The 261,831-nt window shown below is 41.2% G+C and overlaps 6 protein-coding genes across 23 annotated transcripts in view; 3 read left to right on the top strand and 3 right to left on the bottom strand.

Moving 5' to 3' along the window:
* On the top strand, positions 21,324-83,016 carry APBB1IP (amyloid beta precursor protein binding family B member 1 interacting protein). The gene is made up of 14 exons (XM_021387179.1): positions 21,324-21,558; positions 34,184-34,255; positions 37,327-37,414; positions 39,208-39,500; positions 43,666-43,743; positions 46,243-46,402; positions 50,137-50,258; positions 58,366-58,440; positions 59,685-59,828; positions 62,503-62,613; positions 74,428-74,526; positions 75,488-75,605; positions 78,870-78,967; positions 81,943-83,016. The coding sequence occupies exons 2-14, from the start codon at positions 34,184-34,186 to the stop codon at positions 82,480-82,482; spliced, it is 1,998 nt and encodes a 665-aa protein (XP_021242854.1). The 5' UTR covers positions 21,324-21,558; the 3' UTR covers positions 82,483-83,016.
* On the bottom strand, positions 84,805-110,194 carry LOC110393835 (UPF0061 protein azo1574-like). Of its 2 annotated transcripts, XM_021387180.1 has the most exons (19): positions 109,847-110,194; positions 107,368-107,486; positions 107,008-107,136; positions 106,163-106,227; positions 106,003-106,059; positions 105,805-105,903; positions 101,075-101,142; positions 100,232-100,319; positions 98,438-98,507; positions 97,732-97,804; positions 96,902-96,985; positions 95,681-95,810; positions 94,985-95,029; positions 94,818-94,899; positions 94,633-94,725; positions 92,590-92,669; positions 91,702-91,745; positions 87,062-87,141; positions 84,805-86,728 (listed from the first exon to the last, which is right to left on the bottom strand). In XM_021387180.1, exons 1-19 carry the CDS (start codon positions 110,091-110,093, stop codon positions 86,606-86,608), a joined length of 1,776 nt encoding a protein of 591 aa, XP_021242855.1. In that variant the 5' UTR covers positions 110,094-110,194; the 3' UTR covers positions 84,805-86,605. The 2 variants fall into 2 exon arrangements, with proteins under 2 accessions (XP_021242855.1, XP_021242856.1); XM_021387181.1 differs by lacking the exon at positions 109,847-110,194 and adding an exon at positions 107,604-107,988 and having other exon boundaries at positions 107,008-107,486.
* Positions 110,240-132,552, top strand: PDSS1 (decaprenyl diphosphate synthase subunit 1). Of its 3 annotated transcripts, XM_021387197.1 has the most exons (11): positions 110,240-110,380; positions 111,061-111,125; positions 112,300-112,423; positions 112,787-112,917; positions 120,526-120,667; positions 121,420-121,531; positions 121,620-121,729; positions 128,253-128,333; positions 128,482-128,595; positions 131,261-131,341; positions 132,073-132,552. In XM_021387197.1, exons 1-11 carry the CDS (start codon positions 110,255-110,257, stop codon positions 132,211-132,213), a joined length of 1,227 nt encoding a protein of 408 aa, XP_021242872.1. In that variant the 5' UTR covers positions 110,240-110,254; the 3' UTR covers positions 132,214-132,552. The 3 variants fall into 3 exon arrangements, with proteins under 3 accessions (XP_021242872.1, XP_021242874.1, XP_021242873.1); XM_021387199.1 differs by lacking the exons at positions 110,240-110,380; positions 111,061-111,125; positions 112,300-112,423 and adding an exon at positions 118,953-119,048 and having other exon boundaries at positions 112,785-112,917; XM_021387198.1 differs by lacking the exons at positions 110,240-110,380; positions 111,061-111,125; positions 112,300-112,423 and adding an exon at positions 118,950-119,048 and having other exon boundaries at positions 112,785-112,917.
* Positions 133,331-210,951, bottom strand: ABI1 (abl interactor 1). 12 transcript variants are annotated; one of them, XM_021387190.1, is made up of 12 exons: positions 210,675-210,951; positions 188,200-188,367; positions 162,235-162,411; positions 152,556-152,570; positions 151,718-151,818; positions 148,215-148,355; positions 146,111-146,211; positions 145,232-145,312; positions 143,404-143,580; positions 140,508-140,594; positions 136,357-136,542; positions 133,331-134,382 (listed from the first exon to the last, which is right to left on the bottom strand). In XM_021387190.1, the coding sequence occupies exons 1-12, from the start codon at positions 210,789-210,791 to the stop codon at positions 134,207-134,209; spliced, it is 1,527 nt and encodes a 508-aa protein (XP_021242865.1). In that variant the 5' UTR covers positions 210,792-210,951; the 3' UTR covers positions 133,331-134,206. The 12 variants fall into 12 exon arrangements, with proteins under 12 accessions (XP_021242865.1, XP_021242860.1, XP_021242862.1 ...); XM_021387185.1 differs by lacking the exon at positions 140,508-140,594 and having other exon boundaries at positions 210,675-210,927; XM_021387187.1 differs by lacking the exon at positions 143,404-143,580 and having other exon boundaries at positions 210,675-210,927.
* ACBD5 (acyl-CoA binding domain containing 5) lies at positions 233,809-260,634 on the top strand. 2 transcript variants are annotated; one of them, XM_021389050.1, is made up of 13 exons: positions 233,809-233,968; positions 234,219-234,341; positions 235,334-235,454; positions 236,762-236,834; positions 240,054-240,165; positions 248,425-248,562; positions 249,442-249,642; positions 250,607-250,713; positions 252,570-252,846; positions 253,741-253,940; positions 255,560-255,610; positions 255,894-256,003; positions 258,650-260,634. In XM_021389050.1, the coding sequence occupies exons 2-13, from the start codon at positions 234,266-234,268 to the stop codon at positions 258,660-258,662; spliced, it is 1,479 nt and encodes a 492-aa protein (XP_021244725.1). In that variant the 5' UTR covers positions 233,809-233,968; positions 234,219-234,265; the 3' UTR covers positions 258,663-260,634. The 2 variants fall into 2 exon arrangements, with proteins under 2 accessions (XP_021244725.1, XP_021244726.1); XM_021389051.1 differs by having other exon boundaries at positions 255,894-256,009.
* The window catches only part of MASTL (microtubule associated serine/threonine kinase like), a 19,239-nt gene continuing 18,822 nt past the window's right edge, over positions 261,415-261,831 (bottom strand). For all 3 annotated transcript variants that reach the window (XR_002436060.1, XR_002436061.1, XM_021389046.1), the window contains one exon: positions 261,415-261,831. This exon is cut by the window's right edge and continues 1,267 nt beyond it. The gene's annotated coding sequence lies outside the window, so the exon portion shown is untranslated.

Below are 261,831 nucleotides of genomic sequence, written 5' to 3'. Positions count from 1 at the left end.
GCCGCAAGTGGGGGCCCGGCACGGCTCGCCGCCGACCCCCGCGCCCAGCAGCGAGAGGCAGACGCCGAGCCAGCAGCGCGCCCACCACAGCCGTCTGCCCGGCATCTCCGGCCGCGCCTGCAAGAGAAGAGAGGCGGCGGCGGTCAGGGGAGCCCCTCTCGGTGGGGAACCCCCCCGTCCCGTCTCGTCCGCGTGTAAAATAAAATCTCTCCCCCGCCTTCCCTTCCTTCTCATCCCTCCCGGCCGAACCTGCGGGAGGGCGTGAGTGCGGCCTCGGGGCTGAGCTCCTCGGCGGGGCCGCACCGGCTGCCCGCAGCGGGGACTGCAGGGGAATGGCAATGTGCAACATTCCTGGGGCTTCGTTAGCATCAGATTTCCCAAGCGCCTCCCTTTAACTCCTTCGCTTCTCCGGCCCCTACCGGCGGCCGGCCGGGCCCGGAGCTGCGGTACTGCCCGCGGGATCGTCCAGGAAGGGCGGGCAGTGTTCGGACGTTGGCCTCGTTCGAGAGGCTTGATTCGCGTTTACAAATAATAAGGAATGAGTCTAAAAGAACAGGAATAAGGTACGTGCGCAGCACAGGTGCCGATAAACAAGTTCCGTGCGGTTGGGAAAAGTTTCTGGTAGTCTGTGGTTCTTGTTTCCCACTTTCATTCCCAGAAAGCTGCATCAGAGATCACCACAGCCACCAGGTCCCATTTTCTCTGATGCTACTATCGCTGCAGCATAGGCTGAAGGAGTGATTTTGACTTTAAAGCAGCTGTGCTGATGTGTATTGCCTTTTGATAAAGCAGTTTTCATAGCTGCTTCCCAGCAGCGCCCGCACCGAGGTGCGAGAGGCAGCAGCATACCTTTCAAGCACTGCGGAGCGTGGATAACCCCACAGCAGGAGCCACCTCGCTTACCTAATCTCTTCCACATGTTGCTGGTGGATAGCACCACCAAGTACGTGTCCGCTTCAGCACTAACTGTGGATGCCGCATTTTATTGTTTTGATGTTGGCCGGCACAGATGCAATAATTATGGACAGAAGACAAATTACAGAAAATATGATTTATTGATTAATTACCCTCAGCTGTGCTTCTATCCACGGGCTCACACACATGTAACCTTCCTCTCAGTATCTTTGCAAAGCTGTCACACAATGTATTTGCTATCAGTTGTATAGTAAAGAGGAGAAACTGCGCATTCTTCTTCTTTTTTTTTTTTTCCCTATAACTTTTATTTGAAACTTGTTGGGCATGTCTTTTTTTTTGATCCAGGCTGGCTGATTTACTGTTTCCTTTGCTACAGAAAAAGTGTACCGGATATATCACTTACAACTGGCTTTTTTTCTTTTTCTTTTTTTTTTTTCTTTTTTTTTTTTGACTGATCACTATTTCCTCTTAAAATGCCAGCTCGTCAGAAGAGTTTTGCAGCAGCAGCAGCAAAAGCTCCAGATGCACAGAGGGAGGGTACCCCCCAGCTGACTTCTGTGAGCCTGGTGGTCCGCCAGGTTGCAGGGCTCCTACCTGGCCCATGGAAACCTGGAAGCCCCACCAGACCAAGACCTACATGAAATTCCTGACAGCTTCTAGACTCTCTACCTGGACCTTCAGCTGATGTAGGATTCCTGGTCAACTACTTAGGTTGGCCAGGTTTTCCTATGGTGTCCAGTATCTCTACCACAAAGGGACATGGAATAAATAGAGATAAACTTTCAGGAGCTGTCCCTCCAGGGCATAGTCAATAGGAGAGTGTCCTGAGAAGAGAGTAGAGAAGAAACAGATGTTTAAAACTGGCATCTATCTGGAATGACCCAGGTACAACTGTCCTTTCCTGAGATGGAAACATAACTGATCTCACAAAGTCCCTTTTTGACCTGCTTTTTTCTGATTTTTCCCAGTTGCACGAGGCAGCTGCCTGAGCCCTTGGGAACATTGTGTAGGTATCTCAGGGGTGTACGGGAAAGCAGCTTCCAATTCACAATGAAATTTCAGTGTAATCTTTTTTGCTCTTGGTTATAATGTGAACAGAATTTGACTGTTAACACTTTCCTCCAGCAGGATCCTGTAATTTGGGTGGTTCTACACCTATTCTTGACCTTGCTTCATCTTTTATATCAAAGGGAATATACATGAGCTGAATTCTCTCAGCCAGAGCAGTCTAACAGTGGTTAGCTGCGCATTCATACTTTCTCCTACTAACAGCCAGCCAAAGTACAACTCATAAAATGCGATATAAAAGTGATTATAACAAAAGTTCAAAGAGGGCTGGTTTCTGTTTGGATATAGATCCACTAGAGACAACCGTGTAACTGCAGATCACATGTATGTACCTGAGGTACCTTTAGGGGGAATGGCATAATCACATCAGCACATACTTCATTACAGGGCAGGTGTTTAATGAACTTCTAAGGAGGGCTTTCCAGATTATGCAGAACTCTATTTTACTGTGGATAGACTTTGCATGTCCACAAGAGATCTCAATACTGGATCTCCTGGGTACCGGGATCAGCCTAGGTGTGGTAGTGTCACCTGATTCTTCTTCTGAAAGAACACTGTGTATTTTCTCAGGTTCCTTGATGGGTTTTTCAGGCAATACTGAAGCCATCTGTACCATGGCTGCGTTATTCTGGGGACCTGTGCTGCTGAATATAAAGCAGTAACTGCCTGCTCTTGGTTTCCACAGCTGCACAAGCTCTCCGTGAGCTGCAGAGATGGTCCCTCGTGTGCTTGCGAGACGGTCTGGTGCAGTGCCTTTTTTTCCTCTTCATGGCGTTCTTTGGGTTGGCAGTGTTTACTAGCACAACTCAGGAGCAGCTCAGATCACAAGAGGCAGGTGAGGAGGCCCCTACATCTACTCTGTGTGCAGCTTGAAGGCATTACCTCAGACTTTGTGATGATTCAGATTCATACAGAGAACCAGTTGCTGGTCTACTACACCATGTCCCCAGCCAGGTGCTGGTACCCATGTGGAGATGTCTGTCCAGAAAAAAAAAGCTTATGTATTAGGTCCCTTTGAAAATGACCTCCTCTGCAAACACCAAAACTGAACACGATAAGATGGGGATAACTGCTTGCAATCTGCCTTGCTGCTCTAAACCAGCACATGAACCCAGAAGAAACCCAACAGCAGATTTCGTCGTGTCACCTTCAGGCAGACGCGGCAGCCTCAGTGCGTTCCGTGCAGCCGGAGGTGAGCCTGGCTCGGCTTGAACACCATCTCCCCAGGCCAAAGAGACCCTCGGGGACCCGGCATGGCCGCGGGGCTGCCGGAGCCCGTCGGGGGGCGAGGGGCCCGAGGACGCCAGCAGAGGGCAGCAGGGCCCGGCGCCTGGGCGCGGTCCGGCCCGCCAGGGGTCGCCCCTCACAGCGCTGCCTCTTCCCGCCCCGGCCTGGCGCTGGGCGCTGGGCGCCGTGCGCCGTGCGGAGTGGCAGCCGAGAGCGGATGTAGCTCTCTCTCAGAGTCCCGTTGTTTTGTCAAAACCTAGCTGGCACGAATTTTCGGTTTCTTTCCTAGATTTCAGTCGCTTTCTGGCTGTCGGATGCTTTAAAATGCTATTCTGTGAGTGCTCTCTGCATGAGCTAGTGTTTTGCAGAAGTCAAGGCAGCCCACATTATGCACATTTGATATCAGACAGTATTTTGCAATATGGATAAAAAAAAATCCACTCGATGCTGGCGTACATAAGCATGGCTACTTAACCGGATTCAATTTCTTAAGTCCCTAGTTTAACTCTGCAGCAGTTCTGTAAAAATCCCATGCCAGGTGCAATCTAAACCCCATTTTGTCTTCCTGACTCTCACAATCTGTTGTGAGGGATTGTGTACTGTGATTTTTTGTTCCCACAAGCTTAAATAGCAGTTAGGAGTACAGTTAGATCCATCAGGACCGCTTACTGTGCGTAACTCTCACGGGATGCATTTTTCTTTCATCAGAACTCAATAAAATTTTTGTCCAGTCTTTTCCAATTATTTCTTTCTTACACACATTTATTTTTTTTCAGGCTAAAAAACTGCATGTTACTGTCGTTTTTCATAAATGTTGATTTCCAAAGATAGATCAGTTAAATAAAGAAATAATTATGAACCAGATGAAAAGCATGGGAATAGTTTAGAGTTTTTCCATTGAAACTATTGTGATTTTCTTTTTTTTTTTTTCCGATTCATAGCTTAGAAAGGAAGAAAAGGAAAATCAGGAGAAATAAATCCTGCTGTAATATATCTAACTCATTACCAGCCAGCACTTGAAGACCCCCAATTTTGCCCAGCTGGTTTTCAAAGCATTGTCAAATTTAAATTCCAAGCTGCTTTCAGATTTGCTGAGTTTCCTGCTTAAAAATCCTTTTTGAATGTCCATGGACCGTCAGTTTTTATTTCTTGATTGACTTTCAAGCAGTGTATTCTGCACATTGTAAAAGCATTGCTAATCAAAGTACAGATGAGCTTATTAATAGGATGTGCTTCAGTATTGACAAGTTTCTTCTGAAAGAGCAATCGCCTAGAGTTACAGAGTAGGTAGGGTTCAAGCTTTTATCCCTTCTTTCCTTGAACAATTTTATGTCATGCAAAACAGCTTGCAGTGATATCTGTGATGACTAATTTGCCTGTAACTATGTCTTAGAGGACTGAACAACTAGATAAACAGGAGAGAGCTGTGTCACTGAAGCACATACTTCTCTCTGCTCTGTCCCTCCATAAAAAATTGACACTAAATATTATGAGACAGCCAACCACCCTTCGATGTGTAGGCTGTCATCTCTTTATGGCAAACAGTTTACATCTAACTGGTATGGGGAAAGAAATGTAAGCCCATAGCTGTCCAAAGCGAGAAGGCACAGAAAGCCCCTGCTGAATGATGACACTAATAAAACAATAGCCCCATAGAGATGCTAAGTTTTCTTGCGAATAATGAAAAAGGGAAACAGTGTAGTTCAGAGGGTATGCTTTATTGTTGTTCAGTCACACACAAGAAAAAGTTGAGCTACCTTGGCATATGGGTACTGAGCATCTGAAAAAAGAAAAAGAAAAGAACACAGTTATTCCATGTTAGAAGATCAGTGCCATAGATCACAGATGACACACATCTGCTCAGAAGCAATAGCACCAAAGGCTGCAGCATAGCTACAAACAAAAGAGGAATCCCATTTTCTAAGCAAGTTTGAGAATGGCATGATTATCCAATTATAAAATAACATTGTTAAGATGTTAGTACAAATTTACTCTTTTTTAACCTATACTTCTTTTCAACATAGCATGGTTAAAATAGTACAAAGACAGGAAATACAAACCTCCTTCAGTTGCTGAGAGAAAACGAGATCCTTTTCACAATGTAATTTTTAATTGTGTTATAGCTGAGTATGGAATGCACATACCATAGTTTGAAAAGTGATATATGGAGCTAATATGCTTTGTTGGGACATACAGTTAGCTGCTGCAAGCACAGTTCTTTACTACTTCTATTTCAGTTTCCATGCCCCAGTGTAGTTTCTCTGCCCAACAGCATGCTCCATCATATCACTGTCCTCAATTGCTCAGCACTGGCTCATGGAGCTGCTCACACTTCTGCAGACATATTCTGTTGTGCAACTGCTTCCTCCAAGAGTATTGCATCTGCCACGTGGACATGATTTCAGGCTCTAAAACTCTGCCTATACAAGGGTTTTTCAGCTAGAGCATACTATGAGTACTTAGAAGTTGCTCATGGTTAGAACAGATTACAGATCCCAGTTTGCATTTTCTGAGAAACTGCACCATTTTGAAAATCTAATTAGCCTCCTTTTAAAATAAAAACTGTTAAAACATTGTCTGGGAAATAGGCATTCCAGTAACAATTTCATTTGAGAAACAATGATTCAGTGCATTTCCAAAAGCTAACAGGTTTCTCTAGAGCACTGAGGCCCTGAGCCCCAGGAGGTCCTTGCATTCCCCAGGCCCATGAGACAAGGAAGAGGTCATCATACAGGCATAGATCTGACAAATGGAAAACTGGCAGCCAACCCACCCAGCAGAGAACTATCAAAAGTTATCTGTATTGCATTATAAGACTTGCTGAGATAAGCTTTCATGAAATGTTTCATTCTCAATGAACCAGCAACTTTAGACAGAAAGCATTCCAGCTGAATGGTGTTTCCAAAGAGCTGCATTTGTAGGTGGATGACACAATGACAAAAACATCTCAGGCTTGGCTAGCTGGTCAGCACTAGTTAGGTACTACAAGGGTCAGCCTCCTCAACAAGCGTTGGGTCAGCTTCTGTTCTCCTAATTGCTGCTTGTATTTGCTTCAGCAATGCTACACGTGAGCACTAATGGCACAGCTACTTGATAATGTATTCATGCTTAGATAGAGAAAATCTCTTGGACAGAGATTTCTGCATTCTGCTTTGAAGGCTTTTAGTTAAATACAGATTAACAGGCTGCCCAGAAATTCTCCTGAACAAACCACCTTAACAAAGATTCTGTCTAGTTCTGCAAAGTACTTAGATCATGGTAGTAGAAACTGTGCACAGGATAAGAAAAGATTCCTCTTGAGCAACTCTAGAATTATGCTTTGGAAAACCCTGTTCTTTTCACAAGACTTCATACAGAATATTTTTTATTAACAGAGGAAGGTGCGCATCATATTAAAAGTACATTTGGTCTACTCTAAACTGTAGAATGGGCTCCCTGCACATCTCTTAAATAAATTTCATCTAGTGCAAGAGATCCCTAAATGTTCCATATATATATTCTATATTTCCTTCCGTATATTCACACTAATGGCTAGAGGAAAACCTCAGTTCTAAGCTGTTGCTTCTCCTTTTCATTACAGGAGTAGCAGAAAGTATCACTTACTAGCAAAACTGTCTCCCATTTTCCCATTTTTAGATGTAGTTTGAGTTTTTTGTACTTCTGCTGGCTTTTAACTGTTTGGGCTGATACATACTCTGGAAGGTGTTTGCCTCTGGCAGCAGTCTGTGGAAAAAAGTGTAGAGGCCATACAGAACGCTGTATACTGTATGCAAAGAATGCGACAGAATTGAATTTACATAAACAGTCTTAATTTTGACATTTTCTAAGTCACGAAAGTATTATTTTTCTGCCTTAATAAAGCTATGGTTTTGTATGTGCTTATGTGTTAAATATTTGGTATAGAATAAATCACTGGCATGTTACCACCCATCAAAACTCTGTGGCCCCTACAAAAGTAAACATATGTAAGTATGGTATAGGTTGGACTAAAATGTACCAGCTACTCTTGATACATCAAAGAGCCTTGAGGGAAATAAGATGGCAATTAAAGAAAATATTTTTAAAAGCTAACAGAAGTGAAAAATGAGGGAAAATTCCTGAATACATTAAAGTAAATGGTAAAGCACCCAGAGTTTTAAATGGTGTTAAGATTTCATATAGAACACCAAAGCAGGAAAAAAAAAGTCTGGAGCTAGCTGGGTGCAAAATTGGATTATTTTCCTTTAGAAGTCTTTGAATCACAAAAGTAATGTTTTTAAAAAAACAAAAAATATTTGGCTTAGCACAAAGTATTTGTTTTGAGTTTTCTGACTTGTGGTATAAATAGAATCAGCATAAAAGATTTAACATTCACGTCCAAGACTTCTGAACTAGGAGTTGTCAATATGGAGGTAGGAAAATATGAGCATCTTTATATGTTGCTGGATTCTGTTAAGACTATTCTTCTGTGAGAAAAAAGATAACATATACCTATGATTTTAAAAAGCTTTTGGCAAAGTTCCAGCTCCTTACAAATTTATGTCTAACAATCAGAAACAATGAGTATGTCAAATACTGACCAATGATGAGGAAACCAAATCTAACCAAGGCAAGTTTTAGCTCTGAAACCTTTCAGGAGCATTCCACATTTGAGGCACAGCAAGTATGGTCCTGATAATCTTTCTACTTTGTATTAGTCAACAGTACAATTACTGTTAAAAATGGGGGTTTGAATCCGGAATTTAAAGTAACAAAAATGTGAGCATTGCCTATATTTCACTAGTGTTGAAAAATATAGCCGTTCAGTGTTGAGGCTGCCAAAAAGAACAAAAAGAAAGACAGATCATTTTTCTGCATGCAACATATAGCAATACAATTTAAAAAAAAAAAAAGCGGCCAGAGATTTACAAGAAAGATGGGAATGCATGTTGGTTCCTCTGGCCTTCAGGGAAAAAATGGGAAGAAAATTCCAGTTGTAATAATTGCTACGGTGATGATTTCCTTTCTTTTATCTCAGGAGAATTTCTGGTTTTCCAGACTAACAAGGGGAGAAACAGCACGAGAGCGGTACCATCCTAAATGTATATGTTTCCAGTTCTTTATCTTGCTTCATCAAAGGAAAACTGATTAAGGAGGCTTTTCATATGCAGGATTTTTTTTTCAGCCATACCAAATGAAGGACATCACCGTGAATGGCAAAGATGGGCAGCACTGTACCAGCTGAGTTTAGACATGTGCATTTCTGTTTGCAAGCCTAGATTTTTTTTATCTTAATTCAGGATATAACAATTCAATCAAAACTGTTCATCCTACTGAATACTGTAGATTTGATACTCATTTACCCCATGTGAAGGAGCTTCACTACAGATGTGTATCGGGTGTTCAGTGTATTTTGCAATCCACTGCATAACCAGTTACAACAAAGAGATCTCATATTAGCTTGTCTTAGTGCCTTTCTATCAATAAGAATAATTCTATTTTCTCCTTGAGAGAGGAAATTTGGTCCTGTTGTATAAGAGAAAAGCAAATTATCTTCCTTGGTTACTAGTGCAGATTTCTGCACAGTAACTCAAAAAGTTCTTCTTCATAATGCCCAGTACCTGGTGGTCTCTCAAATACTCTTTGTAAACAGTTTACATTGATCTTTGCTCCAAGCTGTGAGATGTTTATGGATTTTTTTCAGTATGGCTATTTGCCCACCCCAAAGACCCAAGGCCTTATTTTGGTAATCCTAAAAATAGGCCAGGATCAATTACAAAGACTCTTCCTCAACAATGTAGTTCTAAAATAAACTTAAAGCCTAAGATTTTGGCAAAAAAACACATTAACAGTCAACCTGGAAATGTTTCAAACACCGATCGATCAAGAGCCAGCTGAGTTTACTCAAGATAGATTTTCATCAGATAGTCCAAGAAGAGTGTTTGTTTTGGCCTCTGTTTCTAGAAATAATACTAACCTGGCAATAATGCTGTTTCTATAAAGAAAAAGGCCATTGAGCAGGCTAAATATCTGTATCTTTCTTCTCGTGTGCTACACTAGCTTCACTTAAATCCTGTGTTTGCTCACAATGTTCAGGATCTGTGTTACAATTTTTGTGCTGTGGTTAAATTGCCTGTCTAGCTCTTGGAGATACATACATGGTCAAAGTTTATAAGAAGGTCATAGTCTAACAACTGCATGTTCAGAACACATCTCTGACCTACAGAAGTGTTTACTCCTGCTCCATTTTACCTATACGGATCTGATTCACAGGCAGTCGAGGTGCAGATTTTCAGGCATTTAGACAGTCACGTAGCTAATGGGTCACAAATATAATTTTGCAATCCGAGTTGACATTTAGCTCTTTTTTGAGTTTTAGGTGGCTGTAAATACCTTTAGCAACCTGCTTATAAATGTCCAGTGTCAGACTTGGAAAACCAACTTCCAAAACCCTAGTTTAGTTCCTTCACTCTCCTTTGCTTTAGTACCAGTCTTTTGTACTTTAACAGAAAGAGGAAGCTTTCTTACTGTTATAGTAACATTTAGGGCAGATACGTCACAGAATGTGAGACCCACAGTTACTAGAGGAAAAGAAGCATACAAGAGAGATTAAACCTATGGATCTTTTCATCTTTAGTGGAAGAGAATTATACCTTTTATTTAATATGATCTTAAAAGAGGAAGAATGGTATATAGAGTTGTAAAGCAAGACTATCTTCATGTTATGGGTCAAGAACATACTTCTGAAGTTGCAAATGTTCAAGACTTTTCTGGAATGTGTTCACATAAAAGATCCATTCCTACCATATTTCTGTATTCTTGTAAAGGAATTCTTTCTGCATGGGAAAGAACAAGAAAACTGAATATGGAAAAAAATGATGATTAAAATGCTGGTTTGTTCTCTGAAAGTCCTACTGTCTTTACGAAATTCCTTACCACTAGAACATAGTGTAGACTTGGATTTTCACAAGTAACAAATCAAGTATATATCATGTAAGTGAAAACACTGACTTCTTCAAAAATCAGTGAGTGTCAGTTGCTGAATTTACTCAGAATGCTCTTTTATATGTTCCAGGTTCACTTTCAATGTGTGCTTTTCAAATTGTCTCTCTATCCAGCTGCCAGCTTAAGCTCAAGTTGTCTCAGTTAAGAAAACGGTGAAGCAATGAAGAGATTTAAGAAAATATTTGTTTCTGCATGGTTTCCTTCTATTCTGTAAAGTGTGCATCATCTTTGACCCAGCCATACATCCACATCCTGGCAGATCAGCTGCTTCATTCTTTGCAATAACTCTAAAATAGATTCTTGGAGCAAGAGTCTCATTTCATATCTTTATCCTTTGTCTCAAGATGTGGTCTTCTCTTGTCATTTATTCTTTCTTGCTCAGAAGAATTTTTTTTCTATACCCATTTTTTTTTTCTTTTTTTAATCACCCCGACTCTGCCTTCCTTGTCTGGCACTGGCTTCCCACTTACATCAAATACAAGCTGTTTATCTTCACTTTCAGGTTCCTACCTGGACTCTCCATACTTCCCGTGACCTCTCTTTCTTTGTGGACAGATTTGCTCCCATCCTTCCTTTGCCCATTTATTAAAATTTCCAAGAGCCTCCATGTTTTATTCTTCACACGTGAAACTTCCAGAAAGCCTCTTCAGAAAGTTGTTTTAAAATCCAAGTACAATGTAGTATGTGTACCTACTACTTTACTACTGCTACCAGTATTTAGAAAGGTACTATCTATGTCAGTTGGGTCTTATCTAAATGCTGCTGCAAAAGCATTTCATTTGAAAGTGAGCAGAAGTTATGCTGAAGAATGAAAAGAGTACACAAATAATTTCAGCTATGTTCAGAGAGAGTGTGAGAGATGTGAATACTACTACTGAGGTAAAAAGGGAGCAGAAGCAGAAATCTCAGCATGAACAAAAAAGCCCAGATAAACAACTAACAACTTTCTTACAGGTACATTCACATTGACAAGTACCTTATTTTGCAGCTGAGTTCAGGTCAGGGGAGGCGTCAGCATACACGTAGAGTTAGGTGATATGAAGAACAAGCCAGGGTACTGACGTATGGAAAGGAGTAAGAAGATATCCTCCAGATCTCGTAAAAGAGCCCAGAATGATAAATCATGCAATTTTGTGCCAACAGTCATGAAACACTATGCACTGAAAGGCAGCCTCCTCTCCTTGCTACATTGATGTAAACTGAAATTACCAACACCTAGTCTCGTAGTGCATTTATGGTAGCTCAGACTGTCTTATACACTGCACCAGAATGTTGCACCATCCTTCTTGTGTCTATTCACATTGGTCAATCATTTTAAGCAAAAGAGGTGTCCATTTGCAGGAATGTCAGCTTCTGGTCCTTGTCTACAAGGACAAAGACAAACAAAAAACCCCATCTACTCTCAAAGAGAGGTAGAAACTGAAAATGTGATGTTTCTTCCATTATGATGAGTAAAAAGCAGGAGTTTTTTTTGTCTTCATCTTTTTGTTTCTTCATTAATTTTTCCTATATGCTGAAAAATTCTTTAGTTAAATTTTTTGGAGATGTTTACAATGTTTCCACAAACTTTTCAGCAACAAAGGCACAATCTTTTTTTTTTTTTCTTATTATTATTATTTCTCTTTTTACACTGACAATGTCAACCATTTTTTTATAGGCATTGTTGCTTTAGGAGAAACAGAAAAACTTTCCTAGTTCACATGCCCTCTCATCTCATCAATCATACCTACACTATGATTTAATGGAAACAAACTGGATGTGCTCTCTTTTGGTAGTTCAAAATCTCTAACCACAGTCACAGATGTAGTTTTGTCCAAGTATTATATTGATCTGAGACACCACCTGTACAGGAGTGGCATTATAAGGAGGTAGATGCATAAATTAATTGAACATGTTCACAACTGCCATCACATTCAGGTATCAAAGAATGTTATGCATAGCATGATGGACTGAACACGGGTATGGGACAAGTACATTCTTAATTGTTTTGCTGAAATACAGCCATAAACTAGAACATATCCCCTTTTCAGAAAATCCTGGATAAAATTGGTTAAGAGCTTGAGGTTATTTATTAAGTCTATTTTAGAAAATAATCCACTCATTTTCAGAGAAAAATTATCAACCAAAAGATCTTTCATGTCTATCATAGTTTTAAAACAGAAGAAACAGAGTTTTTTCAACAGCAAGCTATATTTGAAATACTTCCTGCAAAAATTTTACCCCCAAATGAAAGCCACATCCTGCCTTTGTGTCCTGCAATAATTCTTATAATTGCCACTGACATAGCTAGTGCATAGGAACTCCCATCCCCAGGAACATGAAAGACTGGTAAAACATATAATTCTGGCTTATTGCTTACGCTGTTTAATGATTTTAACTTCTTCTGATGGGTGAAAGCTTACTTTTCCTTGCTGTCACGGGAAGCTCTATTAAAGCCATCAGAAGATTGTGCTGCTGGGCCAGAATATAAATGTTTTTTGACAAGTGGATACTCAAGCTATCATATAAGGAAAATGTGTCAGTATTTAATAGATAAATTATAACCATATTCTAAAAATAATATGAACTGTATATTTCAATGTGCAGCAAATGTGTGCAAAGTAGAAAGTTTATTTATTCAGTGGAAGGGGAAGTGAGAATTCACTTCCTCCAACCAAAGTTAAAAAATGCTACCAAAGCTATTGTAAAGTTCCTTTTTCATATGTAATTTATTCTATTAAATTCAAATAGAACTCTATTCAACTTGTATTTTATGGAAAACTATACAATCAACATCATCTGAAAAACACTGTTAGCTTACTAATCTAATATTGTCTTATGTTCTTGTGAATTGTGTGAGAAGCTAGTCTTGAGTAAAGGTGACGGGCCCCATGTGGTTTGATATAATTCCTCTGCACCATAGGAGGACAGACTCAGTTTATCTTTTGCTTGGCTTGCAGACATTTAGTTGCAGTCCAGCAGCAACTACAGGCCATGGAGGGCTGCCAAAGAAGAGAAGATAGAAAGGTCAAGCTCTCCAAATTCTTCACAGTAATATTCAAGGTCAGCTGTAACATGCCTGAACAGGGCATGTACTACCGTTCAGATAATCCAACATTTCACTGAGGTAAAACTTCACGGACCCTTTCTTACACAAATATAACACGATGTTCTGAGCTGACCAGTACAGGACACCCATATGATATGACAAAGCCCTTAGCCTCAAATTTTTGTATTACACGGCCTTTCTCTGTAGACTTAACTCACAGTGCTATGACCTAATTTGGTCAGGCTTATTGGGACCAATGAGAAAGGACTGTCTGTGTACCCAAATTCCGAAATATTGATGCTCATTTCAAAATACGATGTGTTTTTACATTAATGAAGAACTTGAAGTAGACAGATGGCTCCCACTATTTTTCTGGTGATATTTATTCGAAGGCATCATGAAACAGATACTGTTAACATTGAGTAATTTTAGAATATGTTAAAAATCAATTGTATGGGTAGAGTGTTCTTTGTTTTAAGGTTGTCTGGTGTGGTACCAGATTTGACGTGCTTTTATATATACATATATATACATAGCAGACAAAAATCTAAATGCTTCAGAAATGAAGTTATGCTTCTCCTAATTGTAATTGTACTAGGAAAGGGTTAGTCATTTGAATGTTACATTAATATTTTTCCTTACAGGGTGTTGATATTCACACTCTCCCCACAAACACACACTCTCAAAAGACAAGAAGCCTCACCCTTCTGCCTTTCTGCAGAATCCCTAAATAAGGCCTGAAGGTACCTGAGGTACAGCAGTTCGGCGGTCGCTGTCTAAGTCTGAACTTCTGAGAAATGTGAGCTGCTCTCCGAGTGCTCACACAGCTGCTAATTCTGGTGCTTCAAAGAGAAATACTATTAGCACTTTATTTGGTTTTCATGAGGTGTAAAATGAGGACAGTGAGAAAATTAGGACGGTAAGAATCAGTTGTGGGGGTGGAACCAGATGATCTTTAAAATCCTTTCCAACTCAAAACATTCTACGATGGCCTGTGCAGCCTACTGACTGACTGCTTATATGGATGCAAGTGGGTGGGCACATTAAGGTCACTAAATAATATTTTCAAACAAGATAGAAACTCACCAGATCTGTCACTTTTACAGTAGAAAACCAACACGACAGAAGTCCACAGGGATATCTGAATCCTCTTCAAGAGAGCCAGCAGAACTAAACACCATGTCTCTGTGTCATTACCATGTACCAAAAAGACTTATTCCATTGGCCTGTGTAGGTTAAGTGTATGAAGTGGTTAGGACTGGAAGACAAGTGCTCTCTGTGGCTCTCGTTTCTTTTGCCTGGATTTTTATCACTCCTTGGAACAACCAATAAGCAATAGCCAGGTCTACATAGGGCAAACAGCAGCTAATTACAGAGGATACTGTAATTGTACACTGTGTAACTGTGCTCTTCTGAATGTAATAATCAGAATTTTAAAGCTAGCAGGCATGGCGGAAGACACAACAACAAAAACAGCCGTATTCCTTAAATAAGAGCTTGGTGGCTAGAGGATGTCACATGGCCATGCACTACTCCAATTCAAGCCCTAAGCATGAAAAAAGCCTGTTGGGAAACTGCTTTCCGCACCATCCATATCTACACTTTTTCATTCTCCAAAGATCAATGGGGCAGAAGCTCCTGGAGTGGCAATGGACTGGGGAGGTGAAGTAACAGCATCAGCTAAAATTGCCTTTCTCCATACTTAGCCCATCAGAATTCTGTGCCTTTCCAAGATGCCAAGCTAATGATAGATACTTGTTTTGGTCGCCTACCAAGGGGGATTAATGCAGCACATCCTACCCAAAACAAATCTATGAATTTAATATTCACCTCCCTTCAAGATGGGGCAAGAAGATGAAACTCTTTCAGATTTCCCCATCTTCTTACAGATTTAGGCAGGGACTTGAGGCAAGTTCTGTTCCCTACTTTGGCCCCTTTTTAGAAGTAAGGGTCACACACCTAAAATCTACTCTGCAGGAACTCTCAGGATCTTCTGCTTTAGAAAAAAAATAGGTCTCAAGACCGAAATTTTCCTTCAGTTTGTTGTTACACACAGTCCTTACACAGATGGGAAGTAAGTAGTGATGGTGCAACATCTCCACTTCTCTCTTCTTTGTGTCAGAAAAGAAAGCACAGCTGGTTTGTAGTGCCACTTTCTTCATCTCACCCTTCATCCTGTATGCACACTGTGCCCAGCCAAATGCTGTACAGTGTGGCTCTAAGTGACTCTACAAACAGGGGTAAAGGGGTATGGTCAGAAGACCAGTGCCAGAGATGGCACTCACAACTCTTCACATAGGTTGACTTTTAGTGGAAAGAAACTTCAAACTAATCTACTACCTGTGTAAATCACATTAACAATATTTTATCAATTGAGAAAAATAAATGGATATGGAAATAAATCAAAGAGGAAAGAAGTAAGGAAAGGGTCAAATATCTTGAATAAAATACATTATTAATTTACTTCTGTAATTCAACAATCTTTTGTCTTCAAATACCCTTTACATTCATTTCAGTATAAAATTTAAAATCTTTGCTTATATTATACTTAGTGTGTCATACATGTGAAATCTAACACACAACATTAATAATATCAAATGTCCTATTTAAAATAATGCTTCTCATTAAGATGACTTTAGTTCGCGTTGCTTTGAGCAACAGCAAAAAGTCTGCCTTGTAAAGCTAATGAAATAACATTAGTAATAAATGCTGACATTTTCAAATGAAGACCCTCAGGTTATAATTTTCTAGTTAATAATAAATAGCAATAAGTTAGGTGATATTTCAGTTTTCCGTTTAACATTTACAGGATTCCTTTTAGGGGTGCAAACTATGTCATTTATTGTAAGATTAATAAAGCTAATAAGTTATGGCAATCAAGCTTTTCCTAGTACAGTTGGAATTTTTGACATTCAGTTCTTGCAGGGGAGAAGTGGGCTGACTTGAAGAACAGAAAGCAGTTGCAAGAAATATGGATATGCACAGAGTGATGTTTATACATGAGAGCTGGAAAACTGACACCTGATCAAAAACTCATTGATTCAAGCAAAAAAGAGCTCTCTCAGGCATATTTGGCTTTTGAATCAAGGCATTTGAAATTTTAACAGGGTAAAGCCTACACATGTAAATCCTTGCCTGAACATACTCTGACCATGGAAAGAGAAGCCACTGACTAACCTGAGGGCCTACTGTATTTAGAGGAAGTAAATAAAGAAATGGAAAAAAAAGTGGAAATCTATCTTCAGATCATCCATAGCAGACAGAACTGTAGTTGCTAAGCTGTGGTCATAAACTTCAAAACTGTTTCTGTCTGAACTTTCTGCAGTTAAAAGGGTGGATCTTCTAGCTCTGCTGCTGAAATGCTGCTGAAAACCTCAGCTTCAGGTTTTCATCCACATAGAGGTCAGGTTTTGCTTTTCGACTTCTGGTGTAGGAACCCATTCATGTAAGCTTTCCTAGGAATAGTTACAGAGAGAAACAATTCCGAGTCTCTAACAGATAATATCTTAGTTGTTTTATAAAAATAAATTTGCAGAATAGCTCTACTTCTTCTTAAACTTTTTCTTCTATTTCATGTTCTTTCTCACAAGGTAGTTCTTGACTTCAGGTCACTGTGATACCACTAGTTGTATCTCATCTTAATGATTCCTCATAATGCAGTATTTCTGTAAGAGCATTCCTCTGGTTAGCTGATGCATTGTTGCTTGCACTAAGGCAAATAATTCTGTTCCTAATTTGGTCTCCTAAATTAGAAAGTGTATTTAAGAATGAAAAGGATGGAAGAGGGAATGGGCAGAAGGAAATTGATCTGGCTACATAACTGCTCTTCAGCCCTTGAGTTTTAGCTGGTTGTTTTGTTTTGTTTTGTTTTGTTTTTTTAATGGGAAGATTTATGTCACGTACTTGTTAACTAGCTTCCACATTTAGTTTTACTTAAATTTGTTTTACTGTGATTTTTCAAAAGCTATTGCTGGTAATTGTCTACATGCAAACTCAAATGAGAGCTTTCCGTCGTTCTCAGAGGAAGTTTTACAGTGTACAGTTCCTCCACATTATTGCATAATCACAAAGGATCATTAAAAAATGCAATAGAATTCATTCTTATTGGAAGAACACATGACCTTTAGCTGCTGCTTGATTATCTTTACACTTTCTGTTTTCAGCTTTATGCTCTAGGAATATCCTACGTTTTCCGGATGCCCTAACTTACATCACAGTTTGATGCAGTGCTGTGATCACTTTGCACTAATTGCAACCTCACTGAAGTTTCCTGAAAGAACAGTCTTGGCGAAAGACATTATCTGCTATACTCCAGGGGATCATCTGATCACTATCAGATCAGATGCCCTGGATGAGGGCATTGAGAGCACCCTCAGTAAGTTTGCAGACAACACCAAGCTGGCAGGAAGTGTCGATCTGCCTGGGGGTAGAGAGGCCCTGCAGAGAGATCTGGACAGGCTGGATCTCTGGGCTGAAGCCAATGGGATGAGGTTCAACAAAACCAAGTGCCGGGTCCTGCACTTTGGCCACAACAACCCCAGGCAACACTACAGGCTTGGGGCAGAGTGGCTGGAAGATTGTGTGGAGGAAACTGACCGGGAGTACTGGTCGACCCTCGCCTGAGCATGAGCCAGCAGTGTGCCCAGGAGGCCAAGAAGGCCAATGGCATCCTGGCTTGTATCAGAAAGATTGTTGCCAGTATGAGTAGGGAATTAATTGTCCCTCTGTACTCAGCCCTAGTGAGGCCCCACCTCGAGTACTGTGTCCAGTTTTGGGCCCCTCACTGCAAGAAAGACATTGAGGCCCTGGAGTGTGTTCGGAGGAGGGTGACGAAGCTGGTGAGGGGTCTGGAGCACAGGCCTTATGAGGAGCGGCTGAGGGAGCTGGGATTGTTCAGTCTGGAGAAGAGGAGGCTCGGGGTGACTTCATTGCTCTCTATAACTACCTGAAGGGAGGCTGTAGTGAGCTGGGGGTCAGCCTCTTCTCTCTTGTAGCTAGTGACAGGACGAGGGGGAACAGCCTCAAGTTGCGTCAGGGGAGATTCAGGCTGGATGTTAGGAAATACTGCTTTTCTGAAAAAGTGGTCAGGCGCTGGAATGGGCTGCCCAGGGAGGTGGTGGAATCACTGTCCCTGGAGGGTTCGAGAAACATTTAGATATAGCATTGAGAGACATGGTTTAGTGGGGTTATTGGTGGTAGGTGGACTGTTGGACTGGATGATCTTGTAGGTCTCTTCCAACCTAGCTAATTCTATGATTCTATGCCAAAGATGTCAGTGTTTACAAAGAACTACTTGAAAAGAAGATACTCCGACATTTAGAAATCATATGCTTTAAATTAAGCTGATGATTTTTATTGCTTTTTTGTAGCTTGTCTATGCCTAAGCCTCTATGATCAAAATGTTAATTCTTCCAGTTGTTTTGTTCCATCAATAACCATTAAAAATCCTGCTTTTTACGTGTTTTAGGATAACAAAATTTCTGATTCATACACAGATTGATTTTTTTTTCTTTTTTAACTGTTGGCCAGTGGCACAATGGCTTGGCAGTATTTTATGCATCTGCAGCCTTTCCACTCATAACAGTGAGGTATACAGGCTGATTACGCATTACTTACAGCAGGTAAAATCCCATCATCACAGTGTCACATCTGCCCTGTGAGAAAATGAAGGTCAGCCTTTAAAGTCACATCATTATCAGTTCATAAAGTGATGTCAATAGGACTTAAGGAAGTGTATCTGTAGTAAAATATTACATTTCTGTCAGTGGAGTTTGAGTTTCACAATACTAAAATTGTTTCTGTTTTTTCCCTTTCAAAAACAGATGTTCTGCTTTAACTCAAAATTATCCCCTGCTTAATGGAAACTTACATTACAAAGAAATGCAATCCACAAGGACTGTGCTCCCAGAGCTGAGGGTGTATAATGACAGCATATCTACCCAGTGATCTACTCTCCACTGATAAGAAAAGGAAAAGAACAATTCATGATTGCCTGGGTTAAATCTTGAGTCATGCAACTGCTGTGAAACACACTGTTGTTATGTGGGTGGGGAGCACGGCTCTTCTTTCCATTAGGAAACAAAAAACTTTTGGAGAAAAGCACAATGGAGGGCTGGAATTTGAGGGAATGATTCTGCTATACACTCATTTTAGCTGAGAACCGAGAAAACAAATTAGGAAATATGACATATTTCTACCTGCTCTTGCCACAAATTCTCACTAACATTAGGACACATCGTTAATCAGGTCCAAATCTGCAGCATTTCCCTCACCACATTTCTTCCTTATGAATACATGATGGCCTCCACCCATCCCACTGAAGCACAGTGCTCTCATGCTCCTAAATACAGCCCAAAACCTCAGAGAGCATTCAAGGTTTTCTGAGATTTCCATAATTTTCTCCTGGTTTTCTAGACATGTGCACTTCTCATCTGCACTGTTCCATAGAGAGAAGAATGCCTGCCTGCTACAGCCAGGTACAAGGACAGCAGGAAAATACTGCCATTTGGCTTTCCCAGTTGTATTTCAGGACACTTGGAGAGGGCAGGATTGAACAAAACTAGACAGTGAGAAAACAAAGGCTCATTTCCATCACCAGAGTAACTATTTTCTGTATTACCATACAAATGCTTCAAACATATATTATGAGAACAGCAAAATAAGCACAAAACCACTACTGTAATCAGGGTGTGGCCCTATTACTGGTAGGTTATATGTAGAAGTGAACTAATGCTTTTTGGCAGCAAAATGCACTATCAAATGTAAGTCTTCAAACACATGCAAAGCATTCACTGCAGAGTGCTGATTTCAAAATTGAACTTGGGATGGTTAAAAAAACTAATTAATTGCCAATCAGGATTTTGAAATTACCTCTCTCCTTAACACCATAATGATTCCAAAAGGCAAAAGAGAAACTGCAAAGAAAGTCAGCAATCAGAATATGCAGTACCCTCGGAATCTGACACCCAGGGTGCTGAGCTAATGTTTAGTAACTTTGTGATTATTTTTCAAACACTGACCTCAGCAAATCTCTGGTAAATTATAGAGAGCTTCTCAAAGAAACAATGTTTTTGGTGGTTTGCTTTTGTTTTGTTTTGTTTGTTTGCTTTTAAGTAACAGGAGCAGAACAATGTACTGTTCCCTGAATGTGTTCTGAAGTACAGCTGAACTGTCTCAGGTGGATTTTCTTACAGCAATTACCCCTTAAAGCACTGACACATATTTGCTTTGCAACATGTGGTGGTAATTTAAAACGTTACCATCCTTCTGCAACAATTATTTTATCTCAGGCAGTGTTGGAAGTAAGGAACACAGGATTCCTTCACTGGTTTGGAGCAGAGCGTGGTGTTTTAAAATAGAAACCTTGAATCGTTAAGGTTGGTAAAGACCATTCAAATCATCTACTCCAACCATCAACCCATCAATCCAACCATCAACTGTCTTCTAAACACAAGGATAAGCTAAACTACCTGACACCTTTTCTAAATTTACTTTGAAATAACCGCATCGGAGATGGAGACATCTTCGCTTATGTTCACTGTGCCTCACTATCAGCTCCTTTGATATTGAAGAAGAAATCAGCTAAAAACATCGGTCTGAGAGATCTACTAACAATGAAAATTGAATTTGAAAACAACTCAAGAGATGAGGCCCTTGGCACGTCTCCTGCAGCACTCCGAATTCCATCTTCTAGCTTGACACTAACTCACTGAACTTTCTAATTGATGCTTGCCTTTTTAGCTTCAGATGGAAGACCCTGAGTTTGACAGATCTTTTTTTTTCTGTGCCCCTTTGGATGGAATTTAATGTGACCTGGAAGTATTTCTACTCAGTGACTTAAATTTCAGCACACCTCAAAGCAGTGCTTCACGATTGCACAAGGCGATAGAGAAATGAAATACTGTAAGAGCAATGTGCTGGCTTGAGGCGGATTATTAATAAATACACAAATAAATAAATACATACATACATAGATAAAAAAGTGTAGCCAGACTCTCCAAAATCACTTTTCCGTCAGAAAACCAGCAGCCTGGCCTCACTGAGGCGGCCAAGGGCCTGGGTGTGCCTCGGGCTCCATTTTGCGGGCTCACCACAGCCTAAGGGGTGGCCTCGAGAGGGGGAGCCCCACCACCACCAACGCCTGGGAGCGGTGCGGACACCCAGCAGCGGGCCGCCTGCCCTCGAGGCTGAAGGCGGAGGGCGTTGCTGCAAGCGCTGGGGCGGCTCCCCGACAGGCAGCCTGCGGGCGGGCCCCACTTCCCTACAGGCGCAGGGCGGGAGGGTTCCCGCCGCGAAGGGAGAGCTGCAGAGTCACCCCGGCGAGCCTCCTGCTCGCAGCAGCACCAGGAGCCGCCAAGGTGAGTCGGGGGTGAGGGAGGCGTCGGCCCGACGGAGCGGGCGGGAAGAGGTCTGGCGGCGCGCGGTTGCGGCCGGGGCACCGATAGAAGTACTGCAGCGGGGAGCGGCGGCGAGCCCCGCTCCAGCTCGGGGACTCCTGCCTGTTGGAGGGCGGGAGCCGGCTGAGGGGAGCGCGGCAGCCCCGCTGTCACGCAGGCCGCTTCCCGCGGGGCTTCCGACGGCGGGCGGGGCCGCGGCGGGCGGCAGCGGTACGTCCCGGTGGGGCCCCGCGTTCGCATTAAGAAGGCCCGCTCCGCGTGCTGCCTTCATGTGAATGCCATGGACAAGTAACATATGTACAGTCAGTCCCCACAAGGCCAGCTTTGGATGAAATTTGGGTGCTGGAATGCCTCCTGCGAGCAAAATACGCAGGATGCCATCACACTGGGACACAGTTTGACTTGCTGAGGACCATTCCTGCCCCACATTGCCCTGATCTGGCATTGGATCCTGTTTGAATGTCCCCCATCTTAACCTCAGCTTCTGATATTTTGTCACACATTTTTCCTCTGGTTTTAGCTCCCCTTTGTGAATGATGTGAAATCCATGTTTTGCCGTCTGTCCCTAATTCTAAAAAATACCCGTTTCAAATCTGACCCTGTGAGTGTCACTGTTAGCCGGTACCTGCTGCTTCTCACCAGTGGTGTGGCTGAGGCGTTTGCAGGGCTCGGCGCAGTGCTGCGCTCCATCAGGCCTTTGCAGAGGGCTGTGCTGGGAGACCTGCTTTGCCTGTCCAGGCTCCCAGTCGTCCAGCTTCACTAACTTTACAAACTTCTTTTCTAGAAACTTGGTAAAGAACGTGAATTTGGGTTAAAATGTAGTTTAAGACAGAGCGTTTAAGTTCTTTACTTTTTTTCTATTTTCCCCCATGGGCTTGCTAAGGAGACTATTGCATTTACTTGTACCTCATACTTTGTGCAAGCTTTGCTTAAAAATGGAGAAAATGTGGTTAGAAGTATGTTTGGGACATTTAATCAATGGAGTATTGCAGAGAGCTGAGTAATCCTTGTTTTATATTCTTAGAGAATTTGGGTCCATTTGGGAGCATGGAAAATTGTACTGACTCTGAAAGGGTATTTTTAAAAATTCCCCCTTCGTTATTTCTTCTTCAAATACCTCCTGTGGGTACTACAGATACTTCTGGCACTGGGAGGAAAATCTGACTGAAGGCTCAAAGTAATTACTGAGTAAATTGTGTTTTAATTACTCATGCTGGAATTTGTGATTGTTTGATGTGCAGTATCTTCAAGCAGGGTATCACTCCTTTGAAGTGCCTGTTTATTTCATTATCAAATATTTTTTCCTGCTTAGTTTGATTTTTACAGGTTAAAAATCTAAATCCTGCTGTAGTTGAGCAATATCTACTAGATCACACCCTATAACCTATGCATCTATGTGTCAGTGTAGAGACTTGACCTTTCTTAATGAGTAAAGCTTTAGAAACTAATACATTTGGGAGGACAGTAACTTGCACAGGGAGGAGGCAGCATGCGCACAGGGGTCAGCTAGTTTAACCATGGTCTGAGATTTCTTAGGTAGTAACAGATTTCCCAAATTCACTAAAATTTTGCTTTTGCTGTTTTTCACCTTTCCTGTTAGCAGAAAAGGAACTGATGTCTTACAGCTGTATGCAATATGGAGTGAGGGGAGAGGTGAGGCTTGGGTAACCAGTGGAGGGAACAGCATTTGCGTTTGACCCTGAAAATGTCTGAGAAAACTTCTGGTCTGGAGTACTGCTGGAGCTGAGAGGAGAGACTGCTTCTTTCAGGAGATAACTTGTCTGTTTGCAGATTACAAACATCCATCTTTCAAGGAGGAGATCTGAGAACATGGATTTTCTTGAAAAAGCAGTTCTATTTCAGAGGTTCTATTACAGGGATATACCTGAATTAGATTTTACTGCTTATCATTCAGATGGATACAAAGGACCCTGTCCTTTTCAGCTCACTCTGCAAACTGTTGATATTTTTCTTTCCTGTAAATCTTTTCATCTTTCATTTCATAATGTTTTGACTTCTTTTGATTTAGCTTTTTCTGACCTGTAGTGACAACGACTTCACATTGTCAGGTGCTGATCTGGGGCGAAAGTGAAAGTCAGGCTTTTTGGTTGCCTGCAACAGTATAGTGTCTTTAGCTTGTTTCTTTTTGAAGGTTTCTAGTGACAATGACATGCATCCATGCAGATCACCCCTCCCACCTCCCAAAATACTTGTTGGACTTTATAGGCAGGATCCTCTTCACTCAACTTTGAACAATGCCATGTTAGTTTGTCACCAGAGGTTACCTTTATGGTCAACTGAGAGAGATGCTTGTCAAATCTGTTCTGCTGCTCAGTTTTAGACAGCTACTTGTCATGCTCTATAAAATTGCCTTTGTTTCTCTTCACGAACTACAAATAAGTCTAGGATAGTGAGGTTGGATGCAAATGTTGTAGAAACTCCACTGTATGTCTTTTCACGATTAGGAGTGACCCATAATACAGTAACACTTCTCTTGAAAAAGCAAATATTTTACCCAGCTTTCCTTATCATCCTGCATATTGATTCATGGCTACCCTAGATATTAGCTCATCTGCTAGAGTGGAAGATAGTACAGTTGCACTGTGAAAGAAACCAGGGTGCCTATGTCCTCCTCAGTTTCTATAGAAGACTTCAGAGCATTTGCATGAACACCCATTCCTCACCACAGCTCAATATTACTTTGTAGCATTGCTCCTGAGCTGTGAATGAAAAGGAAACATAAATAATTTTTATCTGACTTACAACTTTAATGTGGGAATTCACAAACTAGTTTGGTAATGACTGTTGAAAAAGTTTAACTTTGTCATTAGTTTCAAAGCCTTTCTTCCAATGAAGTGACCTTTTAGATTGGTGGCAAGCTTAATTGTAGTCATAACTTTAGCTAGCAGAAGTCTGATTGCAAACAGCACTATTTCTTCTTGTTGAACATTGACGCAGCATGCCGTGAGTTTAGCTTCAAATAAATCAGGATTACAGTTAGTAAGTTAAACAGGAGTACTGGGGGAGCAGATGCATTATGAATCCTAGAAGAAAAAGAAGATTCAATATATATGAACAATTTTTTTCTTCTATGAAACTTTGTTTAGAAATACATCCAGAGGCATTACTGGTATAAGTTTTGTATTGGGTGCATCCCCTCAGCGTATCTGTATTTTTCACTTTCATTCTGTGTATTTGCTTGCAATTTAAAGCAGTGGCTGTAAAACCATGACATGTAACACTAATATTAAAGGATGGATATTCCTGTGTATCTGCTATCACAGCTGGGCCAACCCTTTGTGGCTGACAGACTTGACCAAAGAAGGTTCTTGGTTGTACTCAGACCATTTAACTGATGTAATAAAAATTTTGGTGAAAATTTTTTCATCCTGCCCACACCTACCAGCAAGAGCGGGAAAATATAGGGAACAAATTTGCAAATAGCAATCCTGCTAGTCCCTTGAGCTCGGAGAGATAGGAATCGTAATCATAGTGGCACTAACTGGATGCCTTTGCTAATGAGATCTACAAATGACTTTCTGAGTCCCCTGTTTTAGGCGAAATGGTGTCTGCTAGAAGGCAGCTCACCAAGAGAGTAGGCAGGCTCCACAGAATTGTCCCTGTCAGTCAGCTGCTGGCATGCAGTCTGTAGCAAATGAAAAGCTGCTTCTGAGTGGCCTTTGTTGTTTGATTTTAGTGCTCTCAGTGCATCTTTGGGTAGCCCAGGGTACAGACACGTTATTACTTTTCTTCCTCTACTGAGGGAGATTTTTGTAACCTTCCCAACAGTACTAGGCCTGCCATTGTCTTGCTTGCTGTGGAAATTCCACTGAAGCACAGGGTCAAGAAGGATGTGCAGGCCCAATAAGTCCTTCTGAATGTGTTTTTTGTCTCTGATTGCGAATAATAGTAATAATGATTGAAAACAGTCAAATCTGCATTACTGTTCTCAGTGCTTTTCGTCAAAAGCTTTGATTTGGAAGGTCTGCTATACACATCTGTTGGAGTGTGGGTTGGTGAGGTGACCCTAAGCGCTGATAACATTCCCAAATAGTTGTGGTTACACCTTAGTTTTGCTGACCGCATCTTCATGGCTGAGCGGAACTGGCAGACCTAATGTATGAGAGAGGCAACACAAAGGAAACAGTTGGCTTTAGGTGTCAGTAGTAGGAAGGGATTCAGCATAAATGTAACTCCACTTTTGTCCTATGGTGGCTCTGCTCTTCCATGAAATTCAGTAAAGCCTTTTGTATTTGCCACTTGGCTGACCTCCTTTGTCTCCCCTCTGCCATGATGGAATTGTTATCTCTGAGCAGATTGGTTGTTCCACCCCTCCTCAACTTGGTCAGGAAAAAAAAAGAGTGAGGCAGTGGCATTTCCTTCTCATGGAAAACCATACAGAAATGGAAGAATTATGGTGGAAATGTCACAAGATTCTTCTCTAGCTACATTTTCTTCCTGTTTCCTTTGTGTGGTTTAGGGCTTGCTGGTCTGTGGCGAGGCAGCCACAGCCATACCAATATAGCATCCCATCCGGGGTGACTCCAGGCTTCCGCCTAGCCTACAAATCTTTGTCTGAAACACATTACTTATTGCTGTTTCTGATCACTGTGTATTTTGGTGAAAAAATACTGTGTTTAAAGTTTGTATGGTAACTTTCATTCCTTTTATTCTGTTCCTAAGTATGTTATATTTTTTCCATTTTCTGATACTTGGCATCCCTTCATTCTGTAGAGCGTTGGGGGAGGTGGGTAGGTTTTCCCATATTGTGGATCCATTTATTCCTTCCTCTCTTATGTGTGTGCTTCCATTTTATGTTGGTTAGCCACTCTACGAATGCAGGGTCAGTCTGCCCGTGAATTTGAAAGCTAAATATCAAAATCTGTGTTTAGAAGGGAGTCACAAGATAAGCCCCCTATTGCTTAATGACCTGGGAATGTGGGAGTTCTGGAAATAATTTAATGGTAGCAATTGGGAATGAAATGCTTATAGCCCATCTGCTCCATTGCAGGACAGAGTTAGGCTGAGCTTCCAGTTTTGCTGGATCCAGAAAATACCAGTAATTTAACTTTTCTTACTTGCTGGCAATTTTTGAAAATGCAAAGCAGTGTTGCCTCATCATGTTAGTTCTGTACGGATGTGTTGGGTAACTGGAGGAAAAAAAAAAAAAAGGAAGGAAAAACGACACCAACATCAGGGGGAAGGGACATGGAAGGAGATAGATAGAAGCAATTTGTCCAACTTGCTGCCTCTCCCAGAAGAAGATAAATTGGAGGAATGGACATCTTGTTGTGTGCCAGAAATTTGGCTTAGAACTGGGAGTTGTTTCTTCAGCCAGTTCTACATGAAGACGTAGTCTCTTCTTCTATCATTTAATACTTTGTGAAGAGTTTGTGCTCTCTGTATGGCTCACAATGGGAAAGTCCCCAAACTGGACCATTCTGCAGTATGTAATTGTGACAATGGGAAAATGAGATTAGAAAGTCTGTGTCTGTACAATATTTCTTTAATGCTGTTAGACCCAGGCCAGACCAAAGCACGTTATCTGCTGAGGGGATGCTATGTAAAGAACAGAAGTGGCATTGCTTTCTAGCTCCATAAAAGCAGTCCCCTTTTGGAGTTGATAGGGGACTCTAAAGTGAAGTCCTGGAAGATAAAAATGTCTGTTTCAGATCTGCAGTCAATTTAACCAGCAAGTTGTCTCCAACAGTGGTTCACATCACATATTTCAGAAGAAGATATAAGAAATCATTTGCTGAGAGTCACTTTGTGATCTATTATGAAACCTTTGCTCTGATTCCAAATTGGTAGAGCAATTTTCTTTTTAGACCATGAAGCTTGAGTTTCATCATTCATACCTGAGTTTCTCTGGAATACTAACACTTTCAGCTGTAACTGTGTGTAGAGAAAACCAACTCAGCAGCTTACTAACTCACTGGTTTTGGAGATGAGTTTTATGGATACACTGTGCATATTTTCTGGAAGAGTTGTGCAGACTTTCAGTTTCATTTAATATCCCATTGTTTATGTGTTATAAACCAGGACAACATGATGCCTCAGTAACTTCCTCTAGATCTTAATGCATTTTTTAATCATACTATTTTCCCATCTTTTCCCTGTGACGATCAGTTGCCATCTTTCCGGATTTGCTCTTTATGAAGTGGCTTCTGTGTCCTTAGTCACTTTAATCTCTCTTCCCTAATTCTCCCCCTTTATTCTCTCTTTGATATGGGATGGTCCACTTTGCATATTCTGCCTAGGTAAGGGTGAACCTCTAATCTGTGTGATTTGATCATTGGGCTACTTGAGTGTTTCAAAACATTGTAGATTTCATTCCACTCCAAAGGGCATTTAAGCATTAAGCATTCTGCTAGGAGAAGGTAGTGGTCATCTGGATAGTCAAACAGCTGATGTTCATTTGGGTGGACTTAGAACTCTGACGTTTGCATGCTATAGTGCATGGACTTGGAGGTGAAGATGTAGTTTCAGTCTTTTCACGTGTCTTGTAAAAAATATAGTTTGTCTATTTTTATCCTTACTGTTTGCTTGTGACACAGCTTAACAATAACAACAATGCTCTGTGTTTAACATGTCTGTAACTTCTGTCAGATGACTAAGTGGTTCCTAACACGGTTCCTCTCACAACTCAGCTGCATGTTTTTGTTCTACTGGTAACACACCGTTCCTTATTCCTCTTTTTTTTTTTCTATAGCTCTTTGGTTGATTAAACTGCATCAACTCAACTGAGACAGAGTTGCAGAGATGATAATCTCATTTGCGATGCCGTTGGCGTTTCCTGTTCAGTATTACAGAAGGGCTTCAAGCATGTTTTCAGACTGCAAGTGCAGAACCTTGTTACCATGTGACTTAGACCACTCTTCCTGTTGAAAAAGGCTGGCTTTCAGTAGTTCTCACAGAGGTATCAGATAGTAGCAGTTCTAACTTTGCTTAGTTCCATGCCTGCTTTTTGAGCTACAGAGTGTGACCACAGCTAGCTTTCATGTTTTTTTTGTTGTTGTTTCTTTTTTAAGGTGAATTTTGTGCTATTATTCTATTGCTACTGTCAGTTTCCTGGCAAGGGATGATGATTCTATCCAACAATTCCATTCCCTATGTGTTGTTCATAGACATTGTGCAGTTGTCTTATGTAAGTGTACACATTGATTATGAACTCCGGTGACTGTGTTGGTGGACAAGGGAAGAGAAACAGATCTCATATGCCTCATCTTGTGCAAAGCTTTTGACACCATCCCACCCAAAATCCTTCTCTCTGAATCAGAGACACATGGATTTGATGGATGGACTGTTTGGTGGATAAGGAATTGGCTGGATGGCCACATCCAAAGAATTGCAGACAATGGCTCAGGGTCAAAGTAGAGACCAGTGATGAGTAGTATATTAGGACTGGTACTGCTTAATATCTCAATTAGTAACATGGGCAGTGGGATCAAGCACCCTCAGCAAGTTTGTGGAGGGCACCAAGCTGAGTGATGCAGTTGGTAGACAGAAGGAAGGATGCCATCCAGAGGGACCCTGGACAGGCTTGAGAATTGGGCCTGTGTGAACCTCATGCAGTTCAACAAGGCCAAGTGCAAGGTCCTGAACGTGGTCTGGGGCAATCCCAAACATCAGTGCAGACTGGAGGATGAATGCACAGAGAGCAGCCCTGCAAGAAGGGACTTGAGGATACTGCTTTGTGAAAAACTGGGTATGAGACATGTGCTTGCAGCCCGGAAAGCTGATTGTATCCTAGGCTGTATCAAAAGGAGCACAGCCAGCAGGTTAAGGGAAGTGATTCCCCTGCCAGCTGTTCTCTCATGAAACCCCATCTTCAGTACTGCATTCAGCTCCTGGGCCCCCAGCACAAGAGAGAAGATAGACCTGTTAGAGCAGGTCCAGAGGAGGCCATGAGGATGCTCAGGGGGTTGGAGTACCTCTCCTACAAAGGCAGGCTGACAGAATTGGGGTTGTTCAGCTTGGAGAAGGAAAGGCTTTGGAAGACTTCACTGTGGCATTCCAGTACTTGAAGAGGACTGACAAGAAAGCTGAAGAGTGACTCTATCAGGGAGTGGTGCGATAGAGTAAGGGTTACAGTTTAAAACTGAAAGAGGGGAGATTAGGATAAGATGGACAAGGGAAATTCTTTACTCAGAGGGTGGTGAGGCACAGACACCTCTGCCCAGAGAAGCTGTGGGTTCCCAATCATTGGAGGATTTCTAGGCCAGGCTGGATAGGGCCTTGGCAGCTTGATCTTGATGGTGACAGCCCTACCCTTTCAACCCATGCCTTTCTACAGAATTGCAAAAACTTTCTTCATTCTTAAAATAAAGTGGTGGGTGTTTTTACTTTCTATAGTATCTACATGGCAAAAGAAGGTGATGATAGTACCTTCTAATGGGATACAAGCACTATAGACCAATAGCAAGTAACAAAGAAGAAAAATTAGCTCACCTCTCCCAATGATCAGCAACAGCACAAGAGAAGCGCAGTCTCTATACAGAGAGATGGTGCTCCTTTGGCTGCTAACCTTAAATGAAGGTGAGGAGGAGTGGATCCAGGCTCCACCCCTTCTGGTCACTCAGGTGCACTGGTTGCACCTGAGCTCCCTGGCTTAGCCACGCCTTCTCACATGGTGCTCAACCATTGGTTCAGGCCACGACCTCGCGATTCCGCTGCAAGCATCTTAACAAATCAAGGTGTTTGCAACCATGCAGAAATCATATTTGGATGTTAGTGACAGAGTTTGCATTACAGACCAGCAAAGGTAGTTCCTGTTTTGCATGTCAGTGTGTGACACTAAATTATATTAATGAGACTCTACTTAGCCCATGTAGGATTGTTCCTAGCCATAGCTCAAGAAATCCAGGAATCTTCTTTTAAAATAAGAGTATGTAGGGAGTAGATGTGTAGAAGCTGGAAGCTTTGCGTTGGCTTTGCGTTTGTGCTGCCAAGTTTAGAAATGCAGCACACAGGAGCTCTGTGTTGTCGGGTAGGGCTGCAAGCTGCTTCTTGCGGAAGAGTTGGAGGCCCCGTCACAGGGGCACCCGAGTGGATGTAAGTGTGTCTTTGGAAATGCCAACAAAGCCTACCACAGAAAAAGTGTCCCTCATACTCAAATGTTTAAGGAGAAGTAGGAGCAAATATGCTGAAATCAGGTGTTTCATGGGGTAAACTGAAATACAAAGATGCTGGAAGTGCAAAGAGTTCTGTTACGCACAGGTCTCTTACTTCAGATTTAAATGACTTTTAAGAGCAAAGAGGCTGCTAAAACTCAAATTGAGAAGGTAAAAAAAAATAGGACTAGAATGTCTGGGGGGCTTGTGGTAAGTGGCAATGTGAATAAATGTATTGATGAGTCAAAATGCAGTGAGCTGTGATTTCTATTTTATATAAGCCTTGCGAGAGTTTAATATGCATAAAACACACAGTGAGACTTGGTGGTTAAAATAAAAAGCTGAAGAGAATATGCACTGTAGGTAATCAGTGTGAGAATTGTGGGAGTATTTAAAAAAAAAAGGCAGCTTTCATTGGGAAATGAGAACTCAGTGGAGATCTGAGGATATGAAATTTGGGGGGAGTAAAACAAGGGTCATATTGGTGTTAATTCAAAAGGGAGTATAGAGGGCTCAGCTTGGAAGTCAGTCACTTCAGTCACTTTAAAAATAGGTTTGATTCAGATGCATGCCTTCCCAAATGCCCCTCCTTAATCTTTTTGTTCTTTACAACCACAATTTCCTCTTTTTATTTTAATTCTCTTTTCTCTGCTTGAAATCTTTTGCATAACATGGGAAACACTGTGAAAGTACTGACTTTTCAGTTTATTTTATAGTGATTTTGAGAGTTAGTATTAGTAGTACTGTATACAGGATAACTAGGAATATTGTAGTGGATATAAAGGAGGATTGAATCTGTAACTCAGTATTCTTCTGGGAACTTAGGTAAATATTTTCCCTTTTTTGTTAATAATAGCTTAATACAACTGCAGGTTTCACTTTGAGTTTTTGGTTTAAATAACTTCAAGGCTATTTATAAATAAGTTAAAAAAGAAAAAAAAGGAAAAAAAGAATTTTCTGGTCTTATATGCAGCAACATCTGCCTTGAATGTGATAGTTGCTATGCCTGCCTGTTGTTTCATCTATTTGTTCCTTCTGTGGCACTGAGAGAAAAGCAATGAGAGGAGTCATGAATATGATGGAGCAAAGAAGAGAAGAGTGGACAGGACACTTGAGTTCCCCATTCTGGGGGCTCATTTTACTGTCTTTTGTTTTTCTAGCTTATGACAAAATCCACAGAGAATTTTGAAAGTTCTTATTGTAGTCTAAGAGATCATCCAACATGTTTTCACATAGAAACATTTTCTTCAAAGGATTTGGTGATGGTGATGTTTACTTTTTCTTCCTAAAAGAATTCAAGTGAAAAGGACAGAAACAAGTAGGAGGAGTGGTTTGGTGATGGCGTGGCTTAATCTGTTGGCTAGTCGTGACAGACGTCTGCTCATGGGAAGTGACATTTGAAAGGGACACCGACACACTTCCTTCTCAATGTATATGTTCTGGCCCACGTGCTTAAGGTGTAAAAAACCCCTAATGTTAAAAGCGATTTATTTGAATTGATAAGGAAAGGTCATCAGTGGCCAACTCAGATTCCGTTTACAGTGGAAGTGTGAAATTCATAGTGAGTTCTTTGCGCTCTGCTTTTCCTTAAAATTCCTTTTATTTATTTTATTTACTTTTATTTATACTTTATTTGCTTTTATTATTTTATTGTTATTTCCTTCAAGAATCAAATGTGTTTGAATATTCAGAAAATCATATAATTGCAAAGAAGGTCTGGATTTATTAGTACCTGTAAAAAAAAAAAAAAAAACCACAACATAATTGGGTTAAACTATTCTCTAATACAGTATTCAGTTCTCTTTGTTTTTTTTTTTCAGGAAAACAATTTCGGTTAGTTCATGGAACTAGTATGAAGTCTTGTTCCTGAAAGTAAAACTGAAACAGCTAAACACAAAAAACATACAAATAGCTACAGCTGATAAGGTCCTCCTAAGTCAGAGAAAACAGGAAGGTGTAAAATATTTGTTACTTAGCTACTGATGAGATACCTATCAATATGAGCTGCAGCTCCAGTTTTTGTCTTAAGTCCAACTTTAATGTCTGATCAAATAATTGCTATTTTGTCTATCTGTTTTATGAAAATTGATTCTCCATGTACCAGATAAGCTGCTGCACAGTTGTTGATTTGAATAAGTGAATTAAGATTTAGTAATTATGTACCCAACCAGTATACTGCTGGATCTACAGAAACTGACTTCTATAGAGACAGCTCTGTACAATTCATGCAGAGTGAGACATCCAGCGTGGGTTTGTCAGCTGGAAATGAAGCAGATGAGATGATTTCAGCTTTCCATTTGCTCACTCCTGTGTGACGTGCTGTTAACAGCATCCAGTTCCCAAATCTTTAAATCTTGGATTTCCAGGACCCAAGAGAACTGTGCAAATTCAAAGCCCTGCTCCCAGTTGCCTGCACATTGTTCAGTTACACCAGCTACAAAAAAGAAATCCTAAAGCATGGAGGGTACACCCCGAGCTAGGCTGATGAGCACTGTACGTGTCTGATTCTGCTGAGTTCTGGTGTCAGTGATAACATGGGTGGAGAGAGCACATGTAGAAATCGGACTGATTTTGCTTAGATTGACACCTGAAGGACGAAGTCCAAAGGAGGCAAAGCAGCTCAGATTGCTTCATCATTGGAAACATGCTGCCGAATAATTCTCAAACAACAGAACTTCAGGGGTTCAGTAGCATTTAACATTGAACTATGGAATTCTTACATGACTTGAAATACTCCATTAAAGGAAAAGCATAAAGGTTGAAGAACAGGATATTTGCTGACCTTTTCTTACCAGTCTTTATAGTCATTTGAGTTGTCTCTGTCCTCTGCTGATTGTATTCTTACATCAGGTTGGTCTTCATCCTGTCAGTTGCACACAAACTTAGTAAAGTGATAGCACTACTTAGTTTTAAAGTTTGAGCGTTGTCTGAAGTTCTTACGTGATCAGTAGGAGCTCACAATTCCTTGCAGGCTTGAGCCTCTTAAGATAATTATGTTTATAGCTCATCTTCAGCAGTATTCCATGTCCAACACCCTTTTACACTACTTTACTCCTTGCAAAGGAACTGATTTAGGAAAAAGAGGAGGGGGATTTCAGCAGAAGCATTATCTCCCTATTAATGTCATTTGGTATTGTCCTCACACCCTGACTGATGCGACAGAACTCACCATTTATTACCACGCAGTCTTGTACATGTTTTCCTTGTCTCAGTGCTCTCCCTCAGTTGCTTTGAGGTTGGATAAGATTGGAGTTCTCTGAGTGCACTAGTATTTGAAAGAAAATAGTGAACAATATTGAGACAAAAGTTGGTTATGTACTGAGTCATAACAGGTCCCGAACAAGATAACACCCAGAAAACTCCAGGGGTACTTGGTGTCTCCAGTTGAACCCTGCATATCCTCTGGTTTTGACCATTGCTGGCTTTGGAATGAATTTGTGATGATTCATTGCCTGTGGATTTTTTTCTTTCAGATGGAGCAAACATGTGATGATATAGATGAAATGTTCAGCAATTTACTTGGGGAGATGGACATGCTGACCCAGGTAAATCATTTTTTTTCCCATGAAAACTCTTTTGAGAAACCTTTGACTAAATTTCTCTGCCTGACATTTAAACCATGTGGCCTGTAGAACAAGGTAATATCAGTGCAGGCTAGATAGTTATAGAGAGATAACTGCTTATGAAAGATGCTTTCTCAAAAACAAACAAATAAGCACTTCATATCCTTCTTGGACTCAGTCCCAAGAAGTTGAAAGATTCTGAGTTTGAGCCAGAATTTTCAGGTATAAATGCTTTGCATACATGGGTAAATGAGATGTAGCCTGCATATCATTGTAAACTTTGTAAATAAAAGCAACATTTTATATTATCTTGAAGATATTCATATAGCAATACAAGTCATCCTTAGATATGCCAAAATATTAAGTTACAACTAGGGTAGCATTCAAAGATTTATGGAGACATTATTTCCAGTGCAGAATATGGTATTGAGAGGAAACTATAAAACAGCAGGAGCCTGTTTCTAAGCCTACAGTTGTGGAATATTTCCTGCAAAGCCTGATAAAGGAGAATTTTTATTTCTAAAGAACACAAGCTCTGTAAATTTGTTGTACTTTAATATATGCTCGTTTGAAAACACTTAGGCTATTGTCTTGAACTGTGTGAGTTTGATTGCTTACAGCCCCTGTTTTGAGAGATCTTTCCTATTGGTGAATCCCAATGCTTGCCAAATTAAATACCAATGATTGTGAGCCACATAATGGGGACTGTGCTTAAATAATTGGCTTTGTATGAAAGCCAGGATTCCATATTACTTTCTCAGCTGTCAGATCCCAATACTTTGCTCCATGGGAGCTTTTCACCTTCTTAAGAGCTTTTTATGGTCACGTATACTTACTATTTGTGTGTGTGCATATAAAGAGAATTTCTTTTAGGGTGATTTCATTTCATTGTTATGCTTCGAAAATTGACAAAAAGCTGCTTGTGGTAAATTTTACTTCCTCAGATTAGGCATGACATTGTGTGTGCAGGGAGGAGAATAAGAGTGTGAGCTTCTCCACTCAGTGGTGCAGCACCAGGTGGGACAGGATGTATTTCTAGAACCAAGACCAACTCCTCTCCTCTCTAATGTGCTGACATCACCCCTTCCCTAAACTCTCATGTGCTTCATTTCCCCTCCTACTTAGACCAAGTTGATTTTTATGAGAGTAAGTATTAACACAGCAGCAGTGTTTAAAGTTGTCAGTGCATTGGTTTCCAGCTCTGTACGACTTGAGAAGAAACCAACATGTCTTGGGTGGGTAATATGTAAAAAGAGTTGCCAAGAAAAACTTTTGCATTAATTTTCCTGAAAAATACTTCTCAGTTTCAAGCAGCTCAGAAATGTAAATGCCTCTGGTACAAATTTACAATGAACAAAATGTCATACTGTTGCATCTGCAGACAAACATCTCACAGGAACGTAAAAACAAGGTATGTAGCTTGTTGGATAAATGAAGTAATCCTTCCATTCTGTGTAGCATTGCTAAGATCTCAACTGGGAAATTCAGTCCAGTGTTAGCAGTGCATTTTGAGGAGAAGGAAGGTCAACTTGAGAAAATCCAGAGGAAAGTAATGGGATTTATGAGAAAAAGAAACATGACCTATAAGAAAAGATTGCACAGGAGTTGTTTAGTCTAGAGAAGAGGAGACTGTTAACAATCTTAAAATACATAAAAGGCAGCTTCATAGCAGAAAATTTGGTTCCTCGTGTCCACAGAGAGTAACGCAACAGGGAACAGCCTTCAGCTGCAGCAAAGGAAGTTTAGCTTAACCTCAGAAGGAAGGTTTGATGGCAGGGATAGCAGTCTCAGCAGTGAAGCAGTGGAACAGAGTGCAAGAGGAGATGCTGGAACTTACCTGATTGGAAACTTTAAGAATGAGGTTAACTATACATTTGTCAGATGTGTCCAAGGTATAACTGACAGGTAGTGGGACAAGTCTAGACAACTCCTTGAAATTCCTTCAAGTCTTGTCTACAGTGTTTGCTTATTAGAGCTGTCATCTTCTTTAACGAGGAGTAGAAGTGGAATTTATCTTCACTGTATGCACTTTCCCTGATTTAGAAAGCATTGCTTCTCTGCTTGTTTCCTAAACAACAAACTATAAACTACGAATTCACTATTTAACTATGAAGATTTGCAGTTTCCATTGATACAGCAGCATCATGCTTTGTTGTTGGTTAGTTGGTGTTTGTTTTCAAATATCAGGAGAAAACAACAATAAGATTACATTTTATATTAGTAAGTATAGCACTGGAGCAAATGGCACTCTATAGCTCAAATCTGTACACATACACAACTAAATTCTTTCAAACATCTCCACCTCTCTTCCCAAAATACTCGAAAAACCTCTCAAAATGAGTCTGGCTTTTCAGTGTCTCTATTGGAATCTGAGAGAGTTGGGGTTGTTCAGTTTAGAGAAGAGAAGGCTCTGGAGAGACCTTATAGCAGCCTTCAAGACCTAAATGGGTCTTCAAGAAAGCTGGAGAGGGACTCTTTATCAGGGAATATAGTGATAGGACAAAGGGCAATGGCTTTAAAATGGAAGAAGCTAGATATAGATTACACATTAGGAAAAAATTCTTTACAGAGGTTTTGCAGCAGGCTACCCAGAGAAGCTGTAGATGCCTCATCCTTGGAGGTGTTCAAGGCTGGTTTGGATGGGGCCTTGGTAAACCTGATCTAGTGGGAGATGTCCCCCCTGCCTATAGCAGGGGATCGGAACTAGGTGATCTTTAAGGTCCCTTCTAACCCAAATGGTTCTATGAAATAGCCCAAGCCTGTGCTGTTTCCCACACCATGGCCAATTGTTGCCTGACAAGGGTGATTGTTTGCATGGGTTGACACTGTGTTGGGAAGTATTCAAAACATTAAGCACCTGGTATGAGATGGTGCTTTGACCTGACTGTCTTTAGTTTATCTGTCTAGGAATAATCTCAGAAACTAGCATGTTGCATTCTGTTTCTTGAAAAAGAATTGACTTAAACACTTCCCGGTAACTAACTGACAAATGTTAATGTCTGTAATAGTAGTTATATCATTAAAACACCTTCCTTTTTCTTTTACCTTAACAGAGTTTGGGAGTGGAGACTGTACAAACTCCATCCCCCAAAGTGACCAACAAGGAATTCAGCTTTACAGTAGGTTTTAAGGATTTAAATGGTAAGTAGTTGAATGGACTCATTCATGGTTTTTATACCAATTTAAAATACCTCACAGCAACAAATGTGACAAAAAGCTTCAAACACCTCTGATCTAAAATAAAGTATTAAAAAAAGAACTGTTTTGCTGGAGGGGGTGGTATATTTGTGTGTCTCAGCTTAGGAAACTTCAAAGGGACCAAGTGTTTTTAAAGGGACATTGCTCAGTCTTATATAAAAATCAAGTTTTTTAGAATGTCTGAGTGTAGAGGGAAAGCAAAAAAAGAAGTCCCCTGAAGTATTTTCAAAAAGGCAACCTTTTCATGTAAAGATTTAACTTAATAGAAAACTGTGTTACCTCAGTGTGAAGTCAGAGCTGAGGAAGCATTTATTTCCAGTGGAAGTACTGGGTTCAGTTTCTTCCATTTTACATTACTTATTATCATCCTGGCTTGTACTGTCACTTCTGCATCTAGGGCTGCTTGATTCCCTGACAAACTGAATCTGGGAATTGATCTGAGTTTAAAAAAGAATGTGCTCTTTCTTGTGCTTTTTTTCTTTTTGCTGAGGGGGCTGGTTCTTTGCATGTTTGCGTTTACTTGAACTGATTTTAACTAGTGTTATTGTCCCAGAATGAATTTTCTATTAACCTACATAATGCCATAATGTCTCTACCAGCAAAGTGGTTAGAGGTAGGTAAATAGAGGGGATTGTAAGCCAACTTTCCCACTGAAAATAAAAGCTTGTGAAAATACACTGTTATTGTAACAGGTAAAGCAGAGGAAACTGAGATCTTCCATTGACAAGTTCTCTTTGTCTGATGAATGATCTATTCTTTGTTGGACTGTATTATCATTTTTAATGTGTAGTTCTCTTTCCAAAATTCCACTTAAAGCATTTGCAATTTGTGATTCTTTTCTTGAACTAGACTCTTCAAAGTGACTTAAACCACTGAATGCAGTGATCCTTACAGAAACCTTCTCCTCTAGAAAACTAAATCATCCTACAGGATGCTATTCTACAGTATCTCTTACAACATGTCTAGTTCAAACAATCCAAGAACAAACTGCATATGAAGTTCCAAAATGCAGAGTAGGATTTTGTCTTATTCTCTGACAGAGTAGCAGAAATACTGTAACAAAAGTTACAATATTTATATCTGTTTGATAAGATGCTTTCAAAAAAGAGACTGTCTTGTTTGTTCTTTTGCTCAAAGGATCCTCAAAACCCTGCATATTACATAAGGTATGTCACAGGTTGATTACACAACTACAGATGTGCTACAAACAATACCATACAATTTCTTGTGTTTTTGGTTCGTGTTGATTTTAAATCTGTAGAATAGTTCTAATATATGAAAATATTCTTTATCCAGGTCTCAGTTAAAAAGTTTGTTGTATGTTATACAAAAACTTGTTGAGCATTCTTGTGTGTGCTAAACATTAGATAAGTAAATAACATAATGGGAGATAATTGAATTTCTCGCATCCATATCACTAAGCACATGCCCATAAACTTTGTTGAATCAGGTCCAGATTTCATAAAACATACAGGTCTGAGACCCTATCAATGAAAATGAAACTTCCTGTCCTGTTTAATTTGTATTCATAGAGTTCCTTGTACTCTGAACTTCAGTATGACTAGATTAATGGCCATTCCTAAAGCATGTTTGTTTTCTTGAACCCATTTAAAATCCTTTCCCATAACCCTTATATCTTACAGTAACTATGTCTCCTGTAATTTAATCTTCACTGAACTGGTAGCAGATTTCTTAATTGCGTTCACTCTTGATGAATTTTTTTGTTTTCTTTGCAGAATCTCTAAATGCCCTAGAGGACAAAGACCTTGATGCTTTAATGGCTGACCTTGTAGCAGACATAAATGAAGTTGAACAGAGAACTTTACAAGCCCAAAAAACTTCTTCTGGCAACCAGCAAAGTGTGGTCACTCAGCCTTCAACAGGCATGGATAATGACTTTTCTAGTATATTGAGTCCCTGTGCTACCATTACGGGACAGTTTAAGAACGACTTGCCCCCTCCACCTCCAGCCCCTGATTTAGACCTTCCGCCGCCACCACCACCACCTCCTCCTGAGCCACTCAGCCAGGTAAGCCTGAGAGAAATCTTGTTCCAAGAGTTCAGTAACTTGCAATCTTACAAGTGGTGTTGTTTGGCATTGGAACAACTGTGGGTATCCAGTAGAAATCCATGTAGAAATATCTTAAGCAGACTCTACACTAACAAAACAGCTATGAATTGTAGAGTAAGATTTGCTTTTATTGTGAGTGTGGCGGTTTCTGCCAGTTCCTGGACCTGTTGCCCATTCCTTTTGCCTTTCTAATTGCCATTCTGATAGCCCAAGACAGACATTAATCATCGGAAATGGTTTACAGTAATGAAAGATTTTTACTGATTTTTTTTTAATAAGCATTTATCAGTAAGTAATGGAGAGCTTCACTTTGACATCAGTGCAAAGCATGGCCAAATATCCCATCATTTTGTGAAGCTATCACTTTGTTTACTGCAGTCAATGCTACTGCTACTGATGAGAAGGTTCTGTGGATGTTTCCCTTAGCAGTTGCTGAAATTATCAGGGTGTGGTACTTCTAAACAATTGACTTACCGATACGCTAAAATTTCAGTTATCACAACCTTCTCCATGGTTGTTTTTCTTGCAAATCTGTTTTAACAACTGAAATCAAACATGGTGTATGTAGTAGAAGTATTTGAAGTTCATTTCTTTGACATGAGATTGTGGAGAGGGAGATAAAAATTTACCCTTTCAGCTCTGTAGGGAGACTGTGTGTATTAGAAGAGTGATGCACTCCAAAAAATATGAGACAGAAATCCTGAAAAATCTTCAAGTGTCTCTTTGAGTATTCATGTGCAGATAAACTAAGGTGGAGAGGAGGTGTTTGCATTTAGGGAATGGAAATGTTTTAGGGAAAGTGAACGGTACTCTGTCAGCTGATGCTGAGCTGTACCAGTCAGTTTTACCTAAAACCATGGGCGATTCATTGCAGCTTAAAAGCCTGCACAAACTGAGTATGAATTACCTCATTATCTCTGGTGCCTCTGCTTTTAGCGTCATACAGCAAAAAAATTAGCAAAAGAAACAGAACATTTGTTAGAAAGAGGACCTTTCTGATTATACAAGAAGTATTTCACTGGATAAAGTTTCATTTTGTGTATAGGACTTTTTAGTGCTTGGTGTGAAGAATGAAAATTGTAAACATGTGGGAGGATCTTCACCATTTCTCTGTGTCTCGAAGATAATAGTTACCCTCTTATCTTAAAGGAGAATCAACATTTATAAGAACAACAACTAGACTTATTCAGACGCTGAAATCTTTTATTTAACTAGTATAATTGATACAGAAGAGACGCTGTCAAGACAAGCTCTGTCCATTGTCTTACAAACATGTCCCCAACTTGGTTTAGACTGGTGACCTTTAGGGAAGTATCAAATTTCTAAATAGTCTGATTTGGAAGCTGAGTAAGTATGGTCTGGAAGGGCGGTTGGTTAGGTTAGCTGAAGACTGGCCAAACTGACAGACTCAAGGGTAATAAACAAATGGCTGGTTACACGTGGGATCAACAGTGGGGCTCATCCTGTTAAATATTTTCATTTGTGATCTGAATGACAACATCAAGAATCATCTGCAGATACTCTCACTGAAAAGGAGTTGGTGCTCTTTGGCTGCCACGTTGGATATGGAAACTGAGCTGAGGTAGGAGGAGCATGGCTAGTAGATTGAGGGAGTCATTATTCCTTTCTCTTCACACTGGTGTGAAGCCACACCTGAAATATTGCATCCCATTCTGAATGTGAGCATCTCCAGCAGAGATGCTCCTGGGACTTTCATGAGGATGTGGAGTGATGAGGACAGACTGACAGAGCTGTGCTTGTTTAGTCTGACAGAGGAGGACGGGGAGTGGTCTAGTGACAACCCAAAATACCTGAAAGGAGCTAGAAAGCTGGTGGAGCCAAATTCCCTCATATTAGTGGTAGATTGTATAACAACGGATAACAGCTATGTTTTGTTGCTTTGTAGCTTCAGACAGGACATTAGAAGAACTTTTTTCATTCCAAGTGCTGGTGTAGCACAGGAACAGGTTACACAAAAAGGTCACTGGTTCTCTATTTTTGGATTTTTTTCCAAAGTTTGCTGGTCAAAGCCATAGCTGACCTGATATAATGTTAGTAACAGTCTTGCTTTGGGCAGGGAGCCAAGCTACAGATCACCAGAGCTCTCTTCCAACTAACACTTTTATGATATGATCTAAAGCTCACTGAAATCAACAGTGCTGTGCTGTTCCATTCCTTCAGTCTTGTACTGAGCTCTGCTTTGACCGATTCAGGTCTCAGGTTGCTCTGCTGAGGCTAGTTCTCTGGTCACTGTTATCCTGCATAACCTGAGGGTCAAACAAGATTTCTTGCCTGATGAGAGGTTTCACTTGCTAAACACAGCTGGAGTTCTAAATGCACAAACGCAGCTGAAACTCACCTCTATCTTCCTCAATTAAAATGTTACTGTGAGACTGTGTGCTCAGATGAATCTCTAGTAGCATTTCCTGGTCTCTTTCCAGATACATTTGGAGGGCAGAGAAGGATGGGAACAGGAAATAGGCATTTCTAAGGAATCTGTCTGCAAGAGTGGATTTCCTCATTAAGGCACTGAATCTGCTTTCCATAGCAGTCCTTGCCTCATTTTCTGGTACAGATTGTGTTGAAATTCTGACATCGTTCTCACTGTATGGCTTGCTGCCCATGCAGAAAATAGGGCTATTACACAAGTTATAATGTGAAGTTATAACCATTTAAAATAAGTATGAAAAGAACTGATTTCAAATTAGTATTTACTATCTTTGTTAATGAGTATTTGCTTTGACATTATACGTCTGCTCAACAGAATGACATGCCACTGTAAATGGAAAATTTTGTTTCATCAAAATCAACATGCTTAGCCAGGATTCTTGATAGGTGATTCCTGAACAAATCAAGGCTGACCTTTTGTTTAGTACTTACTTATGGTTTTATGTAGTCCAATGAGCATAGTGTTAATTATTCCCATTACATCTGTGATACTAAGGCTCTATTCTGCAAGCTTTTACTGTGTCAAAATTAAAAGGTATAGCATTTCTTTCAAAGAAGTATAGCTCTGTCTCATAAGTTTCCATCAACTCTGACATTTATATTTAAAACTGTCTGTAAGCTAAATAAAGCTTCTACCTCTTCTGTGATATTATCTGGATGACTTTTATGTGTTTCTATTTGAAGATCCAGAAAGCGCTGTGACAACATTGTGGTGGGAGAACAAAACTTTTAATCTCTCAAAGCATTTCTTTAAAAGTGCTAAAATTTTTATCTGGTAGCTCATTTACTTTATATAGTTTCCTTTCTCTACCTTGAGAAAGACAAAGGTTGTGAAACTTCCTCATCTTCTCAGGTGAGAAGTCTGTTTGTTGCACAGATTTGTACAATGTGTGAACTCTGTTTGACACAGGTTGCATGCTGGTGAAGCCTGAATAATACCTGTGTAAACTTCTCAGCAGAAAGTCTACCTGCATGGTGCTTGAACTGCTTTAGTTAAGATGCTTTTCCTGCTTCTTGCAGAGTAGTGTTTTTTGAGATGGTAAGAGGAAGACCACAGTGCAAGGGGCTGTGTACACTTCCCTCTGTTGAACAGTGGAAGGACTGTGGAAGCCATTTCTATCCAACAGCTGCAGTTCAACCTAGTTTGGAATTCTTGAAATTTCAGCATCTCTGAGCTGTTGGAATGCAGGTTTTCATACCCTTGGAGAAAAAAAGACATTTGTGAATTGATTGCCTGGAATTCATAGTGGAGGATTTGACAACAATAAAGATTCCTGATGCGCTCTCTTTCAGGTTGCACATCTTACCTTGTATTTTTGATATCTTATGGGATGTTAGGGGAAGCAGTGATAAAATAAAGGATCTTCAGTGCAGTAAGATGGATGTCAGTCAGGACACGTAGAACAGTCCTGTTTCCAAGCATTCCTGTATCATTTGGGGAACAGATCATGTAAGGGCTCTATGACTAGAAAACAAAAGGAAGCACTGGACTTGTAAATCACAGCTTTGGTGGGAGGATTTTGACTCAAGAAAATTGGGGATTTCTCATAACTATGAAGTTTCCCATGGTAGTCATAATGTTCTGGATATAAATAACAGGAAACAACTCTTTTCAAGCGTATGTGAATTGCTGGCCTTACTTAACAAGTATAGGAATTATCTTGTGTCTTTTCAGGAAGAACAAGAGGCAAGAGCTAAAGCTGACAAAATTAAACTTGCGTTGGAGAAGCTGAAGGAAGCTAAAATTAAAAAGGTGAGCCTTAAAGTAGTGAAATGAGAGCTACCAGCTGACTATCTGTTATCATTATTCTCAGTAATGAAGATCTTACTAAAAGCCATTAGGCTTCTTTATATTTTGTCTTTAACTTGAGACATCAGAAAATGTTCTGTGGAACTGTCTTGCCTGTACAGAGCTCTGTGAGAATACTACCTTTGGGGGACTTATTTCTAAGAGGACCAGCCTTCCCCTCCACATCCCCCAGTGTTGGTGCAGAGCCCACTGTCCTGAAAGACTGCTTTAGAGAAAGTGGAAGGTAGATATACGTGTTGCTTACTCAGGCTATGCTGATTCCAAAAGTATTAAGCTTCGCTTCTAGAGTGGATATGGATTTAGCTAATTCCAATTAAATTAGTGAGGATCTTCTTGCTGAATTGTTTTGTGGCAGTGCAGTAATGTACAAAAATTTGCTTCAAACTAATTGTTAAAAAGCTTTCAGCCTATATCTGCACAGCGCTGCTGAGTATCATGTAAATATGCCTGCTCATTCTAAACTAATGTTTCAGCTGAATTCAACAGAAGCTACAGGTGTTCAATAGCTTTGAAAAATGGATGTAAAGGAAAACCAGTCATGACCTTTCAGTCTTGCTCAAGTAGGAGGTGTGAATCATTGGAGATCAGAGCCGGAAGGCTTTCCAAAAAGAACTGAAGCTTCCAGTAAGTTTGAGGGTGTCCAGGTTTAAGATGATTTCCACAAACCATACTCCCGTGCACATTGTGCTGCTTCTGAGAAAGCATGCTGGGAGAATTTAATCAAGGGTGTCTTTGTAGATCTGTAACAAACATTGGTCACCTCCTTTTCCTTGCAGTACTAGCAATTTTCCTCTGGGTGGAAACATTTGAAACATTTTTTTTCCTTTTTTTTTTTTTGTTTTTTTTTTCCACAGACTGGATATTTGGAAACATTGGGTGGAAGTTAGACCTAATGTTCTTGTGGCTATGTTGCTATGCTGAAATTTCTGTGTCTTTTTTGAATTCTCAGATGCCTAAGTAATTGTCAAGAAATCTAGTCTTCTCTGTTTTACAAAAAGAAATTGGAAGCTGCCCGCATGTTTCTGCCTGCAGTAAACTATAACCAGATAAAATACCGTTTTTTTTATCCCAGACACATTTTAGATCATGCATGTGCAGCATTTTTTTTTTTCTTGTTGGATAGTCTGCACTACTACTACTTCAGTCTGGAGAAGAGGAGGCTCAGGGGAGTCCTTATCGCTCTCTATAACTGCCTGAAGGGAGGCTGTAGTGAGCTGGGAGTCGGCCTCTTCTCTCTTGTAACTAGTGACAGGATGAGGGGGAATGGCTTCAAGTTGCGCCAGGGGAGATTTAGGCTGGATGTTAGGAAACACTACTTTTCTGAAAGAGTGGTCAGGCGCTGGAATGTGCTGCCCAGGGAGGTGGTTGAGTCACCATCCCTGGAGGTGTTCAAGAAACATTTAGATATAGCGTTGGGAGATATAGTTTAGTGGGGTTGTTGGTGGTAGGTGGATAGTTGGACTAGGTGATCTTGTAGGTCTTTTCCAACCTAGCTAATTCTATGATTCTATGATTCTACTCTCAGTTGCTTAGTTTAGAGAAGATACTTAGAATGGCTAGAATCAAAGTGAGTTCCCTTTTTGGTTATATTTGCTTTTTCTTTACAGATATAATTCAGATTTTTTCTTGGGGATCCTAACTCTCTGCTTCTGCGTCAGCTTTAAAAGAGATTCTGTTGCACCAAAGCCTCTTATACCCCCTTTTTAAAATAAGGAGCTATTTAAGCAAGATGGTATAGAAAAGTCCTCCCAACTCACCACTTTAGTTCTCTGTACAGATCCTGTAGACAATTGTTCTTCTATTTTCAGTACTAATGGAATCTTTAAAGTACTTTGTTTGTAATATATTTGCAGTGCTTCATCATGTTTTACATACTTCAGCGTTTTCTTGTGTTGTTCCTCTCTGAACAGACGCACACAGTTTCTTGTTTAACAAATACTTCACAATATGAAGGAACAATGAGTGTCTTTCAGTCAATGCAGACAACTCATCTATTTACTTATTATTGATTTCAGGTTAGTCTGTTGGCATGGAAAGATTCCTCCATTGTTATTCTCATGTAAAACTGAACTATACTTTTCCATATTAGTAGCTTTCGTTAAAGACACTCTGTCCTTTTGTATGTGCGTTCCCTATCAAGCGTTTTCCTTAATTAGATATATAGTAGATTTAGAAAAGAGATTAACTTCTTCTTTTTCTCCATAGCGATTTCACCTTTCATGTAGTAATGCACAGGGTAAAGTTCAATTTCCTTTACTTTACAAGATCTTTACAAAACGTCAGAGCTTCCAGTCTGTTTTATTCCCTCGTCTCACTGTGGGACAGGGTGCCTTTAAATCAGTAATAACCTTCAGCCTCAATCTTTCTTATCTGTGTTAACAGATTGAAGTTAGCCCATTACTTGCTTGTGAAATTAACTGTCTTCTGTGACTCTGTCCTCAGCTTGTTGTCAAGGTGCACATGTACGATAACAGCACAAAGTCATTAATGGTGGATGAGCGTCAGGTGACACGGGATGTTTTAGATAATCTCTTTGAGAAAACCCATTGTGACTGCAGTGTGGACTGGTGTCTATATGAAGTCTATCCAGAGCTGCAAATTGGTAAGTGGTGTAGCAGTGGGGATATTTTTGAGCATATAATAAGTAGATCCATTACATCTTATGCTAATTTTGAAATATAATATCATTTCTCCTGTCTGTGTGTCTGCTGGTATGGAAAATCCTATTCTAGAAGCTGAAGTAGGCTGCAGGAATACGCTTGGGCCAATCTTGCTCTAAAGTCAAGCCTTCCATTTGTCAGTGGTGCAGGCTGCAGAAGGCTCCTTACTCAGCACTATTTCCACTCTTCAGTTTTACACAATCTGAAGGGGTCACATGAATTTTACTGTGTTTGTCAAGGTAGTGACAGACCCAAACACACAAGTACTCAGTTCTACTCTTTGAAGAGACAATACAGTGCTGAAATGCTGTCAGCAGACTGTTACATACCAAACAAACAAACACTGCCATTAAACAAGACTGAGAAGCATTTCAGTCATCTCTGATGGTCATTTTCTTAAGCATAGTTGTGAACAGGATATTGTTCTTTGATGGGGCTGTTGCTCTGCTGATGGTACCTTATGATTTAGGGAGTAATTACCCAGGCCTCCAGGTTCCTAAGAAACAGCTGTGCAAAACTTGTACGTTATTGGTTGCACTGTAAGGAGTTTTGTTTCAAAAAGACTTCAATGTTTGATTAAGAATGGAGTATTCTCTCGTCGTGAGTTAATTCCGAATTTTTTATTGTTCAGGCTCTGAAGGTATTTACACCAAAAGAAAATGGAAAATTGCCACAACTTTCTTTAAGGGTAGCATTTGACAGAGAAACTGGAAATTGTCAAACAGGCTTTAGCATTCTTGGTTTACAGACTCCCAGCAGAAATGCAAAAATACACAAAGAAAGTTAAATATCAATATTGCACTTTAACAGAGTCCCAAGAAAAATAAACCTGCTGAACTAAAGCAAAGAAATATAAAAATAGCTGGAAAAAGCCTGACTGCTCATTAGCAAGGAGATACTCATCTGCTTGTAAGAACAAAAGAGGCAGTAACTGCCAGTTTGTTCTTTCTACTCCATTAAGATGATGCGTGAAGCTGTATTGCTGCATTCTTTTGTACCAGCCTATCTTGAATAAAGAAACACTGGAAATGGCATTAGACCCTAGAGATGTCACAAATGTCACTTTGAGTAGCTTTAAAATATTTTCTTGTCTTAGACAGTTGCTTCGTCTGATATGTTGTAACTTGGACAAACACATCTGAGTGTTAAGATGATGGCATGTATGATTACACATATGCTAGGAATATTACAGAGAAGGTACTTGGGTGTCTTCATACTCTTGATAGACATTTTTTAAATTCCTCCTCACACAATCAAAACCGGAGATATCAGGGAGAGCATGCGTTACAAACGTTGAAGTGAGCAGACTTTTTCTTTAAAAGTAAAAATTACTGGTGTTGCTTTAATCCCAGCTAAATCTGGGTGCTTTGCGCTGCATTAATACAGTAGAGAGTTGTTCTCATAATGAGTAAAAACTATTTTAAAATCCAGGACAGAAGAATAGTAGGAAAGGAAATAAATCAGTAGTTTGTTCAGAAAGAAGGGACAGAGTCTGTGAACTGCTGATGCAGAGACCTCTCACCAGGTCCAAATGAGCTGGGAATGGAGCCTTGCTGTTTGCAGAAGAGAATTTCCATACAGATGCAGTGGTACACATTCTTTTTTCTGCTTTCACTGTACAGCAACATGCAGATCATTTTGTTCAAAATCATAACAATATGAACTATTCTTTATTCCTGTCAGTATGTTTCTTAGCAGTTCTAGATAGTTCTGTTACTATCGGTGTGCTTGGAAGACAGATTTTCCCACACTTTATGCTTGCTTTCTATATTATAATTCAAGAGAATAACGTCACATTTACTTTAATAAACAAATCTAAGCAGCAAATATTTCAGACTTGATTAATATTTCAAGTTGTTTTTTATCAGAAGACAGAATTATTTATAGAATCATTGCAAGTAAAATTAACTATACTTTTATATTAATTACATGTTAAATATCACAAATAATTTCAATAGTGAGGTGTTGATATAACAATGAGCTGTACATTCCAGCATATATTTTGCAGTAAAGAGTATTCTCTTGTAATACACATCCAGATTTGACTTTCTATTGTAAAGATAATTACAAAAATTACGAAGAAGTCCCTTATAAGGATAGTAATATCATACCTTTTTATACAAGAAAAGTCTGGAACTTAAAAACAACCAACAGAACTGTATATGGCAAAGTTAGTGTTAAATAAAGAAAAAATGATGAAAGTATTAAATCCCCCCACCCTACTCCTTCTATTCACTTCTCTTTGGTACTCCCAGTGCAATCACAGCAGGTGAGTAAGTTTTCTGTTATGACCTAGAATTGTTTTGCAGTTATCCTGTAAGACAACGTTTACTCTTCAAAAGGTTATTTGGGTTTTAAATCTATATTAAGTAATGTCAATGTTTTAATATATATTTAAGTTAATGTATAATTTAATGTATATATATGTTGTGTATTTAATAAATTTATTAAATATATAAGCATTTTCTATATTTCAGAAATATCAGTTGTTAAATAAAAAGTATTATGGTTGCTTGTGTGCTAACAACTACTGTGTACTTGTGAACTGGCCCTGACACCAATTCCAGTTTGTGATTTTTTTTAATTCACAAAATTTAGTTATGATGGGGCATACTCACCTCTTTTTCAAAGTAACAAGAAGTGCTACAGAAAGTCTATAAAATATATGCTGTCTCCTCTTACACTGTGCCAGCCAGTCTAGGCCATTGAAATATGTAATCATCAAAGACCACTGAAGTGGGGATACAGTTGTTCCCAGGGAACTCCAACTTGAAAAATGAGAGCTGATTGAATTCCCTGCCCGAATACTAAATTTGTAGAAAAATGCAGTTTGATTCCTTTCAAAATTACCTGTTAAATTATGCTGAATTCCTTTTCCTTCCAAAGGGCTTTATGTGCCTGTTCAGCTGCTTTATACATGAAACCCCAGAAGGAGAGATCAAACATTAGCTAACCTCAGCCTGGTTGGTGGCTTTTCTGGGTGGAGGCTCTGGGTTCAGATCAGTTCAAGAAGGGAGAGATCTGACAGTATGTCACTGCATCTCCAATGACTTTAACTACTGAGATGCTGAGTGAAACAGTAGATCTTCATATCAGTTGTAGTCTGCCTCCCTATTTCCTTTGTTTTGACACTTCTGTTTTTAATACAGTTGCATGAAACAAAAGATTTTAGTTTCAACACATCAATTTTTTTCTGGTGACAGAAAGCTCTCTTTTTTGTTTCAGTGAGTAAAATGACATGGAAATAATTTTCTTAGTATTTTTTCCCCAATTTAGTAGGTCTGGTGAGAATACATCTCCAGTCATACTAAAAAAAAACAATAAGAAATAAAAGCTAACAAACAAGAGGGACGTTGAGAGACATGAATATAATCATCCACTCCTAGCGGAGCACTCTTTCTCTTCTTTGCAGTCTTTGGGCAACAGCACAGAATGCGGGAGGACTCCAAGTCATGCTAGAGCTGCATAAGGCTTCTTCTGTAGCTGATTTGCACTTCCACATTACCCTGTTTTCATATGGATTTGCTCCCTTCTGTGCAGTGGAAAAAAGTCCCATGCCAGGCTCTCCGATTCTGAATGAACATCAGATAATGATTACATTCTGACATAGGAATTTCTACAGCCTCAGGAGAAGGGAGAGTCTGTATGACTTACATTATCTTTTTTGTCTCTCCAGAAAGGTTTTTTGAAGACCATGAGAATGTTGTTGAAGTGTTATCAGACTGGACTCGAGACAGTGAGAATAAGATTCTGTTTTTGGAAAAAAGTGAAAAATATGCCTTGTTTAAAAATCCGCAGGTAAGCTGACATGATATTTGGATAGCGATGTCATTTTGTCTTTGTGCTGCCTATTGCATTACTAATTGGCTTTCAGCTCTGTTCTAAATTAGTTATTTCAGCTGAGCTCTAAATTAGAGATAACTAAACTTGTGTTTTCAGGAAAAAAATTTAAAATATTGAATGCGAGGATTTGAAAACCAGTGCTTTCTATTCTTTTCTGATAGTCTTAAAATCATGTCTGCAGGGGTAAAAAAAAAAAAAAAAAGAGAAAGATGTACATACTTCACCACTGGAACAGGCTGTTGAGATGGCAAATCTGCAAAAACCCAGCCTTTGTCATTGCTGTACTTTCCACCAGTGTTTCTACTTATGAAAATCAGTACTGCAATGAAGGTCCAGTTTTTGTCAGTTGTGTATGAAAATTCATAAGGAGTATACTGAGTACTAAAGGGAATTATCTATATTTCATTTAGACTGGGAAAAGGAATTGGGTAAGCAGAACCCTTCTGTATACACTAACTTAGCAAAATGAGGATCTGTATTTCACATAGATTTATTCACAAATCATTTCTTTCATGTATTACGTGGTTGAAACCATGTTTACAAATACCTTAGTGCATACAAGGATTGATTCTGTTCTGACCCTGTTAGCTCATTGAGCATCTGGCTCGATCCTGAGGGCAGCAAGAAAAAAATGAGAAATTCAGCATTGCTGAAAAAATAAATACATATTTTGGCAGCAAATCTCACCAAGGTGCCCATTAGAAAGGTTTTTTAGAGTGAGACAGTGTTTCATATAAAATCTGCTGAGATTCCTTCATTGGCATAAGAGCTATCTGCAGTCAGGGAAAGAAAACTTATCCTAGAGTATACGTGGATTAATGTTGTTTTTTAATATGAAACAGCAAAGCAAAGTTTGAAAGTAAAGCATACATGATGGCTCAAGATGTCATACTTAATACTGCATGTAAACATACTTAGCAGCAAAGGTTCCGTTGCACATTGTTGTAGTGATGTTTTCTGTGGCTTAGGGCAGGACCTCCTGGGAAGTAAGTCTTTGATGAAGATTCTAGGTATTTAATTGCCATGACCTTTCGAAGTAAACAGGACCTGAACCGAAAGCAGAGTAAGAGTCGTAATTCTGCCCTTCCTCTCAGGACATGCTGAACTTGATCTGGACGTGTGTGGTCTTTGAGCTTCTGCATCTCTGTGATAAGCTCAAAAATGTACAGCCTAAGGAGATTGTATCAGTTGTGACTATCACACTACTGAAATGCTATGCCAGTAATAAAGTCTAACCATCTGTCAGGCTCAGTAAATTCAAACGCTGTGGGACATGCAAAATAGTACAGTCATATAGGCAGTTTGTCTTTTTGATAGAAAGTAAGCGGTATTGCACACACAGAGCTCATGAAACATGGTAAAATATGGAAGTATAGATGTACAGAGGAGTTTGGTTGAAAGGGACGTTCATTGATGGTCTCCACATGCCTGACCTCTTCAGAGGTAATCAAAGCATATTTTGAGGACATTGCCCAAATGTCTCTTGAACACTTATTTTATTATATATAATACATAATCTGGTCTGAATCCCTGAAAAGGTAAACCAAATGGAAGTGGGTGCTGAGTTAGTGTGGAGGAGAGAGGGCAGTGTATGTGGTCGTGTAGCAAACTACTTATGGAAATTATGATATAACCACTGAGAAACTGAAATCCAGTGCTGTGATACAGTATTCTCAGTACATTCAGCCTCGTCCTCCAAGCTCAGATCATCTCAATGTTGCTTCATAAACTCATTTTGTGAATACAGAAATCTCAGAATGCTTTTTAAATATGAGAAGTGGTAATGCAGCAGCAGCAGGATTCCTTGTGTTGTTCTTATTTAGTGCTTATTCTGTCAGAGGTTATCTGTAGAGATCTGTAACTTGCAGATGTTTTTTCTGAAAAAAAAAACCCAAAACAAAACCAAAAGAAACAAATGCCAAAGGTGCTTAGGAGCCTACAATTTATTCTTAGACAAATAGTGATACTAAGTTTTAATTACAGAGGTTTGATACAATAAAATGATTTTTTAAAATCTAGCTATAAAAATGTCCAGATGTTTTCCTAAAAAATGTGAACATTCGGAGAATGTCCATGACCGGTGCTAATGTTGTTTCTCTCTGCAAGTTAGCCTCTCTATCTGGTATAGATTAAAAAACAGTAAATTAAACATGTTTCATCTTCTAAGGAGGAGCTGAGGTTTTGGAATGCAGGGTTTATCTGCTATGCCTGTGCTAGCAACCTGCTAGCTAATGCTATTGGCTGTTTTTGGAGATTGCCACCTTGTCATGCAATTGTCTCTAACGTGTAACTACAGCTTTGTTCTGTAAAACAATTTTTGATGTCTTTGGAACACATTTTGGAAAAAAACATTTGCAAAATCCTGAGGTCTCCCCCTTCTTCATCATGACAGACACTTCTGCCCCTTCCTCACTGTCTTATAATTCATCCTGCAGGAATTCACAGCAAAAGACTGTTCCATTAATGGCATCAGTGATTCATCTATAGAGAGGGAATATCATGAGTCCATGAGTAAGGAGTGAAACAAAAATACATACTGGTACATGCACAGATAAAGAAAACCTTTGTGATATAGGAAAGGCAATGCTTTGTTGTGCAGTTGAGTGATGCTGTGTTTGGATGCTCTACTTGACTCTCGAAGGGGAAGGTCGTCAGATTTCAACACTACTTTTTCAAAAAGTTCAAGGAATTATTCTTAGCTAATTGAGGCTGTAATATAGGAAATGTTTTTGCTTCGCTGAAACAGTCTAAAGTCTTTGAGTCACTTTTAGAACGCTGCATTTGATTTTTTACTTACATAGATTTTGATTTCCTCTGTGTCTCTGTTGCTGATAAAAACTGCCAAGAAAATATTCAAATGATTCAGGTGACACCACATGCATGTTCTTTCTAGTGTTTTTGTAATTTCTGGACATTATCCAGGAAAATGAATAGAGATCTGGGTGCAATAAGTGCTTCATGCATCTGCTCCCACATTTATAAGCCAAAAGCAAGAGATACGCCTTCCAATGGAAAATCCATTGAATTGAATGAGGTTTTTACCTCTTCAAAGCAATATTAAACAATGCAAGGAGTTGCAGTAAGAAGCTGTAATATCTTTCATAACTGGACATCTGTAATGAGCTTCACTCTTGAATATTTATTTTGAAGTGAGTGAAATTGGACTGGTATCCACCAGGTGACACTTCTGTTTTTAACCACTTTGGCCAAGCTTTAAGAATCATGGATTTTGCTGCTTTTTTTTTTTTTAGTCTCCACTGTTACCTCGGGAAGGAAACATAGAAGGGTGGCAGGAACCTGAGTGTTCAGTGTGCTGGCAAAGGCACAAAGAAACAGAAATGAGGAAAGGGAAGTGTTTTTTACTGTGCTCCCAGTGCTTAGTAATCTTAGCTTCTCTCTCCTATTAGTATATTTGAGACCATAGTGTAGTTTCAAGTTGAAGACGCTACGTGGATAATTTTTTCTACCTTGGGACAGTAGCACAAGCAGACTTTACACAGTTTAACTGTTTTACAGGCAACTTTTAATCAGTCTATTCAATGCTTTGTCGTTAGCTACATCTTTGCTTATGTACGTCTTTAGTTTGTTCCATGTTCTCCCCTCCTAAACACTTGAAGGTCATCATCCTCGAGGCATGAAAAGTCAGATGTAGCAATTCTTCAAATGTTTTAAAATCAAGCAGAGTTTTGTGGGCTTCAGAAGAGTTTTGCCTTTAGATTCATTTATTTATTTACATTTGTGCTCTCCAGAGCAATAATTGGCATATTATAATAATTTTTATGTGCATGTTGTTTAGGAGACACGTGTATCATGATACAGGTTGCAGATATGACCGCATTCTCATTTGTATTTTTTTTTCTGTACAACCCTGCTGCATTCAGTACTCAGCTGAAATAAGATGCATGTAACATGCCATGTGAGCTGACCAGTTCTTGATTCACCCCAGGTGCACTTTGGATGAGGGTAATCAGGCAGCTCATTGCATGAAGAAGATAGATGTGAGTACAAAGCAGCAGCTTTATTTGCTGCACAGTGCCTTCCATCTTTCACTATCATTTGAGGGTTATGCACACGAGAGTAATCTGGCATGAATTTTTAACTACTTTTCCCCCCCAAAAAAACAGAACAAAGAAAGCCAACCCAATGGCAGAATGTGCCATTATTGTATACCCTTGTGTTTATTCTTTCTTATGTTATCACTGTAAGAGGACGAATCCATCCTGTTAACTAAGCTCAGCTTAGGCTTTCACCATTGAGAGAAAGACATTGTCTTTTCAGGTGAAAGACAGTTAATTCTCAAATTTGTGGACGTATGCTGAGAGCTGCCCTATTGCCGCATCTTGTCCCATTAAGACATGACATCCCAAACCAAACATGCTTTTCTCAGTGGTGTCCTCAGCCAGGCAAGAGCTTGCCTTTTGTCATGACCTTTGACTACTGGACTTGGAATGACCCCTTGTGGACACACGTGTTTGCATCCCATGGGATGAATGCTTCTGATCAAAAATAGGAGACCACACAGTGGTAAAACAAGTGCTGTGTACAGTCTGCTCCGCAGGTCTTCAACTACTGACAAATAATAAGCACTGTGCCCTCTCAGATTTCAGGGCCAAGACATAAAGATGGTAATCAGTAATAAATGAAATTTGTATAGACAGGTGAAAGATGACAATGTACATCTGTGTAACGTTGGTTTGTGTGACTGAGTCCTGCTTCTCGAATGAAAAAGCAGCCTTGTTACAGATCCTGCATGGATAACGTTACAAACTTTCTGTCTTTACCACTGATTGTCAGTACTGGGTGGTCTGTGTTTCTGCTAAATAAATGCCAGATGCTTGAATGTGAATCAGTGGTAATCAGAGGAGCTTTGTTTTCTTATTACCAGTGTGCTGGGGACTTGCCTGAGCCAGATGGGTACTCTCCCCACTCATAGTACTGTTGATGACTCAAGCTTTGCTGAGACAGTGACAAAGTGTACTTACCTTGATAAACTGTCCGTGTGTATGTTAGGGGGTTGTATGATCTCTTTATACTGGTCAGTAAAAAAAGAAGGCTTTCAGCTTGCATGTGCCTCCACTTTCCACATCTCTACCAAAGTCCAGAGGCCCAACTCAGCTTAACAGTGCCCTCTGAGGTTTCTGTTCATACCTTCATCAGTGCAAAAGTGTGTGTGCCCACATCAAGCCAGCATGTTGTGATAAGGCCCCACCTGGAAGTGTTGCATATACAGGACTCTTGGCTACAGCAGCTCACAACAGTATCTCACAGTGGGATGAGTGGAGGATTGTTATTCATTCAGACCTATAGTTTTGGGCTTCACAGGCAAGGCATCGCTGTATGAATTACACTGAGAACACACTTCCAAGCAGGTTTTGTTTTGAGTTGTTTTGTGCTTTTTTTTCTGCTATGAATAATGTCTTCTGATGTAATCATGCAGCTGTGGTCTAAAATATTCTTGCATACCTTGTGGAGGTGATAGCCAAGCTGCTTTCCATCATCTATCAGTGTTCCTGGTCAACTTGAGAGGTCCCAGAAGACTGGAGACTTGCCAGTGTGACTCCCACCTACAAGAAGGGTCGTAAGGAGGGTCCAGGGAACTACAGGCCTGTCAGCCTGACCTCGGTTCCAGGGAAGGTTATGGAGCAGATTGTCCTGAGGGAGATCACGCAGCATTTGCAGGACAACTGGGGGATCAGGCCCAGCCAGCATGGGTTTGTGCAGGGCAGGTCCTGCTTGACCAACCTGATCTGCTTCTATGATCGAGTGACCTGTCTGGTGGATGAGGGAAAGGCTTTTGATGTGGTCTGCCTGGACTTCAGCAAAGCCTTTAACACTGTCTCCCACGGTATTCTCCTGGAGAAGCTGGCAGCCCATGGCCTGGACAGGTACAGTCTTTGCTGGGTAAGGAGCTGGCTGGAGGGCCAGGCCCAGAGAGTGGTGGTGAATGGATTAAATCCAGCTGGCGACCGGTCACGAGTGGTATTCCCCAGGGGTCAGTGCTGGGGCCTGTCCTCTTCAATATCTTTATTGATGACCTGAATGAGGGTATTGAGTACACCCTCAGTAAGTTTGCAGACGACACCAAGCTGGCAGAAAGTGTCGATCTGCCTGGGGGTAGAGAGGCCCTGCAGAGAGATCTGGACAGACTGGATCTCTGGGCTGAAGCTAATGGGATGAGGTTCAAGACCAAGTGCCGGGTCCTGCACTTTGGCCACAACAACCCCAGGCAACACTACAGGCTTGGGGCAGAGTGGCTGGAAGATTGTGTGGAGGAAACCGACCAGGGGTACTGGTTGACCCTCGCCTGAGCATGAGCCAGCAGTGTGCCCAGGTGACCAAGAAGGCCAATAGCATCCTGGCTTGTATTAGAAAGATTGTTGCCAGTATGAGTAGGGAATTAATTGTCCCTCTGTACTCAGCCCTAGTGAGGCCCCACCTCGAGTACTGTGTCCAGTTTTGGGCCCCTCACTGCAAGAAAGACATTGAGGCCCTGGAGCGTGTTCAGAGGAGGGCGACGAAGCTGGTGAGGGGTCTGGAGCACAGGCCTCATGAGGAGCGGCTGAGGGAGCTGGGATTGTTCAGTCTGGAGAAGAGGAGGCTCAGAAGTGACCTTATTGCTCTCTATAACTACCTGAAGGGAGCTTGTAGTGAGCTGGGGGTCGGCCTCTTCTCTCTTGTAACTAATGACAGGACAAGGGGAATGGCTTCAAGTTGCATCAGGGGAGATTCAGGCTGGATGCTAGGAAACACTGCTTTTCTGAAAAAGTGGTCAGGCGCTGGAATGGGCTGCCCAGGGAGGTCGTGGAGTCACCATCCCTGAAGGTGTTCAAGGAATGTTTAGACGTTGTGCTGAGAGACATGGTTTAGTGGGGTTATTGGTGGTAGGTGGATGGTTGGACTGGATGATCTTGTAGGTCTTTTCCAACCTAGCTAATTCTATGATTCTGTGATTCATCCATGGGCTCAAAATGTGCCCAGGTAGTCTGGAGCCAAATGAGTTCTGCTGCATATCCTACAGAAAAATATTTATTTATTTCCTAGCCTGTCAGTGGTGTAGAATGTTAGAAGTTTCTTTTATGTTCATACCACAGACTTGGCATCTGCATAGGCCAAATTGCAGGGTGGCTCACTTACTCATGTCCCCTATCTCACTTAATGTGAACTTCTAATACAGCAGTTTTTTTCAAAAACTGCCCTTGAGGTCATCCACACCTCTTCCCCTTCCTCTCTTGCTGCCCCTCCTAAAGCCATCTGCTATGGGACTTGCATTCTGGCAGACTGCTGTTCACAACACTGCTTGAAGAAGATGTGGTTATGTGGAAAGGCAGGGTTTCATTTCAGATAAACTTTGTTCCTATAAACATGGTATAACGGCAGGGTAGATATGCTGCTTGTTTATTTCATATAGTGTAGAAACAGTGTATTCATAATTTTGATATGTGTGTCTTCCTGAAAAACCGGTAGGTAGAGACAAATTCTCAGTTTTCTTGCTACAGAATTGGTGAAGGATTTTTAAGTAGATGGTTTTAAAAATTTGTTGTGTTTTTACAACTTTGTCTGCCTTCCAGAAAAAAAGATGTTTTATATCATGCTTTTTGTTCTGTAAACTTAACTGCTTGACTAATTCCAGGGAAATCAGTAAGGCTATCCCATGCATCAAGTGTTTTCAAAATGCACGCCTGTGTTCTATGTGCACTTTTGTTTAGCAGGTGATAAAATACAAGAGCTTTGATCATTACTATTCTGACCATGGATCCAAGTGCTACTTCATGCATAGCGTAACTCTTGACGTATCTGCTTCCTTTATGCACAGTTCCCTTACTGTCTACAGGCAGCTGTGCTTTTGAATTACCTTCAAAATGAAGAATTGAAACTCATCAGCAGGCAACTACGATTAAGGATTGGAAAAGAAGTGTCCACATAGGAAGTGTCCATATTCACCTGCCTTTGTTGGCCTACTCAGTATCAGAAGACTGAATAATTATTGAATGAGTTTTAGGGATCTGATTACTTGTATTGATATCTTTTTAAAGAACGTGAATTTTGTTTATGTCTTAATCAGAATTTCTACCTGGCAAACAAAGGGAAGAATGAAAGCAAAGAAATGAATGATAAAAGCAAAGAAGCTTTACTGGAGGTAAGCCAGCTTTCTAGGTTGATAATGGAAGGGCCGCCAAAACTGCCCCCATCTGTATCTGCTCTGTAACAACAGTGTTTGGATCTTTGTGGGCAAAAGTGTAGCAACAGGAAGTTCTGTGATGGTTGGTAGTAGCAGCTTTGTGTCTCAGGTTTAGTATTTGGCTTTTTCTCTGCATCTGCTGTTTGCCACTAAAAATGCTTATTTTATCTTCTGTCAGAGAAATTAAGTGAAGGTCAAATATGTTTGTTTAGCGTTTCTATGAAGGGTAATGACATGATACCAACCAATAAAAGCAATGTTATACAGCTACCAATAAAATGAATAACTGTGCCACACCCTTAAGTCAGCCTTTGTGGTTTTCTATTAGTAAAGTTGATCAGTAGCAAACAATTATATTTTGCACTAAAAACAGATGTACTTCTCACTACCTCGAATCATGAGCTGTACTGCAAAAAGAACGTCTGCACTTTTTCAGGAAGTCTGTTTACCCTCTTGCCTTTCTTGCTGAAGTTTTGCTTCAACTGTATGCTTTGAGAGAGGGAAATCCAGAGTTATGTGAAAGTTACATGAAAGATTATCAGTTTTCCTGGTAAGCATTTTGGCTTAGGTAAAAGAAAGATACCTTTCTTGGATGCCTGAGGATTCTCTTTTTTTAAAATTAGTACACCAGATGTCAATCAGCAGAAGTCCTGGTAAATTCTGTAGAGTGTGTTAACATTAAAGATTGCCCAACAGTAGGTCCTTCAAGCAAACAATGAAGTATATTTCTTTAAACAGTGTTGTAAATTCTAGCATGTATTTAAAAGTGAAAGTGATGATTGATGTTCTTTTTTCTAAGTGACTACTGAAGATTCTCTTGACAACTATATTGCTCTACAGAATTTATAGTTAGAGCAATAGAGAAATAACAACAGCAGTACCAAGCGTTCTGTTTTATTGCATTCGCTAGGTACATCTATGTCAAAATCTTTTGTAGTTGTTTTTGCGTGACCCTTTAGAGAACGGAGGGTTTACACATCATCTTTTCCAGTGTGAGCACCCAATTTGTATGGCTGAGTTATCACATTAGCTTGGAAAAGTTTCCTGCCTAAGGTGTTTATCCCCCTGGTAACTGCATTCCCCATATTAATATGTTCACTATCACAGGAAATGTATTTTTCAAGAGAGCATTTTTCTACTGTTTATTAATAGAGTAATGCTTAAATCCATTGATTTTGTGTTATATTATTCTTGTTGCGCAGGAAAGCTTCTGTGGGGCATCTGTCATCGTGCCAGAGCTTGAAGGGGCCCTTTATTTAAAAGAAGATGGAAAGAAGTCCTGGAAGAGGCGTTATTTTCTTCTGCGAGCTTCTGGAATTTATTATGTACCCAAAGGAAAAACCAAGGTCAGGAAGCCAAACAATCCTTTTAGGAATAAAACAATTAACAGAGGTGAAAGTGAAGAACTCCCAAGGTGGCATATTAGAGAATTGTCTGGTGCATCTGAAAGAGTATTCTTTTATTGTTTTGTTGTTTTTATTTTTGTTTTATTTTTAAATTTGGCTGCACCACTTGTGCAAATATTAGAATGTAGTCACCGAATCCTGTCACGTTTCCCTCCTTCTGATTTCCATGGTGAGATAAAAGCATTAAAGAAATAGCACTCCACCGGAAATCAGCAGGGGGAAGGAAAACAGCGCAGCATTCTTCAATTGGTGTTATACTGCCAAAGTACTTCACTGTTACATGAGTTCCCAATGGTAAAATATTTAAAAAATTCTGAACTAATTTTTTGTCACAAAAAAGTGGAATCTTGACTTTGTAGGCTACTGACTTCCTGTGCCAAAAACCAGTATGCAGAAATGGCAGACATTCTTTTCCTACAGTGATCTTTACCTAGAGAATGTTTTGCTTTTTACGACTGTGCTTTGAGTTGAAGGAAGTAAGGCAGAAGCGTCTACCTGACAGAACCAAATTTACTGACATTAAGTATTGCAAGGTATTTAAAGAGTCTGAATTGCCAGCACTGGAGAAGCAAAGGAATACTAAGCATATTGGGAGGCTGGCGTCTCATTTCCACACGATGAGGTACAATGGCAGCTTCTGGGGCTAGTGGGTTGTTTTTGGCTTTTTTTTTTTGTATTCTGAAAAACATTTCTGTTACCACCTGCATCTCTGCTTACACTTCATATTTGAAAATTCTGATGCTGATGACAGAGCTTTACTGTTGCAGTTTGTGCTGTGAAACTTAAGTGTTCTCCCATTTCCTGACTAAATTAAAAAGAAAAAAAAAACAATTGATAGCTTGTAAAGAAAGTGCTGCTGCTCCAGTGGCCTGTGCTTATAACCAAATCTCAGTGAAATAGAGACCTAGGTTACCTTGCTACTTCACAGCAATTTATTGTGACTTTATCTGACCCTGAGATAACGGGTTTTCATCCTTCAATTTTCTTGCACACACACAACATTCTATCCATTAGGACTTGGAATGCTATTTGGAAGTCACTTGAAGTAGAGTAAGAGTAAGAACAGTCAAATGGAAAGTCCATTTGGGGCATTTCCTTGTAGCCTGCCTCCATCAATAGCCAGCAGCAGGTCATGGTGATATAAAGAGTGTTCATGCAACTTGCTGCAGTCGTTCAGATGTTGGTAAAGTGATTTTGTAATCGTGTTTTCACTTGTTATAAAACAGAAAAGCAAAGAAGTCTGCCATACCTTTGGCATTTCACGCTAGCTATAGAATACATTACAAACCTTTAAAAACGCAGGAATAATTCCAGACACCTTTATACTGGTGCCTCCAGGCACCAGTCATCATTGTCATCTTTGTTCCTTTCTTCATTGTTACCCTCCCTGTCCCATTCAAAAATGTGCTGCTAATGAATAAGGCCACAAAGCAGCAGAATCAAAACTATAGATACAATTTTAAAATGTTTATGTTCGTTATGTTGTTTTGTCTGATCACGTTAACATTGAAGAAATGCTAGCAGTAAGTGACTTTGTCCCTTGCATGAAAATAACAGATGCGTTTGTGTTGGTCTTAATTGCCACGACCTGATTCCTAAAGGAAAGGAGCAACTCCTTATTGTACAGTGTGGATTTGAGCATGTTTGGGAACTTGCAGTGGTGGAAAATCATAAGTTTATACACCCAATGACAAAATCTCTGACATGAACTTCAGGGAAGAGGAGGGAGAAGTCATGTCTACATACAATATGGAGCATTTTCTCATTAAAAATCTTACTTGCAAACTCAGTTTTTAAATGCACTAGCATAAATAAACCCAACTCAAGGGCATATTGTAGTGAAGGTAACAGTAAAAATGAAAACAGCGTAGAAGAACCATCATATGTGGAAGCATAACCCCATTCTTAGGGGTAGGGAGGGTTTGTTTTTTCACAATTTCCTGATTTCTCAGTTTAATCAACAGTGACTGTGTGACCGTTTCTGCATTTCCACTTGAAGTATTGCAAAAGGTATGCTTTGCATGTAGACTTCTGAACAGAAAAGTCTGCCAGTAACAGAAACCTTGTTACTTAAGCAACACACTGTGATAAACAGAACAATAATTGTGCCAGGAAATTTGAGAAAATTCAAAGTAAAACAGATGAAATGTGTTTTTATTTCTTAATGAGAGCTTACATTTGTTACATGAATCAAAGAGAGTCAAGCTCCTAAATCAATTTAGAACCCAAAACCATCATTCTCCACTCAGAATTATAAGGGTGTGGTTGCAAGGTCTGCATGTATTTTACAAAAGTTGTTTCTTACTATGGTCTTCTGTTTACTTTTTTTAGCCTTAAGCCAAAATCCCCATGCAAAGCAATAAAGCGTAGCAAAACCAGAACGACAGCAAAATGTTGCACTGTTACATGTTATTCCCAATATGTGCTAACCCTCTTCCAAATGTTAGTTTAATAATGCACACTCTTAAAATGTATCCTTCTTTAGTCAATTTTTTAGGACAGTTAAAAAAAAAAAAAACCATCAGCGTTCATACACTTGAAAACAGTCCTTTAATGAGTGTCATATCAAAAGTTAATTTGTTCTAACAATGCTGTGCTTCATTTTCATTTATAGACATCCCGGGATCTGACGTGCTTCATTCAGTTTGAGAATATGAATGTTTATTACGGTTCTCAACACAAAGTGAGATATAAGGCACCTACAGATCACTGCTTTGTCTTAAAGGTAATGTACAAGAAAAATAAGTTCTGCAAATGTCGCAAATTTCAAAAGTATTTAAGTTTCAAGCTCCAAGGAGACTTATGAGATTTAAAAAAAAACATGATTTTGTGGAAGATATTCTCTTCATCATTTCATTCTTGATCAGCAACATATCTTTACAGTCCTCTGAATTGTGGGAATGGTAGTCCTATGACGTGTGTCTACACTGTATCTGTAAACTTCAGAACAGGGTTGAATGTGCTTCCAGTGATTCCTCAGGTGACTGAGCACATCTGGACAAATGTCTCACAAGGCAGTTGTATGGTGAGAAGATTGGCAGTCCCTAATGTTGATGTTATGTCCACTTTTTTGTCTACTTTTTATTTGCCGTGTAGTCGTACCTGATGAATAGTTTGTTGGTACAAAATCTTGTCTGAATAGATATTTTAGGTCGAATATTTTATTGCAAAGCTACTGGTAGCATGTAGGCAAACAACACTGTTCATGCAGTCATGAATTTCTTGCTGTAGAAGTAAGAATCACACAGGTAGCTCTTCGAGTAGTAACACTGCAGATAGGCTAGGCTGTGTTTCTCTCAGGAAAGGAAAAGCCCATGCTTTTCACATAATTCACGTGGCAGAAATGACGCCTTGAGGCTGCAGTAATTAGAGCTGGGTTTTAGAATACAGTGGAATTACTGTGTATGAGACAGAAGATAATATTGTTGGTTCTTCTCTGTTTAAGGGTCTGTATTGCAAACAAGATACTGAAAAACACAGTATCTTGCTGTCTCAGAAAGAAGGTACAGGAAGCATTCACATCAGAAGTTGCTTATAATACCACGTTGCTGTCTGTAGCTGCACACTTTCAGCATTTTTTGGTTCAGCTTCAAAATATCTACTAGCTTGATTTACAGATGGCGAAGCAGAAGTGGTTTATAGACTCAGACTTGTTTTCCATAGCAGATATAACTAATTAACAGTGCTGGAAAGTTTTAATACTTAAGTTCTCTATAAAATGCTCAGGGAAAAACAAACAAACAAACGAACAACATCCTGTGTCTTTCTTTGTGAAATAGGGATGGTCTGAAAAACACAACATGTAATGGAAAACAAAAAAAGGAAAAGAGGAGGTGACTTAAAAAAGAAGGGAAAGTAGAATTTGTAAACCTTTGAGACCAAATTTGTATCTATCTATTTATCTATCTTTGATTTTGTTTCAAGATTCAATCCAAAACAGATATCTGGTCAAAGAAGTATCTGACTAATTTAATAATAGTTATTCACTTCTATTCAGATGAGAATAATAGCATGATTTTTGAGGTGTACATAGCAATATATTTAACTGTTCACAATGGGTGAGAAAACCTTCTGGATTTATTGCCATCTCTTGTGAAAAGAGGGATGTCATAAATAAGATCTTTAAAAAAAGTTACTAAAGTAAAATACATGCTTAGTTGGATGTGTGATGTTAACACCTTACCCTCGATGTGAAATATGAAGAACAAGATCAAGAGCTCACTAGGGAGTTTTTTTGTATAACAGGCTTATAAATGTATGAAACATACTTAGCAAAAGTGTTTGCTCTGATGTTACTTAAGTGTGTTTGCAGTATACTGGAGTAAACATCATATTGATGAGATCGCTATATCCAAGCAACTTTGCTTTGTGATGAATACATTATGTTACGTTGATTGTTCTTCTTTTTAATTCCCTTAAGTCAGCATTTGGTAGACTCCTGACTGGATCAGTTTCAGATTTGGCTTCTACTGGCACTCTCTTGCAGTGACTGAAGTTGCTAAGGAAGTATAAGCAAGCTTTGGTATCTTCAAATCTTTTGTTATTTCAAAAGTGAAAGCCTCCCACTTGGAGTGGCTCTCTAAGAGTGATGAAATGGATGGTTTCATATTTCTATGCTGTAATTCAAATTCATTTTATACCAATTTGAAGTCTTTCAGCAGAGATGAGTTCTGTCATATCCTTCTCTTCAGTTGGAGCTGAGGATATAATACAGCTTGAGATCTGTGGACTGAGGGAAAGATCAAAGTTAAATTTTATCTCTCTGGTTGGTTTTTTGGTGACACAGAAGTGTGTGGAGAAGGACATAAAGCCATTTATTGCACTTAGTCACATTTTGTTTCTGTTTGTTTTCACGTGGAAGTCTCCCAGAATAAGATATTTCTCTTGCTTGGGAGACACTTGTTCTGAAAGGTCCAAGGGAAACAAACCATCATCCTTGAGATACTTCTCATCCTGTTGTATTTCAAGAATGAAGTTCTCAGTATGGAATGACAATACTTGGACATACTAGTGCAGTGAGCAATAGGCAACAGATGTAATAGGTAAACATTTGCCTTCGTTTTGCTGCTAACCTGGTAATTCTGAAGGAATTTGCATGCTCAGCTCAATCTCATCCAGATAGAAATTCCTCCACAGCCACAGTTGCACTGCTATCTCTTCACAGCTCTTCCATTCCCCAGAGTGTGTCTCAGGGCAGTGAGCTTTGCAGAGGTTCTCTTCCAGTTGCTTGTTTGTGTTGGCAGCAGGAGAAGATTATATTTAAAACAAACGGAGGAAAGTCACTGGAAGGGCAGCAGCCATAGCCAATGCTAGCTGTTCACTGAGGACAGCTGTAAATCAAAGGAGATGTTCATATTCTGGAAAACAGGTTAATCCATAGTCTTTAACAGCTTCAGCAAGCTGTAACATCAGTCAAAATGTTTTTGTATAATAACATACTGCTGCATTTTATAAAGGATTGTTGCCTACTGAGGACACTGAGTAGTTCTTTAGGAACGGCTCTCAAAGCAGTGAGCAGTAATCAGCCAAGTTACTTCCTCTGCTGTATTTCAAACTTAACAAAAGAAACGGCCCAGCTTAGGGGAAAGAGCCCAATTTATATGTTATAGTGCAGGAGAAATACAGGAACTTAGCAATGTCAGCAGTATCTTGCTCCTGCGCTAGGTGGAAAGTCCTGCTGAATTTTGAACCAGGCATAATCTCTCTGATTTGAGCACTGAGCTGTAAAGCTACTGTATTTATTTCTGACCCTACTGGTTAAGCTTATTGGCTTCCTTACTTCAAGAGAAGGAGAAATGCTGTTCTTTCATTCAAAGGGCAGCAAATGGCCAGTGGTCAAATCTAGAGTTGAGTGTCATCTTATGCTTGAAGGAAGCATCACTTTTTTTCCTCTAGCCCCTCTTTGAATGGTGAGACCTCTAAACAAATAACTAGTCTAAAAACAGGAACATTTGCACTTGCCTCCGAAGATCCTGTTTCATATTATTGGGCAGAAAAGGTAGAATATTTCTTTCGACTAACTCCCAGCCTTTGTCAGTTCTGTGTGTTTATGGAGGGAAGAGTCCTCAAGAGTTATTATGAGAACGAGCACAGCGTTCCTGTCATTTTGCAGTGCAAGGTATAATCAAGAGTTTCTGGGAAAGAAGAGCACTGTAACTAATGTTAAACACAACCAACACTGGTAACTTGGTTTTGACTGGAATGATGAGATATCCCAGGTTGTCTGACACTGCCCTGAACTATGTGGGCCTTTTCCCCAGCGTCTCCATGGCATTTCTTTGAATACTGCTTCACCTTGATCTTTCTAAACAGGATGTGGGCTTTTTCTCTGGTCTCTTTGTAGGCTAACAGTCAGGTGAGGGGCTTGTATATACGGCGAGCCTTTGGTTTTAGTGCCTGCCCCAGTTAACACACAGAATATGTGCCCAATCACAAAGCCTACAAGCAGGCAGCTCCCTATGTCCTGTTGTTTACTTGTTCGCTTGATTTAATCCAGCCACTTAATTTTAACTTCAGTGGTTCATACCTACCTGGGTTAATTAGCTGATGCCAGATGGGGTACAAATGTTAGTGTAACAACAAGAAGATCATGCACATCATGGGAAGGTTGCTTTGACACTTAAAACAGAAGCCAGTGTAGGTTTTGCAGCCTGTGATGTTGTACCTAAACAAGGCATTTTGAACTAGCTCATATATGTATTCTGGGCTGCAGATCCATTCTGTAGGTTGTTCCTCTTACAGCCAGAGAAGTGTGATGAATTCTGAGCACTCCTTGCCTATCATTTGGTCCTGTTACGCCAGCATATTGTTGTATATACTCTAGCTCAGGCTTAAAATGCAGAACTTTTTGCTTATTCCTTAACCATCAAGACACTAAGGAGATGACAGGAAAAAGGGTGGTGCACCAAAACCAACTCAAATGCACGTTATGTTGACCATCAGCAAAAGACAGGGCACTTTGCTGAACTTATATGGGGGTTTCTTTTTGGGACCACTCAGGAGACAGCTGCAGCAACTGAACAAAGCAGCTACTTCCTCCTACCAGCTTCTTTTAGGCAGTGGAAAGGCCGGCTGGGAGCAGCTGAAAAGCACAGCTGGCTCAGTGATGTCAGAGAGAGGAGTCACCTTTGGCTGTTCCTGTGCAGCAAACCAGAACAGATATGGCTGGGTCCCCAGGATGAGAGCATGGCCTGGCATGGAGGCTCCAGTGGACTTGGCTTTCAAGAATCCATAGGTGTTGGGGCAACTACAAAGCTCAAAAAACTGTTATGTTTCCCAGTAGCTACTTGGCCTGTATGGATTGTTCTACACTGGTCCCTCAAAGTCCCACGCGTAGAAAACACAAACCAAAAGACAAACGCCTCAGTGTACTGAAAATAGAGTTTCTGAGCTTCCCCCTGTTCTCTGCACGGCTGTCTGCCACCACACTGAGAGCACTAGACACTCCCGGAGAGAAGCAGAGAGGGAAGAGAAACTTTTCTCCTTCACAGACAAAATAATCTCCCATGCTGTGCTCAGCAGGCGTGCTAGTTGGAGCTGTTTGGTTCCTCACAGTATCCTTTGCATTTACAAAAGCCAACTTTTGTACACGGATTCCCAATAGGTCTTCGCTTTCACTGCCTACTATGTTATTTGGGGAGTGCTGTGGAAATAGATGAGACCTTTTGTGATTAATTTTGTATTCTGAACTTGAAAGCCCTCAAAACCAAGAGATTCCACCATGGAGGAAGGAGTCTGTTCATCTTGCTCCCAACAGCATCTATTGCACTGAGCAGAAATTGTGACATAATCTTCATTTTGTGCAGCGTGGGTGTGTATGCCAGTCCAGGAGCTGGTTTTATCATACCATACTGAAAAATCTCTCAAAGCAGACAAATAGCAAGGTAATCTATATGCAAATTTGCTGGTTTAGTCAGTCTGATGTGCCTGTGACAAAGACTGAATTTAATTATAGTTTATTGGTGCTGGTTGTGCTTGAGTAATCTGGAGGTAATGGTGCATAATGCTGAATTAATCTAGGATGAAAAAAATTGGTTTCCTGGGGATAAACTGAGACAAAGGCAAATCATCTTCTATTTCCACAGCTGGGTACATTTCCCTGTGCAGTCTAAGCAGCTAAGTTTTCCTGGTGTCATTTGGAAGCTACCACGCTTTTTAAAAAAATGAATATTTTACAGGATTTGGGAAGTAAATTTTCAAGAAGAATAGCTTCCATTTGCAGCAGTGGTGTCTTTCCAGCAGGTAATTTGGAATTTAGTCACTTCATTGCTGATTCCCTCCTCCCTCACACCCAGTAAGCTGCAGAGCGGACTGAGTCACGTGCATAACACGTTCAGCACAATGACAGTTAAGAAGGTAGAAGATGAGCATTTGCAGTGGTTGAGACAGAAGTGTAGAACGAATGGCTAGCATGGAAAACAAGGATACACAACAGAAAATTTTCTTTATGTGGAAGATTAGGAAACTGTAACATTAGTGTGAATGCTTTGGATATTCCTGAGTAAAATTAATTGTTAGATAAACTAAAAAAAAGCAGAAATATTTATTACAGAACGCTTTGAGATTTGTGGATTTCCAGCCGTAGTACATGCGAACAGTTTTGTAAGATGAATGTAAATACAACAGCAAGAATGAGATCAGTGAAAGGACAGAGAGAAAAGGTTTATAATACATTTTGAAAATGTGATTTGCTGTATAAAGCAATACTTTGGTTACAGGGCTATTAGACATATTTTTAATGAACTAAAAATATTGCCTCAGTCATTAGAGAAATGGAGGTCAGAAGAATAGTTTCCTTGCAGCAGAGCAGTTACTGTTCTATCGGTACAGTTCACACAGGTCTTCAAAAGCTCGTTTAAACCTGCTCATCTTAATGCAAGAAGCGCAGAGCATCAGAATAAGACCGCATTTAACAGCAGACAGCAAATTTGAAGCACTTTGGAGTGGTTTTTGAAAAGTGCTGAGTATTAATTCTGCTTGCAGTCATGGGAGTTAGAAACAATTCAGCTTTGCTGAGAGGTTAAGGTAGCACAAGTTCGTTGTCAGAAAAGAAGATATCAAAAAACATGGAGCGTTTGGAGAAAATCTGGCCTAAGGTCAAGGCTTTTGATCCAAAAGTAGTCACTGTTTTTGTGCTTCTGGCTGTTGTTTCTGCCTCAAAGACTAAGCAATGATCCATATATTTTGGGTCAAACAATTCAATGAGATGCCTGAGTAACTTCAGTTTACTTTTCATCTTCAGTGTTAGAAGAAGGGGAAACAAAAAAGAATTTTTTATTGGGACAATCTCTGATTTCATCCACACACGACGGGACCGCTTTTAGTCATTTGCTCTGGGATAGAACCATAGAAACCACATTTTTCAGTTCCCGTTTCTTCAGGTTTTCAATATGTTCTTTTTTTTCCTTAAGCAAAGATTTTATATCTGAAAGTGCAATCTGTGCATAAATATTTTTTTAAACGTCTCCAGGAAATAAGCTTTTTATATTCAAGTGCTTCTGCTTTCTTTATCTCTGGGCAGTGGATGCTTGAAAAGGAGACAGTGGGTGGGAGGAGAGCACTAGATTCTGTTCCAAACCCATTCAGCTGCTTTCCTGGGAGGAACCTGGCACATCTTTTTGCAGCCTGACACTTGAGGTGCTCAGTCCTTATTAAGTATCTGGACAAGCATCCAGCACTTCTGAAAACCAGGCCAGACCTCCACCTGTGTCTGTTTCCCTAGCCATGGAGTACTGATGGTGCTATTTGTTCATCATTATTAAGAGCTTTGACATCAACAGAGAAAAAAGTACTGCAGTCACACTGTGTTTCTATGCACCATGTTATTTATTAGACACTGTACAATGGATTTAGGGAAATTTTGGAGTCCCTTTCTACTAGCACGTTTCATTCAAACAGTGACTTCTGGGATTATTACTTTTTAAACATTTGTCTTCTCTAATTTCCTGTGGTGCTGCATGTTTCAGAGGCAAAGGTGATAAACCTTTCCAGAGATGTTTTCACTTTGCTGTCAAATGATTTCAGTGACCTTTTCAGGACACAGTATGCACCATGTAACAAGACAATTTATCTTTCTCTACGTGTGAAATATGTTAGCTGTGGTGTACTAAGGTTAGCATTACTTTGTCTGAAAATACAGTATTTCTCACGTGACTCAGCCATGATTGATAGTGCTATGGCCTCTGCTGGGCTCACATGGAGATTATTACGGGGTCTTTGAATCTAATTTAGCAGCAAATGGCATGTGTAGTGACCAGAGCTCCTTGCCTCTGCGTGCTGTACTAAACGACTGTCCAGAAACACAGGAGCTGTGAAAGGAAGAGGAAACTGGTTTATTTGGATCTTCACACCAAATCTTCATTTAGAGGTGTTCTTGTTCTTTGAGTTGATTGTCGGGACTCAGCATTTTTATGTACTATCTGATAGATACTGCAGTGACCTGCAGATGCTGCAGTTGAGATTTCAGCTTGTAAAGGTCAGTGTCAGCAGCAGAGACATCTGCCGTTTTGTGCTGCCAGAGGAATTTCACTACCCAGTTCTGCCCAAGCTAGCAGGATACTGTGGTGGTTGTGGTTGGCTGAAACACCGTACTTTCCAGTCCAAAGTTGCCTGCTATCTATGGCTAAAAAATGAGGGAGGACAAATGCCTCCAGGTGGGCCACTTTCCAATCAGTTTTTACAGGTGTCACCCTTCACTATGAAGCTTGGTGCTGCTGTGTATGATCCCCTGGTCAGGCCTTCCTCACAGCAGCCTCTGCTCTGCAGCATGCAATGGGCATGCAATGTTCTCCTTAGACCTGATCCAAAGCTCAGGAAAATTAATGGAGATATTTCCCATCAGCTTCAGCTGTCTATGAGACCATTACAAAGTTGCATTTCATATGTCATTGGTAAAGTTACATGTAGAAAAAGAGCTGATGTTCATGTACCTGTTCTTAGCTAACGTTACAAAGCTAAGATACAGACTGCAAAGCTTTAAAGTGTTTAACTCCCCTTAAGAGAGCTGGATGTGAAGCAGCTTGCTAGTTTGGACCCTAATTAGCAGCATATACTTGTGACTGCATTTAATCACAGTTGCTGATTGGAGTAATTTAATCAAGGAGCTGATGGGAGTAATTTGGAATAGGCCCCACTACTAGATGTCAATAGTTAAGATGGATTGCACAGTGGAGGTGATAGCTAGTAAAGGGAAAGGGTAGGAAGTAAATAGCTCTCGTGTTGTCTAGTGCCAAACGTTTTAGCTTTGTCCACTGATAGTTCCTTCTCAACTTGTCAGGGCAGTGATACTCCCACAGTCTCAAAATGTTCACAGAATGAGGAAGTAGTGAGGTGAGGAAGTTTGCTGCTGGTGATACATTATTCTGAGCATCAAAGAAAGGGCAGACCTGAGAATTCTGGAATGACCTTGTGAGACTGAGGTTAAATAATACTACTTAAATAACGTAGTCTAAGTAATATAGGCTAGGTATGCACAGTGATGTGTATAGGGACAAAGACCAAAGCAACCAGAATTTCACCTATGAAATTACTAACTTTGTGCTGACCTGTGCTGTTCAAAAGCACCAGTTCAGTGCTCAGTAGCAGTTAGGTATTTAGAACAAATGTTAGAAATAGTTAGGAAAGGCATAGATGCTAAACAGAGCATGTTACCATCCCATAGTTTCTCCTCACCTGTGCAGTTCTGGGCCTCTAAATTCAACAAGGATGCTGTAAACACGAAGAAGGGTCAGGAAGGAGCAGCAGGGGTGAGCAAAGGTAGGGAATGACTGACCTGACGAATGAGCACCACATAGGTTAGCAGTCTGCAGACTGGAAACAGATGACTTGCCAGGAACACGATGCACATCTCTGTGCTCAGAAGTGGCATGGAGAAGTGTGGCTAGGAGTCAGCTATTCAGTGTCTCTTCCAAAACATGATCAATAAATGAAACTGGTAGCAGAAGATTCAGAGCAAAACGAGATAGCTCTTCATCAAGTGTGTGGCAAACCTGGGGAAGATTGTTGCTGAAAGGTGTTGTGGATGCCAGAATTCCATCTGAGCTTTAGAAGAAGCTGAAGAAATACCTGGAGGAAAAATCCCTCGAATAATCTAAACATGAAGAAGCTACATTCTGCTCAGAAAATCCCCTGATGTGAAAATACTTGCAGATAAGGACAGTCTGGAGAAGGATTGCAGATACGTGCTTTTCTTGCTCTTTCTCTTCCCTCAGCATGTGTTTGTGGCTGCTGTCAAAGGCAGGATAGTGGGCTCAGAGACCTTTAATCTGACACTGTGGGTGGTGTTATGAAACTGGGGTTTCAGCAGGGTGCCCAGAGGAGAGGTTTGCAGCAGCCCTTCTGAGCTCCCCAGCTGCAGATCCTTTGGCAGGGCTGTGCAGCACCTTGACCTGGCTTGCCCTATGCCATGTCCTCCTCTGCCCTGTTTATATAGTGTGCACTTTCTTCCAAATGTTTTTGTACGTTGAAGTGTAGGTGTCTATTTTTTTTTCTTTTGGTAAAAATCTGTTGGTGGTACATATGGTGTTTGAAAATGACAGGAGTCACATAGACCCGTTGGACTTAGCTGTCTGGAAAAGAAAGGGAAATAAATCCTTGCCTTCTCAATTTTGAAAGCTTTGGATGCCATCTACTGGACTCAGTAGGACCTTGCACACTGGAGCAAAATTGCTAAGTACTGCTTAAAAAGTGCTAGAGGAATTGAATTTACCCAGAGTTGCAGTGTTTTATTGGAGTCCCCTGTCTGGGCTCTGTTGGTGGTAATGTAGCCTGGCTCCGTGGGATGTTCAGTGCCGCACAGAGAAGTGCCTGAATACATTTCTCTTTTCGCGATTGTTCCTTGGGACACATCTGTCACTGCCAGTCCCCTTGAGAGTAATATCTCTTTGTTTTGCCTTCTTCACTTACCTCCCTGATGTGATGACACAGGGACTTGGCAGCAATGCTGTCCTGTGCAGTCCCATCCACTTTTCCATCACGTGCTGCTCTGTGGGCATGTACCACAGCCTCCCTTGTCCTCATACTGTATGTGAGGCCATACTGCATACTGCTGGGTTAAATGATAAAGTGGCTTAGAATTAACCCAGCTCAGTTCCTTTTTTGAGTCATGCTGGGGTTGGGTCACCACAAGAAAGGGAAGCTTGGTGTCTGCAGTGCTGAGGCGGGAGCAGGGGCACATGGCTGAGGAACAAGATCTTTGCATTCAGCTCTACTTGAACCCTGGTACCACCCAGCCATGGCCAGGGTTTGGCATCAGCCCCAGGGCCCCCCAGCCACCGGCAGATGTCTGCAAATGGACATGTGTCCACTTGTTCAGTGCCATCTCAGCACCTTGCCAGCCTGGCTGGTGGCTGCTTGCTGCCTGCGCTGTGCTGGTCACACCGAGCTAGGAGCTCCACTCTGATCTGGAGTTTAATGATATGTGTGTGACAAGTCCTGGCCACTGGGTGGAAGGAGGTGTTGAATGTTCCGCTGGCCAGGCCAAAAAGAGTGGTTTGACTACAGGGAATCCTCAGAGCATACTTTGCTGCACTTTGGTGTATTTGTGAGATTTTACTAACTGTGCACTTACAGTTTATGGCAATATAAATAGAAATGAACACACGAATGAGGGACAAGGAAGCTTCTTATTTCCTTATTTTCCTTATGTATCAAGAGATGACAATCAAGAGATGGCAGTATAATGTTCCATCCATGCTGTTGAAGACTTGCAGCTGTCCCTATAGTAGATGAAGCAAATTCCTTCCAAGTCCTAGAGAAGATGTTCAGTCTCAGGCAGGCAAATAGTGTGGCATTTTGGGGGTTTTTGAGTTGCAATGATTCATCACAACATTTCACTGCTACACTGAGCAGTAAGGGGAAGAGGTCCTATGTTGTTTAAAAAAAAAAAAAAGGGGTGTAAAAACTGTCAGGGTTTCTGATACAAATGGAAAAGGTTACTTCTGATAGTGTTGCATTTTGAATAATCTTCTGCCTAGAGCATGTGGCAGTTTGACAAAACTACTGGCAAACAGAGAGTAAAGCAGAATAAAAATGTGTAGGAAGCTCTGTCTAGGCCCAAAGAAGGGCAGTGAGCTAGGAGGAAAGATCTGTTTCTGCTGAGAGGTTACGTTTATCCAAATTTAACATACCCTTTGAAAACTAATTATGTTCAGCTTTCTGTCTGGATGCTTTACGTATGACAATCCACAATGGAAAACACTTTTTTCTGGAGTTCATACACTGAGTGCTAGACCTTGAACCATGACACTTCTTGACTACATAGAAATCCCCATCACTATCAGATTTCTGTAACCCTTATATTTGCATTACAATGCATTAAGTTATTTCAGTCAAATGCTGCCAGTGGTAATTCATATGTAGTTCATGATCACCATCTTTTTCATATTTTCTTACATTCTCTTTTTGCTGCTGCTTTTTTTTTTCAAGTAATCTTCCTGTTAACAGGATGCCTGCAGGCAGCATTCTCAGTGAGGTCACTGTGCGGTTTGTATTGTGACTTGGTGTCTGCATTTGTCTCATTTTGTGAACTGATATCTTACAGCATCCCCAGATTCAAAAGGAGTCACAATATATCAAATACTTATGCTGTGATGATCGAGCCACCCTGCATCAGTGGGTAACGGGAATAAGAATTGCCAAGGTGAGATTAAAAGTAAATTTACTTAAATGTGTTTTCTGTAAAATCCTGTGTCCCTCGACTTACTGACTGTTATCATCTCAACTGGAGATATTGTGACAAGAGTGGACATGTATGTTCATGCTGGTTGTACCATAGGAAGAAAGAGCAGAAGGGCATTACTGGCATGGCTTTGCTGAATGTTCCTGTATCCCAGTTATCAGCGTGTGAATTCTGCAGCTATAAAACTCCTACTCATAAAACTCACTCACTTTAGTTATCTGGTGTAATAACAATATGCCATGGCTTAAGTTGTACAAGTTCTCTTCAGTCCAACTGTGATGTATTTCAGACACTTCTACCCAAATTGCTGGCCGCACTCTCTTCTTAAAGATCCCAATTCACAGCCTGTTTTGTTTTGTACAAAACATTAAGGAAGATGGATTTATACATAGCCCATTGTACTGGCCATACCTGAACATACAGACCTGCTGTTTTGGGTTATATATTATTTTCTGCTAGTTCTGCTGCTGGGTGACACTTAACAATGTGGGATGGATGTAAAAGTATTTTGTTTTACACAGCACAGTCTTTGATCCACGATTCAGCACCCCAAGTCTCCAGTCTGAAAATGTAGTACTTGAAAAGGACTTGGGAAAAGATAGTCTATTGAGCGTGGTTGGATTTAAAGCCAAATTTCAAGATGTTCACAGATAGTGAAATGCAAAAAAATGTGAGAATGATATCAATAGGACTGCATTTGGTCATGATGATGGGGACTCCTGTTTTATTGTGCTGTTAGGAAGATGCTTTCCACATGGTCCTGTACAGAAATAGGGGCACCACTTGCTGAAAGCTGCTTTTTACCAAAACTGGGCAGGTGTTAGTGGAGTTAGTTAAAAAAAGTTGTTAAAAAGCAAAATGAACAGTTGACCTATTTCAAGCCTAATGCAATGCTTTTTGTATTGTTTTTATTGTTTTGCAGTATGGCAAGACATTATATGATAATTACAAATGTGCAGTGAAGAAAGCTGGCTTGTCTTCTCGCTGGGCAAATCAAGGGACGGTGGAACCAGCTGCCCCCACAGGATCCTCATCAGCAGGTACCAGTGCTGTCAGAGCAGTGGAAATCACAGTTATTACTCTCTTCATCATCAGCATTGCACACGATCTTTGTTCAGAAAATTATTCCTGGATTCAGCAAGATAATATCTTGTTCTAGACAGCCCAGTGTAGCTCTGACCTATAACCAGCTAACTGCAGAGGGCTTGTTTTAAAATTACAATTTGAAGAATACAGGCAGCCTAGTGAAGGTCAGTTCAAATTTATACAATTTCATAAGGTACTTTTCTGTTTGCATCTGAGGACAAATCCATTATCCTCCCTCTACATTTTATAAACTGATGGTCCATGTCTTGAAATTTTCTTTTTGTCCACCCTCAAAACTGGCAGCGTCAGAGCTTTTCTTCCAGTGGGTAAAAGGTGTGAGAGGACTGTTCTGAGAACTGTCATTTCAGAAAGGGACTGTCAGGGTGGGCCCCTCTTTTTTTAGCCTTTTGCTCATTTGCCTGATAACAGGGTGGGTGTCAGGAGGAGACAAAGGAGGAAAGGATTGTTTTATTCTCTAACTTTACTTTTCTAGTAGCTTCATCAGTTTACTGTTACCCATTTTATTATTGTACAGATAAAACAGTGCATGACACTAGCTGTAACCTGCATTAGTACTTTTAGTTCTCATGCTTAAGATTTGCTTTATTTATTGAGAAGGGCATGTTGGCGAAATACATGCGTCCGTAAAGACAGTCAAAGTCAAAATCAGTGTTGGCCACTACCAATGTCACTAGTTTTCTGAGTCAAGTCAGCATCAACATGTCACATCAACATGTGTGCATCAGCTCAAAGTCCTGTGAACACCTCTCAAAGGCCTTAGTTTGCCTTTTCTCAGTACATGGAAGAAGTACATGTATGCTTTGGAGTCAAATCATGGTAATAAATCCCCATTTGGGGTAGGGAGAGTTAGTAGCAGACTGTTAGCCGTGCATGGGGTACTTCAGTGAGGATGGATAGGACAGGGCCATGGAGCACTTTGTGTTCTGGTGTCGATGGCAGAGGAGAGCTGGCCAGCCAGCAGAGCTTCGTGCTGGTGCTGCAGTCTGCACTGGACAGGGACAGGACCAGGGCCTAGTAACATTCATGTATATCTGTATAAATTGAGATCTTGACTAGAATCCAGGAAAATGGCATATGATCATAAAATATACTGTTAATCTTAACTAATGGATCCCATTAAGTAGTTAAGTAGCATGGAAAGATTTTAGCCATATATGTTGTCTCTATGGAAATGTCTCTGAAGGATCATTAACATTCTAACTGAGGCAAGTAAGTGTGGTTCTTGCTGTCTTACAGTTGTCATTACTGCTTTTTATGAAACCTGATGCCCAGCTATCATGTTATAACCTTAACTGTCTGACTGGGAGCAGTCGTCGGCTCATGTTTAAGAAATGGAGCATGAATGGAGTATTCAGTTGGCTAGGGGTCCTTTGACTGTCTGACTCTGTGTATACCATATGGGCAAGTATGTGGCAGGAACTGAAGCAACAGCTGTCACTTTCAGGTCTTGCTTAGCGTATGAAATACATTAACAGAAAAAGAAACAGATTTCTGTTTAGCTGTGTCCCTATTTTCTAGTACACTGCATTTGCCAGGTAAGGTGCTACACTTTGGCAGTATCCAGACTGGGTCTCTCTACCTTATTTCACTGAGTTAAATTTCAGTATCACTGAGGGCAACAGTGTCTTTGAGCAGTGTGGAGCCCAACCTCCTGCCCTGCTACGGACAACAGATGAACTGCAGAGCAATGATAGCTAGCTTGCTCTGCTTGACAGCCTGCCCAGAGAACCCAGGGGTGAACATCTCTCTCTGCTGAGCACTTACAGCCACAGGATTAATTTCACCTCATTATTAAACTTCCCTGCCAGTCCTTCAACAAACAGAGACTGTAGCTGGACTGATCTAAATGGTACTTAGGATTAGATATGCTGGATGGCATGTGGGCACATGCATGAAACACAACGACTTCAGACTATCTTCTGTTATCCCCTGAAGCCAATATAACCCTAGTAAATTGAATACAATGCAGAGTTTGTCTTACTTCTTTGTCAATTGTGTGGTTTGCAAGCATGGCAATAAAAATAATTTATTCTATTTCCTATCATAATCATAGAACCTCTTTTCTAATCAGAAAATTACGTGTTAATATTTAAAACCATGTTTTTATTTATGCTGCAGACACTTACGGGTTCATTGGTATCCAGAAACCACAAGAGTGGAGCTTTGCTGGACATCAGAACTGTAAATTATAATGGAGTTAAAGCAGCCGTTAAGGTTTACAGATTTGCATCTTTAGGCACCAAACACTATCTACTACTTCGACATGTACAGCTTGATAAAGCCCAGACTAAACTGGAGGGTTTATTTAATCCTCATCAGACTACACAGAGGCTGAGGAATTTCTTCTGTAATTAAAACCACAATTTTTAAATATTTTTTCACATTCACTTAAACCATCTGACAGTACTAAGCCATTTGCTTATATCCTTTACAAACACACTAATGGCAAGCAAAAGTTTTGCAGAGCTTTAGCTTAGCCAGCTTGCAGAATTTTGCTAATCTGATAATTCAGTGAGGTGCACAAATCTTCCATGATTCCAGATGAGACAAAAGGTTCAGAGCTGTGAGTTCATTTAGCAAAGAAAATGGATCAGCCCATCGGTAGTACTTCAAACCTTCAGCAACCATGACTCTTCCTGATAGGAAGCTACGGTACTTTCAGTCCCCAGTCTGAAGGGAAAAACATGCAATAAAAAAAAAAATAGTAGCACAGCACGCAACAAATTTCACAATGCTGTTCTGAAATACAGGTATTTAAACAGCAGAAGGCTGGAGAGTTGCTTTAGCTATGCCAGTTTGATTTCTATGCAGCTCTTCACTCACTGTAGTCAAAAAGAAAGGATCTCCATTTGTCACCATATTTGTGCACCCTGGTCATTTCTGCCGTACGTCTCCATACTTCTGCCACTTGTTCTTCCTATAGGTTTACCAGCTGCAATCATGGAGGCGTGTGGACAAGTATTAGCTTCGTGTTTATTTTCCTAAGGAAATGAACTGAATATGAAAAGTCACAAAATGGTCCTGAAGTAGAAAACAGACATCCTCATGGATTTTACTGGATTACTTAAAATCTGTAATGAGTGGTTCCTTTGTGGAAGTTGCAATGGCTTTTCATTAACCTTTTTCTTAGTCTGTTATTTCCTGATGTGAGCAATACCAAAAATGTAACCTTTCCCCTCTCCTCCGTTTTGTCACAGGAGCTGTTCAGGCAAATGGACAGATTCCCCAGGTCGTTCTTCCCTCCAGGGCAGAAGTTGCAGAGATGCAGAAGAAAGCGGATCCACCAGAGGCTCAGGTCAGCAGTTACAAGCAATGCACTAGTTATGTGTCACCTATGAAGCAGTTCTCCAAGTTTGGTTTTCTCTACCCACTGTCTTCCCTCCTCAAAGTGCCTATGTGCTGTCGTGACAAGGATTTGGTTCTGAGCAGAGCGGCTGGCTCCGTGCTGCTCCTCCTTGTGCTTTACACCCTGCAAACTGTGCCTGGTGCACAAAAGCAAGGAGCCACCAGCTGGAAGTGAAGGGACAGCCATCTGCCACTTTCTTTCTGCAGAACAAAGAGCTGCGAGTTCATGCAGCAGGAATAGGAATGTGCCTACTGGGATGGCCTCAACGAGTCTGTGCACAGCTGAGCATGTGCATGTTTAAAAAAAAAAAAAAAAAAAAGATGAAGTGTGAAGAAGTAAGGGAAAACATGTTTTCAGTAAACTCTAAAAGCATTCCTTTGTTAAACTCCAGATTTTGCACGCTTGGTCCATTTCTGTCTATAAAAAATATCAGTAGGATAGAGTATGAGGATTTCAAAAGCATACATTTGTCCTACAGAAAAATTTCCATTTGTTTGATGGAAGGTCATCAGTCACATCCTTCCATCATGCATTAAGTGCACAGGACATGTGGAACTCCATTCCTAGAATTTTTGTCTCCTTCATTGTGTGTCATACACTTCTTGTTTCTGTCTGACTTCCTCCTTTCAAAATATCTATTTCTCTGCTCTGAACCTCACTTCCTCTGGAATAGATCATGTTCTCAGAACTCAGCCAGTGGTTCCCTCCTCCTCACTGTCTTGTTTACTTCCTTCTTTTTAAGGAAGGAGTGAAAGCAAGAGAAGGCAAGCATGTTATGCGTGGTTAATGCCAAAATTAGTGCTGCTGGCTGCTGGGTTGTAGAGTGCTTTTCTCTAGCAGAAGCTCATAGCTTCTACAAGCCTGAGATCAGAGGGTTCATTTGACATCTTTAAGGGTAGACTGAGCTGCAGCCAGAGCTCTAAGCTTGCTGCATTTAAACTAATAAATCAGCATAACTAGAAATGAATGGCTCGAGCAGTGAGGAAGAACCTCATGAGGTTCAACACATCCAAGTGCAAGGTGTTGCACCTGGGTCACAGCAACCCCCACTATCAGTACAAGCTGGAGGAGATAAGGATGGAGCACAGCCCTGCTGAAAAGACCTGGCGGTACTGGGGGATGGCAGCTGGATATGAGGCAGCAGTGTGCCCTCACAGCCCAGAAAGCCAACCACATAGAAAGAAGCGTGGCCAGCAGGGCAAGGGAGGTGATCCTGCCCCTCTACTCTGCACTAGTGAGACCTCAACTGGAGTGCTGCATCCAGATGTGGAGTCCTTAGTACAGGAGAGACATAGACCTGTTGGAGCACATCCAGAGGAGGGCTACAAAAATGATTCAAGGGATGGAACACCTCTCCTACGAGGACAGGCTGAGAGAGCCTGGAGAAGTCTCCGGGGAGAGCTGATAGTGGCCTGTCAGTATGTAAAGGGGGGCTGTAAGAAAGAAGGGGACAGACTCTTTAGCAGGGTTGGCTGTGATAGGACAAGGGGAAATGGTTTCAAACTAAGAGAGTATATAAGTAAGTTCTTTACAGTAAGGGTGGTGAGGCACTGGCACAGGGTGCCAAGAGAGGTGGTGGACACCCCGTCTCTGGAGACACTCGAGGTCAGGCTGGACGGGGCTCTGAGCACCTGATCTAGTGTAGGTGTCTCTGTTCATTGCAGGGGAGCTGGGCTAGATGACCTTTAAGGGTCCTTTCCTACTCAAATGATTCTATGATTCTCTGAATGTGTTGAAAAGCTTATGTTTCCAGGGAAGCACACTTCTCCCCAGGTTTTCAAGAATAGACAGCATGTTTGTATAGTAATTGTCAGCAGCTACCGACTGCCACCCAAAAAAATCAGAGAGAAAATTATGTTCAGATACTGCCAAATAGGCTTTATTTATCTTCAGTGTTAACTAGCAAACACAATTTAAAAGAAAATCTACATCATATTTTGCCAGAATAAACGTAACTATAACAAACTGCTATCCTACATTTTTTCCTAACTTGTGTGATGGATGCTTTGATTCATTTTTAACTTTAAAAAGTTATTGGACTGTTTGAGTGTCTCTTGACCTTGCAAACATGGCTAGAACCCAGTGGCCTCAGGGGCTATATGCCTGCTGCTTTTGGAAGGAGTGCGTGTGCTTCGCTCAGCAGGCAGAGGCCTCCTTTCCCTGGCCCCTTGCCTGCTCCCCACTGGAGTCTTTCACCCATTCCCTACACAGAGCAGATGCAGGCAGCTTTTCCAGGCACTCCACGGCCCTCTCCCTCCTGTACAGAGTGGCTCAGTGCAGTGCTCTGCAGGTAGGTGCAGGTAACAATGTGCTCAGAGTGACAGGGACTGTGAGTCTGGACACAGGAGCCTTGAAATCCCAGGTACATCCACCTTCCTCTTTGTTCACCCCCGCTGTGTGCAATGAGTTTGGCACAGAGAGGTGACCTGATGATTTTAGCTTTAGCCAGAGACCCCCCCAGTCTCAGAACAGGAAATGATAATACGGCGGTGACAAGAAACAAAGCTGTATCTGCTTCTAATGTCCTCAGATCTTGTTTGGTATTCCTTGGATGTAAAATAAACAGCACAGAATTTTCTTTAAGGCTTTCATGTTCTCAGAGAAGGAACAGCAGCGTGGAACATCAAGAAAGTAAGAAACACACAAATACTAACTGCAATTCTTTAAAAATTTAAAAGCACTCACTGGGGCCAGCATTCAAAGCAGCACAGTGAGTACTCTAAATATGGAGATTTCTACTGCCAAAGCTCTGTGGGCAACTCCAGAAAGAAAACAAAACACAATTTGCATTCTTTGGGCATAATGTACTCTGCCTCCTTTCACTGTCTGTGCGCTGCACTCTTCCATCTTTTCACCATTCTTGGGCAGTGCCATTAGTTTACATGCACACTGACTGTCTTGTCCTTTTATTCCTTCTGCTTAAGGCCGTGTCAAATGACATCAGTGCAGCCGGCCTGGCGCTGCCCGTGCTGAGGCAGAAACACCTGAATAAGAGGAACTCGCTGCAGCCTCCTCCTCCACCTGAACGGCGGTCATCTGCTATTAGTGCCTCACCAGTCCTCCCCTCCAAAGTGAAACGAGACAGCGGAATTTTCCTAACAGATCCAGAAAGCTTTCCAGCACCACCACCTTCCCTGATGCTTGATTTGCCACCGCCACCAGCACCGGCTGACCTCTCTGAACCTCCTCCTGATTTTGTGCCTCCGCCGCCACCACCATCATCATCCATCAGCAGCGGTAACGGAGACCTGCCGCCACCCCCTCCACCTCCGCTCGTCTCCAGTAAGCCACCATCTCTGGCAAAGAAACCTGTGCCACTTCCTCCAAAAAGGCAAGGGAACGTGGTACAAGATGGAGAGCCGAGAGCAGCCGGGCCACCTCCGTTCGGGGGTGGAGGCAGGCAAGCAGATTTCATGTCTGACCTAATGAAAGCTCTTGAGAAAAAAAGGGGCAGCAGCTCCTGAACTGTGAGGACAGGACTTTAAGCCAGAGCTGCTGCTGCGTCACCGAAGGTCGTGCTGAATCAGGTCCCCCCGGCTGGAATTCTCTAAGAGCTCTTCCTGGGTGCCCCAGGAAGTGAGGAGGGTACCCTCTGTCCCCTACTTTGTCCCCGCAACCTGCTCCTTCCTCACCCCACTCCCCTAACGACCCCTCCAGCAGCAGGACGAGGCCAGAAATTGGCTGCAGCCCCTTTCTGTACTCATCAGGGTGGTGGAGCAGCGCCCAGTGCTGGCCAGCAAGTCGCGAACTTCGGTGGCTGCCTCTTCCGTAGAATTAGAGCCAAAAGAAACCACACAACAGTAGTCTTGTGTCTGAGAAGCCTGAGCGGGATAATCCCTCTTAGCAGATTTCCCCTCAAGGGTTCTCTGTCAGAAAACCCCACACTATTTTATTTTTTTCCATCAAAAGACCCTCCCCCTCTTTTTTATTCCCCAAAAAAGCAGTCTGTCTTAAAAAAAAAAAAAAATTGAAAAAAAAACCTGTAGCTAAATAATTCTGAGCTGTAATGTAAGAGCAGGGCTGACTGTTAGTACATCACTGTTTGCATTTGCAACTCCCGTCAGCACTCACTATTGCTATCTTTAAATCTCATTTATTTGGTTAATTTTAGACAAAGAAAAATTCTTACCTCAAAGTGTTGCATCCCCTCCGGCAGCAAGGTTGTCTTCTGTTGGTTAACATTTGTCTTCAAAGCGTACCTAGAAGCAGTCCATCTTCATAAAGACTTTATCTCATACCTGATATGAATATGTCTCTTCCGACTTTTTTCCCCCTTTGTTCTCCAGTTTAATTCTCTGTTGTCCATTTAGGCAGCATTCACTCTTAGTGCTTAAATAAAAATAGTTTCTATTTTGTGACTGCGGTGTCACAGTTAATGAGTGGGCGTTTTACTGAGATTTGGTCTCTCAGGGAATTTTTGCCTGTACCTTCTTGCTTCCGTACTTGTCTTTCTCCTAGAGCTGGATGTGTTCCTGCACAGACGGAGATGGGTCGGGTACAGGCTGCTGGGGCTGCCGTGCAGGAGTACACAAGGACAGTTTAAACAGGGCCCGCCTACCCACTAACTGAAAGTAGGAGGATAAAAATTAAGGGCTAAAATGATAACAGGGGATCTATATCTCCCATTTATTTTCCATAACTAACTGGTATAAACATTGCGCAGAATCACTTAACGCAGAAGAGCCGCGGGTTTTGTGACTGGTTATCGGGAGTGCAGAAATTTGATTTGGACAGGAGAACAGCTGTCTGCCATCCAAGCACTTTTAAACCAAATTATTTTCTTTTATGAAATATATACTCAGCTTCAACTTAAATCATGGCTGCACAAAAAGCTGCTTTCCCAGTTCACAGAGCACTGAGATTTTTACACGGCTTTCCCAGCGTTCACTCTTCTCCCAAAAACACTCAGCCTCCTGCCCCATTTCCTCCTTTCTCTTTTGTTACTGCACAATAAACTCAATTTTATACATTGCATGTCCTTGGTCAATCATAACTCACGTACTTAATGCTTCACAAGAAAAAACAGTTGAGCTGTCTTCAAAACAAGAAGAATCAAAGCCTGAGCAATGCTCCAGAGATCGATTCCATCGCTGCAGTGATGAGGCCTCGATCAACTATTTTGTGTACAGAATGATTGCACTGAATTTCTGAAACGTAAGTATTCCAACTTTCCATTCAAAAACAGGGCCACCATCTCAATGATACATAATTGTCTGCCTTCATTTTGCACAAAAATGATGCTGCGAAGTAGAGAAAGATCTTCAAGACTGTAAATCAAAGTATTTGTAAAAAAAAAAAAAAAAAAGAAATCAATCCCTTCTTGGCTATCTAAATTATTGCCATATGAAATTGTCTTACTCCTGTAGGCCTGGGTAGTATGTACATTATCAGAGGCTGCAATGTGATGGTCTAAAAAGCCCTGAAGTTGCAGCATGTTCTCTTCTACCTTTCTCCAGAGCTCAAGTGGAAGCAGTCTCAGCAGCCATCTTCTTCAGGCTCTTACATCTCTGAGAGGGAAGAAGGACCTACCAAGAGATCAGCTTTCCATTGGCTTTCATAGGAGTGAAAAGGCAAGAATGGCATGGGAAAGAGAAGTCTGCATGTGGAGGTTGCCACTGCTGAATCTCCTGACAGCCCTCTGCTATAGAAAGGACAGTACCAATACCTCAGCCAGGCTCAGTACTTCTACTCCCCTCTGCTTCTGCATCACTGTTGTGTTTACATAATGTGAAGAAAGAGGCAGCTCCAGAGCATCAGGCAGAAGGCAACGTGAGAATTTCAGGAAGTACATCATGAAACACTGTATTAATGCTTACACTGTAGTCATTGACCATCATGATTAACCCAGAAATAGAAAGTGAGGTGGTACAAAATATTGAGCAAGACGTGGACTCACTTCTCCTTGATAGTGTTGAGATAATTTCATGTGTTTTTCAAGTATTCTTTTCCACACATTTTTAGAAAAAGTAGAAACTTAAGAGGATGATGTGGCAAAAGCCTCATAGAACCAACCAGAAAATCACAGAATGGTTGGGTTGGACAGGACTGTAAAGCCCATCCAGTTCCACCCCTGCCCGTGGGCAGGGCTGCTCCCCAGCAGATGCAGCTGCCCAGGGCCCCATCCAACCTGGCCTTGAGCTCCTCCAGGGGTGGGGCACCCACAGCTTCTCTGGGCAGCAGTGCCAGGGCCTCAACGCCCTCTCAGTGAAAAAGTACAGGAGAAAACTCTTATTTATGTGTTACTATTAACAGCCTCATACTAACTGGAAACACGCATTCTCTTTGAGAGAGACAAGCAGAACAGAAGAGATTCAGCACAGTGAAGACTTACAAATTGTCATGGTCTTGCAAAAAACCCTAAGGCAGCGTGATTACCTGCAACAGTCAGCACTGATTTTTATGAAAGAGGAATAGTCAAGAGAACATTTCACCAAAACATGCTGCTCTCAAATTACTGGAGAACAGGTATCAGCAGCAGTGTTCCCACTGGCCGTGAATACCTCCAGCCGCAGCAGGGCTTCTACAGAAGCCCCCCCAGCCCACTGCTCTTACCTGGGGCGGTGCTGCCTCAACTGCCCATCCCAGTGGCTGCACAGGAGCTCTTACTGCTTGCAAAAGGAGTTAACTCAGTCTGAGCAGCCGTATATCCGAGGAAAAAAACATCCCAAATAACTTACGTTGATTGTATTTAAGAAGCAAATGCATTCATGGTTTTTTTTTCAGTCAGTGGAAGACTTCTAATAATATACTTTCCCCTGGCTAATTATACCTATATAGAAACAGATTTATGAATTGCTAATCTTAGCACTTAGCCTCCATTTCAGATGCAAGTGGCACTCAGGACACGTGGAGATTCTAAAACAATCCATTTTGGATCTGGAAAGAGCTGAGGTAGCATCAAGAAGTAACAAAGCCCCATAAGTGAATTTTGCTATAAGCTTTGTAGCATAATATTGCACCTGACTGCTTAAGTATTAATTTTATTTTAATTATACACCAAGTTTCATGATCTGGAATTGGAATGTCAAACTAAGACCCTGGACTAAAATCAAGGATGAGCCCTACTTGGTTACAATCCAAGGTATGCTACAAAGTAACAGCTTGGAAATACCTTTGTCAGACCTTCAGGAGGCTGAATACAAAAGGTTTACTGACCTGAGAATACATACATGGTGATACTTGCATGGAAGCCCATTTCCACGTGCCACCTGTGAAAATTCCCTGAGTCATGATATCCATGCACCTATAATCTTTCTAATACAAAGAACGAATTGAGGGACTGAGAACGAGAACAGAGAGGCAGCCTTAGCACACACCTGTCTCTGGTGAAGACACCAAGACGTACTTCGGGGCAAGTCGCTCCCAAGCCAGTCACAAATGCTGATGTAATTTGTTGACGCAAACATACATAGCGGTCCATTTCTTTAATCTTTAGACTTTATAAAGTTGCCCAAGAACTTGTCTAGCAGAGCAGCAGATTCCAGTCCACAACACGTAAGGGAGAGAACCTCCCTTGGTGAGGCTTGCTTCCTCACTGCCATCAGAAGGTCTGAGCTCCAGCAGTTCTTCTGCTTGCTCGAGTTTCCCTCAGGACGAGCAGCTTACTTTAAGACCCCTGGCCCAAGGTGGAGGGCGCAGGGCGTAGCCAGCTTTCTCTGCAGCCTGCTGCCTCTGGAAGGGACGCTGTAAGACCTGCTGCAGGAGGTGAACCTAGAAGCAATTACATTGGGTATGTTTTCACACAGAACGCTTTCCTGCAGATCTGAGGAGTCTCTGCCACCTCGCATTACGCACCCTCCTGGCCGCAGAAACAACTCCACGAGTTGATTGCTATTAGCAGTGCTACCGTTATTATGGTAAACAATTTAATACCCCTAATATTGCTAGCATTATTAATAATATTATTGCTAATATTAAAGTTATGACCTAAAACAGTGTCGGTCAAAGCATAATATGGATTCAAAGAGCAAATGCAACAACGGTTTCATTAACATTCATGTCAATTACTAGCAGATATCTCAAGAAAGAAATAACTAATTTTACCTCTGAAAAATCATTCAAGTTAGCTTTCTGCACTGCCGATTCCGCCATCCAATTCCTCAGCACGTATCTGGGATTAACAGCTGAAACCAAAAGAAAATCGTGTTCAATTTAGTTAGACAAAATCAATAGAAGCAAATCACAGTCACCGCAAATGTCATCGAAACCTTCGGGGAGATTTAATTTGCAGAACAAAAAATTGCATAAAAGGGAAAAAAAGAACGAATGTATTTATCTGTGAGCTGCTAAAAGTACTTTTTAATTTGCTCAAGGAGCAATGCCAAAGTCGCATCACCCCCGTGTAAAAGAAAACGCAGAAGAACATCAGATTGACTCAGAGAGGCTTCCCTGCTACGAGCACCAGCAGGCTCTTCTGAAGTGTTTCGTTTGGCACAGCCTATGTTCCCGCCGCACTGCTGGGAAGCAGGTTTTGATGTTGTCACTATATTCCCGGAGATCATAAAAATTGATGTATTACTTAGTGTAAGAAGGAGCTAATAAGATACACATAAAGCATACACGTATGTACCTAGATTTTCCTTCTTCTCTACCATGTATCAAGGAGTAGGCCAGAAAATCTTTAATGCTGCACGTCAGTTGTATTTTCTTAGAAACTACTGTTCCAGCTTTGCTGTTCTTTATGTTTTGTAATTCATACTTTTTCTCCACAAGTTTCTGCTGCATTGTTTTGGAAACACCCGTGCCGACGGCTTCACTTCTGTGAGGTGTTCCAGGCTGACGGTGTCTAAATAGTGGCAGGGAGATTGCAGGGACCCCGAAAACCCCAGCCACACATTTGTGGGTGGTAAATAACGGCTTATGGAGCGCTGACAAACTGCACACCAAGGAAAGTTCTCATAAGCCTACACTACATTTATTATCAATTTCTTAGTACGTAACATCAACTCTTATTTTTCCTCCAGAATTAAAGCATAGGATTCTGCTTCAGAAACACTTTTTCCTTAAATTATTGACTAAAACATTACAGATTAATTGTAACAAGCTTTTCAAGCTTGCATGTAAGTCTTGCTTTGACAACGGTCTGCCTTCCCAAGCAGCCATTACCCATGATGAGCCCTGCTTTCCTGGTGGCTGAACATCTGCGTGCTGAAGGAGAGTAACAAATGAATTCTTTATTTTGCTGTGCCGCTTTCACTTTACCTGTTAACGCTGTCCTTATCTCAACCCATGGCTTTTTGTCTCTCCATCACACCAAGACGGGAAGTGGGCAGGCAGCCCACTTGCATCTCCTTATACTGCTTCTTTGACTTGTTTATCCTTGTTGACTACCCAGATAATTGATGCCTTTGAGAAAAAGCGCGGCCTCACTCCTCCAAAGGTTCAGTGGTCAGACAAGCACAGGGCTTAATTCATGTTCCATAGCTCCCTGCACACAGTCAGTGCCGAGCACAGCCAGCAGACTTCTCTAATACACACAGCCTCTAAAGAATGCTCCATTTAACCAGCTAATAAACTAGAATTTACTGAAGCTATGTAATCAGGAAAACAACACTGCACGATTATTTTATGTATTGCAATATAATTAAATTCTTTATGTTTGGAACTGAATGACAGCCATTTTAAGCCACCAGTTTTGACATACAACAGCGTGTGCCTTTACGTCATTTAAACAAGTAAAGGACAGAAATCACTTTCTTCTGTAAGTACTGAACTCTGACCACTCATGGTCCTGCCAAAACAGAGGTGAAGCTGTCTCGCAAAATAAGAACGTGGGCTGAAACCAGACATGCTCCATCTCTGTCAGCACTAGCACAAAGCCAGACAAAAGGAGCGTTCCTCCATTATATGACCTGGGCAGCTTACGTAATGACATGCTGGTGCTATGCAGGGGATGTTCAGACTGAATATAAGGAAGAAGTTTTTTACAGTAAGGGTGGTGAGGCACTGGCACAGGGTGCCAAGAGAGGTGGTGGGTGCCCCATCCCTGGGGATGCTCAAGGTCAGGCTGGACAGGGCTCTGAGCACCTGATCCAGTGTAGGTGTCCCTGTTCATTGCAGGGGAGCTGGGCTAGATGACCTTTAAGGGTCCCTCCTTCCAACTCCAACGATTCTATGATTCTATGTCCAGGTCCTAACTTTCTTGACAATTAAGACTGAAACACAGTCCATTCAGATACAGGAATTCTTCTTCTTCACGTTAGTGTTGTGCTACATGTATTTACATAAATTAAATGAAAACCAACAAATACCATTGGTTGCTGGGAATCCTGATCACCCCTACATAGTTGTAACAACACCTTGCCCTAACCACTAAAAAAAAAAAAAAAATCTTATTTTGCCACTTGGTAAAATAATTTGCTCTGCCTGAGCATTTTATTTAATCCAGTAAATGGTTTTCAGTAGTTAAGTATGAGAACAATACATAAAAAGAATATTAAAAAGGGGGATAATTGAACATGACTCATACAAAAATGATCATCCACGTTCCAGCCATGACTCATATTAGCAGGAGAGTATTTGTCCCAGAAATATACTCTTAAAAAATTGCAAATTGACAAGTTTCACAGTGGAATTAAAAATATCTGTAACTAACACCAGAGACAAGATAATTATGAAAGAATAAGGAATGCCAGATAAGAAAAGGATGAAGCATAAGAAAATGTCTGCCCTTTCAAGTGTTTTATGATCTGGTCTACGATTTTTTTTTCCTCTTTTTTCTTTTTTAACGTATTTCTTTTATAAAGAAATACAGTGACAGACTTTACTGGGACCTGGATTGTCAAAATTTTTTTATCAACTCCAAAAGGAACTAAGGTTATGCAATACAAGACAAAGCACTACAAAGAACTAAAAACCAAGTCAAGGGAGAAAAAAATAAAGATAATGATATGTGATCAACTTAGATGCTTCAAGGTAATGTACTTTAAGATATTTTTCAACACTTACTAATGACAAGGGAAAGGCAACGAATAATGAGCTGTTAACAGCAATGTATTCAAGAGCAGCCAATACTTAGGACAGCAAAAAGAAATTCAGTGGGACTTACCAGCTCATATAAAAATCCAGAGAGAGGCATGACAGTTTTTAACATTAATTGCTGTGAAAAAATGCACAACTGTATTGGGCTTAGGTGGCAAGGATTTCATGGTGGGGTCACTGAAGGGTAAAGAACTGAGAAGCTAGCAGAAATGTAACGAAGTGTATTGATCTTTGCTTAAAAAATACAATTTTATAGAAAATAATAACGAACTGCTCTCAGTAGCCTGTCAGTAACTTCTACTAGCTGTGCTGCAGGAACATGACCAGTTACATAGAACCTAGCTAACTCATCCACAAATCTTCACATATCAAATTTTGGTTTGCTACCAAAGCTGAGACCAGCAGCCAAGTGCGGGACAAAACATTCCCCTTGCTTGGTCTGCCTCCTATCCCATAACATCCTCTGAGATGCGTGTGAAAAACACAATGCTGGTTTACATCATCCCCAAACTGGGGGCTTTTCTGATTTTCGAACAAAAACTCAGAGCGTCAATCTTCTGTAAAAGCAGATTCACAAAAACACAGAAACATAACAAGCATAGAAAGAGTGTGTTTAGACAGTTCCCAGCATTAAATTTTATGTAAGCAAAGCTGGGAGCTTCAAAACAGTAGCTGAGCTAAAAGCCTCAGAGTCCCACAGCTGAAACTTTCCAGCCATACTAGAACACAAATAATAAAACAAGCCTTCTCGGTAACTGTTCTCACATCAACTTTCTAAAAGGAGATGTAAAATACTAAGCATTCTTAAAAACACATGGAACATCAGTTTGAAAATCTACCTTATTACTGAAACTCAGTACCATGTCCTGCCATCTTCCAGCTAACTCAGTTGAAGCTTTTGAACAAAGCAGCCAATCAATATCTAATGAAAGAGGAGAGCCATTCCTGCTAGAGATGTGAATAAAGCACCTGCAATGCAGTATGACAACAAAGCTTATACTGCCTCTGGTGCAGAATTGGACAGATACCCCATTTACTTCACTCCCTTTTGTCCAGAGATTTTCAGTTGCTTATTGTCTTTGGTAGGCAAACTCCACAAGTTTACCACAGCTAATTGCAGACCAAAAAAACAACGACCAACCCCTACAATTTCATAACCACTATTTCTGCTGTGATAGACAGCTACGTATCATTTTGGATTTAGAGTAACTTGGTGGGAGAAAAGAGAATATTTAATCTCTGAGAACCGTACCTTCCTCTTATGACTAGACAGTACTTTCCTAATTAAAAGAGGTTTTTTTTCCCTCCACTTCACTAAATAAATAAAGTGGGTGCCTATCAAAAGCATGAATTCTTTATATTATACAAAAAGCATCTGGACATATTTGAACACACATACAAATCCCAGCCCACTGTGCCAGCGCAGGATGGCTATCAAAACATTTTCTTGATGTTATCAAAGGTTCTTTACAGGAGAAGAATCATGTTCTTCTGAGCAAAGCCTCACTTGAGACATCATGAAATACAGCCAAGCACGTTCCTATGAGCCAATAGTTCCCAAGGTCTTTAAAGGTATCAAAAGGAACAAAAAAACAAATGAAGGAACCAAGTCATGGAACAGGCTGGAGGGCCAGCAACAAATCTGTGTAAGAAGGTGGTTGCCATCTCTAAGCATACTATTTCCTTTGAATTGTTTTACTTACTTGTCATTCTTCTTCTTCTCTTGATGTCTGAATCACCCTTGTTCCTAAATATAAAAACAAAAGAAAATTTCTACTGTGAAAGTTTCTTAGATTTTTCTTACTCAAGTCACCTTCCAGCCTTTCTCCTGTTGTACCAGCTAATTCCACCAGCTGATTCACAAGAATTCAACAAACATTCACTTGTATATTCATTCCTCTTTCATGTTTCTCCTAACCCTTTCTCAAGCCATCAGCCCCGAAGCCACCTTTTCAGAACTTGGGTTCTGACTAAAATTTCCAAGTTTCTGATATGTACTTTCCACTGCTGTTAGCCATGCATAGCACATACAACTCAGAAGAGTGCATGGATTTTTTTATTGATTTAAGATAGAAGAATTGGTAGGAAGTTCTAACACGAATGTCCCTATCTATGCAACAACAGCAGCGTCCAAACGCAGCCTTAGAGCCATCCAACTTCCATCCCTCTCATCCCAAGGCAGTATTATCACATTTGTAAAAAATAAACATATTGCCAGCAATGAAACAGTGCCCATTCCTATGCATTTGCACAGCCTGACTTTCTGATTCTTGGAATGAATGTACAGGACTTGTATTTTAACAAAACCTATTTACTGAAGAAATTTAATCATTCCCCAAAGGAGAACAAATACAGACCACTCTTCCCTTCTCATTCTTATGTACTTCTGTGTCAAATCAGAGTTACAATAGTAATTATTACAGAAGCTAGCACAATCTAGAACCACAAAGACAAAAAAAAAAAGGCATTACAAATCATGTAGTTTGCCAGTCCCACTAAAGAGCACATCAATCATTACAGACTAAAGTTGCCATCTTCTGGCAAATGCACAGCTGGTGTTACTTTTAAACTTGAAACTGCATCAGGCTTACCCATCTAATCGTGAGAGGTACATAGCAACCCATTCTGAAAACAACCTGTGTTTTCCCAGGTCCTGCAGCGCCCAGAACTCCTAAAGGGAAAGAAAAGGTTAGTGACAGGTAACCAGGACCTGACTCCTGTTAAGCAAAAACTGAAATGTGCAATCAGATGTTGAGAGCATATAAAGGAGAAATATACGATGAACCTTCAACAAATTTTCTCACTCAAATTCTACTTGTGTCTTTTCCACTATTTAACTTACTCTGTTTCGACATCCATATTAATCCATTCCCGTTAAAGCAAATTCCACTTAAATACCTTCCTCACTTGACCCCTATTTTTCCTGAGCTTATCTTTTGACCTATTTTATTTTTCAATACTTACACGTAGGTATTACTCTTTTCCGCTCTTTGCACATAGATCAGACTTATTTGCAAAGAACAAGGAACAGATACTGATAAAAAAAAGATGAAGTGTGGGGAAAAAGGGTAACTTCAAGCTCCAGGCACTGGAGAAGATTATAAACAATAGGAGGGAAGAAAGGTAAGGAGACAGAACTTGGAAAAGGCGAGCAGAGAAACCAGAGCTTGGGCTTCCCATAGAATCACAGAATGGCCTGGGTTGAAAAGGACCTCAAAGATCGTCTAGTTTCCCACCTCAGAGCTGGACAACCACCACAAACCGGGCTTCCCTGACTGAACAGCTGCCTTATGTTGCTTGGCTGAGAGAAAGCAGCCAGAGCTTAAATGCAAAAAGTGAACATGAGAGGAAGAACAGATTAGAAAGTAATGGACAGAGATAAAAGGAAATAAATAGCAGATATACATGAAACAAAACAAAAAAAAACAAACGGGCGAAAGTGATGGTGAGTAAGGCAAAAGCAAAAATAAAAATAAAGGTTCGATTACATCTGGGAGTAAAGAATACAATGAAAACCACATTTGAGTATACAAGTGAGTTTAATATTAAAGTGATCATGAGCTGAGGGTCAGGGAAGCAGGCAGCAGGTGAGAACAGGATCCACGCATTTGTTCAAAGCCATGCAGGGTTCAGCATGGCAGGAATTTCAAAATGTTATTACTAAATGTAAGGATTCCTGCAGTGTTCCCAAAGGTTTTGAGCATTTTTAGATCAATTTTTGTTTACATTTGAAAAAATAACATTAGTAATGTACAAATCAGTAAGAGAATGTACTTTGCTACTAACAAAGTCTATGAATCAAGAACACAGTTTTATGTAAAAAATTTCAAAAAAATTAAAATCTTCAGCCGCATAAAATTGCTGCTGCGACACCACATCAGTTTTGCGTCTCAGAACTTGTGGGCTCCACCATTAAAGTGCATGGAAAAAAAAAACACAAAGGAAAGTCACCTGCTACCAAGTGAAGGCTGCAGATGACCCTGAGCATAGCAGCAGTGTCACAATTGCATCAGGATTGATAGCTGTTGAGCCTGCAGCTTTAAAGGGGAAGATACAGTTGCCAAAAATGGCACTACTGTGAAAATCTAAGAATGGTTCCATACTGTACGAGACAGGCTTCCATTCTTCCTGTCACACACAGTCTACTCTTCCTGTACAAATGATTAATTCCACAGATATAACTCTTTTTGTTGATTCTTTTTTGCTTCTGCGTGGTTGGTTGGGCTTTTTTGCTTACAAAAATCTCAACTTTTTAACCATCAATGGCTTCACATTCACAGAACAGGTCAGATCAGACTTTTTTCTTAACAAAAGACTAAAAGTCACAGGACTTGGCCAAGATCATTTAATTATCTACGGCAAAACTGGAAAAAGAAACAGTAACCCCTTATCTTCATAGCACGCTCCACACACAAGCTCATGCTGCTCCCTAAGAAGGCCTTTTAATTTCACTTGTTCTCACTTCAGATTAGATTCAAAGATGAACAGAATTAAGTCAGAAGTTAGGGAAAGACAGTGGCACTTCCCAGGGAAAGTGAACAACATTCTCCATATTACATCAGGGTTCTGTCCAACCTGATTCACTCATTTGATATTGAGCGTTCCTAAAATGGGATGCCCGTATTAATTAATACCTCAGGAATATGAAGTTCCTTTAATTGGTCTGCAGTAATTTCACTGAGCTGTCGAAATGTCATTGTGAAGTCAGCCTTTGTATCTTCCATGAGCTAGCAAAGCAGAGAGACTTGTATCAATGTTTTTAAGTATGGAGTATCATTAGTTCAGATGTTCGCTAACAAGATAAGCAGAACAAACTCACCTTTAGAAGAAAAGCAATCAAATAGTTATCATCCTCACTGTCCCCAAGAAGCCCCAGTTTTGCTTTGAACAACGCTGTAAAACTGAAAATAGCAGCACAGTAAGGAAGTTGTCACATGGTAATTTGAAGTACTGCGACTACAGGGTTTGAGCTCTGGAACTGCATACCGGGCATAATAGCTTTCACCATACTCTTCTAAAATCTGGGAAGCTCTGCAAAGAAAAAAAAGTACACGTCAAATTCTCTGGAGCTACAACACAACTGTGGGCATAACCCTACTGAAAACTAAGCAATGGACACTTCTGATTTTTCACAAACATTGATATTCTGAATCAACTGAGATACGTGTTGTGAAAAAGACTGAGAGGAAACATCAAATACATCAACAGCTGTTGCAAGGAAAAAAATGTAATCTGTCTTTCATTTCCATACTGAGTAAGAAGTCATGAGTTTAAACCGTACACAAGAAGATTTACATCAGGAATCTTTACAAAAGAATGCTGGAATACTACCGCATTATTTCAGAAGGTTGGATGGACTTCATATGTAACCACCTTAAAAAACACACTAGGAAAACCTATAATAGGAACCTACAGGCACAGGTCCTACATTAGGGAAAGGAGAATAGGCCCCACGACATCTAGGACAGGCTTCCAGCTAGATTTTGCCATTATTTGTGATTAACAGAAAACTTCCCTCCTCCCTCTACCTTATGCTAGCCAATAATTAATTCAGGATCAGTTTCCACCTAGAAAAAGGTGATTTTAAAAGCTAATCTCTTTCTTTCCCATGCATATGGCGATTAGATAGCCTCACATCCCCTTGGTTCTTTTAAGCGTTTAGGTATTCAAATGATTACTTACAGCTGTTTTTGCCTGGGATCCAATAAAGGTTTCAGAGCTTGTAACAGCTTGTTCAGATTAAACAGCCCAACATTTGCCTGGTTTCCTATCTTATACCTCCCTTCATCATCAGACGTGTTTGGAACAAAATCTGTTTCAAACAAAACATTGCTTTTCCACAACAGAGTAATTCAAATAAACAGTCAACGTTAAAATATTGACATGCATTCGTTTTTGTACCTAGGCAGCAAATTAATAAAAGTGCTGAAGATACCCAAATATTTAAACTCAGATCACAAAGATACTTATTTACAGTGGATTAACTCATGATCTAATATTTGCAAACCTAAGAAATACACCTCTCACAGATTAACTTCCATACATCATATGTGGCACTTTCCAACTCGAAGATAACTTTAAGTTGACCCAGGAGCTTCTTCAAGTCTTTGCTCTTCCAATTTTCCCTCTAATCCTGCAGTAGTGGGGAGTGAATGAGTATCTGGTGGGTACTTACTTGCTGGCTGGAGGTCAACTTGCCCTAAAGGAAAAGATCTAAAGCCAGAAAATACCTGTTTTTTCAATACAACAGAACTCAAATAATATCTGCACTCTAAAGTTTTCATTAATTTGAGGCTGCAATCTCATGAAAACAGACTGCAAGACAACTAGCCACTACTGGTTCTGAAAATTACTCAGATGAAATCTCCTACCAATAATCAAATGTAATGCATTTATGTATATGCTGCATCTACGTTAATCGATCCCACATTGACTGAGTTTATATATTCAGCTTTATATGTGCATGCCATGACAGGATTGGTTTGATTTCTTCTCCTTCCTTAGAGCTGCTGTGACTACAAAGCCAGAGCATAATGCATGTAGAGTTGTATACAACTTTTGCCATAGGCTGCTCACAGCAATATGCAATTTTTAGTTTTATAGGTTTCTGTTATATCCTCTATTCAATCAGTGAAATCCGATAGGAAACATTCTTCATGAAAACAGGTTTAATAGTGATATTTTATTTTCAGACTCTTAGCAATCAAAACATAACCTCTGCAGCATATTATAAAACTGGCCTTTAATATATTTTTCCCCCTAAAGCTGTTCAAACAATACACATTCTTGTGATTTTTCTGCTAACAATGTTAGGAGTTGTAATGCACACAGAAATTACATAAATTAATAAATGTAATTTATTTTTAGTCAAAAATGGTATTTAAAAACAGATGCTACACTCACTTGGGTCATAGGAGTCCATAAATCCAAACGGACCATAATCTATTGTTATGGATAACAAGCTGAAGTTATCTGTATTGCACACACCTACAATTAAACAACAAGGAGAAACAAAAGGTAATGTTCCACCCAACTCTGTAGCCTCCAGATTTGCTGTAAAATCAGTCCACTGAATCCAGACAACTAGAGTAGTTCCCTTGCAGAAACCAGATTCTGGAAAACAAACTTGTCTCTTTTATTCTTGACTTAGCAGGCGTTTGAAGAATGACAATTAGGAGCAGTTTGTTATATTATCTTGCACCTGGTTTCTATACCTAGGTGGCACTGTTTCCTTTTCCTTTCATAGTGACATGGTATTGAAACAACATCTTGCACATGTCCTCAGTTTCTTTGCATGCGGACTGTGTGCTGTATTAGCAACACAGTGCTACTTTATTTTTCATAATACAAACCTGAAACCAAGGTGGACAGCACTCTATCCTACACACAACATACACGATAAAAGGACAAGTCCTGATATAGATGCACCAAATCCTGAGCGATTAAACATATACATCTTTGTACATCAGATAATCACAACAGTACAGAGAAGCCCATGCTCTTGCTGTGTTCCTTGTTCCTGTCAGTTAAAGTCATACTTTGAAAAATCAGGAAGTTATCTCAACTCTGTTATGAAAAGAATTGTATAGTATTAATGCATAACAGATTCTGCTGTAGGCAAGGACATCAGAAGGACTGCAGAACAAAGGAACAAATAAAAGCCATCTTTAGGTATGTAATTATAGAGTCACTCCTGTAAAGCCAACACTGTGCCGGTATCTACTGCAGCTTACCATGTGCAAAACCCACAGACATCCACAACGCAATCAGATTTGCAGTCTCTGATACAACTGTAGAGAAAAATCCCTAAAATCAAACACATGTTTTACTTTACATAAAACTACGTAATCCAATAAGCAATATAAACATTTGATCAACTTTAGAAATACTTTGTACATTCTATTTTTATATGTGCATCTCTGAGCTCTGCCAGCTGGGACCGTTTCCTAAATGATGTGACTGCAAAATGGCTTTATTCAGCAAAGACTATAGTTAAATAAGTACATACAGATGCAATAAAAGTACATAGTTACGTACATATGGACATACTAAAAGAAGTGTAAAAGTCTCAAAAAAAAAAAAGACATGATATATACTATTTCAACATTAGGAAAAACCTAATTCATCACACTGTAACCTTTGCTCACTTAAAAGTCTGAGCAGTAAGAGAACAGCAAGTAACGGAGAATGGAAGCTTCCAAATAAACATTTCCATAAACAGAAATGGTGAAAAAGGGATGCTCGTATTTGATTTTGAAAAAAAAAGCAGTTTTTTGTTTTGTTTTTTCAACCAAAGAGTAAATGAGGCTTTTATTAATAAAACCTGGAAGATTATTTCAGATGCTGAAACCTTATAAAACTGCAAACTTTGCAAAGCTTTGAACAACGCTTTATTCACAAGCTTGTGGAAAACAAAAATAACTTCCAAGAAAGACTCACCAGATACCTATCTGAATCATTGGGGACTACTGATGGAAAATGTTCCTGGATGATAAAGTCCAGCAATCTCCTGTAACACGAGATGGAGAATTCATTAAACAAAATTGGTACTTTTAGAATTGAGCATTCAGAACTCTCAATTTTTGATACTTAAATGCTGACCTATGGCCTACTGCAAACAGGCATTAGAAAACTCCATCTATTTACTCCAGTGAGCTTTGGATTAAGCCCTTCCAAATACTTAAGAGATACAACCTAATGTTCTGGTTATAAATATAACAGGAGACTGCCACTGACTTAAAACTATTCCCATGTGTTGCATTTCCAGAGCACAATGGGATATGGTTTAACATACTATCGTATCAGTCTTTCAGGAAAGAAGTAACTTGTGGAAAAAAAAGCTGCATCATTACAAGTAATACGATCAGAATACTCCACACAGAAAATTTTAAGACTGAATTCTTACAAAGTGGGGTTACTTGCCATAATAGCTGGCCATTCCCCTACAAAGTGCATAGCATTCCTGTATAACAGGTTAAGGAAATAGGGATACATACATTAAAAACTGTGATGCCTATCAGATGCCTCCATTTGCAGATTTAAAACAAAGCAGCTGGCACTTATTACATTTATGAGCTCCATGTAGGACTGCTGTTGCTAGAGCTAGCCAGGGCCACCGGCACAGGCATCTGTGAGAACCACCTCCACGTGGGTAGGTGACCCAGGGAAGGGCTGGACCTGGGCAAGGCTGGAGGTCTTCACAAGGACCTTGTGAGGCTGCGCACACCAATATTTTGCCTTCTAATCAGGCTGGTAGAGCAAATCACTGAACTCTCATCAAGCCGTGATCGCTTTAGTAGAGTCCCTAGCAACCCAGCCCTTGGAGGGGTGACCGATGTATTGCCTCACAGACCAGGCTGCCCAGGGCCCCTGTTCTGTATGAGCACAAGAGATCTGTACAAGCTCATTAAATCCAATTGCTCACACACACTTTAACAACAATAAAAAACAGTGCTGTGTCATTTTAAATTCAGTTCCTTAATTCAATCTTTCGGTTGACAACAAAACACTCCTGTGAGATTTCAAAGAAAAAAAAAAAAGGGGAGAGGTGGAGGGGAAAGACAGCATAGAGTCAGTAGAGTCACATGGGAAGTCATCTTGAACTACCAATTAATACAACATGCAACAGCTGCTACTTCTCTCTTCTTGTTTTTAAGCACCCCAAAACAATTGCTATTGCAAGTTGTTACCAATCGGTACATTGCTTCCACAGAGGAACGATCACCACTAAAACAAAACATCTGCCATGCTAATTGCCTGAGATAAAGTAACATACAGAAATTAATATTGCTAAGAGGTTTAAACTCGTGCAATAAATTTTTACCTAATATGTGTTCCTGGAGGGCATAGCTTATACAACAAACTCAGGCTAGGGACTTCTGATTCAGCCTCACAGACAGCTCTGAGAAGCTAAGACTTTATTCTCTAAATTTGTAAATCTTACCAAAACATACAGCTTCCCCTCTTCTCAATGCTTAGTTACCAGAACCATTTTAGCTATAATAGCTTTTGGATTTTATAAGATTGAGGCCTTAAAAAAATACCTGGGGGATTTTATATCTCTGAGTTCAGAAACTTTTTATGTTCGTAAAAATGCAGTAGGTTAACTTTCTAAACGATGCAGTTTTCCTTTCTATATAATTTATGCCTGATTTTCAAATGTATATGTGCATTCCAATACATGCTTGATTGTTAGGAGAACTAATGTTGTTACTACAAAGACAAAATCCAAACCTTAGTAAGTCCAGTTCCCCAGAATGAGCCAAGATTTCTAAGGATCCAATACGAAACCACGATTTGGCAAGACGGAGTACTACTGCACCTTAAATACAGATAGGTGTTTAAATGCAAACGGAGTATCAGCAACATAAAATAATCCCATAGTAGATCTATTACATGTTGCTTTTTCCTACTGACAAATAATTTACATACGCATAGTTAAACAAGTACTTCTAGAAGTATGCTCAACACATAACTGGTGAATACATGTACATGTGGTGAATACTTCACTACACATATGTTTTAATGATAAGGGTTAATTTGCTGGAAAGCAATTGGTACTGATTACTCCTCCACATCTTCGCCTGTTTAATAGTATGCATTATACCAGCAAATACGAGCAAAATTCCAGTACTGCATTAACATTACAACTCCCCCACAGATGGTAGCAACAAAGAAGGAACCAGAGTAAAACACTTCTGATTTTAATCCATGCTGTGCCACACCACTCTTTTTCAGAGCAGGTTTAGAGGATGGAGCAATGGCGCAGCCGCAGTAGTGCCCCATCATTACGGCATTGCCTGTGGAATGATGGAAATTTTCCCTAGACTCCAGTATCATTTTTGTAATGGCACGTGAAAAAATGTATACCACTACAATACATGCCACAATCTGCAGGTCTGTTCCTAGGGCTTCGCTTCCTTATCTAAGATACGTTTGAGATTGATTTTCCTGGAAAAGGTTTTCTATCTCAATAAATGAAATGAAGCCTATTACACACACATGACAAGGTTGATTTCTGCAATGGGGAATTAAGGTATAGTGGTATATCATGTTATTCTGAAGCGTGTTCATTACCTCTCTCTTTATTAATATTTCCATTGTAAAACTGGTCTCTCCACACATCATCGTCACTTGCAACTAAGCTGTAAGAAAGAAGAAATGAAAATTAAGAAGTTACCATGGGAAAATTAATATACACTGGAGATCAAGCTACATTTTATATAACTATTTATTTCAGAAATTCCTTTTGCTGGAGTAGTTTGTTTACAAATGACACAGGGAAACAGAAAAACTGCAGCTCACCAAGCTTCATTAGCTCGATGCTTTCCCTTTCCACTTACACAGTGCTGCCCATTTTCCATTCCCTACATTGTTCTTGGGGAGAGGGTAGCATTCAGAAAAAGCACTGCATTCATTTGGAAGCCCAGTGACTGATGAGTGTGATGATAATGTAAATAAGCCACAAGTCCCCTGAGGACAACAGCAAAATTGGAAAGACAGAGAAATGAGAAGCCAAATTGTTGCATCAGATTGCCTTTAATACGAGCCAAAACTGCTGTCTCAGTAACCTCAGAGACAGATCTGGGATCCTTAGTAGTTGAGAACTCTGCAAATAGTACCAACACACAAAAAAGGCATAATTTTGATGATGCTTTATAATTATTTCTTTCTTCTTCACAGCTACTTGTACTTGAATTGCTAAAAACAATATCTTCCTTTCAATTGCCTTAGAGTTCTGCACATCCTATACGTTTTCCCATTTATCCAAATACTGAGATTTGTGAGTGCTTGGAAAATAACCAATTGTGCTTGCTCTAAAATGTGTCACAATTTACACTCATCTTACAAAATAAAATATGTAATTTCACTCTATTTTCTGTTATTATCAGAAGAAGAAAATTGCATCAATCACCACAAGCCATGCGAGGGCATCATTTTCTCCTAACGTTAACATGTAGAAAGTTTTCTCCCCAAAGCAACTGAGATTACACTAACCATCCTGCAGAAGGAATGCCTGGTGTTATCTTTTGAAGGAAGCGTTCTTCCTTCAATAGGCACAGAAGACTTCTGGTGTGAGAGCCTAAGAGCAGGAAAAAATTACCTCAACTTATATAGTTATTCTTTGCTTTTTGTTTAGCTTTTTGTTAATTGAGAAAGGCCTTTCAATTCAAAATAGCGGGATGTCACAATACTGGAAATGTAATGCAGGTAATTAAGGTATCTTATAGGTAGTTGAAGACTGAACAGAAGACAAAACCAAACTTTCCTCAGAGGAACACAGAAAAGGACAACAGGCAAACCTAAGGCTTTTGACACTGTTTCAAGGCTTATGACACTTTCTCCCACAAGATCCTTGTAATGAAGCTTAGAAAGTGCGGGGCAGATGAGAAGACAGTGAGGTGGGTTGAGAAGTGGCTGACCGGCAGAGCTCAGAGCGTTGTGACTGGTAGTGCAGAGTCTAGCTGGAGGTCTGTGACTAGCGGTATTCCCCAGGGGTTGGTGCTGGGTCTGGTCTTGTTCAGCATCCTCATCAATGACCTGGATGAAGGGATAGAGTCCACCCTCAGCAAGTTTGCTGATGATATGAAGCCGGGAGGAGTGGCTGACACACTAGAAGGCTGTGCTGCCATTCAGAGACCTGGACAGACAGAGAGCTGGGAAGAGAAGAATCTGATGAGGTTCAACAAGAGCAAGTGTAGAGTCCTACACCTGGGGAGAAATGCATCAGTACCAGCTGGGGGCTGACCTGCTGGAGAGGAGCTCTGCGGAGAAGGACGTGAGTGTCCTGGTGGGCAACAGGTTAGCCATGAGCAGCAGTGTGCCCTGGTGGCCAAGAAAACTGATGGTATCCCAGGGTGCATTAAAGACATGGCCAGCAAGTCGGGGAGGTGATCTCTCTCCCTCTACTCTGCCCTCCAGATGTGAGGCCACACCTGGAATAATGTGTCCAGTTCTGGGCTCCCCATTTCAAAAAAGACAGGAATCTACTCATACAAAGATGACGAGGGGCCTGGAGCATCTCTCTTATGATGAAAGGCTGAGACCTGGGACTCTTCAGTCTGGAGAAGACTGAGAGGGGATCTCATAACTGTTCACAAATATAAGTGCAGGAGTCAAGTCAAGTCAATGGGGGCGGATTCTTTTTGGTGGTGAGCAACAGTAGAAGAGGCAATGGGCAGAAATTGGAACACAGGAAGTTGCATACTAATGCAAGGAAGAACTTCTTCACTGCCAGAGTAACAGAGCACTGGAACAGGCTGCCCACAGGGGAGCAATTAGAAGGAATTCTTACAACAGTAATAATTGACAGTAACTATGGCTTTGAAATTAAATTAGTATTTTTTTCTGCATTTCTGAAGGCATTAGAAGCTATCCAAACCGAATGTTCTCTACTAACTGCAAAGAAAAAGCTGTGAATTATTCCAGGTAAAGGAGGAGAAAAATACAAGGAAGTCAAAATATTAAAACAATGGCTTTGCAAACAATTAAAAATGCCTCAGATAAAGTACCAGAGGCCGCAGGTACTCTGCCTACAGTTCCACACTCAGTGCTGTTGCTTTACTGGAGCAACGCTAGGACATTTTTTCCAAAAAAAGTTGTTTTTGAAGCAGTCATATAACAATTGTTATGGCTCTATGAGTAAGGATAAAAAGTGCTGACATAAGTGAGCTGGAAGAAGGAAATATTAATCGTTCAACAAAAAAAAAGTTCAAAAAGACCCCAGACACCAGTAGAACACTGTGTGCATCAGAGCACGAGGGGAGAGCAGTCAGGATAATAACAGTACTCACTTCTACTGCTTCAGACCTCTGCTCAAAGGGGTTTTTTTGTTGGCGTAACTCTTAGCACACACTCTGCCAAATTCCTACAGAATACTAGCACTTTTCTCACAGAAAATCCAAGGGGGCAGCAAGATTTTCTTAGTTACTAATACAAGTTAATGAACGAATAACACTTAAGAGCTTGCCAGATAGCTGAGCAGCCACATCAAGGTACCCCGTTACCACTATAAAAATAGATTTTGAATGGCCCCTGCAGTTTATAAGTATCACTACCTGTACAGCAGCAGTTCAGAGGTATACTTGGCAACAGGAAACAGAGCACTGAAATCACTCTTATTTCAGCAGCTGGAACAGCACTCGCTGACCAACAGAGGGACTACATCCCAAACTAACTCTAACTCCAACTTAAGGGCTAGACTTCATGCTTCCAAGTGCCGTGGATGCTCTTCTGCATGACCACCAAGAGCTGTGCACATAAGGGCCATCTCACTTTGAAGACTGCATACTGGCTTACTTGTTTGACCTAATCCCTGATGCTGCTGTAACTAGTAGTCCCAGTATGTGACTAAAATGGTACCACATGAGGAAGCATTCCTTAGCTAGCAGTGTAGTCATAAACTGTAGCACCCCATTGGGAAGACTGTACTTGAAATTAATAGAGCGAACCAACCTGCTGGGTGTTCTGGAATAAGCTGTAAGGCTTTTCCCTGCAATTCTGGCAAGAACTCTTGTTACAAGAACTTTAAGTGAATCTCACCAACCTCAGTACTACAGCTCCCCATTGGGAAGAATATGGACATCAGCTGGGATTTTTCCAAATGAAGTCTCACAAACAGTTGGGAGAGCTTGTACAGCAGTTAAGAGATCCACGCATTTTAGCAATTTGCCTGCAGAGAACCGAAGCACACTGTGTACTCAATAGAATTTGTACACAGTTAAGTGGTAATTTCACATTGTTTTAGCGCTGAACAATTTGTTGAAACGACAGCAAAGAAAGGACGTAAACTTGCCAGATACTTTCCTGCTGATACTCAGGCAGACTTAACATTTTGCATCAACAGCTAACAGCAAAGGTTCTCAAGGTGAAGTCAGTGAATAAACCGGCAAAAACGTCACTTACAAACACCACACTTCAACAGAAAAAGGTGTTAGAATTAATGCTAGAGAGATTTGCAGACACTCTGCAAATAAAGAAACCCTGACATGTGGCAGCTGGGTACTGGCCTCTTCTAGAGTACATTTACTTCTTTAAAGCCTGAAATTCTGAAGTACAGACGTGTGACCCCCTTGGAACGTGGGGTCACAAGCTTGGCATTTTAAACACGATCATCTGAAAAATTCAGTTTAGTTCATTCTCAGAAGGTCATCTACATGAGTGAATTTTAGTCCTCTGGCTCAAATAGAATTGGTTTTAAATGAGTTTTTAATACAATTTTCTCTCTGCTCATGGAGTGTTTATATAAATAAGAAATTGGAAGTAATTATCTGCATTCAAGACTATCCCCAATATTATTACCCATTTACTAACCATTTTTCCTACCAATCTTAATAATTGCAAGAAAGTGACTATGACAACACAGAAAGAGTTACTTTCAACATTTTCCTGTTTGGCCTGACTCTGGAAGAGTTCTGGGGAGTTGTGTCAGATACAATTACTCAAACTAATTTCTACTTTTTACTTTCTTCACAAATGAACCAGATTTCAAATTAAGGTAACTGAGTGAAGACACTCTTACAAGTATACAACAGCTGTTCACCACAATACAAAGACAGTACACAATACAGTGTTTAAACAAAGCAATACTTTAAAGCATATCAAACATAAAAGTGAATGGGTAAATGGCGGGAGCTCATTATTACTGGAAATTTTTATCTAAAAAAATATCTAAGGGTTCCAATCAGATACATGTGAAAAGAAAGATCTGTCCTTGTGGAAAACAGTTGTCCTGCTCTATTGGTGCTCAGTGAAACTCAGACACAAAATTACCTTTAAGGATGCTGTGAAAAAGAAAAGAGTAATACCTAGCAGCTCTGCTTGTTGGAATTCCAAGATAGTGCATAGCTTCACTACACAGAAATTCTCGCACAGAAGAGCGAAGAACAGCTCTTCCATCACCATTCCTATGGAGAACAAAGGAATAATAAATCAGTTATAAAATTTAGGCAATTCTAAAACAGAAAACATCCGGTTTTGTTACACACAAATTAACTGCAACTCACCGGGAGTATGGGGTCTTTCCTGAGCCCTTCAGCTGTAGTTCCCATCTCTCACCACGCCTGCAAAAACACCATGAGAGTTTGTAAGAATGCACCCTGGGGTTTGCATGAAACAGCTGTACAGAATACAGAAGTAATGCAGTCATTTCAGAAAACATCGCACCTGTTTGTATACACTCCAACCAAGTGGGCTCTTCCATCACCCAGCTGACCTGCCCAGCTGCCAAACTAACAAAAACGAAAATCAAGTCATTTCTTCTATTAGTAACAGCAGTCAAATTTAAGCAGCACAAATTGCATGTAGGTTCACTGTGATCTACACAATACAATGACACATTTGCTCAGGGAGTAATTAAGATATTGATCCCTAAAGCGGTACTTTCACACACCAACAATGAATCAGAAAACCACAGACTAACACACTAATCCCCATATTTTCCCCTCTACCCTCCAGCTACAAAGTCAGCTACAGGCCTGTCTCTTTTGCATAACGAGCCTTTAAATCGACATGGCTTGTAAAATATATACATTTTTAAACTGGAAATTACGCATCAAATTCTACCACTCTTTTCCATGACTAATTTTATCCATTTTAATGAAACTTAACTCTTATTAAATCGTGCTATTGCTGAATTCAGTGAGGCTCTGTCCTTCTTCGCTGCTCTGAGCCAGTAGCACCTCTCACCAATCACAGCTTGTCAGGCTGTGGGTTACAAAGCAGACTCTGCAGCTAACAGAAACTAAAAGAATAATTTGCTTCTGGGAAAACAGAAGCAGAGAAAGCAGACATGGTACCATGAAAGGGTATTGTAGTTCTCTTCTATCCGTAGCCCACACAAAGAGTAGACCTGCCATCTAAATGTCCACACACATTCACGTACTTACAGGTACATACGCATATATTTACAAGCACATATATCTTGTAATTCAAGTAAATAATAAAATTTAAGGTAGTATCCACTTTAAAAGAACTACATAATTCCACCTGGAAGAACAAGTGTTAGTTACCTGATGACCTCCGTACCTATGGGCCAATGGAACAGACCCATGTAACATTTTCTCACCGCTGACAAACTGAAGAAAATCAGATGTTTCTTTGACAGATATATGAAGATCCAAAATATCTTCAATAACCTCCTGGAGAAAAATATAATACATATGGTACTTGAATACGATCAAAATTCCAGTGATAAAAAATGTGCTTTCTAAATGTTATCAGAAGACATCTCACAATATGTTTTAAATGTTCTATTTGTTTAAAGTATATATGGACACCTTAACAATAAACAGCTTATGAATATTAAAATGTATTTTAAGATATATTTTAACAGTTGTTATTAACTGGAGAGGAACCAAAATAATACCAACTTGTGAAACAGCCACAAGAAGAACTCTGGATTTAAAAGGTGTGGGATAGACAATTGAAAAAATGCAGTTTCTCACATTACGGACATAATTTTCCTGGATTGGATCAATTGGAAAATAATCTGTAAGAAACACATGAGAAATGGTTAAAAAAAAAAAGTCACCTAGTCCAACTCCCCGGCAATGAACAGGGAGATGCACAGGTAGATTAGGTTGCCCAGGGCCTGATCCAGCCTCACCTTGAAATTTTCCAGGGACAGGGCATCAGCCACTTCTCTGGGCAACCTGTTCCAGCGTCTCACCACCCTCATCACAAAAGACTTTTTCCTTGTATCCAAAAGTAAACTTTCATGAAAAGCAAGCCCAGGTAAATTTAGGGTCTTACAGAATTTGAGGTTTTTCAAAGGATGCATTGAATCGTGAAGTTAAAGGAAGAAGCAGACTGATTTAAGCTTTAAAACATATTTTCAATCAAGTGTGATTAGAACAGTCTCAAGAGTACTGGTGGATGGCAAGCTGGACATGAGGCAGCAGTGTGCCCACGCAGCCCAGAAAGCCAACCGTATCCTGGGCTGCATCAAAAGAAGTGTGGCCAGCAGGTCAGGGAGGTGATCCTGCCCCTCTGCGCTGCGCTGGTGAGGCCTCACCTGGAGTACTGCATCCAGATGTGGAGTCCTCAGTACAGGAGAGATGTGGACCTGTCACGTCCTGAGGAGGGCTACAAAAATGATTCAAGGGATGGAACACCTCACCTACGAGAACAGGCTGAGAGAGCTGGGGCTGTTCAGCCTGAAGAAGAGAAGGCTGCGAGGTGACCTGATAGCGGCCTTTCAGTATCTAAAGGGAGCTACAGGAAAGAAGGGGACAGACTCTTTAGCAGGGTCTGTGGTGACAGAACAAAGGGAAATGGCTTCAAACTCAAAGAGGGCAGATTTAGGTTGGATATAAGGAAAAAATCTTCTACAGTGAGGGTGGTGAGACACCGGAACAGGTTGCTCAGAGATGTGGTTTATGCCCCAACCTTGGAGACTTTCAAGGCCAGGCTGGATAAGGCCCTGGGCACCGTGATCTAGCTGTGGTGTCCCTGTTCATTGCAGGGGAGTTGGACTAGATGGCCTTCAGAGGTCCCTTCCAACTCTAAGGATTCTATGACTCTAAGACAGCTATACACTGCACTCAACTATATGCAACTCTACAAGGTATTTACAGCAGCCAGAAGAGCTACATCCACAACTGAACAAGGCAGCAAACAGCTGAAGTCACTGTGCACTGGTAACTGCGGTACAGTCCACATGCAGCGATGATCTCCAGGTAACAGTCCAAAGTCTTCTCTGAGCAATGTAACAGCAAATGAATGGGTCAGAGGATGCACTTCTTGCTGCAGCATACATATGCAAAGTTGCAAACTCTGACCCATCTAACAGGACTAATACTGTTCTATAACACTGGACTAATACTGTGTATTTTAACATCGATCTGGATTTCTCCTTGCAATACTCTTACAGGTTTGTGTTAAATTCCTATGCCTCACAGTCACTGATTTGTAAAATCACAGAATGTTTTGAGTCGGAAAGGACCTTTAAAGAACATCTGGTCCAACTCCCCTGCAGTGTGCAGGGACACCTACAGCTCGACCATGTGCTCAGAGCCTCAACCATCCAGACTCTGAGTGTCTCCATGGACGGGGCACCCACCACCTCTCTGGACACCCTATGCCAGTGCCTCACCATCCTTAAAATATTAAAATTGAAGTTATTATCTCAGGAAACCTGCTGTTAGCCATGTTTCTCAACGCTTTTTAACAGCAAATCCTGCTTCAGATGGCTGCCATGCAGTGTGTCACTGGTTGTTGCTCTTATGCCTGCATACAAATCCACCACCTGAAGAAATCCTCATCCTAACAGAACATGTTGGAAGGGTCCCCCAAGAATCACTGAGTCCAACCGCTGGCTCCACACAGGACCACCCAAAATCCAAACCCCGAGAGTGGTTTCCAAGCACTCCTTGAATTCCAGCAGCCTGGGGCCGTGTCCACTGCTCTGGGCAGCCTGTTCCACACCCACCGCCCTCTGGTGCAGAACTGTTCCCTGACCCCCACCTATCCCTCCCCTGACACAGCTCCATGCCGTTCCCTGGGGCCCTGTCGCTGTCACAGACAGCAGAGCTCAGCGCTGCCCCTCCGCTCCCTGTGAGGAGCTGCAGCCACCATGAGGCCTGCCCTCAGCTCCTCTGCTCTGTGCTGAGCAAACACAGGGACCTCACCTATCCGAGTCATCACCTCTAATAATTTATACGGGAGCAATATGGAAATAACCTTTGCTATTACAGCAATTCTGTAGGCTACACAGCCTTGGGTACTTGAAATCGCTGCCAGCTTATTGCACTAACGCTGAACTCAGTCTTCTGCACCTCTGCATTACTACAGCTCCCTACGAGAAGCAGCAGCCGCCCCTGTCTTCGCCACCCCGTGCCAGGCGCGCACCCAGCAGGCTCCCCGAGCCCAGGTTCCAGGCGCCGATGCCGGCAGCCGCCCGCTCCCTCTCGCAGCTCTGCTCCAGGCGCGACGCGTTCGGGCCCAGCGCCGCGGGGCAGAATGCCTCCGGCGGGCTCCGGGCCCCGCAGGCCCACACGAGGCAGGCGACCGCCCCGGGGACAAGCAGCCCCGCCAAACCCCAGCCTTCCCCGCGGCCTTGGCTCAGGACGGCTGCGGTGCTGCGGGGCGGCCGCATGTCTCTCCCTGCCGTGAGGGAGGCGAGGCCGTCGGGGCGTGAGGGCGTCCGCTCCTCCTCCCCCTCCTCCTCCCGGCCGCCCCGCAGCGGGTCGCGGCGCCGGGCTTCCGCCTCCGGGTCGCGGCGGTGAGGACGGCGGTGCCGGCGCTGCCGGGGACAGCATGGCCTTGCGCTGGTGGTGGCGGTGCGGCGCCTTCTGCCGCCGGGCACCGCCGCTCGGCCCCGCGCCGCCCCTCCGCCCGCCGGGACCCGGCCCCCGCGGCCTGCCGCCCGCCCTGCGCGCCGCGGTGAGTGCGGCGGGCGCCTGGAGGTCACCGGCGATGAATGGGGCGGCGGGGCCCGGGCAAGGAGCGCCGAGCCGGGCGCGGGGGGAGCGCGGCTCCGCGTGCTCCGGGCGGCGTGACGGGTGTGGTGGGGCCCGGGGCCGGCGGTCCAAGCCTTGCCGCGGGCTGCTGAAGGATCTCTGGGGACATTGTCGGCTTTGGGGTTAAGTTCTTGACGTCTGCCGGGTGTAGGTGTAAATCATAGCAAGGAGCAAGCCGAATTAAAATGGCTTCAGGGGAAAACAAAGCGTACGTACTTCAGTTAGCGCGGCAGTCTGCAGAAAGTTCGGTCCCTTAATGTGCAAGCGGTGCAGCCTAGGTTTATCTGTAATACAGGGAATGCTTGAAAACTGCACTTCCTTGAGTGCAAGAGCAAGCGCTGCTCGCTGGAAGTGCACGGATAGCTTTGGTGGCTGCTCCTTCAAGGGGAGAAAGTTCACTGCGCCTGAGCAGAAGTCGGGATCTCAGGGACACTGTGGCAGCGGTGCCTCACGTGATGCAGAGCGGATTATGAGGCTCCCTTTGCTGCTGAGCTGTTAACAGGAAGAAATGGCGCAGTGCTGAACGCTTACTTTTGTAATCAGATGTTTTCCATCCATTTTAAATTCTGCATTTGAAATCACTCCTGATTTTTCTTTGCACAGATGTGTCGCTTTCCCCAGAGAAGCTCACTGTGGTCCTTTCCAAAACTGTGTAGTATATCTTGGCGGTAAGTTCTTGTTCCATAATGGGTAAAGACATAGTTACTGGGTGAACCGTGTAGTCACCGTGAGTTGTAAGCATAGGCTGAAATTAAGGTTATTTGCTATAGAACATTTGATAATTCCACGAAGACCACCATTGTGGTGTGGGGCTGGAGTCTGAGTCCTCTGTTCTGGAAAGCAATGAGCAAAGCTCTTCAAATCATGATATTCATTTTGAAAAATGAGACACACTAAGAACCATGAACTTCAGCTCCAGGGAATACAAAGAAATAATGAGGCCCATGCATAATGCACGTTCGATGCATGCAGGTGGAACTTTGACCCTTACTGCCATGTGTGATCGTGATACTATCTGGAATGTATAACTTAGGTCTGGCCATCTCGTGTAGCTGGGTGTGTGAAGGGGAATTTTCATAGAATCATAGAATCAAAGAATGGCCTGGTTTGAAAAGGACCTCAAAGATCATCTAGTTTCAACCCCCCTGCTGTGTGCAGGGTCGCCAACCACTAGACCAGGCTGCCCAGAGCCACGTCCAGCCTGGCCTTGAATGCCTCCAGGATGGGGCATCCACAGCCTCCCTGGGCAGCCTGTTCCAGTGCATCACCACCCTCTGTGTGAAAAACGTCCTCCTAATATCTAACCTACATCTGCCCTGTCTCAGTTTAAAACCATTCCCCCTTGTCCTATCGCTGTCCACCCTTGTGAACAAATCCAAGCCAGGAACATTTGTCTAGGAGTGGGAAGAAATCAGCAAAATACTTGTTGCGAGAAGATGAAGGCTTCATCCACAAATGTACACTATACTGTACTGTACAATGTGTTCAGAAGGAGTATGCTGAGAGCAGTGTAATTTGCTACACAGGAGATTTCTGTAATCCATTAAGTGCATGAATGCGTGTGGAAGATGGTGGTTATTGGTTTCCAAATGCTGCACTTTGCTAGCTCCTAAAAGTCTACAATCATCAACATGTAGCTTTGCTGTCCTTGTCCCTCATTACTTGGTTAAAATGAGTATTTTGATGCCTCGTGTTTATTTTTTAGCTATTTCACTATTTTATTTTTTTCTTTTGTGGGATGAGAGAGGAAGGAGAAGGGTGTGCCTTGGAAGGTTTCTGTTTGTGGAATCAAGGGAAGTTGGCCTTTAACAATGTTACTCTTTTGAAAAACACTGTCACCAGGTTTTATCATGCAAGTACAACCCACATGTGCAGCTGCAGTAAGACAGTTAGCGATGAAAAATACCAAGACCCTTTTCAACTTGGCAGAAAAGACTTGAAGAATCTCTATGAGGATATAAAAAAGGTAAGGGATTTTGGTGACTGTTCTGGGATATTGAAAGGATTCTGACTTTAATTGCAACCTCCAATTGTGGACACTAGTCACTGAGGGACTGTTCTTGTTTATGAAAAGCTGTTTGTAAACTGAACTGAAGGCAGAGAGAACATTTTGACATGTCTTGTAGAACCAGAATGCAATTTTTGTTTTATCCTGACTTATAGTGCTTGAATACGTCAGTTATATCTCAGATTACGATGAAAAGTAAAAGCAACTTCAGCTTACATTGAGTGGAATGAATACTGGCAATATTCTTTTATGTGCATACTGCTTAAACTATAAGGTTGGCTTTGTGATTTTAATGCTGGTGTGGTCCTTTCCTTTCCGTAGGAGTTACTTGTATCTACTGCAGAACTTAGGGAAATGTGTGAATATTACTTTGATGGGAAAGGAAAAGCCTTTCGACCAATGATTGTGGTGCTCATGGCAAGGGCTTGCAACATTCACCATAGCAATTCCAGGTGAGTCAGTTTCTCTTGAGTATATGGACATGTATCATACTTGAAAAGTGTCATTCCTGCGTTTCCCAAAAAATATGTTTAGTAACTTTATGGAAATAAAATGTTCCTCAATAAAGCCTGAGTTTAAATTCCATTTTGAGGATGTATTTTTGAATTTAGCTGTGCAAAGTGAACTACTGGTTTTATTACATGCTTCCATGTGTAAAATTGTGAGCTATACCTCAGTTGCAACTGGTGATGGAAAACAATGCTATCAAATTCTGGTAAGGCTTGCAGCAAATTGTAGCTTCTTACGTAAATGGTTTATTAGAATCTGTAACTCTCAGGGAAACTGTATTAACTGTTTTTCAGGTGTAACTGTTTTTGTAGCTGTTAATCTCTTGAACAGACCAGAACTTTGCTGCAAGAAGAGACTTTCATAATATGTTTTTGAAATTACGCAGAAAAGCCATCAAGCAGGTAGTATAATTGTATTTGGTGCTGTGAGGCATTCAGACAGTCAGAGGTTCCCCCCCTCTGGGGGCAGATTTGTATGCTTTAATGTCAGATTCTTTAATTGAAGATTCTGCCATTATCCTCATGTTTTTCAGTGTACTGTTCTTTGAGGAGTTTGGGCAGAGTAGAACATCGCTCCTTGCTCTGCCTGATTGCAGATACTTCTTTCCACGTGTTCCTATCAGTTTTGTTTGTGTTTTGAAGGAAAATGTTGGCTGGAGTGCCCTCTGCATTCCAGTTATGTTTCCAGTCTTCCCTCATAGAATTTCAAATATGAAGTTTTTGGTACCTTGCCAGAAATGTCTTGACTAATTTATTGATCTTAAGGGATTTCCCAGCTACTGCACCATCATCTCCTTAGTGATAACTTAGTGCCTTGTTGGATTTGATTTCTGTACCTTAGAGCACAGCGTATATTTTGTGGCTTGATGTGGCACCTTTCCCAGTATACCAGTGACATTTTCTCCCTTCCTACGTGAATATAATTTCTAAGGAGAAAGAAAAACCTAACTGGCAGTATCTTGTCCTGTGCGTGCCAGTTTGTCTTGGACCAACGAACCTCAGCCTAATTCAGTTTTCTGTATAGTACCACTCTGAGACAATAACAAAGACGTAAAAAGAAGAAATAATATTTCTGAAAGCCCTCAGGGACATCCTTTGTCACAGCACTGATTTGCTTAATGTTTTTACGAGTGCTTTTGGCATGAGTGTGGCAATGGCACTTTCTGATGACAAAATCATTCTTGGTGACCGGCCATCTGTGACGGAATGAAGGGTAGAACAATGAAATGAGAACTTCTGCTTGAGCTTGCAGGCTCATGAGCATCCCATTAGGGAGTAACCTCAGTGAAATTTGCAGACACCTTCTCTATGAAAAACCTTGAAGTGATCCTTGCATGCATAAATATCCAGTTCAGCTAAGGAAGGGCTGATATAACTGTACAGTGCTTTGTGAAATCATCAGTATCCATGATTCTTGTGTTTAAAGAAAGATAACTGCAGCTTAGGGATGGACTGCAAGGATAATCGGGGAGAGCGAAGGACTTGTCTGCTGATTTGTAAGGAATGAGAAAGAAAGCTATCTAAGACAACGTACAATGTTGATAAGGGTAAACGTGTTCCCGGTGGAAATTTAGGAGAGTTTAACAATTGGAACAGTGAGTTTTTGGAACAGCCTTCTGGTCAGAATAATGGAAAGGATAGTTTTATCTCTTTCTAATGTGTTGCATTTGAAGCTTATCAACAAAATTATATAGTGTACAGGCAATACTAAGAAGTCCAGAATTGATGTAAAGAAACATGTAGCATCAGATGTGAGCAGTGAACCAAATACAGTAAGTAACCATAGGAAGAACTGAATTTGCTTTTATGTGCTCAAATCATATTTGCTGCCTTTTAACATGTATACGCTCATGGGCATATGTTTGTCCATGCTTTATGCTGTCTTTAAACAGTCAGGACCAGTTTGACACCTGCCCTGTGCTGGTGAGAAAGTGTGATCTCAGACTCTGAATGCTACCTATGACTAAGTCAAGTAGCAAACCCTCAGCACCAACACTGACATATACCTGTGTCATTTGACAGCTTTTGTAGATCTCTTGCGGTTTTTATCAGCACCTCGAAACTATGCTTGATGCTTAAAAGTCTCCTCATTAATTTAAATGTTCCTCTTATGAGAACAGGCTGAGTCACCATCTTCGTCATGTTTTTTTTTTGTTTGTTTGTTTGTTTTGGTCTTGTTTTGTTTTAGAATGAGTTTCTGAGTAGGGAGAACAGAAAGGATTCAGCAAAAGAAGAGAATGAAATCCCAGGGTATTTACCTTCCTCTTCGCTTCATGCTGCTTTTCTTGAAGTCTGATTGTAATTGAAATTCATATATATTTATGCATCATATATATTTATGCAAGCCTTTTGGCTGCTGCATGATGACCAACATCCTTTGAGGGTTGGTAGGCCATGTGAAAGAACATGCTTTCATATTTTGCATACTTACTTACTGTGGATTGATGAAGTCTCATATATATTTTCTTCTCTTTGCTTTTAAGTTTCTTGAGGCAGGCTGTGTGTTAACACTTGCTTCATATACATGTGTACTTCCAGCTCATGGTGACAGTAATTTCATGATTGTTGCTTCTTACAGAATTGCTGCTTCCAGGTGACAAATTGTTCTTCCATCTTTTTACTGTTCATGAAGGAAAATGTACACATAGAGAAGAAAACACTGCATTTTTGCTACTCTGCTACTCGGTTGTAGACCTGAGAGAGGAAAAAAACAACCCTTGCTTTCCATTCTGCCTCCCTTGTTATTTGTTTTTTTTGTGGGGGGTCATTTTTTTTGAGACATTTCTCCTCTTTCAACTTGTAATTTCCCTTAAAGCATTTTATCGTGCTTTTGCTCAGTTAATATTGATTATTTTCCCAGACTTGTTTTACTTTGGTTCCCACACATGTAATCAAAGATACTGGACATCTGTAGACTTGTAGGGTAAGCTCATTTCCTATGCTATTTATCCCTAACTTTATTGTTATTTAATTCCGCCTCAGGGGCTTGTATTACTGCTGTTGAATTTCTGCTTTATCTTGGAATCATAGAATATCCTGAGTTGGAAGGGATTCATAAGGGTCATCAAGTCCTGGCTCCACACAGCACCACAAAAAAAAAATCAGACCACATGTCTTGAGTGTTTTGTCCAGATGCTTCTTGAATTCCAGTAGCTTGGTGCCTTGACCACTGCCCTGGGCAACCTGTTCCAGTGCCTGAACACCCCCTGGTGAGGAACCATTTCAGCTCCTCTGATCTGGGCTGAGCAAACACAGGGTCCTCAGCTGCTCCTCATGCCCCTCCAGACCCTTCACCATCTATGTAGCTCTACTTTGGACACTCTGTAATAGTTTTATTTCCTTTTTGTACTGTGGTGCCCAAAACTGTGGCCTGCTCAAGGTAAGGCGACACCAATACACTGTAGAGCAGGACAGTCCCTTCCCTCACCCAGTGGCAGTGCTGTGCTTGATGCACCGCAGCGTGCAGATGGCCTTCCTGGCTGCCTGGGCACACTGTTGACTCGTGTTCAACTTGCTGTCAACCAAGACCCCCTCAGATCTCTTTCAGCAGCGCTGCTCTCCAGTGCCACACCCCCCCAGTCTGTATGTAATAGCCAGGGTTGCCCCTTTTCAGGTACAGAATCTGGCACTTGCTCTTGTTAAACTTCACGAGGCTGGTGATTGCCCAGTTCTCTGATTTGCCTAGAGGCCTGCAAGGCCTCTCCACTCTCAGTGGAGTCAACAGCTCCTCTCAGTTTAGTTGTTAGCAAACTTACTCAAAACACCTTCTAGTCCTACATCCAAATCATTTTTAAAGACATTAAAGAGAACTGACCCTAAAATGGAGCCTTGAGGAGCCCCACTAGTGACCAGATGCCAGTCTGATGTAACCTCATTTACTACAGCCCAGATCTTGCTGCCCTTCTCAGCTGTCCTATAATTTGCGGGATCCAGCATGCTTTTGCTGGTTCTTTAGTTGTTTTTTTTTTTGTTGCTTTTCTTGGTTGTTTTTGTTTTGTTTTCCTTTCCTACAGTACTACTTGAAAAGGTACTACTCATCTTTGCTTGGTTGTTAAAATAACAGGACACAACTTTATGAGGATATGGGTCCCTGATCTTTTGAGACAGTCCACAGAGACCTCTTGGTCTTCATAGAGCCCCATGCAAACAGATGAAATTTCTCAGGGGAATGGAGGCAGATACGCAGTTAGCTCTGCTTTCTGATGAAGTGACATGATCTTTTGTGTTTAGAATTGAGATGGTTGGCTATTTAGAATGGCCCTGGCAGGTTAGCTGGCTTTCTAGAGTGAGGTTACTTTGTTTTAGTCATTGTAAAGGGAATGACTGTTGTACGAGGCCATAATGAATCCAAAATATTGTCAAAAAATAACATCCAGAGCATTTAAGCTGTTCTGTGCTAGTATGGTTTTATTTTTCTCTTCCCCTTGAAGTAGGTCTCTTGTGCAATGGTTTTTTGTTGTTGTTGTTTAATGATAGCAACTTACCTTTGTTTGAGAGTGAAAATTCCTGTAAAGAGTTGAAGCTGAGGTCATGCAAACCCTCGGTTTCACACATCCTCTGATATTTCTTCAACAACACCTGTGTGCAGAATTTCACAGAATTATCACTTAACCTGATGGGACCTCTGTTTCTATTTAGGATATGTTCTCCAGAGGTGTTTGTAAATAGGAATTTTTGTCTATTTCTGCAACTGAAATGAGAGACAAACAAAGAGAAGGCCAAAGTAGTACAGAGGCATCTCAATAGAAAAAATAGTGAGCACAAAAGATTTAGGGAGGAAAGAAAGGGAAATAAATCCATCAAAATGGTAAGAAAAATACTTAAATATAATGACATAGCCCAAACTAGAGTGAATATTTCCTATTGTTTGGGGATCTGCCAGCAACCCTAGCCCTCTTTTCTTTCCCTCTTCATTGTCAGATGCCTCTACTGTTTGCTGTTTTTCAGTAGTTGTGTAACTGGTTCCTGGTTAACACATCCCTTCTCTACGCTTCCATTAGTTTGTAGTGTCCTTCTGTAGCATAGACTGCGTTTCTGAAGTGTTACTTTCTTTTAGCCACATGAATTTAACTGCAGAAATGTACCTTGAGGAGTGTGATTGTACCACAGAAACTTTGCAAGTTCTGTTGCAAGCTTCCTGCCTTTTAACTGGCAGTGTTTACCTAATGACATACTGATTGCAAAGCACCTTTTTGCAGCTGTTAATATTGTGCTGGTTTGGAGGGAGAAGCTTTGTTTAGTTTTTGGTCACCTGTAAGATCATCCTTGGTCTTGTTCTGTGCTTTTGAAACAAGTTCTTGTTCCTTGGGATACTGTGTGTCTATAAATGCTTGTTGCAAAACAGGGGGTTCTGCTGAAAAATAGAATGTGGTCAAGGACTTACACAAGTATTATATTATTTTCTAAAAGATAAAGTTATGGTTACGTAGATTATATTTGTAATATATACCATCTTGGGGTGCCTTTGTTCTGAGAATGACCTAAAAATGGCATCACTCCACTTAACAGACTCGTGGTGATCCAGTTACCTACTGACCTGAGTTACTGCTGGTACTTTTTGCTTTTGTTTTGCAGGCGGAGCAGAATGAAAAATGACAGGGAATAAGAAGGATCCCATTTCTTTTGTGTTTTCCCTAAAGTAGGCATGCTCTGATTCCAATTTTTTTCTCACCAAGTTTTTGTAGGAAGCAAAATTTCTGGCCAGAGATGGGAAGAACTGTGCTGGAGAACTTCCAGAAATAGTAGCTTTAAAAAAAGCCTCCAGGTTAAGTTATCACACGTAACGTAAGATACAAGAAGCCAGACACATTGATCATGAGCTGTCCCATGCCATTTTTGGTCATTGTCAGAAATGAACTGCACTGTAAAACAGAATTTTCAAAACCTGCTTTTGAAACGTCTGTCCTTGTGCTGCATTCATACTGCTGAAAATATTGGCGTGTCTGTGAGTGTTGCCGTTTACTGCTACTTCCCAGCAGGAAGTCCAGTCTGCTGACATAATTAATGAAAAAGGGAGTCCCCCAAAAGGAGGCCCGTGCATGAAAGAGGCTGGAGACCTTTACAGTTGTTTGAAGGTAAGTTCTCCTACTTAGTAACAATATATTTTCTTGAAAACTGCTTAGACTGAACTAGCACTTGACTAAATTACTAGTCCACAGAACAACTTACCGTCAAACAGCTATGAAGGTTTCCAGCTCATATTTTTGTGTTACTCAAAAGCTACATTTTCACAGCCTATGAGCCACACATCCTGCTATTGTTCAGGATGTAGAACTCCCACTGACAGCAATGCATAGTTCTGCATGGAGGTAGGTGTCAGAACACTGTGTTATGTCAGCAGACTGCAAGATGTTCTTTCATTCTGTGATTAATCACTAGATTTTAATAGACTAGGCAATGCAAAATTTTAGATTTCATTCAGTTGAACTCAAATGATTAACTTCTGCTTTATCTCCATTCTTTTTCTTGCTTCTTCTTCTGTTCTTCTTGAAAATAGTGTTATTTGCTGTTATTTGTATACCAGAAGTAAGGTGTTTATATATCAGGAGTAATCTTACCTGTTCTATTTTTTTTCTCATCCATGTGGGATTGTTAGAGCTATAGGGTAAGGCCAACAGGGGCTGCATTTCTGGGATCCTGCATGTAGCTCTTGACGAGACCAGAGACGATACAGATAATAAAACAAGGCAGTGGCAGTTGGGTACTAGGGTAGATGGTGCTCTTTCTGAGTTGGGATAGCTCTTTTGTGTTCATTTTGCCAGCCTTCATCCCTAGGTAATTGTTTTTGTGTTCTCCTCCCTCTTATTTGCCTTGTTTAAAAAATAATGTAGATATGAACTACTGAGAGTTGAATCATCAGTGTTAGGTCTTCCCAAAGGCTGATTTCCTTAGGTGTTAGGTAGTTTGTGTTTATAGCCCCAAAATGATTGTGGTATAATTCCAATTAATTCCTCAGGCTTTTGAAGAACCTCTGAAATCTTAGGATAATCAGATAAGATAAAAGGATAAGATCAGCAAATTATGTATTCAGATTTAAATAAAGGTTTTCTTTGCTGATCTCTCCAACTTGCTGCTAGTGTTAACCAGCTTGGGAGAGTTTGTGGTGCTGCATCTTATAGCAGAGCAACAGAGAGGTGAGAAAAGCTTTAAACTCTGCTACAAAGCTACTTGGCATCCTTTTCTCTGCCCTTTTCCTCATTTCTGTCTCCTTGGAATGAAGCATCCTTAATGCTGTGCTATTTATTGCAGTCTGGATTTAGCAGGATTACAGTCAGTAACTGAGAAGTTTTGCAATACTGATAATGCAGCAAGACAGAAAAGGGCCCAATAAGGATGGAAACGTCGCGTTGTGCTTATTGTACTAACATAATCTTACTTTCTCTTGTCTTCCTAATTTCAGGTTTGAAAGATGGGGTTCAGACCATGGCAAAGCTGCAACAACTGTTTTCAGCAAAATACATTCTTGCTTGGTTTTAGTAGAGATTTCTTCTAGTTGCACTGCAGCACACAAAATGTATTTAATTAAATGTCAAATCTTGTTTTTTATTTTAGGGAGGTGCAAGCAAGCCAGCGCTCTGTGGCCATAATTGCAGAGATGATCCACACAGCTAGCCTAGTTCATGATGATGTTATTGACGATGCAAATTCTCGCAGAGGAAAAATGACAGTCAACCAGATCTGGGGAGAGAGGAAGGTGAGGATGGAAGGATTGCTTTTTAGTTCTGGCAAAGAAGAAACATCCAGGGTTTTTGCCGTGTTGCTATCTCTGGGCACGGCCTTGGGATATTCCAGAAAAAGTGTGAAGCGTTGTGTCCAGATTGGAGGTAAGATAATTGGGTGTTCTGTTACTGAACTTCTGGAAGCATTAGGGAAGCTGTGATTGTAGTGTGACTCAATGCTTCCCCTTGTCTTTCTCTTTTGAAGTTGTACCTCATTCAAAACACAGTAGGTTAGCCTGTTTCAGTGATGAATGCAAAACATTTTCCAGGCGGCATGAGGATTTCTTGAGTGGTTTTTCTTCACAGAGCATTATTAGGAAGGCCTTAATCAGAAAATGCAAGGAAAAAAAGGTAATTACTGGTACATCAGAACTGATTGAGGCAGTTCAGAGCTGACATGGCATAACAGTCACAGCAGAACAGTCAAATAGAGAGGAAATGTTTCAAGCTTAACACGCAAACACATTCAGATGTTGCATAGAGGGAGAACACTACTTACACAGAGAAATTTAACCAGCAGTATAAGATAGGAACTCAGAAATGGTTCCAGTTTTAACATTTGGCCATCTTCTGCTTTCTCTCTGTTACAATGAGAACTGTATGCTTTATGTAGGAAAACGATGTGATGTGAGTAGGTGTGCCAAAAATAAGGGAAGTTGTATCATCTATACTAAGACTTACAGGAAAACAAAAGATTTTGATTTTTTTTTTTTTTTTTAACTCTCAGGCGGTTCTAGCTGGTGATTTCATCCTATCAGCTGCTTCCTTAGCTTTAGCACGAATTGGAAACACTACTATCATCTCTGTCCTAACTCAGGTGATTGAAGATCTGGTGCGTGGTAAGGTCTTTTTCTATTTTTATCTTCAGACTTGTTTGCTTAAGCAGTAAAGCCACAAATAAAAACTTCCATCTGTGCAAAATTTTAGGTGAATTCCTCCAGTTGGGTTCCAAGGAAAATGAGAACGAGAGATTTGCTCACTACCTCGAGAAGACTTTTAAGAAGACTGCGAGTCTGATAGCAAACAGTTGTAAAGCAGTATGTACGTCTGTCTCTTCTAAAGTTAACATCCCGTACTGTAAGCTTCACAGATCCACTCCTGGTTATTTCTGCTTTCTCTGGAGACCCTCCAAAGTAAAGCCCTTAGATGGTGTTCTGCCAGAATGAGTCTGATATTGTGCGTTTTACCCAATTCGGCGGTGTAGCCTCCAATACTGGTTTTCATTTCTTTCTGTTTTATATTCATACGCAGATTTATTGGTATTCTCTCTTGCATCAGAACAGGGTTCACAGTGGCAGCCTCAAATTTATGAAATTCTGCGAGTTTGAGGCAATGTTTTTTTAATGTCAGTTGAGAATTCTCAATCCTGTAATTTTGATTTTAAGGCTTCTTTGACATCTGGTCCCACTCATCAATGCACACTGGGACCTTAAATTATAGCAGTGGGAGGAAACAACCACTTGCATGTACTCTACATTACATTCTCAGAAGCATAGTACATACTTGTTGATTTGTCTGGGAACCTGCTATATCTAACCCTACCTGTCAGCCAGTTCTGTTAATTCGCTACAAAAAGATCTGATTCAAAATGATGTCCGATTCAAAAAAACGTGTTTAGTCAAAGTGCAGAAAATGGAGAAGGTAAGCAATAGTCTTATACCCATAGCGTTATATATAATATTTGAATTCCTTTCTTTCTTTTTTTTGACGGAAGGAATTATAGCTGGTGTGTGGCATAGCAAGAGAGTTCTGAGGGTATTAGATTGCAAACCTGTGTCAATCTTCTTCCTCTGTTCTCGGAGCACTTGTGTATTTGTGCAATAGGCAGCAGCTGAAAATTGCTTCAGACCAGAAGATCATGTCGAATGAGAGACACGTGTTTTGTGGGGAGGGAAAATGTCTTTCATTACATAGACTCTTCTGGTTGGAAGAGAGAAATGAAGTTTTCTGGATTGCTCGTATTAATGACAGTATGATCCAGGCAAGAATTTCCCTTTGCAGTTCCTTTATATTAGTGGGACTTGGAGTAGTAAGGAGCATCACGTTTTTTATTATTCTGCTACCTCCAAAAAACCCTCACAAAGATTTATGTGAACTTTGACAATCATCCTCATGGAACCTTCATGGAGAGAAGGATCACCTTCCCACTGGGGAGAGTCTCCTCCCAAGTCTGTTATTTGGAATTTTTTCCTTTTCATAGAGGAAGAATTAGGATTTAAGAAGAATTAAGGATTTAAGAAGAATTAAGGATTTAAGCGCTTTCTTCCAGACTGTAGCTGTGATGCTGGTGAATGGGAAGGACACATGTTTGGGTGCTGTTCTTCAAGTAATTGTTCTGAGTTGTTCCAGTGCTGAATTTCTGGACATTTATATGTAGTAGAAATTGTGTTATAAATTAAAACAAAAGAGGTATTGGTCCTTAAGGCAAGATCATACTTGCGGGACACAGTATCCGTGACTTGTATATACATGCCTACCTCAGTTTCATGGATTAGGAGAACTCTGCTGGTATTGTAGCAGTCGAAAGTTTGGTTTTGTGTTTTGTGGTTGAGATTCACATCCCATTTTCAGTGACAAAACTAAGGAGAGGGATTATTGGTTTACAGAACATCAGCCACAACCAGGTGAGCGTGTCACTAGATGCAGTTCAGATCCTTTCAATGATAGGAGAAGATGGTTTGTTTTGGTGCATAAATGAGATCCAAGTATTAACTGGAATGTCAAACTAGTTCAGGAGGCATCTTAGAATTCTGCACTGGGAAGGAAGAATGCAGAGCATTCCTGGTAAAACATCTGAGCAAGGTGGTCACTAGTCTGTCAGCACTCGTCTATTCACTGCATTAGATATCATCTTCTGCATCTCCAAAGCATCACTGCGCTTGAATCAAAAGTCCTTTAAGAGAGCAATTATTATTTTTTTAATTGTCAGAGCAGTCTGATGAAGATATTAGAGCCATCCCAGTCCTCAGTTTATTTCTACCATAATTTGATATGGGAGAATGTTACCAGAGTTACAGCCAAAGTAATACATTGCAAAAGGAGATGGTGGCAGATGGCGCAGAGGGTCACTGAAGCATTACTTACTGAAAGGCATTTTTCAGGGAATCACGGCAAGTGGCTGGTTCAAAAATTAATAATAAACCTGCAGTGGAATTTCTGTCTGTCATCAGTCAAGCTGGAGATGGCAAAATAAATTTAGCAGTTTCTCATTCTGTCTTTTTTTTAAATCCTGCTTTAATGTGAATTCCTAACCCTGGTAAAGCTATTTATATTTTGCATAACACGCTTTCAAAATAGAGATTTAATCATGCTTGTTGCAAGATCAGCATGAAGTTGCACAAGAGATGGATTTGTTTGATAAGGGAGAGCATGCAGCCTCTGGGAGGGAGGCAAGGCTGTGTATGGGAGGTCTGGCTGACGGACTGAAGAAAGGAACAACCTGCAGCTCTGCAGCTACTTTAACTAGCTTATGGTTTCATGTGTGCACAGGGCTCCAGCTGGAAAAAAAAATGCACCAGGGTATGGAACTGGTGTTAAAGAAAATAAGACCTCTGAAATAGTAGGAGTTGGAACACCACCAGCAAAATGGATCGATGCCCCACCCTCCAGCTAAGCATGCTGACTAAGTAAAGTCCAATGACAGATGTAGGCTAATAGCATCAGTGGCATCAGATGGTCAGCCAGTAATTTTTCTTATCACATAATATAGTAGTTCCTTTGGGGTTGTCTTCTTCATAATCTGTTTACTATGAAAAAGATTACCCTAAACACACTGCAGATATTGAGATAGATAACTTCTGTAAAAGTACAGGTCTTTGTAAAAAAGTATTTTGCTAATGCAATCAGACAGTTGTTTGAGAAAAAATGTATGAAAATGCAAACTGTGGTCAAAAGATATCTTTTATATGAGTTATCTGCTGTATGCAGGGCTGCTGGGTAGACATCTTCCTCTAGCAGGTAGGCCTTCTTAACCTCCTTCCCAAGAGTTACCAAAGGGGATTTGAGGAGACGGGAGGAGAGTGGGCCTTGTGGCAGTGAAGGCTAAAAACATATGGGGCTGCATCACCAGCACATCAAGGCATGTGACTGGTTTCCTCTGCTCCGCATGTGTCAGATCTCACTGGCAGTACTGTTCACAAGCCGGGCTTCCTCATACAAGGCAAACGTTCACATTGTTGGGTGAGTTCAGTGACGGCCGGGGGCTGGAGCACACAGCATAACAAGAGTTGGCTTCAGCTTGGAGTGGAGGAAGCTGAGGGGGAATCCTCATGTTGTCTCCAGCTATGTCAGAGTGTGGGAGAAAATGGAGACGCAGGGTGGAAGGATGAGTTTTTCCATGAAAAATTTCCATTAGCTGTTGAGAAATAATTCTTTGTGAGTTTGGTCAAACGGTGGAACACGTTGCCCATACAGGGCATGGGGTTTCCATCCATGGAGATGGTCAGAACTCAGCTGGACACAGCCCTGAGCAACCTGTTCTGACTGAAGTAAGCCCCGGTTTGGGCAGATGAATGGACCAAATTACCTTAAGAGGTCTCTTTCACCCCAAACTATTCTGGGATTCCACTGGAAAGAGGAATGGTGCTATCGCCTGGAAACTGGGCCAGGCAAGCTGCAACCATGAAGGCAGGATCCTGACTGCCTCAAGGGGGGCATGGAGGAAGGCTGAAGAGCAGCTGAAGGGGAAGATTTCAGAGCCTTCTCCTCTCCAAGGTGCCCCCAGTCTAGGAAAGGGAGTTGGAGAGCAAACATCTCATGTGCTATTTAGCCAAGCATGCTTCTGCCCAGCAGCAGGTGTTTCTGTCTGGCATAGAAGTCACTGGTACAGACGTACAAGTGTTTGAAACGCCAGCTGCCGTATTTTCACATGGTAGGTAAAAGAGCAGGATGTATCCAGAGGTGATGGCAGAATATTTTATGGATGGGAGAAGTCGGTAGAGAGGCAGGAGTGGTTTATAGGCTCTCGTGTAACACAAAAGATTGGAAACAATTTTTTATCTTAAAAAGTGTGTTTGAAATAATACCGAGCAGATTGACTTGGTTTGCTGAATTCAAAGAACCTCTCTGAAGAATTTGTTCCACTTGATATTAGGAGGGGTTTTTTAAATCAGCATTTACTAGAGGACAGGTCTGAATTCTTGCGAGATTAGATTTTTAATAATCAACAAACCCCCACACCAGGGAGCAATAGGATGACCTCCAAGGCGTCGGCTTTATCATTTAAACATACATAATTATATTTATGTTGTTACACTGATTTTTATTTGTACATGTATTCTATTATCCCAGTACAGCCTCAGGCTGACTCCCTCCCTTGCTTGCTTGCGGAGCAGCAGGCTGACTGGGCCAAGCCTGCCTGCATCCCAGTGAGCGTCCAGGTGGGGGCAATAATCTGCAGGAGCAGGTTTAGAAGTTGGTTCCTGGAGGAGCCCTGTGCCAGACCAGACCAGACCCACTCATGTTTGCAGGTTTATGGTGTGGTCGTGGTAAGAGAGTCGCTCGCTTGCGGTGTGATAGGTGTATTGAATCTGCTCGGTTTGTTTTATTTTTTGGTCCTCAGAGATGTTTGTAACACAAACAGGACGTACGAAGGTCTTCTCTTGTAAAGATGGAGGAATTCATTTTTGCAGGGATGGATTTTGCTCATGTGACGAGCTCACGCTTTTGTTTTTTAAATGCACATGCACTGCTTTAATTCTCTGTGTGGGTGATGTCGGTGTTCCCAGAGAACTGCCCCCGTACAGTGACAGCTCTGCTCTGACCTCCCAGCTTAAAGGACAAAGCTCTTCTCCAGACGTGGCCCTTCCTCCCTCCACCTACCAGCTTGTCCCCACTCTGACCCTTTACCATCAACCCGGATTTTCTCAGTTGAATACAGTTCTGCTGAATTATTTTAATTCTTCACATTAAATTTGGTGATAGGCAAAGATTTCATTGGCACAGGGTAAATGCAGTCCCTCTGCCTTGCTGATCTTTGTATTACAGAAGCATCAGAAGTTTGCTAGGCACCGCACAGCAGCAGATGATGTTAGCTTTGAGGGGCAAATACTGCTAGTTAAGAGAAAAGCTTCAGAAGGAGGGTACAAGGGCAAGGTGTTCTCTCTGGACCGTCTCTAGCAACTTCTACTTGAGTACCCCATATTTGCAGCTCACTGTTTTAATGGCCTTCAGAATGTCATATGAACAGACACAGGTAGCATCATTTCCCTGCTACGCTGTCCTCTTGAATAAAACTGGGAAGAGTGAGATGTTAGTGACCGAGGGACCCAGGCCCCTGGGTGTCTGCTGTTATCCATCCATGAAGGCTATGTATGACTGGGAAGTTTTCTGGTGCTTAGTTACAAAATGCACCGAAGCATGAAATAGTCTCCAAGTTCGTATGCACTGCATCATATTTATTAGGGTATACGTAATACATCGATCCTTCAGCATCTAGCACTGTTTTATATCTCCATCTTCATGTTCACCCTCAAAGCTATTCCTGCACCTGCTTTTAGTTTGGGATTCTGGTTTTTTTTCCTGTTTGTTTTTAATGATCCTGCATTTCAAATTCCTTACAGACTTTTTAAAAATATATTTACTCATTTTTATGACGTGGTTTTCCTAGCATATTTTCAGTCTTGCAATAAATAAAATGTATCTTCAGTCCTTCGATCAGTCACAGCAGACTTGGATGGGTTTTGTCCCCTATTCCTGATAGCTTCATTGAGGACAGGAATAAAGCAATTTAAATGTAGCCAACCTCATTCTGCAATTAATATGTAAGTGCAAAAGCGTAAGCGCCCTTCCTTTGAGACAATGTATCAGTTCTCAGATCTTACTCCTCCTATCTTTCATTTTTGTGGAGTTTATTCAGCAAAAGCCCTCTCTCAAGTAGTCATTTCCTCTATCAGTGCTCAGTTAAAATATTTATCTCAGTTTGGTGATACTTTTGTCTACCTCGGTGTGCTCTCCTCATTCAGTACCTTGTTTTTGTTTGCCATTTATCCCTTGGTACCTTTGTGTGCAAGCATATCAGGTGTCTTCTGGGCAATTCCGTTTCAGACAGTTAACATCACCCTTAAAAATAATCTTCCTTATCTCAACTGACCCTCCTATATGGGTGCAACTCTTCCAATTTTGTGGATCTTTTATGAGGCATGCAACGTGCAATTATCTGTTGTCTGACTTACAATTATCCCCTGGCTGATTTATAAATGCCATAAATTTAATTCCTCTGTCCCTGGACTGGATATGACTATTAGCCTGCATGTGCAATGCATCTTTATTTCTTCTCTCTCCATCCATGCATTATAATTTCTAACTGATGAATATTTAATAAAGCTAATCTCCTACCAGACTTGAATATATTCTTAATACCGCATTGCTCCTCAGCTTTGTTTCCTAATAAGCTTGGCTGTTGTGTGTATCCAAGAGATAAGCAAGAATGTGTTGCTGAGTCAGCGTTTAATCCTTTCCCAGATTCTCCCTGTTGGTGCTTGCTGTGTCACCCTCTGGTCACATACCAGAAGCGGCTCCTTGCTGAAGCTTTCTGTTCACTCCTTTTGTTTTTCTTTTCAGGTTTCAATTCTAGGCTGCCCTGATCCCAAAGTTCATGAGATCGCGTACCAGTATGGAAAAAATGTTGGCATCGCTTTTCAGGTAGCGCTTTTGTTGAAATAAGGGGAATCTTCACTCTTCCCACCTGCCTTAGAAACTGAAGTGGGCTGTCATAATTCTTTCTATAAATGTAATCTTAACAAGGATTAAAAAAAAATGCCTTAAACTAATTTTTGTTATCTCCTTGCAGCTGATAGATGATGTGCTGGATTTCACGTCGTGTGCTGACCATCTCGGGAAACCAGCAGCAGCAGATCTCAAGCTTGGGTTAGCCACAGGCCCTGTCTTGTTTGCTTGTCGCCAGGTAAGTGAAAAGGAACACATTTACCCCAAACCAAAAGTGTTCACTGCTCTTCACAGCCGCACAGAGAGCCAGCTCGCGTGCATCACTTCTACAGTGTAAGTGATGAACGCGGCCTGGGCACATGTGAAGAATCAGCGCATTCAGTATCAGCTGGAACTTGAGTGTGTGTGCATGTGTTGTCAGACTGACAAACACCTTCCTCCACAATTACTCTTACCATTATGCCCCTTGTATCAACAGACGCATTAGCCTTTTGCTGCCCTAAATGCCCTTTTTTGCAAAGGTGCAGGTATTCAGAGAGATGCTGCGTGTTTTCTGCAGATTGGCTGCTTGCTCGTGTTCTGTACCGAGACACCGTATTCTCCCTAGGCTGGCTGCATAACCCTTTTGCCAAGTTCTAGGCTATGTATCCATTCTGGAGCACAGCTGAGAACGTGGGAAGCTTTCCCTTCTTTACAGGTGTGCTACTGGAGGTAAATGTAAAAGTAGTTTGGATAAGAGAAAGGAGTACATCAATAAGTTTAAAATTGGTCAAGATTTTTAGTTGCATAAGAATGATTTAGAGGAATAAAAAAGAAAGCAGAAGTACTAGCAGCACCAAGAGAAACATCAAAAGTGATAGTAATCCAGAGAAGGGAGAAAGCCTGGTGTAATACACCTGCTCAGGCTTCTGCTTTACCTGAGGAAAGATTGGGGACTTAGAAAGCAGTCCTTCCTTCCAAGCTCCATCATATGCTAAGCGGCACAGCTAGTTCCAGTAGGAGCTCTAGGCTGTGTTCTCTCAAAGGAATTGCTCAGAGCCTGAGATGGCAAAAATTTTAAATAATTTATTTTAAAAATACAACTTTCTAACATTTACTGTCCCCTCTTTCTTAACAGAAAGAGCCCGGGGGGCGGCTGGGATGTATTCATGTGTTAGTTTCCTCATCCTTTGGGCATTTACAAGGACATGCATCTCAGAAAAGACAGGAAAGGGAGAAGTATCGGCCGCTTGGGAGTGCAGACTGATGCACGCTGAGAACAACCTCCTCCGTGTGCTCAGTTCTTCCCCAGAGGCGTGGCTGGGGGGCACACGAACTTGTTTGTGAATTATTATTGCAGAATTTGTTGGTGAGCAGCAGGATCTTGTTAGTCATCAGAAACTGGAGTTGTCTAAAGGGACAGTGAGAGACAGGTACAGAAAGAAGGAGCAGTTATGTCATAGGTTTGTTTTATCTACTTGTGTGGAGAAGCAAGGACGTAGTACAAAGACTCTGACCAGAACTTGGCAGAGAATGGGTGATGCTGATTGTCTTGTGGCTGTTGAATATCACAATATTTAAATTAAAATTATTCTTTTATGAATTTGCTTGGGTTTGCTGTTTGTCTCTTTCAGGCTCACTTGTCATTTAATTATTTGTATTTGATAAATAATATGGAAATACAAAAAAAATCTAGCCTTTTATTTTAAAGTCTCACTTGATCTTCACAGGTCACTTTTAAACACTTCTACTCATCTGTATCTGACAGATGAGAAGTGTAAGTTCTTGCATTGAAAGGTAACTCGATCGTCTTGCAAGGATCTCACTAAGCAGAGGCCTTTGCTGAACATTTCCTGCTGTTTTCAAGAAACTGGAAGAACAGCACTCCAGACTTAAGAGATATATAAACAAAGTAGAAGTGCTAAAAAGAGATCTGGAGCTAAATGCTTATCTGTGCTGCTACCGAAAGCTGCTTCATCTATTTTTATCTGAGAATAAAAAGTCCTGAGCGAGGACTTGAAGACAGTCCAAACTGAAATTGTTACTTATAGGCTGTCTTCTCTTGGAATGACTATTGCCGCTGTCCTGCATACCCTTTAATTTATCTGGCAATCCTCACATTGTCTTGTCACCAACCACACTTCAGCTTTGAATGCTGCCCGGCTCTCAGGTGATGGCCTTTTCTTCTCCTCCTCCATCCTCCGCTGAGATGCAGTTTTTTGCATTATGGTGCTGAGTGACCTTTATGCAAAAATGTTCAAGTTCGATGTAAGACCTGTTTATTTTGTATTTCATGTTGGTTCATACCATGAAAAAATTCTTTTTAAAAAAAAATACTGCTGTGCGCTGCTTGTAGAGTTACTCTGTAACTGGTACAGCTGAAGAAGGAGGGTTTGTTTTTATTACAAGCAATCTTGTCAAATGCTTACAAACTACCCTTTAAAGCTGTGCGACTGCTAAAAATAGCTTTTCCGTACAGGTTTGGGGATTTTTATATTGTTTGGAGCTTAAATATGAAAAGCCAAATACGTGCGAATCCTGTATCATTGTAAATATGGATAATATGAACATTGCAATTAACTTGTCATTACATGGGAGAAAGCTGGAATCTAGAGAAAGCCGGCTGTGAGTCACCAAGGAACTTTTAAATGCATCTTCCACAATGACTGCCTCTGCGTAACAGAGAGGTGTCACAACAGTGAGGGATGCCACGCTTGTTCCCTAACGAGGAGTGCGTGGATCTATGGTTTCATAACCAAAGGTGTGCAAGGAAAGCAGGTAACTGAGTGTGCTGCAATAAATCCGCAGGAGCTGCAGCCGCAGGGAACGGCAGCTGTGCTTCGCTTCTTTTGCAGCTTAGTGCAGCCAGCCGCTGCGCGCACAACCGCTCACAAGCAGCACCCAACTTCCCGCTCTGTGCTTAGTTTCCAGAAATGAATGCTATGATAATGAGACGATTCAGTAAACCAGGAGACGTCGAACGCGCTCGGAAATACGTGTTGCAGGTAGGAACGGTATCAGGTATTTCCTTCCTGAGGGGCTGAAGTCGGTCAGAATTTCATTGCCTCTGAAGCAGAACAGCAGAGTTGCATTTTTGAATCGATGTGCGGAAGCCTGTGAGGTACAGCACCAAGTCGGTGCCGCACAGCTGCCGGACTGGCACCGTGTATCAACAGCAATGTGAGTTACTGGGTTGAATAGATTTATTTATTTAATCCTCAGATAGTATAAAATCTCCCTAATAAAAATGAAAAGCTCACGCATTAACTCAGTTCCTTCAGTTGAAGAGTTGCTGTGTCCAACAATTGATGTAAGCAGTAACTAATGATTGCAGCTGAAGTGCTCGCTCCCCTTTTAGTTGACTGACGTGAAAAGATGAATAATTGTGCAGAATTAACACACACCTAGTCAGCACAGCAAGGGAGTTTTTTTATGCTTCTATTTTGGGCAGGAGAGCAGGGGTTAAGCAATTTGTTTCTAGTCCTGCTGAATAGTACCTCACCAATACAAGTGTTGTTTTACAAGCGTAATTAAGTTTAGCACTGATAAGTTTTGGTATTTTAAAGCTTTGGGGAAGATTCCGTGGGTATAGAACAAATCCTGTTCCTTACTCCTTCAGCATATAACTTAGCATTTAGGGTACTGACGTTGAAACTACCCACTGTAACTAGACGGGGCACAAGACAGGAAGGGGCTGCTCAGTTATCCACGGTGTTTAATTTTCTTCCTCCCCAAGAGTGACGGTGTGCAGCAAACAACCTACCTCGCCCAGCGCTACTGCCACGAAGCTACGAGAGAGATCAGAAAACTGCGACCATCCCCGGAAAGAGAGGCCCTCATTCACCTGACAGAAATGGTACTCATGCGAGACAAGTGAGAGAACTCCTTCCACTCGTTCTGGCAGCTACTTACCAGACTGTGCCTACATTTCCTTCAAGTTATTTGCTTCCAACACAGGCTACCAAAAATTATTTTTTTAAGAAACTTTTTCTTTTTTTGAGGGGGGGAGGAGTTCTACTTTTTTTTTTTTCTAAAAAATAAAAATAAAAAATGGAAGTGTTTTATTGTAGGAAGCCATACCGCTCAGAGCAAATCAGATCATGCTGTACAATTGTTTTAGTGGGGGCTATTAATTGTGGGGTAGGGGAAGATGTTTACATGTTGATGCACAAAGGCCACAATGAGAATAAATATCAATCAGTGTATGAAAATTGAAGTTGCTCCAAAATTTCATTCATTCACAACAATAAACAGAGCATGCATGTTGCTATCTGTTAAACATCTGTGGAAACAGGTGGTTTGAATGCTTCCCTGGCTGTTAAGATACAGAAGCATCTGGAATTGCGTATAGGGGAAGAGATTATAATAACAAATTATATGCAGTCTTGAATAGGTTATATACGTAACTAGTTTCCAATTCATAATGAAATGCAGGTATGTTATTGGTTGGTACTTGCTAGCTGTTAGGAAAATAGAAGGTTTCGTATTTCAAACCCACACTAAAATGAATGATTCAACAGCCAGTCAAAGCTTCAACTCCATCATCTTCCATCACTCATGTACAGAGAATATCCAGCGCCCTCTCCCTAGAAGACTGCTTTGAAGTCGCAGACACATTCTTATTACAGTAATTATCCAGAACTACCACATTCCTTTTCAGGTTATTTAAGCCACAGTATTTGCAGAACAGAAGTATCACCTCTAGCTATCTCTGCTTGTTACCCTTTGATGCAAATGGCTAAGCGCATTGCTCCATCTCAGGTAAAGAGAACCCTTGTCCTGTTCTGGCTGTTTCCCCTCTGTCAGATCTGGAGGACAGCCCCCTGTCTCCGCTCAGCTGGGCACACTACCGCGTCCGACAGCGCTTCCACTGAGAAATGTCAGTTACAGACAGTGCCAACTCATTCCGTCTCAATAACTATGTTCAACTGAGAACTCTTGCTAAAACTTACACTGGAAGAAAAGAACTTTTAGGAGTTTGTATAAATGGGTAATTCAGGTTTCATATCTAATTTATTTGCCCTCTGTCAGTGATAAAGTCATGTTACAAACATTTGCTTTTTAGTACATTGCCTGGGATAACACAGCCATGATTTTGCTACGTTAGCATTCCAAACTTCTTTGTCAAGCCAACCAACAAAGTAATGGACAAGACCTTTGGTTCACTTATATATTTATGAATGGAAAAAGTCATAATGTAAATTTACTTATTAAAAAAACTTGGGTACAAATTACACATACATAAGACCACCCATTTTTTTGATTCACACGGACACCTTAGACCCAAACAACTCATTGTAATAGACTTTAGTGAGAATACTCCAGGTAAAGATTACAACAATTGGAAGCATCTTGGATTTTTAAAAAAGTATATTTCAATACATAAGTTTGTATGCATGCTTTAAACAAATATAGTTCAAGAATGAGCAAAGAGTCTAAACAAAAAGTAACATGACCAGCACTAACATTAAACTTCTCATCCAGATTTTAATATGTTAGTCTAACGTAGTGTTAGTTACCATGCTGTACTGAAAAATGTAATGGCACAATCTGAATCATGGTTCATTAAATATTATACCCTACTTCCCCAGAATATTTAGGCTGGTCATAAAATTAACAATGCGTAAGTAAATAAGTATAACCAGTTATAGACAGTTGCTTGTTTTACAAATTGCCATCAGGTAAGACATACTGCTCCCAGAGACTCAGAGAGATGGACATTCAATCATACCATTAGAACAGTATGGCCTGAAGAAATGGGCACATTTTTTTGAAAGTATATTAAGACAATTCTGTTAGCTTTTAGTTACCCCTTGTAAATAATCATGGTGTGACCGAGTACAAGACCCAACTTTGAAAAGCAAAGGATTTTAATCGGCATAGTGCATGATTGATTCAACATAATTCCCAGGAAACAAGCCGGTTACTCGATTGCAAACTCCTTCATACCAGCCGTCATCGTTCTTCTTTATCACATAAATGATTGCACCCTCCATAAACGACAGCTCGTCGTCTTTGTCCTTTGTATAGTCATATATAGCAACAACTGTGGATTGAACAGGGAAAAGGTTAGCATCGTGTTAGTAGCACCACTCAGTACAACTACATTTTGGAAAGACTCGTTTGCCATCCTGGGATTTTCTGTGCTGAATTCACACGGTTTTCCTGTTCAACATCAAGTCCTGAAAGTGACATCTCCCTTTTCTTGCAGTCCTGACTGCCCATAAGCAGTGGGTGCTGACTGCACCGAATGCTCCTAAGCCTTCTGGCATGGGCAGTACAGCTGGCTGGGGCACAGTGCAACAGTGCACATGGCCACCTAAAAACTCAGCTAGGAACGAGGCGAGTTTGTGAATGTGGCACTCATTTCTGGTCAGGCTGCCTCAAAGACATTCAGATCCCTGCATATCTTGATTAGAGAAAGCCTAAAAAAAATCGCTCTGTAGAAAAAGACCACTAGGAAAATTTCTTACACAATGGCCCCTGCAACTACACAGTGCATACTTCAGTGCAAGATCGTACAATCATCACAGAAGGGCTCTATGGTTCTGTGATCATGCACAATCTTGTAAACATAGCTGTACAGAAGTGAATCATTTCCTGCCTTTGATAAGTTTTGACATTACTTTTAAATGGGCTGCAATGAGTGCAAGTGTTAAAGTTACTACAGGAAAAAGAACATGGGAATTTTTAACAGCATCCACTATTTTGTGGCACCTGCCTGGTAAATACTCTCACCGACCTCCCAGGTACTGTGTGCAATCAACAAAGCCGAGCGCTCCCTAAGGAAAGACAACATTGCCACCTGTGCTACTAAATTACAAAATACTGCTACAAATACACAAACTTTGGATATCTTTTACCTTTTATAACAGTTAATATGGATTTATGCAATTGGTCCATTTTATAGATTTTAAGAATCTACTATTTTACAGGATGTGTCATCTCAGAAACCTGAGTCTTACTGGCTAGTAAATTTAATGGAATATGTCAGTTCTTTCCACCCCATGAGTGCACCCTGCATACAGTGCTGCCAGCAGAGAGCACAGAACAGAGCAGTTCCACCGCTGCTGCCAAGACCGGTACCACAGACACATTTCATGCATGTGACGGTACCAGCCAGAGCTGGAGAAAACTCGCAACGTTGCTGTTCACAAACTGGTTGCTGTCCTAACACAGATAGCTCTATGGGCAGGAAATCAGTTATTCCTGGGAAGAAATGTTTACAATATGAGTTTATGTCTATGCACAATTACAGTCTGCTGATGCAGACTCACTGGTATGTCTCACAGACTCACAGAATAGTTTGGGTTGGAAGGGACCTAAAAGCCCATCCAGTTCCATCCCCATGCCATGGGCAGGGTTCCCAGCCGGCAATTCAGGCTGCCCAGGGCCCCATCCAACCCGGCCTCGAACGCATCCAGCGCTGGGGCACCCACAGCTTCTCTGGGCAGCTATGCCAGGGCCTCACCACCTTCTGAGTAAGAAAAATTCCTCCTACCATCTAACCTAAATCTCCTCTCTTTCAGCTTAAAACCATCTCCTCTTGTCCTATCACTGTCCCCATGGAAGCCTCACTACATTTCATAGTGAAAAGTCTTATGGTCTGCTCTAGCTCGCTTTCCAGTTTGATGGGATAGAGTGGGACAGAGCACGGACTTTCTGGGCCTTGGGCAGCACCCTTTCTAGATGACTCTCAGCAACCCTGAGGTAGCTGCAGATGCAGCCCAGCAGCTCAGCAAAGATGAAAAGCCATCGGATTCACATCTGCTTCTCATAACTGTTTTGCTATGTTTTTTTATCCCTTCATTCTAGAATGCTTGAAGATATTTTATAATCCTTCTTTAAAAGGATTATATTTTATCACATCAGGTGTAGTCACTGACAAACTAAGAACGGAGCGCTTCGAGTTCTGACTAGCAGGAACAATGACTTTTCATCAGACCAAGCTTAGTCCTTCATCCCCTTCAGATACCGCTAATCCCCGGTGCTGCAGGAACACAGTTGCAGCCCTTCCTACCTTTCTCTATGTAGTTCTTCGGCGCCCAGGCGGGATCTCCATCCGCATAGGGATCGCTGTACTGCACAACAGCAGCCTCCTCGTCCTCGTAGTCCACGGGGGGTGGGGGCGGAGGCGGGGGGGAGTCATCGAACATCGGCATCTCGTCGGGGGGCGGCGGGGGGGGAGGAGTCGGGCTATCGGCAACTGGAAACGTTGGGAAATGTTTTTTTACATGAAAACCAGCGTGCAGATACAAACAAACCTGAGGCTGTAGACTGTAAATAAAAGGGGCGGGGATGACAACACACACAGCATGCGCTATAATACCATGCACTGATTAGAAACAGAGGCTTTGTATTAACAGCTACAACACACAGCTACATTTGTTATTAGTGGTCAGATCTACGTAGAGATGCTACTAGAGTCAAAGCACATGCTGCAGGGCATAAGCTGAACGCCGGCAGCGGGCAGCCCCTGCCGGCCATGCTGAGGGCTGGCTGCAGCGGAAGCTATGGGAGCACTGCGAGCAGCACCCTCTGAGCTGGGCAGCAGCGGCTGCTGGCCAGCCAGCAGCACCATTGGTTTTGCACAAAGCCTTTGCCTGTACAGTCACTTCCATTTGTTTGTGAACACTGCTTCTTTGGATTCCTTCTCTCAGGGCTAGCCCTAAGAGGGCAAAAAGATCTGGTGCAGATCACAAAAAAGGGATGAGACTGGGCTTCAGATTTAACCAGGTGGGAGAAAGCCAAGTGATCTTTCTGCGGAAGAAAAGCTTTGTACTGGTCAGTGCCCTGCAGACTGGCTTGTGTGTATGCACACATCCAGGATTCAATTAACAAATGGAAAACTACAACAGGCAGCTGCTGTTCTTTGGGAAAAAGTGCTCAAGGAATTAAGTGAGTAATCCAAAATGTCGAATCCCTGCCCTGAGACTCTCCAATCAGCACAATTACGAGTTGCTTTGGGAAAGGGGAAAGAGAAAGGCATTATGGAACAAATCACTCTTCCAATCAGTTCTGAGTAACGTTCATAGCAGCTGGCAGCACGGGGCGAGAGAGATCTCAGATGCAAGACACCAGGCTGCCCATCTCATTCCCTGGAACTGAGGCCACTACACACAAATCTAGGTGGGAGTTACTGTAAGGAACCATCACCGAGCTCAGCATTGCTGTATAGGCACACATTTAATGACAAGCAATCTGGGAGTCTGCATATGATACACAGACACAGGCTGAAATCCGCTGCTCTGAGAGGGCGTGACTGAAAGAGCAGGGCATGTGCTCCAGAACACTGCTAACTTTAAGGAAGCCAAGCTGGAAAACAAGGAAAGAGCACAGTATAGAGTGAAGTTCTAGCTATTGCTAGTTACATTTGTTTGCTTTACTGCTCTTTACTTCTGCCTGGCCACTACTAACCAGTGACTGACTAACTAACCTTTGGTCCTCAGCAACACAGCACAGCACGGCTCTCACATTCTAGCCGTGCCAGGCAGGCTGTGCTGGGGCGGGGAAGGCCTCTGCCCCTCTCAAGGTGCTGCTGTCACCTCAATCACAGCTCCCCACAGTGTGGCTAGCTGAGCTCCGTGCCCCACAGCCCTGCGTCAGGAGGCGGCTGCCACTGTGTTAGCAATTCCTCTCCCATACAGAAGCCCACTGATGTCACTTGGAGACAGACTAACAAAGTCTCTGCCCAGTCGAGCGCTCTGTCTTGCCCGCATTACAGAGCAGCACTCACGGGCAGGCTTCATTATTACACCACAGGCACATGACAGCACCATTTATAAATACATGGGGTTTGTGCACTCTCTCCAGCACATCTTTCACAAAATGTATTCCTACCCTTAGTATCCAGCTACAGCCAGGAAAGAAAGTATTGAACAACAATCCTTTGAGATGCTGAGAAATCCTTACCTTAATAAAGGCTGTATTTATTCAACATTGAAGATGCTTATTTGACAAGAACAAAAGAGGGCAGGAAATGAGAGTGTGGAAGCGCCAACACACACCCTAACCAAAATGCGGTGCTCAAACTGCGTGTTTTATGGGAAACATATAAAACGATTCAACATTACATTTACACAAGGGGAGAAAAAATGGAACAGAAAATCAGACAAGTGTCACCCCAGGGACGTGTCCCCACCTCCGGGATTGTAACCTAGACATTGCCTGGCTCTGAACTCAGCCAGGCAGAATCGAGAACAGCATTAATTTTACTAGGGAAAAAAAAAAGGAAATATAGAAATACTCTAAATGAGGAAGGGTACAGGGACCGGACTTAATACAGCTCCAAACTGAAGCATCTTCTCTAGCATGTGTTCACATCCCTGTTGTTAAATGGGGCCCTGCAGACTCCTCTTTAACAGACCGGGTGTGAGAGTGCAGCAGCTGACAGCCAGTCACTGGGCCCTGGACACAGTGCTAAACATCTCTGCAGGAGACACCCACAGCTTGGGCACAGGGCGCAGGAAAAAAAGAACAGGCCTTGAGCATTTTCTAATCCCCTGCCCTAGAAGAAGTCTGATAGGAGTCCACAGGGTGGGTAGAGGATGCTTTCCAAACCCAACAATCTTTACGAAAAGGAAAAAAAGACTTTTCCCATAAGAGACAAACCATGACTACCCACGTCTCTGTAACTCCACTCCCTATGATCGTGCTGTAGAAAACAAGACAGAAGAAGGTGCCCTGCAGCCAGTTCTGCTGAGCGTGTTCAGCTGCCACATACACTCCCACCTCTGAAACGAGGCAGCAGCAGCAGCTCAAAGCCATACACATTAGGGAACTTTCAAACCCCAGCGACTACTAAAGAAAGAAAATAAACAGGACAATTCCTAGACCAAGACCAATTCCTAGAAGTTTCAAGCTTCAGCTGTTTTCTAATGCAATCTCATTCACAAGTCAGCTTTAATTTTTGTTGTGACACACAAAAATAAGTCTGTCCCTTTCACTTCTGCTCTCCCAAGTGCTGCGTTATTTCCAGGAGGACAATACTTGGAACAATTGAGAAGCAGGTATCAATTTTTTCAAGTTTATCTGCAAGTGAAGACATTCTGTACCTTTCTTCCTAAGTACATCTACCTCTACCCTTTGCATTTTGGGAAGGTATGTCAGTTTTGTGGCATGCTAGTCTACGTAGACACAATTCTTAGCATTCACCTAGCAGAACACCAAAATATTTTTGAAGGGGAACTACAGAGATGCTTCTTATGTCTGGGGAAACGCTCACAACACAAGCACATAGAAGCTCATATGGGAAGCTGCATAGCAGCGCTGATCAGAGCTGAGAGTCCCTCAGCATATCCTGGAGCACCACTGCACAGTAACAGCCCCTGAGATCCTAGCAGACTTCGCCATGGTTCCCAAACGCCTTAAGAACATGTTGTACTCATTTCATGCCCTACCTGCATTGTATTCTTTCTGTTGTTTATGGAACAACAACATTCTCCCGCAACAAAGATGTCCCCACAGCAGGAGCAAGACTTTACCCCTGCACTAGCATTTGGGATAGGAACACTCACCTGAAACGAACCAAGCAATAATGGTAAAAGCAGAGATAGCAGTGGAAAACAGATCACAGCCGAGGAGCATTTCTCACAAATCTATCCACAGAGCTATGCTGCAAGCAGCTCAGTAGGGAAATCTGGCTACAGGACACAAAGCAATGGAGAATGAAAGGCGGACGAGCTCCTTTGTAATGGCATTAGATTGTAAGACTGCACATTTTCAATTGCCTGTGTGGCTTCCCAAAAACTACAGTTTTGCAGTATTGGAGTCAATGATTGCACAGTACATATTTTGACAGTCTGCATAAGCCTTCTAATAAAAACTAATCAATTATCCCTACCGAAAAAGCCTCGGGCAGGATGATTCAACGTGAAATTAATATTTTAATTAAGATACACCTCTACATTCAGACGAAGCAGATGCCACATATTTCATACTATATTTCTCTAATAAATTTGCAGTTCAGAACTTAAATGGGTCAGTAATAATCATGCACATGTTATAAAATATTGAAGAGTGTGCCCTTCAGCTCCAATGGCATATTGACACTACAACGCAAGATGGTATTAGCTTCTGGAAAAGGAAACAAAAGAGAGTCTGACTTGCCAGCCATGCATGCTAGAAGGAAGGAGGCTCTACCCTTTAATAGCTCAGCTTGTCCAAACTTACTGTTTTCCTGCACCCTGGCCACGAAGCCTGTGAGAGGTATCTGTGGAGTCAACTGAGGCATAGGGGGAGGGGGTGGAGCAATAGAAACTGGTAGCAAGGCACACACCAGATGGGGAAAGTCAAACGGACACAGGGGAAAAAAAAAAAAGAAACAAACAAAAGCAGCCGTCAGTAACGAGGACCACAAAACAAAGTATGTCAAGAACAACAAGAACACACACACGCAAGAACCTTCTTCAAGCTTGTGTTTCCAACGAGGCTGAATTCATGGTTAGCTAACTGAGGCCCAAAAAGCAAAACCTGCCCGCATCCATCTGAGCACAAAGCAGAGCGCAGCCCACGGCAGGGAGCTCCTGGGGTGTGCGCGGGGAGCTCAGGCTGCACGCAGTGCTGAGCTTCTCATTGTGCTCACAATTGCTCAGATCCAGGAGTTCTCCGTATAAAGTGTGCTGCCAGAAGAGGAGGCGGTGGTGTGGAGGATTCTGAACTCCTCCTCTACCATCAGAGCAGAGAGCTACATCAAATGCAGCAAAACAGCACTGACAGAGTAAAGACAGCAGCTTTACAAAGAGGAAGCAATGCTGCGATGTCAGTACTCGTACAGAGCAACTCCTGTAATTTTGCTGGGGATGGGGACAAGGGACAGCTCACAGTGTTATTGTTTTGTATATAAAAAGGGACTTTTTGCTTGTTGGAAGGAAAATAGGTAGGTTTAGGGCTGAATTGTGTTTTATTTCAAGTTCTTAAGCCCTCTGTGGTTAGAGGCACTCTGCAACTTTAGAGCTGCAAAGTTGTTAAGTGACAAAGGCTTCTCATCTCCCCTGAAGCACGGCCCTGATCAGTGAGACACGAGATAGGAAACACTGAAGCAGCGCTCAGCCCCGCTGGGTTGACAGCTGAGGTGTTCAGCTCTTTCCTCTGCACACAGCAGAGAGGCCTGGTGGCAGCAGGATGCGCCACGTAAAGTTTCGGTGCTGGTGGGACAGCAGTGAAGGTGAGGAGGAGGGAGAAAAAAGCAAACAAAAAAGAAAAAAAGAAAAAACAACAGAACATCAACTCATTTGTTTACACCATGCCTCTTCTCAGGAGAATTTCTCTTGCATCAAAATAGAGAATTCCTGTGAAGATGAGAATTCAGCAACATCATCCAGTTGGAATCAAATTTGAAAGAGGTTCTATACTTCCAAGTAAGCAACAGTTTTAAATAAAGCCATGACTAAGATTAATGTTTGATGAATAAAAATGAAGCATTTAGTTCACTACAAAACCAATAATCAAATCAACTGAATGAGGGAAACAACCAATAAAGGAGGGACAACAAACAGGTTTCTCACAAAATTGAAGTAAACATCTAAGAAAAAAACAGAATATTTGTTAGCATGAGAAGTAAAACCTTAAGGAAATGTGGATCCTAGATTTAATGTCAAGACAGTGGCATTAAAAAAATCACCAGTTATAGAAACAGAGAAAAAAAACAGTTTAAAGTAGAAAAATGCACCCATCATCAAAATACTGTTGAAAAAAAATTTTGACAATCAGTATTTTGAAAACACCAGAGATGCTAGACTGAGGAACAGCACCTGCATTTGAGCAAAAAATTGCTTTGGAAAACTCCAAATGTTCAGAAATAGTGGTGTGCAGAGCATTCAAGGCAACTATTTCCAGAAGTCCTGTTTAGTTAAGTTCTGTTGAATGTTTGAGCAGGAGAGGGTTTCTGTTATTATGTCGAATTAATTTTGGGGAGCAGGAGTATGGAAGAAAATGAAGAGTCAGTCTGAAAATGAGGAATGGGAAAAGAAACTAGATAGGTACTGTGCCTGCATAGAAAGACATTTTTGGACAGATGTCATACTTGTAAACCACTGAGAAAATGTTTCACCTCAGTGTCTCAAATACTGCCGATGTATTCTTTCCTTAAGAGTAAGTATACTACCAGCCAGCACTGGCCTGTAGCGATCTTCAGGCCAAATATCAACCATTCTTTTTAAAGAAACATCACTCTGAAGTGTAAAGAGTTGGCACAGCTAGAAGCCACGTGAGTACAATCACTCCTCTATGTATATCTGGTCAAAACGATCCTTGCTGTTTCCAGTAAGGCAGAATTCTAGTGAGGATAATTTTGGACTGAAAACATTAAGGAAACGTCCCTGATCTAAACATAGGGTTCCACCAAGATTCTAGTAGATCCCTATTTTGCAAAACTTTCTGCAGTCAACCTTGCTTGCAGTGTTCTGTGGTTAGGCAGAACCCTGCTGACTAAAACCAGGTTCAGTTTCCCACCGCATCCCACCCCTCACTCATTTCCTCTCTCTACTCACCTCTACTGTTAGTGTAGAAGCATAGAGGAGTTATCTGTTAAAAAGAAGAGACTGAACTCTTCCATCTCCTCTCTAACAGTCAAGTTTAAAGTGAAGAACAAGAGAGAAATTTGGAAACAGAAATAGGATTTGGAAACAAGACAGAGACAGGGAGAAACCGTGTAATGGGAAAAGCTTGTCTTATGAGCACTGTGCTCTGATGGCACTCTCTCGCCACTAGTCCAGTAGTGGAGGAAGTGTGCTACAACCACGTTAGGTCTCCTGCAAAAAAATCTGGTTTTAGTTTATGTTCTCCAAGCACACCTGAAATGCTAAGCATAATGTGCCCATAATTAGACAGGCAATCATAATAATTTCTTGTTGTAACAGCAAACAACTCAGAGGGGAAAACCAGTGTAATTGCATACAGTACAATCGCTGTGCAACTTAAGGAGTTTTTCTTGTTTGTTTTTCCTTCTATTTTAGGAAAGAAAGCAATAATCTTATTGATGCTCTTCACAAATGAATTAAAATGCCATGCATGCTTTTACAATCATTTTGCTCAAAACAGTTTTTGATTTCAGAGCTCAGAAGCTTACTTGAATTTTGAGAATAAAGAGGCCCGCCATTAACATGAGGTTGAGCAGAAAATGGGGCAGTCACAGAAGGGTTCCGTCTGTATCCACCAGAAGATGCTGAAGAAGTGGTAGAGTTGTGTCGCGAGATTTGCCTGGTCATTGTGCCATACTGGGAACCAGGAGCTGAACCCGGAGCAGCTGAAAAGCATTAGCCAGAGGAACCAAGGAAAAGACTTGAGCAGAGCATTACTTGGGATAGAATGCAGAAAACAGAAAAAGCCCAGAACCTGGGAATTATTTGATCACACATCACCAATAAAATTAAGTCAGTAACAGGAGATTAACAGAAGACAAACATCCCTGTTATAATCAATAACAAGAGAACACACACAGAACATAAAACAACATTCATATAAAGGGCATTTGAGAAATGCTGATAACTACTTTGACAGTCTGGATGGGGCTGGAAATTTGAAGCAGCTTCCAGCTCCTAAGCATATCTCAGTAATTCTACATGCAATACCCTTTATTGAAAAGCACACACAAAAATATCGCACATTCTGCTCAAAGCAAATGTTCTCCATTGTGAAGCAGAATTTGTCTCCAATCAAATATAAAAAATGCTCTAATAAAATAGTAAAATAAATGTCATGAGCGTCAGACACTTGGCACGTTCACCGATTGTATTTGCTAGCTGTGCTTTTATATTCATGGAATTTGCACTTCTAATAGACCAGAATCACCAGTGCAGGCTGTCAGAAAGACATGTCACTCATTCTTCAAGATGAATATCCATTTTTACCTTCCCCACGCTTGCTGCACAAAAGCCAAGGTTAATAAAACAACTTAAGTTCTCTTTTTGCATTAACCTCTGACAGACAAATGAAAGCATCAAGCCTTGCAAACGAATGAATCTCAAACGTCGAGGTCACTTGGATCAGTGCACAACTCTGCAATTTTTGAAAGCAAAAACTGTTTTGCAGTAACAAGTTCGGTGCTTTTAAATACGTACGTATATATCTTATACAGACATATAAAAATATATACAAAATGCACACGCGCGGCACAGTGTGCGGTCAGAAGTTTGCAGTCCTGTAGTGCCATCCAAAATCACTTTCGCTTAACACTTCAGTAAGAGAAAGTGCAAAGGGTTATGTGGGTCAAAGCCTCCAAAGCTGGTTTCATAGCAAGATCTATGAATTTTGACATCAGTCTGTGACAGGAAAGGGAGAGGTCCGTGTGATTTTAGACTTACTACTTTTAAATCCCTTCCTAACAGCTACATGTAATGTTTGAAGCATTTTTTCAAGAACTGTCAGCTTGTATCATAACGTCTTCCAGTTTGGCATCTGCCTGCAGCATTACAGGATCAAACCCAAGCCACTGTGACAGACACTTCTGCTTTTCAGTCACCTTTTTTTCCATAGGATAGAATACATACATCACCCTACACATCAGCTACCATTTTTAAGAGAGAGTGCAAGCGAGAGAAGCGGCTTAGTTTCAACTGCAAGAGTGATACAGCAGAACAGCGATATTCCAGCTGATTTTGAGTTCTTTCAGATCACACTAATTGGATCTTAGCTTTACTGGGAACAGAGATTTCAAGAAACTAGCAGCTTTTCCGCATACCTTGCACATTTACCTTCAGAGGCTTTAACCACAGAAAATTAGTGGAGATTAGATTTGTTTAAAGAAAAAAAAAATCACGCCAGAACTGATTTTTATATTAAAATCATGTAGACCCCAGTACAGATGAAAAAAACAGCTTCACTAAGTCCATTAGGAAGAGATGATTATTGATTATGCAGCATGACTGCAATCACTTCAGCATTGACACAAGTCTCACCTATCAGACTGCCCATCGGGAGAGGTGGTGGCAGTGGTGGTGCTGGCGGGGCTCCAGGAGGAGGAGGAACAGAAATGTGTGCTAATAAAATAGTTTATATTCCCAATTAGGCCACATATTTAAAAAGCAAGTAAGAAAGCAAGGGCACTTGATAGGCTTTCCAAATAAAAACAAAAATTCAACTTCAGTAAACTGACACAAGCTCAGGCCCTGACCCTACACGGAGTTCTGTATCTGCAAGTCTTTATTCCCATTTATTTCAATGGGATGACAGATGGCAGTAAGATACATGCCTTTTTGGACCAGTGCAGGATCGGAAACACCTGGAAAGGTGTTTCTTCAAGGAAAGAGAAAGGAAAGCCTACATGTATGTAAGAAAGTGAACCGAGGAACAGATTCAATAGGTGCAATAGCAAAATTACAGTGCACCAAAATTCCACTGCTTTCTTGGAAAAGTTAACAGTATGTGCTTACAAAAGACACAAATAGTAAACAAGCGACAGAGGTGGTTTATCATATAGATAATCCCACTGTCTAACAACAATAATAATGAAAAGGATTCTATACATTCTCACTTTTCATCATTTGTAAAGACAAGAAAATATGCTTTAGACACTGAGAAATCCTGTACGGCTCCCTTTCACTGCTGTGCTATACACACCAGTTCTCCTGCTTCTCTCAGTGGTCCCTCTCATAGCTTAGCAACTTCAGACTGTAACAGAATAAATGACACTAGCTGACAAGTCTGAATTCTACTCCTGGCAATTTTCTGTAGGTCATCTTCTGTATTTTATTTGAGGTAAAGACTTCTATTTACTTGTGCAAACACAAGTGACTGACATTACTGCCTTAAGTTGACATGGGAAGAGTCCCTCCTACCTGGCCCAATGGTTGGCGGTGAAGGTGTAGGCACGGCAATGGGAATGCCAATACTGCTGCTGCCGCTGTTCTCTCGACTGCCACTTCCTCCACTACTACCGCTACGAAAGAAAAACAGAAAAACACAAGTATTAGCACACATTTCCTACAAAAGCCTATCAACACTCATGTTTCTTGTGTGAACTCTGCTGGTCTAACTCAATGACAGACTGTCAAAAAATCCACTATAAAAAGGCCTTATCTCTACCTACAATCTCACATAGCTAATCAACTATGCAGGAAGCATTACACTCCTAATAAATGGAATTAGCTAAGCTGATGAACACCGCTACGCGTAAAACGTCTAATTACATGATTTCAAAAATAAAAAGGTAAGCAACCATACCAGTTCTAGGCAATGGAGTAACAACTGCAGGAATAGTTCAAGAGCCTTCTATTAATTAGAAGCATTAAGCTGGGGCTGGAAGAGTTCATGCCTAAACTACAAATAATTATTTAAAATTAATTATGCTATCAGCTGAAGGAACCTTTCCTCTACTTAGAATAAAGGCTTAGAATAAGAAGTTTTTCACTGAGAACAGCCATGATAATCCAAGCTGGGTAGGAGTAGGGGAGGAATAATTATCTGTATAGCCAATACACCTTTTCACACACGCATGCACACAATTTGTGCATGAGAAGTTTGTTTCTAAGACAGTCTATAATGGTACATCCAGGTGGCAATTTGTCTCCGTACTGTTTATATGTCTGAGGCCAGCAATACAGATTTTTACTCTTTTTAGTGATCTACTGGAGAGGCCAAAACATCTCTCTTCATTGAGGAATGAAAAAAGGAATCAAAGCTCAGAAAACATCTGTCCTTATTCATATGAGAACATTCCTTAGGCCGAGGCTTGAATTTACACAGATTAAAGGGATAATATAAAGGGAAGTAAGCAGTCAAGACGCCAAAACACCACCACTTTCACCCATTCACGCTAATGATGAAGTACCCAGTGATTTTACAGTTTAGTTACCATTCCTGGGTAGCTACAAATGATTCAAACATTTCTTAAGAAAATAATATTATTACAAAAAGAGAATCAGTGATCTGAAATGGAAGCCAAGATAATTCCTTCAAAATTAGTGCTCTCTCTGCTGAAGACCTTGATCTTGTTCCATGGTTGCGTCTGACTTTCTAACTGTAGTCTACACAAAATAAAGATCTTGTGAGACAAGTGTAGGGAACATTCAGAGGAGCCAGCTAAACAGATTAACAAGATCTTCACTCCATCCAGATTTAGATGTTATTTAATTCTGACAGTATTTCAGGAACAACGTGTCCAAAATACTCTCAACCCCTAATTAGTGACCAACTGCGTTCAATTGTCTACTGGGTGTTAAAAAAAATTAAGGAAGAAGCTCTCTGAAAAATAAACTACCATTTTATTTTTAGCTACACTGAACTCTTTTGTCTGCTTTTTTTCCTGTAGTTTGCAAGTTCTGATACCATCAAACTGAGGAAATCAAACTCACTTATGAGGCTCGAAGAAAAATCTAGCCTTGCAATTTGAGAATAAATTTACATATTAAAAAAAGGAACAAGGTACACACAGATACCTTTCTCACCTCAGAACACACTACTCTTTCATCAAAACCCTCAAGCATGTGGAAACAATTGGCTAATCCCAATACCTGCTTTGTGAGTAAGCTTTACATTCCACTTCTATCATGCGAGCACTGATTACGAGCATTAAGTCTTAGCCAAAAGAAAGCAATCAGCTCTTTCAGACTTCCTTCATCATAGTGTTTTTAATCAACAGAAATTCCCCTTTGCAACTAGTGGATTTGCAAACAACAACAGCAACAAATATTCTATAAAGCATAACTGCATTTTAGGCTAAGGTTAGCAAGGCAGCTTTTAACCCAGTAGGACCCATCACCACTCGACTTCTCAACTGCATAAATTTTCAAGTTTTGCTTATTTCTGGGAATAAAGTACCACAGAACAAAACAAATGAAGTCTGTGCTGCCAACAGCACTAAGCATCAAAGCTTTTCTGTGACTTTCAGTAAGCAGCACCGTGCCAGGCAGGAAGGAGTTTGAGTGAGAAAAAACACTCTACCTGTGTGTTCTTGGTCTCTGGTTCAAGGAAGCTGTTCTCCCTGGGCTGTGCTGGCTGCCCAGTCTGGCAGGACTGGTCATGTAATCATTCGGGACCGTTGGCGGTTTGACTGGCTCCAGCGTTTTATAAGGAGTATTTCGTCTGGTCGAGGGAAAAAGATTTGAAGACAGAAAGATAAACAATCAGAAGATCAAAAGGAAAAATGCATGAGGTAGTGAAGCCACTTGTTTTCTTCAGTTTTCACATGAGACCACAGTGATCCACACTACAGTATATTAAACAAATTCCACCAGAGACAGGTGGTAAAATCACCTTCAACTCTCTAAAGTGCTCTTATGTAGAAAGATCCACACAAGTTGGCCTAGAGCACAAACTGATTAAAAAGCCTAAGCTAAACGGCATCACCATCAAACATATGCTTTGAACTACGTACCATACAACAGTTACACCTGTACCATATCTCAGGGTTAGCTTTTAATACGCTGCATGTGAACAATTCTTTCCCTTTTAACAACGTCCTCTTTCTCCCTCTCCTCTCCAAATGCTTAACCATCCTAAAAGCATTCTTGGCTGAAGGTATTCAACTCATTAAGGCAGGGGTAAGTCCGAACTATTCACAGAACAAGTTACATTTGCAATCAGCAGTGCTCTTCCTAGCAGCACTGTTTTATGCTGTAATCAAGCATATCACTTAAGCAGATCTTTAAGGGCTTCACAGATCAGCTTCATTGTCTCCATTCTACAGACACAGAAAGCGAAGCTCAGACACTTGCAAGGTCACTGAGCAGACTGCATCAACTCAGAAATGTAGCACAGATCTTTTGAGATCTATTTACCCACTCCGTTTCTGCCTTCAGAACAGTGTGCGTATTGTACTGAGCTGCAGAGCTCTTCAGTTCTCACCAGTAACCAAGAGATCCCTTGCAAGACACAGAACTTGGCAACGCATCAGCTAAGCAAAAACAAAAATAGTAAACTACTGGCATTTAATCACTTGTTCCACTGCTGGTTATAACCAGGCTGTTAAGTTATATGGTTTCATGGTATTTTAAGAAACTTATCAACTTCCTTTGTACAATGTAGAATGCAACAGTACTTAATTTTAACTGAAAATTAAACTATTAAAAACTCTCTTGAGGAGAAAAATGGAAATACCATATTTGTTTGCATGAACAATGGTTTTAGTAAATTAGTTTGCCTATATAAAGAAGTGCAGATGACTCTGATGTGTAGACTGCCACCACCTATAGACCTTCCAGAAGAGAACAGTCATGGGAAAAATAAAGTGACTTTGTATTCCAGTTGTAAGAGATAGAGCTCTAAATATCTCCAAATGAAAAAATAAGCAAAGATTTTAAATGTGCTTCCAACAGAAATAACCTTGAAAACTAACATTTTGAAGTATTCTATCTTGGAATGCACTGGCAATAAGAAATGCAGCCTCTTGGCTCGATAGCACTATTTATTTTGCCCATCCAATTTCAATATCCTATCAAAAGCAAATCCTGCTACAACCTCAGGCTCAGCAGAGCTCCGGTTTCTCCTTGTTCTCTTCAACTTCACTGAAGGATTCAAACTCCTAAGCACAGAGAAGTAAAAAATAATTTCCTTGTGCCACGCAGGTCCAACCCAGCCATCTGTTTTTCTGCCAGTCTTGCATGGGAGAGGAGAGCAGCCCTTCCCCGACACAGCAGTGCCAGTGCCCAGTGCCTATTGCCACAGGGGAGCTAAAAGCAGCCCAAGGTCATGCTCTGCTCCAGGTCCCACACGGTGCAGCTGCTCCCTCCAACCTGCTTCTCCAGCTCCAGCCCTTCGCTTGCCTTGTCCCCTGCGTGGTGCTCCCAGCCCGAGCAGCCCCCCAGAAAGCCCCTGTTCCTGCTGTTCATTCATTTCGCAGCTCAGGTGGTTTCTGAGCAAGACTCCTTCTCAATATTCCTTTAGATCGCCCTTGCCTTGGAGGGATAAGCTGTACACATAATTCAGGGCCCATGTTAGACATCAAGCTTGTTCTGATTTTACACGCTTATCTCTGTTTTCTGGATGAAAGGGAGAAGAGCAGCATCCTTGCGGTTTCTAGCAATTTTTTCTGCATATATTAGGAAAAACAGTCATGCCTATGATATTTCATGCTTTGGCAGAACATGGCTGCTCGAGACAAGAGCTGTACTTCCTGAACAAGAAGGGCAGATAGAAATCTGTTAGGAACCCACATTATTCCTTCCCCTCAGCCAACTGCTGCTTTTAGTCAAGCTCATCTGGAAATGACGTTGGGCTGATTAATCTTTATCAGCCATCAGCTGAGGCAACCAAACAGCTCTGGCTTGTTCAGGAGTACAAGTGAGGGTGCTCAGCAGTCTGCCAGCACTGCTGCCACACTGGGGGCAGCCACAAGGATGCAAAATCCTACCCAGCTTCCCGGGCTGATCAACAACAACAACGCTCTCTCAGCTGGGATAAGAGAGACAACTGGAATGCTGATTTCGTGCCCTTGAGCAACGGGAATTTTCAGAAAACACGCTGAGGAACCCCCTAGGGTAATTTTTCTGTAGAATACACAATAAACACTGCCATCCTGAAGCAGCAAAGCAGCACATCAGGATTAAAAATCACTAAGTCTTTGACAAAAGCAGTTGCTGCTCCTAATTTTCCTTGGCTGTTTCTCCTGTTCTGTCTCATTACTCCTCATTTCTCCAGCTTCCCAGCTCTCCCAGACAATGTGCCTGAAGCTGACACAGCCACAGAAGCCAGCTTTGCAGTGCCTCAGTCACTCACAGCATAAAGGAAAGACTAAGCATGACAAACAGGTAGAAGACCTTGTTTCAGATGTCTTCTGGGCAGACAGAGCCACACGGCACGTGCTCTGAGCTGTTCAGGTATTCACACTTTGGTCCCTACCAACAAATACTTGCTGGCTTACAGTGATAAGCAGACTTCACTCCCCACAGGTCCAGAGCAGAGAAACTGATGTTACGGTAGGGAACTCTGGTCAGAGGGAGGCTTGGATAAGCAAAATCTTTCTCATTTAAATGGCAAAATAAAAATTCACAAGCCAGTGAGAATCAGTGTTGCCAATACGTTAACGACGCCATGAATTTTGCTTAGATAATGCAACAAATATGCTATGAACAGCCATTTCCTATCTCTGTAATAATGAGAAACAAGCAGACAAGAACTTCAATGAAATCTTTCCTCCGCTGAAGTTAAAACCTTATTGATATTCTCTCATATAACCCAGGATTTCTGCCCAAAATTGAGGAATAACAATAGCTTCCCCTTTACCCATAGCTATAATAAATCTGCTCCCCCATGAAAAGCAGCTATTTCAAAAGGTCACCATGAAAATATAAGGCACTGCAGCTGGAAGGGTTTACACAGCAAAACTAATTGTGTTATTTCTAAAGGCAATCTGAACTGCTATCTATCCATCTATTTAAGAAACATCGACATTGGTGCATTTAAAGCTGTGTCTTACACAGGCAGGACCGAGCACTATTCATTCTTACCCCAGAGTTCCCCGGCCTGACATGGGAGGACTTGGTGGTTTTTGTGTAGGCGGATTTGTTCTTGACAAGGTGCCAGTTCTTGCAGGCTGGTTATTTCCATGCTGAAATAAGGGAAAACATGATTTTATTTTTATAACAGAGCAGCTCTATTATTGACAGGTTTTTTTTGTTTTTTTTTTTTAAATGTAAGAATATGAAGCGAGAATTCCCAGACAGCTGTCAAACAGCAAGTTTTTAGCTACACACAGGACAGACACCAGTATACACAGAGAGTTCAAATACAAGCTTAATGTTATTTTTGCTATTAATATACAACAAACATCACAAAGGTAGGCAATTGACAGTTTCATGCACAAATCTTTCATTTCTCTCTTTTCTTTAAGGGGAAGCCACATTTGTGTTCATCTTAGTTGGAGTGTTAATAATTTAAACCAAACTTTAATGCTGACAGTACAATACAGTCAGCATGGGCCCAGAATGGCTCAGCTCGCCCCTGCTATTTGACTAGCAGAGTCATTCAGATTGTCTGGGAAGTCTCCTGCAAAAAAATTGTAAGTGAAGGGAACTGAGGCATCTACTGAATTCAGAGCAAAGCACTACATGTGTTAGAGAAATTAATCATCTATGTATAAATGCAGATGTCAATGTATCGCAGATATATTGACACACGCTAAACGCTGAAAACAAAACACTCAAGTACAGCATGTTTAATCTAAATATCCTATGGAAAGCAGAGGAGAGAGTAAGAGCGCGCTAGTTTTCAGTTTTAATGGCTCTGCAGCCTCTACTATCAGTCACATGAGGCACTGTGGGGCAAAGGAGAAATAACACTTCTTACCTTGGCTTTTAGCCACTTAACGTTGGCAAAAAAAGGGGGAAAAAGGGAGAAATTAATGGCAGATCCATCACAACTGACAGGACAGGTTAAACTACAGACAATCACATTAAAAAACATAATCTGCATCTACCTATATTTAGCTACATCCCGGTATGCTAACAACGATGTTACTGGCTCACACTGTCACACAACAGAACGTTCAATGACTAAGCAACACCCAGAGAAAAATCACTTGTGACAAAGCGACGCTTAGCTGAGCTTAGCCAGGTTTATTTGCCAGGCTCCTCATGGGCAGTAAAGGGTTGAAGAGCCCTTTGCTGACCGTTTAAGTCCAAAACCAAATCAATGCTGTTTCAATGGCAATGTGCACTTCAGAATTCGTTCACAAAACCACAGCTGCAGCTATATGGTGCAGAGCGGACTTGCCTGTTGTTTTGACACTTAACCTTCGTGTGTTTTGAAGAAATTCTAGCTCCTGCTTTGAATGGTAAATAAAGAAAAGGGAGTTTTCAGACAGGATGAGCACCAGAGCCTTTCACCTCTGGTTTATTGATTGAAACCTGACTCAAGCTAGCACCACACTGGCTGCTCAAAATGGTGTTGGCAGTGTTCTAACGATGGTCGTGCTGAAATTTCAGCTCTTAGAATCAAGTCATTATGTGACTCCACTGTATTATTTTTACAGCCTTCGTGACTGCAGAGAAAAAAATTATGACAACTTAGCTTCACAAATCTATAAGGAAAATTAATGTAATTTTTTAAAATCCAAGGTGAGCTCTTTAATTTTACTGCGGGGGCGGAAATTCATCATTTTGAATGCAGACAAGGGGTAGTTTCACTTACTTTTAAAAAAATCTCTACACCCCCAAAACATAAAACAATCCCAGTGTTATTTTTAAGGTTGTTTGGAAATATATTGTCATTTCCAGACCAAGAGCCACAGACCAATTTACAGAAGTTCGTGAACCCCGAAAAAATAATTAAAATACTCAGTAGTATTGAGTATAAGTGCACATGTGTGACATATCTGACAGGGTCTACCTAACCACTGAGGAACAGCTGGAGTTCAAAAATCAAGAGGTTGAAAGCAGTGGCCTGAAGTTATTCATACGACAAAAACACAAAGCCCATTCCAAAATTCAAATGAAAAAGCTTAGCTGAGGTAAGTAAATTTGAAGCCATCCTGTTCACACCCAGTCTGGGCCAAGGTTCATCAGCGGAGTGGCAGAATGAAGGCATTTGAACCACATCTGTCCCTATATACTTATTTCATGGATAAACATGACGGTTCAGTTTCCAGGATGCCAGGGTAGTCTCCTAAGCATTATATTTTTAACACAAGCTTTTAGCAGTTTAGCTTTCCCCTCTCATAGAAGGATCCTTCCCCTCACTCTACCAGTTCTCAAGGGCAATGGCATAACACAAATAAAGAGACCAAAAGTGAAACTGTTGTTCTGTTCCCCTGCCCCCATCCTAGCAGCCATAGATAGAAACCTTTTAAAGGTTTAAAAGGAAGGGTGGCATGGTTTCTTACCCAGTCTCTATCACTAAATTTGCCTACCTCAGAAATTTAAAGACAAAAAGCTCCCTCTCTTTCCTTCCCTTCTGCGGTGTCACTCAACACTTCTGGTGAGACTTCCCACCCCCTCCTTAATCACTGTGACATTCTGCCTCCACTGCAGCAACAGAGTATCTTCATCCAGCACTGAATCAGGAATCTTACATCTCATCTCAAACCTTTCTGCTGCTAAGCACTGTTCAACATCATGAACGTATCCAAAGTCCAGCAGCTCTTGACCTTTATCTCAATCTTTACAACTTCATCAGGTGACCTTCATCCTTTAGTACCAACTAAACAATGTTCAGATCCACACACATGCACATATTTCTTTATTATGCAGAAGAGTTAGTGGCTGCTGTCATTCTGCTTTCGATAAGTGAAAAGCTCTGTACATGTCCCCTGTGCTGCTGTTAATATAAACAGGAGTCATATGGGCAGGAAAACACAGAAGGAAGGAACACAAAGGAGCAGGGATTCTTATGGGAGAGGAACTCTGGATCCAGAAGACAGAAGTATGGCAGGAACGCAAATGAATCAAAGGGAGATGAGCCATATGGCTGTTTAATCATGGTTAGTAAGCTAATTAATTAGGAGACATTTTCTCGTATTTATTGGCTGATCTTATGTGGTCAATCATGCTGCATTTCTTGCTCTGAAAGCCAAACTTAGTGCTATCTAAACAATTCCAAAAACTGCTTTGAGCTGGAAACAGTTTAAGCAGCAGTCCGGTATCAATATAACCTTAAAAAGGGAAGGAGGGAGAAGCAGCAGGAACCAAAGGGAAAAGCAGGTATACATTTAGCATAGGTTCAAGCATCTCTCCAACTGCCACCAGCCCAGATAGCAGAGCATGACCACCGGCACCGACTGACTCATCAGCAGAGGAAGGCTGGAGTCAGGAAGGAAGGAAACGTAGAGCATGAAGAAAAGGCAGTGGTGCACAAGATTCACAGCTTGAAGAGGGAAGCCTGCAGGGAGAAGGACCTGTAAATGAAGAGATAGGAGGTGCAAACAGTTTCAGAAAAGCTAAGTGAAACGAAGAGCAGCACTGAGCTCTTGGCATGTACCGAAGAATCCTGCAGAAGCTGTAAGGAGTACGACTATCTCCTCCAGCTAGTTGTGTTACTGTACGCACAAGAGACAGCCTCCAGTATTCTGGACACATCAGAACACCACAGTGCATAGGTTTACTGGGGACGTTTTTGATGTCGAAGTACAGAACCATACAAATTAGGATGTTCCCAGAATGAAACAGCATGTAAGCAGCGCTACTGGTTGGGGTTTCTCTGAAGCATCATAGCAGAGAGGTGCTTTAAAGATGAGAACGGTGTCTTGCTTTTCCTAGAAAAATGTGCAAAGTACATGGATGCAGTTTGAAGGGCTGACACAGAATTAAGAGACGGAAACCATATTTTCAGGTTCAAGAAACAGAAGCCAACCTGGCTGCACTTCCAAAGGATGACAGCCAGTGCAGTGTTATACTCGCAGGGTTTTGACAAGGGACAACATGTTGGCCAAGGACTGACGGCCAGCACTGGCCTAGAAAGAAGTAATACACTTCAAGCAATGGACAAAAACAGGTATTTACAAGTCATACAAGGCATTTACCACAGCCAGAGGTATGGCCACATCTTTAACTGATGGAGGGACTTCAGAGCACTCAGACTGAGTTTTCATGTTTGGACAGAGCAAACAATGTTTTGGGACAGCTAAGCAATGACTTTAAGTTAGAGGCTTTCTTGCTTAAGGCAATAGTTTCAGCCTGCTCAGTTCTGGCCATCTAAACAGCAGAAAAATAAGTGCAGACAGAGGCAGCACAGCAGGGCTCTGCTGTAGATGAACAAAAGGACAAGGCTGTGAATGCAGAAGACTCATGGCTGGCATGGAGGGGTGGAGTTTAAGGCAATCAGAAGTATCTACTGGTAGCCAAAGAATGTCCAGGTTTCTGAAGGACTCTGCTGCTGGCCTCAGGAGGCAGCCATCGATAGAACTTTTAATAGTTTCCATGCCAAGCAACAAGTCATGGGTGAACATTAGTCATGATTCAGGGAACCAGAAAGCTATTACTTGAGTTAAAAATTGTGTTTGGAAAGCTAGGGCTACTGACACAGCATGAAACTCATTTACATGAGCAAATCTATCTAAAAGCATGGAAATACCAAAATCCAGTTGCACACAGCAGCAAAATTCTCCCCACGCTGAAGTCCAGGCAGCTTCTCCCATTCTTTTCAGCTTGGATCTCCTCAATTTAGGCTGTAGCAATTTTTAATCTCGATGCAGATTGGCAGTACTTCCCCTCCTGTATGTGGCTAATGTTTCTCCAAGTCGCGAATTCAAAGAGCCAATTTCACTCTGTATTCTGCCATGTCTGGGATCACTGAAAGCAGTCCTTAAAGACTACTGAGTATAACTGCTGTCCAACAGAAACACAGGTTTAAAAACAGTCAGCCTAATCTGCATTAATAGAAAGTGTATGGCAAACTCAGAACTGAAATATGTACATTCTGCAAAAGCAATAACCATCCTTAGATCTGTTATTGCCTTTGACCAGTAACCAGTCATCAACCGCAAAAGAAAAGCACGATTGCTCTTGATGACTCTCTAGCCAACCTCCCCTTTTGATTAAAAAAGGCTTTTGTCTTACTAGTCAAGGCAGAATTATCTGAGACAATCATAGGAGCAAGGCAGCTGGCCCTAATGCCTTCTGAAGTGCTATCGTGTATCTGCAGCCAGGTAATCCAACTGCCCCAGAGGCATCCTCACAGGTTTTGCACAGGGATTGCCTCCTTTCTTGTCAGGCAGAGCAGGTCTGGGTTTGGAGTATGGCAAGGTGACACAATGGGAGCAGGAAGAGCAGAAGGAAGGGTATTTGTACATGAAGGGATGGGATTCTTGAGGAAAGGATGCAGTAAAGAACCAGTCTAGAACACAGTTTTCTTACAGAAATGAAAATAGGGACTTCGTGAGAAGGGCATCTGCAATCAAAGCTGTTTTTCAGAAGGCAGCCTGTATGTGGGTGTCAGACACTGAGGGAAACACGCTTCTGCCACCAGCTCCGCGCTGTTTTTAAAGAAATCATTACTGTGTCTCAGTTTCCTTACTGGAACAGTTCCATAGGCTTTTTTGATCTTTTTTTCGTTATAGTCTATTGTATGGCATCTGTGTGGCAAAAACTTAGGCTCCAAATCAATATTTCTTACAAAACAGAACATGAGTAGGTAAAGTTTCTGCAATGAAATTTTATCGTTAATTATAACATCTCCTGGTATTATCTGCAACTCAGTAATTACATTGCTCTCTGTTAACAGTAACCAGATGCAGCCTGTCACTATTGCTTTGCTTCTCTTATTTTCTTTTTTTTTTTTTTTAAGTTTCCAAAATCATTTTACCTTAAAATGTTTTTACATATTAAACTGCTGTTAAGATACAGAAACTGTGGATGATGAGCAAATTTAATAACACTCCCTCAGCACTTATTAATAGCCTTGTTCGGAGAAAGATGCAACAGATTCCTGTTTTGAAACACTTCAATCTTTCTGAATTCTTTGAGGTAGTAATATTTAATAGCTTACAGTAAAATAATGCTAACCAAAAAAATATTTTCAAATTAGAAAATAAATAGATCAAAGTGCTGACTTTCCTTTGCAACCAGAAAGTCTTGATACCTACGTTATACCAGATGACACCACACACACTTCTGAACTTCCAGAAACAAGCGCCCTGTAAAAAGCACTTGCCATCAACACTCACAACAGTCATCAGAGCTGGCAGCAGGGAGGGTTGGTTTTTCTCCCCAGAGAAGCTTCCTTACCCTACAGCAATATTTACTGTTTGGCCATGACCCCCAAGTGATTCTGTGACATTAATGAAATTATGTCCTTTGAAGCAAGAGTGTTCAACAGAGGCTAACGCAGGAACAAAGGCAGCAGGGGCTCAGGTTCGGGATCCCTGGCTCACTTTATTTTTATTACAGTGAATTATTTAAAAGTTCATACTCAAGCAGCCAGCACATCAAGTCATATCCTAAAGGGATAGCAGGCATGATTAGGTAGCCTTCCACCTTCACACCAGCTCCTCATCTGCATTTTCATCTTGCACAGACAGCAGTAAGCACACAGACACCAGGTGAGTGGAGCAAAAGCACGGCAAGGGTGAGAGCAAAGCCCTTGCTGCAAGCACACTTCTGGTCCCATCCCTACTTTAAAGGACTCCTTCCAACTTTCATTTTCCTAATTAATACTTTTTAGTGCCTAGATCCCACTTGACTTGTGGTCTTGAAAGCTTCTTACAGCTGTGGTGCAGTGAAATACATGTACTTTAAAACAAGGAAATTCTTCAAACAGTTGAAAAGTGATCAATCTTTAGACACAGTTTGAGATAGTTTGAGAACTGTTTGCTGCATACTGCAAACCCGTTCTAATTATGACTATTAGACATTTCAATTTCACATGTGTTCAACACTATTTCCTTCACCACGAGGCATCATTTCAATTTCCTACTATGCTGCAATTCCATCTGCCATCTAAAAAAAAAAAGATTGTTACAAATTCTAAGGCTAACTCCAGGGCTTTCAAGGCATCTTCCAAGCTTCCTCCTCCTCCTCCCCCTCTTAAACTGAGGATGTTCTGTATGAGTAATTGTATTTGACCTATTTATTTACTGGCACATTACTTTTTTTTTTTCCCCTCCTTTCACAAAAGAAGGGGAAAAGAAGGGGAAAAGAAGGAAGGAAATGTTAAAGTAACCTCTGCCTAATAATTTCAAACCAAGCTCTCTACACAGGAAGGTGGGCTCTCACTTCACAACCATTACTCTCATTTACCAAGAATGACTTCAGCTACATTCCCCTATCCCCAGAGGGTGACAGCTGAGCAACTACTTAGCAAACTGGCAAAAATGATGGCCTGCGTGTTTCCTGTGGCCAGCTACATGCAGTGTTTGTCTAGTAAGAAAAAGTCCTCCCCATTTTGACTCATGCTAGACCTGACTTCATAGGCATATATTAAAAAAAAACAAAAAAAAAACACACTAACAGCTTTCCTCCTTATGGAACTTTCATCCATATGAGGCCCTTCAAAAGGAAGAGTAAGGAGTGGAGCAGCCAGCACAGCCTGGGGCTGCCATGGAGTTTCAGGTCGAAGGAGAAAGCACTTTGGCAACCTTGGAATGGTCTGCAGGAGCTTTTCTGTAAGATACTGTTGAAAGGGGTGCTAGGAAACAGCACTGCCTTTCAAGAAGGCATCTTCCACCAGGGAAGAAACCTACTATATGGAGCAGCTGCTTGCCATCAGTTCGTCGCAGCCCACAAAAATTGCTGATGCAGGTGAGAGACGGGCACATGGAGCCCACCTCAGTGTCCCCAGCACAGGCTTCTGCCTTTGTGGCCCCTCTACAAAGCCATGAGAAGCATCACAGAGAGACAAGAAAAACAAGCATGTCTACAGAAAATGCACAGGGAAAGAAAGTACTTACGCTGAGATTATAACTGCTTTTTTTTTTTTTTTTTAAGTTTGAGATATTATTTATACTTCATTTATTACTTTTACATGAAATAACTCTAGATCTCTCCTTAAAATATACTGCATATTTTAATTATGTTTTTTGCTAGCCAGAATCAGTATTTCTTGAAATAAATAAAAGCAGGGATGGGCTGTAATCCAACCTGTATCTTCGGTTCTTCTTCTTTCTATTTCTCCTTTTTGTTTCTTTGTCAAAACGCATATTTCCAAGCACTGCATAATTTTTACTTAATACTTAAATGCCAGTGTATGCACTGTATTTTATTTTATGACTGTTGCACAGCAGAGACAATCAAGGACCCATAGTTAGTAAAACCAAAAACTCAAACTTCGTTTGCCTAGAAAAAAAACAATTTCCCAGGCCTTAGTGGAGATGTTACTACCTATTACTTTGGAGAGAAATCTTTGTTAACAATCCTATTGTCTTGACTAGAGTCTGAGCTATATTCTAAGACCATTCTTGGCATGACACTGCAATGCAATTTCTTGTATGGTCCTCCTTCATCTGTCTGTTTAAGAGGCAACTCAGATTCTCAGCATCATCAGTTATTTGTGCTGACTTCCAACACTATCTAATCCTGTTGCTGAAGTTATTTTGGTTGAATTTGCTTAAAATTTGTCTACATCTTGGTTTGCTTCTTCCTTTAAAGCTGTGATCTGTGTCAAACTCCAGGAAACCTAGTAAAATGCTGGCTACACACGTGTAATTATGTCATTCTCTGCCTCAGCCCAACCTTCTCAACAATGCATCCAGTGAAGGGCAACTCTGATGAAGGTGTCAAAAGCACGACAGATGCCTTCAACTATCTACCTGAGGCTGAGCCAGCAGCTTATTTCACTTGTGTAAAAAGTCCACATACTGAACAGCAACTTCACCTCTCTACTCAGTGTTTCATGCTTTCCCCAGTCATAAAACAGACTTAGGCATATTACTCAAAGAAACAATAGCCAGATATCATTTGTAGCTGATTTAATAATGCTGCTAGTTTGGTTATTACTGAATGCTATTTTACCTCTAAACAGATGAAGTTTGTTATACCAAATGAAACCACTGACAGTTAAAAAAAAAATCTTTATTAAGAAAAGCTGTCTAAAAACAGGTAAATGGCATCTCTTTTTCACTCCCTCAATAAAAAGGTTCACAATTATAAAGATGCTAGTACTCCTAAGAGTATGACTATGCTGGAAAATGCAACTGCTACAGCTAACAATGTCAGCATTTAAGAGACTGAGCAACACGTTCTGGGCTTTGCAATGCAAGTAGTGCAGCAAAGCATTAGCTTCAAGGACTAACAATAATTATTCTACTTTTTAAAATGTCTTCTGCAGCATCTGACCCCTGGAGCACTTAAATGCAGAAACCAACATCCTGACACTGAATGTGTCAATTCCTGCATTCTGTATTCTCAGAGCTCTTTCCTTGTATGCTTGCAGAAAAATCATCAGTTTCTCTGCCCCCAGTGTTTCTATTCTGCAGCAATTCAGGACTAATCTTTCAGCCTTCTACATACGATGGGCTCCATCCAGCCTGCCTCAAATAACTACTGTAAAGCAATCCTAAAAGTTACAGTATTTGTACAGATTTAGGTATAGGTTTGACTGCCAGAAAATTTAAAAAAATAAACTAAGCAGCCAAAAGCCACTACATAAATTTATATCCTGGAGCTGCCATGGTATAGATAAGCATTCTAGCTTGTGTTGCAATTAGACTTCTCTAGGCATTCACAGGGTTACTACAATGCAACCTTGGCACTCTTCTGTGTTAATTCTGAAATATCTGTTCCTCAGGAACTCAGCCAAAGGGCCTATGAAGGGCTGATCTAGCCGCTGACTGACCAGAGTACATCAGGCTGTAGAGGATACAGGTCTTGAATAAAAGCTTTTTAATACTATGCAAGAGAAGTGTTATGAACAGACTACACCTGAAGGCCTGCTCTGCGAGGTATACAAAGTTATTATATGCCATAAAAAAATACCCAGGGAGAAAAGAGTGTTACAATTCATTTTGCCCATAACCACTGCAAGGGAAGTGGACAGTATTTACAAAGGCTTTTTATTCAGAGAGAAGGAAAACAAGGCTGCCCAAAAGCAGAAACGAGAGGGAGATGTTAAATGCCATGGAGACTTCAATGCCAACAGCAAATGCTGCTCCTACCAGCCCCTGCCTGTCATTCCACCCCCTCAAAAAAAAAAAATCAGCCTGTTTCCCTGCAAATGATGACTTAATTTTTCATAAAAGTTTAGGAAATAAAGGGAGTGACAGAAAGCTTAATCAGGTGAGAAAGCAAGTCAGAATTTTAGAAGTTAGTCATGGCTTTTCTGACAAGTCACTAGGCTAAGATCATAAGCCATTATTTCCAGACTCTGACTACCACTGCCAGTCAAAAGGTTATGGCAAACACTGCTTAAATAAATAAGCAATAATAATAAAAATCTTTACAAAACAATCCATTCTAATATTGAAATGTTTGTATGTGTGAGCATATCAAACCCACAATCCTCCCTAACATAAACGAGAGCAACATTTTAAGGTCATTCTGCCCAACCTTATCTCCTGGTCTGTACTATCTGGAGTTCTCATGCGTCCAGGTGTTCTTACCTTTACGCCATGGCCAACATCATCCAGCACCGTGTAGTCTATAGGTTTTCGAATATACCTTACAGGACGCTCCATGTTCGCTGGCGCTATAATTTTGTGAGTTCTTGATGTGTTCTTATTGGTCGTCAAAATGCCTATCTCTCTGCGAGCAACCTTTTCTTTATGGATGTCCACAGTCTAGATTAAAAACAAGAAAGGATGGGTTTCTTTAGGCATTTGTTATTTTCTTTTCAGAGCTATCTATCTACATGTTTAGGCCACACTCTTAGACAAAGATTTTGAACCCGAGATAATGCTGTTGGAAGGATGCCAGTTCATTGACAAAATGAGCTTAATCAACATGAACATTGCTTGAAAATTATGCTTTAATGAAATAACCAATATTAATAATAAAATTACAATTATACATTATTGCCTTGAGGCTCTAAAGACACTATGCAGATACAGCATGAGCAGATTAACCCTCAACATCCTCATGACTGACAACAGTGAAATGTCTCCAGCTCCCCAGCTGGGAACCCAGGGCAGGCAAGCTCAGCAGTCTGCCCACAGCCCCAGAGGGCACAGGCTTGGGAAACTGGGAGGCAATCTTTTTCAGCGGTCATCAGTGCGTGTCACAGTCTGCAGCAGGAACCACCAAGCACAGCACAGAAGGTAGTTTCACTCGCAGTCTCCAGCACCTTTAAAGAGCCTTAAAGATGCAATTAAGGGAATACAGAAGCCACATTCATGCACAGCTCCATCATTTTATTAGGAAATACCTAAAGAGGAATGAAAGGTTAGCCCTGCAGTCTATGTAGGATCAAACTGAGCTTCACACAACACACGCATGCTTTCTATGTGCAGGAGAATCTCTGCTTAAACCCTAACCAAGGGAGAACATGTACAGATCAAGCGCCAGGCAGACACAGTGAATCCCACCTCTAGAAAGTCTATTTCAAATGCAAGGATTTGATTTCTCGGTTTAAGTAGTTACTGAAACCTCAGGATCTCATTGCAGAAGATAGTATCTGACAAAAACCACCACTCTCAGTCACTTTGAATAAAACCTATTGAATCACTACTAAGGAAAATAATGCTTAGTGGGTAAGCGTCTATTTCTCATGTAGAAAGAGAAACAGCATCAAAGCAGCGAGGAAGAAGGAAACAGCGAGGAAGAAGGAAAAACTCCTCACCCATCAGCCAGTTTGGGTACATCTCTAGAGACGACCAAAGTTAAAGTGGATATTAAGTGCAAGGTTACCTTCAGTGAAACTGAATCAAAGATGAAGCATAAAATTAGTTTCTACCAGACTCCACATGAGGCAGGATGAAAAACAGAAAGGTAAGCATCGAGGAAATGACCGTTTCCAATCTCTAGGAAAGACAGGACTCAGTGTTTAGAGTTTACTATGAAATTCCTTCACTTGATGAAATTTATTTTCCTTTATCTAGTGTACGTGCTCATAGAATCTTTAATTTTCTTAAGAACAGAAAGAAATAAAATCCTCCTTAACAGCTTCAGTACATGGCATTGCAGATTGCAAGTGGGAACGCAAACGGATATTGAGCAAGCTTGTTTCCAAAACTAAAAGCTAAATAACAGACAGCTTGTAACATTGCAAAAGGGTCTTTTAATACCAAAAGTAAGGAATCTTAATAGAAATAATAATTATGATTTTTCCAGAGCAAAATAAGACATTAAATGTGTGTGTTTCCATTAGCTCATTTGAAATAAGTTCATTACATATCCCAACAAAGCTGTGGAGGCAAGCTTCCTTATTCTGAATACTCAGGCACTTAGAAATACCAGTTGGGGGCAAAAAGCACCTTTCCAAATGAGACAATCCCAGACACCACGCACTTGCCATTACATCAGTATCAAATATCAGCCACTGCACCCACGTTTGTTCTGGCAGCCAATTTCACAGAAGACAGAGCAAAGACTTCAGAACAAGACTACCTGTGTTTCTTCAGCTCCAGCAATTATTTGTTCTTTTCCTTTCCGAGACTGAAATATACATGTTAAGCTCTGTCTTTCAGCTGGCTTTCAGCAAGATCAACAACTGCTATTTGAGTATTCTGCTACATGATCTTAGATCATCTCTTTCAGTTTCTCTGTGTAACTCAAATCCTTTCACTGAGCCACTAAAACACAAGATCTCAAACTATCTTGCAGAACTCTAAGGTGCAACTCTGCATATTTTTAACACATGGTAACTGCATAGGTAAAAACAACATCAACAACAAAAAAACACCAGCACCTCAGCCACCCAAACAACAGCGGATGCCAAGGAGAATGTCAATTTAAGGCACATAGTACAGTGTTTCAAAAGAGGACGTTTTAAAATACTCTTATGCACATGGAAATACATAATTCTACTTTACTTTTACGAGCAGAATCTGCTGCTACTAATAATTTGTCTTTGCTCAGCGTGGACAAAAATACATCTTTAATATTAAAGAGTTCTCTTAATGTTGATGGCAAAGAAAAAAAACCTAAGCCCTTCACTGTACAAAAAGATTCACCTTTTCCTGGCAGGTGGTCCATAAGACTGACTTTTCCTCTCTGCAACAAACAATAAAAATTCCATAAATTACTAGAGCAGAGGATAAGAGATCCCAGGAACAGATGCTGTGCCACACATGCTTTAGAAAATGACTGAAGTAGTTCTACAGCAAATTCTTGTTTATAGAAAAAAGTCCTCAGAACAGGAAAAGAGCAAAAATTAATTATATCAGACAGCTTATCCAAAATTAAACATAGAGCAGAGATTTGTAAAGTCTTTCCACAGATTTCAGACCAAGCAAAGAGAACACTATCTGTATTTCAGTTCAGGGCCAGAAATTTATGGTATACATGTATATTGTGAACGGCATGCAGGCGTGCCTGTGCAAGACACTCATTTGCTCTTCAAAGCAAATGAGGCTGCAGCTCTTCCTTACTACATATGGTGTACTAGAAACACAAGGCGGTGTTTTGCCCTATGCAAAGCATATGCTCGAGCAGGACAATATGCTGCCCATCAGCTACTAAACAACATCTTGTTTCCTCAGCAGAAGTGACCTTTAATAGATCAATAAAGACTGCATGTTAACTGTTAGCTGCTGCTTTACAGTAAGGGTGGCAGAGCACTGGAACAGTTTTCCCAGAGAGGTTCTGGAGTCTCCTTCAAGACCCACCTGGATGCCTACCTGTGCGACTTATTGTAGGGAGCCTGCTTTAGCAGGGTAGTTGGACTCTATGATCTCTCGAGGTCCATTCCAATCCCTGCAATTCTGTGACTGTGATTTTAACATTGGTATCTATATCTATTTGCTTGATGTTGATGTGGAATTTTATAGTTTAGTTACTCATACCCTAACAGCCGTAAGCAGTTCATGATGTGATGCACAAAACCTACTTCTAAACCTCAAAGATGGAGAGAAGCAAACCATAGCAAACAGGCCTGGGTTAAGGCAGAGTAACATGCACTAGGAAACAGACCGGTACACTTGTCCTATGCTGTAACAAATGTGGCAAAATGTGAGGTCTGGGGAACAGAGACGGAATTCTCACTCCTAAACAACACAACCCAGCAGGAAGATGCCCAGCGCTGTACTGATTTGGAGGAGACAGCCCTTCCAGAAGTACATGTTTTCTTTAGGAAGCAAATTTAAGCTAAATCATTAAACAAATGCCTTTGCCCTTATAACTAGGTGCAAGGGAACATGCCAGCTAATCCCAGAAGCAAAACTGAGTTCAGCCGTTGAAGGATCTGTTAATGATTAGCTGCCTCTGCTATCTGTCAGCTCTGAACCATATGAAAGAAACAGCAGACCAACAGGATGTGATGTTAAACTTTAACTGTTTGCATTCTCAGAAGCAGCCCCAAGGCCAAGTGCAGTGCAGCATTGATGCAGCAAGCAGTTCTCTTTTTCTGTCCTGATGACACAGCCCTACCCACGCTCTAAAAAAACCCTAAAATTATGCCACCATTTTTAGTGACAGCTTTTCAGGTTATTTCATATGATAGTTTTAGTAACTCTTAAAATTATTATTATGTCATGAATGTCCTCCAAACTAATGCACTGTGCTGCAAAGATGTACAAATTGGTCATTTTTCAGTTTGGCTCCAGGTTCATTCAGACAAGAACAGACATAGTTAAGAACATCCAACTCCACAGGCCACCTGTAGATGCTATTTCAGAGAACACAAGGAGAAAAGGCAGGCAGAACTGCTTGCTATTAGCAACAGCCTTCTGTAATTTTGACAGTTTCCCTTTTTTGCCTTTTCAGTTTGTGGTTTAATCTACTGAGTCTATTACTAACACTTCATTTGAAATGAAGGGAAGCCCTGGTTAGAGGGCAAATCAGCATTATACACATACGTAGATGACAGCAACATAGACTGGAGTTACTTTATACGATGAAAAGTGCAGACATAAGATAGCAGCCCCTCACACATCCCTTACCACTGCCCATCCCCATCTTCCCAGCACGTTTGGCGTAACCACAAACCCCCTTGTTGCTTCATGCACAACACTGGTGCCATGCTTCAGGCTTGCACAGATTACTTGCAGGAAGGCAGTGACACACTTGCTAAAGCCAGCACCAGTAAATGGCAAATTAACACAGAACAGGATTTCATTCATTTTACACCTGAGAGCAGTGAAATCCCCCAAAGAAATACCCAAAAGCAATACCAAAGATTGTATTGCTTAGAAGCAATAGAATAGAAGGAAAAAATGTCATAAGATTAAGAAAAAAAAAAAGGATTTCTAGTCAAAGACAAGCCAATTGAAACACTGGATTTGACATAGCAAGTCAGCAATCCATCCAATATGGTATCTGCTTTCAGCACAAGCTCTGTTTGATGTGACAAAATACTGGGCAGAGGCACAAGTTTCAGTTTCGGCCTGCTCAAAGAAACCAAGCAATATGTGGGACAGCGAGCTGTGCAGAGAAAGGAGTTTGATTTCCTTCCTGGGACAACTGCTTGATACCAAGCTTTCTAGTTTCTCTTTGAACTTGAAAAGTAAGATCTGTTTTTTTATCTGTAAAACTATCTACAGCTTCTGAGTTAGTTGCCTATTGCAGTAAAATACATAATTAAAACCTACAGATCAACAAAAATCAAAATAAACATTAACAAGCACGTTCTAGTAAATACACATTTTCTCTTAAGGCTCATACACTCAGATCATAAACTGTAGTGTTAACCAAAGAAACTTAAGAAACAAGCACTGAGGTGCTTTCTACATTCCCAAAATAAAAGGGGGAAAAAATCTCATCTTCAATAGATCCAACTCCAATATTATCCCTTACTGTCATTCTCCAAAACAGTGGATTTCATTGTCTTGATATATACGTATATAATTTATACATGCTCCCCTGAAATTAAATGATTTGATGAAACTAAGATGATTAACTTGTTCTGTTTTAGAAATAAACAATGCTGCTGCTACTTCCATAAAGAAAACATATTTAATGAGACTGCTATATGAACAAGTTATAGTTAAGCAAATAGCAGTGCTGAAGAGATTCTGGACAACATGCATTGTACAAGCTACCTGCAAGGAAGTCTGTTTGACCTACAAGAAAGAAAATCCCCAGCTTTAATAAGCTCAGCCAGACAGTTGACTTCAGAGAGAGCACCATCTTATGCTATTATTTTGTGAAGGAAATTCAAAAGAAAATTCACTGTATTCAACAGAAGGAAATGTGAATGTATTTACACCACAAGAGAAATATTCTACAGAAAAGATCAGTTATGAGTTCAAGACGCATCATGCATGAAACAGCACAAATAGGTTTGGGGGCATTTTAAAGACATTACATACAGATATCTACACAATGTAACAAAGTCTACCTTTCAAGAACTCATGATGGAAGTGCAAGAAACTTAAGAGTTGGATTTCTATTTATTTCTGTTGCTTGTATTGTCTGATTGCCAGAACAGTACTCAAGAACCTCAAGAATTTACCTACAGAAATTTAAACAATGTAAGTTGCTTAAGAATGAAACAGAAGTTACTATTAAAAGTGTCATGGTTTTATGATTTTCGGTTATTGGTATTCCACATCATAACATCATGTAGTGGATATACCTGTTCCTCAGAAGAGAAGGACTACTACAGTCCCCACGGTACTTTGCTCCTCTGTTACCATTTCCAGCCGGAGGGAAAAGATAAAAGCTCGCAGTATAAAAACTTGCAGATCACGAGACCTCGTCCCTTTTTCCGCCGTCTCTCGTCTTGGCAGCACCTCGCTCCCCAGCCGTCTTATCGTCGGTAGTAGAGTAAGGCCTACCTTGATTTTGGGACATTCTCTCTCTCTGTATTGGATTTATCAGCTTAAATTGTAATTATATTGTATTATAGTGTGTTGTTTTGCATTCCGATATTTTATTTAGTAAATTAGTTTGTTTCTCCTCAGATTGTTGCCGCTGTTCTTTGCTCTCAGGGCCATCTCCCTACCCTTTCCCCTTTCCCCTTTTCCCGGGACGTGGGCGCTTGGGTGCCCCGTCCCCTTTGTCAACGGTTTACGGGCGTTAGGCCCGATTCCGTGATATGAAATATGAACTCTTAAGAAATGTGGCTGTTGCTTTCATCTTCATCTCCCTATAGATAGAGATATAAAAGAATCTACTAAGTGGAACTAAGGAGTTCCACATGTGTATTTGCTGTCATTTCTGGAGATGAAAGGAATGTAGTTAGTTTCTTTATAAAACATGAAGATGCTGGTTACCTCATGCGTGCAAATGTGGATCTGTCTATCAAGAAACAAGGAAGCTTACAGGCTGCACCCACAAAGAAGCATGTCCTCTGCTAGCTGCTCCATGTGAGTGCCAGGCTAAGCAAGCCTGCCCTCCTTGGGAGATATAGAGATCAGAGCGCAGTACAGCTGTGCTGCTCAAGTTTGCTGTTATGCACACACATTTATCCTACGGGAATCTTCTCCCTGGTTTGAGCCTCTACAGGCATTGGGAATTACAACAGTCAACTCTGTTGACTAGAAATACTTCAAACACTTCATCTGTGTCTGCATCAGCTCAGTCGTAGAATGAAACTGAGCTGTTTCTGGGAAGCTTGCTCAAAGGATGGATCAAAAGCTCAGTAAATTCTTAGAACCTCATTTCTCCCCCTGAATTTTCTTTTATCAGTGATGTTTTGAGTGAACAACAATCCTTAACACCTCTGAATATCCTGCCATGTCTTCTGAGGGCACACCATGCAAGACAGGTCTCCTGTAACCTCTGAAGCACTTAGATATCCACCTTGTAAGTGGTGCTGGCAATGTAGGAGGCAACTGGAATAGACTTGTGAGTCACAGTTCTAGAGCTGCAAATCCAACAATGTGTTCTTGTAGGTTTATAGATAGAAGTTTCTCACACGTTCCCTTCAGCATACAGACAAGTTACGACAGTAGGACAGGCTCCCCAGGCAGCTTCATCTCCCTAAGTCCTGGGAAATCCAGGCCTCCTAAGGTAAAAGGGTAGAGGATCCGGATAAGCCATGTCTCATGTAATCTGATATACCACCTTCCTTTTCCTGAAGGCAGGGTTCACAGTCAAGAGATTTTACAGATTAACGACACAATGAACTAAGGTCAGCAACGTGTATACGCAACTTGCAGTCTATATAAAATGTTTATGGCCACCTGAAGGGAAGAAGCACTAGACAGGACAAAGGAAGAACAATGAAATAAATACTGAGTCTTATTTCCAGACTTAATACACACACACAGAAATGCATACAATTTTTATGTATATATATACACACAATAATATACACAGTGCACACACGCACACTGCTACTAATGCCTTCTACTAGCATCATCCACTGTTGGAGGGGGAAGGATATCAAAAAGTGATGATGTGATGGCTATGTTTATTTTCACTGTTTATCAGTGAACTGCACTTACGTCTGAAGGCAGACTGTTTTTCAGTTTATCCTATGAAGCTGGCCCTTGACTTCAGAATTTAAATCTTTTTCTTTATACACACTAGCAGATTTTCTCAGATTCTCCTAGCAACAGCCATCAGCATAAAGGAGAACAGATTTCCAGCAAAAAACTAAGATGTCAGAAAGGTCTGAAGACATTTGGGGCTGCAGGACAGTGGAGAAATATACCAGAGGCATCTCATTAATTCAGGACATTTTGTTCATTACATGGCTTTAGAATTCAGAAGCACAGAATATTAAACAATAATACAGACCACAGCACCTCTTGCTTCAAATACTCCCTGCATCAGTGTTAAATTTCTTAAGCTCAAGCATGTCCTGCGCTCGGCAAACTTAACATGATTTTTTTTTTCTGACCAACAGAGCACATGCCTGCAAGTGCTAAAACACTGATATATCTTAAAAAAAGGAGGGGGAAGGGGGTGCTGATACACCAATGAGCCTCCTTAAAAATCAAGAAACTGAAAACAAGACCTAGAGAAACAGGCTTAAAGCTTACTGGCCACAGACAGATAGCCTCACCTTTAGCCCTTCTGCTGCTACAAAATCTCTTTTCGGAAGAAACGTTTCCAGAATAGGGTTCACTGAGAATTGGACTCAAAGGCCCTGATTTCCAAAACGCAGACCGTGAAGTGGCACATACACCTATACAGCGGCCTTGAAAATGGAAGAGAAGAGAGCTCTGTTCGGCAAAAGGATTATTTATACAGATCCTTTTCAGAGTTCCCTGTTGGAAAATCTAGTCACATACTTTGCTGGAGAAACTGAGCAGAAAGGGGACACAGAGCAAGGACACATTGGAGGGGCTGGGCAGATGAGTGACATTGTAGGACAAGAATCAGAGCAAGGAAACCAGCCTCATTGTCCAAGAGCTGGACTCAAGTTGAAGCCTGACATTTCCTTCTGGTGCCAATTGGACATGGGAAGACTGCTATGGAGGGCACACACTCATCATTCATGCAAGACCAAAGGAAAGAAGCTCCTCATGTTATCCTCCAAACAGCATGCTTGCACACGGTGCTGAAAACACAGCATGGAGCAGCAAGTTGTGCCTGAGAGATGCCACCTCGCAGAATTGGGTTCTGTGAACAAGGAGCACCTACAAAGACACACAAGGGAACCTCCACACATCCTTTCTCCCCACTCTATCTTCTCCAGGTGAGAGGAAGAGGATGTCAACATCGAGCATAAGGAGGGGAGATCTGCAGAGTATATCTGGGAACAAGGAGAGAGGCGTGGGAAGGAAGACTGTCAGATGGCAACAGAAGAGTTTAAGTCTTGAAGAGGAAGAGATTTTAGCAGCTCTATGGAGACCCTTGTTATGGAAAGAAAATGGTTAAGGCAACAGTCCTCCCTCCTCCCCTGTCGCATTGGTAAAATGCCAGCAGCACTTTGCTGAAGTTCACAGAAGTATGGGGAAATGGAACGTCAAACATCTGGAGTATGGTGGTCAGGCAGCACTGCAGAACCAGCTGGCCCCGAGCACAGGAGGCGGCTGTCTGCTCGGATGTTACCCGAGCAAAGGGAAGAGGTGGGATGGGTCTGCGGCTGGGAGCAAGAGCCTGGGGAACAGCAGATGGAAGTTCTATTCCTGGCTCCACCAGACTTCCCGTGCTGCTCCAAGTGAGTCGTCTGGCAGCTCAGGCCAGCTTCAGGGCTGCTGCCTGCACTGCACCAAGAGCGGGCACAGACATGGGGCTTGGATGGGCATGGGGAGGGGCAACGTTGCACAGCTACCACTGTGAGCACAGTGAAATGCAGCAACAAAGATATCGAAGGTTTCTGTCAAACAGCTTCCACTACGGTTTAAGTTGCTGGTGAAACTGCCTAAGTGAGTTACAGATCATACATCCAATGCTTTGTCAAACCAAAGCCAGTTTTAACCATTCGAGCATACCAAATGTATACACACAGGAAGGCATGCTGTAATCTGTGGTGCATCAGCACAGCATTGCTAGACAGTCAATGGAAGCAACTGCCCCACTCTAATGCACTGGTGCAACCTCGTCTTTAGTACTGCGTGCAGCTTTGAGTGCCACAGTACAAAAAGAACATAAAATTATTAGCAAGTGTCCAAAGAAAGGGTACAAAGATGGTGAAAGGTCTGGAGGACAAGATGTATGAGGAGCAGCTGAGGTTCCTATGTTTGCTCAGCCCAGAGCAGAGGAGCTGAGGGGAGGCCTCATGGTGGCTGCAGCTCCTCACAGAGAGCAGAGGGGCAGCGCTGAGCTCTGCTCTCTGGGGAGAGCGACAGGGCCCAAGGGAATGGCATGGAGCTGCATCAGGGCAGGGGCAGGTGGGCGTTAGGAAAAGGCTCTGCACCAGAGGGCGGTGGGCATGGAACAGGCTGCCCAGGGCAGTGGGCACACGGCCCTGATTGCCAGAGTTCAAGGAGCACCTGGACAGCGCTCTCAGACATACGGCCTGATTTGAAGCCAGGAGTTAGACTCAAAGACCCTGTGGGACCCTTCCAACACAGGACATTCTATGATTCTATTTCTAGCTACCTTTTTTGGTCCTCTACATTCAACTGGAAGTTCAGCTCCCTCTTCAAGAACCTGAGTATAATACACAGGTATGAAAAAAATACACCACTTACATAGATCTCTATGGGAGGACACAAATAAAGGGAAAGAGGGAGATGATCTGCAGTGCCTTCTTGGCTTTTCATCACCAAAAGTCAGGAGTAGGGAAGACAGCAGCAGTTTGCACGGTGTCATTTATTCCCTGTTCTAACAAAAGCCACTATCACCCTAGAACAGGCTTCCTAGGGCCTGCTGGGGATTCAGCTGGGGCTGAGCACACACTGCTTCACAAGCGGTGCAAGACAGGAAGCACCCAGCCAGATCTACCAGATCAAAACCACAGGTTGTGGCAAATTGACAACTTCTAGCTATCCACTGGAGTTTCATGCTCTATGACAAACAAATCTGGGAAGGATAGTGCCTGTATCGAGTCCTCTCTGCTACACTTGGCCTCCCTTCACCAGGACAAGATTCTGATAAAAGAACTATGAAGTTCTTTTATCCATTCACAGCTCACTAGAGGAGGAGAGATGGTCTACAAAGTCAACTGAGCAGACATTTTAATGGTTAACACCAGTTGCATTGCTAATACAGATTTCCAGAGAAAAACTGCATAAATTGAACCAATGACTTATTAATTATTTTTGAAAACAAGCCAAAAATGCAGAAATCTGCTGATGAAAAGTGCTTTTTAAAATAGAAGACACTTCAGAAGAAGTGTTTCAAGTGTGCAATCCTACTGATTGATTTTGACAGAACAACAGTTGAGACCTGCAGTCATAGTATGTTAACTTTATACTCAGTGTTAAAAAGCACAAAAAGCAGATAAATGCTTTTAATTATGCAAGGTCAAAATCCCAACAGTATGCACAAGTGTATTTCAGTACCTGAAATTAGATTTCCATCATTCTGAATTGCATTTTTGTTGGGTAGGACTCAAGATATGCATGCATGAGTAGGTTCATTAAAAAACTAACACAAAACAGAAGAAAGATATGCTTATGCAAGCTCCCACATGAGAATTTCAGCATTTTGAAGTGGCTGAATGAGTCTCACTTTTCCTTAGTGGAAGCAATACACTTGTCTAGAATTAAACAAAACATACAAATCTAAATATGTTCTTGAGTGAAGAAAAGCACAAGGACAGAAAGGAAAAATTAAAAGGCTTCTTCAGTAGTTTGAACTCACTAAAGAACCACCATGGGAGTTGAACGAAATTGTATGTCAAATGAAAAGCATTTTGTGTGCCAAAAAAAGCAACTTTATAGGAGATGAACATGTGCAATTGCAAAGTGCACTGCAGGTGGCTGAAAAGGAAACCATCTAAAAAAAGCCTATAAAAAATAAACTCAACAGAACGAGTTTGAACTTTCTGAAAGTTTGTCAGAGGTAAGGAACTGATACAGACAGGGTGACAAGCCAGAACATTCATGTCTAAAAGACAAAAAGCCAGTACCCCACATTTATTTGTAACCTGATATTTCAAGATTTAAGGGAGAAAAACCTCAAAAAAGCGACTTAATGCAGCCTCAGTTTAATGACTGTGTTTTAAATTATCACCCCTAAGAGCAAAAAGAAAAGATTCACCAAATACAAAGGTATGTTATGTAGTTAGGAAAGGGCATTTACTGTGTATCTCAAAATAATCTTTATGCTAAAGAATAACAAATTCCCCACATCAAAGCCACTCTCTCCCCCTGCCCAAAACCTAGAAGTGAATTCAGGGCCTATGAGGTGTCTAAGAGAAAACAGTCCTGGGACAGACTGTTTCCCTAAGCCATAAAACAGAGGCAGTATAAGTGGAAATGACATAGAGTATACTTTAGCCACCTGCAGACATAGTTTTGATTACAAATCATCCAAGGAACAACACTATTTCTAAATCTCTTTGATTTTACCTCATCTGATGGCAGTGATGCAACTTTGAGGGAAACCTGCTGGTTTTTAGGTGCATCAACACTGCACCAAGAGGAACTCATCAGTATTAATTAAATGGCCATCAGCCGGCTGCAATATCTTCACCATAAACAGTTTACCACATGAACTTTTTCCTTTTTCTTCAACCTTTGCATGCTCATGAGAAGACTGATGTGTATTTTTCAAGACTTTGTACAAAGCAAGCAACTTTATTGCAGCACTGAGAGATGACTTCCTCTGATGGAGGATAACCAGCAATGGCCAGTCTTCTCTCATGCCCAGTACTGGTGAGTACTATCAATAAGATAAGACAAATGAAGCAGCCCTTATCCACTGTTGTTTCTACTTTTAAGTTCTCAGTATACTTATTGCACATTGCAGTTAACTTCCTGCCCATACTACTACCTTCCATTGGATTACTGCAACAAAAAGAGCTTCAGTGCCACTAACACCAGAACAACTGGATCTGATAAGCTCTTCACTTTTTTGTTCTAATTTGTTTTTGAAACAAGAGTTCAACTTTCTAACCCAGTCTTCCCTTTCTCAAACTCCTTCAGTAAACAGCCCTGTCTCCTGGAGGTACAACAGAGGACAAGCCATATGCTTGGGAGTATCCTGAACTTCAGCCAGCTCAAACTTAACCTGGACAGGCTTGAAAAGCAGGCTGATGTGAATGTAATGAGATTCAACAAGGCCAAATGGAAGATGCTGCACTTGGGTTAGGGCAATCCCAGATATGTACAGAGACTGGGAGAACAACTAATTGAGAACAGCCCTGCAGAGAGGTATTTGGGGGTTCTGGTGGACAAGAAGCTTGTCATAAGCCAGCAGTATGCACTTGCAGCTTGGAAGGCCAACTGTATCCTGGGCTGCATCAAATGAGGGGTGGCCAGAAGGGCAAGGAAGGTGATTATCCCCCTCTGCTTTGCCCTTGTGAGGTCCCATTTGTACTACTGTATCCAGGCCTGGGGGCCCCATCACAAGAAATTTGGGAGCTGTTGGACTAGGTTCAGAAGACAGCCACAAAGACAGTCAGAGGACTGGAGCACCTCTCATACAAGAACAGACTGAGGAAAGTTGAGTTTGTTTAGCATGGAGAAGGCTCTGGGGAGACCTTAGTGTAGCCTTCCAGTACTTAAAAGGGAGCTTATTAACAGGAGAAAGACCTACTTTTTACATGGGCAGACAGTGACAGGACAAGGGGGAATGGCTTCAAACTAAAAGAGGAGAGATTCAGATTCGGAATTAGGAGGAAATTTCTTATTCAGAGGGCAGTGAGGCCCTGATGCAGGCTGCCCAGAGAAGCTGTGGATGCCCCATCCCTGGATGCATTCAAAGCCAGGTTGGATGGGGCCCTGGGCAGCCTGATCTAGCAGGTTGCAACCCTGCACACAACAGGGAGATGAAACTGTATGATCTTTAAGGTCCCTTCCAACCCAAACTATTCTGTGGTTCTATTAAACTTCTGACATCCCACTCTCCATAATGCATTAAGACATGCTAGAAAAAAAAGGGAGAATTAACAAAAATTCCCTCACACGTATTATAAAACGGCAGTAACAATTTTGGACTGAGTCATACAGGCTTCTTGTAATTTGGGATATATTAAGTAAAAGCAGAAGACAGACAACCAAGTCACACGCATGTATGACATTTAACAGTTTGGAGGGGTGGCAAGGCAGAGATGGAATTACTAAGGCTGCTGCACTTCTCCATTGCCATTTTAATTTACAAACAACAAGAGGAAGTTATACACTGTTGCTACAGAGTTACACAGTTTCTGTAGGTGGATTCCCTTCAGTCTTCTACTCGGGGCCACCACAGATATAAAACACCACTGTTGTTAACACTGTGCCCTTACAGAACTAGAAGGCAGCATTCACTGCATACTGAGTCACAACCTTCTCCAGCCAAAACACCTCTAAAGATACAGCATTGTGGCAGACCCGAGCCTAAGAGAAACCCATCCCACCACCTTTCCCCTTCTCTGGGATCACCTCTCACATGCTCTCAGCTTGCCATCAAGGCACAGACTTTTCATGCACATACACAGAAGCTAAAACCAGGTAGCAGTTGTGAAGACAAGATGCATGTGTGTGCAGGGGGCATCAGTGCTGCAGTCCCCTGCTGAACGTGATCTCCCAGCACCATTACAGTGCATTTATTAGACAGACCAATCAGAAATTCCCAACAGCTGGGCAGGCAATTAGACATTTCCACTGCACAGTTACTGGCATAGAGATTTAACTTGACTGCAAACAACTGGGAAGAAAAATTTTTTGGAAATAACATACTGAAGGTGGTCTGCAGAAGAAAGGCAATGTGTAGTTTTCATGACCTTGCCTCCAGGATAACTGATCCCACGTTGGGGTGAGGGGAAGGGATAGAGACAACAAAACCTGGCCTGGCAGAAGAAAACGGCAGGGAAAAAAGAAAACAGACTGGACATGTCTTCAATGTCACTTCAGGCAAAACACTATACAGATGCTGACCAGGGAACTGTTTAAAGCCAGCTGAGGAAGGAATGCTGGTGCTCTGTAAAGGTACTCCCGTTGCTGTGGCGGGTTATAAGCCACAGCAGCATTTCAAGAGAAAGACTCACAGCAATGAGCACTCATGCACGATGGTCTTTGACCTGGGCAACAGCGTATGGCTCAACACACACACAAGAGCTGCTGAGCTTCTGCAACTGCACAGCAAAGCAGCTGGGAACATCACACTGCTACACTTACCTGAAATGGGAGGGAGGCAGTGGTGGGGAGTAAAATGTTTTCCTGCGAGATAAAGGGGCACATCAGGATGCAATTTAATGGACCACAGGCTACAGAAGTTTGCACAGCTGTCTTTCTATCTCTTCCCCATTGTTTCAGTAAACCCTGATTTTCCTGAGGTCAATGTACTCTTTGGATTTAAGTTATGTATATCTACCCAGCATTACAGCTGGTGTTTATTCCCAGAAGGATATAGATAGTACAAACAACAACTACACATTTGTTTTTAAGAACTGTGATTATGAAGAAAAGTAGGCAAACGGGCAGGAGGGGAACAGTACACAGAAAAAGAATTGAAATTCAAATCTGCAGATAATTCATATTTTGTTTTTCCAGGATGTTTTTTTAAGTAATTATCCACAGAATCTCTGCTTTCTAAATGTGCATTTGGAAAAATTCACACCACATTTTTTTATTCTACTGATTAGATAATACTTTTGACTAATACAGAACTAGGTGACCAGTCACTACCTAATAACAGACAGCCAGCAGTATTCTCTCAGTCTTCCTTCAGGAAAACATTTTTTAAAGGCTGTTTTTCATGTGAATGTTTTTCCTGTACTTTGCAGAAAGAATAAATGTTAGGTACATTTATTCCACGTAATTCAGTCAGTGCTAGAGGGCATCTCCAAAGGGCTTCCACACTGGCTGAAGAACTACACCTTTAATGCAGCCCAGAGGAATACACTTCCATTAAGATGTTGAAAGATTACGTCAGTTCTTTGAAAAGATGAAAGTAACTTGGAGCTCTGGTCCCATCAAGCTCCACTTGCTCCCAGGTCTGGAGGTCTAAAAGCAAGAAATAAGCGAAATGGGATTGAAGGCTGATATCCTCTCTGTCAGCCACGAGGCTTGCTACACAGCAAGAAGAATACTTAAAGCAGGAAAATACCAAGTGATTTCAGTTGAATTTTTCACAAAAAGAGCTTCCATGAACCAACTTCCATTTCCTGAAGACTTGTTCTTTGTTAGTGTGCCACAGTTGTACTGAGGAAAGAGAGAAAACATTAACAAAAAGACCATGAACCAGAAGTTTCTTCGATCTTTTTAAGTATCCTGATGCCAGACTGGCTGCAAATGTATTACAATGGAGATGCTTCAAAACTAATAAATGAAGGATAAGCACTTCTATGCTCAGCTTTCTTCTTACTATTAAAGCAAGTCACTGATGGACGTGTGCACAGGTCATGTGGATGGATGTCATTCATGTACTGCAGAAACAGATACAGTGAATTACTTCAATTTAGAAGGAGACTAAGACAGTGATACAAAAGTGAGTAGACCATCCTCAGCGTGTACAGAAAAATAAATAACAGAAAACAAAAAATAGTTTGTCTCCAATCAGGTTGAAGGCTGATAAAGCTGTCAGTGACACTGTTGTCTCAACATGCAATTTAGGGTGTAGGAAGAAACCAAATCCAAACATAGTGGTACAACTAAGATTGTGCAGTTGAAAAAGTCTAATTTGTTTCAGTCTGTTTGACTGCACTTTACCTTAATGGGCTGTAATTACATCCAGAGATTTGCCATCTTCATATGACTTACAGGCTGCACCTCCCAAAGAGAGATTATCCTTAGTTACTTCTGTGACTCACTCATCAGCACCATGTTAGTCAACAGTGCACTGAGTTGTAGCACTGGAGTAATACAACACTGCTACCAGACATCTGCTCTCAAATGCCACGTTTTACCTGCCAAGATACACATGCAAGTCAACAGCACAACTTCAAGTTGTTTTTTAGTTTTTCTTTTCATACAACATAGAGATTTAATCAAAAGAAATTAAAATGCTATTTAAGAGGAATTAACAATTTGCTTGTCCACAAGCTGGCATGTTATTAATTTAATATATGCTACCTATCAGCTCTTAGCAAAAGCATAAATTGCTCAAAAATTTCAGCAACACCTTTCTTAGCCTAGTTTAGGAGACAAGTTTTGCCTACAGAACAACTCATCTCATTTAGTCCTGCAATACACCCAGCCACTGCTGCATTTTGCCCAATACTTATCTTAACAACACATGCAAGGAAATCCTATAAATGGACAATGAAGGATCAGCTTCCCAAAGATGACGTTTATCCCCTATCCAGTCAGATAAAGGTTGATTTGTAGCTTGAAGGCTTATCCTGCATTCTTATCCAGTCTACTTTTGAACCTTGTTCAACTTGAAGGAAAAAAAAAAAAACACTAAAGGTCCAGAGTTCAATAAATAAAAAGAATTTCTTTTCAGTCACTATTCAACGCTTCATTGTTCTTATATTTTCAAAAGATGGCTCAATTGACCTTTTGTCAAGAAGCACTAATATGTGTTGTAATTTCCATCAAGATCCTTCTAACTGTATGGTTCCTATCCTGTTTTCATATTGTACAGAGGCCTGACAGCTTTTACTCACACCATTGTTATTCCAGTTTGCACCACATACAGGAATTCCAGATAGCGTGACAAGATCAAACCTACACTTGGTTGACAAAACATTATTTCCTATGGCAAGCAAAGAATAGAGAAGTGAGTTGGAGAAATCACAGGCTGTCCTTCAGACTCCTCCACTGGGTTGTGCTGTACATATCTGTAAGTAAAAACCATCCCAAGACAACACATGAGAGAAGAAACAAATGCTTTTAGGCACAAACAGGTGAAGCTACAGAACCACTATACTTTTGTAAAAGGGTCTATTCAGGAAAATGCCATTCTTGTTTAGCAGATTCTCAAAGAGGAAAAAAAAAGTTCTGTGATCCCATGGTTCTGTACCAAATTCATTTCACTGCCCATACAATATAAGTAGTCACTGCTCTTAAACAATGTAATTGCTGGAACCAGAAACAAAGATTTGAAGGGAAACTGACAGCTTTAGCAATTTATTTTTCAAGACTGAGGAAGATGCAGACATACTTTTATAGTGGTTATTTCTACACACACAGTCAGCATTCCAGGTGGAGATAGCTGAAAAGACAACTCAAACTGTATTAGTACAAAACATATTACTACTTTTCTCAAAAAAAAAGACCTACCACCTCTAGTACAGAATTTAGCTAAACAAACCCAGAATTTATTCCCCCTGCTCATCCCCCCTTCTGTCATGGTACTAGCAGCAAATCAGAAAACTCTCCAGTGGAATAAGTAGTTCTAGAAAAAAAAATAATAACATTCATGGAAATCTATTTATATTTAGCTGTTTTGCTATAAAATAAATGAATACATACAGCTTCTCACACACTTTTTTCCTGTACGTGAAAGGAACGCTCTGTATTCTGAGCATGGCCAAGCCATGCACAAGCTCATTCTGTTCCAATGGTGCTGGGAGAGGGACACACACCTGGGCACAGCAGCCATATGACAAGTGTTTGTTAAGGTGAACAATTCAACAGACTGAAAAAAAGGTGTAAGAAGTGTGGCAAAGTTATGACATAACAGTAACTGCCCCAGCTTTAAAACAGCAACTACTGCATCGTATACCTCCCACAAACTGATCTGCAAAGGTTTACTGGACATGCACAACTGACACAGGAATGGCTCCCTAGAGGCTAGTACAAAAGAACAAAGTCAAACCAGAAGCAGTATAAAGGGTGTCAGAGTGTTACCACCAGCTTATAAAATCCTCATGTGAAGCATGACCTAGCTTTCTTTTGGCAGATCAACATTAACTAAGCACTTTCATACGCCCCAAATAAAATCAGGCACCAGAAAGCACTCAGCAGTTCCTATCTGAGCTGCATAAGAGCCCAGCCACAGGTACCATGCCTGAGCAGCAAGCAGATCAGGAAGAGGAGTAGTTTCAGTAACGCAACATGACCAAGCTGCCAGTTCTGCAATACAGCCTTCATATCATCTTTTTCTCTCCCTTCCCCTAAATACAGTCAGCTCAAGTATAAGGCTATCCAGCTACCAAAAAAAAAACCCACAAAGCTTTCCAAATAGCTGCACTGGATGGCACAGATATGGTGACCAACTTAATGCTTTGGCAGAACTGCTGTATTAAACACAATGCTCCTGCACCCAGCACTGCATCCCTTCCATTTTCTTTCTTTGCCTTATCCACTAACGCACTGACAGAGATAAGTGCTAATTCAAGGGGAAACGAGTTATTCACATAAAGACTGCCTGTTTACAGAGACCTGAAATGGAAAATAAATTTTGGCCAACAATCTAATCCGATGCATCTGAAGAAGAAAGAGATTCTTGAAGTCTAATAAAGACTTTACAGCAGGTTAGTGATGCATTTCATTTATGTGATGTATCTTCCAGATATAAGAAGTTTTTCATTAAAAAAAGATGCACAAACATCTGTGACTTGTTTGTTGCACAAAACCATCAGAAAAAGCCTTCCAGAGTAAAGTTTGCAGCTGTGGGATTTTTGCTTTGATTTCAGAAAACACGAAGCTGCATCAGGCCTCTTAATTCACTATTTAATGCGGTATCTAAAGCTTACAGCTAAACGTCCATCCAGCAGAAAAGAAGTTTTAGTGGTCTACAAGATACTGGAAATTGTCCATTTAGAACATGTTTCTACCAGACTGTGGAACGGGAATGAGACTAGGAAGGATTTCACTGCAGCAAACAGCCACTACAGTTAGCAATCTCTCCTATTCCCCAACAACATGTTCACACCCAGCATTCACAAGAACAGGTGGGAATAAAGAATGACAGGAAACAAAAGTTTCTGACTCAATCCCTTCTTCTCCATCAAAGCAGCTGCCCTATGGGAGTCACTGAGGTGGTTGTTTGGTCAGCACAGAAAGGCCAACAGTTAGGCTTACTATTTTATAACAGCAAATGATTTTTAAAATCCCATTACAGTGATTTTATTAAAAAAAAAAAAAAACAAAGAGAACCTCATCTGTTGAGCTGCACAGGAGTTACAAATTCTGTGTGTATTCATTTGTGGTCACAGAGAATTTCTCAACAGAACAGCTAACAGGGCAAGCCTTACACACTGTATTTAACAATTTTCATATGCAGACAGATAAGCAGAGCAAGCACAGCACAACTGAGCTGCAGCAGCTTCTGGGAGCCTTGGCCTCTATTACAGAGTACAGGAAGAACAGGATGTGAAGCAAAGGCCACAGAGATAGTCAGCACTTTATTAGGAAAGTAAATGCCACCCAAGGCAAGGTTAATTTAAACAAAAGGTACACGTTTCTTCACCATATTTGGAATATTTCTGTCTGTTGACAAGCAAAGGCAGTCCAAGAGAATGAGAGATAAGACATTATCTTTCTAATGTATACATTAGATGCTCTTCTGGTTCCTGCAAAAACACTGTCTCCTCATGCATTTTTGGATGTGTGGCAGGGAAAATGTGTATGGAAGAAGAGCTAACAAGATTTGCAGACATGGAGTGGCATTTTTTCCTTGACTTAATAGCTCTCCATCACCATTTAGGTCCTCTAGCTTTTGATGTGCCTTGCAAGGACATCAAGTCAGATTTCAGGGTCCATCCAACTACTGCAGTGCTGCACTGAAAGGAGTCACACCACTGAATAACTTGTGGTGCACCACCCTCCATAATGAAAAGCTCCATGTCAGAACCTGCTCCTTTCTGCACTGCCACTACAAGAGGCTAACTACAGAGGTGACAGAGCCAGACTCAAGTAGCTAATGGCTACACCGTTGTGTCACCGCTTAGCTTCCTCTTTGTCAGACTGAACAAGACCTTCAGCCTCTCCTTGTAGCTTCACACCCCTGACCATCTCAGTAGCTCTCTTCTGGGAATCTCCAGTTTCCCTACAGCTCTCTTGAACAAGGCAAGAGCGACACAAGTCTGGACACGGTGTTCCAGATGAAGCCTTCTCACTGCAGAGCTGATGACATCCACTGCCCTCCAGCTGCACTCTTTCCCAGGCAGCCCTGCACTGCTGTTTCCCTCACCCAGCACAGCATCCCCTAGAATAGCAGCTCCCTTCCAGGACTTGCTCAGACGTTACCTCCCAGCCTGTACAAACCCGTGAAACCTCAAGTGCAGGGCCCTGCACCTCGCTGCCTTTCCCGAGATTTTTGCTGACTCAGTTCTCAAGGTTCCTCTGCACTGCAGCTCTATCATTCAGCATACAAACCAACTTTTCAAACTTAGAATGATCCCCAGATTTGCCGAGGACATGCTTTATGTTCCGAGTGGTCTCCAGAGACTATTCTGAACAATACAGTATTGACCATGCTTGTTAGCAGCATCCAGCCATTTTCTAGATCTGGTTAATTTTCTTCCCAAATAACAGTCCAAACATTATTCAGCCCATATGCTCGTCATGTTAGAGAGCAATACCAGAGCTTTAAGCAACCTGTTACTTTTAAAGAGATAATTTCATGATATAAGTTGCTCCTTGGAACAACAGTTGTCACCAAGAGGATTTGGCGAGCACCACCCATAGGAGTACCAGAGTATTTACATAACTGCTTGTTCCCAGGCATGACATCCAACATTCATCAGCAGATGATTCACTGCATTTTCTACCCTTTTTCTACTTTGCGGCTTTCAAATATGAACTGTTTTGTGACTGTATGCCACAACCCTTGAATGCGGTACCACATTAATCCAAGACAGGCACACACACACTCAGGGAAAGCTCCTTCCCATTAACTAAATCATGAAGAGTCCCCACTGCATGTGCACTGCATTATCCTCTTCAAACAGTGAAGACCTGCTGAGCACCTAAGACCTACCGTATTCTTTTTTCCCAGAATCAAAGACAAGCCAGTCTAGTCTCAACTTGCTGCTGCTTAGAAGCTCACTCCTTCACACCTCAGAGGATCTCTGGCAGATTTTCTCTGAAGCCTCATCCACATTGGTCCTCCCTGGTTACCAGCTCAAAGGAAGATGCCCAGCCATCTGCAGATAAGGGTGGTATCTATGTGAGAATAACACTGTCTCCATCTGTAAGGTTCAGGAGTGTTACAAAAGATAATATCTGCATACGAAATGATTCCCACTGCCTTCAGCCAGACAGCCATACCATAAAAACGGCATTTGGCTTTCTGCTTGCATGCAGTGGTTGAATTAGACATGAGGGAGTGACAGTAAGACTCTTCTAAACTAAGTGCTTTTCTTAGTTTCAAAAGCTTCTTTTGAAACAGTGATAAAAGATGCACGTATATTTTCCTATTGAAACTTAAATTCTGTGAACATTTTTCTGTAACAGCTCTTATTTTGCATTAGAGAACAGCTTCAGATGCAGAAGAGAATTGAACGCTTTAAGGGGTGCAAGTGCCCCCTGGTACAAAACGTCATCTCTTAAAGAAGAGTCTGTTGCTTCCTTCATATTTCAATAGGCGTGGACTTAAAAACCAAGATTTTCAAAAACTATTTACGTCTAGGAAAAAAAAGGAGTCATTTCTACATCCAGTACTGCAGCTGCTCAGACATAAATGCAAGTGCTGATCGGTTACATTTTCCAGTTTTGGCACTATAAACAAGGATGTCCCTTGTCAACCTTCCTCCTCTAACAACTCTGTCTCATCTTCATTCTCTTCAAGTCTGTGGAAATGAACCAGCAAAAATGTATCTTAAAGTACATTTCCTAAGTTAGCTCTCATTTCCAAGGGGAGGAGGGGGAACCACCAAGACACTACAAGTCAAAAGAGCGAAAAAGCACAGGCCCAAATTTCTAGAGAGGCAGTTTCCCTTACCAGATGTTTAAGCTAGAAAGAGCTGAATTTTCAACTCCTCTGCTAATAGACAGTAATTTTCAGAACAAAAGGAAAGATGCAACAGGATTTATTTATTAAAGAACTAACTCATGGACTCAGGGATCCATGCAAGAATGAAACAAACAGCATTAATTTCTAGTCTACTGCTTAAACTCATTTAATACACAAAAAATAACCAGAATGAAGCATAAATTGCATTCAAAGCACAAGTGCACAATGTATTGTTTAACTCATCATCAGGGAACATGAAAAATTATTGGTTTATTCAACACCCGAATTGCCCAACACTTTAAGAAATGGCATATGCCAAATGCTAAGGTCTTCATTCTTGTCTCACCTTGATGCCCCAGGTCCTTCCTGCTGTCTCCCACTTCAGGCTGACCCTCGGCCACCCTTTCACTCCATCACTGTCCAGTCTATTATTTCATTCATTTTCTCCATTAAAGAAAATAATACCTACTCCAAATACCTCACATTTCAGACACTACAATGAAAGCAAACACTTGGCAATTGCTGTTCAAAAAATTGCTTTTTTGTCACTTCTTCTCAACATAATAAGCTATACCCAAGTGAAGCCCTGCTGTCACCTACCCACAGATGCTGGATTGTAAGTGACACAGGGTCCCGGGTCCTTCCTCCATTGCCTTTTTACCATTGTCCCACAGGGAATGTTGAGGACACACCACAGCATGGCTTTGCCTTCACATCCTACTTCAAAACCAGATGAGCAACTACTACCTGAAATCTTTTAAGTATGGTTTTGTCTTCAGAACAGACAAACTAAAACCTCAAACAGGAACTGACAGAAATGTGTGATGTAACTGTGACTGCAGCAGAAAGCTTGTAGTACAGAGGCCTGGAGATATATATACTTTAACGCCTTCAGTAAAGCCTTGAACCTCAAGATGGTCCAAAATATAGACTTGCTATTTTTTCCCCCAGAATCCTGCCTAACAGGATGAGTAGGTTCTCGTACACTAGAAGGGTTCGCAAGCTTCTCCACAACAGTAATCAAGTCCCTGCTCTGCCATATCAGAACAGTCCGGAAAGGCCAGTCAGCTTGGGAAGGCTCAATGTCAACACCAAGGGTTTAACAGCTGAGCAATTTGTGCACAGCTCTGTGTCCTGGACATAGTAACTTTGTGGCAGGCCATCGCAGACCCACAGGTTACAGCTGAAAGACAACTATAATTGCAGAAAATAAAGATGCAGCTGGTGTAGCTTCTATGCAGCAGCCAGAGCAGAAGCCTTTCCTGGAGCTGCTCACTGCAGTGTTCCCTCACCCCTGAATGATTTTTCATGTGAAGCTTGTTTGCTCTCAGTACAGAATAAAATTAAGTTGAATTCATTTTTTCCAATAAAAGCAAGTCATTTTTCCATCTGTACAGTTAAGTTCCAGTAGCAACAACAGAGCACACCACTCCATTTAACTTTTCCTGAGTGCTTTTTCCACTGAAGAAGGTACATAGCTAGGAGGAATCTCAAGTAGCTACTAGTCAAGATTAGCTGTCCAGTCATTTAGACTAGACTCATTCTGGAAAACACGCACCGAGTACTGAAATAGCATGTCAGTACTGAGTGTCAGAGGTGGGAAGGGAACACTGATTGTAGATCAAAAGAACCATAGGATTTTCTTCCATAGTGCTCATTACCAGAAATATTTTGATCAAATTGTACTTTGTCCCATAGGTATCTGCTCTGTATTGCAAGACCCAGAACTGAGTAGTTGACTGGCAGTGCCTCAGATCTGTGTTTCTAGGCAATACCTCTTCCATGGAAAAGAATTCTTTTTTGAGAATACATTCATCCTCCCATGCTTTAGCGGCATGGAAATATTCATGATTGATACAAGCAAAGGGAAAAGACGACACTCTGGAAACTTAGAAGAATTTTGAATCAGTTTATCAAACAACTGCACAGAAGATATAAAATATGCAGTTGAAGCATTTGATCAAAAAACACCTGAAAGCAAACAGCTGAGCCAATACATGCATGTTATCCATATCTAGTTTAGTTCCACAGAATTAGTCCGCAAAGTTCACTTATAAGCAAGGATTCGTTTCAGGAAAGACCAACCAGCAGCAGAAACTATGAGTGACCTTGCTAAACACTGCTTAAAAGCTCTACAAAGCACTGATTGTTCATAGTCTTTAGCAAACAGTTCATGTATCAGGTGACTCAACAGCTTTCAGCATAGCGCCTTCAGTTCAAGCAGCAAATAGTACAGAGGGTTAACAGCTTTTGTGCTAGTATCAAACATTTTGGCTTTTTCCATGATTAGTCATATCAGTGGGCCAATGAAAATTTAACAATAATTGCTTCACTCACTGCAGCTCTGAAACACACAAGAAAAGATGTGCTCAGTGTAACAGGACATGCAATGCTTGCGAGGCTTGTTGGTTCAGTCCTTTATGCAGTCACCTCTTTGAACGTAGTCACCACCCTAGCATCACAAAACCTCTCAATAATTGACAAAGCAAGAAATTCATTTACACCAATTGTACTTCCTCCTACTTAGCTGTTCCAGTGACAACTACTTTTTAAAATATTTGATAGAGCTTTTAACTCTGCATAGTTCTTGACACACTCCAGTCAACAAGTGTTTCAGAAAGGGAATGTGCACTGGAATCTCCTCCCAGCTGACAGCTCTTAGGGAACCACTGAGCTGCCATTTACAGTTTTAGGAAACCATGATTACTCTGTAAGAACAATAAACAGAGGTTAGCAGGGCTCTACAGGGAGACAGACAGCAGAGGCCATGAGAGGCATTTTCCTTCAAATCTAAGAAATTTGGTCTAATGTGTACTAACACAGTATTGGCTGACCAACAATGGTTTTAAATTCACTGACGAACAATTTAGTTTGGATCCTTTGAGTTCCAGTTATGAAACATCTGGATTTCTTTGAAAATCAAAATCCTCTCTAACCCTCTCTCAACTGCAGCTTCTGATTCTGGAATCTTAATTAACTCCTGCTTTAAATCGAATATAGCCCCAGCACTTCTTGATAAAGGATCTGTTTTATTTCAATCACAATCATCATTAGCAAGTGGCTTTCTTAAATATTAAAAAGAAGAAAGTCTTACCGTTTTCAATCACATTACTCAGAGAATTCAAAAAAGTCAACATAAACTACCCATCTCCCAATAATACAAGAAGGAAGATAACACTTGTATTAAAAAAGATTACCTGGGAGATATGGTTGATGGAGGACTCCATCCTCCGTAGCTGGGACGCCTGGATGTCCAGCAGCTGTAGTACATTGTTGGCCAGTGCATTGATCTGATAAGCAACACTGGCTAGAGACTGAGTTGTGTAGGCTTTGGTCTCTTCTAATGCTTTCCTTTTATCTGGAGCCTGTAAAGCAAAAGAACAAGATGTTTGCTTAAGGCCAGGAAAAGGGTGGGAGATAGGGGAGAAAGGACAGGAACAAAAAACGCAACCTATATTTAGAAGGGTCTGTAATCAAGAAGATCTGACTGTGCAGTCAGACAGAGTACTCAGTCTGCATCTACATTAAAAAATTCTCAATAATAAAGTGCAAATAAAGAATTTGAGAACTATTTAACCATAACATTACATGCCAAGAAACAATTCATTCAGTAGAAAAAGCCAACATTATCATGATTTGCCAATATTGAGTTTCTAAATCCTGCCTGCACATCCTTCATTTCCGGAAAAGCCTCTAATTCCCCAGGAACATCGAAACAGTTTTCACCATCTCTTATGAGATCACACAGCCCAAACAACTTAAATATAGAAAAATATTTTCCCACAGTTCAGTATCCCCCACCACACACACTGTCTGCAAAGCCAGCCCTCCCGCTGTGCAGGCTGCTGCTGCAGCCCAGGAGCAGGGAGGAAGGGAGCAGAGCAGCAGTTGTGACATCACCTCTCCTCGTGTGAAAGCTTAATAAACCTTCCTTAACAGCTGCCAGCTTGCTGCTGGCCCTGTTTGCTCAGGTACCACTCATCTGCAGGAGTAGATCCTTGCTGTGTCCCACTCATACGGAATAAGGTTCACCTAAGCCGCTGCCTCCTCCTGCCTCCCCCTGCTATGTCCCACAGCAGCACCCAGCCTCACATTCTTTCCTCCCCCTCTCTGATCCCATTCCAAACCACACCTTCATCCACAAAAGGTGCACATCTTATACATTCCTTGCCTTCTTCCACCTCATCAGCCTCACAGGTCATCAGCTCAAGCAGCAACCAAGCCACATCACATGTTGACAGAAGAGCCAGAGAACCCACCATGCATTTCATTTATTTGTACCATAGTCGGTCCAGTTGCAGTTACCATCTGTTCCTGAATCCCACCTCTTACTTCTTCAGAATCTTAGGTTAACATCCACCAGTGTTAAATTTGCCCCTTACTTAAATATGAAGAAAGCTAATAAGGAACCTTGTCTCTCTTGCTTTAAGGAGAAAACTGGAAGGTAAACTGCTCATGTATATTATAAACTCACTGCATGACAAATACTGAAACACTAGCTATGTCATGCTACCTGTTAAGGAAAAATATTTCTTTTTAAAAACCAGGATGAATTCCCACCCCACCCCCACAAACCAGGAAATTTATTTAGATCTATGATCAATGTTCCCAGCAGTGTTTTGACATGTAATAGAACACTTCTAGTCAATGCCATCCTTCAAATAGATTCACAAACAGATGCTTTCAACAATAGGAAGCAGTTTAATGCAATCTGCTGCCAATGGGTAAAACAACTATTGCATGTACTAAGAACGTGCTGTAGTGAAAAAGAAAAAAAGTTTTAATATTTCTTAAGGCAAACAAAGCTACCTTTCAGCTTAAAAGAATACCGATATTTCTAGATGTCAGAAAATTTTAGCAAGCCACTTCTTTTTGAAAACAAGCTTTCACAGTGAAGGATCTGCTAACTACTACAGCTCAAGAAGCAAGCTTCCCAAAGCACCCTGACTCTCCAAAGAGGCATTTGAAGCTTCAAATCATCACTAGCAATGACTTTAAAAAAAAAAAAATCCACAATCTGCACTATTGAGTTGAGCCCACAGAAAACGAGAGGTGTTTCATACTGAATTTTTACCACCTACAACAATGGTGGAAGTGCAGGTTGCAGCAACAGAGATAGCTGAAATAGAACTTCTACTGAACTAGACAAAGCCAGCTGGCACGATTCCACCTTTAGATCTATGTTTGAGGGGATACGAAGTCTTTACTCAAGGTATTTTACTGTTAAACTGAACACCAACAAATTACAAAGCTACAGCACTGTTTCCAAATGAGAAAGCTTTCAACAACAACAAAAAATCTTCTCTAATGACTTATTGATCAAATGCCTTGTCCTCAATTGCCTAAACACCTAAAATTTTGGTTATTCGCCCAAATGAGTGGTTTGGCAGCAGGATTAGATGAGCAGTTGTGATACATAATGTATTTCACGTCCTAGTGGTATTAGATCAGAAATATTTTCAAGCTTTACAGTTAATTCAGACAACTCTGCTCAGCATTTTAAGTAACAGTTTACGTTAGAGCTAGTTTGACAAACAGTCTTCAGCACTGTTGAATTAGAACTGCCGGTATCCACAAGATACAAGCGAAAAGCTTCACAGCGTGGGAAATGAAGAGTGGAGAGGGAAAAGACAAGAGCAGCAGCAGGAGGGAGCAGGAATTTCCAGCATTATCGAATTGTTATTTTCGTTTCTCTCTAAGCAAAAACTAGAAATAGTACAGATCATAAAACATGTTCACATGCCTTCAGATACTTTAGTAAAACACATGAGCAGCAGTTAACTACTCCAATTTAGAGATGACAATATGACAAAACTGATTTGTTTTCCCAACAGAATTACTTTATAATTTTTGTATTAGTAACGTTAAAGATATTGTTACTTCCCCAGTAGTTTTCAATGTGAAAGGAAGTTTGAGTGTCAATTAGTAGCAAACTGAATATTATTTAAAATCAAGAAGATCACAGCTTTTGAAGTTTCCCTCTTAAAAAGCAACCTGTATTTCCAGCTCATCCTTAACTGTCTTGTAAGAATGGCAGAACTGCAATTTGAAATTACTTTTGCTTAATTGAGTTAAAAAAAAAAAAAGAAAGCTTTTCCTATAATCCAAGGGGACAGAGATGGTTAAGTAGTATGGCATTCCACGCCACATATCACATATATTTCTCAAATCCAAACTTGTATAATAATGCTTCCTAAAAAACAATTACCTCATTGTGATCAAAACTAACTTTACACCCAAGCAATTGCCACAACAAAAGAGTAAAATCTTATCTACTGCTTTCTCAGTTCAGCACCACTTCAAGGCCAAAATGATGAGGAATCTGTCCATCACTCAGCAACCAGTTGCACTGCCAGCCAATTTCCCACCTCCCCTCCTCCAAAACGCCACCCACATAGGCACATCCCCGGCACGGTGTCTGTGCAGCGGACAAGCCATCTGCCCTCCCAGCTTTCTCACTCTCAGCTAATTCCCACCATTTTCTAGTTCCTACAGCACACAGCTACTTATACCTACTTCCTCCAAAATTACGTCAGCTCACACTGCAAAGTGACTCCAGAGAGCAGGCATTCACATGCTAGTCCATACTCTTATTACCTTTCCTCCAGCCTCCTTTCCCCTTTCCCCAATTCCATCCTATTTTCTGTGCTTGAAAGTCCCTGTAAGAAAGCAATGACCAGGCTCCATTTGAGAAAGGTCAGAAAGCAGCTCATCAGGTCACACACTGCGACAAGCTGCCCTGCTAGGAACAAATTAGTTTGCCTCCTGAGCGTGTGGCATATGTTGTTTGACATTTTTCATCTCCAACAGCTGGAATACGTGCAACCTCAATTATTAAAAAAAAATTCCACCATTCCATAAACTACTAATAGAGCACTGTCCTAAAGCTGCCCAATAATCACTAACCTAAACAGAGCTGTTAATTATTCAGCACCCAACACTCTTCAGATGTTGGCACTCCGTTCAAGGACCCAATCACTCTCTGCAACCAAGCTAGAGGAACAGATCTGCAGTCACTTTTATATCCCTTTGCTGTTATTGCTCGGGATGCCTTTAATGAATCCAGTGCTGCAGTACATTTACTTTTGCTTCAAAGCAAGCATGGAATAATTGCTCAGTTTTGCATCTTGGCTGTCTTCGTTTAAAAAGTGTCTCCTACCCTTCATTGACCGATTAAAGAGAAAATTAGGATTACTATGAATTGCCACGAGGATTTAGCAGTCTATCACAAATCAGCATTCACAGAATAAAACCACATCATTCAGTGATCATCAATATACCCATTTATCTATCTTTCAAGTTTATGGAGTGTAAACTTCCTCATAAGACAGATCCTATGGTTGAAGTTTTAGAATTCTGATTCCTTTCACAAAGGTCTTGTCACTTTAGCTCTGAGTTTTGATCTTGACAAAGCCTAGAATGAACTTTTATGAAAAACAGTCAGCCAAAACTTTCAGCTTAAGTTAGCTATAACCTACAGCACCTCATTTTTGCAGTCTATTAGAAGACACATCCAAGGACTGACTCAGAGATTCCTCGTTATCAATACTTAACCTCCCCAAATATTTCTGAAAAGTGGCTCCCCCACCCAGAAGACAGCATTACTTATAAACCTGCCTAAAAGAGGAGCTTGTAACATTACACAGACCTTCCAGAAGCATCTATGAGCTCTATGTTGCCGCTTCACTGATCTGATAAAGCCTTTAATAACCCAAATCTGAACTACAGTCTTAAGGGCTTTTTTTTTTTTTTTAAACTTCTGACTGCTATGGCAAAAGGTCCGTGCATTTCTAAACTGTTCACAACATATGTTCAGCTTAGAGCAAATATTCTGCATTCAAGCTGCAGTAACGTGTCGCAGAGGTTTCAATATGCCACGTGCACTAGATAATGTTTATCTATTCTGAGCCAGAAGCCTAATTTAAATTGACTATTATGGACTGTTAATCCAGAGGTCACCGTAAAGTAACTGAGGTGCTACCTACTGCCATAAGGAGGTGGTCCATGAATACAGGTTCCCTCTCTCTCATAGCTCAGGGAGGTTGTTTACAAACCATTCTAACAGGCTGCATTGTGGTGGACTTCTTAGGTTGTTACTGACAGCTAACTACGCCAGTGAGAGAAGAAAGTCTAACAGGTACGTCACAGCTGCAGATGCCACAAGTTTAGATATTCCAAAGAACCTTCTGTAACCACCTATTACCTGGAAGCCATCCAAGGAGATCTGAACTCACTGTGGTTATTACTAGCAGGTGCTCACCAGGGAGCATTCAGGGTTTCTCTCATCACAGGTACAGCCTTAAGGAATATACATCATTCCAGAGCAGCAGCAGAGACTAAGGCTTTAAAATTTACAGATGAGGGTTGTTGACACTCCTGACATATACTGTCCAGAGAAGGAACAGAGTAGGAACTGGATGTGTCAAGTGCCTCCTAGAACAGGCTTACCATGCTCATGCCATACAGCAATCTCATTGATGGAATTATCTCTCTAATACAGTAGGCTAAGATTACTTCAAGGAGACAACGCACTATTTCCCAGTATCCCCAGATCCTAGTACAACTAGGCCCGGTGTTTTGTTGCCTAAAAGTTAGACTGTTCTTCATCAGAAAATGAAGCAAGTCATCAGGAGACTCAGTTCAGAAATTTAAGCTCAAACTTTGCCCAACATATTGGCACAAGACATCCCAGAACACCACAGATATGACTTCAGAGGGTCACCAGTACACTTCATCCGCTGTCTGTCTTCAACAGAATCACCCACAGAGCAGCCATCTTCGGTATTCCTCTTACTGGAACCACTTGCTTTACCCTTCATATCATTGCTATCATCAGAAAACAATTGTGGGAAATTTAAAAAGAACGCATTTGTGTGAGGACGAAGAGGAGGACAGGGCTCAGTACAAGTACAGTCTGATAAAACAACAGAGCAAACCCAATCTCCATACAAAGGGGAACTAAAGCCAAAAACACACTTCCAGAACGCAGGTGAATCTCAATTAACAACCTGCATTGCAAACTGCAGTACTAACTTATGTTGAAGCTGTTAATACAATACGTGCAGTAGAAAAATATTCAAGTGCTTTACTAAAGTCACTTGTCATAGCTTGTCATTTTGTTGTACTTTACTACCATTTCTGTGAGGTATTGAAAGCTCAGGATTTTAGATCCCAATAGCTTGCGAGCTATTAATAGCAACACACTGCAGCCACTGACCATGCCCATCTCCCATCCAAGACCTCTCCAGGGGACTGGCGGTTGCTCCTTGCACTGACAGCGAAAGCAAGAAAGGAACAGATTATGAAGCATACCTCCCCCTGCACAGCGCGGAGCAGTGTCAAGCAGCAGTATGGAAGCTCTCAGCCACTGAAATAACTGGCTGTTCCAGGAGCACGAAGGAGACACAGAAGCATGCTTAACCATTCAGAATTGTTCTCAAACCTAAGATACCTCACACTACAGTAACCCCAAAATTAAAACCAGGATGATGAAATGCTTTCAAGTCCACTCGGTAAAAAAAAATAATTATTCTTAACTACTGAGGCAGAAACCCTCCATAAAGACAGTCAGACTAGCAACTACAACTCAACTCCACTGAACTTCCTTCCAGCACCAACAGAAACAAAAAAAGCCCCAGTGGTATTATACAGTACTTAGTCTGTTAAGTTTCTCCAGGATAAGATACAGTAACTCAGCTATCCCAAGCACAGAAGAACTGGTAGAACTTGAATCTCTCCTCCCAGGTAAACACCTTGCACAACAAAGCTGGCATTCATTCAAGGCACCAGACAACGAGCCGATCACCCCCATCAGCAATCAATGCACCACAGCCCACAAGCAGGATTTCAGTCTGTTCTTTTTAGAAACACTATCTTGACAAAAATCATTGACTAGTCAGCTAAAGGGAATGACACATACCAAATTATTGCAGTGTGACAAACACGCAGGACTGCTTACCAATTGCTGTCTATAGCTCACAAGCTCTGTTTCAGACACGCCCTTCCCCCAAATCCTGTGTATGCTGGACAATCAGCTAGAAACAAATCCTTCATTTCCATCAATAATAATCCCCTGACCTATCCTGAATAGTCTTGATAGCAAATTAGCATTTCTATGGACCGAAACCAATTTAGCCAATCTGCCTTCATCCTTGCAGATCTTCTTTTCGTTGGAAGTTGCTCTTCATTCACTTGATTAACAGTAAAAAGAAGAGTCTCAATTTTTCAAATCATTATCATCTTGCTGATGACCGAAAGATTTTTTCCATTAAGTAGAGAAGTTCATTCCAAAGGAGAGAGTATAAGGGGAACACATATATTAGACATACACACATGCATACACCACAGCAGTCCAAGCTTTCGAGTCTTGATAACAAAAACGTGTGACGAATACAATACTTAAACCAACATTTTAAACAAGTGTTTACTTTTCTCAGGTACACAGACATATGTTACCAGATTCTAGCCCATTCTGACCTGTGTACTAGACACAGAATGGGGTCCTTGAGATTAAGCTTCCAATAACTACCTTACTGTCGTATGTGATTTTACTTTAAAAAAAGACACGTCCACAAGATGTGGCATTCACAGTACTCCATCACAGATTTTAATTGGTCCGTAAACAAGGGCAGAAATAGCCTACAAGAAGAAAACAAACCAAAAATCTACTCTTACAGTAAATAACTTTAAAAAAAATCAACTTAGAAATTCCATTTTAATCCAGGCTGTGAACATTACAGCAAGAAACTAAACTATCCAATGGGAGAGCGATTTACAAAGCCATGCCGACTCTGACAGATGGAGCCTGGGAAGATATGTGCCAGCTGCTCTGTTAGCAGCGTTCTCAGCCCAATGCAGCAAATACTGTTCATGTCTGCTGTGGACTAAGCTGCTCCTCTTACTTAAAAAAGAAAAAAAATCTCTATAGTGTTTAAAGCATAGTTTTCAGTACTCCTGCCAAATTCAATAGGGATGTCATAGTAAACATACATGTTGGCAAAGCATATTGTTAATATTTCAGTTGTTAGCGTCTGTGTATACAACAAAAACAGCATGTGACAGTGAACAAAAGCGGCAGAAGTAAGCATGCCCATGTGTCATTTTCACACAACCCTTGCGCACTCGATAAGGCTTCAAGATCACATATGTGGCAAACTCAACAAATTTGGTCTACTGAGTCTTATCTTCAGTGTTTTACATGATACAGACAACACAAGCTCCAGGGCAGAAACCACATTTTCCATTCCTGTAAAGCACTACACAGCATTAGTGCTTACAGTTGCTTCAAGATTATGCTCCTGACTTCCTTGCAGTGCCTATGATTTGCCTTATGACATCACATCATTACACACGCTAATTCTTTCGGAGCTAACCAAGCAGGCCCTGACGGAGACATCCACAAGCCACAGCTCCAAACACCTAATGCCACCGTCAGCCTGGAAGAAAAGCTCACAGTGCTTCCACAGAGATCCTTCCTCTTTAAGGCTAAGGAGGCTACCCAAGACCATGGGGCAAATGATTATTCCAGTATGCTAGGCAACAGATAATAGGGAATTAAAGAATTTATGTTCCATTTGTTTCCTTATAGACTGTCTCTCAAATATTGATCTTTTGTTTTCTGGTTGTAATGGGGCTTGAAATTAAAATGGCTGTTTACTTTGCTTAAGTGCCAGCATCTACCCACAAGTTTTAGCTCATCTAGCAAGGGCAGGCTCACCAGCAAGCCAGAGACCCACAGGAAACTACAGATACTCCAGATGCTTTTTTTTTTTTTTGGGGGGGGGGGGGGAATAGGAGGGAGACACTGCAGCATTTATTAGTTACCTTAACATCATGCTTATAATAACAGTGTTTGTACCAGTTCGGTTCTGTGCTGCTGCCAATCTGAGCTGGGCAGGTTTAAGTCATGCAAGCCTTAGAACATGAAGCCAGCTCACAGCACTGGCTTTGGGGCAAACTTCTTTAGTTTATACTGTATGAAAAGTCACTTTTAAAAATAACAGTGATTTATCTCTTTTAGTTTACTTTCAAGTAATGGTGGGTGCTCAGGTAGTCAAAATTTTTAATTTAGTTTTTGACAGTCTAGAGGAATAAGCCTAGAATATTATCTACACCCAAAAACAAGCTAGATCTATACCCGAAGACAAGCTACATGCTAAAACTCAATGAGCTTCTACAAGAGAACTTGCAAGACTGCCTTTTCTTTCCAGATCCTCATTCTCCAGACCTCCCCACTTCCAGGCAGGCCTGGAAGCACACCAGACAGCACTGAGCAAGCAAGGTTAGGACAACAAGAGTTAGCATAAAGGATCAAATGACAGCGTCACCTCACTCAGTTCAGGTATCACAGATTATGTCAACAACACTCTGAACCCATACAACAGGGCAGCCCCAAGTGCTGTTTGAAAGAGAGCTGCAAACTCAATACCAGCATCTGCAGAAGAGTTGGCAGGAAAAGCAAGCAAGCTCTCAGCTACGCTTTGCCCAGGTCAGCTCCAAGAAGAATCTCAATACAGTGAAACGCAGAGCTAAGGATAGTCAGACCTTCAAATACTGTCTGGAAAAGTCTTCCTAATTCAGTGAGAATTGGTACTTTCAAGAGTCACTGTTAACACACAGCCTCCATAACTAAAATATGGGCAGCTGCCGTTAAACCAGTTCCCAACCATCACAATATTTTTAAAACAAGAAAGCAATGACCATTACAGGGTAAAATTCTCTTTGAATACTTCATAGTGTTCCATGCTCATTTAAGTCTTTTTCAGTCTAAAAAAAAAATAGAAAATAACATTTATATCTCTACCCCTGATCAAGATTCACTTGGTTTTGTGGCCTATAGATGTCTTCATATATTCCAACACCTACCTTCACTTCCCAAGAGACTGCTTCTCTTTTTGTAAAGAGATATTGAGGAGCAGGCCTAAAACCAAGAGATTCATTACATTTTGGAAGTTCGGGAAAAGAAAAAACAACAAAAAAAGGACCCTACTCAATAACAACTATTCTCCAGTCTACTACAAGCTCAGCAGTGATCTCATGCTAATAAAGTAATGGACCACAATCAGAACTGATTATTTTTTATTTTTTAAAACAAGAACTTGCCATGTAAACAGATAAAAATAACAGAGTTGTTAAGATTGCTTAGGCTTCTGTGCAGTCTGGGCCTAACTGCACGCTTTTTATCTGACAGCGCTTGCAAGCACATTACATTCAGCCTCTCTTCGAAGAATTACTTCTCATAGATGAGTGTGGACAACACTCTCAGAGAGCAGGTTTGGAATTTAGGTGGTCCTGTGTGGAAATGGTTAGGGTGACCAACTCAATGACCCTTGTGGGTCCCTTCCAATTCAGGATATTCCAATTCTATGATCCTGTTTGACACTGATAAATGTAAAACAATAAGAAGCGGCTGCGTCAACAGCAAAAAAAGTTATGCCCTATAGATGTGCTCTCAATTTTACCAAAAAATTTACTGTATTTACATGCAAATGAAGTCCTGCATATACAAGAGGATGGAAGAGGAAAGACTTAAGTATACAGACCTAAGCACTGAGGATATGTCCAACGCAAAGCTCTGATACATCTACAGCAAAGCTCATCTTTTTTACTACCTCTATTCCCAACCAGGTGCTATAAGAAAAGCTGACTTTAAGTCTCCAAATTTGTCATTTTCTAAAAGGAAATCGAAAAACACTTTTCTGTTCAACAGCTACAAACATTTGTTTTCCTAATCACAAAAGGAGAATTTTCTTATCAGGGTGAACGGCTGCATTTTTGTACTCATTACACTTAACGATTATGCGTTTTTCTCAACTTTTGCAGTGGTTGGGTTGCATTTATTCATTTTCTAAGGAGGTAAAGAACTAAATGAGTATCTTTTGCTCATTATTTATGTTCTCTATTTGCATAACTCCTTCATAACTGCTCCATTAAACACCTCTTCCCCTCCAAGGCCAATTTTAAAAAGCCTCCTGCTTTATGAGGCTGACAAGTATGACTCACAGCCTTCCCCGCACTCATTTCCCCCAGGCCTAGCACAATGTTATACAGCCACTAAGTACCTACTTCAATTCATACTCTCCCACTCCCACTGGTGCTGCAGTAACCCCTTACAGCAATCTGGGGAAAAAAAAGTAAAGATACCCCTCTAGCTGTCTGAGGTTGATAGCAAGCAATGAGTAACAGCATTTGCTTTTAATGTTGTCCTTCTACCATATTCACAAGACAGAGTGACTGAACATGGGCACACAACAACGGGGGTTATATACACACCCTAATTCCTCTTCTGCTTTTACTCCTACCAGAAGCTTGCAGAGGTGCTCATGACCCTTTACTTGCTTTTCAGCAGCCCTTCAGATCATTCCTACATTTGGTATTTATTATTCAACATAGATTATTCTTTATTAACTCTTAGAGCCTTTTCTACAAAATGCTTGAATCACCCCACTCCCCCCACTTCCATATTCAGGACCAAAACCAGCAACTTCTCTCAGAGACACAGCAACAGTTTACTGTGATCAGCTCTTAGACACCACATACACATGTACTTGGCCACCCTCCCCAGTTTTCAACCCTCTCACAATTACAACAAAAATCCCCCTCAGTCTCTGAACGGTCAATATGCATAGACAGGAACTTATTCTACACTTCTTGTTCATGCATAGGTTTCCAAAGAGGAACTGTGTGCTAGAAAGCTTTCCATTGACTGTTATTCTTCTCCATCAGTTTAAAGGACAGATTGCCAAAGAGGAATGAAATACACATCTAGAAATGACACAGCCGCTATTCAAGTAATACAAGACTTCTTACAAAGTAAGAAGCATTGTATGAGCCCAGGCTTCAATTACTTCTATGGCAATAACAATTTTTTCCAGCACACAAAGTTAAAGACATCTTAGAAATTAGATAGAAAGAATCCGTTGCCATTTAAGACAGCATGTACTTGCAATACTCCCAGCAAGTCTTAGGATTACTGCAGCAACCAGATCATTTCAGTGCTGCGAGAACATACTGTATGCTGCAGCAGGAAACACACCCACAGTATTTGAAGAGAGCCCTTTCAGAGCCAAGTGCTTCCAAACCAGACACATTTTATCTAATACATCTAAGGCCAGGAGTTTGCATCACAGAAACAATAGCTCCTCCCAGAGATTCCAAAGTCCTGTAAGTCAGCCAGCAAATCAAAAGCCAAACAATTTCCAGCCAGGTCTCCAAGGGTCTTGCCAACACAAGTGCATTAATCCATCATCTGTCTATTTGTTAGTCTGGTGCTCCCTGGACCTTGGTTGAAGCATCATCCAAGCCGCTCGCCACAAGGACTCACGGGGGAACCCTGGAGGCTGTAATCATTTCTATAAAAACTCCTCAGGATTAGGTCCAATTCTGCTTTGCCAGTACATATCCAGTGGCGTACATTAAGAGAACACCATTTCTCCTGTTATGACCACCTTCCCCTCACTGTTAAGAGATCCAAAGCCCTCCAAACTAAGATTTTATCAACCCTTTTCCATCCTTTGGTCTCACATTAACAAAAGGACCAGCTTCCTAAACAAGACAGATTTCTTATCAATGAAAGACTTGGCAGCAAATATTCAAGAGGCCTCCTAAAAAGTTTACTAGTAGATATATCTAAGTCTCAGGGAACACAGCATCTCCTGAGCTGCCTTCTGTTTCTCTGTACCCTATTCATCCCGTCATTCCCAGGTGGTTATAGACCACTCCACAATCAAGGCCTTAATCCCAACTCTGTGCCATTAAAGAAAATCCAAAAGAGAAACATATAAACGCCTTCAGTAGCTACAGTTTTACATGATGAGCTACTATTCAAACCCATGCCACTGGAAGCTATCTGAAAGGCATTATGAAAAATAGCTGCATAATTTAAACTGCAATGCAGTAAAATATGCAATTAAATAATAGAGAGATTAATTACAAGAAATAAGCATAGTAGAAATGGTTTTCAGATGAGAGCTGAGAAGAGATTGAAAGTCAACAAGGTAGAGAGCAAGCCCAAAGGAAACCATCTGTTTCAGAGGCTGAAGCCAAGATGACAGCAAAACATTATAATAATATAAAATTTTATTACAATAAAATGAAAAAAATAAAAAAATGTAGTCCACAGCATTCAGCAGCAGAAGAGTGAGGCAACAGGCCTACAAAAAGCCCTGCAAACTAACAAGACTTCAATGAGTAGAGAAAAATCAGCAAATTCAGATTATAATCACGGCCTAGGAGAAGCACCTGGAAAGATAGAATGTATGTTGCTCACTATTATGTCCCTAAAAGTTACTAGTGAAAACTGGATTTGCTGAAGTAATGTGAAAAGACAAGCCACGGCATGGCAATCTGCAACTACGTAGACATTATTGCAGGAGTCTGATGCAACTGTCTGGACACCTTGTTCTCTTGTCTGTTTTATCCAGGCACTTTCTTATCTTAGGCTCCAGTAAACACGGAATTGCTTCACTGGAACCACAGTTTAAGTATTAATTTGCAATACCCCTCCTACAATAAAGCCAAGTAAGATGCTCAACTGACAATGACTGCTGCAGGACAAGTACTGGTTGGTAGATTTGCTGACTCCCCTCCCCCAGAACAACAGAGAGATCAGGGGAGAAAAGCTAAGATATGCATCTGGTGAAAGAATAGCTGAGGGGAAAAAAAAAAAAAACCAAGCACTTGCCTAATAAAGCTTAGGAAAAGCACTCTCACATGAAACATTGGCATAAAAGTAGCCAAAAGAGTCATAAAATCACTTGGATTGGAAGGAACATCAAGGATCATCAAGTTCCAACCCCCCCTGCCACAGGCAGAGTTGCAAACTGCTAGATCAAATACTAGACCAGGCTGCACTGGGCCCCATCCATCCTGACCCTGAACATCTCCAGGAACGGGGCATCCACAACCTCTCTGGGCAGCCTGTTCCAGCACCTCACCGCTCAGTGAAAAACTTCCACCTGACATTAGTCTAAACTTCCCTTCCTTTAGTTTAAAACCATTTCTCCTTGTCTTATCACTATCTACTCGTGTAAAAAGTTGATTTCCTTCATGTTTATAATCTCCCTTTAAATACCAGAAAGCTGTAATGAGGTCTCTCCGCAGCCTTCTCTTTTCCAGGCTGAACAAGTCCAGCTCCTTCAGCCTGTCTTCATAGGAGAGCTCCTTCAGCCCTTTAATCATCTTCATGGCAATCCTCTGGACCCTCTCCAAAATCTTGACATCTGTGTTGAGGGCCCCAAACCTGGACACAGTATTCCAGCCAGGGTCTCAAAAGGGCAGAGTAAAGAGTGCCAACCACCTCCTTCACCCCAGTGTCACCACTCTACTGATGGAACCCAGCATACCATTGGCCTTCTGGGCTGCAAGCACACAATGCTGGCTTATGTTAAGTTTTTCATCTACCAGGATCCATAAGTCCTTCTCAGCAGGGCTACTCACAAAGAGTTCTCCCAATCTGCATAGATACCTGGGATTATCTGGAACCACTTTTTTTTACTTGCAATGATACATAAGAATTGTTATGATTCAAGTAGTAAACAAATCATTTTTTTCTTCAAACTATTAATAGCCTTAAGACCACCCTGTAAGAACATTTTGTCCAATTCTAAAAATATCAAATCGGCATCTATCCAAGTACCAGGAAACCTTCACGCTTTTCTTAAGAAAAGCAGGAGTAAAAAGTGGTGATGTTACTATCTGTCTCAGAAGTTACGATAAAATTAGGAAAGCAAATCCAAGTTTCTTCTCCCTGAGTTCTTCAACTGTTCATCGCTACGCTGTCAGAACCTCCTTGCACAGGAAGTGGCACGCTTGCTCTTAAACTTCTGCTGCAGGAAGAATGTGTGTAGTTGGTTGGTTGCAGCTTTTTGGAGAGGGAGGAAGGAAGAGGGAGGGAAGGCTCTGTGTGTCACAAACACATCTGCTATCTTCACATAAGATCTTGTTAAGGTAAGACACTGCTACCTCTTAAAACGCAGCCCTCACATTTCTAAGTTGAAATTCTCTTGCAAACAGTTCTCCACACCCTCTTTTAAAATATCTGCACCTTAGTAACAAATCTATTCTCTACAAGAAAGTCTTCCTGCAGCGCTCAGGTTAACAGCATTAAGAGCTTGCATAAGCAATGAGTAACACCACTGGTATAGAATCAAGCAAAGAGGGCACTTAAATTCTTATTAACCCAAGAAAAAAACAAAGTGTTCCCTCTAACACCAGGGGAAGTTTAGAGTTCTGCTTTCAGTAATAAACAGACTGCTCAAAGAACCCACCTGTAAGAAGCGTGCTTTTTTTTTTTTAAACCATCTGGCACTAAGCAGATAAAGCATTTGCACGTGCAGTGGGAGGAAAGGCACTTCAGATGCCACCTCGCTTACAGAAGCACACCATGACCAATTCTGCACTGCACACTGCTTCCGGCCTCCGAGGCCTCAGTGCAAGTTTTGTGCTGCAAAGGGCTGTCTGCACAATCCACACAAGACAAAGTCTGTCTGCAGCTGCTGCCTCACCAGCGAGATCAGGAAAAGGGAGGAACCATGCTGAGGCTGTGTCTACTACCACAAATTCAGCAGTTACTTCCCTTTACTTCAGAGTGGAGGAGAGAGAGGGTTCTCGTGACCAAGCCCATCCATCTCCATCAAGGTGCTCAGATTTGGGGTGAGCAGGCAAGGGGGAAGGAACAGCTTCACAGTACTGCTAATGCTGAAGAGAACAAGATAGCTGCACTCCACAGTCAGCCTGCTCAGTAATTACAAACAAGCCTGGGCACTGAGTAATTGAGGGCCCACCAGTCACTTCCTACTGGGTAACAAGAAATAAAAACCACACGATGGCCCTTTTGACTCCAAGTTACTAATTAAGGGCTAAGCATAGGCACAGACAGATCAAGATGCCTCCTTATCCCTCAAGAATGTCTTGCTACATCAGTATGGACAGAATCTGCGTAACTACCACCCTGCTGTTCTGCAGATAAATAAGATTTCAGACACCAGAACTGTCAAACACAGACTGCTTTCACTAAAAGAAGAGCAACATCTTCTAGAGCCCCTGCCAAGACAGCAATAGCCACCAGCAATGAGACAGACTGCACTGTGAGCACTGTGTAACTGCACACAAGTTTACGAGACTGAAAATCGCTGTCGAACATTCCTATAAGAACAAGTATATAAATGCCTTAAAAAGGAACTGCCACTAATGAATTTAATAGTAATTTCAGGTGCACGCTTTCCCAAGCAACGTACTGCACTCCCTCTGGACACTGCCCCACGTAACTGGAAATAAGCACAGTCGTGCTGTAGCGTAACAGAGGCCATTGGAAGGAGGCAGGGAAACCCTTGTGCGCAGTGCTGCAACTCCAAACAATCAAGTTCTGTTCCCAAATCTGACAGAACGTCCCTACATGACCTTCCACGAGTCAGTTATAAACTCTATGACTCCATTTATGCTTCTGTGTGAAATTAAGACAGTTTAAAATACTAAACAAAGACATCGGGAAGTTGCTTTTTTTTTTGTTTCACAGTTTGTTTTTTGTTGTTAGGCTTAGATCAGAGCACAGATACTAAAAGGAACTTTGCCCTCAGAGATACAACGCTTCCTATTTGTGTACAACCTGCCCATGTACTCTTATCTTCCTCATGTGTGCTCCACTTAATGAGCCATCTTAAAGGCCCACCTATTCCCCCTTTACCGTGAGAGTTACTGACTGCAACAAGCTGCCAGAGATCTGAAGGCACACAGAAGTATCACAAGATTGCTCCTCTTACATTTTCTTCCTTCCAACAATTCTACGTGCTTGGCACAGTGAGCGCAGCACGAAGAGCACAGATCACGCTTAATGCACAATGACAGCAACCTGCAGCCTCTTCGTTCCCATACACGAGCAAATGGAAGGGAGCAGAGAGCACTTCCGTGTGCAAGGTGCAGCACGCACCTGTAACAGCTTAACCCAATCTACTCCGCTCAACCTGACTTGAGGCAACACAGTGCCAACATCATCATCTGCTGAAATACTGAAGGGAAACAGAGCAGGAAGAGCAACTGACATCTTACCGGCTTCTTAAACTGAATATACTAAAAATAATGGAAGTATTTCAAATTTGGAAAAGCCAATCTCCTACCAACCATCTCTCTGGACACAAAACAGGCAGCCGCTGCTTTAGGATCCATTTCCTGTACAAGCAGGCCAATTGCTTAGCAATTTAATGAAGTTCTGCTCTTGTCCAATTGCTGCTTTCAAGCTTAGTTCTATTTTCCAAGACACAGACAACATGCTGGCACAGAGGAGTTCTAAACCAAAGCCACCAACCTGTAACTAAATTGCTAAAGAAGAAAACTCAAACACCTACAGAGCAACCAGTGCCTTTAACTAACTGTTTACTGTCAGCATAAAACAACCTTAAAAGGAACAATGTTTCAAGTACAAGCTAACATCTTTTCTTAATTAATATAAAGAGTACAATTTAAATCTACAAAGGATGGTGGATGACACATCCATATATTATCTCTTTGCTCTCAAGCTCTCTAATACTGAATTATATTTTGGTGTTACAGAAGGCATACTGTCTTAATTTGCTTCTTCTGTAAAAAGTTCCAAATTTAGCACTGTAACCAGATAAGAAAACAACGCTTATTTACTCTCTTGATACAAACTAATTAACCAATGAACATAAAAGCACCTAAGTTCTCATGGCATGTAAAAGATTTGTATTAGTGACAATTTAAGAAGTTTATCCTTTTAAAGCAGGTCATTTCCTGAAGTAGACATTCCGAGTGAACTGCTTTGTGCTGAACGAAGCTTACACTACGTTCCACACTCAAGGCAATGAAATCAAGTGTCAGATCAGCCAACAATGTTTAAGGAAAAAGAACCGCCATGGAAAAAGTTACTTCCTTTCCAACATATCCTACCTGCTGTACAGGAAGCGAACATTCAAGCTACTGAGCAGAAAGGATTCCTAAATGCATACTGGAAGATCGCATCAGGGCTTGAGAAACTTCTTGCATGCAACATTTCCCCTCCACGACACACACATTTTTCTACCAACTGAAAAGAGACTTTCAACTTCCTGCAATAGCAGCCAAACTGGAATCTCTCTGCTTTTGTCTGTTTTACCCAAAATAGCTCGTGAACTCACCGCTCAGTTTCCACATACCAGTGGGAGCTACAGAAGGAAATAACATGACAACATAGAAGTACACATTTAGGCAACGCGGCACTTATTTCCTTAAAGGGTCTTTCACTTAATTTATTTTCCAAAGCTGCTAAGTCTACTCACTGGAGACCATTAAGATCAGTATTTACACAAGCAGTACATTTAGAAGTTCTCACAGTCACGTTAAAAATGTGTTTGGGCTTATGAAGAATTACAAATGGATCTTCCCAGTGCATCAGAAGTAAAGAGACTGATGGAAACTATGTATCTGCCTATGCATAAACAAGGGTACACAAGATAACCAATTTAAAGGGTAAGGGGCAGCTGTAAGGAGTGTTTTATAGACAAGGCCTCTGTGCTACACCAGCCAATTGAAGCTGTTCAAAAGGAAGTAACACTGGAGATGTTGGGCTTTTTTTGTATCATTTCTAACAGTTCATAAGCTAGTTGTTTAAAATAAGTTCATTAAAAACTGAAAAGAATTCAATTCAGCCTGGAAAGCAACTGGATATTCTCTCTGGAAGCTAATATTTTCAGCTGGAGAATCATAATTAGAAGTACTTTAACTCCATCCAGTATTTCTGTATTGGTGCTGATGAAGTATTCATACTGGTTAGGATACTGATAATGCAGCACCTCAGGCATTCCTCACCAGTGATTTTCAGATAAACTTCCAGCGTTCCACACTTCCTAGAAGCAGTGGTCTCAGATTTTATTTGCAGACAAGAGGATCTGGATAAGACATTAAGCACTGCAACTTATTTTTGTATGGTATCTATTAAAACTAAAAAAAGCTTACTCTTCCATTATCAGACAGTTCTACCGCTCCCCCCATTCCTGCTCTCACTCTACATTACTATAAAGGCATGCCTATTTACAAGCATCTCCATCATTAGGACTGCAGAGTCATACCAGTATTCTGAACGGTGCCAGAAATGAAAGTGTTCCGAAAATTTCAAGAAAAATGCAACTTGTCTCAAGTATATTTTGTTAAACATAGAGGAAAATTGTACTTCCAGTTAAATGCCTAAGGTTCCAAACCTGTTTCTAAATCTGTAGAGATAGTCTAAGTCTCTGACAAAAGAAAATAAGAATCTAATTTTCTACCTGCTTGCCGCTAAAACTTCTAACCAGAAATGTAACAGATTTTAAATCTAGCTACAAATTAAATACAGTAATGTACTTATTTCTTTTTTCCTTCCAGTCAGAGCCAAAATCCCCACTAATAACATCACAACTTCCTTCAGTGGAAGACTACATTTCCTTCTACATTTGGTTTCCTTTCTGTTTTTCTGTCCCCCTCTCCTCATGCTCCCAAGGACTGCCACCATACTGGAACACTGCATATCTTTCCTAAGAACCTATTTGCTTTGCTTCTTCTGAATTCTTTCCCCCTCCTATCAAGTAAAACTTCTAGATAACCAGAACACACATGGTCTGGAGGACACACTGCGTTACTGCCTGGTACTCTGATTTCTTCACAATTTGCCCTAGCAAGAAACTGCTTCCCACTTTTCTAAGAACAGTGATTTTCACCTTGAGAGCCCCAAATGCTGTCATCTGTCATCTTTTTCCTAAGCGCTTTACTAAAAGGATCCCTTCTGCCCATAGAGCTACAGTCACCATCAGGGAGGCAAATTCCACTGAGGTGAAGAATATTTTCCCCTTCCTCCCACCATCCCCCCATTTTTTTTTTTTTTTTTTTGATCAATACAAACATCGGAGAGAGCTTCTCTTCACCAAATCAGCATGACTGAACATCATCAGAATTATTTTCACATTAAGCGATGGAGATAAAGATGATTCACATGTTTTCAAATCTAAAAAATAAAGATGCAATCTGAATACAGCAGTATCTTGGGGTGGGGAGAAATGACATGACTTACCTGTTAATGAGAATGTAGAATAAAGAGTGTGAAGGTGAGAACACCAAGAATTTTACATAAATACTGAGCGGTATTACAGTTATAAGCAGTTGTTAGTACCAACACTCGACAATCAGACACCCATTCCACCCCCATGCTACAAAGCAGCACATGGGGTAGCACACAGTAACAGTTTTCCTGCTAAGGAGCACAGAGACTTTTCTGTCCAAAGAGAGTAAATGGCCCAAATTCAAAGCTAACCAGAGTGAGACAGTTACATGTATGGGCTAAGCTATGATGCATATCCACTTCTGAACTCTTTTAACACTCAATACCCAGGTTCTTTGTTCCGGCCTATTATTACTATTATTTAAGTAAACGCTCCCTGATGCATTGACTGGTAGCTAGCTGTTCCATTATATGAAATGCAAACACTTTGTATTTTGCGTTAAGTCTCTTCCTCTTTCTTCCCATCCCTTTCCAACCCCAAACACACACACACGCGCTCTCCCCATTCTCATAACCCAGCACCCTGTGTCACACTGCCTAATCCTCCAGCAGCCCCACCACCACGATCTGCTCGGCACTCCAACTGGAGAGCAGATGGCTTGGCACCGAGTGCTGATTAAAAAGTCCGCCCCTACCACTCTAAGAAAGTAAATGTAGTTTTATCAATACATTTGTCATTTTTACCGAGTTGAGTAAATGCATGACACATCCACAACACAGTCAGGCATACGTTTTTCAGAGCTTCTGCATAAGTCCTCATTAGGAACTTCAGAATGTCAGCTTCCTTTCAAAGGGGTAAACACAGCTGTACACAGACAGACCAGGCTGCAGCAATCCCTGCAGCCTACATTGGTACTTGAGGTGAAAGTGAGCTATCAGATTTAAAAATAAAATGAAAACACACCACCCCAAATGCATGGAGGGGAACTAGTTTAAGCATTGGTTTATTTTTTGTTTGCATTAAAATAAAAAAAAAAGACACACAAGTTCCAGGGCCCTGAAAAAGCAATGTAACTGAAGCGTCTCTAACTTTCTGACACAAAGAAAAAGTCAGGAGCAGCAGACAGGTCAAAACTTGCGCTGCAATTACCACACTTGTGTATTTGTCATATTTCCCATGAGTAAAACCAAATGAACCTCGCCTTGTAGAAGCATTTATATCAGCAGCTTTCTCTGGGAGGAGCAAACAACTCAGAAGAGTAAATACACATTAACTCATATTCCCTCACATACCAAAAATAACAAAATGCCTTAAAATATGGCTTGTTAGTGCTGTTTTAACCCAAGTATCAAACTTACTTAAAAAAAAAAAAAGATTTCACACTGAGTTGTTAAAGCTTTATTTTCAGATTCACCATTCTATTACTACAAGAAGTAAGACAGCTCACTGGCAACAGTAGATGCCAAAGATGTGAATAACCTGTATTAAGTACTCACCGCAGGTAATCACAGAATGGCTTTGGTTGGAAGGGGCCTTAAAGACCACCCAGTCACACCCCGTGCTGTGGGCTGCTTCCCACCCAGCAGCTCAGGCTGCCCAGGGCCCCATCCACCCTGGCCTCGAGCACCTCTAGGGATAGGGCACCCACAGCTCTCTGGGCAGCTGCGCCAGGGCCTCTAATACACGAGTAATCTACTGTTGTGTTCAACAAGTTCACTGCACAAGCAGTGATTATAGTAAGAAGAAATTTATTCGCCTTTCCTCATTATTTTTCTTTCCTAAAAGATTTGATTTGAGCATTTCCTGATGGTTCCTCATCCACATTGGTATGGCTACATATACAGAGTCACATTGAGAGTTGAGTGCTGCAAACCCTGACAAAAAAAAAAAACAAACACACACACACTACTGGAAGTAGTTTCCGTACATCAGACCTAGGAGAAGAGCAGAAAGCACGGGCCATCCAGGGAAAAATCCCACACCGGGCGCTAGGGACACTCCGCAGCCTCGGAGCCTCCTGCAGCAGCAGCGGCAGGCACCGGGCCGCGATGATTGCCACAGGATGTCGGATCACGGAGCCTCCCAGAGGCACGGATTGCCATTTTGAAACACCACATCACGCCCGCACACGAGTGCCTGCACACGGGCGCTTCCCGCTCCCGCACGCCGCCCGTTTCGGCGACCAGCCCCGCGCTGCGGCACGCCGGGACGGCGGCCCACGGCCCGAACGCGCCGCCGCCACCGCCGATTCCCTCAGAGGACGGCACCGCGCGGTCCCCGCCAGGCTCGGCCGCGGCGCTGCGGATGGCGAGAGGCCGTCTCACCAACAGCCGCCAACCGCCGCCCCGGGAGGGCAGCCCCCGAGGCGCCGGCTCCGGACCGGTCGCGCGGAGAGGCTCGCCGGCCCTCCCGCCCCCCCGCCCAGCCCAGGGAGGTCTCCGGGATGTGACTCATAATGAATACATACAGAGGGGGAGGAAGAGAAAAAAAAAAAAAAAAAGACACACCCTCCTCCGAGCCGGACTGACATAATAATAAACCCCCTCCCTTCCCCTCCGGAGCCGGGGTGGGGGGGGAAGCCGGCTGTTCGGCACGGAAAGTTGAAAGAAAAGGCAAACCCGGGAGAGCGGCGGCGGTGCCCCTGAGGCGGCTCCGGCTCCGGCCCCGCGTCCCCCGCCCCGCAGAGCGGCCCCGCGCCCGCCGCCCCTCACCTGGATGTAGTTGTTTTCGCAGTAGTCGGCGACTCGAGTGAGATTCTGGTAGCTCTCGAGCAAAGCCCGCTTGCCAGAAGGGATTTCCTCCTCTAGTAACATCTGCAACTCTGCCATTTTCCACCCCTCCGCATCGCTTCCTCTTGCATTAAAGAGACAGCGGCAGCGCCAGGCTCGCAACCCGCCTGGTATTGTGGGATTCCTCCTCGCCTCGCTTTCGTGAGCGCTCGCTTTCCCCACCCATCCTTCCCCCTCCGAGGGAAGAAAAAAAAAAAAAAAAAAAAAAAAAAAAAAAAAAAAAAACCACCCGCTCTGCAGAGCACGCCGGGAGCTGTAGGCGCCGAGAGCCCCGCGGTGCGCATGCGCGGGGTGGGGTTGCTCGTGGAGCAGCGCCGCCCGGCGGGGAGATGGCGGCTGGCGGGGTTGGCGTTGCCTGGGTGCCTGGGCTCTGTCTCGTGTCACCGTGTCCCTGCCCCAGCGGCAGTAAAAGCCCCAGACCCGCTCGTGCTGCCTTGAGGTAGCGTCAGCTTCTCAGCAGAAGGCAAAAGGCATCAGGGAAGCACTGCTGCCCCAGTTATAGAATTTTTGGAAAAACCTCTATCATCTAGTCCAACCATCAACTCATCCTCACCATGCCACTGCACCATGTCCCTCAGTGCTGCATCTACCCTTCTCTTGAACACCTCTAGGGACAGTGACTCCACTGCCACCCTGGGCAGCCTGTTCTGGTACCTCACCACTCTTTCTGAGAAGTTTTTTCTAATATCCAACCTGAAACTCCTCTGGTGCAATTCAAGGCTGTTTCTTCTCATCCTATCGCTGTTGCCTGGGAGAAGAGGCCGAGCTCCACCTCGCCACAGCCTTCTTTCAGGCAGTTGTATAGATACAAGAGATAAGGTCTCCCTTGAGCCTCCTCCAGACTGAACAATCCCAGCTCCCTCAGCCACTCCTCATAAGACTTATGCTCCAGAACCCTCCCCAGCTTTGTTGCCCTTCTCTGGACACAGTCCAGGGCCTCAATGTCTTTCTTGTAATGAGGGGCCCAAAACTGATCACAGTACTCGAGGTGTGGCCTCACCGGAGCTGATTGCCTCCCTGCTCCTGTTGACTACACTATTTTTGATACAATCCAGAATGCCATTGGCCTTGGTCACCTGTGCACACTGCTAGCTCATCTTCAGCTGAGCATTGACCAACACCCCCACATCATTTTCCTCCGCACAGGCTTCAAGCCACTGTGCCCCAAGCCTGTAACATTGCATAGGGTTGCTGTGACCAAGTGCAGGACCCAGCACTTGGTCTTATTGAACTTCATCCCATTTGCTTCAGCCCATCATTATCCTGCAAGATTCTGCCTCCTGTCAGGCTAGGACAAGGAATTTATATACATATTATAAATACAATAATACTAACATATAAATATTGATTAATAAATATATAATATAAAGATAATATTATTAATATTACTCCATATTATAGTTTTATATTATATTCATGTTTGTTAAAATAAATAATAATATATATACATAAATATTAATTATAATATTTATATATATATTACAAATAACAGCAAATGGTGGCATGAAATGGCTAAAACAATAGGAACAACGCAGTTAGGAGGTATTCAGTGCAGTGCAGAGGCCCTGCCCAGCTGATCATCCTATAGGAGAAGGAGAAAGGGTGAATCTGAGCTTTGTAGGTCCTTGCAAAGGGCTGCCCAGAAGTAGCAATTGACAATTAGCAATTATCAGTTTGTACTGTATAAGAACTTAAGTATTTGTCTGAAATAAATAAGATGGCTGTTCTGAAAGTAATGCTTCCTATTTCATTATGTTGGCCCACAGTGTCAGAAGTGGATGTTGGTGGTATGGAAGCAGAGGTTGAGCCTTCCCATCCATTACATCGTTGTTGTCATGTGACAGATGGCAGCAGAGGGGCAGTCTGACAAAATGGCACCTGACATGGAAGTGCAGATGAAGCAAAGGTGTGTCACTGAATTCCTCCATGCGGAAAAAAATGCACTCAGTGACATTCATCAATGCTTGCCGAATGTTTATGAAGACCAAACAGTGGGTGTGAGCACAGTGAGGCAGTGAGTGGTGCGTTTCAGCAGTGGTGACAGTGGGTCACCTCCGCTGGTGCAGATTTTTAAGAGCATGGCATGCAGGCTCTTGTTCATTACTGCAACAATACATAGCTAATGGTGGTGACCATGTTGAAATATAGGTCTTTGTAGCTGAGAATCTATCAAAGTGTTATTACGCTCTTTGTATCCGCTGTAGTTTCCATGGAAATAAATAGGAGGCATTACTTTCAGAGCTACCTACATACATCATTCCTGGCACTCTCTTACCTCAGCTATTACTGTTCAGGACCTCCTCTGGTTGTTGCAGAGGTGTGGAACATAAAAGGCTTGTTATTATTTGGAAAAAAAATGTCTTGCATATCTTTTTTTTTTTTTTTTGTAACTAAAATCCTGTTTCTGTGGTCCTACCAGACAAGAAACCAGTAACAGCAGGTGGTTTCTATGTGGGGATGGCTGAGCCTGCCTTTCCAGTGAGTAACAGGCTGAGGAGAAGCTGTTTCCAGGGACTGTTACTCATCCCTTGGCTGTGCGTTTTGTACACACAAAAGCAACTGCTGTCAGTCCGTGTGCTTTATTGGTTGTCCCACAGAAACCTACAGTAGTGAAATGTCAACACATTTCAGAAAAATAGTTTGAAATACATCACAGTAAGAGCAGAGAGCCTCATCTGTCTGCACAATTGTATGATATCTCACATGACCACCGGAGTCCATCTTGTGTTTGCAGCACTGAAACTGCCCTGGTCTGGGCCACCCTGATGTTGTCTCCAAGTCAAGGTGGAGAGAGGAGAACCCCGTCTGCCTTCCTCCAAGGTCAGCAAAGTCCAGCAGCTCGTTTGGAGCCATGGAAGTGAGGGTAAATGGCAGGGAGCCCAGGAAGGACCATTGGGTCTGGGAGGGGCCTCGCAACTTTCCATCTGGGAACAGACAGGTGCTCGGATCTTTGAGTTCCCTCTGGGGCAGCAGAGGGGCGAGCTGGTGCATTCACAGCACTTGCTGTGGGATGGCGATGCATCTATACTGCTGTCTTCAGATGCAGATTCATTTGGCAGCTTAGTAAAATTGTTTCCAAAGTGTTTTAAATAACTCTCTTTTGGACAGCATGTAATTTCCAATAAAATATTTTATTTTGGATTCCAAGTGCCCTTTTAATGTAAAATAATTTAATTTGATCTGCAACAGCATTGAGATATAGACAAGTGTTTAATGGGTCCCAGGGTAAGTCTGATCAAAAACCATCCTGGGCATTGACTTCTCCTTGTTTCCAGCGATCATAATACAAAGACAGATTTGATTTCCCTATTCAGTGAGGCTGCAAATTGCTGAACACCCATTGGCTTGGATGAGCTTGTAATTGCCTACAGATCACAGACTGACTTCACTGGAGCTGTTAACATCCTCAAACAGCACAAATGTTGTCAGCTCTTCTTAAAATGTTATTGCTGCCCCTGAACCAAGAGATGGCAGATGCGTGGGACATTGCGCATCGACTTTGTTCAGTATAGAAAACTCAGCAGGGTGTGTTTTGAGCTTCACTTCAGCAGGCAACCAAGTCCTGCAAGCAGACACAGAACAGCAGCTGAACAGGGCAGCGCTGGCTGCCAGGCAACGCGCCCACCTGAAGCAGTTGCGCGGGGGCTCGAGCAGGGCTCCAGCGGATCTCCACCCAGAAGACCCGGAACAATCCGAACCCACGATCTGCCTCAAACTGCGCTCACAGCTCGAGGACCTTTGAAGACGCCATCAGAGAGCGCCACCTCGTGACATCTCCCACGGCACAGAGCCGCCGTGGCACAGGCGGGGTTAGCCCGGTGGTGGGGGGTAGACCTGTTACGGATACACCCAGCCTGGCCTCACGCGGAGCTAGCTCACTTCTGTCAGGACATTTTAACTTAGTGACGTACGCTCTGAGAATCGTGGTGCAGTCTGGCTCAGCTGTTCAGGCCAGCAGCCTTAATAGCTGTTGTCCCTGCTGGTCCTCCTTGCTTTCAGAATGTCCCTGCGCGGTCACCTGAAGATCTTTGCACTGTGCTCCTCATGCCTGCGATTCTTGGAGGTTTTTTTTGCTCAGATGTGACAGACACAAGCTGGCTCCATGAGCATGCGTGGTGCATACAGGAAGTGATTTCCAAGCACCAAGCTTTTAAGCATGGGGCCATTTGGGTGGCCAGGCTGTTAGCCAAACCCAGCAGAACCAGCACTGATCCAGAGCCTATAAAACTTTGGACTTGAGCTGACCCTTTCTGAAGACACTAACGTGTGTCTGAACTGCATTCACTGGATTGTACCCTAGAAATTGTATTTTTTGTTTGTTGGGTTTTAATTTTCACACTTATCCATTGCTCCAGACAATAAACTGTTGATTGGAAGGAAATGTTAACTAACTTACTCAAGTTACATGCAAGTCTGCAAGGAGTGAAACTTACGTTTTCCTGGCTGGGGAGTCTGGCTGATAGAGAAAAGAGTGTAATGATGCTCCTCAAGCTCCACCCAAATGACCCCCCAAATGAGATCCCATTAAAAGTAAAATGTGCTTATATACCTTTCAGTGTCTCAGCTGTCTGAGATTTGCTCCCCCCCTCAGTGGGACAGGCTCATTTCCAGGGACACTTCTGAGATGTAGCCCATTTTTGACTGGGGGAAAAATGTAACTCTGAACACACCCATTTAGAATAGCATCAAAGCAACTTCTCCTGCACTGTAATTTGTGTAGCTCTGTAGCTGTCTGTTCCATTTGCTAGGTATGTGTCTTTGTTTTTCTGTTGAGAACAGTACTCCCTTTACAATAGTGTCAGTTGGAAAATAATCATTTATTTTTTGTTGATCTGTTTGCTGGATCAATTCCTGATGCAGCTGCTTAGCTGCACAAGCACTTTTGATAGTGGAAAGGGAGCTGAGCGATTTGAGGGGGCAGCTGGAAGCACAAAGGCCACGAGGTCTGTTCAGATCAGCCGCATCAGCTCTTCCACCAGATGCCAAGCCTCATGTTCCCGTAAGAAGATTTTTGTTGATTACAGTGGTATCAACAGTAGGTGTACAAGTGTAGTTGTTCTGGGACAATCCTGCATGAAAATGTAATGCTATAATTTTTTTTTTCTGGGACCAAAAGGTATTTTGGTATTTTTCCTACACCAAATTAGAAGTAACCACCCAAGAATCTACATAGTTACGTTGGTTTGCCTTCCTGTCCTTTGGATCTAGCCCGCAGAACCTAATAATTAACAATATTGATATTTCAGTTATCATCAAGAGTTGTCTGAGTATTGCAGAGAAAAATGGGGCTGTTCCCACTTCTTGGAGGCATTTGTCAGGCTCTCTGCATTCTTGTGGGCATCTCCACATGTGCTTTTTTACAAACAGCATTTTTGAGATTTTTGTCACAGCCGTAACAAGCAGTGATGGTCCCTCCTGCCTGGCTGGGGGATCCGGGTGCTTGGGGTAGGGCTGCATCCCTGAGCCTGGTCCAGGGCCCCTGGCACCCCCCTGCCAGTTGCTAGGCAGCCGTGAGCCATGTGCAGTGGAGCGCCAGCCAGGCATTGCTAGGCAGCCTGAGCCGCTGGAGAGCACGGAAATAATAAGATTCAAAATTGCTGCTTTGAGAGTGCACAAGATAAGAGCAGCACAAAAATAAATAGTTCCACTGTATTTTGACGTGACCTATAATATATTTGCACTTGCAGGATTTTGTCTTCTGCCTCAACCTCGTTTTTTGTAAAGCGTTCTCCTCTGCATCCCCCTTCATGCTTATCATTGCTTTTCAGCAGTGCTCTGATGTCAATGATCCTTCCTCTGCTCTCATCGCCGTGACCCTTTTCTCAATCTGTCATCTCAGCTGTTCCCCTCCCATGCTCTGCTGGATCCCCTTTTCCTTTGGCCTCTTCCACTTTGGTTTTCATTCTTCCATCCTCCCCAGCTCAGCCTCCAGGCACTGACTTTGCCTTTCCATTTTCACTGCACCAACAAATTTGTCCCGTATCTTGTTTCCAGCTCCTAACGTAAGCCCCCAGTGCTATCATTATGCCCAGCTGCCCATAACAGGGTAGGCTTTTCTCCTTAATCCCTCATAATGCAGCATGCCAAGCAGAGGAGGGGATGCAGTGCCCTAAAAGCATGGGAAAAGTGAAGGATCCAGACTTTTGTTATGCTGCCATACCTATGCAGAACCTCGAGAGTGTCCGCTTCTTTCTTCCTAGATCTAAACCAGATAATATAGATACTGTATGACAAGTGACAAGATGGTTCTTATACCAGTAACAAATAAGGCTAAACTGGTTATAAAAGCCTTCTGAGGAAGGGCTGGCTATAAAGCAACCACATAAAGATGTAGGTGGATATCTGGCTGTGATCCTTTTTACTCACAAATCTTTTTTGGCCTTCTTTTATTTAATGGCTTGTGGGTGGTTAGTCTCAAAATGAAAAGAATCAATCCAATTGCAAGGGTAGGCACTGGGTGATAGTCAGCTTTCTGAATGGACCCATGCAGGTTTGGCCCAGACATTAGTTGGCAGGCTGGAATTTCCTGAAGGAATAGCTGTTGGGGGATGACAACCCTTTAAAAAGGAAGCTTTTCTTTGATATGTACATACCCAATAAAACTTTCCCTGAGAGAGATTTCTCACTCTACGTAGAGCTTCTCATTGAAACCAGAGAGAGACTGCACAGAAAAAGTAATATTCTGGCAATTAGTAGTGATATATAAGGGAACGTAGACTTGCAGAGGCAAGTATACCATGTCTCTGACTTGAAAGCTGACACTGGGAGGTTGATGCCTCATGTCAGCAGCGTCTTCAACTCTCATAACTCTTTGGAGTGGTCATCCCTAGCGGGAAAAAAACACAACTCAAGGTCTTGTTTCAAAACACCATTAGTACCATTTCTGTCCTGTTTTGCACCACTTGATAACAGCTATGAAAATAACACACAAATGAAAATGTTCTGGAGTGTAACGAATACGTAAACCTGGAGAACCGCTCCAGGTTTGGTGGTGCCTATTTGCTCAGATATTATTTACAGGGTGGTCAGGAATATAACTGCTTCCTTGAGATGTAGAGCCTAAGATGGCTTTGCAAATTCATGCAACACTGCATGGCCCCGAGCTAGTGGTGAAAACAGAGCTAGTAAGCTATTTCAACATATACTTACTATATGCAGAACAGAAGTGTCTCCATTTGGTGTACCCTGGAGCATCCCTAATGCCAGTGGCATCCAGGTTTTTCTGTTGTCATTATTTCCCTGTTGTGCATGATCCTAGGTAATGGAGAGTTGACCACTGTAATACCATCAGCTAGTTTTCATACACACTCAAAATTGATTAGTTCACTGTCATGGCTACATCTAATTGCAACCTTCAGCCTAATTTATTGCCTGTCTTCATTACTAATTTTCTGCATGTTAATTGGATGGGTAAAACCCAGAATGCAGTAAACATCTATGTTTGAGTTCTCATTGTCTCAGAGCTAACATTTGATGAATCTGTATGAATTCTTGATTTTTTTACCCATTTAAAATACTTATGTCCATTTTTATGCCACAGAAAAAGAAATCAAAGACTCTTCAAAAGGTTCTTAGCATAATGCAAAGCCTTAAAAGAATATATTAGTGCAAAGACAGTTTAATTGCACAATTGCATAGTATTTGAGGAAATTTGAGCATGGACAGGAATCACTTTTATATACTCTCTATTGAAACAATTGGTGTTTTTCTAAGGCCTATGGTTATTTGATGCAGATTAAAAGCATTCATGTTCTGTACTGATTAATTGGTATGCCTCTTTTGCATTTAAATATATACTTCATTGAATTGCAGCTTTCCATCACAAAGCAGAAAAGAAAAATAATTAAATGATAACATCATGCTAGTGCAGAAAGAGTGTTATTTTCCCAACAAAAACAAACATTTGACAGCAATTCTGCAGTGATAGTATTTTTCAACACAATAGTAGGATGGCAAAATAAGTCACAGTATAATAGCGTTTTTTTCTGTAAGTAAATACACATCACAGCTATTGGATCTGTTCCAGGTCCCAGTGAAACAGTAAAGCTTGAACTGGAAGTAATATTGAGTCTGTGGGGTTCAGCGGTGTTTGAAAAGGAGTATCTTCAATAGCCACTGGAGCCAAAAGTAATGGGATTGGATGCAGAGTAACCCTTGGATGCACTTGTCTACTGGAAAATCATTTCCACACTAAGATAACACTGATATCCTCCTTGGTATTGTCCTAGTCAGAGTCCAAACACAGGCTGTGCAGATAATGAGGGTAAAAAGTCATTACACATAGACTGAGGCTATTCTCTGTAGGGAGCTTTTAAAAATAAATCAGGCCATTTAGCGCATTCCAATGGAATTTAACGGGTAAGCACTGTTCAGAATATTTTTTTTTCTTTCTTGTTATGTTTCATTATGTAACAGGAGCAATCTTTTGTGCCTATGAGATTGATTACATGTCTCAAACCTAGTTGAGCTATTAATCAATCTCTGCAACCTCTTATTGTTTCCTGGAGCATAATGCAGTAAAAATTGTCCTTTAATTATCACTAACGAAAGTTACCTCCACTGAAAGCGAATACGTGCCACTGGAAAATGACTTGGTTCAGAGGGCAGCAAATGCAAATATGAACTATCTTTATGATACATAGGCACAATTAGAAGCAAATATGTAAATTACTAATGGCAGGTTCCAGCTATGCTCAGCAATTTGGTGTCAACATTAGCTGTGAAGGTTTCAATTTATTTGAACATAACCATAATAATCCCACAGTATTTTTCTGACCAGTGTACTTGTTGAAGGGCTGGGGACTTTTAAACACTGTCATGTAATAAATATATGTATTCAATACTAAAAATGCTTCTAATATTATTTAAAAGAAATTGGACTACAAAATGGATTAATTCTGCTTTCCATATCTTCTTGTTAAATAATGAAACTGTCTGACCCTTCACTCTCTATCTGACATGTTTGTTGTAGTGGAAATGTTAAGTCATGGCCTGAACTAGTGATTGAGCACCTGCTGGGAAGGCAGGGCCAACCCAGGGGAGCTCAGGTGCAAGCGGTGCACCTGAGTGACTGGAAGGGGTGAAGCCAGAATCCACCTCTTCCCAGACCTCATTTAAGGGTTGGCAGTGGAAGTGAGGGTATTTCTTGCTGGAGATCCCTGCCTACTCAAGGCTTTCTGAAGTAGCTGGTTTCCTTCATTTCTGCCTCAGTGGCTGCTGCATTTGGGCTCATTCTCATTTGCTGTAGCCAAGGACTTTGCCACCCTGCTATTGGCATCCCATTATAGCATTACACTTGTATTTTTTGAAATTTCTTTGGAGTATAAGGTGGAACCTATCTAGGATTTACACTGGGGAAGAGATCTGATAACAAGATATATTTGTTCGTGAACAAGGAAATAATGGCTACATTTATTTAGTACCATTCTAACTAGAGAAGAGATCAAGATATTTTCAATGGGAGATATAGTATGCTGTAGTGTATGTGAAATCTGCTGTTAAGCACCCCCTTGTAATGCTTTCCTTTCAGTTGCTTATACTTTTGCCATTATTATTTTTATCCTAATAGAATTTTAGAATGGCCTGGGTTGAAAAAGGCCTCAAAGATCTAGTTTCAACTCCCCTGCCGTGGGCGGGGTCACCAACCACTAGACCAGGCTGCCCAGAGTCATGTATGTGTGCCCACAGCACACATTTCTACTTCAGGCATATTTTTTTCTTCAGGGAATTTGTGAGAAGGAAACATGGAGAAATGCAGTCTATTTAACCCACTGCAAATATTTCAGCTGAGAGATTAAAGCACCAGCAGCCCTTTATTTTGGATGAAGATTTTGAAATTTGGCAGAAGTTAATTTCAGGGATATGGCTCTTGTTCCTCCTGAAAAAACCTGACAATGTTTGGTTAATTCATGTTTCTTAAACCACTATATGTGTATATGGTCAGTAGAATTTTTAGTTAGGATATATCTACTGAGAAATTGGGCTGCACTGGTGATATTTCACTGTGCACTAAAAGGGCCAAGGGATTTTCTTTGCAATTATTCTTGTTGAACACACAGTATCACTGTGAAATAGAGGGATTATATCCCCTGTCAGTGGATGTATATGTAATATACTATATGTTAATATAGAATTAATAGCATTTATAAAATATACTACATATTCATATTATATATATATATACTACCAATTATTCCTGTTATGTGGTTGTAATTTGCTGGAGGTCTAAAGAGACAAATCCTGATACTGATTTTAATGTTGACCATATATTGAAGTCTTAACAGGTTGAAACAATATATTGACTAGTTAATTATCTAGTGGGCACATCCTATGCATGGCCATCATACTCCAATCTTGTAGACAAGTTGATGTTTGGCTGCATATCATACATGCTAATAAAGGGGGCAGGCCTTTTTTTGTCAGAGAAATTTGTTGAAACAGACTCTTTTCAAAAGTCTTTTGGTTTCCAGGGAAAGAAAAAAATATTTTGTCAGAAAGAATTGGACTGAATACCTTCTCATAAATGGATAATATACATTTTTTATTATTTTTATTGTGTGGCTTGAAAGGTTGCTTATTTCACTTCATATAAAAGAATTTGGTATTCAAGTGCATTATCGTTGTGCATTAGGAAGACAGCAGCAAATTTGACATATGGTACCTCATCCAAAAACATTAATTCTTCATAACTGAAAAAGCCCCATTTCAGTTAACTCTTTTAATGTTATTTACAGTAGCCTCATGCTATCTAATAGTCTATTAGAACAATAAAGTTGCTATAATGTGATTTCCCATTACAGTTCTGTGATGGATATAAATTACCTCAACCTGCAACAGAACCCTACAGCTTAAGTCACTCTGTTGCTGTGGTTCAGCTGAGAGCCAGCTGGTGTTGGCTGAAGTAGCAATGAGTCAGTCAGAAGCCCGCTACCTTCTAGCGTGACCACTGCTATTATGGCCACATGGCACGCTGGGATTAGGCTGGAAGCAACTAACTCCTGCCTTGGCACATGGCAGATAACGGCCTTTTATGGATCAGAATAACTCTTATTTTAGCCCTTAGGCAGTATTAGTAAGAATTCAGAAATGACTGAGGAAAATTGTATACGTTGTATATATCAGTAGAATACGTTGCTTTTTAGACTTTATAATTTTAAATGTCCCTACTGAAAATGGCCTGGAGCATCCAGTACAAAAGCTGTCAGATATTTCTGCAGCCCTAAGGTACTGCACAACTTCTGCAATCCTAGGGGTCACGTTGCCATATGACTTTTCACAGATTTGCATACAAATGTATTTTTCTAAGGTTGGTGAAGCCACAGGGGAATATATTTATTTGTAAGTGTCCAGGAATAAGGATCACAGCAACAATCTACTCATTCATGTTTAATCCATTGCTAGGGCTTATTCACAAAAAAAAAAAAGATTCTACAAGTTTTCTTGGCCTATGTAAAACCGTTTTGGTGCAAGAGCTTTTAATCAAATAAAAGGTGATATTTTTGTTTCAAAGTACTGGTAGTTCACAAGTTCTACAAAAGATAAAATAAGCAAAAAGGCTTATTCATCATGAAGTATGACCTTATGCAAGGTCATACTGAAACAATTATACTGATTTCAAGTCCAAGGCCTTAGCGTACGTTAAAAATCTCATGACAGTGGACTGGTTTTGTTTCCCCCCAAAAGGAGGCCTTTCTTATCATCTATCTTCTGAGTTTATGTTGGAAAACTTCAGAATAATGGAAGAACGCATTTTACCCTTGGTTGGCATGTACTTGTTTAGGCAATGGACTACTTGTTTTATGTAGTAGTGGCTGTAACAACTATAAGTTAAGACTTGTCAGCTGACTGTGTTTCATATAATTCATATTTCTTCACCTCTGTTAGTTAATAGGAAGACATTTTCGTCACAGAAAGGTTTACTTTGATATAAACCAGTAATCTGAAAGCTAATCTCAAGACACAAGGGCAATATATGTCACTAATTCTAGCTGAAGGGTTGGTTAGAATGATATTTCTTCCTTCCCAGTACTTCTGACATTTGGAAATCTGTTTTGATATTTGCGTATGTTACTCTTTAATTAATCCAGGATAATTTTGCACATCTTCTCCTACCAATTAGCGTTATTTGTTTTTGCTCAACCATTTCTCAACATCACACCTGTAGAAAGGAAAGGACAGGAATTTGTTTTCTGTAAAACGTACTGCCTCATCTATCATTCAGGGAGGGTCACATTACATTAACGAAATGCTGTCATAGCAAGATGAAAGAATCGATCCTATCTACCTACCCAGCCCAGGTGTTTAGGACACACCCAACTTCTGTGTGGGTGTGAATGAAGGAGTATATAAAGCCCCAGTAAAAAAAAAACTATGCTCCAGCAGGACAGGAATACTTGTTGCCATACTACCAAAGTGCTTCAGCTTTGCTCTGGGAATCTAGCTCTTTTTTTACAGGGCAGTGTAACAAGCCCCAAAGGCAACCAACTGCTCCATGAGCATGGAGGTTTCCTAAAACAGCTGCGTAATGCAGGAGGGTGCTGCTGGTGTGGTTTTGTAGCCCAGACTTAGCCCTTCTCACAGAGCACCACCAAAACAAATGTGTAGCCAGAGCTTTCTTAGAACATATCAGCTGTTCAGCAGAATCCAGTTTATTCTAGCTGAAATGGGCAAAGGCATTTCTGAGAGCAGCTCCAGAGGCAGATCAGAGGGGCAGCAATAGGCAGCTGTAGGTATGCAGAAGATGGTGACTTCTTCAGCCAACTCGGAAGTTGCTGGCAGGGAATGTGTGAATGCAGCCTGTGTACGTAGGACAGTTTTTTAAAAATGCATATACTCTATTAAAATGTAACCTAACTGTATCAAAAGGATGTACAATTTGAAAATTAATCATTTGTATCTATTTTGCTTTTAATGCCTGGCTTTTGACTAGAAGGATAATTCAGTTTCATGACAGTGAGTTGACACTCTTGTTCTAATGCCATTCTGCTCTTTTGAATAGTGCCTGATCTGTGAGCTAATCTGATAGATGAAGACATTTTGTGCACACATGGTATGCATTTTAAAGAGCTTCAGTGTGCAAACACACTGCTCTGAATATGGTGGGCTCCACAAGAAAGCAAATAACTTAAGACACAAGACAGATGCAGACCAAAGGAAGTAAGGATGGTCCATTTGGAATGTATGAGCATGCACCACAGAGCTTCTCTCTAGGGCAAGCACAAGTCTTCATTTACTTTTAACAAAACTATTTCAAATAACTTTGTTTTCACAAGTTATTCCCAACCCTTTTCTATGCCTCTTTTCAATAATGTAAAATGTACAGGACCATCACGTCAGGTCTAATCCTGCTTCTTTTTATGCCCCAATTTCCCATTTCAAAATGTGTGAGACAACTTCGTATTTCCAGTGTCTGAGGTAAAAATTGTATCATTTCTGAGTGTATTTGTTGTTTCCATAGCCTATACCAATTATGCCATGGGTTCTTTGAAACGATACTGTAGTGATGCAGATGATATATGCAGCAAACAGGAAACTCTTTCACAATGGATTAAAAAATATCCATCTGGTAGACCTACTGTGGATGCAAATTTGAGTAAAATAAGAATAAGAAGTAAAACACAAGGCCAGCATTTCTGAGAACCCAGGGCTCTATTTTGTAAACTTACACAGGACTTTATTTTACTATTGTAACATCACTGGGATGCTGAGGTGGTGAGCTGCAGTGTGTGCACAATCATAGACTTAGCTCAACAACTATTTTGTCTTCAAAAGACCCAAATTTGGGCTGTGGTTACAGTGGTTTAGGATTTGTATTGAGAATGGTCTCTCATTCCTTAATCTGCCTGCCATGCAGTTCTGGATTTGCTTACAGAGAAGATAGGGGTATCTGTGGTGGGAGCAGGGTAGGCAGGCTTGTGGCCATTGCCACATGAGCCACAGCACAACCCAGCTAATTCGGGGAGGAATGGGCTCTTTAATCTTTCCTTTGATCTGTTCAATACTCTCCTTATAACAACAGCTAATATTGCACTGATTAATTCAATATGCATCATCACTGCTTTATATTTTATGAATGTACAGATGTGCATATAGCTGATCTTTGCATTGTTTCCTCTACTATAAAACAGAAATATTGTAGACTCCCATCTACAAGAAGGGTCGTAAGGAGGATCCAGGGAACTACAGGCCTGTCAGCCTGACCTCGGTGCCAGGGAAGGTTATGGAGCAGATTGTCCTGAGGGAGATCACGCAGCATTTGCAGGACAACCGGGGGATCAGGCCCAGCCAGCATGGGTTTGTGCAGGGCAGGTCCTGCTTGACCAACCTGATCTCCTTCTATGATCGAGTGACCTATCTGGTGGATGAGGGAAAGGCTGTTGATGTGGTCTACCTAGATTTCTGCAAAGCCTTTGACACTGTCTCCCACAGTATTCTCCTGGAGAAACTGGCAGCCTGTGGCTTGGACAGGTACACCCTTTGCTGGGTAAGGAGCTGGCTGGAGGGCCAGGTGGTGGTGAATGGAGTTAAATCCAGCTGGCGACCGGTCACGAGTGGTGTTCCCCAGGGGTCGGTGCTTGGGCCTGTCCTCTTCAATATCTTCATTGATGACCTGGATGAGGGCATTGAGAGCACCCTCAGTAAGTTTGCAGACAACACCAAGCTGGCAGGAAGTGTCGATCTGCCTGGGGGTAGAGAGGCCCTACAGAGAGGTCTGGACAGGCTGGATCTCTGGGCTGAAGCCAATGGGATGATGTTCAACAAGACCAAGTGCCGGGTCCTGCACTTTGGCCACAACAACCCCAGGCAACGCTGCAGGCTTGGGGCAGAGTGGCTGGAAGGTTGTGTGGAGGAAACGGACCTGGGGGTATTAGCTGATGCTCAGCTGAGCATGAGCCAGGAGTGTGCCCAGGTGGCCAAGAAGGCCAATAGCATCCTGGCTTGTATCAGAAAGAGTGTTGCCAGTACGAGTACGGAAGTCATTGTTCCTCTGTACTCAGCCCTGGTGAGGCCCCACCTCGAGTACTGTGTCCAGTTTTGGGCCCCTCACTGCAAAAAAGACATTGAGGCCCTGGAGCGTGTTCAGAGGAGGGCGACGAAGCTGGTGAAGGGTCTGGAGCACAGGCCTTACGAGGAGCGGCTGAGGGAGCTGGGATTGTTCAGTCTGGAGAAGAGGAGGCTCAGAAGTGACCTTATCGCTCTCTATAACTACCTGAAGGGAGGTTGTAGTGAGCTGGGGGTCAGCCTCTTCTCTCTTGTAGCTAGTGACAGGACGAGGGGGAATGGCTTCAAGTTGCGCCAGGGGAGATTTAGGCTGGATGTTAGGAAACACTACTTTTCTGAAAGAGTGGTCAGGCGCTGGAATGGGCTGCCCAGGGAGGTGGTGGAATCACCGTCTCTGGAGGTGTTCAAGAAACGTTTAGATATAGCGTTGAGAGACATGGTTTAGTGGGGTTATTGGTGGTAGGTGGATGGTTGGACTAGGTGACCTTGTAGGTCTTTTCCAACCTAGCTAATTCTATGATTCTCTGATTCTGTATTTTATCCAAGAACTTAAATATTTGTAAACTGTTTTGAAAGTCAGTGCATAGTGTCAACAGTACATTTATCATTATATAGAAACACAGACTTTGGTATAGACAACCCTACTAATCAATAGCTTTCCTTAAGACTTTATATGTATGTGTGCATATATATGTAATTATATTCTAAGTTCTAATTTTTAATCTGAAAAAAAATCCTGAGCTGACATTTCATAGAGGCAGTGAAGCAGAAAAGACTTTTATGGGTAATACAGATCAAAATTCTACAAGTACTGCCATGCAAAGGATTGAAAAAGCATATTGAAAGTTACTCTTAAACAGGGTCTAGATAAATAAGTGGAAAAAACAAAAGCAGCTCCCTCCTGCAAAAAGTTATAAACAGGACTGAGCTGCTTACAGCTGACACCCATTTATCTGAAGAGTTCATAAAAGTCAAAGGTAATCTTCAAAGAAGTTTGTAGCCTCTCCTTAAAAAAAAAAATACTTTAGAAACCCAGAGCTGATCCCACCTGCAGGATTTCAAACAGACATGAAATGACAAAACAGCAGGAGAGTGAACAGAGCAACAAAAAGAGACCTTTAATAATAGAATTAAAAACATAATTTTTGGCTTACATTAAAGGGAGTACAGAGAAGATCTAGTTATCTGCAGGTTCTAAACTTAGATATTTTTAAATCAGCATGTCCAGATTAGTCACATCCAAGAGTTTTAAAAGAGCCAGCAAAGAGCATTGCAGAGTGTTAACATTAATTCTCAGTCAGTTTTCAAACACTGGAAAAATTCCAGAGTGCTTAAAGAAAGCAAAGGTTGCACCACTACTGAAAAAAGATTAATACCTATTGTAGTCCTATCAGCTTAACATTGATCCCAGGTATGCAAGACAATGACCAATAGGAGATTCCATTAAGAAAGAATTAAAGAAGGCTAACTTAATAATGCAAATAAATAGGAATGTATTGGGAAATACACATATATTCAGGATAACTCACTACCCTCTCTGTGAGAACACGTTTGATAGATAAATCTGTGTATCTACCTACCTATCTATCCACCAACCTACCTATCTACATGTTTATCTACAACAGACTGTATAGCATATGTATTCAGATTTCTGTAAAGTACCTGGATTTGCAATTAATTTTGATTGAAAACTACAGTAAAGCTCTAAAAAAAGACGACAGTGATTAGGAGATTGAAGAAAAAATTATTAAAGGAACAAATTGTCATGATAGAATAATCTGATAAGTGAGTTGCAAAAACAGTGTAACAGAAAATGACCACTTACATTTCCATCCATTGGAACAAAAGCTTGAAGAGTACATGCTTCTGATGTGGGTCCCTAGCTACAAACAAAGACTGAGAATTGTTGCATTTAGGCTCGTGCGTATCTCTACAGTCAAAAGAGTCAATGAATTCTGGAAGTATGAATGAGAATGTTGAGTCTGGAGAAGGCAATATCTCATTCCTCAACTGCTTTTTTGATATTGATACAGCTATTACTGTAGCATTATACCTAGCAGTAGTATCTGTGATTTATGAAAGAAAGGACTTAAGAATGAATTCACTAGAGCGGAAGCATTACTGAATTCAATTCTAAATAAAAGAAATAAAGGATTTGCTTAATTTCTATTTATAAAGATTCATAGAAGAATTGTTGGAGAACCTTTTATGAGAATTATGATGAGCTGTGTAAGCCAGCATGCAAAGCTATAGAAAGATTAAAAAAAAAAACCAACAAAAAAACAAGGTAGGCAAATAAATGCAGTAAATAGGGTATATTTACATCATTTTCTTTTTTTTTTTTGTATGGCAGATTTGTATACTAACATTTGGTTTCAGGATGTTTTAAGTGATCTCTGTGACACTGAAGACTTGGACTTAAGTGATGATGTAAGTGCTCTCTAATGGCTACATCTTTGGTTAAAGATTTATAGTGGCTGCTGAAACTGCCCTCTGCCCTCCTTTAGATTACTCAGTGTGACAAACAGACTTTGACAAAACTTGTTTTCAGTCATGTGGTTGCCCAGCCTGCCACTCCGTTGAGGCTGCATGTTTATCTCTACAGCAGACTGACCTGACCATAAATACCTCAGTTTAGGTGCACTCAAAGGCTTCTATGGATTCAGTGACATTTTTCCACATAGCTCAGTTGTCTCAATTTCTTGTTTTATTTTTTTAGAAGCCAACAGTAATGTACTTTGAAAACTATTAAGCAGACTTTTTGATTTTTTTCTACTTTTCAGGGAACAAGAATTAACAGCTGTCTTTCCTCATTAACCTTTCTGGAATTTACAGAAGCTTCAATGCCAAGGAAATTAAACCCAGCACCTAAGACACTTAATTTCTTCTTTTATCCTACTTGTTAATCCAATAATTTTCAGCTTAAGAATTATTTCCCTATTTTAAATGGCAAAAGAACTGGGAGGTTCTTGTCTTGTCAACTGTAGTTCACCTGGCTCCCTCACCTCACTGAAGCAGGCAGACCTTGTAACCCAAAATTCCGAAGCAGAGACGACTCTTCTGTTTCAGTCAAGAAGAAATCATCTGATAAAGAAAAAACTGAAACAGTTCCTGAATGTCAGATTTATTTCTCAACACAGCTTCCCGGGTAAACTTTATTGGATAATGGCCAGTACCACACATGACCTGATTTTGAGAGTGAAAAAGCCACGGTATTAAAGCTGGCTAACTGCCACCATGTTCTGAAGAAGTTAGGTTTTTCATAGGACTCATGGGGCAATGGAGCTGGGTGCTAATGGAGATTGTAATGAAATGGTGCTGAGGCACCCAGTTAAACTCAGTCTTAAATCCTTCTGAGGGCTTGTTTGTTGGAGGACTCACTCCATTAAAACGCCCCTAGTCTGTTAGATTAGGTTGTTGAAACCCATTGACCAAAACCACAATGGTATATTTTCTGCCCAAATAAATACACAAAAAAATAGACCCTGGACAAAAAACACTTGCATTCAGTCCTCCTTGCCAGTTATATTCCAGGTTTTGTGCACTGGTAAATACATTTCATGAAAACATTTCAACAACTTCATTTTTCAGACTCTAGAAAGAGTAGTAACTTTCCTTTGCTAGAATTTTAAAAGAACAGGCCTAAACTAGAGATGTTATTTTTTACTTCCTTCCAGATATTGAAAGAAATATCACAAGAGCTGTCTGGCTATAAATATGCCATTGCATAAGCACATTAACGCGATATAGCCATAGTATTTTGTTTGCTATTCCCACAAGGCAAATTACACAAGGATAGGTTTCTAAAACTTTAGCAGCATTAGTAGCAAGGATAAGAAGCACAAATGTCAAAACAGAAATAATATTTCAGACATAGATTTTCAGAATCAAATTCTACTAATTTGCATTATGAAAATGTATAACACTATAAACATACCCAAATCAACCAAGCAACTCCAAATTTATATCATTTTAAATGACAGCACAATTTAACTACTGGTTACTACATTTTTTTTTACTGAAATAAAAGAATAAGTATTTGTTCTGAGCAGTCTGCTCCTGCTGTTTATAAGAAGACACAGTTAGTTATCACTGCAAGACGAAACTTCGAATCCTCATTTCTTGGCTGTGTAAGGGAACTGGATTTTTTTTAATGTTCTTTCTGGAATATGCGAAACCTGAACAATTCTGTTATTACTATCTGCTGGCTTTACAACAATAATACCTTGGGGGCATTAAGGAAAATTGAACTTTATTAAAAATGTCATGAAAGAAATGAACAGTAAGCTTAAAGAAAAAAGGCATTATACTTTAGACCTGCAAAGATGTAAACTTGTAAACGGTTTTGACTTCATATGTACTATATAGTTAAATGCAAAGTCAAATGCTGCTAAATGTCTTTAGAAGTATGATTATATTTTGTTCTCCAAAAGGTGTTTTATGAGACAGATCTGAGCTGATACTTGTGTTACTGCATCCTCTTTTTTGAAACACGTGAGCCAGAGGGAGGCAGGTGGGGGAACAAAAACATAGCTCACAATATTGATTGCTGAAAGACCTGAGATACCCAAACTGAATAGCTCGAAAGGGATTTAGAATTGGATATGTCATATTTAACCCTTTTGATAACATGAAGCCTAATCCTTAGGCAAAGCGGCCTAATGGTTAAAAATAATTCTATTATTTAATCCCCAACTGTGAAATGATTTGGTATTTCTAGCTGAGTTATTGACGGATGTATCTGAACTTCACAAGAAAACTTGCACTCCCAAAGGCATTATTGCTCATTTCAAACTAGTCTATTTCCCAAAGGGCTTTTCCTGAAGAACAGGGATTAGCATAACTTGAGTAGACAAACTTCAACTGCTGTTTTTACAGTATTCAAGGTAGGCAAATAGTTCTCTTCCTCCAGAGCTGTTGATTTTTACACAAATATCTTTCACGATTTCATTAAAAATCATGTAGTAAATGTCAACTGAAACATTAGCCTTTCTACTGTGAACAATGTAGAAAATTACTCCTTAGACTCCTTTGCTCTATCCTTGGACAATATCTTTCCATTCCTCACAAGCATGTACATTTGAAATAGAAATGTTAATGCTAATTTAGTTCTTCATGATTATGACTATTAGTTTTTAAATAATTCATTCTCCCTGCTGGATTACATACTTCAGAAAGTAAGCTTCACTAAAATTACATGCTCTTGGATCTGGTAGCCTACAGAACTTGTTCATAATGCATATGAGACTATGGTCTACTTACTTAAGCACCATTTACAAATATTTCTGTGAAATACACTGCTATGATTCAGACCCTTGAGGAAGCAATTGGCATAATTGGTTCCAGTTTCTGCTTTTCACTTGCATAATGTTACTGACTCCTTTGTTCCTCAAGTAAAATGAAGGTGATCATAGAATCATAGAATATCGCAAGTTGGAAGGGGACCCATAAGGATCAAGTCAAACTCCTGGCTTCGCACAGGACTACCTAAAAGTCTTGACAACCTTAGTGATTCTATAATTCTATGGCTGTATGTCACCGGAGAGCAGAGCTCAGTGCTGCCCCTCTGCTCCCCTCATGAGGTGCTGTAGGCTGCCAAGAGGACTCCCCTCAGCCTCCTCCAGGCTGAACAAACCAAGCAACCTCAGCTGTTCCTCATAGTCTTGCCTTTCAGAGTCTTCCCTATCTTTGTAGCTTTTGTGATCTTCTGGGATGTAGCTTGCCACTGGAAGCATCAGCTAGAAAGCTAGGTCAGATCTGGGATATAAATAAGAAGAACACTGAGGGACAGTGGTATCTTACATGTGGCATAGAATGAGGATTGTAAGGTAGCTCAGCACATCAGACATTGATAGGCTACCCTATGCTGTAACATTGCTGGACTCAACAACCACTCCTAATCCATTTGTGAAGAACAGGTCTGAGTTTACACTTAGGATCACACTTGTCTGCCTTTTCTCCAGGCATCCTGTAAATGTTCTTCAGGCACAACAACAGCACATTTGCACACAGGATTTTTTATCTTAACATTTCAAGAAATACCTCATATTAGCAATTCACAGAGTTGTCTGTGAAATACCAGCTAAAGAGAAGTGTGACAATAGGAAAGTACTCAGACATGTCAAGTGTCATGCATTACGCACACTGCCAAACCACACTGGTAGCAGAGTACTGTACTCTCTCCTCTGACACACCCCAGATGATTGGGCATCACTGGTCAGTCTTTCTCTCATAGTTCCAAATGTTTTACTTCTCATATACTGGACCAAAAAGAAAAAAGAGCTGGTCATACTTACAGCTTTGGTGGCTGCTCCTGCAGTGACAGAAACACAGTCGAGTTTAACACAGAGATCATAACTAGATTTTACATTGGGTCATTCCCAATAGGTTCACAGCAGACAACAGAGAATTATCATATAATTTTGTTCCCTAAGTAATGAAGTCAGGGTCTGCAGACTGAGATGAAGTTGTAGATCCACTCTTCTCAGTGTGCAACAGTTGAGAAGGCTTTATTTATTAGTTGTGCTCCAGATCCAATAATTGTTAACCCTACATGGAACTCACTACAATGAGAATACAATATGTACACAAAAGGATAGCTAATGGCATGCTAGTTAGTATTACATACAAGCATTTAAATTAAATAGTAATTTCTGATGTGTTCTCACAGGCTCACCAGCACTCATAATTTGCCTCTCATTTATTATTTCATCCATGTCTCGGAGCATAATGGATTATTTTGAGTTGCTCAGTTTTCAAGTGCCTCATTCTGGATTTGCAGATCTTGCACATCTTCAGTGCAAAAGATGGCAGCTTCTGTTTCGCACACAGCCATTAAAACAGGTTGTCATTTGCATCTCTTTTAAAGTTTACTTCCAGTGAATGTCTGGGAACGCTCATTATAAAAATGCAGACTGCATTTCTCTTAAATCAATTAAATGGTAAATGTAATTATAGATTTTCTCAGGTAAATAGAATTTACACATCATCTGGCCTCACAAGAGGACATTCATTTCCTTATTACTTTTTTGCAGTTAACTCTTTGCATGCTCAAAGAATCTGTATTTATACAGAGACCCACTTATCTTCAAACACACACTTCGCTTTGATCTGCGCTTCTGTCATTCCTACCTTTGTGGATAGAAAGGAAGATAGGTATTGATGTAAAACACGCAAGAGCTTTAGAAATCTAGCACTAGAAATGAAAATTTCAGAGAAATTCTTCTGTAATGTTCGTGTGAGTGGAGCAGTGATGTTCATAACTCGGGTTTGTCCTTTGCCCAGTATGGGGAATCCTATCTGAACACCTCTGGACATGTAAGCTGCTCTCTAGCAAAGCTCTCCCCAGCCAGCTGGCTGCTGACCTTGTGGAATGAAGTAGCTCAGCAGAGCATGGGCTGATCTGCATTAATTCCCTCTCTGTGGAGCTTTTGCTTTCCCACCAGAGGGCACATACTGTGAGCACACAACTGCCTTAAGAGGAATTTAAAATACATATTATTGTGTACCAGATAAAGGAATTGACTGGAATGCTAAGGTTTTGTACTTAGTTCCGCATGATGAGGCTACTAATTCATCATGAGGCTCGCTGGGTAAACTATTCCACTTACTACAAAATCAGTTTTAGCATACTGTTGTCTGATCTTGTGTGCTGGATGCACAGTGCTTTTGAATAAGGGCATTTGTTTAGCTAGTGAGACAGCTGGCTGTACCGCAACAGCACTCATTCTGAACACCATGGCAGTAGCTATTTCCACGGTTCTAGGTTTTAAAAGTTTAGGAATGGGATTTTAAATGTAAGTAGGAGTCCATGAAAGTGTGACTGGAGTGATATTTCAGGTGAATTACGTGAAAGCAGGTGTGGGTAAGAGGGCAGCTGTGAAAGGGGAGGAAGCGGCGAGGCAGGCTGCCAGGGCAGCAGGGGATCCCCTGAAGATGCGCGGTCAGCACCGTTGATGGGCGCAGTACGGCACATTTTGAAACGTTCACGCACATCACAGTGCTGGAGGTCGCAGCGAACGGGCAGGCCGCGGCCTTGAGGCCTGCGGCGGCGGCTCCGGGCCAGCCGGTCGCGGTGCCGTGCGGCCAGGCCTCGGAGCCGGGCGGTGGCGAACTACGTTTCCCAGCGAGCCCCGGAAGGCCCCGGGGCGGTGCGATGGGAGGGGAAGGGTGCTGCCGTGGGAGACATAACATGGGCGCCTGACGGCGGGAGGAAGGTAGGGGTGGGCTGTCGGTCGCGTTGGGGGGCCGCGCTCGTTCTGCAAGGCGAGGCCGGGCTGCTCTGTGTGTGTTGCGCCGCGCCGCGCCGCGCCGCGCCGCAGGGGGAGCGCTGGGAAGCGGGGCGGGCCCCGGGCACCCGCTGCCGCCGGGGGGCGGTGGGGTGGCGGCCCGGTGCCTCGCTGCCCCTTCCCGTGCTGCGGGCGGCACGGCGGGGGAGGCTGACCTGCTCCCGCTCCGCCGACACAGCCCGGCACGGCGGCTGAGCGGGAGGCGGCGAAGGACGGGACGAGGAGATGGCGGAGACCGGCTCCGTGCACGCCACCCGGTTCGAGGCGGCCGTGAAGGTGATCCAGAGCCTGCCCAAAAATGGTGAGTGCGGCCTGGGGACGGCGGGGCGGGCGCGGTCGGCTGGGGTCTGCGCGGCGGCGGCGCGGGGAGCGGGGCCCCGTCCTGTCTAAGACGCCGGTTCGGCACCTTCCGAACTCGGGACAGAAGTTCCTCCTGCAGGAGGGGTCTGCAGCTCCCTACCGACCCGCAGCTCTGGGCGGGGAAAGCTGGGGAAGGGCCTTCTTCAGATCCTGACTTGGTTTGACGGCTTGGGAGCTGGTGTCATGGGTTTCCTCTGCTGAGTGTTAACGAAACGACAGAGACAAAAATCAAAATGTGTCCTTTTGGTTACTGTGATAAGTAAAGCTGGGTTTGTCGGGAACTGGGATTAAAGGTCGTTGCTGACATCCCTTAATGACAAAAATCCAGCTCCAGAATATTTGATTTAAAGGAGTGAGTATGAATTTTTTCTGCCAGTTATTGCAGTTTTGTTTTTACATTTCCTACCTCTACAAATGTTTGTTCTGAAGAAGAGTGAACAAAAGGAGGAAGAGCGAGTGAAGCTGTAATTGGAAGTCCTGTCAAATAACGAGTAAACAGAAACGCTGCGGAAGGAGTTGTTGTTTTAGATTCTGGAGTCTTTTGGTAGATTACTGCTTTCCATGTGAAAATGACCCATGACATACTTGGTTACTGGAAGTGGAATCTGCCCCTTTAAACTAAGTGAAAGGAGCCTTGCGCTTTGTTACTTATTACTCTTTTTGCTAATTGTGGATTCTGACGTTAGAAGCAGTAAAGGTTATAGTCCCTTTTTTTTAATCTGCAGCTTGCTCTCTGTTTGTAAAGTAAATATTGTCAGTGAGGCTGACTCGAGGTAGATGAAGGGAAGATGTTTTTCACTGACTTTAACTGCACTGCTGTGAATGAGGCCAGAATAAACTGCAGGCTATTTTCTGACAGAAATAATAAGCTTGCAAAATACTTGCTAATATACTTGATTACATTTTAATTGTATTTTAAAATGCTTTCACTAGGTTCATTCCAGCCAACGAATGAAATGATGCTGAAGTTCTATAGCTTTTATAAGCAGGCAACGCAAGGACCCTGTAACATTCCAAGACCTGGATTTTGGGATCCTATTGGTAGATATAAATGGTAACTTTTCATGACTTTTTTATGCTTGGGTGGACATATTAACAAGAGTAGTTCTTAGAGGAATAATTTATTTCTCTCTTTTCTTTTTTAATCTCTGATACTTGATTTGTTTTCCTTCTTGAGTTTCTCCCTCAGATGATTTTTTTGAGCTGTTATAAACCATCATGATATCTCTGCAGTGTATGTCCACATCGTAGAACAAAACTTGGCGGTCTGCACACTGTGATGTAGAATAGTGTCTAGAATTCTTCCTTCTTACATTATATTATATAATGTGAGCATGGAGTAAATAGTTGCTCACTGAAAGCTTTTGATACAGCTTCAAGCTCTTGAGGAGAAGTCTAGTTTGTGCCTGGATTATTTGCTCTGTGGCAGGACTTGCTGCTGACAGTATTTTGGCAATTTACAAGCGCTGTGAAGATCTGTTTGAAAACCCATATGAAGGCTCCTCTCATTAAGTTATTATAATAGTTGCTTTTCAGGAAAAATTATTATTGCTGTCTCTGTGGTCAGGGTCTTCTTGGGATCTGTGAACTGGGGAGAAGGTATGTTTTTATGATTGGGACAGTAAGCTCCCACTCATCTGGCTGTTTGTGGCTGAAATGTGATCCCACAGCCTTGGGGTTTTGCTGTAAGTGGGACGAGTAGCCTGATAAAAGGTAAGGATAGTGTCAAACCAAGTGCAGTACTGGGTAAGGAAATGCTTAATTCCAGCCTGTGTTCTGGCAGATTCTTTCTGCAATGCTAAATAGTTTGATTGACATTTTCTGTCTTGCAGAACTGGTGAGGTGGGTATTTTCATGAGTAACTGTGGTGGTAGCTGGGGGCAATGATAAAATTATTTGCCTATTAGACAGGTGTATCTTTCCTTTGTTGCTAAACTCAGATGTGAGGTACAACACACTTTTATTGCAGCCTATTCTGACTTACTGACATTACTAGGTATTTGTAGGTGCCAGATAAGTATTAGGCATTATTTTTTTTCTGTTGTAGAGGGCCTTAAGTCAGTCAAAAGGGAAGTGTGTGTTTTTCATAATATCTGGACTTACAAACAACTTTACTGGTTGGTTAGTGAGGAACTGCTTAGTCCCCAGGCTGTTCATTTTGTTTCTTTGTGTATGTTCCACTATTTTAACTATCCTAGCAAATTACAAACTTGGACTTAACAGCAATTTGCATTTTTTTAATTTTTACATTTTACTTGTATGAGAGCAACTTTGAGCATTATGTAACTGACCTATTTAAGTCCAGGCTAAAAAATCCTTTGGGCCTTCCAGTCTCTGAAGATGTGTGACTTTCTTTCCTAGGGATGCTTGGAGTGCCCTGGGAGATATGTCCAAAGAAGAAGCCATGATAGCTTACGTTGAAGAAATGAAAAAGGTAAATTTATTAACAAGTGGAAGGTATCTTTTAGAAAAAATATTCCATGAGCTAAACTAGGAAATGTGAAGGGATTCTCAATGAATGCTGTCAGAGCTCCAAATGAATTCTTCCTTATATGAGCTGTTACACTTGAGTACTATGCTGTTTGGCCCGTGGGACAAATAAAATTCTGTCGTTTCCTTTAAAGCTACTGAATTTGGGTTGGTTTGGGGGAAATACAAAAGTTCCAGTTGATGTGAAGCTTAAGTGACAGAGGTAAAGAAGTACTGAAGCATTAACTAAGGTAAATGTTCGGAATTAAGGTTTCTTGTCTTTTACTGCCTAACCCTTTGCTCTGCAGTCGTTTACACTGTATCTACTTTAGGTAGCCCTTCCAGTTTAAGTATATTTTTTCTTTTTTTTAACTGTCATTCTGGATGAAGATATATCTGTAACTTATTATAATGAGGTTAGCATCAAGGAGAGGAAAATCTAAGTTTTACTCTGAATGCACTTGCTTTTCTCTTAGGACAGTATCTTAATTGTCTTAAATGTCTGCTGGAATACTTGGCATGTTTGATGGTATAGCAAAAAACCTTTACTTGGTAAGGAGCTGGAATTCAACTACTTCTTTTTTTCTACCTGTAATTTCGATTATTTTGTTCTTGTTGGCACTGCTGTTGCTGCTTTAAAATGAAAAATGTGAAGCAAACAATGTAATTCCGCCACACCTCCAGAAAACAAAGGAGGCCCTATGTTATTCATCTTAGTTCAGTAAATTAAAAAAAATTAAACTGTTGCACTAAATTGTAACAGTTTCTTTTGAATTCAGACCACCAGATTTAGTGCTTCCTTTCAAACCTTAGTTTTGAAATGTATTGACACATCAGTAGTGTACCTGCTGTTTTCAATGTGGTAGTTGATTTGTCAGGATGCTAAAAATTAGGTGAAGTTGTGTAGTGCGTTGCACCAAACAAACACCCTAGAAAGTCTCCTATGAGGAAGCCTGCTTACTTGACCCAAATGAAGCACAAATATTCTGCCTCTGTAGAGATCACGTGTAAGGATTGGAGAGCAAATGACTTCTTGTCTCATTCAGCTTTGAAACCAGGGATCTGTTTACCCTGCATTGCTGCTGCTTCAGCTCTCACACTTGAAATGCTGGCTTCAGCTTTTGCAGGCTGATTTGTTCTACTTGAAACGTCAGTAGAAGTGAGTTTCAGGTAGATCCCCTGGGCTGCTCTATAAGCACGTACCGCGCTAATCTCCATGGTGTTATTGCATGGGCTCTTTTGCTGCTGCATAGTTATCCATGGTCAGGGTGGGAGGTAATGTTTGGATACTGATGTAACTCTGCATAAGAGTATACTGTTGCCATATTTCTCCTCCCTCCCCCTCTGTGGGGCATAATCCTAATGCTCGTGTTTGGGCTGGATGTGTCTGCTGACCCATTCACAACATTAATGTTATTGTAGACTTGTTTGATGACTTTGGTTATTTATTTTCCCTTCCCTTGTGTGGTAGTGTTGAAAACTGCAGTTGTTGGGTAAGGGGTCTGGGTGAGATGTTGAGGTGCTGGGTGGGCATCTAGCATCTTAGTCCCTGCTAAGATGAATCTGAGCTCGGGTGCATTTTGTTTAAGGTAAATATCTCTTCCAAGTCACATTTCTGAAACTTTTATGTTGTAATACTGTTTAGATTAATTTATTTATATGATAAAGAAATTATTGTATTACATATTGAGTAATGGCTTGAGTAAGTGCATCACTATGGTGTTTTTAATTTAAAACAAGGATCTTCATATATGAATTTTCTGACATCCAAAGGAAACAGTAGTTTAGAATTCATTTGTCTTGCCTGTTTTCTTCTTTTTCTTTTTTTCTTTCGTAAAAGCTGTTGGCTTATGGTTTAGATGACAAATGTAAATACCTACTAAGTACAAGTGTGTTGCTGTAGAGAGGGTTCTTATTTCTATCAATGCTGGGTGGGTTTTTTTTGTTGTTTCTTTCTTGTTTTTAAGAAAAAGAAACCTTTCCTGCTACTGGTTCATTTCTAGCTCCATATCTGAGCACTGAGCATTTCCCACTTACAAATATAGAATGAATTATGTACACTAAATAGGTCAGAAGCATCAGTGAAACTGCAGTTCTGCAGTTTGATAGGATCCTTGTCTCCTTGTGTATTTGACTGATATGCAAGTGGCTTGTTACCTGCCAGCCTGACCCATAAAGGAGTGCTGTAGCTTTGGCTTCTGCTGAGTGATGTGCTTGGTGCTTTTATGTGATATGCATGCTCTGTGGCAACTTGTTCCTCCAATCTGTTTCTGTCCATTGCCCTTCTAAAGGAGGACGTGTACCATAGATGGCAGTTTGCTTTTACCCGAGTCTTTCGGTACAGTTACTTTTCTTCATCCTCATTTTTTTTTTTTTTGAAAAAAAAAAAAAAAAAAGTAATGACCAGTGAAAAACTTCTCAAAATGATTTAAACTAGAATGGTATAAAAATATCTAAAACTTATTACACTAGATTACTGAAACACCTTCTGTTTGTTTTAGATTTAAAACTTAGTATTCTTCTCAGATGATTAAAGGTGTTGGTTCAGTAAGTTAAAATGAAGAACTTTTTGTCTAAGTAAAAGCTCCAAATACTCTAAGAGCAGAACTTGACCAGTTTGCTCTTTGTGTCTTTACACTGTCCCAGTTTTGCTGTATTCCGGGTTTTTTGGGTTCAGATGGACCTGGGAGAGTACTCTTGGTCTGTACCTTAGGTTCCACTGTAGACAGCAGGGTCTGACAAACCAGAAGAATCCTCTGGCAAATAAGTCTTTCGGTTTTATTTTCTTTGTGGAGAGGTAGTCTGTAAAAGTAAATCACATCAGATAACAGCAGCCCGGTGAACTTTGAGTTGGTTTACTTTGAAATTGCTGAAATAATGGATTCCAAAGTCTGCTAACACTTTGCTAATGCTGTCCTTTAGTGGTGGCAAATGCATGAGCTCTCCCATCTTTTCTTCATCCAGGAAAAGTTAATAAAGCTAATTAGGATTCTTGTATGGTAAGTTAGGTTTGGTTTATGATGTTGTGGTTTTTTTTTTTAATAAATAAATTGCAATAATGTATTAAGAGATGCCGTGAAGTATGACTGAGTTGTCAATGGCTGACAGTTTGTAAAGTTAGTTGAAATGGATGAATCATTGAAATGCTGTTTCATGAGGTACTTCATATTTTGGACTTGTGCAGATACTTGAGAGTATGCCAATGACGGACAAAGTTGAAGAATTACTACAAGTAATAGGCCCGTTCTATGAAATAGTAGAAGATAAAAAGAACAGAGGATCTGGCCTAACCTCAGGTTCGGACAAATACCTTCCTTTGTACTATTAATAATCACAACTCCAGCTTTTGGGGGGGGGAGGTGCTTGTTTTCTGTAAGTGATTTTAAAGCTAAATGTTGCATCTTTCTGTTCATTCTCTCTACTATATGGCAGTTCGAATGGAGAAAGTATCTAAATACTTGGAAGGTAGGAATAAGAAATTATGGATAAGTCCATCTCTTCCATTGTTTTGGTGCTGTAGTAATTTTCTGCTAACGCTTGTGACTTCTGGGTTTGCCACCTCATTAGGCTGAAATTTTATTTCTATTTTGAGGTAAAAAACAAAATTAGGCCTGGGAAGCTGTGTGTCTGATCTTTAGCTCCATGCTCTCTGAGCTGCTGCAGGAAAAATCTTCCTCAAGAAAGAGATGTATTTAAAGCCAAATCTAGCTCTTGCCTATTCATTTATAAAAGGAATGACTGTTAAAAATGTGTACTGCTACATGGTAATGCAGCTTTGTCATCTGATCTGAATTTTATTTAAAAAAAAAAAACAAAACTTCCCCAGTCAAAACCCATGGCATTGTTAATCACGGTTTCATAACACCTTCAGAATATAAGATGAGATTGTGAAACTTTCAGGTTAAGCTTTCTGAGACTCAAATTTACAAGGGCAAAAATCTTTTTAAGCACTTCACATTTCTGACAAGTGGCAAACCTGGCGGTGTCATAGCTGTATAAAAGTCAATGTGGTGCTTTTATTTAGCAATGCCATTGTGAAAATGTTTTGATAATAGTTTTTATGTTACAGGTTATGTGCTTGTAAGGTTGTAATATAAGCCTTGGTCATTTTAATCTGTCTTAATTTCAGTTAAAACTGTTGAAATGCAGAAAGAGAACTTGTAACAGATCTAAAAACCAAACCATTGCACAAATGAATTTGATGTGTTTAAGAAGTAGCAATGACTGGTAAAGTTTCCTTTTGTATGTGGGTCTTTTCCTCTTCTTAAGCGAACAGAGTTTTGATTTGGTTTTGGCACGGAGTCTCAGAGGAAGGTAAATAGTTATTCATTCTGTTTGAGTAAAGGTAATGGTTGAGGTTTTTAAATGGCCACTTTGAAACTGTATTTTTTTTTTTCTTAACTACAATTGTGCATGCTTCATGTCTGGAATTTAATGAGCTTGCCTGACAGCTGGATTGATAGGCAAGATTGTAAGAGTATCAGTAGATTCAGGTCAGTCAGCTGTGTAATAAGGACTTACACTTGGTGTCTGTGGCAGAGTGCCACAAGCGGCTTATTTTAAAAAGAAAAACAAACAAACAAAAAGACTCAGGAAGAAAAAGAATCACAGAAGTTCAAAGATAATTATCCAAAATTTTTTAACCAAAACAGGTATAGTTCAGAGATGCAGCTTTAAACACAAGGCAATGTAAGTAAAATTAACACAGAATAGCAAACTTCAACTTTGTCCTGTTCTGCTGTTGTTGCAATAAATTTAGTGATGTGTGATAATCCACAGACAACTTAAATCTATAACATCTAATTCTGTCACACTAAGACAAAATTTTTGTAGAATTCCATTGTTTTATGGTAGAACTTTCCATTTACATTTAAGATTTTGAAATCCTTTCTTCAGTACTCTTACTGTTTCCCTGATGAAAAGTGAAGCTGGAAATAATCAGTATTGTTCATAGTGCAGGTCTTAAAATATTTCATAGAAATATGGCAGCACGATTACGTTCACTTTCCCAGATCCATGCTAAGGAGTTAAACTGCTCTGCCCAAGTTTGTTTTGAAGTGGTTAGACACTGGTGACAGTACTCTTAAAAACTGATGCATTGTTATTTTTGATTGTGTTAGTTCTTTCAGTCTCCTCTCCCCCTACTCTGTGTAGCTTCTGTTTTGGAAGCTGTTTTTATTTATTTATTTATTTATTTATTTTTAAGGGACAGGCAATTCTTATGTCCTGGAAAGCGGGCCCCTTCTCTTTGTCCCTTTTTTTTGTATTGTACTCTGCTCTCTTTTGGCCCATTCTGAATGAAGGTTTGCCTTTTGCTTTTCCATCAGGCTTTTATCTGTGTGAAAATGACTGTCCATCTATGTAAGAATTGCATGCCACTTCCTAAAAAGTATATCATCAGTGAAGTATACCATTTTGCTTTAACATCTGCTACCAGACAATGTGTGTCTGATGCATTATTGTCTCCAGCAGATTGGCCTCTCAACAGAAGTGTAGCCTTTTAAAATTCAATTTCTACTCCTTGTGGTTTCATTGTTAATGTTAAATGCAAACCATTGAAATGCTGTGTTTGAGTCAACAGAGCTTGTGGCTCACCTTAGTGAACAGCCCTGAGGCCTCACATGCCAGCATTAAAATACCAGGTGGCAGCTAAGACAAACTTGCCTAATTTATGTGTTACGATCCCCAGATTTGGTGTGCTGTGCCTTACATCTGGGAAATCAGAAGAGGAGTTGAGGAGGGGGAACAGTTTTGTCTGGTAGGCTACATAGGTCTGAGGAATATTTCAAGAGTATGTACCCTGGACAGTGTTTTGAAAGCTCAGACTGCAGCTGAGAAGCCAAGGTTCTCCAGAGAAAAGTTTTTGACAGGTAGGAAGTATTTTAGAGGAAAAAAAAAAAAAAAACACTGACAAATTCAGGTACGTAAAATACAAGACATCAGAGAAGAAGCTGGACCCTTATCTGTCTTAGGGCTACCGAAGAGAACAGGTAATTTTTGCAATGTTACAGAAGGACCCTTCTGTCTGTAGCTAGAGGAAGAGGAGAGGAATATTGGGAAAGGTGGGGACAGGTCACCTTTCCTGCCAGGGATGCTGTTGCTTTAGAAGAGCAGCCTTAACTTCTTGTACTTGCTAATTAATTAACAAGAAATCTGATGTCCAGCCCACTGCTAAAAAAGACTAGCACTTCAAAACACAGTTATATCACTGAATCTCACTAAATAAAGCTGACCCTCTGCCTTTATGCTGAGCAGAGGTGTTCCTTGTAAACCTTTGTGAACACTAAAGGTTGCCTTCCACAATGACACTGTGGAGATCGGAAAGTTTCAGCGTTGTAATACTTCAGTCATCCTGCTGTTTTTCTCCTGAGCCCTTTGCTCCCAGGTGTATTGGAACTGCTGTAATTGCAACTGTAATAAGCTCTGTTGAAGCAAAATATCTCATACTCCTACTGCCAGCGAGGCTACTTTGGGACAGTGTTGATTGCAGTGCATTTTTTTTTTTTTTTGCCCATACAGGGCACCACTTCAATAGCACCTTGTGTGAGTGGCAGAAGTTGCAGGCAGATACAGTTATTGAACAGTTGCTTGGATGGGAGAGCTAGGCTTAACAGGCAATATTCACTGAGGTATGCATGCAGTTAGAGCAAGTGAGTACATCCATTCCAGCACTTCTAGTTCGGGACGCACTCTGAGGTGCATTAAAGCAGGGCACGTGTGGGGCAGGAGAAACTGGTGGGTGGGTGAGAGAGGTTTTTCAAGTTCTGAGCTCTAAACTTTCTTTCCAGTTCTCATCTCCTTTGATAAGCTAACAGCTGTAATCAAGGTTCTGTCTAGATATTAGGAAACACTTCTTTGTTGTGTTGATGACAAAGTGCTGGCACTGATATCCCATAGAGGTTGTGGAGTCACCTCTTTGGAGATCCTCAAAATCCTGGACGTGGTCCCAGGCACTTTGTTCCAGGTGGCTCTGCTTGAGCAGGGGTTGGAAGAGGTGGACCTAGAGGTCCCTGGCTAACCTCAGCCATTCTGAGATTCTGTGAAGGCTACAGATCATATTCAGTGAGGCTGGTGTGGGTCTTATTTTTGTATCTATCTCAGCATTTTAGCAGTTTACTTCCAAAAGCATCTTGTACAAGGCAAACCTGGCTGTATTATGTTTCTTTCTGGAACTGAGTCACCAGTAATAGTTTTTGTGCCCAGTGAGCATGGGTTAGTGTTTTATGCATGACTTTGTTATAAGAAAAATAATTACTTTAATCAAAGTCTCAAAGATGTGTGGAAAAGCCATCAATTATCTGTGAGACTGTGTTTAATATGGGCCTTGTAAAAGGCTGTCACTGTTCAGTTGCTAAGAGTAGGTTGTGGGGGCACACAATCTTGATGTTATTTCCTGTGTATTTTTTCTTGTACAGGGCAAAACAATTTTTGATTAAAATTACATTCCTGTTGACTGGACCCAGAAATAGGTTTTTCTGTTGCTTTCAAGCACAACTCAGTTTTCTTTATGGGATTTTGATGCATTTCCTGGGACAGATGTATGTTATTATATTAGTGTGTACTTATGTATCATCACATTAGTACATAAAACTCCTCTCTACTTCTTACACGACAAAAAAATTCCAAATATTGTCTGTATCTCTTCCACACAGAAGAGAACATAGCAAGTCCTGCTCATTCTCCCAGAGGAATGTAGTGCCTGACATGGGGACATCCTGGATCCTGGAATGATCACAGTTATTAAAAGTTAATATAAAATCTGAGAAGCAGCTGTTTTTCATGTTCATTCTTACGCATGATCACTTTCTAAGGTGTTGACAGTAAGTTGGCAAAGCCTCGATCCACTGTTCTCACTGCACATGCACCATGTAACTGACCTGCATGTGCTCATGGCCCTGTATTCTGGATGTCTGGTGTCTTATTACATGAAACTGCCTGCCGTTGTTGGGATTGCCTGCAGGTCAGCTGCTGTCCTTACTGAGCTGCAAACTGTCCAAAAATACAAGCAGGTTGTCTCTACTGGCAGAAGTCCAAGCACAGAAAGAAGAAAACCGTGTATATGTCAATCCAAGTAAAACTCAATAGCCTTATTTTTATGTGGAAAGTGCCCTGAAAATTCAGGGGAATAGGTACGAGTGATATGAATGGAGAAGAACTCCACTGATACTGAACAGAAGAAAAACGTAAAGGTCCAGAATGATTAAGTCAGTAATCCTCAGTGCATTCTTGCAAGGTAATAGTATGTCGAAGAAGCTGCTCTTAATATTTGTTTATTTATCCACAAATTGTTTTGGTGTCTGTAAATGGTGAATAAAGACATGACTATTGTTGATTATTTTGTTTATTGAAATAAAGTGGCATCTCTTTTTATGTAACAGCTTGAGTAGCACATAAGCAGAGGGAGGAATGTGGACAAAACAGGGCTGCTGTGGTCATCTGGAGTAAATTAAAGAAAAAGGGGAGGCATTTTTCATAGGCTGTTTTATAGACTGCTCAAATAGGCTTTTGGTTGGAAGGCCATTATGGAAGGACAAGTATCAGAAGGATTTGCAAAGCATAGCTAAACCCTGAAATGTACTCCTTCCCCCATGGTAAAGGATCACTCCTTACAGTAATACAGTATGGGAATGCATCAGTTTCAAAAAGAAGGTGGAGGTTTGTGATGGTGGAGGTGATTGAGAAGTGGCAGAACATAGTTGCATAAACTTGGAATTGAAACAGGAAGCCTATGTGGATCAGCTACAAGCATGCAACGCTGGGTTATAACGAAAGAAAAGGATTCTAGTTACCTGATTATCAAAGTAACTTTCTACAGCATTTATATATACAGGTCTACGGGGACTTGATACCCAAATTTGGACAGAGCATTAGTTGACTTAAACACAGTAGTACAAAGAAGTCCGTATGTAAGGTGCTATAAGTAAAAGTCATAGAAATAATCTTTTAGTAGCTAACATTTTGCTTCTATCAAGCTGATAGAGTTATTCATATTAAAAGATGCATTCCTCGGGGAACAACTACTGACCTGCCCTGAGGCTATGGAAGTTGCTACTAGTTGGCTCTGATTAGGCTTTGGTGCTCTCACCCCATAGAAGTAGAAGCAACCGGGGATGGACCTGGTGAGAGTAACATTGTAGGGATTCTGAGGAAAAGGACAAAATCAAGCATGGTATTTCAGTGAGGCCTGTGAGCATGTGCTGTGTTCTTCAGAGCCAGCATCAAAGCTGTGTCTCTTTGTGGTCTTTAGGAGCGCTGTTGCTAAGAGTAACCTTGTGGAAGAAATATGATCCTGAGGGATTTTGTTTTTCAGGTGTTTCATGGCATACTGCTACTACTCCTTATACTTTTATTCGGTTCTACCTTTCTATTAGATTGGAGTTAAATACAAGGAAAAAAAGCTTTTTTACAATAACGGTGATGAGGCACTGGCACAGGGTGCCCAGAGAGGTGGTGGATGCTCTGTCCCTGGAGACGCTCAAGGTCAGGCTGGACGGGGCTCTGAGCACCTGATCCAGTGTAGGTGTCCCTGTTCGTTGCTGGAGGGTTGGGCCAGATGGCCTTTAAAGGTCCTTTCCAACTCAAACCATTCTATGATTCTATTTGAATAGGTGTAATGTAGCACTCAGAAGTTTCCCCAAATTAATAATCTCCTTGCTGAAATAGAGTACCAAGAAAACATTTGAATGTTCAACAGCATTCTCTTCAAAAACAAAAAAAGTAAATCTTAGAAAATATGTTGGTGGTATGGTTGGGGCTTTTTACAGTGTCTTGGGCAGGATGAGGAGGTTTACAGGTTTTTAATCAGCTGCCTCTATGGCCCAATGTGTCCCCATGTCTTGTTTTTCCCATTTACTCCCACGAGCGGGTAAGGCGCTTGCGTGTTTGTTCCCCACCCTGTTTTTATTTCAGTGGGGAGGGTGATGCCTGCTTCTCCATTGCCAATGAGCTGTCACTGTGCTTACTGCTTGTGCTGCAGAGGATGTAGCTGTTACGTTGTCCTTCTCGTACTGTTTGTTCCCTGATAAACATCTCTAGAATTGAGATTCACAGTACGTGAAACATGCTTATGAGAAATAAACAGGGAATACGATGGGAATCTCCTGTGAAAGTCATTTTTTTTGCAAATACAGTTTTTGCAGGAATAATAGAACGACTTTGTGATTGCTTATATTCTTGTGGTCTACAAAAGAGATGATAACCTTTCCAGTTGCTTTTCAGATAAAAGTTTGATTAAATCAATCCAAAATGGTGATGCAGGGTGCCCATTGAGTGCTTAATTCACAGTAAGACTGAGGTGAACAGGATATTTAACGAACTCATTATATCTAAATAAAAGCTTTTTTTTTTTTTTTTAAGCAGTATGGGTAAGCTTGGAAACTAAAGGATGGTGGGAAGGCAAATCATTTCTTCATTGCAAGATTAAAGTAGAAAACGCTTAGCTCTACATGCAGCAAAGAAAGTAGCAGAGCTGGTTTGGCAACTTGGGTATAATTGGATATTATTTTGCTCTTTAATGTTAAGCCTAATTAATTTAAGACTTGACATTAATTAATCTTTCAAGATTCCATCATGGGAATGTGCAAGTTATGCAGACGGAGTGCTGTGATGACAATTAAAGCAGACAGAATCCAGCCTTGTGGTCAACGTGTAAAGTGTGGGAGTGTCTAGTAATTGTGTCCACTTTATACCTTCATCACTCTCTGCTAATGTACAAGGTTTATATCATCAGTATGTATTTATATTTTTTTCAGAAGGTTGTAGAAAAGGCACTTAAGTTCTCCTTTTTATATTTTTAGGAATCTTTACCTTGCAATACTAAATTATTGTATTGAGTAAATTATGAACCTTGAAGCAATCGCAGATATAGAAAACAAAGGCTTAGCAGTTATTTTTTTCAGTATTTGTTTTATACATGTATATATATATTTATGTCATTAGACAAGCAAACAATTGCACGATGTGTATTTATTACACCATCTTTTTCACTGAACTTGGAGTGTTTACTTCCATGTGCACTTTGCCAGATAAATATTTGTGTACATTTTGTTATCGTGTTTTGTTTAAACCACTGTGGAAAAAGATTGATAGAACTTTTCCCTTCCAAAGAATCCAGCTGCTCACATAATTGAATAGAATGCTTCAGAGTTTGCAATTTTGAAACATTTCAGCCCCAGAGGGAAATTCTATGGAAATACTGACTTTGGGATTCAAACAAAATGGCCATATCAGTCCTAGATAAAATGTTACTGTAGCTGTACCAGAACTGTGGATAGTAGTCTCGGTCAGAGATTTTGTGGTGAAAGTAACGTGTAATGTGCTCTTTTTTCAGTAGGCTTCCTCAGAATCATTCATGAGTAGTCAGGCATTCTGTGGTAAACCACAAAAGACAAACATTAAAATAATTAAGGAAGAGCATATGGAAATAAAACTGGCATTCGTTGATTTTCTTTTAATATGGAAATGCGTTTGTGGAGTGGTCGTCTGATATTTCTGGGGGAGCTGTATGTTGGTTTCTTTTAAAATACTTATTTTTTCCTCATTGAATGTTTTCTCAGACCTTAGTAACGTCATGAATTCCACTCCAAATATAAAGGCTGTGAATGGAAAAGCTGAAAGTAGTGATAGTGGAGCAGAATCAGAAGAAGAAGGTCTTCGTGAAGAAGAAGAAAGAGAACTACAGCAAAATGTGAAGGGTATGTTTTCTACACTTTGACCAATGTCTCTTGGAAACACTTAAGAAAACACTTCTTCACTGTGCAAGTGATGAAGCAGTGGCACAGGTTGCTCAGAGAGGCTGTATCTCCTTAGAGATACTCAAAAGCTACCTGGGCACACTCATGGGCACCCTGATCTGGGTGTCCCTGCTTGAGCAGGGGTTGGGCCAGATGGAACCAGAGGTTCCTGCCAACCTCAGACATGCTGTGATTCTTCCAAAGTTTTTTCGTTTCTTTTCTTAACTGTATAACTATCAGAAAATCCCAAAGGATTGTGAATGCTGTACTTGTTGTACTGCCATACATTTTTTGATTCTGCTAGAAAGTTATGTCAGGGTGTTATCTAAGAATTGATAGAATATCATGTATTGTTTTCCTTTTTGTTGCCAATGTTGCTTGTAACAGCTGTTAATAATGGTAGAATTGAAAATCACATTTCTTCAGAGAAAGTAAAACAGAAATTGCAATGGCATTCATTTAGGGGGCTCATAAAGAGTTTTGAATAGTACCAGTGTCGAATGAAAACCAAATGAAATTACACATTTAGAATTCTATGCAGTTCTTTTTCCCTCCAAGGACATTAGGATAATTATTTAATTTATCAGAGGGACATATGGTGGAATTGCTTAGTTATGTTTTAAACATCACCTGCTCTTTATGCAAATTAAACTGTTATATTGATACTTTTTACAGTAACAGAACAATCCCTGCAAATGTGAATCTAGGAGCATTTTTGTATTTTGTTCTGCATATATGTTTTACATGTAGACCATTAGAAAGTTATCTCCTTTAAGAACTGTTTTTCTAGCTATTATATAGTTGGATTTCTATTTGCAAAGTTTTCCTGTTTTTTTACAGAATGTAAGAGTCTGAAAACAGAATCATTAGCTGCTAAGGATTTGGAAAATATTGTTGCTAATGACTGTTACAAGGACAGCTTTATCCCAGATATACAGAATGGCATCCAGACCAAATCTGCCCTGAATGGCTTGAATGTGGAGGAAGAAATAAAGAAGACAGAGCCAAGCCAAGAAGTAGCTAACAACTGTGCTCACCAAGGTATTCTCCTTGCAAGATCAAGTGTTAATCTGCATATTTTCTTCTTGGAAATCTTAATCCTGGGTTTCAGAAATGAGAAGTGGTGTCTTCCAGTAGTACAGATGTGAAGAAAGAATACTAAGAAATTAAATCAATTTTTAGCAGTTTAAAATAAGGTGCTTTTTTAACATCTTTTACAGAAAGAAGGGTAAATTCAGAGGGAGGTCAAATATTCAGAAATGCAGTTATCTTTTAAAAACACTGTATTATCTATGTGTATACTATTTGTATTTGAAAGCTGATCTGCCATTAAATGAAAATCATTCAGATCTGTATTTATCATTCCCAAAGGTGGAAAATATTGTGAATGCCAGCATGGAAAATTAACTGAATCTACCAATTTAAAATCAATAACTTTGTACAAAACTACTTTATACTGGGATTGTAAAGGAGAGTGGAATGAACAGACAAAAATTACAATGTTTGTCTTAGAACATAGAAATATCAGTTGGTCTCTCCTCACTGGTGACAGGTGACAGGACAAGGGGAAATGGCCTCAAGTTGCACCAGGGGAGGCTTAGGTTGGATATCAGGAAAAACTTATTTCCAGAAAGGGTTGTTAAGCACTGGAACAGGCTCCCCAGGGAGGTGGTTGAGTCATCTTCCCTGAATGTGTTTAAAAACCATTTGGATGTGGTGCTCAGGGACATGATTTAGCGGTGGGTTGTTAGTTAGGGTAGTGTGGTTAGGTTGCAGTTGGACTTGGTGATCCTGAAGGTCTTTTCCAACCTGAGCAATTCTGTGATTCTGTGATGTTCGGTTTTCCTTTAGCAAACATTTTGTATAATTCCTATATTAATAGGATGACAGTAGTAGATGAAAGGGGCATGAATTGAAGCTCACCTAGATATTTTAACTGGTTGCTTTACTCGCCAAGATTGGCTCACATTTACAAAGCATGTTTGCATACCTCCTTTAAATACAGTTGCAGATGAGGAGAACACTGAAGAGGTCTCAGGAACTCAGCACTTAACCAGTGATTCAGACAGTGAAGTTTATTGTGACTCGATGGAGCAACTTGGACTAGAAGAGGTAAGGGCTTAGTATTCCTATATGTAGTTTGAAGCTGATATGCCTATTTTTAAATAGGTTCCCATCTGTTAGGTGAATCTGGACATACAGAGGTGAATGAAATAACACATACATACCTTTCTCTTATTTGGACTATCATTTTGTGTTCTTTTTATTGTCAGTTGTTTACAGCTTGGTTAATACTGGTCTAACAGCCTCTACATTTTTGCCCTCCGAGAATTTAGGTGAGGGAAAACAATCAAAACCAACAGCTCATAGAAACAACCATCAAAAACAACAGTATGAAGAAAGTAAGGGTTGTATCCACAGATTAATTCTGAGTCTAATAATGTATGGAAGGACCAGAATTCAGCTGTCCCTCAGCATCAGGAAGTATCTTTGTAACTGTGTGGATTTTTGCTCTCTTTTTCTGGCCCGATAATTGCTGCATTTATTTCTTAGAATAAATAAGCCTAAGAATAAGCCTAAGCAGCTGGCCTGTAGGCTAGTGAAAGAAAGTGGCTTAGATTAGAGAAGTGGGAGATGATGGTGATTTGTGGGTGGTCTTGCACTCTCTTCAGCCATAACATACATCTTTGACTTCCATGTAAAAGGTGGGCACCAACTGTACTGGCTTAGTTAGCACTGAACTGTTGCTTGTATTAAGTGCGGTCTTAGTTGAATTTCTGTCTTGGCCCTCTTTCAGAGATCCCGTTTAAGTGTAGACTTGGTAGAGTCCAACACCTAGATTCCCGATTCAGGGGAGGAGTATGTGAGTAGTGCAGGGGACCAGAAAGACCCGCAAGCACTGCAGTATTGCATTGTTTTCTTACCCGTCTGTTTCCTGAGGATTTAGAGAGTTCCTTTTAGCAAATCAGAATTCTGTGCAGCAGCGAAACCTATTGTGAAAGCTGATTTCTAGAAGTGCTGCAAGCTGTCTTTTGTGTAGGTTGTCTCCCAGTTGTCTTGTGTATTGTTTAAACTTGTTTGAGGTCCTTTAATTGGACTGGGTGGATAGGTATCAGTTTCCCAACTTGAATGGGAAAAGTTTTAGTTCAGGTAGACGTATATAGAAATACATGTAGAAATATAACTACAGACAGGTTAAAGCTAGGAAACATTCACTGAACTTAAATATTGCAAAAGACCTTTTTCATGGAGTTACTATCCAGCTAGCTAAACTCCTCAGTCTGCTTCAGCATGTAATTGTGCTAATACTTTGTCCTTTCACTGAACAAGGGGTGCTTGTAGCACCTTAAGGCAATCCTCTTGCAGAACAAACATGTAATTGTGACCCAGTCAATGTTCATCTCATCTATTTTTAATGTCTTAGTACAGTATCACAGATTTTGAATGAAAAACTTGGTAGAATTTACTTTTATTTGTGAAAAATACAGGGTGCAGTCAAGCAATTTTGAACAGGTTGATAATAAATACTGTGATTTGTTTGCTGTACATGTAAGCATTGCTAGCCTAAGGTTGCTAATAGCACATGGCTTTTGACAGCCTGGTTCACCAGTTAGTTTAGGGCACTTCTTCACTGTCTAGGAGGCAAAGCCAAGGGAAAACTGAATATTCTGAGATCTTCTGAAGGTTCAATGAGTATTATTGTATGCTGAAAATGTCCAAAGTAATTCCAAGTAGTTCGCTGTTTTGAGAATATTTGCCTCAAATGAATGTCTAACGTTTTCAATTTGGAAAGTATGTTTGGGCAACAGTAAGCACATTCTGTAGCAAAACAAATATTCCTGTTAAAACTCTTAATGCAGAGCAAGCTACTTTTCTTTCAAGTGAAAGAAAAGATGTTGCTTCTTCCTTTTTATTGGTTAACTGTTACATTTTACAGACTTTAATCACTTGGTAATGTTAATTTTTAGCCCTTGGAGACGATCACATCAGCTAAAGGATCCTTAAAGCGTTCGTCCCATTTCTTGGATGTAGATCACCATCTTCTATTAGAAAATACTGATCTTCCAAGGCATGCTTGCACAGCTGCTGGGAATCTGCAGCTTGGAAATGCTGTAGAAGGAGCAGTTCAAGAAAAAGGTGAAGTCAAGTGTGGAGGAGAAGATGGCAAAGCCAGTAATGGGGCCCCTCACAAAGAGAAGAAAGATGGAGAAAAAGCAGATTTCTATGGTGTCAGAAGAGGGAGAGGTACTGTGTGCACAGCTTTTGTCTTTCCTACACTGCTCATGGCTGTAAATGATGGGAGACTGAGAAGCACGGGTCAGCCTTGTCCAGTAAGACAGTCACGCTGTACAGTGCCTCTGTCCTTCACAGTAAAAATAGATAATAAAATGTTAATTCCAGTGAGTAGTGATCAGTTCTGTGTTCAGATTATTTATTTCATTCATAATAAGCACTACAGAATAACTTTACTGTGTTATGGAGATTTTTAATAAGCATATTGGTTGTTTCAGTTTTGGCTTACCTTAAAATCCAGCTGCTGTTTGTAGCACCTACCCTTCTGGAAGTGTAATCTTCAAAACTCAACTGTGCACGCGAAGCATTTCTTTACAAGTTGTGCATTTATTTTTAAATGCATGTGCATTTATACCTCTACAGTGTCTTATTTGAAACCAGGAAACATCTTGGAAAAGTATCTATTACACATTGTTTTCTACATAATTGCAGTATTAGCCACAGCTTTCATTTATGCTGGTGCTATCTGTTATGGTTCTTAAAACTTAATGATTCTGAATCACTTAATAGTCCAGTGTTCAATGTATTGGACCTCTGTTCTTTTTATTCCACGACGCTTCTAATACTGTCACTTAGGAGCAGCACCATATTCCACTTATCAGTTCTGTAAAGTCGGTTATCTGTGTGTAGTTAAGGGAATATGATACCTGAAGGTGCTGTTACATTGAGACTCTAGGGAAACATCTCAGACGCCGCTGCAGTAACCTCCCAGTGCTTTTGAACTGCCCGAATGTAGCACTCAGCTGGGGAGGAAGAACACTGAACAAGTGTTCAAACCAAACGTTTTCAATAGATGTGGCAACCCCTTCTGTGTTTTAAGCATCTGTTTTTTCCCTCCCAACACAGGGCACAGACTTCAGCCTCTAGGTGACGGTTCGCAAGGTGGGCAGATGGGCAGTGGAGGGGATGGAGAGCGCTGGGGATCAGACAGAGGTCCCCGGGGCAGCCTCAATGAACAGATTGCGGTGGTGCTGATGCGGCTGCAAGAAGACATGCAGAATGTCCTGCAGAGGTTGCATGTGCTGGAGGCAGCTACAGCATCACAGGTATACACTGAAGTAATTTGATTACATTTTTCTTAAATCTCCCTGGATATCTTTATGCTTTCAGATTAAAACAACGTTTTCTTAAGCTGTAAATAAATTTCAGTTATATTCTCTAGTTTGTTTCAACTTAAAATTTCTTTTAGTTACCTAATCTCAGGAACACAGTTCAGGACTATTGTACCTGTGAACAAAACCATGTGTATTAACTTAGATATTAAGCATACATTATTTTGCTCATTTCTGTTATACAGCAAAGCTCAGCCTTCCTTATCAATATGCATTAACCACAGAATATCTATGCTGTGACTGTGGGTAGTAGTAATACCTGATTCCATATGTCTTTGTCAGTAGATTTCAATGTATTTTCAAGGAAATGAGATTATCTTAATTTCCCAGATTGGTAAATGTTTGCAGGCAGAACTTCTGAGTCCATTACTCAGCTAGCAAATTGGTTCTTCCTAGCATTCTTTTCCTTCAAAGTAATCCAACTCTCTTGGAGTTTCACATAAAGTACAGGACAGGCGAAAGAAGTCTTAAGCAAGTGTAGATATTTGTTCATGTAGTGTTTCTTTTTCTTTCCATTTCAGTGGAAATACTGCTTCACTTAGTAGTGTATACAGGAGGAGGGAATCTGCTGTGAATATAGTTCAACCAGCAATCAGAAATACTTGGTTCTCTTTGTCGTGTTGATGTTTGATCTACCTGAGCATTGTGGAGCCGTGTCAGCAGCGTCCTATGAGATGCACATACTCCAAGTCTAAGGCAGCCAGGGAAGAGGATTTCTTAAAACTGTAATCGTGCTTCAGCAAAGCTGTTCAAGAATCTGGTGTTTGGATACAGATGAATTTTATTTTATTTTTTTTACCAAAGCAGTATATGAAGAACTAGTAAAAGATTTTGCTCCAGCAGTTCATGCTGTGCTTTCATTTTCTGAGGAGCAACAGGGTCAAGAAGCTTCTGGTTCACACATTCATTAGGAAAGACCTAGAAAGCTGACTTCTTCGTTCCTGTGAAAGCACCACAACAGTATGTGGGAAAAGGCTTAGAATGTTTCTGGTACTTCTCATTTTCTGTATTGCCTATAAAATTTTGGATGGATTCTGTTATACTGTTAGACATGCCTGTAGCTATAGCTCAGGGCATACTGAATGCTTCTTGCCCTTTATACAGACAAGTGTTTAAATACTTTGTTGTGCAAGTTATCCTGCTGGGACTCTGGATTCATCTCTGGATTGCAGCTGCTGGATCTGGACCAGAGATGACGAAGTTGCAGTGACAGCGTGGGCAGGGGGAGCCTTGAAAAACTGTGGAGAGGTTCAGTCAGTGATACTGATTCATATTTTAACACACAGAAATGTGATAAAAATGCTCTGAAGTTTAATGGAAGCATGAGAGGTTAAGCTGGAAACCAAGTGGTGGAAGGCGGGTTGCACTTCACTCTTTAACAATGTCAAGGAAAAGCTTCCTTTCCTTTTAAGTACTGTTCCACAAATTGTCATACAAGCAGACTGCAAAGCTGCCATAAGATGAAGAACTAAATATTCTCATTTTGTGAAGCAGAAATATTATAATTGCCATTTTCTTTTTGACACTTACCAGTCCTTTCTTTGTATTTAAAGGCAAGATCTGCAACACTACAGTCAAATGGTCGGCACGCCTCCTCTGTTAAGGTAAATACTGTCTTTTCCGTTTGCAAAAAGCAGCGTGAAAGGATGAGATGAATATTTTATATCTAGCTTTCTTCATATGTGCTTTTCAAGTTGTCTCTTCCTTGACTAAGAGATAAGAATAATTCGTGCCTGAAAAAATTATTTGATAATCTTTTATTTTTTTTCTGGTCTTACAGGCTTTTCTGCCTTGGTATCATAGCATTTGAAGCATTTGTGAAGTACACATGTGGTGTTGTATATGCGCATGCAGGTTGCTGACTAGACTCTTTTCTGTTTTCCTTAGAAACCATCATGGTGGCCCTTTGAGATTTCTCCTGGTATTTTAGCTTTTGCTATTGTATGGCCATTTATTGCCCAGTGGTTGGTGCACGTATATCTTCAAAGAAAGCGAAGGTAAAGGTGTGCATTCAATGGGTCGTATATACTTTCCTCCATCTGTTGATGATCACTATGAAGTATGTTATTTAGACATAAAAAACAGCCTTCACACATATGAATAATGCAAGGCTATGCATCTTTGGCAGGGTATCTGAACCATGAATTCTGTATCAGAACAGGCAGCTTGATAGGTCCTGTTTCCTTAAGTTCTTTGCTTCGGAACATCTTGCTTAATGTTTTCTTTTCTGTATCAGGGACTCCTAGCTCTGACAATAGAAAGCTAAAGCAGATTGTACAGTAGAGTCTGTGGTATGGTGATCTCAGGAAGGTGTGTAGTTTATTCCCCAAAACCCAAGGCAAATGCTCAACAAGAGATGCTGAAAGCTAGGAATGCCTTCCATTAGCTGGGACTTCTAGGAAGAGACACGAGGAGAAAATGTCTCAGTGTAAGAGACAGTTGGTTGATTTGACTCTATGTAGTATGCTCAGTAGAGGCAACTTAGGTTAAATTCATGAAGTGATACAGAAGAATAATTTCAGAGTATACATAAGTAGTTAAGGCTGGATACCTTGGAGGTGTGTCCATGACATTCTGTGTCCCAATCACTTCCAATATCCTCTTGAGCCATTTTCTTGCTAGACTCCCTCCTCACCCTATGCCATGAGAAAATTATTTCCTGTCAAATACTTCACAGAGTCTTATGTCACCTGTTTCTTATTGAACATTTAATACGAACTTGCAAGGGTATTTTTGTAATGTCTACTTTGACTTCCTTTAGATGAAGGACAGTTATACTCTCATCTTACCTTTTTCTCAACTTTTTAATCATTAGAATATCAAGTTAATGTTTCCTAGTTACTACATACTTAAACCATGTGCCTGGCTTGGTTAATTTTGTGTGCTCTTACCTTTTACTCCTAAGCTTTTTATTTTCTGTCAGTCTGCAGAGAGCCTGCAGATGTGTAGACCTTACTAGAATGAGCTTAAATTGTAACTTCTTAATTATTGAAAGTTTTCCTGGCATAGTTGTCTCTTGCATGGTAAATCACAGGATCGCGGCGTGGCTGAGGCAGGCTGAGTCCCCTGGGTCTGCCTCGCCCAGCCCTGTTCAAGCAAGGACACCCATAGCAGGGTGCCCAGGCCCACATCCAGGCTGCTTCTGAAGATCTCCAAGGAGGACACCTCACTGCCTCTGGGCGGCCTGTGCCAGAGCTACGTCACCCTGACAGTGACAGGGTGTATCCTGGTGTTTGGACGGAATGTCCCGTTTCAGTTTACGCCTTGTCCTGGCATTGGGCACCACTGATGTGAGCCTGGCTCCATCCTCTTGGCATCGTCCCTTCAGATCTCCCCTGAGCCTCCTCTTTTCCAGGCTGAACAGTCTCGGCTCTTTCAGCCTTTCCTCATAGAAGAGATGCTCCAGTCCTTTTCTCTTCCGTTTGTGAAGAAATATTCCTGCTTTTTCTGCATCACGTTTCCATCGGGAGTTTCATCTCCTTTAGCTAAGGAGAGGAGGTTGATCAGTGCACTCGGAGATGAAATCAAAGAGGATTTCTTCTCTGTTGTCACAGTGCCAGTTTCAGCTTGTACTCTTCGAAGGTGTGTAAGCTTTTAGGCAGTAGTTGTATACACAGTGCATATATTGACCGTATTGTATACATTTGGTTTTAAAATACATATGCTGTCCTAGAGCAGACACCAGGGGTCTCTGCTACTCTGTGAAGTAACTCAGCATTAAACTATGGAGCAGATTCCATGGAAGGGGTGGTGAGAAGGCCTTTTCCAGCCTGCATGAGCTTCCTGCCTAGCTCCTGCCCCTGGGGACGGCTATCTCAGCTTGCTCACAGCACTTGGAAAACAGCTCATGACTGTGAAGCGCTGATGTGGTCTGGCGCTGTCACTCTCCTTTACCACAAGCTCTTCTCCCATACTCTAGGAGCCAACAGTAATTAATTTAACCTGCAGGTCAGAATCCTTAGTGGTATTTTATATACCTTGCTGTAAGTTCTGCCAGTTCTGTCAAATTGCAGATTGTTCGCTAACTTAAGCAGGCATCCATAGAGGGCCACAAAAATGAAGCAAGGGGTGGAACTTCTTCCCTACAAGAGCTGGGGCTGTTCAGCCTGGAGAAGAGAAGGCTCTGGGTGCACCTGAGAGCGGCCTGTCAGTATCTGAACGGGGGCTGTAAGAAAGAAGGGGACAGACTCTTTAGTAGGGTCTGTTGTGATAGGACAAGGGGAAATGGTTTCAAACTTAAAGAGGGAGATGTAGATTGGATATAAGGGAGAAGTTTTTTTACAGTACGGGTGGTGAGGCACTGGCACAGGGTGCCCAGAGCGGTGGTGGATTCCCCGTCCCTGCAAGACACTCAAGGTCAGGCTGGATGGGGCTCTGAGCACCTGATCTAGTGTAGATGTCCCTGTTCATTGCAGGGGAGTTGGACCAGATGGCCTTTAAGGAAGGATCCTTTCCAACTCAAACAATTCTATGATTCTATGAATCCAAGGCAAATTTTCAGGTATCTTGAAGCAGTGTTGCATTTGAAAGGACTAGTAATCTTTCCTTCATATGTAGCCTTAATCAATGTATGTATTTAGACAAATGAAAAAAATGTGTCATGTGATGGTACACTAACCTAACTTATTTGTTTCACCTTCTAGAAAGCTGAACTGAGAATTTATGACGTTGTTTAAGACTGCTAGGAGAAGGTGGCCCTGGGAAGTGAAGGAATTCTGAATTCTTAAGAGAACCTCAGGATTTGGGATGATGTTCCTTCTGTTATAGTAATATTTGTACTACCTTTGAGCTGAACATTTAAGGACTAACACCACTGATACTTGAATGATTTGCTGCTCCTAGGTTACAAATAAAATTTAATAATTTCATCCTTAAAACCACATGAACATTAATTGTTTTGGAACCTGGTTGTGGATGGGCCTTTAGGAATTTCTAGTCTTGCTGATGCCAGATAACAGAGAAAATATCATCTTTGTAAAAGAAAAAGCAAAAAATACGTAGATCTGTCACTTTAATATAGAAATAAGGTTACAATGAAAATATCCCTACCTGTTTTTCCACAGGTTTACGTACTACGAGATGAAAGCACTAATGAAGTATGACTTAATACATTGTAAGCTGTTGGAAAAATACAGGATAGCTCTTAGGAATTCATCTGGTTTTTTCTGCTGCTAAACCGGTGTGGGACAAATTTCCTTGTAAACTGTTCAGAAGTGAAGTGGGAAGCTTCACTTATCCTTCAAGATTGTAAGTGAGATTCTTGAATTGGTAAATATCCTGGAAGTTAGAGCCCACAGTAACAGAGGGACTGTGAAACGTGCATTTGTAAGTAGGTGCGATCCCTCCAAAGCAAGGGATCCATCTAAAAAGGCTGCACCTTATATTTTTAACGTTGATTGATAGCTATATTCTTGTTGGCAGCAGCTTGTTTTAACTGAAACCCATACTTGAGGCACCAGGTGCTTTGAAGAAGAAAGCAAGCTCGCTCTGTAAGTGTATTTGTCTCTGACACCTGACAGAGCTCTGTGCATTGCAAGTTTTGTTAGTTTATGTCAAATTAAAATAAGAGCTCCTCTATCCCTAATCTGTTGTGCACTCTTCCCCACTCGCACTAGGAAAAATATTAGCTTTGCTATTCCTTTCTCTCCTATCCTTCTCATTTCTTACAAAACAAAACTTAAGCTAATTTTGGTGCCGACTCTTTTTCTTTCACAGAGTATTTATTAACCAGGGTACAGCTAGAGTTGTGCATATGTAGGTAGGTAAATGCGTATGTCAGTCTTAATTTCTGGGAAATGGAAGTGCACTAAAATTAATTAGACAGAAAACAAAGACACTTGTTCGCTATAAAAAGTTAAGTCATCTCATGACCTGCGCTTAAGAGTTGAATCTTAGAAATGTCACCATGTTCTTGATGCACTTGCATTCTCCATCCACACTAAATATGACAAGTAACTCTGAGGAAAGCTACCTTCCACCCTTCCCAGAAATCTTTTATAGTTTGAAAAGCATTTTTCATACAGGCTATATTGTAAAAAACGTAATCACAGAATTCAGTGTTTGTCTTACTGGGGCAATTTTAATCATGTTTTAAGTCCTTTTTTTCCTTTTTTTTTTTTAAAAAAAAAAAAGAATTATTTTTCCCTCTTCTGATTTTCTTACTGTAAAGCTGAATTATAAAATAAAACGATCAGAACATCCTTGAAGACTGCTGTAACGATCAGGTTCCATCTGCCAGAGGTCAGTTTTGGCATGAGATGTACCGAAAACTCAGGTCTGAACAAATCTTATGCTGGAAGGGAAGTTCTACTGTGACCTGAAGCCACTGTGCCTGTAGCTTAAAGTCCTTCGAGTGATTAATTTAACATAAAACAACAGAAAAAATTATACAGGAAGAACACTCTAGCTTGAAGGTCACTTCCACCACACCCGCCCCTGGCAGGATGGAGCACCGTGGAGTGCCTCTCCCAGCTGCTAACCATGTCCCATGCAGGGGGCTCACTTTTAGAGATGGTACAGACATTCCCAAAGGTACCTAACCGTTAACTTCCCACTGAAATAAATGTAGGCATGTGTTATCTGTGTTATTTATTAATGTTTCAATAAATCAATCCTTTAATATTTTGTATTTAATCTTGCACTTTCTTCACGTTTAGTAAATGCAGCGTGGTGGGTGCTTTGGCTGTACAGAACTCGTGGGCTGCAGGCTGAAGCAGCCTCAACATAAAGGCTGTAACACAAAGCAACGCAGCTGCTACAGCTGCTCACCAGTGCCTCAAACTGCCCGTGACTGGAGCCTAGTAGAACTTGAACAAGTTTCTGGTTAGCTGCTATCTCATCTTGAAGGAAAATCACTGTTGTCATTTACCAGAGTACAAAGAGAGACTAGTGCTAACTTCAAGAAAGCATTGTAAGGAGAGCGGTGGTGCTGAGAACTGGCATTCCCTGTTCCACGTGGGGCTCCCCTCCCACAGGCCTGCAGGGAGAGTGGGTTTGTGTGGCACTGGAAGCAGCCACAGTACTTTCAAAGCAAACATGCCTTTAAATTCTTGCAGTGAATCAAACTGCATCTCAAAGTACAGCTTGGTGCTGGATGAAGCTACAAGGAAGAGGCAGCAGCTGCTGTGAGGTATTCAGTTCAGAGGCAGTTGTGCTGTCTTTTTCAGACAGTAGAAGACAACAGCGCAAAATTTTATTTCTACCTTCACGCTATTTCCCTTCCACTGAGGGGTGCCCTTGTGTAAAAATACCACAAAAATAAATACACTTAGGGTCAAAAGCACTTTTAAAGACAAAAATGCAGCAGCAGGACTGTAGTTTTTTATTATTACTTGGAATAGACACACACCAGTGTGCAAATATTTTTTTTCTAGAATCTTGTAGGTGGGAAGAGACGAGAGTTCTGTGTAGGAGTAACCAAAGCTGAAGCCTGATCACACTGGAATTGGAACTTCCTTGCTGCAGAACACATCAGCATTCCAGAATCTTTGTGTCCACCCATGGTGCAGCATAAAGGCATGCCCAACAGCAACTTAGCAGCAGTCAGAACAGCAGAGCTTTGCTATTTCTGTGACAATTACAGATCTCTATGGTTTCCAGCACACTTGTCCAGCAAACAGCAGGCAACCTGTCCTCCAGGGAGCCCTGCTGCTCCCAAGTTGCGTGGGTTATGCACGCTGTACGTAAAGCAAGCACAGGCCTGCCCAAAACACCAGGTCAAACACTCCAGCTGCAAGGGACCAACACCTTTGCCAGCTTATGCAAATAGCTGTAGTTCCTTATTAATGGAGAAGAAGCTTTAAATCACTTTCAGCACCCACATTTG

This window comes from Numida meleagris, chromosome 2 (assembly GCF_002078875.1).
Source record: "Numida meleagris isolate 19003 breed g44 Domestic line chromosome 2, NumMel1.0, whole genome shotgun sequence".
Taxonomy (NCBI): domain Eukaryota; kingdom Metazoa; phylum Chordata; class Aves; order Galliformes; family Numididae; genus Numida; species Numida meleagris.
The sequence above is the reverse complement of the archived record's forward strand: the minus strand, read 5'-3'. Positions and strand labels throughout refer to the sequence as shown.

Excerpts from the sequence above, each read along its gene's own strand:
- APBB1IP (XM_021387179.1), top strand. The coding sequence starts at position 34,184 with ATGGAGCAAACATGTGATGATATAGATGAAATGTTCAGCAATTTACTT. Across the intron at positions 34,256-37,326 it reads AGATGGACATGCTGACCCAG|AGTTTGGGAGTGGAGACTGT; the intron begins GTAAATCATTTT and ends TTACCTTAACAG. Across the intron at positions 74,527-75,487 it reads CGGGAATAAGAATTGCCAAG|TATGGCAAGACATTATATGA; the intron begins GTGAGATTAAAA and ends ATTGTTTTGCAG.
- LOC110393835 (XM_021387180.1), bottom strand. The coding sequence starts at position 110,093 with ATGCGGCCGCCCCGCAGCACCGCAGCCGTCCTGAGCCAAGGCCGCGGG. Across the intron at positions 97,805-98,437 it reads ATGATTCAGATAGGTATCTG|GGATTTTTCTCTACAGTTGT; the intron begins GTGAGTCTTTCT and ends GTTTGATTTTAG. Across the intron at positions 95,811-96,901 it reads TATGGACTCCTATGACCCAA|ATTTTGTTCCAAACACGTCT; the intron begins GTGAGTGTAGCA and ends TGTTTGAAACAG.
- PDSS1 (XM_021387197.1), top strand. The coding sequence starts at position 110,255 with ATGGCCTTGCGCTGGTGGTGGCGGTGCGGCGCCTTCTGCCGCCGGGCA. Across the intron at positions 112,424-112,786 it reads TCTATGAGGATATAAAAAAG|GAGTTACTTGTATCTACTGC; the intron begins GTAAGGGATTTT and ends TCCTTTCCGTAG. Across the intron at positions 131,342-132,072 it reads CTCGGAAATACGTGTTGCAG|AGTGACGGTGTGCAGCAAAC; the intron begins GTAGGAACGGTA and ends TTCCTCCCCAAG.
- ABI1 (XM_021387190.1), bottom strand. The coding sequence starts at position 210,791 with ATGGCAGAGTTGCAGATGTTACTAGAGGAGGAAATCCCTTCTGGCAAG. Across the intron at positions 148,356-151,717 it reads TCAGGCCGGGGAACTCTGGG|ACGAAATACTCCTTATAAAA; the intron begins GTAAGAATGAAT and ends TCCCTCGACCAG. Across the intron at positions 143,581-145,231 it reads CCCGATGGGCAGTCTGATAG|CTGCTCCGGGTTCAGCTCCT; the intron begins GTGAGACTTGTG and ends AATGCTTTTCAG.
- ACBD5 (XM_021389050.1), top strand. The coding sequence starts at position 234,266 with ATGGCGGAGACCGGCTCCGTGCACGCCACCCGGTTCGAGGCGGCCGTG. Across the intron at positions 236,835-240,053 it reads ACGTTGAAGAAATGAAAAAG|ATACTTGAGAGTATGCCAAT; the intron begins GTAAATTTATTA and ends GGACTTGTGCAG. Across the intron at positions 240,166-248,424 it reads AGGATCTGGCCTAACCTCAG|ACCTTAGTAACGTCATGAAT; the intron begins GTTCGGACAAAT and ends ATGTTTTCTCAG.